The sequence below is a fragment of the Aulostomus chinensis genome, chromosome 9 (assembly GCF_037954235.1).
Source record: "Aulostomus chinensis isolate RoL2024-O1b breed Wild chromosome 9, RoL_Achi_v1.0, whole genome shotgun sequence".
Lineage (NCBI taxonomy): Eukaryota > Metazoa > Chordata > Actinopteri > Syngnathiformes > Aulostomidae > Aulostomus > Aulostomus chinensis.
The window spans coordinates 7979892-8224078 of NC_141328.1; the positions used below are offsets into that span (position 1 = coordinate 7979892).

General features: G+C 40.2%; 11 protein-coding genes across 28 annotated transcripts; 5 read left to right on the forward strand and 6 right to left on the reverse strand.

The window, feature by feature from the left end:
- Positions 1-624: 624 nt before the first annotated feature.
- Positions 625-4059, reverse strand: spmip11 (sperm microtubule inner protein 11). Its single transcript, XM_086213494.1, has 4 exons — positions 3611-4059; positions 2666-2770; positions 1211-1321; positions 625-1105 (listed from the first exon to the last, which is right to left on the reverse strand). Exons 1-4 carry the CDS (start codon positions 3702-3704, stop codon positions 978-980), a joined length of 438 nt encoding a protein of 145 aa, XP_086069620.1. The 5' UTR covers positions 3705-4059; the 3' UTR covers positions 625-977.
- Positions 4060-8269: 4210 nt separating this feature from the next.
- On the forward strand, positions 8270-19029 carry g6pd (glucose-6-phosphate dehydrogenase). Of its 5 annotated transcripts, none has more exons than XM_086213497.1 (14): positions 8270-8362; positions 10541-10582; positions 10842-10963; positions 13080-13117; positions 13231-13339; positions 14844-15061; positions 15491-15649; positions 16026-16151; positions 16358-16451; positions 16525-16711; positions 16801-17036; positions 17205-17281; positions 17395-17487; positions 17572-19029. In XM_086213497.1, the coding sequence occupies exons 1-14, from the start codon at positions 8281-8283 to the stop codon at positions 17660-17662; spliced, it is 1674 nt and encodes a 557-aa protein (XP_086069623.1). In that variant the 5' UTR covers positions 8270-8280; the 3' UTR covers positions 17663-19029. The 5 variants fall into 5 exon arrangements, with proteins under 5 accessions (XP_086069623.1, XP_086069621.1, XP_086069622.1 ...); XM_086213495.1 differs by having other exon boundaries at positions 8271-8362; positions 15488-15649; positions 17572-19026; XM_086213496.1 differs by having other exon boundaries at positions 8283-8362; positions 10544-10582; positions 15488-15649; positions 17572-19026.
- Positions 19030-19380: 351 nt separating this feature from the next.
- Positions 19381-24697, reverse strand: LOC147255663 (glycerol-3-phosphate dehydrogenase [NAD(+)], cytoplasmic). Its single transcript, XM_086213500.1, has 8 exons — positions 24642-24697; positions 23044-23221; positions 22652-22792; positions 22365-22503; positions 21787-21899; positions 20709-20945; positions 20523-20629; positions 19381-20442 (listed from the first exon to the last, which is right to left on the reverse strand). Exons 1-8 carry the CDS (start codon positions 24683-24685, stop codon positions 20346-20348), a joined length of 1056 nt encoding a protein of 351 aa, XP_086069626.1. The 5' UTR covers positions 24686-24697; the 3' UTR covers positions 19381-20345.
- Positions 24698-27185: 2488 nt separating this feature from the next.
- Positions 27186-73806, reverse strand: LOC147255664 (acid-sensing ion channel 1-like). The gene is made up of 10 exons (XM_086213501.1): positions 72905-73806; positions 65977-66172; positions 33776-33926; positions 33511-33638; positions 32074-32224; positions 31897-31953; positions 31611-31764; positions 31420-31511; positions 31246-31325; positions 27186-31161 (listed from the first exon to the last, which is right to left on the reverse strand). Exons 1-10 carry the CDS (start codon positions 73264-73266, stop codon positions 31048-31050), a joined length of 1485 nt encoding a protein of 494 aa, XP_086069627.1. The 5' UTR covers positions 73267-73806; the 3' UTR covers positions 27186-31047.
- A 3329-nt stretch (positions 73807-77135) lies between these two features.
- Positions 77136-78903, forward strand: spryd4 (SPRY domain containing 4). The gene is made up of 2 exons (XM_086213504.1): positions 77136-77297; positions 78022-78903. The coding sequence occupies exons 1-2, from the start codon at positions 77162-77164 to the stop codon at positions 78558-78560; spliced, it is 675 nt and encodes a 224-aa protein (XP_086069630.1). The 5' UTR covers positions 77136-77161; the 3' UTR covers positions 78561-78903.
- Positions 78904-78913: 10 nt separating this feature from the next.
- On the reverse strand, positions 78914-93532 carry gls2a (glutaminase 2a (liver, mitochondrial)). 3 transcript variants are annotated; one of them, XR_015117864.1, is made up of 19 exons: positions 93205-93532; positions 91345-91432; positions 88364-88485; positions 85847-85976; positions 85686-85765; positions 85401-85564; positions 84954-85012; positions 83201-83233; positions 83053-83111; positions 82913-82979; positions 82764-82814; positions 82095-82271; positions 81882-82013; positions 81705-81797; positions 81551-81612; positions 80242-80318; positions 80022-80085; positions 79542-79946; positions 78914-79351 (listed from the first exon to the last, which is right to left on the reverse strand). XR_015117864.1 is itself a non-coding variant. In XM_086213502.1 (18 exons), exons 1-18 carry the CDS (start codon positions 93408-93410, stop codon positions 79790-79792), a joined length of 1821 nt encoding a protein of 606 aa, XP_086069628.1. In that variant the 5' UTR covers positions 93411-93532; the 3' UTR covers positions 78914-79789. The 3 variants fall into 3 exon arrangements, 2 of the variants coding, with proteins under 2 accessions (XP_086069628.1, XP_086069629.1); XM_086213502.1 differs by having other exon boundaries at positions 78914-79946; XM_086213503.1 differs by lacking the exon at positions 82764-82814 and having other exon boundaries at positions 78914-79946.
- Positions 93533-99951: 6419 nt separating this feature from the next.
- col2a1a (collagen, type II, alpha 1a) lies at positions 99952-123551 on the forward strand. 2 transcript variants are annotated; one of them, XM_086213505.1, is made up of 54 exons: positions 99952-100304; positions 102075-102281; positions 103340-103356; positions 103468-103500; positions 104119-104151; positions 104371-104424; positions 104974-105075; positions 105587-105664; positions 106267-106311; positions 106414-106467; positions 106713-106766; positions 107114-107167; positions 107287-107340; positions 107426-107479; positions 107572-107616; positions 107760-107813; positions 107952-107996; positions 108100-108153; positions 108464-108562; positions 108658-108702; positions 108799-108897; positions 109001-109054; positions 109181-109288; positions 109382-109435; positions 109561-109659; positions 109792-109845; positions 110203-110301; positions 110475-110528; positions 110631-110684; positions 110806-110859; positions 111050-111103; positions 111895-111939; positions 112163-112261; positions 112925-113032; positions 113146-113199; positions 113328-113381; positions 113473-113526; positions 114260-114313; positions 114412-114519; positions 114602-114655; positions 117601-117654; positions 117737-117898; positions 117987-118094; positions 118587-118694; positions 118832-118885; positions 118987-119094; positions 119198-119251; positions 119350-119457; positions 119555-119608; positions 120157-120264; positions 120364-120652; positions 121017-121204; positions 121291-121533; positions 121632-123551. In XM_086213505.1, the coding sequence occupies exons 1-54, from the start codon at positions 100211-100213 to the stop codon at positions 121776-121778; spliced, it is 4473 nt and encodes a 1490-aa protein (XP_086069631.1). In that variant the 5' UTR covers positions 99952-100210; the 3' UTR covers positions 121779-123551. The 2 variants fall into 2 exon arrangements, with proteins under 2 accessions (XP_086069631.1, XP_086069632.1); XM_086213506.1 differs by lacking the exon at positions 102075-102281.
- Positions 123552-123793: 242 nt separating this feature from the next.
- aaas (achalasia, adrenocortical insufficiency, alacrimia) lies at positions 123794-130274 on the reverse strand. 2 transcript variants are annotated; one of them, XM_086212607.1, is made up of 17 exons: positions 130116-130274; positions 129811-129951; positions 129406-129533; positions 128123-128178; positions 127947-128038; positions 127813-127859; positions 127189-127287; positions 126814-126957; positions 126600-126720; positions 126393-126517; positions 126178-126238; positions 125995-126085; positions 124792-124885; positions 124567-124634; positions 124368-124449; positions 124168-124252; positions 123794-124070 (listed from the first exon to the last, which is right to left on the reverse strand). In XM_086212607.1, the coding sequence occupies exons 2-17, from the start codon at positions 129919-129921 to the stop codon at positions 123915-123917; spliced, it is 1560 nt and encodes a 519-aa protein (XP_086068733.1). In that variant the 5' UTR covers positions 129922-129951; positions 130116-130274; the 3' UTR covers positions 123794-123914. The 2 variants fall into 2 exon arrangements, with proteins under 2 accessions (XP_086068733.1, XP_086068732.1); XM_086212606.1 differs by having other exon boundaries at positions 124792-124888.
- A 1522-nt stretch (positions 130275-131796) lies between these two features.
- Positions 131797-141601, forward strand: map3k12 (mitogen-activated protein kinase kinase kinase 12). The gene is made up of 14 exons (XM_086213507.1): positions 131797-132054; positions 133338-133861; positions 135741-135924; positions 136019-136210; positions 136314-136472; positions 136952-137110; positions 137224-137332; positions 137525-137634; positions 137880-137996; positions 138099-138233; positions 138312-139035; positions 139127-139194; positions 139839-140136; positions 140227-141601. Exons 2-14 carry the CDS (start codon positions 133399-133401, stop codon positions 140386-140388), a joined length of 2880 nt encoding a protein of 959 aa, XP_086069633.1. The 5' UTR covers positions 131797-132054; positions 133338-133398; the 3' UTR covers positions 140389-141601.
- A 1511-nt stretch (positions 141602-143112) lies between these two features.
- LOC147255670 (poly(rC)-binding protein 2-like) lies at positions 143113-150120 on the reverse strand. Of its 3 annotated transcripts, none has more exons than XM_086213510.1 (13): positions 149965-150120; positions 149057-149194; positions 148949-148972; positions 148828-148860; positions 148603-148719; positions 148391-148522; positions 148172-148300; positions 148008-148082; positions 147849-147890; positions 147424-147496; positions 147257-147312; positions 146921-147090; positions 143113-144342 (listed from the first exon to the last, which is right to left on the reverse strand). In XM_086213510.1, the coding sequence occupies exons 2-13, from the start codon at positions 149123-149125 to the stop codon at positions 144306-144308; spliced, it is 957 nt and encodes a 318-aa protein (XP_086069636.1). In that variant the 5' UTR covers positions 149126-149194; positions 149965-150120; the 3' UTR covers positions 143113-144305. The 3 variants fall into 3 exon arrangements, with proteins under 3 accessions (XP_086069636.1, XP_086069635.1, XP_086069634.1); XM_086213509.1 differs by having other exon boundaries at positions 147831-147890; XM_086213508.1 differs by having other exon boundaries at positions 147257-147496.
- A 13374-nt stretch (positions 150121-163494) lies between these two features.
- Positions 163495-242559, forward strand: dlgap4a (discs, large (Drosophila) homolog-associated protein 4a). 8 transcript variants are annotated; one of them, XM_086213513.1, is made up of 13 exons: positions 163495-164030; positions 201093-201133; positions 222558-223842; positions 224187-224422; positions 224747-224824; positions 225356-225503; positions 226528-226768; positions 236394-236845; positions 236968-237065; positions 238171-238607; positions 239393-239484; positions 239849-240001; positions 240105-242559. In XM_086213513.1, the coding sequence occupies exons 3-13, from the start codon at positions 222625-222627 to the stop codon at positions 240327-240329; spliced, it is 3378 nt and encodes a 1125-aa protein (XP_086069639.1). In that variant the 5' UTR covers positions 163495-164030; positions 201093-201133; positions 222558-222624; the 3' UTR covers positions 240330-242559. The 8 variants fall into 8 exon arrangements, with proteins under 8 accessions (XP_086069639.1, XP_086069637.1, XP_086069641.1 ...); XM_086213511.1 differs by lacking the exon at positions 201093-201133; XM_086213515.1 differs by lacking the exon at positions 201093-201133 and having other exon boundaries at positions 163496-164030; positions 226555-226768.
- The last annotated feature ends 1628 nt before the right edge of the window (positions 242560-244187 follow it).

Genomic DNA, 244187 nt, shown 5'->3' on the forward strand with positions numbered 1-244187 from the left:
AGCTGGACATGACGTCTGCATGGCAGTAGTCATCCTGGGAGCCAACGCTCTGAGGAAATTGCCTGTTGAAATAAACGCACAGGCAATGAATGCTCCAGTTATTTTACGTATTACCCAACTTACACTAGACTTGCCCAACTACGTCTTCAGACTATCATCCACAAACCATTCAGATTTGACTCATCAAAACAAGTGTGAAAATATTTCAGCATCTAGACAAAATGTCTCGGATTTCTTTTTGCTAAAAGAATTTTTGACATGTCCGAAATCTAACGTTACACGCAACAAAACACATTGTCAAACTACAGTAGCCACAATCCCTCAGAACTCCACAAATAGTACTTTAGGGAGGAAGAGCAGCTGTCTGGGACAAATAAGGTTTCTAATTTAAACACTGACTCACTTTGGTATAAAAAAAAATCCCTGCTTCCCAACTTTATCATCTAACATCTATCCTCATGTCATACGAAATTGAGACTGTTCGTGAAGATGCTCATGCCCGGCCCGACCCCTCGACACGACTCTAATCAACAATAAATTTTGTTGCCTCCTAGTAACAACAAGCCAGCAAAGTCTGCAATCTACAGAACCAGTCGCTAATGGCTCAAACAATTAATTGCTCAATGTTGTAAAAAAAAAAAAAATTCACTGATTCTGACGGTGCTCTGCCCCATTCAGGCCTTGGACGGGCGTGGCTACAGAGGTGAATAATAATCACCGAAGTGGGAAATGTCACTTTTTAGTGGTACTTTTAACAGATGGCTTTGCTGTAGAACTGGTGCTGAATCTGTCTTGTTGAGGTGCAACTATATGTTTTTGCATAGCTTGCATGTATGTATAATACCTGAAGGAAAAGAAAGATGAGGGTCAGTTTCAGAGCAGGCTGCAATGATATTTTTCTTATAATTGAGAGCAAATTTGGATTTTACTCACTGAAATCTAGATGATATGTGAATGTTATATATACAAATGTTACCCTACTTGGTCATTTCACTGTTTTTCCTTGGAAACCGTATGGTTTTGGTCCCATCCTCGAGATTTTGTGGCATCAACCATCCGTACTCCTGGTTCTCTGTCACTGGCATTTTGTAGAGCTGGTTAGGAGCTGAAGAATACGGGAGACTTTCACAAATCTTATTTTAAATTGGTATCACAACTTCTCAATTAAACATACTTGATCTGAATCCATCTTAGCTTGATGCCAACTCACCTCGGGGCACTTCACCTTGTTTGACCATTTCTCTGTATCGCTTAAGGCTTCCGCGGTGGGTGTCGAAGCCATGGGGCAAAGGTGGTCCTGCTTTGGCATCATTCCCACTCTCTGTACAGAATAATTTATCATCACTGTTTTAACATTTCAACATAATAGTAAGTCTACAGCTATTACGAAAAACACAAGGGATTAAAGTTGAAGTTTAGCTTGTAGTATGGCAGAATCAGTGTATTCCTTTCGATTTATAGAAAGCCTCAGTTATAACATGTTTATATTCATCACTCTGGACTACCTGTAGAACCCTATACCAAGCTTTTGTGTATTTTAGGACTTGTGGTTTTTGTCAACTCAGTATGAATGGTTTATGAATAGCATGACTGAATTAAACTTAATATTAATATTTCATGAAGCCATTCTTTGGCAACACATAGCAACGTCTTAACTCATACTTATCAGTGTTATCCCTACTTCATTTTTATGGTCATATTATTATTTATTATTATGTGGATTTAATCATGGCTACTTCTTCCTGCACCTTTGAGAAAACCATCTTGATCAGGACATGACTGGGTCCCCTCCAGTGGGCACTGCACTTGATAAAAGGGAGGACCCATAGTACTTCCATCCATCCATTCATTTTCTACTGCTTATCGTGTTAAGGGTCACAGGGGGCTGGAGCCTATCCCAGCTGCCTTCAGGCGAGAGGCAGGGTTCACCCTGGACGGGTCGCCAGTCCATCACAGGGCCAACACATAGACAGACAACCATTGGCTCTCACAGCCACACCTACAGTCAATTCAGAGTATCCAGTTAACTGTTTGTGGAGTTTGCATGTTCTCCCTGTTCCTGTGTGGGTTCTCTCTGGTACTCCAGCTTCCTCTCACAGTCCAAAGACATCAAGAGGGGACGAGGCTGATTGATACTCTAAATTGACTGTAGGTGTGACTGTGAGTGTGAATGGTTGTCTGTCTCTATGTGTTGGCCCTGTGATGGACTGGAGACCTGTCCAGGGTGAACCCCACCTCTCACCTGAAGGCAGCTGGGATAGGCTCTAGCCCCCCCACAACCCTTAACAGGATAAGAGGTAGAAAATGGATGGACAGATGGACAATGATTGGCTACTGCTAGGAATTTTTTGGCAGCATGAAAATATCTCACATTGAACCCCCATCATTCAACAAGCACAAACTAACCCTGTGCAATTAATGCAATGACACCTGCAGAGCCAGGTTGCCCTGTTCAAAGTTTTTCAAAAACTACCTTTGTATGTCTGCATTTTTAGTAGCCCAACAATATGAGTGAAAATATAACCCTGCAACAGTCTGCATCCCACTGAATTTGCTTTTTTATTCAAAACTGATACACAACAACAAGCCAGGACAAAAATGCAGTGTATAATACCCTAACTTTATTCCTACTCTAATGTCATTGCATGAACAGATTACTGCTCACCTTTAGTTCGTAAGGGGGGTGTGTTTGGGGTGGTGGTGGTGGTCTTTGGGTCGAGGGAAGATGACAGGTCTGCTGGATCATCTTTTTTTACTGCCTCTGTTTGGCCTAGCACAAGAAACAAGGAAGAGAAAAATGATTCAGTAGGAATCGCTAGCTTTAGGTTTGTCTGAACAAAGATCAGTTTAAATAGGTTCTAAATTTAAACAGTAAAATTGTTCTATGAAGACTAAGGAGGCTAAAGTAATGTTAGCTTACTTTGTAAGCCTAGCTTATGAATTGTCAGCACCAAAATCACGACTACAACACCAACCTTTTTTGATAAAAAAATATTGGGTGACACACTCTTGCCCTTTTGAAGCTCTCTGTTGTGACTTCTCTTTCTTTGCATTTACAATAAGAAGGAGGGCAGACCATAATTATGACTTTCTATCTCATAATTATGTCTTTCTGTATCATAAATTCACGGTCAAATCTCATAATTACCACCGATTTATTTCAACTGAACACTATTCTTAAACGTTTTATCTATTTATTTTTTATTTTTTCACCTGACGGGCACAACCTTTCATAGAGAGCGGAAGCTTTCTCGGTATTTGCAAAAAAACAAGTTTCAAACAAAATCGCAAGTTGTATTAGTGCATTGAAACAAAATTTTCAGCTTGATAACAGAGTAATAATTTGATTATAAATAAACAGCTGTATGTTACTCTGCTCCTGATTGGAAGGCTTTGTGTGTTGAAAGTGCCTGAAGGTTGCATTTTGATCGCTTCTGCCTCAGGATTCTGCCTGCATGCTGTTTATATTGCTAGGGGCTTTAAGAAAACCCCTGGATGACAAACCTTGAGGTTTTGAAACAAATTTTCACCCCTCTCATTGTTATTTCCATGTAACTTAAAAGACCTTTTTATTTATAGATGAGCAAGTGCTAATACAATGTGCTCCTACCCTTAAGATCGAATGCTCTTCTGGGCTTATCAATCATTTTATCTGCAATTGGGTTCTGATGATAACCTAAATTTGTTATTCCAAAGAAAGGCATGTGCCTGGCAAGAGCTAAAAAGAACAAAGACTGTCTAGAATTTCTTTGAAGTTTGTCTTTGTGTTAACGCACCGATAAATTTAAATGGTCTTAAATGACTGAGCTGAGTGCATGACCCTTCACTCCTGGAGAGATGACAGAGCAGCTGAGTGATGGCAGTCTATTCCAAGTTTAATTGAAAGGTGAGAGGTTCCTACGACGCCGTGTCATCATCCCAACTTTGACTGTAATCTCAGCGTGGCAGTCATCATCACCAGCTGCACACAGTACTAATCACACAACACTAGAACATGGCAATGCCATTCTGCATGTCATCTTAGAACCTAAACCCTAACGTCACTCACCTTCAGATCCCAGACCCTCAAACCTTGCACTCCCCTGAGGTTTCAACAATGCACATGTCACATTTGATGTCAACCTGAAAAACTGTTGTCAAGATACTTGAACGTAACTGTTATCACTCACTTTCTCTTTAAATTTTGAATTTTTCAGCTTTCTTGTTTCAGTTTGTGATATATTTTATAACATAATGTGAAGAATTTTGGGTGGCACGGTGGTGCAGTGGTCAGTACTGTCACCTCACGGCAAGAAGTTTCTAGGTTTGAGCCCCGGCTCGGCCACGGGATCTTTCTGTGTGGAGTCTGCATGTTCTCCCTGTTCCTGTGTGGGTTCTCTCTGGTACTCCAGCTTCTTCCACAGTCCAAAGACATCAAGAGGGGACGAGGCTGATTGATACTCTAAATTGACCGTAGGTGTGACTGTGAGTGTGAATGGTTGTCTGTCTATATGTGTTGGCCCTGTGATGGACTGGTGACTCGTTATGGGTGAAACCCGCCTCTCGCCTGAAGGCTGCTGGGATAGGCTCCAGCACCCCCCCCCCCCCCACAACCCTTAACAGGATAAGCGGTAGAAAATGAATGGATGGATGGATATGAAGAACGTTCCCAGCATTCCTAACACTTGTCTGTGATAGGAGTGGTGACACTCAGAAGCTCCACAGTTCAACCTGTTTTCAGACAGGTGCCTGTTTCCCAAGAGTCCCACTGCCTTTGACGGTGATGTAAGCCTTAGAGGCCTCTCTAGGATCCAGAGGCACCAAATTGTAAAGCCTTTGTTGTAGAGAAAGGGTTTCAAAACTAGTTGAGCCAGTTTGTCTATGACCACGGTCATGAAAACTCTGATACCAGCTCTTAATTCTCACTTAAGCCTGACAGTGGCCTGGAGCACACTTTTTGTCATTGCCCTGGTCTCTCTGATCATGTTTCATCTGGAGGACAATCACAGATCTCCTGCTCCCCTTCATCAGAGACATCACAGGAGGATGATGTCAGCACACTGCTGAGGGAAACTCAACGCCCATCTCAGAAATCATTCAGTCACATCAGAATTCATTTAGAAAAATAAACATATGTTTTCAACAGGAGTTAGACAGCAGTTCAAAGATTGAGCAGCAGCTCAGAGAGAGCATCAAAGTCAACATTTGGTCCATCATTAGTGTGGTCACATAGGGTAGGCTGGGGCTTGGACCTTGTTCTCTGGCTGCGTTCTCCTTTACCCCTCTGCTAACCTCTGCAGACAACCCAGTAGGATGTTCTTGCTCCTGATAGTTTGAGGTTTGTAATCAGGTGTGAACTTGAACTGTGTCAGCTGAAGGGAAAAATATGGACCCGACACAGGGATAACATTCATCTTTACATCAACAGAGACTCTGTGGCAGCTCATTTTACAACACTGTCCCTTTTCTGGTTGCAAAAGGAAATACAAAGATTTCCATTTCCTCATTCTTGTGTGTCAACATTTAAATATTTTTGCAATTTCTAGATGAAGAACATCCTGTTACGCGAGTGCTTCACAGTGTAACATAACACACTGCAGACCCATTGTCAGTACTGAGTATGGACCTGTGCATTTTGTGATTTCTTTTGGATAGGCTTAGTTATTTATTAATTTACTTATTTTTGTTTGCTTGATTTTAAAATCCATGTCCATATTTTCATGGCTGCGATGTCCTCCTTTCCTACCATCCTACCATGTGGTTGAATGTCTAAGGCACCAGTCCTGCCCTTGAAGGTTCTGCCTGAGCTCATGTGTGACTTCGGTAGTCTTAATTTGTCGTATTTAGAGGGTATTTTCCACATTCTCACATTTGTTTAACCAAAGGAGGACTCTGCATTTTGCTCAATGACAATAAAAAAAACAAGAAGACCTAAAACTTGCCACGAATTGATATAAATATTTTAAGTGCAGCTTACAGTGTTTGTCTCTGACATGAGCTTCATTCAATATGAAATCATATTGACATAGAGTATGTATGTAATTTGTTTCTGCACAGTTTCCGTATACATTTCCATTGGTGATTTTAGGTCCTTTTTTGGGGTCCTCAAAAAGTATCTGTTTGGCTCCTTTGTATAAATAAGCAAGTTTAACATTTTACAGACAGGTAGAACTGGAAATCGAGTTCGATACTGACTGGTTTTCTCATCGCCGTTCATAAAGAAAGGAATGGAAATCAAAGGCTGCATGGACTGACAAGAAAGATTAATCAAAATATTATTCAGCATGAGTTTGACAGAAGACTGTGTGAAAGTATAACCCATATCATGGATATGTTTCAGGAGCTAAAACTTTCCACCATAGTATCATGGAAAAAGATTGAATGAGTTCTGAACATTGTTATCCTTTACATATTAAATTTTATGCAGGCTTGGTGCCGCTGGCAAATTCCTCTTAGGTGAGGGTACAGCCTGTTCTCTTTCATCTTGATGGTGGTTTAATATTTAAAGGAATAAGGGACCCTTTTAAATCAACCATTCATTTTTCCTGTATCAAACAGAAAAGGCGCCCTTCGCCCCTTGCTGCGAACTATTCTCAGCTGGAGAAAATCAGGTGGTAGATTTTTTTTTTTTTTATTGTGGGCGGCATGGCTCAGGGGTAGAGTGGCCGTCTAGCAACCAAAGGGTCGCTGCTGCGATCCTCGACCCAGGTGACCATGTCGAAGTGTCCTTAAGCAAGATACTGAACCGATAATTGCTCCTGATGAGTAGGTTGGTGCCTTGCATGGTAGCCTCCATCATCAGTGTGTGTGTGAATGGGTGAATGAGATGACACTGTAAAGCGCTTTGAGTGCCGCTAAGGTAGAAAAACGCGATGTAAAATTGTGTCCATTTATTATTATTATTAATTGCAATAACACATAAACTCAGCAGTTCTATGAAACTTGAGTTTTTGGTCTCTATTCTCATGTTTGTTGCATGAACATTAAAATGTACCAAAAATTGTCAAAGAACAATAAAGGAAAAGAAAGGTAGCTGTTATCCGAGGTATATGTGACTTTATATTTTTTCTACATGGGATTTTAAATGTACAAAAAAAAAATTCAATCCAGACTACACAAATATAGAAACATTTTTCAAATCATGTGTTTAACTGCTGGCTACAAGATTTCTATAACGCTATAAAGTCCATTTTCACAGTTAGGCTTGCTGAATTTTGGAGCAGAATGAGACGATAAAAATGTACGTGATGTCACAAACCATTTTCATGAATCCACCTCTATATTTTCACTTGTTTAAGATACATTTACACTTCTACCAATATATGTGAAAATAGCCCTCCATTATCAAATTTTGCATGCATACATACACACATCCATCCATCCATCCATCCATCCATCCATGCTTATTCCTGGTAAGGGTTGCAGGGGGGCTGGAGCCTATCTAAGAGCAAGAGGCAGGGTTCACCCTGGACAGGTTGCTAATCCATCGCAGCGCCGAGATATACAGACAGACAACCATTCACACTCACAGTCACACCTACGGTCAGTTTCAACCAGCCTAGTCCCCTCTTGATGTCTTTGGACGGTGGGAAGAAGCCAGAGCACCCGGAGAGAACCCACACAGGCACAGGGAGAACATGCAGACTCCACACAGAAAGATCCCATGCCTGAGCCAGGAACCTTCTTGCTGTGAGGCGACAGTGCTAACCACTGCACAACCATGCCGCCTACACACACACACACACACACACACACACACACACACACACACACACACACACACACACACGCACACACACACACACACACACACACACGTGGAAATGATGTGCAGACCATAAGTTTTTTCTTTAACAAATCTAACTGTAAAATGAACTTTATAGAATAATAGTAATTTTGTGGCCAGCAGTTAAACACATGAAATGAAAAATGTTTCTGTATTTGTGTTTATCTTTCGCTTCAGTTAAAAAAAAAAGTTTTTCCTTCCTGCTCGTATATGTACATATATATATTTATACACATATGTATATATACATATGCATAAACATTATCTTTATATGTATATATTTATATAAATACATACATATAAGCTTTGTATACATATCCATATATATACAAATATATACATATATGCATAAACTTTATATAGATATACATGTACATTTGCTTTTGGGAGCAGGAAGGAAAACACTCTTTTAACTGAAGCGAAAAATAAACAGCTACAGACAAAAACTCCTATGGTCTGCACATCATTTCCCCGGTGTGGGCCGTCATTTACCATAATGCATCGTTCAGGTGTGTATGAGGAAGGTAAAGTTACGCCGCGCCCACTTTCCGGTGACGTCACCTCATTCTACCGTGATGGGCACTCGAGCAAGCGCTGGTGAGTGTCTCGCAAACCAATAACATCTCGCAATTTTGCTTTGTCACGAACAGGGAAGTAGGCAGCATTGGTAAAGTTTGTGCATACGAATATATTAAACCTGGTTAGGTTTGAACCTTAATCATCTAGTTGACGAGCATGTAAGTAGCAGTATTTTCGTCTCTTTAACAAACTGTATTTTAGCGTCAAGTTAGCTCGTCGCAAGCGTGGTGCTGTTTGCTAGCTGGAGGTGTCAGCTAAGTCCCATTTTCATGCGGTCATGTTGTCATAACAGTGTGTAAAGCTAAGGACTGGCGAGAGGACGGTTTAGTCCAGTCGGTGTCAGAATGCTACTCAGTCGGTTTAGCGATATTATTTGAGCTCGTTTATTCGAAATGTTAGTTTGACACGCGAGCTACTAGCGTAATACGTAATGCAACAAAAAGACAACTTGTGTTTCCCTGGTATTGTTGGGCAAACGTATATATCACGGTGCTCTGCAGTATTAACGTTAGCCCTTTAAATACGGGATTTGGTCAAGGATTTGACTAATATCATTATATGTGTGTGTGTGTGTGTGTGTGAGTGAGAGAGAGAGAGAGAGAGAGAGTGAGGATATTTCTGGGAACTGTTTGGATTGTAGCAGGGCTATTTGACATTAATCCACGTGCAGTCCATCCGAGTGTTTTCTGTAATAATAATATGCATAATTTGATGACAGTTAATGTGTGTCCATTGGTTAAAAAAAAAAAAAGCTCCTCAGAGATGCAGGACGTATTTATCCTCATCAAGCCTACTTGCTGGCTCAGTTGCTGAAATTCCTGAACAAACAAGTGAACTACTTCCGGATTTGGACCAGTGTTACCAGCTGAAATTAGTCACAAGGAAATCTGACTTTCTAGATGCACCTAATAAGAAAATAGTGATTTTTTTCTTTTTTTTCTTCTTCCTTTTTGAACCATGTGTTATTTTATCAGTCAATTTGTAAATCAGTTATGCTTGGTCTGTAATATATGAGAAAATGGTTATAGTTGTCAGTCAGCCTTCCAAGAAGTGAGTTACATTTGCAGAAGTATATTTTGCAAATTTGATGTTTGAAAGGTTGCAGCCACACACCTTTCAGTTATTTAAACCAAATTTAAATATTGTTACAGTCGAATTTCATGTGTAATTGTTGCATTTTCTTGTAAATCCAGTGAAAAGCAGCAGTATTATGTAAACTGTCTTAGATTACCAAATAATGCCCACATTTGAATTTGATGTAAAGCGAAAGAAGGAAAGCTCTCTTCTTTTTCCATCTATGCTCAGTCATTTAAAATGATTTAGGGTGTCCTGCCAGGAGAAAAATCTATTGACCTCAAATTTTAGGTGAGCATTCACAAACATTTTCATGTCACTTTTTTTATTCTCATGAGATCAGAGACAGTCCCCTAATGTCTTGAAGTAACTTCTAGTGGTGTGGCAAGGCAGCTGTAGACATTTTTAAAGCACTTTATCAAGCCAACACAAGACTGGTTCAGTTGGTTTGCCTAAAAAAAAAACAAAACTAACAATGGACCAGAAGTAACAAGCAAAACTGGAAAGATGTACTAATTCCTCTTGCTAGTTTTAAGATCATAATGAAATGAATGAAAATATCAGTGGCTGCCTGGAACTGAAAGAAAGACACATCCAAAACAATAAAAAATGTTCAGGGTTAATTTGACAAGGGTCAGCATGAATCAACAGTGCTCAAAATTGATGTATTTCAGTGGCTAAAACTTGCCAGCACATTATTGAACGATATGTCAATTCATTTCTGAACATTGCTGTGCTTAAAATGCTTATCTAATGATGGCTTGGTGGCGCTTGCAAGTTCCTGTTCAGAAGGATACAGTCTGTATTTGTCCTTCTTGCTGTTTGGTTTAATATGTAAAAGCATCTTGCTAGACTCTACCATTTGAGTTACTTGTTCAGTCTCTGATTGAATCACTCACTCACTAGTAGGACATCAAGTGAGATTTCTGTTTTGATTGGACTCGTGATTCTGCCTGAGAACATCTGAATTCTGATGCCAGTAATGATGACAGCCTCTCAGCTGACATCTCAGAGGATAACGTCAAATATTTATGTCAGAGAGGTTCGTGTGATGTCATACAATGTTTTGGCCCCTCAATTTCAATAACGTGCCATCATCCTGTCCCTCTGTCTTGTCCTCAGCAGCTAGCACTGTGCACAGACCACAGGAACCTACATCAGCAGGTGGGTTTCTTAGCATTCAATCATCATAGCTTGCATCAAATTTGACACTGCATTTCTGAGTGCACAGTCAATGAGCGGATGTATGAGCATACGTGGCTTCGGAATTAAACATATTCCAACATGCATTATCAGGAAGACAACCTTGAGCCTTTTGTTCTTGCAATAGCTAGACAAAAATGTTACTGAATCCAGTCGGGTGCTGTGGCAATTAGCATACTGCAACACGCTGTTGCTGGGTTTTCTCTTCTGTGCTTTGTAGAGAAAATGGCCAACATCCCCCTCTCCCGCTCAGAAGTGTTTGGCGAGCTAAGGAAGGAGCTTCATGAAGATGTGGAATTCCATCAGTCCGATGCTCACGTCTTCATCATCATGGGTGCCTCGGTGAGAGCTGGAGAAGGGAGTTAAAGTCTGTTCAGTGATTGTACAAGTAAGGTGTATAAATGAGAACTAATGAGGCAATACACCTTGTGAAATTAACCGCAGCAGTTTTCAAAATTTCTTAGTCATTCTGTTGAAATATTTAAAAATAGTGCAGCAATTGCACCTGATCTGATAAAGGACATGTTGAAAGTGATTGCAGCAATCTTCTGCAAAAAAAACATTACCCAGTCAGCCAGGGTTCCAAAGTCATCAAGGTTCCTCCTCTTTGCTTATCATTTCAGTGCTGTGTGATTTCCACATTTAAGATACAATGATGATATTAGCCATTTTTATTCGTGAAAAACTGACAATCAATGTGTGGTAGGCTGTCACAAATAAATCAATTTATAAGAATCACTCAGTTTAAAAGGTGATTATGTCATTGTGATCACAACCTGCTTCTGCTGCCCCCAAGTGGGTATATCTGTTGTTGCCCTGTTTAACTACAAAGTGAACCTGAGAGTTTCAACTAATATTTTCAGTTGTTGATTGTTCATTAGATGCAGTTTTGTAGATTCAAGAAGGGCGCTTCTTGAAAAAAAAAAAAATCCTACAATAAATGGAGCAGTAAGCTGAGCCTCCACAAGGACCGCAAATGAGAGCCGTCCCATATTGTGTGCTCATACTGTTGAGTATTGTGTCGAGTTGAGGAACATTTTTTTTAGCCCGCTTCCTTCTTTCTTACACAATACTTCACTTTGTTTCCTCTTTGTGCCTTCTCCTCTAATGAGCTAAATTCTCCCCAGAAATGTCTCCTTCCTCATCCTCGTCAGTTGTTTAAATCCATATTCTTAAGTTAACATTCTCATATTTAAATCATAATTACAACCAAAAGCGGTTCTGTGAGAACTTGCACGCTAAACTTTAGCCTCTACTTTTTGCACCAAATTTCCTCTCACTGGTTAAAATATATTTTATGCAGAGTCATTCTACTAAAGACCCATTTCCTTTGTTATGTAAACCCTATATCTGAACTGACAGGTGTGAGGACAGGTTTGGACTGAGTACTAGCTAGGCCACAGTTATTCACAGACTGTGTCCTTTCTCTCACATTGTTTACTCTTGGGAGAGACGAGTGGTGTTGTTGCTGAATTCTGCAGTGTCACTGACTGTCAGCGTTTTCTTTTCAGTACCATACACAGGCTGATAAAGGTTGGTCTGTGTGCAGTCTTACTACTTTTTTGTCATGGATATGTTTGTGAGCTGCTGCTTTAACTAGCTTTCCTGTATGCAAGAACACGCAGTTCCAGTACATATATAAATTTATATTTACCACCACCAGGGCTGTTCCATGTTGATATTATCGATGAGATAGCTCTACGAATGACAAGAGTTTTTCATACTGTCAGTATCATGCCGCTGTTGGTATATTTGCTCTATTTAAAAATTATTTGCCCTTTTTATGGAAGAAAAATATTTTATCCTGGGCTTATGTTGTGAATTCCGTCAGTGTTTGCATCTTTATTGCAATTTGGACTAGAAATCAAGGTATGATTGTTTCGGACTTGATAATGATCAGGATTAAGATTATCTTCTAATGGAGAAGTATGCGGCACAAATCATTTTACTGCTTACAAATGCCAGGGAGGTTTAAAGCAAAGTGTCTGCCTTGTATTGCTGTTTGCCTTGGGTATCTCATATCTGAACTTGTCCTGACTGGTTTTACAGTGCATTCCTTGTCTCAGCAGTATCTAGTAGAGAGAGAGAGAGGCCCTTGTGCTCCTATAACCCATTACAAGATGATTGTTACATCTGTATCACTAGTTCAGCCCCTAAGCAACGGCTTCTTATGCATGATTGCAGTGAGCAGTAGGAGCTTCTTTTGTCCCCTGACTGTCTCTTGGTGGTTGGCACATGCTTCCAAGGGGATTACTAAGGTTGTGCAATTCTTAAATAATCCAAAGCAGCCTACTTACCTGTTATGCAGATCTGTGTTGTGTGAAATAATTACATGTGTCACAGCTGATTAAATGGCAGCACAGTGACTCTAGAACACTGCACCAGTTAATGATTGTGCACTGAACCGATACATTTGAACGGTGAAATCATTCTCATGATTGTATGTTTGCACCTGTAGGGGGATCTGGCCAAGAAGAAAATCTACCCAACTCTATGGTAAGTGAAACCTCTAATCCCAGTAGCAAAGCAGGGGCTGATGGACGGTACTGCTCCAGTCTGGACTTAAGTGTCTGTTGGCTGTAATGACGCACAAGTTGATTCTTTACTAGGTGGTTGTTCAGAGATGGCCTCCTACCTGAGAAGACATACTTTGTTGGCTTTGCTCGCTCCAACCTGACAGTTGAAGACATCCGAACTTCTTGCATGCAGTACCTGAAGGTATTGCTGAAGCTGAAGATGGAGCCATATTTTGCTTATTTTTGGGTTCACACTTTTATTTTGAGGGTCCACTAGAATCGGGTTTTATGTTTTAATTCCTATGGATAGTTGTTTTGGTCCTACTGTTTATTGCTGAAGCCTCTCGATTCACCATCTGTCTGAATTTCTCTATTCATCATTGTAAAGTGAAAACACACAATAGTTAAGCTCTTGGCTACCCTGAAAAAACTAAAAAAACAAACTAACAGTCAAAACAACATAATACCTGGCAAAACCTACAACTTCCAAGTTTGAAAACAAGTAATGGCCAGCAGATATCGAGCTATCCTTCAGTTAGCGGCTCATTGAGTTAGCTCGCACAACAGTTTTTTGCATTTCCATCACATCTCTGTCAAAAATGAAACAAATCCACTGGTTGTTGACACCCTCGGATAGTGGAAGAGGATGAGCACTTTTATGTTGTTTCTTGCAACTTGACAGGCTTTGCTCATATCTTCCACTTCTTCATATAACAATAGACAGGGAGAGAACTGGGTGGTGCTGCTGATACATAGTGATGTAAACAAGTTATGGAAATAAATGCTGGACTGCAAATGCAGCATTTCAGACAGTGCTGTTGCAGGTTGTAGAATGTAGCTAGTGTTTCAGATACACAAAAACCTGTATAACCCATTTAGACCTATAAACACCAAGAAGAACCTCTATGATTTCCCATTTTATTTTTAATTGAGAAGAGGTAGTGGGATTTATAGCAGATCTATTCGATATATATCAATACATACATGATGAAAATGACAACCTTTTGAATGCAAGGAAAAAAGGCAATTCTAGGAACCCTAAAAACATAAAGAAGTCAATCTAAAAAAAAAGACCCATAGATTAAAAAGTCAATTGAATAGACCTACATTTAACTTTTCAAATTGAATTTATTTATAAACCAGAAATCACAAATCAGAATTTGCCTGAAGGGGCTTCACAATGTACACAGTGGGACATCCTTGGTCATGGTGAAAAAAAAACCAAATTGCTGAAAACCTTGAAAAAATTGGCAGACACCTGAAGAAGAGCCACAGAGGAGGATCCCTCTCCCAGGATGGATAGACATGCAATAGATGTTGCAAGTACAGAGCACATCAACAGAATCAAAGAACATATTACATGGACACAAAAACATTTTGATGTAAGGGATTATGAATATATACGAAGTGTCCCAGTGTTGGGTCAGCTTCAGACGTCTCCAGCTATGTCTGAGGCATGTGTCCTCACCTCTTCCTGGCACATACAGCTTGGTGGCATGCCAGGAAGGAAACACTACAGGGGTTTAGAAAAGATCCTCTAAAATTTCTCACAAGAAGACATTTTCCTCTTTTCAAATAAAAGCACCAAGTTTTCTTAACCCTGTTTAAGCATCTTTGTAGTTCGAATAATTTTTCTCTTCATCTATACATATAGATATGATTGTAAACTCCATGCATGTTTTAAATGTCCTTACTTTCTGGCCTAGGTGACAGACTCAGAGGCCGACCGGCTGTCAGCCTTCTTCGGTAGAAACACCTACATCAGTGGGAAATATGCAGATGAAGGTTCCTTCTCCAAGCTCCAAACACATATTGAATCACTGCCTGGAGGAACCGAGGCAAATCGTCTCTTCTACCTGGCCCTGCCACCCACTGTCTACCATGATGTCACCAAGAACATCAAGCACTGCTGTATGAGCCAAAAGTCAGTACTCAGACTTTTATATGTCTTTGTATGTTTATCTTCTGTCTGAATGTAAACAAGTCAAAGTGTTAGGGAGGCTAAGGCTACCTTAAAGCTCCAATCATGTTCTCTTTGGCAACTTGTTAAATATGGACAATCAAACATTCTGATATGACGTTGGTATCTAAGAATTTTTGCATTTAATTGTTTAAAGTTTCAATAGGCTAATCAATAGTAAGAAATCAGCTTTAGTTGCTGTCCATGACCTAATCTCTGTCTTCCATAAGTAGGTCCAAATATCATAAGAGCGTATGTCATGAATCTGGATTCAGACCTGTCTATTTCATGATTCTCATTTTAGTGATGAGGGAGGAATGGCGACTGCAGAAGGTGGACATGACTTGATATGTTCATTTACCTGATTGAGTGTGTCCGTTGACTGTACAGTAGAGGCTGGAACAGGATAATCGTGGAGAAGCCATTTGGACGTGACCTTCAGACTTCTGAGGAACTGTCGGCTCACCTGTCCTCCCTTTTCACCGAAGACCAGATCTACCGTATCGATCACTATCTAGGCAAGGAAATGGTGCAGAACCTCATGGTGCTCAGGTAGGAAAATTATTTTTAGATTTCTTACATACATAGTAAATGAAATTGAATCTACACAGAGTTCAGAGAGTCACCAATAAGAAAATGTCCATTATGATATTTAAAAGTCAACAGCAAAATGCATTTGTGCTACCAATCCCGTTCAGGTCCTTACAGTCTTTTGAATTTCCCCATGAAGTGTTGATGTTGAATTAATGAATCTATATTACGCAACACTTCAGTTTCAGCTGGTTCCTGGTTTAGATAAGATGCTGTGAATGTCAGTAATTAGAAGCAAGCTTTGAATGACTAACAAAAGAAAAAATAAATGTTAATGCATGTTGTCAGGAACAGCTGCATTTTGGTTTGGGTGAGCATGATGTGATGTTCATTGCAGGTTTGGAAACCGCATCTTTGGGCCAATTTGGAACAGAGACAGTGTGGCTTGTGTTGTCCTCACCTTTAAAGAACCCTTTGGCACTCAGGGAAGAGGAGGCTACTTTGATGATTTTGGAATCATCCGGTAAGTAAGAATAAATCCATTCTGCATTTATTGCTTCTGTGCTCAAGTGTCAAGGAAACTTAGCAGAAAATCATGTCTGAGGAAAGCTTCCCTGGTGATGGACCAGGTCCATTTTTAGTACCCACACATTCGTTGTCAGTTATCATACATTTTCAAAGGCATCACCATCTTTTGATGTGTCCCCCTGTTTGTTTTGTCATTATCAGTGATGTCATGCAGAACCACTTGCTCCAGATGTTGTGTCTGGTTGCCATGGAGAAACCAGCTTCCACCAGCTCTGATGATGTCAGGGATGAAAAGGTACAAAACAATGTCCTCAAAGGCCGCAAATATCAGTTAATTTGATTTCTCACCATGTCATTCCCTCTCAAAGGTCAAGGTGTTGAAATGCATCACCCCAGTGTCCATGTCAGATGTGGTGCTGGGTCAGTATGTTGGGAACCCGGAGGGGGAAGGTGACGCCAAACTCAGTTACCTGGATGATCCCACAGTACCTAAAGGATCAGCTCAAGCAACCTTCGCCACAGCAGTGCTCTATGTGCACAATGAGCGCTGGGATGGTAAAAAATCTTGGCCCTTAACAAGTTCTTGCGATCTCATAATATTCAGTGGTCTGTTATAAAGCTTTGGCATGATTTTCTTCCCCCAGGCGTTCCTTTCATCCTTCGCTGTGGAAAAGCTCTGAATGAAAGGAAAGCTGAGGTGCGACTGCAGTTCACTGATGTTCCAGGGGACATTTTTGGAAGTCAGTGTCGTAGGAATGAGTTGGTGGTACGTGTACAGCCAAACGAGGCCGTCTACGCTAAGATGATGAGTAAGAAGCCTGGTGTTTACTTCAGCCCTGAAGAAACTGAGCTGGACCTCACCTATAAGAGCAGATATAAGGTAGGATTTATCAAATTCATTTATGCAACCTGCGTTTTCGCACTTTGCAGAGGAGAAAAGCAAAGGAGCAGCTTGATATTTTAGAAAACAAAGCTGTCTTCATTCAATCTTCAGTATGTCTTGCTTTCCAAATTAAGAACGTATGTATCATTGAATTATTGCTTTCAGGATGTGAAGCTTCCTGATGCTTATGAGCGTCTCATCCTTGATGTCTTCTGTGGGAGTCAGATGCACTTTGTTCGCAGGTGTGTCTCCTACAAGTGGTGTCTCATCATGTTACTGCTTGGAAATGAAACATTTATATTAGAAAATGTGTTTGTGTAGCGAAATAATCATGTGCATTTCTTTGCCTCCGCAGTGATGAACTAAGGGAAGCATGGAGGATTTTCACACCTCTCCTTCACCAGATAGACGGAGAGAAGCCAAAGCCTATTCCTTACACATATGGAAGGTAGGTGATATTGGCCGCTCTGCCCTTAATTAGAATTTAATACCTACCAGGTGTCGGTTGTGACAGCCTCTCTTTTCTTCCTAGCCGCGGCCCAACAGAAGCAGACGACCTTGCAAAGAGAGTTGGGTTTCGCTATGAAGGAACTTACAAATGGGTCAACCCCCACAGACTTTAATTTGTGATGAGATGATTTGTGAGAGGGAGGGTAGAGGTAGGGCAGTAGTAGGGGTGCAGCGCAGTATAGGAAGCTGTGTCATATTCCAGTGTCTGAGGAAGGTGATGCTTACACAATGGGGACCTTCACAGCAGCAGTGAAGAAAAAAGTCTCAGGGTAAAGCAATTATTCGTCCAAGAAAGTTCAGCAGACAACCAGAGAAAAACCACAGTTCTGGTGTTAGTTTTTAATACCGTTACAGTGACGTGGGACCAAGTCAGTTGAGTAGAGAACAAAAAAATCTGTAGCAACATATTCTTTTGTACTAACTGATTGTCTGGTTAGGTGGCTCATTGTCCCTGTCTCCATTTATTAGGTCACAAACAAAATAGAGCAGAGCAACAATGAGACACTCAGCTGAGTTGTGCTCACCCAGTGACAGCACTCTCTCATCTCATTTGCACCATCTTCTCAGACCCTCAAACTCTTGGTGTTGTATTTTCAGGAGGCACCAGCAATGCACACTCCAAGTCTGATGTTGTTCAGGTGAAGAGGTGTTTAGCTGAGTCAGAGACATACAGACGTACAACCGGTCATCTGATTGATGCCAAATTTGGCACAGGCACTGCTGGTGCCTTGTTTCAGTGTGGTGCTGAATTTCAGGGTCTGAGATGACAGTCAATGAAGATGTCTCCATGAATTATTAGGTCATATTTTGTCACAAATTAAAATACAGCCAAGCACACGTTCAGCTGAGTCGTACTGTACCAAAGATGGTAACTAAACGCAGCGGGGACGAGGAACAACAGGAATGATTGCCCACTGGCAGATACTCTTGACTGTAATCCGTCCATGCCTGACTGCATTTCTTAATCACATTGGATGTGTTAGCTTTTTTTTGCCTTCTCTTCTTGGGACCAAGAACATTAAGCATACAAGATAAAAAGAAACTGTGTTTAGAGCCAAAGCAAGCAGTTTCTTCTGGAATAGTCTTAAGTGTCTTTATGGACAAACAAAGTGACCACTTGGTCTTGATGAGTAGCTTCCCTCTGTGTTTCATTCCCTTTTGTTTACATTGTGTATTTAAGTTGCTTATGTTCATTCCATTTTTCAGATATACAGACGTGTAGCAGTTTCTACACAGGGCACCACTGAATGTCTTTGTAATGTACTCTATGCTGCTGTTAACAGTACACATTAAGCTAGCAATACTTCATACTACACAAATAATAAATAAATACAAATTAGTTACATTTGTTTTGCTGATGATTCTTACTTTGCAAAGCAGATTTTGTGAAAGGATATTTTGAAGAGACTTTGGCATTGAAGTAAGAGTGAGTGAAGCTAATAATTTACACTTAATAATTGTAATCTTACTGAAGTTTACAGGACTTTAATCAAGTCTAGCAAGTTAAGAATTTGCAGTTTTTCTTTCTGTTGTGACAATGAACTAAACATTAAGAGGGGTGTGAGAACAATTAAAGAATCTGAAGACTGAATAACAAATTCTTTTAAGATTGCTAAATTAAAACCACTTAACCGTTAACTGCAGTTTTATAAACATCCAGTAGGTGTCTGTCCTAAAGTAGGTAAAATACAAGAGGACACACTTGCTTTAGTTTTGCATTCATCACCACTAACAGTCAGTAAGCTGCCCACTGACAATATTTTCACCACCACTTTTCTGCTGGTCTTTCTTCCTACCAAGACTGGTGCTGTGTCACCATAATGGAGAAAAAAACAAAAAAACACCTGCAATGTTTTACTTAGTTAATTTACTCACAGACAGTTTGAAATAATGTCCAACATGTTCAATATCAGGCAGGATCACAGTTACAAATGGACGGACATTTAGGAGTTATGTCTTTGGTTTGACAAAAAAAGCATAAAAAGACAAACAGCCAAGACTTTGCAACAGCGCATTTGAAGGCACTTGCATTTAACAGTTGCTGTGCGTGTGACATGTTAAAATACAGTACTAGACTGGAAATATTAGAATTACAGTATGTAAGACACTTGGAGGATAAAGAGACTTGACAAAGTGAGGTATTACATCTATCATTAAATACCGTCTTGTGATGGACAGGCATTCACTGGACGGAAACATGCATGTTAGATAAGGAAATATGCCTCAACTGCAGGCTCCATAGGTCTTTGCCCGGAGTGGGTGGCCCTGCCAATATCTGAAGGCATCATTCAGTGATTCATAAACATTTTACAATGTTAGTAACTTGGAGGCTGTCAAAACCTTTTTTGAACATCTCTCGGAAGTTAAAATTTCATTACAATAGCTTATAGCCAGTAAAGTCTGGGTTCTTGTGTTCATCTATAAAAGTGACACCATGTGAACTGATTTCATGTAGCTCAGAGCAGACTGTCAAGGAAAAAAAAAAAAAAGCTATTGGTCTACTTAAGAGGAGAAAGAAACCCTCCAAACAATTATCCTTCAAGTTTCAGAATAAATCAGAAAATGAAAAAGCACTTAAAAATATGTCAGATGCTGAATGTTAAGGACAAAGTGGTTGAATTGGAGCAGAACACACAAATGTGACACAACCTCTCAAAAGAGCAAAAAGTAACTGCACTGGAGCCTCTAGTTTTAAGACAGCTGTAGTGTGACTGGTCGTCTCACGTTTCTGATGAGGAACAGGTGAAATGTGGTAATCTTCTCCGCTTACAAGGCACTTGGTGAGTTTGGGGTTCTCTACATGTGCTCCGGATGGTTCTGCAAGCAGCTGATGAACTTTGCCACGGGGTGACTCTGGTAGCAGATCTGATAAACAGCATTGAACAGGGGGAACCTGGAAGACGGAAAGGTTTTTAATGAGTGTAAAATGATTCACCTCTCTATTTGGATCTCCAGTCGTGTGTTAGAACTTACTTGTCTACTAAGTTCTTGCGCTGGAGGATGAGGTAAACCTCAGCTGCCGTTGCTGGTCCTTGCAGCTTCTGACCGTTCAGCATCTCCTTTTCCAGCTCCTCGATAGACTGAGCAGCAGAGGACACGGTTGTCAGCCAAGTAGTTCAAAAAAAGAAAAAAAAAAATAGGCATATTCCTCACGCTCACCTTGCCCGTCTTCACAAAAGCTTCAGCTACTTTGCGGTTGCGGCCTCCATAGCAGGTTGTGATGAGGTCTGCCACGCCGCAGCTCTCCAGGAAGGTTGCAGAGGACACGTGCCCAGCGGTGCAGAATATACGGGCGAACGAAATCATCTCCATCAGACCCAACCGGATCACTGCTGCCTTGGTGTTGTCTCCAAAACCCAAACCATCACAGAAACCTGCTCCGACTGCAACAATATTCTGAAGGACAGACGCAAACAAGGGACTAGAAGGCACATTCAAAACGCAGTGAGCCTGTTGGAAGCCCTGTGATTAAAACAAAACTTTAAATCCCAAACGTTCATTTTTTCACTGTTATTACGACAGTAATGTAGGAGAAGCCCATGATTTCAGAAATAAATCAAGAGAGTTTAAAACTGTACTTTTTCAGTTTTATATAAATAGGATGATGGGGATAATTTTAAAGAATAGGAGAAAACATTCCACATTTATCAACCACTTTATTGTATTTAATGTAAATTTGACACAGGAATGACTTTGCAATATTTGTTCAAAATAAAGATTGTGCAGTGGAAATAATTTTGATTAAACTTACAGGCTGAGATGGGAATTGACGTACACAGACGAGAGGTAAATCCCATGAGGTGTGCAAGCCCCCAATGGAGGTTTAAATAACTGATTTCTACTTTAAACATTTGGTGTTAGGGCGGATTTATATACTTATATAGCTTCAAGTACATGTCGCTTTGTGTGATTTGTCGGCAGGTGTCTGGCTGTATACTGTGAATAAAATGAAGTATTACCTTACCCATACACATATACCAAATAAAGTTAGACATTGTTTTGTGTTGCGAATGTCATGTTTGCCAAGTGAACCCTTATTAAAACTATTCTTTATGTTTAATAATGGAAATATTAGCTGGCTTTGCTATGACTTCGCCATTAATCAGTCACAATTAAGAGCCCTCTGTTAGGGGAATTTTTTGTTTTAGTGTCACCGGTGCCCAAACACACTTGACAGCATAATGACTTCTATGTTTATATATGTGTGTTTTCAAGTCGCAGCTATTTTAAGGATTACCTTCAGAGCTCCACAGATTTCCACCACATCGTACTCCTCCACTACAGTGACTCGGAAGTTGCTGGTCTGCATGAGTTCCTTCAGAAGAGCCCCGTGATTTTTATTCTTACATCCTGGAAGGAGAAAAAGAAAACAAAAAAAAGGGATTGTCTTTTGACATTTTAACAAATCCAACATGCCCGGCCTCTATGCAAATGAAATTTTTAATCAGTGACTTTGTCCACTTTTACGCTACAAAGTCACAAAGAAATATGAATGCAGTTGAAACTTGAAAAAAGGAAAAGAAATGGTGTGGTTTTCGTGACTGACGCGTGCTGCTGTGTCGCGTGTGCTTCGACGTGTAAAAAGAGAACTGAAGCGGGCCACTCTAACTTACACAGCAATCGAACAGCAGATTCAACTTTCACCCCATTGTGCAGACAATTCAGAAAACTGGCAGGAACACTTGCTTTCTGTTCCAAGTCTGAAATGTTCTGCGTTCATCAAAACACAACTACACTTTTGTTTGTAACAATAGACCTACTCTAATACAATGCAAGAAAAATACAACACACATGGCACACAATAATGAGACTAACCAATAGTGGTTTCGCAAAACTTTCCATCAGCAACCTCGTTGGCGATGTTGGCGCCCATCAGCACGCTCATGGTGATCCCGAGTTTATCCTGGATCACGTCGGAGATGAGTTTAAGCCCATCAGGCCCCTCGTCCACACCCTGTGAGTAAGCAAACAGTGCATTTTAATTATCAAACAAAAAGCAGCAAACACACTGTTGGACAAGCTAGTGGCCTCAGATCTGGCAGACAACATGAGAAACTTCTACATACGTGTTATCAGAAGCAGCACAAAGAGCAAATTCTTACCTTGATCAGAGAAATCCCCAGGGCATCGCTCTTAATTTTGCCTTTCATGGTGTCACACACTTTCCCAATAAACTGGTGAGGGATCACAAACACCAAAATGTCTGCATCACTGGACGCCTCCACCAGGTCTGGGACTGCCAACTGTGTGAGAAAGAGGGGGAGGATAGTGTGGTAAGAGGCAGGAAAAGATACATCAGTCTGATGTAACCTACATACGAGCAAGTGCAACAAACCTGCGGCAAGAGAAAAATGATTTTCCAGTGGTTTTTAACAGACTTTAAAAAGAAGTGGTGAAGAGAGAGCCTAAAGCACCCAAAGTAATACGCATAGATGCACGATGACACTCTGAACTACAGTGAGGAAAAAATGGTGAGAAACAAACATTATCTTACCACATTTGCTGGTAGCTTGTGCCCAGGAAGGTACTTTACATTTTCATGCTCGGTGTTGATGATTTCAGTCAGTTTGCGCCCATTCACCGTCTCCTCAAACACCCACATTTTTACTGTATCGTCAAACTTTGAATTCTGAGCAGCATTGGCACCCACAATCTTGGCGATGGCAGAGCCCCTGGTTTGTTAACAGACACAAGTTGGTGTGAGGTAATGCAGCAAGAAAACAGTCAATATGTATTCAATCACAGGCTTTTAAAATATCGATCACGATCAATACGACTAATTGCCATAGCATGCAAGTTGCCTCTCTTTGATCGTGAGTATGATGAGTAGTGCCACTCAGTTGACAAAGTCATTTATTCTTACATAGGACAGATCTGGAGAAGCTCTGGGAATTTGTACAATTACATTAAGAAACAAAGGGAGATTTACATATTTGGAAAAAAGTTAAAACAGAGGTTTTGGCAATCAGCAGTTTTAGATGATGTAATTGGTTTGACTGTGTTAAAGCAGATTTAAGCCCTAAAGTTAAATTGGCTGTGTATAGTCTTGCACAAGTATAAATCTTATCATCATTCCGTAAACTCAAAAGAACAGCCCAAAAAAAAGTTGCAGTCATTTCCAGGATCTCTAGATGTAAAGGTAAAGGAAACACATCATGCACAAAATTTTAAGAGGAGTGCCCTGCAGTTAAATCACAGTTTTTGGGTAGTACTAATCACATAAATCTATATGAATTTTTATTTATTTTAAGAAACTTTACAGTTGAGTTACTGTCACATGCCAAAGATGTTATTCATACGAATTGTGCAAAAAGAGAAAAACAACCCAAAAACAAAACAGTAGCGTGACACACTTGTAAACGTATTTTCTGGTGTGAGGACACAGGGTATGCTGTTCTCGGGTGGCATTTAATCTACAATGCTTTCCCATTATCCAAATTAAATACTTCAGGTTTAAATTTAACTGAAGTTACTTTGGTGAATAACACTTAATTCTGGTAGTTCCAATGGAAAAAATGGGCATTAAACGATCCCAATGATCGTATTGTAGTCTGAGGGAAATCACCGCACAATGCGTCTCTTATTCTGAAATCCGGGTGTCCCTGTCGTTGTGATTGAATGGCCTCTACTACACGTACGTGTAGAGAACAATTTATACAAGTGAGTATTTCATTTGTGTAAAAATATTTTTATGTCAAATACTCTCTAAAAGTTATTCCTATGAAGATGTCCAACTTTTAAAGCTATTACCGTATTTTACCGGTCAATGGCGCAATGCAATCCTATTTATGGCTGGTGAAAACCACGCACATGCGAGTGATGGCTGGCTGCAGTCCAGCTTTCTGTGTATTCACCCAGCACCAGATAGTAATTAAAGCCAAGTGTCAACAAACGAAACAATGAATGTATAAAGCCCTGTAAGTCAAACTTCCTAAATGTGTCCATGGAAAATGCGGCTGGTTAGCTAGTGGTTGCCCAGTGATGCTAAATTGGCTAGCAGCAATCTAACAGAAGGAGGTGGTCACGCGCTGTAAAGTTAGCCATGTTTACCACCTCGTTTATTGACATTTCAACACTCAATCATTATCTTACCAATTTCCAGAGCCGATGATGCATACTCTCTTCGCAGCTGCCATTGTGAAGAGGTAAACCAGCGAGTGAATGGTTATGCAGTAGGGTTATGCAATGCTCCTTCAGTCTGCCTGCTGCCGGGGAGCAGCCGGCAAATTTTATTGGCCTGGCGGAGGGGAGACATCGGCCCGCCCATTGCAGCCGCAGCCAAGTCTGGCCATTCATTCATCCATCCAGCTGACAAGGTTAGTAGGCTCAAAGTAAATAGGGCAGAAGTCTGAGAGAGCTCTGCAGACTTCAGTAACTTGATGATGAAATCACCTCTGGTTCACTATCAACCATCCCAGGAAGGCTGAACCACATCCAGAGACTCAGTGGTGGGAAATTAATGTGTACCTGACTGTGCCTGAACACCATCAGAAAGTTGTTTTTTAAAGTATACTCCAATTTATGCTTTTATATGTATATATAGAATTTACTTTTTTCATTGGTGTGTGTTTAACATCTGTACATTTATGATACAGTTTAGATGAAGTCTGAGGTTTATTTATTCCCAAATCAAAACAAAAGTTAAGTTAGGAGGTCAGCAGATCTGGACCCACACGCTTGAAGTCCATCTATTTTTACCCAACAATTCGCTGTGTGCAAAGACGCCGTGAGAGAAAATTGCCTTTTAATAGTTAGAAATGAGCAGACAGGCTCTATGTTAGCGGCCATCTGCCTCGACCAGTTGGGCTGATAGAGGGCAAGAATGAGAGAGACAGGATAGAGGTTGAGACAGAAAGAAAGACAGACTGATAGAAAGGGAGGGGGCAAGCTGGGGGGGGGGGGGGCTACCTTCAAGCAACACTGACCATAGCAGCAATAATTATAAAATACAGCTAACAAAGATAATATCCACCAACTACTACAACAACCTACTGGAAAGGAACATTGAGGTATCAGTATTAATAAAGTACTAGTGCTGATACTTGTACTTCTTAATCCAATAAAATCATAGTAATAGCAATATAGTACTAATAATACCAATACTAATACCAATACAATACTGATAGTACTAACACCACTGATACTTATAGTAGAAGCAGTTGTACTCCTGATTTTCCTTCAGAAAGATACATTTTTTAGGAGTAATCATAACATTGAAGAATGACCTATATCAGAGTGTGAGACGCGTCTCCCCAGGGGGGTTCCTGGATGTTTCACAAGAGCAGAAAGAACATCTCTTAGCAAAATTCATCACATGGAACCTAAATGTACTAGATTCAGTTGACGATATGTGAAGTTAAGAGATACAGTTTTTAAGGGGGAAAGTAAGTGTTTTTCCTACTTTCCAAGGTACGGTAAGGTGGTAGCTTCCACTTCAATTACAGGTATGTGGAACTTACTGGAACACACATTTATTGATATACAGATTCACTGTCAGTTCCTTGAATTTTATCCATACCGCCTTTTCTTTTATGTCCCTGACATGTGCTGGAGAAGAAGACTAAAAATTGGTACAGCGTCAACAGTCCTTCAAAATTCAATTATGATATGAAATGAAGAAATAACAATGTGAAATTTAAGAATTGAGTTTACTTGTAAAATGTTTGCAGCTAAAGAACAGAAACACCACGTCTGGTTTTTTTTTTTGATGGAGGAGTGTAGCATGAGCCATAGAAGGAGCAGAGCATTTTTGACCAGATTCATTTCACTTTGTTTTTTTTTTAAAAAGGTGGTTTTTTGTACATGGTAGTTGGCTGAGTTAGTCTTGTCAGAGGTCTACACTCTCTCAAAGTGACCTCCAGTTCAACCAAATGGTCAGAGTACTGTACTTATTCTACCACTAGATAAAGCACTGCAGATATTTAATGTTGAGGTTTTACTCAGCAAAAATAACTGGAACATTAAAAGTCACCAGAGGAACTTCAGAAAGATCAGTTGGTCAGGAGGGTTCAAACAAAAGGGGACCTTGTTGCATAAGAACTGGAACAACACACAAGGGGGGAGGGAAGGATCTAAAGAACTGATTCAGTGAGAAAATACAGCTTACATTACTGAAAAGAGTTCATGACTCCATTTCCTGCTTCAGTACAGTTCATATTTGGGTAAGCTGCTCTTGCCTTGTGTAAGATTACATCAGTGACTTTATCAGATGTAAATATGTTACATACGTGTCATCTTGCTAAAGTTAATCAGTATCTAACTGAATTCTCATATAAGCTGGAAACTGTGGCTGGTAAGAAGCACTTTAAAGGCAGTCAGTGATTTTTATCAATATCTTCTCATGATCTGATTGTTGAATGTTGAATGTGCGCTCTTTAAAAAAATAAAATAAAATTCTAGTGTTTGTTCACAGCCCTAGTTTTGTAACTGGTCCAAACTGGTTTTGTATTTCTTTCATGAATTTTTTTTGTCATTTGACTCTGCATTCATGAACACAAGCCACAACATGTATGAACGATACATCATTGAACAACACTCGTGGTGTTTTTAACCCTCTGTTCTTAAAACAACTATAAATGAAGACACTGAACAACAATTCATAAAGTTAGCATTTGATCTTTAATATAACAACTAGTCATCAAGTCCCTAATTTATCTACACACTTTCAGAGTAAAATGATCATTCTGTCATATCTAAAAAAACCTGAAAGCACAGCGGTTGGGGACTGATTTTGAGATGCATGACCTCAATGCAAACAAACAATCCAGCTGTTCATCTACTGATGAATACAGACAGTTGAAGCAGCTGCGATTGTAGCAATACAAACAAAAAATAAATATCCTCAAATTAGCAACTTGATAAATAACTGTTCTTGTTACTTTTAAGTAAATGAACCATCTTCTATCACATAAACTGATGGTCATTCTGCAGTATGTACAGTAAAGTTGAGACACAGCAAGTCCACCTTAAACAAATACAACAGTTCAGACAGTATTGCAGTATTTACAAGCATTTGCAGCTAATGCATGATTGTGCTTGATAGTAACACTACACAGTTACACACTGTACATTTCCTTTTGATAATAACTTTGAGGACGATGAGTGTAAGTAGGGTAATTCCAATAGAATATTGTCCAAAAAAAAGGTTAGCTTTTTGTAAACATAGTTAGCATACGAGACACACTCTCAAACATGCACTCCCAGAGCCAACATGTTTAGCCTCAGGAGAAGTTGTTCCCAAAGTTTTTTGAGTCCTGTACCCCCTGAAACATTCATCCACCTTTTGTGTACCCTCACCTTCTTACTCACAGATGTTACATTTTGCCAAATTTGAAACCTGCCACAAAAACAAGTATATCAAAAATTGAGCAGGTCTGTTATGTTGGTAAGAGTTTTCGCTCCTTATTCAGCATCATATTTCAACTAAAAAGCAACTGACATGATGCACATCAGTTCAGGCTCAATATGAGTGACTATTCAATAATGTAGGTTCATCTGTACCATCTGTGCTAAAACTAGCCGTGCTGCTAGCAACACCAATGGTTAGACCAGTACTGTTAGTTAATGTTAGCTCCGTCAGAAACAGTGGCTTGTACTTGGAGACTAATTTAGGCATGTGGAGGAAATTGGGAGCAAACAAGGCTCAATTATTTTGAGGAGGGAGGATTTTGAGATGATACAATGGATTTTTATTATTTTTTGCAAACCCCTAAACGGAACTTTGTGTACCAATGGAGGTACACATACTCCAGTTTGAGACTCATAGCGTTACAGTCAAAATCAGTCAAATCATCGAAAATCATCAAAAGAGCTTGACATTGCGCAACATTGTACACACTCACATACAAATATATAAATGCTAACAATACACTTGGAGATGATGATGACACAAATGCCAGATTAAATGTTCATTGATGGATCATGTTCAAAGTCTCAAACGCACAGCAAGTGTTACTTGATGCAAATCGTTTCCCACAGTTGAAATGTCCACAGGTACTGCGACTAGAAATAGTTGTGGTCACAGGAAATGTGTCCTTTTTTGAAGCTCCAAAACTGAAGCCAGTTTGTTGTAGGGGCGTCATGGAGTGTGATGCTCATCAAAACGCTTTAGGTTCGTGCTCAGCAATTTTAACAATTACTGTACTTCAACACTTGCTCTGCGTTTGGGCTGTAAGATGTCTGCTGTACAGTGCTACAAGCAATTTGAGCCCTAAAAGATGTCAGACACATTCAACAAATTTCTTGAGCTACGACTGTTGGCTTTTTTTTTTTTTTTTGCCCTGCAAGTCCTGGAGACTCCCATTGTTGGAAGAACCATCACAGAGGTGGAGGGCACTGACAGGTGTTTATTTCTCTGTCTGTGCCCAGATTTTGTCACTGCAATATTACCGCAAACACGCAAGATGCAGTCACGACAACAAGGGCAGAGTTCAAGATCATATTGTTGAAGCAAAGTTGCGGGTAGTAGTGGGCAAGAAGTACCTCAGGATCCTGGCTCACATTCATTTGAAGTCAGAGAACTTTGCAGGTATGTAGTTGAGGTCAAAATGAAGGCTGAGTTTGAAGATGATGTTACACGACCCACAAGTGCGGAGGTCTCATGTAATCATAATCATGTATTATGACGACTGACGACTCGTGAATTGTCAACATGTTAACATGTTAACATGATAACTGGCATCAGATCTGGTGAGATCCTGTAACACTAAAGTTCTTTCATTTCATTTCATTCCTTATAACTAAGATTTCAATTCTCCAAATCTGATGAAGAGCACCAACATGTAAAAATGTTGGTCTTTCCTTTAAATAAGTTAAATTCGGATTTGTCTCGCCAGACGATTATATCTTTGGATTCTTCTCTCGGCTGCTTTGAGAACACAAACATTTAAAAAAAAAAAATATTTGTGCGTAATCTAATTTGAAGTTTGTGGCAGCGAATACATCTACCATTAAGCACCTCCAAACTTCTGGTATATTCTCATCCAACCGTAGTATATAAATGAAAGACTTTGATTGACTTATGTGCTGAGCTACAGGGACATTTGTACATGTCATTTTGTGTGTATTATACAAATGAGATATAGTGTGTTCATTTGTATTTGTAATTTTGATGTGCCAGAAGGTCCGTTGCTCCCATCTTTTTAGTCTTAATGCTATGTAAAGGATGTAAAGAAGCAGAAATTTACAATTTTAGCTTATGCTTATAGCATCTTACTTGACGTGATACGGTCAGAGACTCTGGCTCTATAAGATGTATTTTCCCAGACTATTTCTCATGGACACAGTTGAGCCCAATGTAGCATTAATATTCGAGTTTGACCACTTTCTCCAACTTCTTAAACTCCTGAGGAATAGCCCTCCTCTCGTCTCAGACAGATCCTAATCTTTTTTATCGCTCACTGCACTTATCTTTGTCTGAAATAATGACGTCTTGCCATCAGAGGAGGAAGAAAACTCGATTGCCTTATAAATGAGCCTGCACAATATCCAACATTTGTCTCAGTGATCAAATTCAATTCTCAAAAAACTCTGACAAGCATCAACGCAGCAAATACAAGTTTTTCTTTTTTCTTAACTGTTATTCTCAAAGTAGAAGGGATCATTTGTCTTTGTTTGATTTATTCTTTTGCTCCTTATTTCTCCTTAAGGGGAGCGTGTAGGCGTAACGCTTCAGAATTCAGTTATGGCAAGTTGATTTATTTGTTACAAGATAAAGAAAAGACCATTGTGATCAGGAGAGGCTTCCTCCTGGGTGTTACTGAGTCAGTTAGCTGACTTCAGTTATCTACGTGTCGTGCTTCTGCGTTTTAGCATTTGCAATTTTCCCTCAAATGACTCAGTGACACAACGGATCTTTTCACCGGTGACATTTCCAATTCGACGGAAATCAATGCTGTTGTTCTGAATTGTGTCAATGCAAATTTCATCCGCCTATTTTGTTCATTTCAATACATGAAAATGGCCTTGTTTTAGTCAGTTTTGCTCAGCTCATACAGTCTTGAGGGCGCTGCCACCCTACAAGATGAGGTAGGACAGTATAAATGTCAAGACACACACGACACATGACATGGAAAAAAATGCAGTGCTGACATGCCACTCTTAAAAAGTAAATCACCTACATTAATTGATAATTTAAAAATACTGTAAAATCAATTTTTGTTAAAAAAACTCCTCTGTATAGCTGCGATTGATGCTCTTTGTGGAACATATACGAACCTAAGTTCATACCCCTGTTAATGATACCATATGTCTCAGCTGTTTACAGATGACCATGCAGTTACTCTAATGTTTTTTTTCTTTTGATTCGTCACATCATATTGATCACTGCCATCCTGCTGCTATCCTTGTTGCTGGTTGTCCCCTCACTTAAGCCTCCTCATTGCTCCCAAACCTCATTCAGGCACAGTTAAGACACCTCGTCTTTTGCTCCAGCCGTCTGGCTGACTGCGATGAACAAAATGAGAGCAGCGGGCAACTCTCTGCTCAAGACAGCGGCAGCCTAATGAAAGTTACTGACATGACACTTGACATCATCGAGGCTCAGGACTCTCCCCTGGTCGTTTTTGTGCTTGAGCTTCTTATTAGAGCAGCGACACAACTTGTACTTGATCACCTGAGAGGATAAATAAAACAGGTTTCAGACAGTTTTTAGACAGGACTCATCTTTTATCAACTTTTCCCCTTAAAGATATTTCACCTCATAGAGATAGTCAAATAGCTCCAGGATGGTGAGAATGCTCGCGCCAATAAAAAGTCCCATTTGACCACCGATATCACCTGGATTAATGAAAAGGCAGCGTACGGTAATAATCATTAAAGCATGCAAAATATTTCTTGATAGAACTCATAAAGAAATTCAATAAAACTGTACCTAAAAGTCCAGCCACTTCATAAGCCTTCTTTTGTTCAATAGTTTCATAGTTGAGAGCCTCAAAAAAGATGTCTAAAACCAGGATATTTTCCCTGTGGAACCGAAGAAATACAGAAACTTTCCTCTTTAGCTTGTTCAGACGTATTTTATTACTGCAACTGTACCTGCATGCAAGCACGCTTGGTTCTTACTTAATGTACTGCTCAGATTTGTTGTATTTCTTCGCAAGATATTTAGCGGAGGCCTTGCTAGGGATCTTGACAAAGGACAGCTCTTTGCTGTATCTGGTCATGTTGCACGGCGTCTCGCACACACAGAAATCATTGTCCTTCTGCACCAGGAAATCTGCAGGAAAGAAAGCCAGAGCACATCTTGACCTCTGGGGCAGATGAGTATGACTGTGTACAAATTTCATGAGATGATGCGCTTCTGCTCTTAAATGATTCAAGCAGGACAAAGACAGACTCGCTTTCTTACCAAGAGCTGGATCAGCACATTCTTTGTAGAGCTCGGGGGTGCAGTAAGGAGCATCGCCTGCAGGCAAAGCAACACATGCACACATCAGTGAAATGAATTTCCCTGTCTGAAGTGGCTAATGAAAACATGTCCCAATGCATGCATCTCTGATGCAACACACAGCGTTTTTTTTCTTACCAGGCATGTGCACCATGCGACAATTGCAGTTGTCCACCAGGTAACGCGTTTCACAGTCAATGCGACAGGCTGTGATGCTGTAACTATCAAAGAAGTCTGAGTCCATGGGTGTCACCTTACAGTCTCCCCAGGGTGGAGGAAGGTAGATCAGCTGCAAAATAACACGATACAATCATTATACTTTATTAGCCTTTTTAGTTTAGCCATAATTTACACATTTAGAATACTGATAAAATCACAAGATGCACTTTGCACTATTTTACTGTGTTGACATGGACAGCGTGACCCACTAGATATCAACAGCAGCAGAAATCACAGCCCTCAAAATAACCATTAAATATGACCATCTGATTGTCTAACATCTCGAGTATCTGAGCAATGTTGTCATCATCCCAGTTCTCAGTGCTCTCCTCAGTTTATACATTATTGTCATAACCACAAGAAATAGTGGCTGTAAATGTAGACCACTGTTGTAATAAAATGGAATTATTTTTTGACAAATGTCACAGTCAAGAATGTATGCAGAAAGTTTAATTTCAAGTTCTCCATATTTGGTTAGGTTTTCGACTCCTCTTAAGATTGAGGTTTTTTTTTTTTCCAAAAAAAAACCTCAGTGACAAAGCAAAAGAAGGGTTTATGGAGTGTTTTGTAAACTCATTAAAATTAGAGACTTTAAATAGTCCATTTACATACATTCACTTGCTGCTTAGTTAAAGTCCCTCTGGCAGCATTGTCAACCTCAATTAATCCCAGTCAGAATCCTAAAAGCTTAGTTCCACACCCTTCTCCTTGAGGTTTCTCCCATTATTCTTGGCAGAATCATTTAATCTCGATTAGTTTGGATGGGGAGCACTGGTGCACAGCCATTTTCAGAGAGGTTCTATCAGGTCCTAAATAGGTCACTCTCAGACTTTCATGGTTTTCTGATACCATTCCTCTGTTGTGTCCTGCTTAAATTAAAAACTTCATCCCTGCGTGAGAACCTGAGCGCCCTGGAAAAGTTTCCATTCTTATTTTAGTATATTTACCATATGTAATCAAGCAATCAAGCTTAATACATGTACGGTCTGGTTGTGGGTGAGGAAAGTCTCGATGAGTTTAGCAGGCGCTGTTTAAAAGTAGAGCCAGCAGTCAACCAGCCATCAGCTGGTCTGATCACCCGGTATGCAACCCAACTTACATGGATAATACAAGAAGTGTGGACAGCACCACCCTCAGGCAGTGAAGACGCCAATAAAAATGATCACCCTGGGAACACTGTTCAGGTAGTTCACCCTTTTTTTTTTTTCAAATCAACCAAACACTGGAAAAACCTTCTTTTACTGCGTTTATTTGGAGTGTTGTGTGAAAGCTAATGAGGCAAATGTTTAGTCAGGAACAAAATGGGAAATGGCAAAATCTGCCTTGTACAGAATAGAGAAATGTTCAAGTTGGTACCCTCTGTTCCTGGCAAGAAACAAAAGTCTGGAATCCAGGTGCCACTCCAAACCCAAGTTGATCAATGAACGATGGTTCATCTTGACTATGGATCTGCACTTTAACCCCAGCTTCAAATGATGTCTCATCTGCAAAATAAAATGCAACAAGCTCATTTCATTGAAGATTCTTAATTTTAGGCTGTGTAGTTGTAATGTGACTCACATCTGCCAAAATTGTTACAGCGTCTGATCTGCTCCCATGAAATGAATGAAATTCCCCTCACCTGTCTCTCCCCAGACTGGCAGGTATTCATCCTGCTGAATGTCCAGCATGAGCTCCAGTCCATTACCCATTCCTCCCTTGGTGGTGATGAGGGGTGGGCGTCCATTACCCCCGGCGTTAAAGGTGTAACATTTCCCATAGCGAGTGAAAACCTGAAAAACACATTAGAGATTTTGAAAACAAAAATCTCTTGATTATGAGATCCTGAGAGGTGTCTTAAAGATGCATGTCCACTGGGGGTCAGTGTTCGTCTCACTTTCTGATATGTATGCGTATGTGAAAGAGAGGAGCCTGTGTGACGGAAAGAGAAAGAGACAAGAAGAGTGGAAGAGACAAAATTAAGAGAGGACAAAGGTATTCTCTTGGGTTTGAGAGTCACACAATCAGCTCTTGGAGGAGATAAAAACTGGCTGTGTGCAATTCAACATTCTGCCACATGCACTTTAAGGTACTTATGATGGGCCTGATGTTACTATGGAGACCAAGCATGCAAGCTAGGGAGATTACTGCGTTAATGTTTACGTGTCAACCGAAAGGCAGGTTGAAGGTGTTTGAGGTATCAGAAAAGGTGATGTGTTTAATCAGCCATGAGTGCACGATAGTAAATAGACGGAAGCTTTTTTGGCAAAGAGTTGCATTTGAGCCTTTGGTCTTGCATGAGTCACATAACTTGGGCAGGCAGAAGGAGTGAGAGAGTGGGAGAGCAGGGATGCAAAGTGAGAGAGACAGAGGGTTGGGTTAGAAGTTGCTGCACAGAGCAGGTTGTTGTTCAGCATTATGGTTCAGAATGACATATCTGTAATTAGATAGAACAAACCAACCAAGTAAATGTTGTGAAAGGGTTTGGATCCTGCCAAGGGCAGCTTAAATATTTCAGGCATCTATCAGGGAAGGGCCTGTTGGCTTCACAAGCAGATCAATCCAGGAAAAAAAAAATCATTCGGGCACACTGAAGGCAGGGAAAGCCACAAATAACGTGTGTGCCCATCTATACTCACACTGGGAAACCTGAGGGTGGGTGGGTGTCATTGAAAGGAAATGTTTGTTTCCGGTGAAAAATCTGCCGTCAACTAGCCAGTCTTTCTGTCCTTATCTACTTCCACCATCTTGCAGCTGGCGGCACAAGGATTCACCATTATTGATCTGCCTTATGGACTCTATGTACTCTTGTTGAACATCTGTTAGAATACATCCAGTCCTCAGAGAGGTTGTGCCTTCTGCGGAGAACCAAATGTGTCAGATCATACATAAAGTGGCTGCACTTAATGTGCCTCATTAATAAAACAGTGACTTCATAAACATGAAATGCCTGTGTATGACAGGAGCAGGAGCGTCATGATTGATACACCGATGTCAGGGAACACTTGTTCTCTGCTTTTTATCAGTGAGTTGTTGTGACAGAAGGTGGTCAAAGTAAATACATCATACATGTAGTTTTTAATGCACAGTCTGTCTCCACAGCATGCATACTGGATGTGCTTGTTATGAATGAATAAATTATTGTGCACATATGAAAGTGTTTTGCAGCAGCTGAAATCATATGTAGCATTGTGGAGGATAAGTGGTTCAGTAAAGACAAATACATTTGTGTTTTCCAGAGATATTCTAACCTGTGAAAGTTGACTTTCTGTTTACTTTATAATTGTGATATGTACATTTCACCTCACTCTGTTATTTGTACAAAAAAAAAATCATTTTTCAAAGGGATGTAATACATTACTTATGACTGCAGTTTAACAAGCTCTTCTGTGATCAATAAAACTGTCACTCACACACAGTTTCACTGGGACTGAAAAGCACTCAACAGAGCTCTGTTGTAATTAATCATTATGCGCATAAATACGCATATCTGTTTATGGATGCACATGTGATTCTAAAAGAACTTTTGAGTTACGAAACCATGCACTTTCCCATCCATTTGGCAAGGTCTGACTACAATCTTGCAATCTGTAAGCTGCTAAAAGATGCCTCAGCAGGGTAAATTCAATCCATTAGTCCTCTGTTGTTATATGGAAATGTTTCCACATACTTTAAAACCATCTTGTTAAAGTGCATACACTTTCTCTGCTATTATGCTGCATGCTTAAACAGCTATCACTGGGAAAATGCTATTTGAATGCAACAGTGAGCACAGCAACCAAATGTAGACAACGCAAAACAAAACAAAACAAAAATCCATTTTTGTAACATCCTATTTCACGCAAAACTGGCCATCTTCAAAAAATAGAGGACAAGGATAATAATATATTTGATACCAATAGTCGAATGCCACACTAGTGGCTCTTTGAGGCTGAACTGTTAGCACTGTGGCTAACAGGCCCACTGTGTCAACATCCTAACGTTTCATATGTTGAATGTTTCTCATGTTCACCAACTTAGTTCTGCGTGATAATGTGTGAGTAAGACTGAGGGAGTTGTGTATTGTGCAGAATGTAAAGCCCCTTGAGGCAAGTTTGTGATTTACGACACGAGTGCCACGGAGGTATTGTGTTTTTGTAGGCCAACCCGGATAGCATTGCCACTGGTGCCCTTGACCAAGGGCATATGGGATTTTTGATCAGACATTCACTCAAGCATTTATAAGTTGAATGTTTTGCAATTAACACCCCTGCGTTTTTTTAAAGTATAAATTATGCTATGAACTAACTTCATTACAAGGACAGGACTTCAACATCACCTCAAATAGCTTCAAGCTTTTGTTGTGCCCTACAAAAGCAAGATTTCTGCCATGCCCTCAGCTAACTAGAATGGAGATAAAGAAGATTTAAATCTGCCGTTATGTTATAGGACCAAACGAATCAATTTATTGTTGTACAAGGCATTTGCCAGGGAGCTGCGCAATAAGTCGTGTATTTATTGAAATTGAGATTAACCAAGATAATTGTGAGTGAGATAGAGTGGATCAACTAATCAAGGTGTTATTGAAATCACAGTAATGCCTTTGCTCAAGGCAGAATGTGTGTCAAAATAATATTGTATTTGCAAAATGTAATTGTGTATAGTGCTGCACAGATATCCCAGCCCAACAAATGGTAATCGAAGAAAACACCTTTGTCTGTTAAAGATCCCCGCAAAAATCACAGCATCATCATTTCAACAGGATTTTTCAAAGTATGAAAAATTAAACAAGAATGAGGATTCTGCCTAGTATTGTGAATCATATCACAATTGCTGTATCATTTTGAAAAATTACAATGACATTTTTTCCCCCAGAATTTCAGCTTAAAAAAAAAAATCACAATTTATTGATTAGGGCTGGGTGTTAAATAAAAATGTATTCCTTAAGACGGTGTAAAAAAGTGTATAAAATAGTGGTAAATAAATCATGATTAAGGTAAAAGTCATGTCGCTTTGACCTTCAATGTAAAGTTCTGGGAAAGTGCGCGTGTGTGTGCGTGTATGCGTGTGCATGTGTGCGTGTATGTGTCAGGTGATGAACTACATAGCCTACTTACTTTTTGTACCTGTAGTCGACATATTTGTACCAATATGTGAAATTGTCTTCAGTGCCTGCTGCTATTCTTGGGGCTTCCATGTTAAAAGTTCACCCTCTTTGAGCAGGACAGGAAAAGTCATGGTGTCTCCAGCGTAATTATTCCTCCACTGGGGACCACCAAATGTCATGGCAATACATCCGATATTGTTTAGACTTTCAGAGCAGAGGTGGATGAACTGACATTTCCATCAGAGAAACCATACCGCTAAAATGGCTATAAACCACATGCAAGGTATTTCAAGTTGTGGGTTTAGGGGCAAACAAAATTAGAGATGCTGAATACTGACACAAGCAATGTAGCCCTGTGACTGATGACGCTCTCCACCCGCTGACCTGATCACTCATGTAACCACAATGATAAAACCACCACAACCCCCAACCTCCCTCCCTCCTCTGTTTGATTCTGAATGAATCACTGACTCACCAGCCTAATAGCAGGTCTGGATGGAACAAACAGCCACTCTAAAGCGAAAATAAACTACAAGCAGGAGATTGAAAGCAAAGGAACAAAGTGTTTGTTTATATGTGTGTAACGTAATGATGCCCAAAACACAAACTCGTTAAACTCCGAGTCAACACATGTCAAAGTGAAGATAAGAGACAAACACAGGGCGAACTACATGGTCAACAGCAATCTCATACAGAAGTCAATTTTTTAATTAGACAGAACACATGTATGCATTATGTACTGAATGAGGAGAAAAACAGAGCCTTTTAAACAGTGCCCATTAATCTTCTAAGGTACTCGGTCAGCAAAACAAAATTGCAAAAGACGCAAGGATACAAATGAGCCCAGAATGTTCTAGTGTGGCTGCTGAGTTGGGGCCTCGGTGGAATGAGTTGCCCCAACACACCCCGTTCTATCAGGAATATTGAGCCATTATTACCCCTCATATAAAAGTGTTCAAACATGGGATGGAGAGGGGAGAGAGTTCCATCTTTGATCCAGTAGCGGTCTGTGTAAAATGGACAGCTAGATTGATGGACCAGTTCACTTAAAAATGCCGGAGTGCAACGTAAACTGACATGACGGCATAATACAGATGTGTTTTAAGTGCGTGGTTTGTGTCTGCGTTATTGTGAGATTCACATGGAAATTGAATTTCAAGAAGTAAAACTGAATTGAAAGAACTGAATGATTGAATTCAGATAATGCACCACAGATTCAGATTTGTAATGAAATTATTCGGAATAAAACTCCAAATATGTGCTTGGAATTCATTTTGTAATATTGAAATTGAGTTCACCAGTGACTCATCCTTCTGCCTGTAGTCAGCTCAGCTCTGCTATCATTGTTAGCACATCATGTCCCTCCATGCAGGTCTGGGATCAGTATAAAACATTCTGGGCACTGTTGCTTTATCAGCTTCCTCTTTCGACTACTCTCACTGTTAATTTAGTGGGTGCACTTTACCTCAATCTCAGTACAGCTGAATAGAAAGAAATATAAGCTCAACTGCATTTACATGAATTATGCTATATTATTCCTTAACTCCACTGAAGTTTTTTTTAGCTATAAAGGGCAAGCGTAATGTAAAATAAATTCCACCTTGGGGCAGTGTAAGATATATGTTCCCCCTGATGTTAATGACCATTTCATACTTTGCCTTGAAAGTATTTTATGTTTGGTCCAAAAGTTAAAATCCTCCATGAAAAAGTGATCAGTCTCTCTTCCCAAACAGTATGTTATAAAAGAAATATCATCAATGATCCTCCACGGTTTCCAGGGTAATTTTTTTTAAATACGATATTAAAGATTTCCATTTTATGATATTTAAGCTCCCACACAGTAAAAACTCTTTCCCTCCTACATTTCCTTCCTCTCGGTCTGCATCGTTTTCCCCTCGTTCCCTCGTGTCTCCTGAAGTCTGATGTTCTTTCCCCTGTGGACTCCTCTCCATCTCCTGCCGCACTTCCCCACCCAGCCCTGCTTCGTTTGATGAATATTTCACAGGCCAGCAGAGACGGTCCTCTTCTCTCATCTTATTCCCTGGCACTTGTCTGGGTTCTCAGTACCTATCACCTTCAGAGACGATAGCATCACAGCGCGGGGTACGGGCAGCCTCAGGAGACCGCAGTGTGTGTGTGTGTGTGTGTGTGTGTGTGTGTGTGTGGGGGGGGGGGGGGCATATCATATGAAGTAAAAATGGAGGTGTGTATTCACTTAAGTAATATATGCCTTGTGGTGCTGCCTTTATCTAAAAATCAGGAGTGTGCTGATCATGGCATTATTGCAGCATGATTGAGCGGATTTGAGATGCAGTTAAGTCAGGCAGAAGGTTTAAAGAGGATGTCTATAAGGTGTATGGGTATATTACTACACAGTTCAGTTCAAACACAGCAATGTCAAACATAAAATCCTTTTCATGCAAGCTTTGAAGGTTTTATGCATTGGAATGAATTGCTTATTTATGAAGATCTGTTTTCATCTGTTAATAATTCAGTTGGTGGAAAAGTCACTGCAACTGATGTTTATTCTATGCAATAAAGTAATTATTAATTATGTAAGTATTCATGAATGTCTCATTTTCTCCGTGGTGTCGGGGGTTACAAATGATTGACAGAACTATTAGTAATGCAGAGTTTTTACCGTCAAGTCGGCAGTTTAAGTTGTCAACCAAATGGATGATTTAATCAGTCAGCATAATTGCTCCCATCTTAGCAACACTAGATGTGTTCTTAGTAAAGCATAGCACAGCGTAAATACAGCATTTGTGAATTATTGTAATATATATTATTTTATGGATATCTTCAAACATTCATATTTGAGTGGGCGTAGATAATATTCACAATGTAAAAACATGCAATTGCCAATTAATAGAAGCAAAACAAATGTAAGGAAATAATTATGATTATTGTAGTGATACTGTGTACAGTTATTATATTCAAATGAAAAGGATCATTTGTCTTCCTCTCGGCTGTCTGTCTGCGTTTATATATTTTACTGTGTTTATGAACACACTGGATACGTGTTGAAACTTGGAATATTCCACTGGGAAGTTTTTTTAGGGCTCTCAGAAGTAGGTTTGACGACTGGACACGGTAGCTTTTGCGGTTAAAGATGTGAAATCTTTTAAGGTCATCATTATTAGTAAACGCGATTGTGATGTCAAATGAGCCTTCATTTCTCATTTTTGTAAATTTGTCTTCGACATACACTTAATTTTTGTGTTGTTAATATTATGTTATCCTTCTGGCTTGGTAAATAATATTACAATAAAGCTGTAATCCACAGAAATCAGTTGAGAAATGGACTTTATTTCATTTTGTTCATACAGTATAGGCAACAAGCTTGTTTTACACGTTTAGGTGTTATATATTGCTTATATAACACACTCAGATATGGACCAGATTTTCGGAGAGGTAACACTCCAGCCGATTTTACTCAAGGCTGCAAAAGAGTAGAAGTTGTTCCTCTTGGCTCCCTAAAACTCCATCTACTAGCAAAAAAAATGGGGAGATTTCTTGAGGCCACTGTCAGGAGACGATGAACATGAAACATATGGAAATGTGAATAAATGATTCACTGTATGAGAGTTTATTTGAAAAAAGGGCTTACAAATACCTCCTCAAGCTAAAATGTGGGAAAAATGTTTTTGATTTTTTTTTTCCAGATGAATTTTGCAGTTTCCATCAACTTTTCCCAATGTGATAATTCAAAATGTACTACAGAATAGGTTTCTTGTCCGCTGCCATATTTTCTGCTTAAACAGTAGAATTGATCACAGCTGCTCTATAACTTTTTTAATTTCTTATCCCGGGTCTGAAATTCCTGATCTGTTTTGATTCTCTCCCTCCTGTTCTTAGTTTGTACAATAAACCAACATAAATTTGCCCCGACTGTGTCAGAAACTGCATTTGAGTCCTGAAAAGGGAAATCACAACCAATAACCATGACAGAAAAACCTGGCAACCATATGGACGCAAAGCATGGATCCCCCCTGGGTAGACTTAGTTGGCAAACATGAACATATACTCTGGGATGCTTTTGAAAAAAAATGCAAACTATCAACTTTCTCAACAAGCATCTAGCCTCGAACCAGGATTCATTCACTGTCTGCCAGCCTTTAGTTTAACTGGTGTCTATCCGTTATGAATCGTAAAGGAAGAGAAGTATAGCAGGAACCAAAATTGTGAGGTTTCAGTGAATATCCAATATGCCCAATGATGATGTAGAGAGGCAAATCTTCAGAGCCCACAGAAGAGTTGGGGGAACAGCCTAGACTGGAGGAGGACAATGCTGCTTGAATGTACATGTTGAGTTCCTATACTCAAGTGAAAAATAGGAAATGTTAAATAATGTATTATTGAGCAAAAACATGAATGATAATGTTTTAACAAAGGCTCCATTTCAAGTGAAACATGAGCTGTTAATTATTAATCTAAGGGATTACTGGTTAATGCGTCAATGTATTTTGAATGGCCCCTTCCCCCCAAAAAGGCAAAACATCCCCTTTGATTGATATTTATCATTATTTTGAATATTTTATAAACTAACTCATTAACTGGTTGATGATAATCACCATGAATGTGAGATTGCTCCATAATAGAGTTGCAGCACTAAACTACTTTTTATAAAATGATCAAACTGATGATATTTGGAAGTGGTGCTGACTTTTCATATCGCCGAGGAACAGTAGGATCTAAATTAGAGGAGAATTAAGGAACGGCCTCTTCTGAGGGAAACAGAGGGGTTTCACAACAAACCTACAAACTAGCTAATCAAGCCGAGGCAGCGGAGCCCGCGGGCCCCTGTCTGTCTCAGAAGACAGTGTAATTGTTGGTTCAGTGCAATGAGAGGAGATAACACCCTTTGGGTGGGGGCTCTATGTCCTCCCCCCTTCAGCCTGCTATTCATCCAAATTAAAGCAGCTAGCAAGACTTTTTACATGAATATAGCCAACTGCTTTTAATTTAACACTGACACCTACTTATTAGCCCTTCTTTTAGATCAAACATATATCTCTGTAGTGCTCATCAGCAAAATCTAAAATCTCACTGGAGAAGAGACCATCAAAATCTGTCTCCCGCCTATTAATTACTTCAGACTACCCAGTTACACAGTTACCATCATGCCTCAGTACCTCTACAGGTATATTACTAACCTTCCTTTATTGAATTTAGACCAAAATTTTTTATAAATAAATACTGATAAATTAAATGACAGGCAAACAAGAGTAACAGACAAAAGATCTCTATTTCTATGAAATGATTGTAACAGCCTGCACGTGTCTGTGTCGTTTAACCTGGCAAATGAAATTAGAATTATGAATACAGAGCAATAGAAGCGCCGTCTATGATATGCCACGTAATGGCACTATAACTACAACATTGCATGATATTAATTATGCATCTTACATCATCACATTAAGGCTGAAGCTGAAACCCACCAGGCATGTCTCCCATACCGTCTGTGCTTGTAGATCACTTCTGTTATAATCAATTGGAGTTGCTGAACTCACCACAGGCGCAGCGCGACACATTCCTAATTCGACGTGGCTGATCTCTTTTATTTTTTCTAGATATGCTCATCCAGCTATGTGTAAAAACTGTAAAAACCAACCCAGTGTTTAAAAAAAAACAAGTGAAGTGAGCACCTCGTTGTATCAGATGTAGCACAAGGCAGCAAGGCATCTTTATTTCTTTTAAACATTAAAATAAGTCAGTTTACTTTATGTGTATCTATTATCCTAGTAATGATGAATACACATGCAGAGCAGCTGATGACATCCATGAAAAACAGCAGAGACATTGAAAATATCCTACTTAAACTCTCCTCAGAAAACCCTCTGGAACACACAGCTGGCCTACAGTCTGCTCTGCTGACATGATGGATCACAGATGTCCCTCGTGTACTTTAAGTGTAACATGCATGACTTTATTGGTGTGTATAATGCAGCTAAATGTGTTGCATCCTTCTTTGACTCGCTTTCAAAGGAAAACATGGCCTGGCCACTCGATCAAGATGTTAATGACATGAGGCGGTGGTGCTCAGGAGAAATGCAGGCTTCATTGTGTCTGCCTCCGGCCAGAAAGGCTGCCAAAGTCAACAAAAAATTGAAAGTTCATAGCAAGAGGGACTTTTTTTTTTTTTTTTTTGTTGAAAGCCTATTTTAAATAACTACTGAATAATCCTCCTGTCAGATCCCCTGGCCAAGACACAGGCAGAAAGAACAAGCGTTGGCTGCTCACTGCTCTGTAGAGGATGGTTTGAATACAGAGGATGAATTTCATTGTAATCTATGCAGACAATTAAGACATTCTTCTGTTTGATGGAAATGGTCTTGTGAATTTGTATGGGGGAACATAAAAAGTCTGGGAATTAACAGTTCCCATTCATTCAGAGCTGTTAAAGTTTCTGACAGAGGCTCTTGCTTTTATCAGGCTCTTACTTTCCACCAGAAGTAGAGCGAGAGGGTAAATAGCTGCTCGGAGGATGAAGACGTTCATTATGAGCCTGTTATGTGATGTAGCTGTACAGTCAATTTTTAAGATTAATTAGATTCGATTTAATAGGTGTATGGCAGTTTAAAGGAACTTGCACCGCTTGCAGATTGTGACATGTCACATTAATTTCGGTGTAGTCACTCTCCACCTCCACCTTCTTCCCTCATCCTCGGTGCTAAACCGTCATATGCCACAGAGCCATATGGGCCGTTACAACCTCCTCTTCCTTCCTATTCCCAACGCGTCTCAGTCACCACCATCGCCTACAAATCTCCTGCCCACCCACTTGTGCCCGCCATGTGCAGAACCCACGCGCAATCTCTGCTGTGAGGGAAAAAAATGCCACGCAGGCAGTGAGGCCATCGCAGCTTGCTGTGCAGTCATTCCAGGGTGCACCGCCCTCTTGTCAGGCACAGCTGAGTAAACATCGGGGGATAAACAGCTCTGGGTCCAGTCAGAAGCAAGACACAGGCAGAGGCCGTATTACAGCTGAGGGCGTTTTAAGTGGCAGACAGCGGGGTTAACTGGGATTAAATCTGACTCTGTCGAGTGTGAGTGCACTCTTAGAGGAATATCTATCATTCTAGGAGGCATTATTATCACTAATGCATATTATGACTATTTTGGTTGTCTGTACAAAATTAATACTACAAGTCACAAGGGTGTAAATGTGCTAACGGGGCTAAATAATATACTGACATTTACAATGACGGCGAGTTGTGCCCGAATTTAAAGGAGCCATCTTAAACCCCTTCCTCAGTTAAATATTTTGATTTGGTAGAATATTTATTCCTATTAGATATCAATGATTTTACAACTCCACAGGAAAGCATTCCTGCCTATGTTGTCACTCTGACAGACACAAGCCGCGTGGGCTCCTGTGCTAGCTCTAAAAAAAGCCCACTGTGATGTAATTAACCAGCTGCTTATGATGTGCTTGGAAACATCACACCCCTCACCATGGCCTCGGTTTTCAGCCTAAAATCAAAACGCCCTCATCAGTGGGAAATGCATAAAAAAATGAAGGATTTCAATAAAGCCCCCTAGAGATGCATTAAGGGGCAATAGATGTGAACGCCTCGTTGAACCATAAGACAAAAGAGCAAGTCAGCCCAATTCTGCACGACTTGATTTTTGTATTTCAAAGTTTATGTAGTAGATACAGTACATGAGAGACCCAAATATATGGTTTTGGATCAAAATGAATGATGGAGACCAATTTTTTTTTTTTAATTGTTCAAATATTGAGTGATAATACACAGAGCAACAGCTGTGCGTACTTGTCCATGTCAAAAGCTGCTTCATTATGAAAAAGTAGTACGTAGTTTTCACAGCCTTCACTTGTTGGCTTATAATTGGTACTACGTCTTAAAACCTCTTGTGATTGTTGACATCCATTTGTACACCCCAGCCCAAAAGGGTCATGCTGAATTGTATATGAAAATGTAAATGAGTCTCCAGATGAGAGTCAAAAGGTCGTCTGTACCTGATTCATAATGATAGGTGGTTATATATTTTGCTTCTGGCTCCTGTCTGTCAGTATAAGCATATTTATTTGAAAGTTAAAAGTTGTCTCTCCAGTGCATGTCTAATTATATTCATTGTATAATAATAAGCCTTAATCATCTTCCAGCAGGATGGAAGGAAATTAATTTGTGAAAGCCAAAAGGCTGTCACCGACCATTTCACCTGATGCCCGACTTGAACTCGGAAAGACTTTAAGAACGGCACGCTGTACTTTGCAGCAGTACCCCAGCTTTTTTCATGACTAAACATGACTTAAATCAATACCTCGCTTAATGAAATTTTTACAGAAATTACTTTCTCCTTGTCATCTGAAGAGTACAAAATGAGATCAAATCTAATTTACTTAAGCCCACAACCACTGCCTGCCTCATCTTGCCACAGTGCTTTTAATGTGTGCTGTGAGGTTAAACAGACACATCACATTACGTAATGGTGGGGATGCAGTGCTGCAGTCAAGCAGCTTTCTAGGAGAAAGCCACATGAATAAATTAAATGCCGTGTGTATGATGGTGAGATAGAAATTGTAGAAATGTACATGTACATATGGTAATATGTCAGAGGGTAACAGTACATATGCAGATGCAAATCAGGACATGTAGACAGAAGATGTGTTACACATAAGAGTTATACTCACTCTGGACTCCCCTCATAAACACACACATAGTGTAGCTGCACAATAGAGTACTCATAGATTTATTTTTGGAAATGCTTCATGATTCAACATCTGAGTGGCTGTAATAGAGCAGCTGAGCTCCGGGGGGGGGGGGGGGGGGGGGTAGGGACCAGTTTGCACAGTAGATCTGCCCTCAGGTAAAGTTGGACAGCAGAAAGTGTCACCACAGCTGGCCTGATCTTCTCTAACAGCCACTCTGATCACCAGGGACCAAGTCCCAACAGAGGAGACGGAGGAGGCTACCGACTTCATTAATAAGAAAACATCAAAGACAGATAAGGAGCACGCTCCTGCTGGAGAACAACACCTCCTGTGCAGCCAACAAACTCCTCTTTCATCAACTGTCTAAATACCACAAGGTGAGGTTGGGATGAGTCTCAATTAATGAATTCATCAGTTAAGGGGACTCCTGTCACTTTCTGGTGCAGTTTAGGGGGTGGGAGAACCGTCAGGTTGGTAAAGAGGCCCTGCAGCGCTTCCCCTGGAGTAAACCTCCTTGATGTGACAAATTTCTCATTCCAGCCAGAGAAACCGACTTCTCCCAGCTTGTCACATGCTGTTTCTGAATAAAAGCAGATTAATTCACTCTTCAGATAGTGTGTGTAAGCAACTCCGAATCCCAAACACACAGTGTTCGAACACTCAATCTCTCCAATCTGAGAATGACAACAAGGGACGGTACAAGCTGGGAAGCTAGATAACACAAAACATACACACACACACACAAAATACACATGTACTCCTCCACTTTTGTGATGTTTATATACTTAGGCGTCCACTTCTGACCCTAACCTCACCCATTGACCCACATTTAAGTGTTTTACCAATTGGTGGCAGGACTAATGTCCCCAGGCAAGCGGTTGCCTGTAGGTATCCTTGCTAAAGTCAAACTCACTCAAATACAGATACTGCTGAGTGTATGTGACAAGCTATACATGCTATATGAAGCCACATGCTGAGGTCATTTGGCTCCATTTAAACTGGAATCTCTTGTACAAGTGTAACTCACACAATTTAGTTTTTTAAGATCTTGGATTATTGCAGCATCCATCAGCTCTCTAGTCAATGCCCAGTGTGATTTCTCAGTTCCATCATGAATTAATTCTTTCTGTAAGACGAAGCTGCTGTTTCTGGTTGTTTGCTTTCTTCCTGAGTATTTTGCTTCTTTGCCAGTCCATCATAAAATATTTACCACACTGTCAGCTTGATATAGACCGTATACTTTAATTTATGCCATAGACTACAGCATAGAAAAATGTGGCTGCCAACCCAAAACATATTCTGCAGCATACCCTGAAGTGCACCTCCATAGAAATGTCAAATTGCAAATTGCACTCTGTTAAAGTTACCAAGAAACCACATTGCCAACTAGCATTTGGCAATTTAATTGGACAGTGATTCAGCAGACAAGTTTAAATTCTCAGGCACACATGTTGGCATGGCGCGCATCTATAAATCAACCCATTCCACCTCAGTAATTCAGGATTGTGAGTCTTTCTCCAAGGAGGTCATGTGATCACCAGCTCTGGTTTGTGGCCAGATCTTGATGAAATCTTGTAGGGTGATTGGATGATATGAAGAACAACAGATGAGATTTTGGAGGTGATCTAAACCTCGACTGCCTCAATGGAGGTGTATTTGTTGCCCAAGTGCCTTCTAGTCCTGTGTGATCCTGCATTGTTGGCATTTTCAACCAGTTCATGTGTGAACTGAGCAGCAGAGCCACAAAGCATTTTAGCATTAGAACTGCAGGATTTGGAAAAAATATTGAATTGTAATTATATAATATTATACAAAATGGATCTTAAATTTGACATTATAATTCTCAGTCTTTTTAAAAACCCCGTTAAAATGATAATGTTGCTGGAGGTTTGCATCAAAGATGTTTTCTTAAGTGTGTAGAATATGATGTGAAGACTGGACATCTCTGCAGCACCAAAATGTTTTTCTCAAAATTATATTTTGACACAAAATTAGCCTTTAGCAAATATTATACCTTCCTTCAATTTGAAATTGCATTAAGTCTTATTGCGATTAAATTTAGATGAATTGTGCAGCGGTGGTAACGATAGGAGTTTTAAAAGTCGTTCCATCAATATACCTTTTTATCAGACATCTTTATCCTTCTTTTATTTAATACTGTCATACAATTTTGGTGGGATGTGAAAGAAGACATGTTTTAGCTCTGAATTTTAAAGACAGTCATCTGTCAGCCATTCATGCTGTGCACAACATTTCAAAGAATCAATCCTCTTTTATTTACCTCACGCTGCATGTGTTCCTTTGCTTGGTTGGTTGGTTAGACTGATGTGTGTGTTTGTCGGGGGGCAGCTGGAGGTTTTGTGTGTTTACTGTGAGTGCTGAACGTACCAAGAGAAATAGATTCGACCACCCTGCTGCGTCATGTCTGAGAGGAAAGGACAAATGGAGGTGACACGAGAGCCGCAGGAAACATAAATGCACACATTTTAAAAAGCAGTCATTGTGTATTGTAACATATTTAGATGCAAGCATTCAAACTTATGATCACATCTGTATAGCTTTAAAAAAAAAGTCATTGCGTTTGGAATGAATGGTGGCTTAAATCTGGAAACTGGCCTGGTGTGTGAAAGTCACACTAATGAGATTTAAAAAAAACCCAAAAAACCCCAAAACAAAACAAAACAAAACACGTTTGATTTATGTGGATGCAGTGAAAACAGCAGAACTATCTGGAGCCATTTTCTAAACATTCAGAAATGACTGGAAATGCTTGATAGAGGGGAGCAATTATAAACAGATGAACAACAATCTGTGACAATGGATATGAAATTGATTTACATCTGTAAACAATTAGTTCTTATGAATTATTTCCTCCTCTTGAATAGTGATTACGGATGGCAATTTTTTTCTTATCAGTCAGTGTGGGTGAATGTCTTATCCACGAGACAAATGATTTATTTATCTTTTACAAGTCACTGATTCATTCTAACATCCCTACTGAGTCAGTGATAGCTGAGTGTAAGGTCTGTGCAGCCTCTTAACTTGCTAAAGTTACCATGGTGACCTGAAAAAAAAGAGGCCAGTGTGAAGCTAACAGCTAATTTGGACAGAGATTCACTTTCACAGCAATCCTACCATGGGAGCCTCCTTTTTTTTTTCTTTATTTTGAACGAGTGAAAAGTTTCTTTTTATTTGTTCTTTTCCTGTGAGTAAAGATATTCTCAAGGTAGCTTACAAGGACAAACAAACACTGCAGTCAGTATCTTTGTGTGGCGGAGCGGTCCCTGCCTCAGGCACAGCTAATGAGAAGCATCATTCAAGGCAATGGCACCTTTTTATCAAAACATGCAATGTAATCAAAAGATGACTTGATGAGCGCCTCGCTGCTGCGCAAATCAGAGGCAAAGCCAAAGACTCACTCAGCTCTCTTTCTGGGGCAGTATCTGCATATTGACATTTTGCAACAGCATGAGACTCCAACTGAAATACAGAGGAAGTTTGAGGGGAACTTTTAGTGACAAATGGCAAGATCTAATAGAGCTACAGCAGCTGGAAAACTGCGCCAATATTGCTGAGGAAGTAGATGAGTCCTCTTTGCATGCAGAGTGTTTGACTATTTTCTTGCTGATGATGCAAAATGTTTTTTTTTTGAGTTTCTAACTAGCCAAAGCTGCGCCGATGACTGCACCACAGGAGGAAAAATGCATCAAAAAAATCCAGAAGAATTTCAAATGTGCTGAACATCTGTAAAGGTGATTATGGATTTAAGCTATGAAGTCTCAGTTATAATGTTTAGTCTCAGCTTTTGTTTTCTATCACTGAGTTAGTCCAGGGGATCCAAAAAAATGTTCTATGGTGGTCCAATGCTCAAACTAAATTAAACTGTGGTCCAAAAACAAACATAACTGTGTAATTAAGGATGCATTTTCGACCACTGTCCCTGATGACTTTTCTTTTTTTTTTCTTACTTCAATTTCACTTAACAAATTGTGAAAAAAAAGCATAGGGATCCTACATATTCAATGAGCATTTTTACTCACGAAAAACAGCCAAACAGTGATTTACAGGATAGATTCTTGAAATTATTTTATATTATCTTACTAGAAAACATTTTATATATTTATTGATTACATATGTCAGGTCAAATCAAACATTATGGTATTCCAGCCCTGCTCTGTTCTCAGAGCAAAAATATGGAGCTAGAAAGTGGCATCATATTTGTTGTTTCAAATGATAAATCTGAGAGATTTTTTTTTCTTCAATTTCAATTCTCTAGATATCATCTAATGGTAGCCTCTGGATTTTCTATGAGGGACCATCCTCATTATGCCTCCTCTGTCTCTTCTTCCATATCGGAACCTGTACACTCCCACAGAGTGGAACTCATTTGTCTTCAAATGCTAATAGAGCCCACAATGAACGCCACTCAAAATTATCTGCTCTCACTGATATCAGTGTATAATTAAAACAACACAGTCTTTAATAAGGTGTCAGAGGTGATAACAAAAGGTGCTGATAACTTTTTAAAGACACACACACACACACACACACACACACACACACACACACACACGCAGCCGGCTAAGTCATTCCCTCGTCACCCAGCAACAATGGAGTTATAATGAGTGTGACCATCAACCTAAAACTAATTTTCAAGTTTAGGGACTAATGCCGTGATTACTCAGTGGTCGTCCATAAGTAGGTTATTGTCTTAAGTTATTTGTGTTTTAATTAAGCTTTTTCCCAGACACATAATTTCAAGCTAATTTCAAATAATAATTATGCACAATTATATTCTTTGGCTGTTTATTATATATATTTATTATAGCTGTTTTAAATGAATATAATGTGATGTAACAACTTGTATGAAAGTATTCACTCATAATGACAAACTCTTTAATTGTTGTAGTTCATTCTCTCATGACCTTATCACCGCAGCAGGTGGCTGCTACACTACCGTCTATCGAAGTTTGAATAGAGAGGAGTAGTGAGACACTACAGAGTGAGACATCCTCCTCAGAAGTTAACAGACAAAAGCGGAGATAACAGACTGATCACAGGCCTAAGATTCTCCTGGTGGGTGGAAACACGGTTTCAAGGCAAAAAACATATTTGCTGGATGTTTCTATCATGTGTAAACAGTCAACTGCTATGCTGATGATTTCACCATATAAACACAAGCAGGGATAATATGTCGAAGTTGTGTTCACAGTTTGTTTCCACTCCCCCCTATTGGCTAATCAGATGTCGCAAGTTTAAAAGTCAGTTCAAAGTCATATTTGGTCAACTTTCAGCATCATTTTGGAGACATGGGGTCCATGGGGTGTTTCCCATACTGGTTCATCCCCACTATTGTGCCATCACAGGTTCATGTCACACTCATAGTCTCCATTATTCCAGAGGAGGGCATAAGTACACAAACAAGCTGTAACCTCTTCAGTGGAAATAGGAAATATCTAAGTTTTTGTTTGCATGGAGAAAAATGAAATGTTCTCCGAAGCATCTCTGGTAGCAAATTCTATGTAAACATCTCCTTTTAAATACTGATTTTGGCACAGTAACTGGAACTGTAAATCCACAGTACAATCTAATAAACGCTGTGATTTAGACTAAAGACAAGGTTTATGTAATCCTAAACGCAGTGTAACCAAGGTTTTATTCATCTGAATGACAATATCAAATGTACATCTTATCAAATCAAAGTTATGTCATATTTTAGGATTTGATTATGTATCCATTACATGTCTATCTTTATGCTGTTTATCTTATGATGTCTCTGGAGGTGAAAATGTTTGATCATGTAGCCATGCGGGACATTTGCACAGACCAGGTTCAATGATCAACACATTCTGGTGTTGCGTGTGTACAGTTAGTCGGCATCTGAGGGTATAACAGCCACCTCTCATCATTAGTTTGGGATGACACTTAATATGACAGACCTTAAGTGGATGGTTTGACGAAAAGCCTTCGTATGATTGAAGTCTAAAAGGGCCGGCGGCACAGTAGTGCAGTGGTTAGCACTGTCGCCTCACAGCAAGAAAGTCCCGGGTTTGAGTCCAGGCTCGGGCACGGGATCTTTCTGTGTGGAGTCTCCATGTTCTCCCTGTACCTGTGTAGGTTCTCTCTGGTACTCCAGCTTCCTCCCACAATCCAAAGACATGCAATTGGGGACGAGGCTGATTGATACTCTAAATTGACCGTAGGTGTGATTGTGAGTGTGAATGATTGTCTGTCTCTATGTGTTGGCCCTGTGATGGATTGGCGACCTGTCCAGGGTGAACCCCACCTCACACCCGAAATCAGCTGGGATAGGCTCCAGCCCCCCTGCGACCCTTAACAGGATAAGCGGAAGAAAATGGATGGATGGATGGAAGTCTAAGGGCCGCTTGCAAAGTTGCTTGCAGTGAGTCCTGCGTGGGGTTAGGGCCTAACCTGCAATCTGAGGTTATCTAAAATGGACTTAGATATTGACTTTGTTTCTATTTCATTAATTGAGCATAAAAGTGTTATTAAGGTGGTAAAGTGGGTGGAGGAGGTGCAGACAGCTGCATCTGCAGGCGGTGGCAACTGGTGATGAGAGGAGAATAATAAGTTTCTGCTACCCTCAAACAGGTGTGTTCCTGTCAACTTGAGGACACAGAGAGAGGTGGGCAAGAAAGCATGCCTGACAATTCGGCCTTGAATCCCACTACAGCTCTGCTCTACTTATCAGGGCTGCAGAGAACCCACAACCAGCACAGAGTAAACGCCAAATGCAAAAGCCAAATTACTTTTCAGATATCACTGCCATCCCCTAGCACAGCCAGAGTGACTGATGTCCTCTATTGTGGGTGTTTGTCTGGACATCACTCAAGTAGTAATGCCTGTTTTACCTGGTGTCAATGCATAGCAGCATGAGTGATGGCTTTAATTACACTTCATTATGTATGAGGGGAATGGTTGCAACATGCTTCCTGTGAATGTGAGAGGAGAACATGCTAATTCTTCCTCCATCCCTTCAGTTTGAGAAAAAAAAATACTTGCAGTGTGATTTGAATTTCCTGTACAATACACCAGACGTAACCTTTAATTATAAAATCCATCCATCCATCCATCCATTTTCTATCGCTTACCAGTTAAGGGTTGCTGGGGGTGGGGGGCTGGAGACTATCCCAGCTGCCTTCGGGTAAGAGGTGGGGTTCACCCTGGATGGATTGTCAGTCATTCGCCAATACATATGGACAGACAATCATTCACATTCACAGCCACGCCTATGGTCAATTTAGAGTATTCAGTTGACCTAGTCTGGCATGTCTTTGGACTGTGGAAGAAAGCCAGAGTAACTGGAAAGAACCCACACAGGAACAGGGAGAACATGCAAACTCCACACAGAAAGACACCGTGCGTGAGCCGGGGCTCGAACCTGGAACCTTCTTGCTGTGAGGCCACAATGCTAACCACTGCACCACCGTGCCGCCTACTTATAAAATACTTCTTTTCTATAAGATTCCATTGTGATCTGAACATTTAAGTATCAGGAGGAACAACATAATTTGTACATTCATTCATTCCATTTTAAATTCCTGCAGATATAGAAAATTACATGGTAGTGTTGAGAGTTTACTCTCTTTCAGCACAGAAATGTTCCAAAACTTATCTTAATTGGAGTGGAGAAAAAAAAGTAAAAACAAAATTATACCTCAGAGAAGTTTTTAATAAACCTTAATTTTTGTTTACTACTCATGCGTATAACGTACCTAATTTAGGTTTATAAAAGTTGACTATTAACAGAGAGCAACTTTCAAACAAGGTTTCACATGACTCATTGTTTATTCAGTTTGTTGTCAAGGGTATTTGATCCCTCTGGGTTCCTCTATTCATGTCTCAGTGAGAAACAATTTCTTGTCATCTGTCAAACTCACACAGCACCTTAATTCGACAGTCTTAAATTAAAAATAATAAAAGGTTCATGTCATTTCAGAGGCTGTTGTGCACTTGCTTGTTATTTTCTGACAGACAAGCTGATACTGAGTCTCTGCTCAAAAGAAGCTGCATAGCATAAAAGGATATGGTGATTCCTCTGGAATCATTGTCTTGAGCGATTATAGTAAAACTGTTGGCTAATATAGTTTTGAAATTCAGCCAACTTAGCAAATCTAAGAGATTTTTTGGACCCCCCCCCCGTCTGTAAATGTCTTTCTATCTGCCTCCTAAATCTTCAGGCTGTCTGTATGCACTGTAGTTCTTTGCAGTAAACACAAAATGTCATAATGATAATCTTCGAAGAAAGTGCAGCATCCTGAAGAGCCAGGGTGGCCCATACAAATCAACAATTCTCACACACACACACACACACACACACACACACACACACACACACACACACACACACACACACACACACACACACACACACACACAATGCACTCGTCTGCCAGCAAACAGTGGCTCCTGCCATTTATTTCCACTGACAGGCCGTCACTTCCTGCAAACACATTAAACATGAAAAACAACAGTAAGGAATGTTGTCTCAACTCAGGCTGCAGGCAGGAGTGCTGCTGGTTAACTGATTAGTTCAGTAATTGCAGTGGAAATGCCAGTCAGAGCTTTATATAAAAGTGCAAGGGCACATCCAGGAAATACTAATCAGTCTCCCGGCTGTTCTCCCGGGAGGCTGCTCTGGTTCTGAATGCCACCGCCTCCTGCGAATGTGCGTAGGCTTGCCTCTGTCTAGTCTTGGCTAAAATGAGTATACTCTACTTTCCCAATAGTTTCTAAAATCCTTTAATGTGAGCAGAGCAAATTAGGGGTAGGATCTTCCTGCATATTAAAGTAAATGGCTCATTAAACCAGTGTCAGATTAAGACATGTAAAGAGGTCCTCCTCGTTCCCTACTGTACTAGTTCCCGTCTCCCGCTGCTTTCTCCTTCCATTCAAATCCTCATTATAATCTTAATTTTCCCCCTAAATAACACGCCTGCAGCTAATTCTCTTTTCTACACTCCCCTTTCTTTGGCATACTCGTCCTCAACGAGTTCTGACCAGATTAATTTCTGCAGTCTCTCACACCTGCTGTGACTACAGTCGATGTCCTCACCTGTCACTACACCTGCTCCCATCTGTGTGTTCGCACTTTGTCCTGCCCTGCGTCCATTTTTGTGACCTCATCACACACAGAGCCCCCGTCTGTCTGCACACAGGTCTCACACACACACACACACACACACACACACACACACACACACACGTGGACACACACATGCGCATACACGCATGCATGCACAACACCCAGCAGCTGCCTCTCTCTTCTGTTTGTGTGTCTGTGTTTGTATGGTGACAGCAATTTTTAAGTGTTTGCTGGTTTAAATGCATTTCTGTTATCGTGATTTTGATGCTTCCCTGACCATGAAGAATTATTGGGATTTGCTTGTGTGTGTATGCGTGTGTGTGTGTGTGTTTGTGTGTGTGTGTATTTAACTATATCTATTGGGTTAAATCCTTAACACCTTTTGGGGGGTTAAGACTTGGTTTTAAGGTGGTGTTTAGAATTATGTCATAGTTAGGTGTGGACACCCAGGTTTGAATCACTCAATCAACAGCAGCTCCTCATGTTGTAAAAAACAAATGATTTCATAGAAATATGGCGAAAGACCCCACCCCCCCACCCCAAAAAAAGCACAACAACCTCATTACACTGTGTTACACAGAATCTGTTAAAATGACCAGCATCCCTGAAAGAATGTCAATGGAAAGTCAGTTAGGATCCTTTTGTTGTGGTAAGACAAAAAATCCCTGGTTCAACAGTGTAACACTCCAGGTGGTGGTTAATGTGGTAATCTTGTTTATTTTAACATCAAACACAGACAGCAGTTTCTTATCAACACATTCCCTGTTGGAGAATTATATTTAAAATTTGCCTAAGACCTGGTTAGTTTTAGGCACAAAAGCAGACATTGAGGAAAATTAAACACAGTGTTATAAACAACATGTGAACACACACATCTCCTGCTGCTAAGTCACAACCCTGACATACCCACTGATGGGGACTTTCTCATGGTTTGACTGCAGTAGTTAACATCAGTCAGGTTGTACAACCACCGAATTTTTGTGGTGGTCACAAATAGCGTAATTACAGCAGCATTGTTCCCTGCCACCACAGGCTTGTGGTCACATCAGATAGAGACATCCATTCAGTGCCACAGTACATCATGTACATGGTGAGCGACACTAAATGTATTGTAGTTCTGTGGTGGAAATATACTATCGGCAGTTTCTTTATTGAAGTAGAAGTAGAAATATCCAGATAAAACAGTGCTCTGTGAAAAGTCTCCATTCAGAATTTCACTTTAAGTATTTGAGGCGTTTTATATTGCATTTATTTAAATCTCAAAAGAAAAAGCACTCCACATGATATTTGTTTCAACAAATCACGTTAAAGTCATATATGTTCTAGTTTTGCTGGTTCTGATTATGTCCACCTGTCATGTGGACAGGCATCCAATTTGGGTTTTGCGATGTTTTCTACGCAAAATACTCCAAGTAAGTAGTAACTAACAGGTAAATGTACTGTATTTACTTTAAAATGCAATGAATTACAGGTACAATGTCCTCTAGAAAATAAACACTCAAGAAAAGTATAAATCCCTTAATAGTGTAAAAATACTCTCCTCCACTGGGTATAAAAACACATGAAAAGCATACACTCCAATTTTTAGATCACACACAGAAGCTACAAATACAATTGAAAACACGAGACTTTGATTTTTTGAATCCAAGCTGAATATTGCAAACCACTGAAACCAGATCCTCATACTTTTGATGCACAAGCCATCGGTGATGTTCGAGGAGATCCGTCAAGAAGTCACACGGAAAAAAACACAATACGGTGTCATGGCCGTCCTTGGCTAAATTCTTGGCTACTGTCACTGAATTGTTTTAGTGTCAGGGAGGGGGAGAGAGAGCAGACAGGAGGCTGCTGGGTGCCCTCACTGGGAGTTTGTGTAGAGAGAGATGTTAGTGTGCTGCTTTTGATCGAGAAAGCTGAGGGCACACTCTAGGTAATTGCCTATATCGCCTGAGCCAGGAGCTGCCACCGTGTGCGTGTTTGTGCATCTAACTGGATAACCCCTTTTAACCACAAATGTTCTCACTGCCCCCTTAAATTACTGTTCTGTAGCTCAATTTTCTACCCCCTTTGACCTTACCTCATACATTTTGCATCTGCTTGTTACTGTACTTCGTTAAAGCAATCTCTGATTTATACTGAGTGAAATATTGAGATGCAATAAGTCAGGTTTTTATGGCTGTATGGTTACATCAAATAAAATGCCTTTTGATTGTGATTCAGCCTGACATGGTAACCTTGGAAACCTTGCTTGAATTTCACATCAAATTCTGTGCGTTTAAACTTTAACTGTCTGCTCATCAGGCATGTCAAAGAGCTAAAATGAAATCCCCTGTGGTCACACTGCACCATCCAGCCTCTTAGTCAACCTCCAGAAACACACAACTAGCCTGGTTTGGGGTCAGGTGAGTACACTGGATCTCAGCAGTCTGAACTGTGGCAGTCTTCTCTGCCTAAACTCCATCCAGCAGTCAGTGAGTCACAGTAGCCCTTTGCCAGCCTACACAGAGCCCAGGCCCTCAAGTCACCTGCACTAGTCCTCAAGATAAATAAACCATGTGCAGAGCAATGCAGCCAACCAGGGCTATTTTCAGCCCCACTGTGCCTTTTCTCCCCCTCTTCTTCTGCGGCCCAAAATGTCTTCATAAAAAGCGTCTCCCCCTCTCAGGCTTGGGCAAATAGAGCGTGCTTGAGCTGCATTACTGATCCGTCTAGAAACCAGCTGTAGTCATGGAGAGGCTGTGTGCCCCTCCGCTGCTAAATAACATGGGATGAGATATCGCAGTCTTTTAGGAAGTTTCATATAGAAAAAATAGCAGGTTTAAACAGCTGTTTGAAGCTCAGTGTTTGCAGGTGGAGCATACTCCACTCGTTCCTCTAGCCTATCCTCTTTTTTTTAACCTGTTCTCCACCTACTGAACCCTCTGAAAAGAGCCTCTGTGGATCAGTTTCTTTGGTATCAAACAGCAAGAAACTATCTATTTTTTCCACGCAAATTTAATGATTTGATTTGATGAGCAAGAAAGAAGTTTACAGTTTTTTTATGGTCGATGCAGATATTTCGCTGGTGACCAATGATTTTGGCTGCTATGCCTTCAAAAAAGTTAATAATTAAAAATGATTAGCAAAATTGTGGAAACTGTACAGCAGTGGACATATCTTAAATAAAATTGGATGAACTAAATATGACGTGCGGCGACATTTTGTGTTTGTGACATTTGTCCGGCCTTCCTCAGCTTTGATTGGATGACCAGGTAAGAAGCAACAGTGACGTCTTGATTCAAGTTCAACATTTTTTCAGCTCTGCAGGTGCTCGGTGCAGAATAGATGTTCAGCACCATGTCTGGCTGGCATTTACAAACAATTAAAAAGATATGATGGCCTCAGGAAACAGTCGGATTTATACAGGCCCTCAATCTACCTGTAGAATGCACAAAATTTGGCTGACTGCAATTGTGCCTGCTTGTTTATCTGCATCAAGCTCATGTGTCAGCTGATTCAAATTATTAGAAAACGCAGAATATTTGCCCAATTAATCAGTGTTGTTGTTGTTGTTGTTTTTTTTACAATAACGTTAGCAAAATAAAGGAGAGTGAAGAATTTAAAAGGTGCTAAAGTTGTATGCGTGAAGTTAGAACCTGCTGTGGCGCTTGTAAGTATTTGCAGGGTTTTTTCACGAGTTTCCAGATATGGTTTCTAAAGTTGAGTTTCGACTCCTATCATCAGTCTGGCTGCTGATGTAGCCCTTGTGTCGGGGGTTTCTTCAATTATGAGCCCTGAGTATTACCTGCTGATTTAGTAATGTAGTTACTCTGGCCTTCAGTCCATCTTTGGAGGGGTCAGCACTAAATAGCCTGCATTCAGCACTGTAGTTTGAATATTATTTTAACCCTTTAAGTGTGTTCATCTGTTTATTACCGCAGACTTGCGGTGGGAAATGGGAATACGTTTAAAAGGCTGTTTAAGTGATCTCTGCAGCTCTTTAATATTTCCACTGATGTACTCCTCATCAAGATTTATTGGCTTTATGCTTTTGAAAGCCCCAGGCTCCTGAATCAGGAACTGAAAATGGCATGTCATGAGAGCAAAGAGAACAAAGGGAAGGGCGTAAGAGTGAGGGAGAGAAAGAGAGATAGAGGGAGAGAGGAGAGAGCATGACATGAAAACATAATGAGGATTGTCATGCCCATGGGGGTGGATGTGAGGAATGCTCTGCACAAGGGTTGAGACGGAAGAGGAATGCAGAAAATTGCTTAAGAATGGAAGAAGAGAAGGGACAGAATGAGGATATAAACTGTGACCGAGAGGTGACATAACTTTGCAAGCTCAGCACAGTCGGATGCAGCAGGTTCAGGAGCGCAGCTGTGCAGACCCACAAGCCGCTGGGCAGTGTGGGTGGTGCCTGAGCTTCACATTTGTCGCTTTAGGCCATAAAATCCTAAGGAAATGCATGTATATTCCTGCCAGAGAGGAAAGATGGGCTGTTTCTCCCTGAGGAGTCTGGTTCACTTCCAGCTCCCAGCAATGACAGAGCTGTCAGGGAAATCTGAGGTCACCCTCAGGGTTGCTTTTAGAGAGGTCTTGTTGTTGCTACTGCACTCCAATGAAGACATCACTGTGAGAAATGAAACTGTATTTGGAATTTCAAACGGACTCCTTTGGAGGTTTTATTACATTCCTCAAAAATATATTTCACTTGCTGCTGACCATTTTCCAAAGCTGACTCTGCAATTCTGTCCATCAACACAGCCATTAGATTGAGTTAGGGCCCGCTCAGTTTAAATATCTACTCTCAGAAATATGAAACCTGCTGGAGAGCAGCAATCAATCACTGTACAAACAGTATTTAGTCACATTTACGAATTAATTTATAGTCACACTTATTTTATATTGCTACGTCATGCAACTGCAAGCACTGACTGCTTTGAAATCCTGTTGAAGATATCTAATTAAGATGTGCCAAAATGATCCTTTAGGGCTTAAAACTGTACATCTTTAACTGACTTTTTAAAAATAATACAATACAATATGTATCTGCAAAGCCTACAAATGCTAGAAATGATTTAAAATGCAGTGATTCTCTCTCCATCCTCAGAGTGTGTCTTACATTTGGTATACAAACTCTGCAAATGCTTGTTGCCTTCTTGAGACATGACAGCAATGATCAGAGTACAGAAATTATAACACAACTGTCACGGCAGCAGTGTGCAGGGAGCTTGCGAACACACATCTATTCCCGGGGTAGTACTGTCAGAGTCTGTGTTTGACAAACAAAAAAAGGTCCAAGCATCAACCCAAGAGAAGCTCTCGTCACTCACTCTGTTCTCCTTTGCTGGAGTTCACTGATGAGTGGGTTTTTAAATAAGCAGAGTTTGCTGCCTACTACAAAAATACCTCAGAGTCCAATTAGCAGGGATTATTCTCTAGAAGTGTTGAGGAGCATATTGGGGGGCACTTGCTTCTATCATTGCTCCCTAAAAGCTACTGGAGACATTTATCTGGTTCTTAAATTGCTTTGCTGAGCAAAGGAAATGTGTGGAGTCTGATTTTGTCTTATCGTCCTAGAAAAGTATTAATTAGCCCAAAAAAAATGTAATAAATAAAACATCAGTTTTTGGAAAAAAACAATGTCTGCTTTGCTTGCTTTTACAAGTTCTTTTGCTGGATAATGTAAGATTTTGTTGTTCTATTCAAAAATCAACTCAGTTTCTTATTAAAATCAAACATTAGATTACAGAAGAACAAATTGAAAAGTTTCTGGATTTGAATATAATCTTTGTGTGTGTGTGTGTGTGTGTGTGTGTGTGTGTGTGTACGTGTTTGGCCTCATTTTCTATAAATATGGGTTCATAACCATGAGCCCACTAAAGTTATGGGTTCCTTTTGGGAGGAAAGTGCTGGACTTCCCAATACACTCATGGATAAGCATTGGTGATCAACAGTTCAAAGATTTACATGGGGATAAATGCATCAATGATACAGGAATACTAGTCTCCTGAGAGGCTGGCTAACGGAGAATATTTAATCCTAAACCACACAACAGTAGAGCCAAACGTCTCTGGATTAAACTCTGCGGTCGATCACAGTTGTGTAGATCCTCTTAAGTTATTGCTCTGACCCTGACAGCTTCATGTTCTGGGGTCACTCCGCTGATTGTTTTATGCGAGTGTGCGTGAGACCACTGAGAGGCCAACACTTAGCCAAAGGTGAATTGTCTCTTCTCCCTACTCACCCCTGCTGACTTGACCGGAGCACGCATACATCATCACTACAGATATTTGCTGGTCAAGATTTATTTCACTGAGTCACAGAATCAGTACAGGAGTAATTTTGCAGGAGCAGGATGGGTCAGGAGTGAAAATCTTTGCACCCAAAACTGTAGATTCACTATTACGCCGAGTGTTAACGGCAGGTTAAAGACGAATAGGACATAAAGATATTCTTATGCCCTCGTCGTGCTGCAATATCCGATTGCCTTTTCAGGCCAACTGTTCATCACACAGGCATGACACTGAACACTGAGCTGAGGAGGAAATATTATAGGAGAAGTGGGAGATACAGAAAAACAATACATAAAAAAATGATACATTTATAACTCTGTCAGGAGATTATAACATTGCCAACTTCCTGTATGTGCTATTAATCAGAGTCAGTCCACCCTTAAGGTGTCTTACATTTGTAGAATTACTGTTTTGTTTTCCACTTGATATGCAGTGGAGTGACATTTTCAAAAGAGAAGCTGTCAGTTGAGTTGAATCTGTATTCTGATTGCAAACGGCCTGAAATAGTCTCTTATCGGCCTCTTTTTTTTCTTTTGATCTTTTTACAAAGAACAGTCAGTTGGGATATACCTCTTTCCTTATTCATCAGGCACTTTGCAATGAAACAATGAACAGATTAACAATGCAATGCATCAAAGAAGGTCTTCAAAGGAAGTGCATTTTCCAGTTTTCTGGAGCTGTGCGTTGATGTAGATAACAAAGGGAAGTTGAGAGGAGAGAAATAAAGGCCTTAAACCTCTCCAGGGGAAACACCTCGCCGCTGCCACTGTGTCCTGGCCAGATGTAATTTCCTGAGCACCGTGCTGCTCTTCAAAGATGAGAGAAATTGCTCTATCAAAGTTGAGAGACAGTGGAGAGCGGTTGGGGGGGGGGGGGGTGTTTGTGTTAGAATCAGACTTGTGAGCTGGATAGATTAACTAATCTTCCTCGCAGGAGAAGAAATGTCAATAAGATGCTGTAAAGATGACAGATCTACCACCCACATTCCCAATAAGTATTTTTGCGCTCACTGGAAGGCAACAGCATTCAAGGAAATACCTTAATTAATGAGTAGTGAAATGGTATTAAAGCAAATGACCCGATGATCCCAGGATGTGTCTCTTTTGTCTGAGATCAAGATGGCAAGAGGAAAAGGGTGATGTGACTGGGAAATTGAGTTCATCATTGGGACACGGATGACGGGAGCTCAGACGAATAGATGTTCAACTGAGGAGTGGTTTGATGTGACGACTGTAGATCTATCAGAAAGACTTCAGCAAATTTGAACTAGGGAGGCACTCATTCACATTTTTTCAGCTCTAATCCAATTCCAGTGTATATCTGCTGTTACAAAATCCAACACTAGAGATCCCTTTTCTTTAATATTACCATGATGTTGTTGTTTTTTTTGTTGGCATTATATTTAATGTTGCTTTTAATAAGACTGCAGTAAACCACACTGCACTTTTTATGACAGAGAACAAAAAATATACCCAAATACATTAAATTTAAAGTATTCCAGTTAAATTTATTTGAACTGTGCAAATTTATGATGCGTTATTATGGCGAATTCATGGTCCAGCAAGAGCTATTGAACGGAACCTGGATCGGTTGTTTCGTCACTCCAAGAGACGATCTACGCATGAAATCATCTGCTTCATGAATGAAGTCTTTAGATTTACTTTTCTTCACGAGGCCAGGCTGTGTCTCCCAGGTGCAGAGAAGTTCCTATGGCCCAGGGGCAACATCACATCTATCAAAACGCATCAAATAAATGTCATAATCTACCTGTATTAGAAATTTGAATCATAAACTGTTGTGCATATTGTGGCAATCTGCTACGTACTTGTAGCATCTAGAGATAGTATAGGGCCGATCTGTGCTGGATACAGCTCAGATACACATTTTGAACTGTTGCCAGTTTCCCCACTGAAGGACAAATAAAGGTTTATCTTGTCTTAACTGCTATCGCCTCCATTTTTATCGAGACAGTAGACTTTGCTGAACGCAGTGATATGAATTTGGTCGTAGTATGAAAAATTTTGAGAAATACAGCAAGTTCGAAAAATACGTTTCTTCCTGAAAAAAATGTATTTCATTCAACATCGGAGTGTATGTGGGATTTTATTGCTCGGGACGTTACAATATTTGACAGAGAGACCAATTTACTTACGTTCTGACCAAATAAATAAGTGAAAAGGGAAAACTGTGAGGGAAAGATAGCGTTAAACACAAAATTCAACTTTTGGTTATATTTCTGCTTCACTATTACAAAGTGTACACAGAGATGAAGACATCCCGGCGGTTTAATTTCACTGGAGTTAAACACCAAAAGTGGTAATTCTGCCCATGAGCAGAAATATCTCTTCAAAGCTACTCTTGTGCAGCTGCTAAGTGGCTGCATGTAGAGCTCTTCTTTGGTGTCATTGTGTACAAATGTGTGCACTAATGTTTGCTGCAAAAAATAAATCTCTTAGGCGAGCACTACAAGCTTGTTTTTAGCCGAATTCATGGTCACAATGGAGGAAAAAAAAAACCACCGTGTAGTTTATGCAGTTCATACACTTATTTAACATGATTGCTTAATGGATGATATTTTTTAGTGCATCTCAACTTTGGTTATATTACTGCAGACATCCTCTGAAGAGATATGGGAGGCTTCTTGGAAAAACACATAAAATCTAAACCAATCTATTTTGTGGGGCAGCTGTGTGGAATGATCAATGTTCGATTCCAAATTAAAAACCACATCCACTGCCAGTGATTATTGGCAACAGATCTGAGCGGGCCAGCGTCAACAGTTGGGCTTTATGGCAGATAGATTATAGCTGCAGCTCCTCTCACTCATGCAACAGTCACTCACATACAGCCCTTGTCCACATGGTTATTGAAAAAGAAAATTGCTTCCAAGCATAAATTTCTCTCCATAAAATACCAGAAGAGGTAGATGATCAGCAGGGGTTCAACGAAATAATTAAAAAAAAAAGAGTTTGGTCTTGAATTGTAACAAGAGCTTGTTGGCAGACCCTGATATTATACATGACTGTGACACCTATTTTGTCATCGTATTAAAAGAAAAGTGCAAGAATTTGTCCTGCAAGTATACAATGGGAATGGATACATGGACATGCAACAACATGTGTGGTCCCAGACTTTCACAGGAAAAACCCAGCAGGTCAGATGACTTGTTCACCAAGAGGTTATGGAGGGGTATTATTCTTTAACTCACTATAAATATATACGGTAATGCTGTGATTTCTTCTGTGTGTTGTTGTTGTCTGCTTTGAAAATAATTAGTCAATATTCTGTATTTTCTTTACAGTAAAACTAAATAAACCAACATCGCGCATCACTTTATTCTGAATGTTAGAACACAGTTTTATCTCTACTGAACAGAAATGCCTTATGATTGGATGATTAACAAATGGGTGACTATTTTTCAGTAGCGGATGTGGTGCCCAAGAGATGTAGTGAGAGCAAGTACCTAAAAAGAAAGACACTCACAAATGGCCAGTCCTTCCAGACAAATGCAGTTTTTTTTGTGATTGTTGGGGGCAAAAATCCTTGATTATGCAGCGTGTTTTCTTAAAAAAATGCCATTTATGCAATTTTATGCAATGAAATTGTGGGGATTTACAAATATCGTGGGAACTTGCAAAAACTCCGGTTTGATGAATACAAAAAAAAAGTGATTCCCCCAACGCTCTGTTCTCTCTACACTACCACCTTAACGTTCTGTTCTCTCTACACTACCACCTTAATGTAAAGAGTCATTTCTAATGACTTCCTATGATAAGCAACCATACAGCGTCACAGAAAATGCTGGGAAAAATGAAGTTTTCATCCAGTTTGATTTCAAACCTCAATAAACAGGTGGCTCACAATCACAAAACGTTGATGAGGCAAACAAATTCCAAGCTTGTTTTTGTTGGCAAATCAGACTGATTTGCGGACTTCTTCGTGTCTTCTTGGTGGTCTTTGCTGCTTTCCGATGACATCGCTTCACAACGTTCCCAAGGCAACAGGAGCAAAATGGCTGCTCTTGTGTGAAGTTAACACAACATTTTTCAACTTTCTGCGAAGATATGTGTGAATTTTTTGCAACGAAAATGCGGGGATTGTGAAATCATGCAAGCCCCGCATATTTGGTGCATTTTGCGTGGAAATCGGCGAGATGTGGTGAAACTGCGGTGTCTTTGAAAAAACGCCGCCTCCGCATAAATGTGCGGATTTTGGCTGAATTATATGAGCACATAATCCCGTTTTTCTGGAGGAACTGAATGACAAATGTTACATATTAGGGAACCATTGTTATTTAGCATGCTAGGCTAACTAGGAACAACTTTATGAGAGCTGACAACAAATGTGAGCAGCAAGATGAGTTCTTCAAAATGCTGAATGTTGTAATGTGTCTGCTTATTTAAAAAGGGAGGAAACCATCTTAACAATTAATATATTCAGTGTGAGTTATTTTTAATCTTAAGATTTGAGTTAAAGTCAAACATTTTCTCCATCTATTTTTTGGGCAAAAACAGACATCTAAAGAGGACTAAGTTTTATCAGGTTACTCAAGCAATGCTTCCTCATCAGATCAAATCATTGTTGTGCTTTTCATGGGATTTTTTTGTTTGTTTGTTGTTTTGAAGATAGAGAAAATGTATAAAATATCATCTGCCTCATCCATCAATCAGTACCACATCTTTTGTAAACTCACCACTTTGAAGTCCTCTGCCCTGCACTCTGTGCCATGGAAGTGGCAAGAGAGCAGCATCTCGTTGATGTCATGACCGGTGCGGTCGTAGAATTCCAGCATGTTGAAGGGTCGTGGCTTGAAATTGTGAAAGTCGGCTTTGACCTTCAGACTCTCCAGAACGCTCTCCTCCACCAGATGCATGTCTCTGATCTCATACCTGAACACGCAGATAAAGAGAATGTCAAAGAAATATTTCATGCGTTTCAAAATGCAATTTTTATAACCTTAAGTTTAGTTTGGATTTGTTTTTCTCCTTTCCAGCAGTCAAACCCCTACTAATCACTGCCTGGTGATAAAATAGACTTCAGTTAAGGAGAATTTCAGGCTCAAACATTTCATTTCACATTAAAAGTCTTTATCAGTGAACACTTGCTCCACTCATCCGCAGCTGAGACTCATACAGATTACAAGGGAAAAAAAAAAACAGAAACCAGACAGTAAAAGTGTCTGGATGGTTTTTTACCATGGCATTTACTGTCCCAGCGTCACCCAAGTGTAACACTTTAATGTAGTGTATATATAATAAAATTCAGACAAGAGCTCTGCGGGCCAATAAAACCACTCGTCCATTCATTGTCAGTATAACACCTTCAGGCTGTATAACACATAGACTCCCGTTTCACCCTGCTGGATTTAAACTTGAGAAAAATGTCTTCACTTTGATTGAGTATGAAAATATGTGGTTCATTTTTCATGCAAATAGTTACACTGAGCTATTGTAAGCCACAACACTGCACTAGCGATTGTCAAAGGACAGATTTATTTAAAAAAAAAAGTCATAAATGGTCTGTGCCTCAATATATCCCTGATTCACTTGGGCATTACATCCAGAACCCTAAGGTTATCTGGCAGTTTTCAGAAGTAGGTCTGACAAAAATATTAAAGGGAAAGAGAAAAAGGAGTTGTGTAACCTTTAACTTGGAGTGAATTTCCCTCTTGTAAATATCTCTGCTCATTATTTTTGTCAAAGTTCTTCCCATATAAGAAGGATACATTTCCATTAATTAAGTTAGGCTGCTTTGATCAAAACCCCACATGGAAAAGTAGAAAAACATGCAGAATTATACATCTATTTTCATGTTTTTCTAAATCATAAGAGACACTAAATTCGAGGGATTTTATCCTCTTGGGAATGTCAGTCCACCACGTTGGTCTACACTGAAATACTTCAACTATTATGTGGGACTGGTATCAACTTTGTACAGATGTTCACGGCCCACCGACGATGGCTCCTGCTGATTTTAGTGATCCTCAGACTTTTCCTTTGACCAGTGGGGACAGAGGTAAAATGTCAAGGTTGTCACTGTCAATGTCAACAGTGGGCACAGACCAGCGTAAGTGAAAACCAGTGAGTGAAAAGTCTTAAAAACTACAATGACGTTGATTGCTGTCGTAATTTGGTCCAGACGCTTATATTCCATATTAACTTCTGATGGGAGGTACAATCTCAGTCCACTTTAAAGACGCTGTAATGTATCATAGCAGCATGGGAGATGTCTTCAATAGTGCATTTAGGACACGTTTCCATTTACACACATTGATACATTATTGGGTGGCAGGGCTTCTATGGTTTGAATATGTTTGAGTTAGCACGCAGATGTTGATATTTAGCCTAAAATGCAGCTGTGTCTACACACAGTTTCTCCCAGTCACTGCTATCACATCCATGGATGTAGACACAGATACATGTTTTATTCTCCACAAACAGCTGTATGGCGTAGGTTTGTCTGTGAGCATGCACGTATGTCCATTTGTGAGCATTTGTGTGTGATAAAAGTATTGTCGTCTCAAATCATAGCTCTGATCTGATAATATTGACAAATTAATGTTATCCCTTTCTGGTTTTAAACGAATTAAGTGAATCCATCCCGCAAAGACATATTGATCAATGATAGAATGAATTTGTGCTCAAATCAATAATGATGCATACATTTCATGATATCTTGAGCAAGCGCCAAAGGCAAAGCCTACATTTTATTAAAAAACAAAAAAAAAATACAATTGATTCACTAGTTTGGCATTCAGAGTCCTTTTCTACTGCTGAGAATAAAGGAGCTGCAAGTAACTGAGCGGGGAGCCAGACAGCCCACTTCGCACTCAGCATTATCCGTGGCACTGGGAGATTTCCTTTCATCTAATGGAGCTCACAAATATCTGGCCATGCTGCCTTGTGTTAAAAGAGAGCAGAATAGCTGTAAGAGCGTATAGTCTCCACCCTCACTGTGATCCCCCTCTGTGCTATTATTAAAAATGTCACCATTTTAATGGACTCACCAAAGAGCAGATTGCTTGATTTTTTTTTTCCCTCTCCACACTTTGCCTGGAATGAAAGGTCGTTCAGAAATTTCTCATATGATTGCTGTGACTTTTATGTGAATATGGTACATTATTGATCTTATGTGCAACATACTGTTAATACACCCCGCATGTCTTTTGCATTACAGGAAGGAGAATAAAAACTACTGTCTTACTTTATTTCAACAAGAGCTGTATAATGAATACATAAACATGTTACATTCTTAGAAATCTTTAAATTATTCATTTTTTCCATGTTTGTGAAGACAAAGGATGTTGAACTTATTCTTGTGTGCTCAGTTCTTCCAAAGTAAAAGATTTGAAATAAAGTTTTCATTTAGTTTAATTACACTATTTTTCTAAGTGTCTTTTCATTATATGGAAAGCAGATATGAGGGACAAGAAGTATATTTATAAGTTCACTTGTAGAATAGTTGCAGTACAAAGTAAAACTCATCATTGGGGTTGTTCACCTGTTAAAAAAAAATCATCAATTATATGTTTTTAATTAATTTTGATAGACGGTATGTGTGAACAACTGAATCCATACATTTTGGTAATTAAAATCTTCTTCTTCATCTTTTCATTTCCAGCAGAGTAGAGGCAGCTGAGGTATATTGCCGCCCTCTACTGGTTACTCATAGCTCTCCATTGACAAGCAGAACATACGCAAGGCCATCATTAATTGTGTTAATTTGATTTTTAATGTGTTCTTTTTTCTATAAGTACTTAATTAAAGTGAATCAGGTATTTTTCTAACCCTACTTATGAGTTAACCTAGTTGTGTGCTCAATGCTTACTTGCAAGTACTATGGAGACTATATTGATATTACTTGGGAAAATATAAACTTGGGAACGTTATTTCCGTCAATTATTTTCCTCTTTAATTATACCAATTACTATTGTATTAGAAAGCCTTATTAGTCACCTTTACAACGAGGTACAACTTGTAAGGATCGTGCATTCGTTGAATGAGCAACCCGGCCAAGTGTGTGAGTAATGCTCCCCCAAAAACATTGCTAAATCTCCTGCAGTTTGCTTTATTCACCTCGTCACAAACTGAAACCAAAACGAGTCTTGGAGTACAGAAGGATTACGCCCCGTTATTGTTAGCTGATTAGAGGCAGAGTAGGGCGGGTTGTAGAGCTGGGCTTCGCTCAGAACAGATAGAGAAAGAAATAATGCCACCAGTGAGGGGGCTCCATCCGGAATCGTATCTTTGAGCCTCGTTTCGGTTCTCGAAATGACTGTGGGATGAATTAAGCAGATATTCTTCTTTTGGTATGCGCTCTTGTTTTGAGTTGCCTCATTCTGCTGTGGAATAGCATCCCATTCCTCAACCAGGATTTGTCACAAGTCTGCCAATGTGGTTGTGCTGGTCACTCTAGCATGTACTGCACGCCCAAGGTGATCCCAAAAGTGTTCAATTTGGTTGAGGTCTGCGACTCACAGCAGGCTATTCCATCCTCTCCACTCCCAAATTCTGGAGGTACTCTGTAGGTGCCAATCACCTGCCAGCACTTGAAGCTCAAAACAAGAGTGAATTCCAACAGAAGAGTATTGCAGGGGATTTTGGCAATTTTTTTTGGAGGGGGGGGCACTACCCACACATTTAGCTGGGTTGCTCATTCCACGAATCCACGTTCCTTACAAGTTATACCTCATTGTAAAGGGGACTAATCAGGCTCTCCAGTGATATAAAATACAATACCAATTGGTCTTATTAACTGGGAGACATAATCGACCGAAATAACGTTTCCAAACTTTCTTTGAGGAGTTTACTTGAACTTTACTAAAGCTCACTTAATAAAATGAACTTGGAGTGTCCTTTGATTGTGAAGGGTAGCCCATAGATTTTCTTTATGGCATTTTAATTAGACTCAGGCTCATTATGGCAGGGGGCGGGGGGGTTTGTGTTTGACTGAAGGAGATCTTAATTGAATCGAGCCATTAGCTCCCCTCTGTTTGTGTAGTGGACAAACATCAGGTAGGCACTTATGAGTTAAAATCCTACAAGCACGAGCTGACAGCATCAGTGGGGCCTGACGCTTCAGCTTGTGTGCAGCTTAAATATCATGCCACAAGACATTTCCCAGACCACTGACTCCAAACATGGGAAGTGGGCAGAGAACCTTCTTAAATGGATTTCATGCCACAAGCGCTTCCACTTTTGGCCGGGGGTATAACAGCTACTAAGTGTGCCGCTGCATTGCCTCGCTGCCTTGCCAAGGGAGGCAGGATAATGAGAGTTAAACCTACTGCAGAGTAATTGAGATGAAGAGAAGGAAACTTGGAGGGAAAACCAACCACTCTCCTGCTTTGGTGTCCAACTTTGAGAAGTGAAAACCTGCCTGGAAATGTGAAATCCAAAGATGTATTCATCCAGATGGCAAGTGATGATTTTCAGTCTAACCATGGCTACAGAAATAACTAATTTAAGTTTTCACTCTGGTATGTTCAAAGATTTAGGATAGAAGTCAGCTGTAAACCCACATAAAAGTAAAGCCAGAAGCACCGAATGATGCGCCCTGTCCTCCGTCACTGTGACTGACAGTCTGTCAACACTGACAGCTTTTGAGCTCTGAGCTTTCACTTTTCAGTTATTTATTTTTTAACATTCCGATGACAGACAATGGTCAACACCAGTGGCAGCTGGTGGAACTTTTTCTAGGTCGGGCTGTGCCACATCAAGTCAGTTTCCAGACATTTAAAAAAAAAAGAAAAAAAAAAGACAAAACAAGAAATTCCAACTTCACTGTGAAATATTGCACTTTTTTCATTCCAGGAGGAAATACAGACCCATCAAGACAATTTATTTTTATCACCAAACCAGGTGGTCACTAGAATGTAAAACAGGATATTTATGTGCCCGTATCGACGTCCAACCTCCTGTGTGACTTCACACTTTAAGATCAATTGCTATTCAAACGCTTGAATTAACAGATGATGTAGTTCTATTAATCTCCAGCAAAGTAAGATGCTCGTGATGAATGAAAAATACATAGCTAATGCAATTCTAGAGTCTTGAGATGCACTGAGCAGAAAGTTTGACTAAAAGCTTTTATTTCAGAGGAATTTAAATTTTGGAATTAAGTATGCCATGAAAGAAATGAAGATCAGTGCTGGGCTGTAACTTGAAGTTTCTTTGTAGTAACTATTGCTCAACAGAGGTCTGCTTCTGCTCTACATGCTGCTTAAGTGATCAGATGCTCCCATTTATTGGTTTAAGGATGCTTGTTGGCTATATATATATATTTTTTTACTTTTTATTTTGTACTGCTTTCAAAATGTAATTCACAAAAGATTGTGAATTTGAATTTGTTTTTCATCAATGCCCTCTATTAGCTGCCCCGATCAACTGTCCTTTACAGCAATGCAGTGAAGCACGAAACTCAGTCTCTCTGATAATTTCATTCTTGCTGCCTCCTGACATATTGAACAATATCTCAACTCTCTTGGGATTAAAAACATATTCATCCTATTTATCAAAAAGCTTCCAAAGGCAGCCCTCTCTTTTTTCTGCAATAACTTGCATCTTTTTCTCTGATGGCACAGCCCTGTTCATGACTTAATCACTTAAAATGTTACTGTACCATTATTCGGCCCAAACTCTTCTTTTATTTAGTGCACCAACTACCCTGGGAGGCAACATCTTCAACAACAGAGAAGTGGATTCATCGTGCAGGACTGGAGTCTTTCTGTGCTGTGTTCAGAGACATGCAGATTTGAATGTATAAATGACCTCAAGAAACCCACAAGCATTTGCTGTTTCACTTGGAATCAGAGGTGCTGCTCCAGTACGTATAGCCTCCAGATGCACCAAGACATCTGGATCTCATACCACCACAGGTAATTCAATGTCACGCAGTAGAAAATAACGTAATATAACTACAATGGTTAGTAGCACTTGAGGTACTCAGATTCTATTTATATCAGTCCCTCAGGATATAGACCCCTGGCCTCATTTTATTTCATAATTATAAATTCATTACTTCAATTTTACTCATGACATTCAGTAATTTGGTAATTTAACATGCAATGATCAACGCAGGTTTAGTCGAATATTGTCTGAAAGGAAATTTATCAAATAAATGTGGAATTAGAGTGAAAGCTGGGCAGCAACTATCAGTGATTGACACTATTCTTGAATCACTCCATAAAACATCTGAGGTAACAATTTACAACAGCACAAAATGATGATGTCAGATTTCTCCATTTCTCAACCAAGATGAAAAAACACACCTTTGAGAACCAGCAACTATTTTTTTTAAAGACTATTAGATATTGTCAAATAGTTTGTTTATCAAGTCGATTTGTTGCACAATTGCCTGACTAATTCTTGCAGCAAGAGTACATTTCCCTGTGGACTGCAGTAAAAGTGGCATAAAAGAGAAACGCTAAATGGATTTCAGGAAAACCCACCCACCACTGATTCGAAAGTAATTATGATATTCATTATGATGACAGGCTGAAAATGGAAAAAGATGATTCTCAAAGAATTAAAGGGATCATTAAATATTAAGGGAGTGGAGTAAAAAGCAACTTGTTCAAACCATCCCAAGCTTTATCTGGCTCTGGTTGTACTGGTGGTTACCTCTGGTTGAGCAGCGCCAGCAGCTCTCCCGCGTGGTACAGGTCGTTGCGCGTCACCCGGCTAAAACGGAACGCGTTCAGGTTGCAGAAAGTGACCGCGGGGAACGTCATGACCGGGGTCGTCACCTCATCCAGTTTGGTGACGTGCGGGTACTCGAGGTAGAAGTGGATCCGGTCCACACACACGTACAGCAGAAAGGTCAGAGAGCCTAAGAAAAACACGACCCACAGGCAGCGTTTGATGCAGAAGCGCTCGTAGGTGAAGATGTGGGAGATCCCGTGCAGGGTCGACCTGTGCGCAAAAACTTCTATGGGTGGAGGTTGATTTGTGTCCATTTCCTCGGGTTCCACTTTGAGATCCATCGTCACTGTGCAAGAAGCTCGATTTAGAAAACGGCTTCAAGTTGAAAGACGCTTGTGTTCATTCACCTGTGGCATAAACTATCAATTTCCCCCCGGGCAGGCGCAAACGTGTAGATCACCAGCTCTGGAAAAGCTTTGGTTGCCATCCCTCACACAAACTGGTGTGAAAACATGTTGGGAGTCTTTTAAAAAGTCAGACGAGCAGGAATTGTGAATAAGAGTTGTGCATTTCACAAAAACAGGCATGCAAACGCACTGTGGCTCACAAGCATGCATAACCAAGATGTCAAGACGGAGGTCCATTACCGCTGCACGCCAGTGATGTTTAGCAGGGCGCCGCGGTAAAGCCAAGAAAAACAAGCATTGATAAAGTATTTCATCAGCTTGCGATGATCGCCGGTCGATTATAACTCCAGTGAAGCACGCATCATTCCTGCACGCCAGCGAAAGCAAACGCGGAAACGAAGAGAGAGAGAAATCCTTTTGACAATTGAGCTCAATTATGAAGAGTTGCTCTGTGGCTCCGCTGCACGCGCGTCCCTGTCTATCCGCAGATTTACAGATCAGGAGACCTCCTCCTCCTCCTCCCCCTCCTCCTTCCTCTCTAGAATGGGTGTTTGGTTATTCTGGTCGGTGGAGAGTCGTGAGGTTTCCTGCGCTCCTGTTTGTGTCTGAGCAGCAGCAGCAGCGGTAGCGACGGCGGTGGTGGTGGACAAGGGAGACAGAGGACTGGAGGCTGCTCTTCACCTGTGAGCGCTGAGTTACAGAAACGGGAGGTAAAACACAAAAGACTGGTGCTTTTCTACCACAGTGATGTGTAAATTATCTGATCTGATACTGAAACAATATGGTCTCCAAAAAAGTGGTAATATTTTTGATTTAAAAACACAGCATATTATCCAAAACCAGATGAAACCAAGACATACTAGCAACTCTCCCGTCATTTGTACTTCAATAAAGTTACAGGTCAAACAAAAGACACGTTAAAACTAGAGAATCAATACTTCTGCAAAGAAGCCTGGACCCAAAGCTGCAAGCAGGGGTGAGCAGACCGTCCAACTCCCCACACCTTGTCTTGTGTGTCTGTTCTGTCCACCCAGAGGATGGTGAATGGAAACCTAGTCATATTTTGATTTTACATGAGGAAGCACACCAATGCATGTACTGCAGTGCAAATATCACTTCCCATGTCCACTAAATGGCACTTAAATGAGAGGTTTGGAAAAGACCAGTTCGTGTTGACTCCAGTTACAAGGGCTTTGTGCTTTATGGAGAAATATCAAAAACTGGCCCGCTTCAAAATAATCTATCATTTAGTTATTATTGATTTGAAAAAGTGTTAAATATATGGCATTTCCCTTTTGCTGCTAGGTGGTGCTATGACTTATCTGCCCCCAAAAGGAATTGGATGACTTCCTCCTCAGGCCAGGCTACACCTGTCCATTAGTTCTGGTGAAAATCTGCCTCATGGTTTTGGTGAAATCCTGCTGAATACATCAGGATCAAAGTTTAAGCCTCATGAGTTGGGATATCGTTTTAATATCAGCTTTCATTAGACCCTTACTGCAATTAAACACATTCAAAATCCAAAAATCCAAGTTTCAGAGGAGGTAACCCTGAAGACATCGCTCTGACATCTCCAGAGTTGCATTATCTCCGACTATCGTGCGCTCCCTCAAGACGTGAGTGCTTATTATAGGAGATGTTTTTGTGCTCCTCATGATGTATAACCTGAACCTCATTATACATTCAATTCAATTAAATACAAACAAATATAACTGAACATAAATTTGATGGATACAGACCAACCTGGCAACCTAGAAAACACATCACACAAATTCAGTAATTCCTTTGTGGTTAAAAAAACAAAATAAAAACATGACATCAAACTCACATTTTAATTTGAGAGATAATGTGTGACTTCTCTACACAAATTAGGACAAGTCACTCTAAATAGAAATAGAAGTGTGCAGGCGTGAAGGTGTCACTCCTCAAAACAGCAGTAATTACCCAGCCACTAAAAGATAAATAAACGAGTAAGAGGAGCTGCTTAGATGGGATCATTATGAATAAACAATGACATTGAATCCCTCGCTGGATCCTGGGATAAAAGTGGATCTGGCTCTGCAGCGATCAAGCTTTATGAAGAACCAAAATTATTTATTTCATGTCCTGACAGATGCAATGCTAAATAAATAAATGCAGAAAAAAAACAAACCTACTTCACCACATTAAATATTCAATTGTTCTGATTGATTCTACAATTAGACACATTACATTGTTGAATTGTAAACTGCAATAATTTACATTCACTCGCTTTAAATCTGATCACGTTCATAGTATTTCTCTTTAAGAGAGTCACTTCTTGCATTGCCAAGACAGTATTGAAATGGAAATAATCACCTACATGCTCTCATTGGGTGCAGAGAGGAAATGAATAACATTTTATTTTACAGGTTGGTAATCAAATTATAATTTCCAGAGGTTTTAGTGGAAAGCGTGATGTAATCTGTACTATGTAAAGGAAGTAGTTATAATGTTTCCAACACTGATTAGTAAATAGTTTCCTCCGTTAAATGGTATTTACATTTCAACAGTTCTTCCACAGGCAGATACCCTCAGGAAAGAAATGATTTGTTCACTTCTAATAAAACGAACCATCACATTAATATAGACTAGGAAGAGGAAGACAAGTTAACTTAAAAAAAACCATCTTATTCCATGCTTTAGGCCGTCACAGTAGGCCTATCTCATTTAATTTAGCTTTCATATGTCAGTTTCAGGGTGGCACAGTGATGCAGTGGTTAGCACTGTCCCCTCACAGCAAGAGGGTTCGGGGGCCACAGAAGAGTGTTAATCAGTGAAACCACCTGTTGAAATCACTGATTAACACTCTTCTGTGGCTGAAGGTGTGTTAATCAGTGGAATCACCTGTTAAAGTGTTTGGTTGGAAGGAAAACCTGCATACACACGGCCCTCCATGGCACATGGTTGCCCACCCCTGCTCTAAATTGACTGTAGGTGTGACTGTGAGTGTGAATGGTTGTTTGTCTATATGTGTTTTCCCTGCAATGGACTGGTGACCTGTCCAGGGTGAACCCCGCCCCTCGCCCGAAGGCTGCTGGGATAGGCTCCAGCCCCCCCCCCCCCCACACACACACACACACACAACCCTTAACAGAATAAGAGGCAGAAAATGGATGGATGGATCTATGTTAGTTTAATTTTATTTGGACAAAATTTTTTTTTTTTTTTTTACCAATAAATGTCGATTTTATTTTCCATAAAATGTTAATACATTTTAGGACCACTTTCATGACCTCACAACCTCTGACACATCTGTTTAGAGGTGAAGAATCAATCAAGAAAACTTAATCAAACACTATGAGCGTACAGTGAGTCATTATTAACCAAAAGAAATGTTTCTCAGTCACTCTGAATTGAACCACTGAAATACACTAATATTAAGGTATTTGTAAATGTAACTTTCAATGATTTTCCAAATTTTTCTGGTTTTATTTGCTTTTCAAAATCCAAGCTTGGAAACTGCCTTTTTAAAATGACTGATTTAACTGTAATTTTCCAAGTTTTTCATGACTATACATTCCTGTTTTATACACCTTTCCCTTAAAATCTCTATGAAAAACATGAATAAGATTTTGTTTATAATATATATACATACACAGAATCCAGAATAGAGCTCGATGTATTGTGACTGTTTGTTTGTTGCTGGTATTTACTTGTAAAGGATTGAGAATTGGAGGGGTTTTGTTGGCAGCTGTCCACGGTGCTGACGAGGGTTCCTACTCCCCTCCCAGCCTGCAGGGGGCGGTAGAGAAGCGCGCTGCTAAAAAATCAATAACAAAAAGTATCACAAACATGTGATACGGGAAAGATGGCGTCGTACTTAGCTGCCACCGTTCGTTACTGTCGCCTGGCAGGACGGAGCGTCACCCCCCTCTCTTCCAGACACAGTCGGGGGGTCGACTTGCCGACGAGGAAACGGTATTTTTTCACCTCGACAGCAAACAGTGAGTGAATGTTATTTTACAACCAAAAAAAGACGTGAGTGCCTGAGTCGTAACTGGAGCCCGGAGGTCCTTGCGAGCCTGATCCTTAATGTGAATTCCTCAAGACTGTAGAGAATAATTAATGAACAAATAATTCTGGTCCAACAAATATGCACTCTAAAGCTGAGAGAATGGAGAAAATTAACGTAGATTTACTCAGGCGGAAAGACTTTTGTCTCTTTGACTTTAATAGAGAATTTACGCAATCCATTCATCCTAAACACATACTTCATCTTGAGAAATTTCAGTATTTGTTCATAATGTTTTTAGAGATCGGAAACGTTACAACTTACTGGTTGTTGATGTAACTTTTTTTATTATCTAAAACTAAATTGTACATGAAGTTCTGGACTTGTCCGATAATGGGTCTACAGGACGACGTGGTTTTGGGTCGTGTTAATGCTCGGCAGATTTATCACAGCCGTTGATCCTGTTTAAAGTGTCCCTGCTCATATCATTATATCAAACCTAGCGCTCTAAAAAAATGATCAAATGATACTTTACTTTGACGAGCATAAGCGTCTTTTTCTTGACATATTTTATAGCTGACTTTCAATCACTATTAAAATGTTCATAAACTGAACCAACCAGCCTGATTTGGATTGCAGCAAAGACAAAAATGAGGAAATATCAAAGGTAAAGTCATTGTAAAATCTGAATGTGTGTCTTGTATTTCTATTTTTAGACCTGCAGTTCAAGCTTGATGAGAGAACGGCTCACAGCAGTTTGGACCTCTTTAAGAAAGACACTGGGGTCATCTACCGTATGCTGGGTCTGGACCCCAGCCATGTGCAGGACAACCCTGAGCGTTTCCGGGACTGGGCGATTGTGTTTGGCAACGAAAAGATCAGCAGTGGACGACACTACTGGGAGGTGACAGTCAAAAAGTCTCAGGAGTTCCGTGTGGGTGTGGCTGAAGCGCTGATGTCCCGTGAGGACTGTGTGGGCACCAATGGTTCTTCCTGGGTGTTCGGCTATGCACAGCGCAAGTGGTTTGCCATGACCAACAATAAGATTGTTCCTGTGACGCTGGTGGGCAAGCCGGACCGCGTGGGCATCCTGCTTGACTATGAGGCGGGCCTCCTGGGACTGGTAGACACTGAGAAACCCAGAATCATTCACACCATCAGGGTTCAGTTCAAGACATCCATCTGCCCTGCATTTGGACTTTGGGATGGGGAGCTGCTCACACACTCAGGCCTGGAAGAACCTGAAGGTCTCTAGTGATGCAGGATGAGATGCTCCTCCACTCATCACAACAGCATCATTGTATGACAGAAACCAACATCAGTGAATGAATCGTTTCCAGCTTAATTACACGATGGTCCAGTTGGTTCATTGTCACAGACCTTGACAATGCAAGATTGCACTTACACTTGTCATGCAGCCTCAGGCCATCGATGACAGGAGCTGTCTCTGTCATCTTGATGCGTCACCTCTCTGACTCTGGGTATTTTTGAGTGGAACATTTCACCGACCACTTTTTTTCTGGCATTACCTACAGTTATCAGCAATCATTTGGATTCTCATGTTAATACTGTTTGTGTTTAATAAAATAACTTCAATAAAACTGATTTCACTTTTCTTTTATTTACATTGAGATCCAATATTTAAAGAGACGACACAGTTACATTAAATTTTACACTGAATAAAACAATGAAAATGCTTCTGTTTGAGATGATTTTACAGTAAAAGGTAACGACTGAAAATAAAAATATAAGCATTTTTGTAGGCGAGGGATAGCATTTTCACAGATCATAGCTGTTGTTAGACGTATAGCTTAAAACCCATCTGAGGCCATTGATGGTGACATTAATTTAATTATCCTGCTTGGTGTTAAAGTGTGCCTACACGTGCAGCTGTGCTCATACACACAAGTTACCAAGACGTCACACTAGTGAAGGTGCTGGATCAGACATCAACAGAAGGTATTAGCAGCGAGTGAACTGGTCTATGAGCCTCAGTGGAAACGGTCACTTCAGTGTTGAAGGCATAAATGTGACTCTTACTGCCTCCTGTTGAGGTAGAATATTCATGAAGCAGTTAGCATGAAGTTTTTAAACAGGAGAAATAGGATCCCCCGATTTAATAATGCACTGATTAAGCAGAAATATTTCAATATTTTAAAATAAATAAGCAGAATAATTAGATACAATATTACGGACAAAACAACACAAGTCACAGCTTAGATAAATCATTAATCACCGTTTACAGGCGACACGCTGCTTGTTGGTGTCTGATGTAGTGCTTTGTTGAACTATCCTGCCTCCACTGAGCAGAAATAATAGTAGCTCTGGATAGCTTGTCAACATTCTAAAAGATAATTTCCACATTATTTACATATATTTGAATATTGTTGTGTCTAAGATTACATCATTTATTCACACATCATTTTAGTCCTCTCAAGTGCTTAATGAAATCTTTCATTACAAACCCTCATGATCCCTTGTGGCTTAAACGATGCTCTTCAAAGTATCCAGCTGGGATTTCTGCTCCTCCGTGTTTGATGCTGAGTCGCCGTCAGCGTACAGGCACTGGTACTCTTGCAGCACTGAAACAACAACATTGTGGCCAAACTGCATGGCGTCGTCTAGGGGTGTGTTCTCCCATCTGAGAGAGGAAATCATAGGTCGATGGAGCATCGCATTTATTTCATGTCAGATAAATATATTTCAAATTCCCTACCTGTCTTTCATGTGAGGATTCACTTTACATATTTCAGTGAGGAAGATCACGGCCTCTACATGACCTAAAGGAAAAAAAGTGAGCAATTTCACTTCAAAGCTTCAGACTGGTGAGTCATTCTTATCTATATGAACATATTTCCCAAGCAGCCCTGAAACATTATCATATAAATGTCATATTAGTTTGAATATCCAAGCAAGAGATTATTGAACTAATAAACCTTCAGCAGCAGCAATGTGGAGAGCTGTGCGAGAGTCGTAGTCGCTCTGCTCCATGTTTAAACCAGAGAGGGCAAACCTGGACAGAGAGGGAACACACATGAATGTGATGACTACACACTTTAATAGCTTCTCACTATAAAATCTGACATATTTAGAAAAGCAGTGGATGAACTCATTAAGGAGCAGATCAACATTCTGAGAGATTTTCTTTGTCTTTAAATCTTTGAAGGGGAATCAGGTGACAGAGAGAAGGAGCCATTCCTCTTCTCAAAAGTTAGTCTTGTGTTCTCTCCCGGCTGCTCAACATCAAGTGTCTCTGGGTCCCCAACGCTTTCTTTTCTCCTGGGGTATCTGGTACAGAATTACTCTAGGTAGCAAGTTGGGTAGCAGCAAAAAACATTATTCATTCGCTGACATGCCATGAATCTCTTTGCCATGGTGTTGCGGAAGCTTCTTTAGAGATGGTGTTTGGCTGGAACATGCTGAGGATAGAGAAGGTCCAGCGCACTGAGCCATACAGGAGAACAGTGAGCATGTTCCTGCTCTTTGATTAGATTTCCTTGAACCCGAGCCTGGTAAATGCTTGATTGTCTTGCATATGTGTACATAATCATACACCATGTCAATTAGTTTAGCTAAACATAAGGTCAGGGCATAGAGAATAGCTAACCTGGCAGTACCCAAAAATAAAAGGTGTGTCAACTAACACATTTGTAGCTTTGCAATTTTGAATGACATATTTTGTTTGTTTAGATAAGAATAAAAATGACAGCTTGTGTGGAGGTCTGTGACAAACCACCTCTTAACCTAACAAATATAACCCTCAATTTGCAGTTTGTAATGTTTTGTTTTAGTACAGATTAAAAAACTAGAAGACTGTGTTATGTATTGAAATTCAGACATGCAGGTAGAGTTTTTTCTACACCTCCATGTCAGCGACAGCATAATGTAATAGGGTTGTCCATGCATTCTGTACATCCATCCATACTATAGATGTTAATGTGATGATGTCAAAGGTCAAAGTCACTGTGACCTCACACATACACAGTATGTTTTACATTTTCAGATCTTGAGGGAATTTCTTTAAATTTTGTGCTTTTCCACAGGAACAAAGATGTTTGAGGTCAAAGGTCAAGATCATTGCCATAGGCATATATATTTCTGGTTTTTACCTTTGACCTCTGATTCCCTGTTTCCATTCTTTATGCAAAGCTCTAATAATTGTCTTCTGCTTTAGCTCCATCCTCTAAATCTTGGTGAAGGAGCTGTAACGGAACATGAAAGGCCACGTCTCTTTATTTAACCTACCTCCTCAGAGCTGAGACGTCACCACTGAAGGCCGCAAACATCAGGTTTACCACTGACTTGTTCTGATGGATCAACAAACAAACATTATGATGGTGGACTGTTTCTTTGGTTATGATTGAGCATTGCAGCACTCACAGGTTCATTCTATACTTACCGGATCATCATCTGATCTTCGTCTTGGGTCATGTTTCTTTGTAAAATGTCTCAAGTTGTCATAATTGTGGAAGTTAAAGTATGACACCAGCTCCTAGTGATTCACAAGTTGGATAAGAGGTAAGCTTTGAAAAACCTAGACACAGACAAATACATGATACCAACCGTAACTGTATACCTGGCAGAAGTGAATGCCACGCACACTGTTTCCTAGTCTATCCAAAGGTGGGGACCAACACATCATGCCCATGACATTGGGGACCACCAGAAGTACAGCACCCGAAACCCCAGATTTAGCAGGCAAGCCCACCTGAACAAGAGCAAATGGTGAAACATGGCTACTAATGCAGCTAACATCATCGCTTTCAACAACATTTCCCTGGTGACTCACATGGAAGGCAAATTGTCCAGAGAAGTCGTACATTCCACAGGAATGCATGAGACTCAGGGTGTTTCTAACAGCTTCAGCGCTCAGCACACGATCCCCTGTGATTGGACATATACCCCCATTGGCTAGCGTGGCAGCCATGACACTTCCTGACTCACAGGTGATCTCGATGGAGCACAACTGTGATGAAGGAGAACATCAAAACTGTTGGAATTGAGGAAGCATGTAAAACATTCTGAAGGAAAAGAGACAAAAGTTAGAAGAGAAGATCAGGAATTTTGAATACAATTATCCATAGAAACTGGTTAGCTTACTGAAGCATTAAGATTGGAAACAGCTAACTTGACTCCTACTGGGAAACAAAACTATGCAACAATCTTGTTTCTCTAATCCAGTGATTGTCTGTGACATTGAAGCAAAGTACGCCACCATCTAGAAACAAGACGCTGAGAATATTTATTGTAGCGTCAAGTAATTTTTGATGTGATTAAAAGGTTATAGTTGGGCCACAGAAGATTTTTAGAATTGGACCACAGCTTTCAGTTCAATCCATTTAAATCTGGAATGTAAAACTGGAAAGTTGTGGTTTTTATGGTGGTTTATGTGCTGGGTGATCAACTACACTGCCAAAGATATTTTACTCGAGTTTCACCCACAGAATACTAAATATACCTGAAAGTAGAAGTCAAGGGCTGCAGTCATGTCTGCATTGTCAGGGAAACACTGCAAGAGCAATAGTCTCAGATCAGATTCAGGGCATAATAAAAAAAAAAAAAAAAAAGAAATTTTCTGTGATTTAACACAAAACACAAAGAAGTCACCTTTTTTTCTTTGAGGTAATAACCAATCGCGTAATTCCTGTCACCCGTCTCCCTCTCTGACTGGAACCTGCAATAACATACTACAGATAAAGAGCTGCATTTCATGAGCATGATTAGTTTGCATTTCCTCTTATACTCACGTTGCATTGCTGAACCCCACATACTCTGTGCCAGCCATGCGTTTCAAGAAATCCATTACCTGAAACATCATATTTGCAGAAGATTTAAGGAGGAGGCAAAGCATTAAATAGAAATTTTAAAAAAGGATGGTGAAAAGCATTTACTTACATAATCAAACCTCTCAGCTTTATTTGAGTCAAGCTGTCAAGAGAAAAGGGGGGAAAAAATACTAAATGTTAATACCAGGTTTTTCATACCAACAGTCAGTCCGTCCCTACAGATGGCAGTGTTTGAGTATTTTGACCACAAGGCACAGTTTTAAGCCCACCCTTAGGTGGGCGTAGGTATGACATTCACATGATGACTTGGTGGCTGTCAGCCCATGTGCCCAGATACACACTTTTGCCTGGTGGCTTTTTTACAACCATGCTTGAATTTCACAGTTCACTCAAGGATCATTGCCAACTGGTCAAGTTTCCATACTTGGAGTGTTGTTACATTCACTTTTTATATTCCTACACCCATAAAGGTCAAATATTTATGTGAGTTGGAGGATGACCTGAAGTTTAACTTTGTTGCCAATGAAGTCGATTGTCCTTTAAAATACTGTCACTCTGTTGCTCTCCCAAATGCCAACTAGTACTTTTTCATACAAATATAATTGTATATATAAGTGTACATTTGTGACATGTTTTTTAGAGGTACATCTGCTCCCTCTGAGGCATGAATATTGCAAAAAGTAAAAACTTTGTACTTTAAGCCTTTTCCTTCCAAATAAGCAAGTCCAGATTATGTTTATAAATTATTCACATTTACTGTATACAAACTATGCTCACCCAATATTGCCCCACGCATACACAGGCAGGGGTGGCTAACACACACCTTCTGTTGTGGCGGCTGTAATTGGCCAGAAGGAAACACACGCCCCTGCTGTCCCAAACACTGTCCCTCCCTCACTGCTGAAATTGGCCCACATGTGATAAGAGGCCCAAAGCATTTCTTCAGTCAGCTGTGGACTCCAGGAAAAACACACACACACACGCCATATATGGTTGTGCTCACAGATAAGTTTGACGGCTGGTCAATCAGACGATGATGGTCATAGTCCAGTTTCTACTGGCACCCAGTGACCAGCTAATAAATCTGATAGCTGTTACTGATGTCATGCTTCAGGGTTGAGTTTTCTGTTCTTCACCCAAAAAATATAAAAGGTTTATGACATTCATAGAATAAGAAATTTTCTGAAATTAAACACAATGCCAGAGAAAATACTGCAACCTTCTTTTTTGTATCAAGCTGTACTTTTGAGTTGTTTCCTGCAAAATATCCTTCATTTTCAGGCTCTGTTAAAGGTAAATGAAGACAAACTAGAAAGCACTACATTCATACAGAATATAAAGAATCTCAATCCATTCATAAATTTTCTTCCCAACTGCCAAAATATTACATCCTTTGGAGGACACAATCAGTGTTTTCTATTTTGTCTCTGTTTTGCTTTAACATAGCCTCAAAAAGCAGGACCCAGAATGATCCGATCATTGATGATTGATCCAGAACACAATCCATACCATCTCTTCAAGCTTAATATCCATCCCGCTAAATAAAAACGCTTCAACAATTTTAATCAAAATCAAATTTCTCAACGTTTTCAATCATTTTATCAAAAAAGGCCTTGTTCCATAAATTATTATCTGTCTTTTCACCAAATTCAATCAAAATTCATTAGCTTTTAAATATCCTGCTGACAGACAGACATATGTAGGTCATCCCAGTACCTCCTTTGTGCTGGTAAAAGGTAGACATCAGCGGAAACCAGACGCATATCTTGTTTTGAAAAATATATTTCATCATGTTTATGAGGGCCCTGTGCTTCACCCAGCTGTGTGTAAGCCTTTTAAAATTAAAGCCTGCAGATTTTTACCTTTATTAAAGAGCTGATGACGATAGCCCCTGCATTCACCATCGGGTTGTGTGGTTTATCTGACACAAGAAATGAGAACATGTTATCACTAATTTACCCCTCCAAACCACAAGCGCAATAAACTGCTGCGATCAGAGGGGAAATTTCATCACCTCAGAGTTACATCAGTTAATAAACTGGAATCCTGTTTGCTTTTTTTTGGGGGGGGGGGGTGTATAATAGCTACAAAGGTCAGGTGATATAATCATTTGGCTAAAAGCCCATTTGACAGTTCATGTTGTTGTTGCACTTCCTTTGCTCAAACTAAGTTACTGACCAACTTATTAATTATCAGAATTACTCACAATATTACAGAGTGGGGAAATAGTTTTACTTTTAAGTTTTGTTTGTTGTTGTTTTTTTTTTTACAGAAGATCTGGGGTAATTGTCTGTATTATGTTTGTTTACCTTCCTCATTCAATGATAATTTGTTGAACTTGAATCCACTGGGCTCTTTGCCGACAAATCGGTGCACATGATCGCTGTTGAGCTCGTGCACGGCGATGGCGTACTCCAAAGGCTTCACACATGACTGCAGACAGAAGGGAACTTTGGTGTCACCCACAGAGTGTCTTCATGATGTAATAGTCATGGATGGAATGGAAAATATAACAAAAAGAAACAGAGGAGTGTTAGTGAGACAGCACACAACGATGGAGGATTTTAGAATGGAAACACGTATGAACATGTTACCTTTGTCCATCAATTGTGCACAGAGATGCACCCCACAGATCAGGGCAGAATTTAGCAAGCTGAGGAATGTAATCAGCCACCTGCATATAGACAAGAGTTTACTGTAATAAATGAACCCTGGATGCCTGATGTGTGTGTTCCCTGATTGGTCTGCTACTTACTTGTCCTCCCTCCTGCTTTTGTGCACTGTCATACATCTTATCGATCTGCTGAGCAAACACTTCAAAGTCTGGGATGATGAACTTTTTTCTGAAAGCCTTAGTCAGCAGCATGATGTTGTTGCCCACACACCTGCAGGAGGGTTGGAGGCAGTTCCAAAGACAGATGCTGCAGTTAGTGTAGAACTATAATTAATACTCCACAGAGTTATAAATGTTGAAAACAGACACAAATGCACACTAGGATTTTCAAAATTTGTCAAAGGCTAATCAGTTTTAGAGGCTATTATTTAAAATGGTTTTCTTCAAACTACAAAGACATAAATTTTTACATTATTTTTTTTTTAACTTTTCACAATTGCTTTCTACTTAAGTCCTGGAATGAAACCGCCAGCGGAAAGACTTTTTGCAGCAGGCTTGTCGTGCTATGAAAATCACAGGCATGTCTAATGACATTAACAATGTCTCTGTACAATTGAGGTGTCCTAGTAAGTCATGACAGTGTGACCCAGCCTGCACAGGAGGCTGAAGCAGCTAAGTGGAATCAACCATCTTTAATTTTATTATTCACACATGAGGTCACTTTCAGAACAAATAATTACACTCAATACATGTCTGTTGTATTAGGGTGAAGGCTGGAGTCTTGACTGGATACCTCCAGGTAAAGAAGAAAATGTGCTTTTTGGGGGGATTTGGGTCAACCAAGTATTTCAGGGACTTTATTTACCTTCTTCTGGGAATTCTCACTACATTCTGCTTGTCTAATCTCACACATCCAGTTCATTCATAATTCTGACCTCACTCAGATGACCAGCCTGTGTGCCTCTCATTCCCTCCTGCCAGTCTTTAGATATCATGATGTCGGTTTCTTTCAGATTTAAGATTGCACAGCACATCCCCTTCACCCAATCCATGTGAGGGATTGCCTCCATGCAAATCCACCTCCAACCCTGTACCTACACTCCTACACCCATCCTATCTTCTATAACATAAGAAAATTATATGAGCAAGTCTAATTACCAAATTTTGTAGTGTTTTTATTGCAAACTTTATTACCCCCACTCAATGTCTCCTCTTTACGAGGCATCTGTTATTATGCTGTTTTATTCATTTACATACTCCAAACTACTCAGCTTAACATGAAAAATGCAATATTTCTTTATCTTATCCCTAGACTTAACAGATTCTTCCTTTCTTGCTCCCACACTACATCCTCCACTTGTCTCATAGTTTTTAATCTAATCCTGCTAACCAACAAACAAATCAACACCATTGTAAACTTTTCATTTTGGTGATCACTTTACCTCTTTGGTATTGAGGAAAGCTTCATAAATGTTCTCTTGAAGTTAAGCTTTTTTGGCTCACCCACTGGGCTCTCAGCCAGAGTGACTTCTGAGAAATGTTTGTATATCTGACTGATAGGCTGATCAATTTCAATTTAATTGAAATACTGAACTCTTTAATGGACTTTCTACATTTTTTCCACATCAGATTCAAAGTGACCTGCAGCAAGGCCAATAAATACCAAATACCAAAATGGTAAACAAACAGGCTTGCCCTGGATCAGCTGATTCCCAGGGCTGTAATAGATTGTCGTTTCTATAATTGGTCAGCAGCGTCGTGTGCTCTCAAGGAAAGGTATGTCTGCACATTCTGTCACAGCTGGTCGAACCAAAATATCTGGTCTGGCAGCCATTGCTAATCCAATGAGTTGCTAGCGTGAGGTTTGGGACACCAGGAGAAGAGAGTGGGGAGAGTGTGAATTATTCATATAGGTCATTTCCTAAAAAAAAGAGGAGATAGCTCTCTCTGTTTCTCATAGCATATTCATAGTGAGCTCTTCAGTGTTCTTCAGAAAAAGATATCCTCACAAATTCAAGAAAACTGGCTACATAGGACCAGTTAGGTTTCAGACACCCACACTGTCCTGAGGATGAACTGGCAATTCAATTACATCTCAGTTAGGAAGTGATACTGTCTGGACAGCAGCCTGCTGGAGCTCTCACAGATCAGCTGAGTTGACTGATGTAATTTGCGCACTCCTGAGCTCAACCAGAACGATGTCCTTTTATTTAGAGCCCTGGTGGCTGTAGTGTCTTCTTGTTCTCTGTCCCGCTTCATCTTGCATGTATGCACGTGAATTTGGCTCATAGCAGTTGTCAGCTATTAAACACCTGCCTCTGTCTGTCTCGCGGTCTGAAATAGCACGAGCCACTGATCTCTTCATTTGCATAACCCTGAGAGAAAGTTAATCGTATCTTACGTAGGAGATTAGATATTTTCTATTCTTATTTTTACTTCATGCTTGTCTTTGGAAATAAAAAAATGGATTTACTTTTAAGCACGTAAAATTCACATGAGATAGCTTTGATTATATAGAGTTGATACAAATGATTGCTTATTAAAGAGAAAACTGAGGGTTTTCTCCTCATATTGCACACAGTGCTAGAGGCTGATTGCTTCTTTCTAAAGAACTGTGCAGTTTACAGTGCATCCATAAATAAACAAAGTGCTTCATACCGTCTGAAGAGCTTCTTATCCATCATGACTGGCCCTATAGAGTCACGTGTAGATTGTCGCATCTGACGGACACAGTCACGCAGCCGAGGGTCAGTCGTCAACAAACCGTTTTTTTTCAAAGCCTGGAAAAAGAAAAAAACAAGGAAAGCTTGGGCAAATTAAGGCACAAGGGAAGAAATACAAAAATATATTTGTAAAACACTAACGGATGACAGGCACTGTGATCATTCTGTAATGCCAATTTTGTCAAACAAGTATATACGTAAGTAGGCTGCCAACATGTGACAGAGGAAGAAATGCATGCATTGACAAGATCACTGGAATGTGTAAGTCACACATCAAGTTAACAGTCACTGCATGAAGCATGTTTCTATTTTGAGGATACTGTATTTACAGTTTGACCCTCTTAACCAGAGAGGCTGCAGCGTTTTTGAGTCACCTCATGGTATAACGATTCTGCCACTAACAGAGCAAATACACTGCTGTGAGCTCTCTTCTGCTGTTGTTAGTGTTTGTCTGCAAGTGATTCTTAGCCTCAGGGCAGAAAAAGAAGAAGGTACAGTTTGGCAGCGCTCATACTGTGTCTGCACTTATTGTAGGGTTGTTATTTTGTTATCCCTGAACTGATTGTGTCACTATGTTTATGTGTGAGAAATTTTACATTTACAAGTGGAATATAAAATCAAAGCTGCCGTCTAGCAGAACATTATGTCAGACATTGAAGCATCTCAATGACCGTTTAAATACATATTTGCATGTACAGACACACAATTGATTTGACAGTTTTCAAATCTGTGAAAACTGTACATTGAGATGCTTTCAAAACAAATCCACTCAGCTTCTAGTTTTTAGCAATTCGCTTATTTTCTTTGATTTATATGATATTAAACTGACAACCTTGGAAAAACAAACAAATAAAAAGACCTGTCAGAGGAATTTATCGTAAAAAGATTAACTCCTGTAGCCATATCTCTAAATTCTTGATGTAAACAATTGGATTGGCTTATCTAACCCACTTAGATGCAGATGATGATTCAGAGTCACTGGCACTTAACCTCTTCTTCAGAGTCTATGAGGTCACAAGAGCCGTTGACCCACATGGCCGTCATGCAGGTCATTTCAGGTGACCCCAATGACTCTCAAGTGGTAGGACCCCACAACTGTTTGAATGAAGGACAACCCCAACCAGCCTGGTAGAGCTGAGGAAGCTTTTCAGATGAATCAGGGGAATCAGGAATCTCAAGGTTGTCCAAGCAGTCACTTTCAAAGAGGATTCAGATCAGGAACGCAGGCCTGAATCTAAATACACTTGATCCCAAAGCACAGTTTCATTAGTGTGAACCATAGATGGGTCTGCTTCAAAAGGTGGTCTTAAGCAGGTTTTATATGCACCCAAGTACATTTGTGACAAGCGTGTGGGTTCTCTAACACAGACATGGACGGTTCTTTTGAAACTATATGTGTTTTGGGTTAGGGTTTTGGGATATGCCATGATTCTAAGTAACAAAATAAACACCGTAACTTGAAAACTGACCAGCAGGATCTGTTAAAAATATTCCTTGTTTCTAATATGAAAACTTTAAATTTACCTGAATAACCAAGAACCTTCACAGAAATTTTCATGTCTCAAATATTTTTTGTTATTTTTTCCATCTATTGGTTTGCCTTGTGGCTGATTTTCAATAATTATGGACAATGGTGGGGCATGGGCTGAGGAGGAACCCATCAAATTTTAGAGCAAATTTAAGCAGTTACATGTGTCCATCTATACATGGATATGCTATTATAGCAAAAGGTAACTATTTTTTTTGCCCAGTCATTAAATGTAATTGACACACATTTATTAATAAGTAAAATGATTTAAATAAAATCATTTCAACTGATTATGGCCAAGGCCCTAATTTCAATTTCTTAGGAGGGAATTTCCAGTTACATAAGAGAGGAGAGGTATAAGATTTCTAATTTTTCTATTAAAATATGTTAATTGAAAGTACAAGATATGTGTGAGGTAATTCTCCTGTTTGTACTACTTCTGCAATCAGCTGATTTCCGTTGCTTTCAGAAATCCCTATTAGTTGTGCTGGTGCAGTGGTTTCCTATCCTGTAAATATGTGTCTTTGAGACCTGTTATACTTTGTCCGCTTACACATGCTCTGCCCCATATACTTCTACAAACACATCCAGTCAACCGTGGCGTAACAACACACAATTCGTGTTGACACATGTCCTTTCTCTTAAGCGCGTGTTCCATTTTAAAGCTATTGAGTTACCATAGAGACCAAGGTCAGCAGATGTCCACCTTTCTAACGCAACTGCCTAAAAGACGGACATCACGTAAAGCTAACTGAGGCAGAGATATTTTGCAGTAATCAGTTTGTTATCATTCGCCAAAGGCACCAGACTCTGCTGAATGTGCTGCACATTTTTTTGAGAACGCACACCGTGCAACGCTGAACATATGAATCGTGGCCCGGGTTCAAAGAATCTCATGACATTGTTCCAGTTGCATGTGTTCCAGTGTATTGGTTGCTGGTTTAGTCTAATCCAAGCCCTTAGGTTGTACTTAAATGAAAGGATTTTAATATAATTAAGTTGTAATCCCTTCAAAACATAAAATCATTAAAAAAAAAAAAATCTGTTATTGAATATAAAAATTAGAAAGATCCAGGTTGTTTTCTGAAGTGGATTTTCCCAGAGTCGCACCTTCTATATTTAGTCCTATTACATAAGAAGCCCATAAACACCTTTTAAACTTGACACTGTGTTCAGCTGGAGATGCTCCTTCCCTCGCTGCTAATTCTTACCGTGATCTTTTATGAAAGTCTAAAAGGTTGATTTAACTACTGTCAGGGGTGTGTTTAGTAAATAAAATAATGCTGTGGGAGAAAGTGTGTTTGTGTACATGTCCACACATGTCAGAGAAAGTCAAAACAAACAGTCCATGCCGTGCAAGAGGAAGTGTGAATGGGTTGTTGACTCACAGAGATGAACTGTGAGAGGGGGATCAACTCTTGGCCCTCAGTGATGGTGTAGAAAAGTAGGTCCTCCATACTGGACATCAACCTATTTCTGTCAAAACAAAATAACACACACAATACACTTTGACCATTTACTCTGTGAAGGCCTTGATGTAAGAATCAAGTCAGCCAGTGTTTGTTTGCATGAGCCAGTTGTGAAAAACCGGGCAATTGTCCAGCAACTGACCTAGCTCTTCTTATCAAGTTTGGTACGTTGTACAAAATCACATAAATAATTCCTGTATAAGGTCAGAGGTGGACAAAGTACTGCAGTCTATACTCAAGAGAAAGTCGTGGTCATAGTTGTAAAGGTGGACCAACCAAATGTATTACAAAAATACAAAAAAACAAAAATACTAATGGTTCCTTACTTTAATACTGACATTAACATTTGAGATTATGCCTGACATCCAGTGAGCACAAAAAGAAAAATGGTTACATGGGAGTGTATTAACTTTTAATTTTAATACGTTTTAATAAATCATTTTTCATTACAGTCACTTGGCGAAAGTGATTTCATTGAACTGATACTGCAGAGCACCTAGTCAAATGTAGGGAATTACAAAGTGCAGCACCTCCATTTAAAATGAACGGGAATATAATTTAAAAATTACAACCACTGCTAAGTATCAAATAAGAACAAGTACTCCTCAAGGCAAGGTCCATCAGTATGTCTTTCTCACTTCTTGCTTGGGTCTTTGTATAATGCCATGCAGTGTATTTTGAAACGTGCGTTAATTTCCTATCGTAAGACTTTCTCTTACTTTACTGTACATTAGTCTTTTCTGTGTTGAATGATAAGAAGAGACGACAATGGCAGAATAAAACATTCTCATACCTGTTGTGAGTAAATTAAATTCAGTTTCTTAATATTAAAAGCAAAACCTGGAAATCAACTTACTTTAAAATTGCCATTTTAAAATCGTATCTTTACATTTTGAGAGATATACTTAACGCTTTGTTGATGTAAATGAACAGTAAATGTTGGACAGTAACGGCTGTACCACGTTTGTCTGTAACATTATGCTGGAATCTGGCAAGCTTCAACAAATTAGAAATTTTTTTAGCTTAGTTTGGCATGGAGCCAAAAAAACGAGGCTTTCCTGGCCCTGTCTCAGTGTAACAAAACTAACCCAATAATCAATACAATATCATCATTAGATTTTATCACTAGTCAGTGTGAACATAAAAAAAAATTAATTGAGCAAATTGTGTTTTATTGTTGGTTTGGAGACTTCTTGTTGCACGGTTGCTGGGCAACTGCAGCAGATTCTCACCCAGCTCACCCAACTGGTAAGTGCATTAATCAGAATATGAAACAACTGATTTAAAAGCTACCAAGTATATTTCCTCCCAAGAGTACAAAGCAAAGTTTAGTTGCCAAAGATGTCAAAAATAGGAACTGTGATTAGATTCATACAGCAGTTGTTATGACACACCACATCTTGACGTAAATATGTATTCTTTGACAAATGGTTTTCAGTTAATTCATTACAATGTAAGGAAAAAAAACTATCAGACACTTAGACCTAAAAAAAAAACCTTCATCAAAATCCATATATGTTGAAATTCTATATCCTTGTTGTATTTGAATGCAAATTCTAAGACAATGCTTGTTTGATATAAACTCCAACAAAAGACACATGAACATTTGAATATGAAATGCTAGAATGACAATTCAGGCTAAAACGATGGGTCCTATCAGATTTGCGGTATTTGTCAAAATGTAATTGCAATACGACATATACCACAATATTTGTATTGCTGAGTTTAAATGGATAAATAGTAATATTGATGTCAGAGAGGTGGCCTCTTGTGACCTACTTGGATTGTCCTTGTTCCGCATCACTCTTCTGGTGAGAGGCTCTGTGGGTGTGAAGTGATGCTGCAACCCAAGAGGGGAGAGAAACAACTTGCTGCGTCTTGGACAAAACAATGCTGTCAGCTCCAACTCTGGTGGCGATTCCTGCATTTTTAAATAGTTGCAAGATTCCCGGGTTGGTTGTCTTTAGTCTTTTCAGGCAATGCATTGTGATAAGTAGGCCTTAATCTTAAATAATTCAAAAGATTTTGTTTTTCCCAGTAGCTGATCTAGAGAGATACTTGTGGCCAGTGCCCCTTGGTACTCAGAGTTAACAGCAGCTGCTGTCTTACAGACTGGATCAAGTGCAGGCAGTTGCTCCGGGGGCGGGGCGGTGACACATGGCATGGTGTTTCAGACTGCAGGGTCAATGACCAGCAGCTGCTGAGACCAAACCTGCAACACTTTGAGTTACTGTTTATGATTTTATACCGTGACCAATTTGAAAAAAAAAAAAAGATGTCCCCACTGGCACTGATTTATCATTACGGGGTACTTGGTGAAACCTTCACAGTGTCACCTAATACTCTTTAGAAAATCTGCCCCAGATGGATTACATCCCAACTCCAAGGATAAAAGCTCAAAAAAATCATAAAATATCAACATAAATATTTGGGATGGTGATTAGATTCCAAAACTAAATGTCAACTGAGATCCAATAGAATTTCAAAGGTGGGATGAACTCAATATAGACATAGACATTTGCACACATTTCTCATAAACTGAGATGTGGAATCTCACCAAACAGATTTATATCCAAAATGTCATAAATATAAATAAATAAAGTAACTTAATGTTGGGGTCTTATCTTAATAGTGGTACTATGGCTCCTAAAACAACAGCAACAATTCTTTATTGTGTAAATAATCTCTTATTCATGTGCTCCAAAGTTACTTGATTAGTTTGGTTTAATGTGTTCTTAGTCATTTAATAGGAACATGCATTAAATCATCTTCGTTGCTGCTGAGTCTGAAATCAGTGTAAATGTGCTGTTGAATGGTGACACCCCATGGTGGGTTTGCTACACTGAAGCACTGAAACCTGAATATCTTGTCCTCTAGGTGGTGTTCTCACTCCAGGACCCTCGTCTCAGGTCAGTCTGTTCCCTGTCGCGTTGTTGAGAGGACACTTTCCAGTCATGTGTCTGAGATTCTTCCTGTCCAGGGAGTTTTGGCAGGTTTACCAGTGCCTCAAACATACTTTATTGTCTAATTTGGGATTCCTCGAGGGACTTTCTGTCTTTGATGTGAACAGCTCAGCATCAAGCATCACAAAACACCTTTTTTTATGATTGACAGTGACAGAACATTTTTATAGAGGAAAAATGGAAAAATCTGTTAAAGACCTGAAGCTTTAACATTTCAAACTCCTGCTCTCCTGAAATATTTTTCCCTTGATAAAGGTAATTTATGTCATTATAGATTACCTACCATTTTGGAGGTAATCTGGGTCAAATTATAAATCCTGTATTCTTGAAACTTTTCCAAGCCACTGACAGAGTTTTCCATTAAACTGTATTTTTATTCAGGACATGTCATCGTTGAATTCAAATTCCTTGAGTCTATGTGAAATGGTTGAAAGAAGAAACGTTTTGGCCTCAGGATATCATCTTGATCATATTCAAGATCTGTCATCCAGAAGAACTATTTTTGACATTTTGGTCAATATCTGTGAGAAATTTGAGCATATTTTGATGAAAGCGTTGAGGCAACGCATTTGATTAGATCAGTGTGAAGCTCCGAGAGATGGTTCAAGTCATGTTCTGGATCAGTGATCTGGAAGACCTATTTTTGGCAGCTGGGAAAAAATGTATTAATGGGTTTTGATGATATGATCATATTCTGTATCCATGTAGGCTTCTTGATGGAGGTATTCCCTCTCTGCTTTCTAGAGTGACCACACATGCTTTACGTTCACTTTCCTTTCTAAAAGGTGACAGGACTTGATATTATCTCATTGCCAAATCAACAAGGCCTTGTTAGGTTGTGTTGAGGACTTTTTAGGCGTGTGACTTCTCCCAAAGGGTGAATGCTTACCCGTGGCCTCTCTGCACCACTTCTGCCGGTTGTAGCTTCTCTGTTTTCAGTTGAAAATGTTTTCCATTCCTGGGCCAATGAATACTACCTTTGTCCCTTCATCCTCCATCTTGTGTGAGAAAGCCCCCCTCGCTGCACTCTCCAAGCCTGCACAAACTTAACCTCTTCCCCCCTCCACCTCACACAGGAAAAGAAACATACTGGGTCTGGTGCTTTGATTCAGGCTCAGTGATCTGGAGGTCTAGATAAAGCCTCAGCTTAAAGGTCGCACTAGACAGCCAAGGTAGAAGGGACTTAAGGTGTGCTAGGCTTTTAGTCAGTTACTCAGATTTCATTTCAGTCCCAAACATTAAACAAATCTAAGACATGAAAGTTATGGCAAATATGATAGTGTATGAAGCTAATAAGTAACTCATAAATTTAACGTTCAAATCAGAAGAGATATGTACTGTATATGCACTGTAATTCATCAAACTGGCCTGCTCAGATAATCTCAGGTGAGATGCATGTCCAAAACCATCAAACCTCTTTTGGGCTTTTAAAAACACCCTGCTCCCTCTTCCACTCACATTAGACGACTGCTACATGAGAAATATATACAACACCAGCAGAGCCTGAAGCCCACCTTTCAGTCAGACAAAGATCACCTGTCAAATAATAATCTTATGAATTCATGATAATTATAATTTCTCATAATCAGAATAGTTATTTTATCAGCCTCTATCGCAGCCTCAGATGCACACTGGTAGTTGTTGATCTGCAGGTCTTATTTTGGTCAAAGGATGCTATTGACTGAACAGCCATGAAACTGCTGCATTCACAGTCTTCGCAGGGTGAATGGTATTCCCTAACTTTTCATCTCACTCCATCAGCAGGTCAAAATATATCCTTAGACTTTTGACAATAGTTATTCCAGAAGCACCATCAGCCTTTTGCAAAACAGTTAGTTCAAGGGGCCTCTACGTCAAATACACCAGCAGCTTTAAACCCAAACAAGCCAGCAGATACATTAAGTGAAAATTAAGTTAGGGTAAAGAAAAGAGGCAGGGGCCACAATTAAAGGAGGAGCTGCAGAGGAAGTGGGTGATTTATCTCAAACTAAGGAAGCAGAATGAATGCCAGGTAGAGTGTTTAACTTCTTGATAGTGAAAATGCTGTGTAGCTGCTCACAGGAAGCGTTGGAGGTGACTAACTGATGGCACACTGGGGTTGCATGTTTCGAAATTCAAAAAGATGTTAGCGAGTAAATCTTATTGCATTAGAAATAACACCAGTATTTAAATATCCTCATTATTTTTTTGCTCATCCTAATTTGGCTATATTATTCATTGTGATTTGATAAAACCCTGTTTTATAGCATCGTGGCATCTTTTCTATGTGATAATTCCAGAAGGTTAATTATTTTTGAACATCTGGATCTAGTCAGTTTTCATTATTTTGCACTGTCAGCCCTCGGGGCCTGTTCATCCTGTCCTTTCTCTCTCTCTCTCTCTCTCTCTCTCTCTCTCTCTCTCTCTCAGGTGGGTGCTACTGACTGCTCTACAGTCACCAGTTTGTGTGTACTCAGAGGACCACAGCCACCCCTCTGCTGCGGTCACTGTGCCGAAACCTAGACACCCTCTACACCCCGGGAGCCTCTGTGCACCCGTACAGTCATGAAACATCAGCCCCCCCATTGCCACCCACCTTCCGTCACTGCCATCTCTTCCCCTTCCCTCAAACCAACCCCCCTCATCTTCATCCTCCTAGCTTCCGCACCCTTCTTCACCCACCAACCCCCATCCTCACTATGCAGCTATCCCACTGCCTTGCCATCTCGCAGCATTCCGCGGGCCATGCACACAGAGGCCTATTGTGTGTGCAGGGAGAAGGCAGAAGGCAGTATACAGTCTGAGCAGCAGAGAAAAAGGATGTGTTGAGCTAAAATGGACTCACTTTAAGTGCTGTACATTATTGCTTTAGTTTAATTATCAGTGGAATGCAGCGCCGTTGCTGCATCATTGTTTTAGAGAGAGCAGCACTGATCATTTCTTCACATCTCTCAGCTGTATTGGTAGATTCTACATCCTCTGCCCAAGGAGAATGCTTTAAGTGGTGACAGTCGTTTGTTATATTTTCTCAATATTAACTTTTGCTCCTCCCTCAGTGTTGCCTCTTGCCGTTTGTAAAATTATTTCACTATATTTTCATCTTTTTACTTATTCTTCGATACATACAACATCAGGGCAGGTAGTTCTGTAATTTGAGGCAATATAAATGTTTTATAAGGAATTTTGTTCCCCTGCACTGAAGCACTGATGTTAGCAGCTGTCATTATTCAGTCTTTTATATCTCCCTCTAAACAGACCACAACTTCTGATACTGCACATGACACAGCAACAAAGACTTGACCTGACATAGCAAACTAGACAGTGTTAGTAGAGAATGGCACTGCGTACTCCTGCTATTGTCAAAAGGACACCAATTATTGATTCAGCTGTGAAACTGGCTGTTTAAATTCTTGAAATGTCTTTGTCACTGGATTCATTAGCATCATCATTAGTTGTGGTGTCATGTTAAACTTGAATCAACTAAAGCGGGAAGCTCCTGCTGAGCCAGGATTGACTTACTGTACTGACCAGGCGCAGATGATTAGAGCAAAAAAAGAGAATAATTAAAACACAAAAGGAGAGATGCATCTGATTGGATTTTAGCCAATATTGGACACGTTTCTCCTAAATATGATTGCAATCTAACAAATAACATATATACCTGCAGACTGGGGTCAAACTGGTGGGTTCAAATCTTTCTTTGCTGTATGTGGAATGAGGGGGGCTCCTTAGAAGGTCATGACCCTGGAATTACTGTGCCTCTCCACATTACAAAGACCCCCTTTCAACATCTCTCACCTGGCCCTATCGAACAGAGAGGTACATGATAAAGATCACACAGACATTTCATCACCTTTCGGGCTCTGCTTCACAATAAACAAATGTAGCATATATGTGGCATTTTTTTCAGCGCTGTCACTGTGAAGCAAAATGAATGAGATGAATCCACAGTTAAACCGCAGATGGATTTAGACTTCAGATTAGATTAGAATATTTAACCACAATTGAAAGCAAACCTCTTTTTTTGTGCCTGTGCCGCAGTACAATAGTGCGTTTTACTGTTTCTCACAACCTTGTGTCAATGATCTTTGTTGAAACACACAAGTGTCTCAGAAAGTTGGACTGTAATGTGAACACGGCACAACTGTTAAATGGTCAGCTCAACACTTAAAGGTTGTCCAAGGACCTGTGGATTAATCCCTAATCCACCGACTAGACTGAAACAAACAACCCTGCTGACCCAGTGTTGGTACCCTGAGAGTTTTGAAGCAAGTAGTTTCTCATTATTTTGTTAACATTGGTATAAATGCCTAATGTAGGTCATGAAGACCCTTATATATTAATAACGATAACTGTACATAGGTCTGAGACAGGAACTCTGTCTTGTTTTACACAAACGCTGCTGATTTCATTTAGATTGAACCTTAACTGAGTGAATGAATTAAGAAAATCTTTTCAATAATTTTACCAAAAAAAGTTTGCAAACTCGATAAAGTTTCGTTATGAATTCCGTTTATTTCTGCAATTACTTTCATAGAGGTCAAGCTTAGTTTCAGAAAACGAGGAGGAAGACTAGGCTTTGATTGGAAAGACCTCAGTGTATTTCAGAAAGTGAAATTTTGAGTATTAGGAGTAAGGCTAGGTATTGAACATCATTACTTAAATAGCACTGATCAGTTTCTTCAATAATTTCATTCAAAATTAGAATTTCCATCGTCATTTAATAGCAATTTTTGATACTTATGGAGTAAATTAAGAAGTTACAACTTGTTTTTTTATGTTTTAAAACTGCTTTTAATGGACAAATGTCAATGTGCTGAAGCAGAAAGCTAAAGCGTTGAAACTACATTTTGGGGTTGGTATTTTCATATCATGCAGTTTTGTATGAAATATTCAGATTTTTTGAGTGTTTGCTGACTCCAAAGACCTGAAAAATAAAACGCAAGATTTGTTTTAGATCTGCATAAAAAAAAAAAAAAGTATTTCTCAGGAACTGGTATCAAAGCTTAAATATGTGTGTGTACTCTCCTTGTGAATGTACTTGCACAGACAATATTATGATTGGCCTGAAATTCATGTGTGTGTATATATATATATATATACATATATATATATATATATATATATATATATATATATATATATATATGTATATATATATATATATATATATATATATGTATATATATATAGCTATGCAGAAAAAGAATTCTTTTAAAAAAATAAACCTGATGTTATCATGCAGTACATTGGACTGTTATTTTGTAAGAGAATAAAAACCATTATTCTCATTAAATTACATGTAGACCACTGAAATATTTCTATAATTCTTTGAAAATTCCTCTGTGAGTTTTGAGATTTCTCAATTCACTGACACAACATGAACTAGTGTAGAGAGACAGAAAGGCCTGGACTCTGCTGCTGCTCCTAGTTCCGTTTTAATATGAAAGTGAAGGTGCATCTCTTGGCCAGCAGGTCAAGGGAGGAAGGAGGGCTCAAGTTAAAAAAAAAAAAATCCCTGGGAGAGTAAATGCTCTTGGATTGAGGGGAGGGACATGAGGTTCAGGTTTCAGCTAGACTGGGGGTCTGGGGGAAGGACTGGCATTTTGGAATATACGAAGATCCATACAAGGCACAGTGGACATAAAACCGCGGTGCTTGCCCTGACGCGGTGGGTGCAGAGTGCCAGCTGGGGCCCCGCGTTGGATTCCACTTAGAATTTGGAGGGTTTGACTGCATGGTGCCATTGGTCTCTGGGAACACACACTTAACACAGCACTGACTGAAAGTCTCCTCCATCCCCTCATTTCTTACCCAAGCTCTTGCATGTCTAGCATTTAGACATGTTCAGCTTTGTGGACTCAAGGACTGTTCTGCTACTTGTAGCATCCCAAGTTGTTTTACTATCCCTGGTCAGATGTCAAGAAGAGGATGACCGTAAGTTGTGCAGTTTTTCTTGACTTTTGTCTTGTTACTTGCAAAAAAAGGGATTGTTTCTATGATGTTGACTTTTTGTTCTCTACCTGAAGTTTAAGACAAAAAATTAGAAAATCTATTTTCCAGTTGTGACTGATATGTAGTCAAATGAAAACTCTAAGATTTTCTTTGTGCTGTGCTGTGCTGTTCATTTTGCCAGTTACATCTTTAACAGTTTTCAAATGTTCCAGAGGGTACAGTATAAGTGCACATTATCAATTAGACAATGGCCATTCCAAGAATTCCAGTTCATTTCTCTTTGTAGGATAGGTGAGGATGTCAAGGCACATCTGTGAGGGATGGAGCACCAGGTGAACAAGCATTGATTTGTCTTCACCTGAGTCCAGCCACCCAGCCTTCCTGCTGTGTTAACACTAACTGCTGAGTCACTTTTGAACAGCAAATCTTCTTCATAGAGGGTCTTGATGCCCTATATCTTTTATTATTTAGCGGGAATTGCTTAGGATTTAATTTTCAGACAGTTTTATGAAAAAAAATCAGGGAGTTTAATTGTGTTTAAGACATGAAGTGTTAACGTAGGGTTTCTCTGAAGCCGAAAGTGTGTTTTTGTGATGTGAAGTGACAGGGTCGGGCAGTGCTTGACCCCAGACTGGCAGGCTCAAAGGGTAGCAGTCAGGCAGTGGCAGTTATTAGCTCAGTAGGACATGGTGCACAGCAGGGGGTCAACAGATGAGGGTCTTGGTGTATTTATAGCAAAGGACTTTAAATGAAGTTCTTGTCTATTTAATGCCTCAACTGCCTCTCTTCTTGGCTAACTCAAAAGTTATGTTTAATACAGAGGTTTTGTTTTTTTTCTTTTCTGTGTGGTATGGTACAAATGGTACATACACATGCAAAGTACCACTTTCTCCAATATGCTGAAAAAACAAATAAGTACAAGGCCCAGCCAAACAATTTGCCCATTCTTAATTCTGCACTGTGTTTGTGCTAGTACTTGACACAGCTATGGGATCCAGATGGAGAAATTCGGTGAGACCCCCTGTTTACTTAAGGCAGCAGCTTGTCAATTGGGCACAGTATCCCTGTGAGAGGGCTTCATTCATACGAGCAGCAGAGCAGGCCCAACAGATTAAACATACTCAGACAAAAAATGTGAAATACCTCAGGCACAACAGTTAACTGTGCCTCTTGTTGACATAACATTTTATGCAACTATGAAATTCTAATTTGGAGTTACAGTGTTTTCTTGCCATTTTTCCCAACATCAGTTATATTTAAAACTTGTAAATTATAGTTGTGCTCTTCAGCGACAGATTCACCAAAGTGTATTTTTGGGTCAAAGCAGCACCTGTTCATGAGCATCAAAGAAGCAAGGCCTCCTGTTCCATGTTCATTGAAATCATATAATCATTTATGTTCTATACAGTTGTTATGCTGTTGACATGAAATACTGTATAATTTGCATGACCTAATAAAATTTCAGAGCTTTCATTTGTTGCAGGATAACTTTAATCGTTTTCCTTCCTCCTTCAATGCCCCTCCCCTACTCTTACTTATCACTCCGCCTCCATCTTACCTTAAACTGTACTTACTCCTCCTTCTTCCTCGCCCCCTTACATCCTCTTATTCCCACTTCCTTTCCTTAAAATACTTATTTTATAACATTTGCAATAACATCAAATGCCTTTCCCTTTCTAACTTTCCTGAACCAACCCGCCCTGTCTCTTCCCTTTGCCCACCTGCCACACACCCCCCTGCTGGTCACCACAGAGGAGGCAGGTGGCTGCATCCAGGATGGCCAGCCCTATAATGATAAGGATGTGTGGAAGCCAGAGCCGTGTCGAATCTGTGTGTGTGACAGCGGAGCGGTTCTGTGTGATGAGATAATCTGCGAGGAGATCAAAGAGTGTGCCAACCCTATCATCCCATCTGGAGAGTGCTGTCCCATCTGCCCGGCTGATGCCAGTGCCCCCATTGGTTGTAATTTATTTATTCACACACCCATAAATAAATTACTCTTTTAGCCTGCATTTATCTCACCCTGGCTAACACTTTTGAATGGGGAACACCTCGTTATCCAAATGCTTGATCAGGGCCTCAATAATTGAGTGTTATAATCATGAAACATTTTAGTTTTATGATTTTATGCTCTGGACGCTCCCCATTCTAAAGTGGCCTTCAGCATACTTGGCTTGGATTGACACCAGATAAACAACATTATCACTTGTCTCTTTCTCCCAGTGGAAGTATTTTCCATGTGATATTGGATGAATTCTGAGATTTGTTGTCTGGTTTTTTTCCATGCCAGTAGAGATGCTCCTGCTTATCTTAACTTGTGACTGAGATGTATCACTTAATTCTTTCTGAGAATTAGCATATTTGACACTTTCAAAGTCCTTCAATAAAAGTGATTCAGCATTTTATTGTTTAGGCCTCATGTCAAGGCTAGATACAATATGCTGACCAAGTGGCTCTCGTAAACTTCCCTTTCATAATCATGACAATCCCCTAACCAAATTGATTTTATTTTTTTAAGAATATGATACCTATAGATGTGATTTTATATTCAAGAAGGCATCTCAAAGTATTTGGTGACATCACAGCACCTGAAGAGTAAGGCCTTTAAGTTTCAAGTAACAAGTTCCAAAAAATATGGTTGAACAACTTTCAAAACAACTTACTGCTCCTCAAGGTGTCCCTTTCCCTGTTATGTTCATTGGACACCAGTTTTACTGCAGCTATTTCAAGTTGCTTACTTTATAATTAAATGCTTTCACGTTGTGCTTCAGTGATTGTATCAAAACATTCTCATCCACATCTCTTAGTCCACGCTTGCTTCTGCTTCAGCTTCCTAATTATGAATATAATCTAAGTGGATTCTTTGGGTTCGTTTGTTATCAATGCAGAATCATCAGATTTTTTACAGGTCATCTTTTCCACTACTATTAGAATTCTAATCAATGAAGAGTCTTTTATGTATTTACCCCTTTAATGTTGTTCTTTTTCTTCTCTCATCCCTCCATCACCAACATTAGAGACTATCGGTGCTAAGGTGAGGCAGTGTGTTAATATTGTTATTCATGTGTACAACAAATTACCATACAAAAATGCTGCAAATATAAATTTGAAACATGAAACACTGATGTTTCTTTTCATCATTCAGGGCCAGAAGGGTGAACCAGGAGAGATTGCAGATGTAAGTAGGACTCCTCTAAACTGACTTTGGATGTTTAATGCTTGAAATAAACTCTCATGCTAAACATAAACCACTCTCAACTTACTGATGCTGAAATGGCGTCGAACAATGGGATTGTTTTGAACTTTTAATGCTAATTATTGTCATTTATGCACATATTTATCCCCAACACGATGCACCTTCATTGTTTTCCCTCGTTTTGTTGAAGTTGCTCTTTTTTTTGTATCTTGCCCACAAAGTAAGTATTGTTTTTAATTTTGGTTATCCCACTTTCTGTGAATTCTAAACAACTCCCTGGATGAAAACTGCACTAATTATAGATTATCTCCCACAATGCCTTGTTAGACCCTTTATTAATTGAGCAAAATCCTGCATTCCTTGGACATAATGAACCCGATCAAATCCTCTTAGATCCTCTCAGCAACTTTCCTGTAAGAACACATGTCAGGTGAACAAAGCAGAGGTTAAGAAGAGGTGATGTTTTTCCAAAACTTACCCTGTCAAATGAAATCCTCATCAGATTGTGTTTGAGCTTCTTGCCCACCTATAAAAATTTTGAGAATGTGACACAACCTGATTGTTCTTGTTGTAAAGTTTCATTTTTATCTTTTTCACCAGGTTGTAGGACCAAAAGGACCATCAGGCCCTATGGTAAATACTACATCCTCTATCAATGTATCCAGGAAATTATTATGAAAACATTATATTATATTATATTATATCATATCATATCATATCATATCATATCATATCATATCATATCATATCATATCATATTATATTATATTATATTATATTATATTATATTATATTATAGGTGTTTTAGCCATACTGTGAATGTTGCTGAAACAAATATCCCTGCTTTTTCAGGGCCCCCCAGGTGAACAAGGACCACGTGGACCAGCTGGCGCAAAGGGTGACAAGGTGAGAGACACTGCAAGGTTCTACCACTGATTCTCTGTCCATTTTTCATTAGAAACTCCTACATTAATGCGTTCATGTGATAATAGCGCTTCACTACAATGGGCCATTAAGTTTTGGGTCAATCAACGACAATTCTAATCATTTTTGTAATTGTGCAAGCAGTGTGTGTGAATGTGTGTATGTGTGTGTGTGTGTGTGTGTGTGTGTGTGTGTGTGTGTGTGTGTGTGTGTGTGTGTGTGTGCGCGTGCGTGCGTGTTCTAATATGCAGATTTAATCATGTAATCATAAAGCATCCAACATGACACTTCTTTGTAAATGTTTTGTTGAAAAAGACTCAAGAGGAAAGCATTACCCATGTGGAGGGTAGCCAGAATCATATGATGGAGAATTATTTGTTAACATTCAATGTAGTGATGTCACACAAACACAGTGGTTTGTCACACCTGGAAGGTAGCCTTTTCTCTTTGTAATGAGTCATGATCTCAAATCTTCTTAAATCCCTCCTGTTACACATGACTTAGAGCAAATTCCCTCCCTTTTTTCCCTAGGGAAATCCTGGACCTCGAGGAAGAGATGGTGAGCCTGGCACCCCTGGAAACCCTGGACCCTCTGGCCCACCTGGACCACCTGGACCACCAGGGCTTGGTGGGGTGAGTCTAAGGGCACATCTGTAGCATGTCAAAAGTCTTCTTTCTTTCCCCAAGATTAAGTACCAACACTATAATATGACCCTCTTACTACAAAAAACTGCAGTGAAACACGTTCTGATTAACAAAAGCAACACTTGATAAAAAAAATGCAGATAAAACTTTACAAACAGTTTCTGTGTATTGAAATCAGTGACTTTGTGTTAGTTGTGTTTAGTAAAGTACAGGATAAAAATGGGTTGAAAGAAATATTTCCTTTATCAAAGATTACTGACAGGAAATTATGAAACAAAAATTGACAGAAATGACAAAAGGCACAGAAGTTTAGCCCACTGCTCTAGTCGTCGAGGAAAATGATAAATTTTAACTAACAAACTTTATGGGGGAGCAGGTGCAGGAAGATATTCTCTTCAATGCTAACTTCAACCATTTTGTAACATGTGCGATGTCCCACTTGACAGAATAAACTGGATACGATGATGCTCATTTCCTGTCTGGTTTCTTTGTTTTACAGAACTTTGCTGCTCAGATGGCTACAGGCTTTGATGAGAAGGCTGGAGGCGCTCAGATGGGTGTGATGCAGGGACCAATGGTAAGTGCAGTCGCTCCATACTGCAATATAAGTGGACATGTTTAAAATATAGAACATTAGCTGTTACAATGATACATCGTCAGTACTCTGAAGTTGGCTGCTGCTGCTCTGAATGTTCACTGAGAGCTTTGCAATGCTGCTACCTTGTGGGTAAGTAGTTTCACTGCAATGCAAAAATATATAGTGTGTCAAAAGCTACTGTTGGCAATGATTAGAATTTCAAATTCCTAACACATGCAATTGTATATGAAGCCCTTAAAATATGCACTCACAAACCACACTCAATACAATTTAGTATGGACAAGAATTTGCTCTAGAGGTGATGTAGAGGCTTTGTAGGTGAGGTATTAACAAACCTTCAAACATAGGTAAGTTTTCCTTAAATCCTCTTAGCCCAAATAGCACTTACCTTGTATTTTACATCACTGTTGCTGCAGTGGATGTCTAGCTCTTTATTCCAATTATCAATGTATAACCCTGTGGTAAAATGAACACCAGGTGAATTCAATTCAAATAAATACCAAGTAAATTCAATAAATAGCAAGTAAATTCAATTCAACTCAATGTTTGTTTTTGTTTTTTTGTTTTTTTTTCTCTTGCAGGGTCCTATGGGTCCTCGTGGTCCTCCTGGACCTACTGGAGCTCCTGTAAGTACATCTATCCATCACAGCACAACAGTGTTTTTCCTCTTTATACTTGGTCTGCTAATGAGAAACAAAAATCCTAATCTACTGTTATTGTTTTTATAGGGACCACAAGGTTTCCAAGGTGGCCCTGGAGAGGCAGGAGAGCCTGGTCCTGCTGTAAGTATTAACACAAGCATCCCAAAATGAATCTGTGTGTCAAGCATGGAGAGTATATCTCTCACATTTAGGATTTACCAGAAGCGCCTTCTCAGCATCATATTGTTAAAGTGTCTTATCTTTAAACAATTTGTTCATCACTGTTACCTTCACATTTAACTGGAGCTAAGTTTTAAGTATTCATGTCTTCATGGAGCAAGTTGTTAACTACCTCTAAAGACTTCTTTTACCTTGTTTGACAACAGGGAGCAATGGGACCTCGTGGACCACCTGGACCTTCTGGAAAACCAGGAAGTGATGTAAGGCTGAAGGCTTCATCTATGTCCAATTATTTGATAAATTTCTGCAGCACAATCTGACTCAGCACATAAGCCTGCAACCTGCAACTAAATGAAGTCCCTTCTATAAGTTTACATTGTAAACCACAGTCATTTCCTATTACTTAGTTTCTTATATCATCCTGGTATCCTAGCATGAACTGTATTTTTCACCATCACACACTGTCTACCTTTACTGCGAATGATGAATATTTGCAACAGACAAGCTGCATATACTGTGTCCACCAGTAAGAAGCACTGCAGTTTTACTCTGTAGTGCAACTACACTGCTTTCATAAATAATCCTTCAACGTCCTTCCTGTTTCCAGGGTGAAGCTGGCAAACCTGGAAAATCTGGTGAGCGTGGACCTGCTGGGCCTCAAGTGAGTGAATAAATGATCCTGTCACCTTCTGTTAACTCCAGGAGTGTGTTCATGTCATCATAGGAAATTTAGACTGATAAAGTAGCTGTCCCTTATATATTGTTGTCTTTTTATTTCAGGGAGCTCGTGGATTCCCTGGAACTCCTGGCCTTCCTGGAATCAAAGGACACAGAGTGGGTGTTTTATCATCACTACATACTGGTCATAGCTGCTCACCTGAGGACTATCTGGTAAACTCTTCTACCTCTCTCTCTGCAGGGTCACCCTGGTCTGGATGGAGCTAAGGGAGAGACGGGTGCTGCAGGAGCCAAGGTAAAAGCACGACATGCAAAAGAACATCCAGTTTTCATTTTTTCCAGTTTTCATTTTTAACCTGTCTTGTTCATGTTCTCTGTTCTTATCAGGGTGAGGCTGGTGCTGCTGGAGAGAATGGTGCCCCTGGACCCATGGTGAGTTCCCTCTTCAGATTCAACTCTACATCATTCTGCTTTCTTTTGACAATGTTATGAGGATGACAAAAGAAAATAGCACCATTTTCACATTAGGCTCCATAATGAAAACCTGATCAAGTTCATGTTCTGTTCTGTATTAGGGCCCACGTGGTCTGCCTGGCGAGAGAGGACGTCCTGGAGCTGCTGGTGCTGCAGTGAGTCTTGCATCTGTTTCTATTCAGTTTTTGCTGCTTTATTTAAGCCTTGAATTCTTTGGAAAGTAATAATTCATTCGTGTCCCCTGTGTCTTCTGTGTCACTTTTGCACCTGACCATCCTGTCTGTCCTCCACAGGGAGCACGTGGAAATGATGGCTTGCCTGGTCCTGCTGGTCCACCTGTATGTATCATAGTTATCTCTATCCACCCTGCAATTGATTACACAGCAAGAAATTTCTCAGCAGACATGAACCCTAACCTGAAGATTTTCATTCTGTCTTCAGGGGCCTGTTGGTCCTGCTGGAGCTCCTGGTTTCCCAGGATCCCCAGGAGCCAAGGTTTGTGTGGAACATTTTATCCTGGATTGGTTCTTTACTGTATCATTTTGAGCATGGAAATGTGATATAAAATCCTGGTGATGACATGAATAGTTTCTTCAGTTTTTATCCTTCTTCCAAGTGAATTCTTCTTCTCATGTTCTACTATGTAACATTGTTGATAAATTAATTGATAAATATTTATGCTAATGTACCAAACACACCTCATCTGAACAATACATACAGGTCCAAATTTTGCCATCATAAGCTAACAAACTGATTTAATGTATGTTTCTGCCTGTTATTGAAACAATTCTTGACTCTTTTTCAGGGAGAAGCTGGTCCTACTGGAGCCCGTGGAGCAGAAGGCCAGCAGGGTCCCCGTGGAGAGGGTGGTACCCCCGGATCTCCCGGACCTGCTGGAGCATCGGTTTGTCATCACCCTCCCTCATTTTCAACACTTCAATTGATTTTATTTAGGCATTAGTGTCTTTGTTATTCTGCTGATGCTCTTTATATTTCTAGGGTAACCCTGGAACTGATGGAATTCCTGGAGCTAAAGGATCTGCTGTAAGTCCACTAGTTTTCGTCATGGTCTTACAGCTCTATTTATTCTATATTGCTGTTTTACTTTATTTTGATGTTGTTTTATTCCTTTCATTCAAGGGCGCCCCTGGAATTGCTGGTGCTCCTGGTTTCCCTGGTCCCCGTGGTCCCCCTGGACCACAGGGAGCAACAGGACCTCTTGGCCCCAAGGGACAGTCTGTGAGTCACTTGAGAATAATCTGAGTATCTGTGAAACTCAGTCATAGTAGCTCATGTCATGGCTATTGATTATGGAGGCCATCTCTTCTCTTGCCATGTGTAGGGTGACCCTGGTCTTCCTGGATTCAAAGGTGAAGCTGGACCCAAAGGAGAACTTGTAAGTGGCTTATTTTTTAACTTGACTTCACTGAACATTGAGCAATATGGGAAGCATACCATAAAAACAATGTGAAACAACTTTAAGATTTAGAAATGACTTACTGTCAACTTTGGATTTTCCCAGGGCCCTGCTGGTCCTCAAGGTGCACCTGGCCCCGCCGGCGAAGAAGGAAAGAGGGGTGCTAGGGGTGAGCCTGGAGCTGCTGGACCAAACGGACCTCCAGGAGAGAGAGTAAGTAATCTGAGGGTTTTTGTTTAAAAAGTTACATTATGATCAGTTGCTATTTTATGGATTTTCTAATCCTATATTTGATTATCCTTTCAGGGAGCTCCTGGTAACCGTGGTTTCCCAGGTCAGGATGGTCTTGCAGGTGCTAAGGTGGGTTCTGTGTAAATCTGGATGTGAGTGATGCAAGTAGAAGCATTATTTGTGCTATTCAATGAAATTGAAAGAACCTGATTCCATTTGTCATGGTAACTGGCTCCTTGTGTTTTTTTATTTAGGGTGCCCCTGGTGACCGTGGTGTTCCTGGTGCTGCTGGGCCTAAAGGTGCTACTGGTGACCCTGGACGTACAGGAGAGTCTGGCCTCCCCGGAGCCAGGGTAAGTGCTGCAGTTTCATTTATTTCCTGCCCAGACAAAAGTCTTCTTGGCCTAAAATCATGATGAAATGTTAACATCTTTCCCTCTTAGAGAATGATCCTGCCAATATCTAAAATTTTGTACCTTTTTCAGGGTCTTACTGGTCGTCCCGGAGATGCTGGTCCTCAAGGCAAAGTTGGACCTTCTGTGAGTTCATTTTTTATCTCATAAATTGGAATATCTACATTGCAAACCAGTCTTTTGCTGTCTCTCACCATGTTTCCAGTCTGCTTCACTACCAATGGCATCAAATATACATAAAAAACAGGAAAGATTACGGATAAATAGAAAACAGCAGTACAATACAAGCAATACTAATTGTACTGCAGCGTTATTCCTCCAAAAATGTTACATCATGAGCTTTACCTCAAAAAAACAAACTCCTAAATAGACATAAGAAAGGAAAAGCATGGACATGGAGGAAAGCATTGAATCATATAGAGTGATTAATTACTTTATCAGAATCTTTTTTTCAGGTCTGTTTTCTTTTTGTGTATTCAATAGGGTGCCCCTGGTGAGGATGGTCGCCCTGGCCCCCCTGGTCCTCAGGGAGCCCGTGGACAGCCAGGAGTAATGGGATTCCCTGGACCAAAGGGAGCCAATGTAAGTGTCTTAGATAAGAATAAAAAAATAGGAAAGTCTTCGCTAATATACACAGCAGGAACACCTGATTATGTACAGTCTAAATGCAGTAGATCCATGTCTTTAACACAAGCCAGGTAACAGAGCTGTTCAGCAGCACTCAAAGATGATCAATTGTGGTTTGTCCTCAACAGGGTGAACCAGGAAAATCAGGAGAGAAGGGTCTTGTGGGTCGCCCTGGTCTGAGAGTGAGTACATTTTCTCCCAAAAATAGCTCCTTCAAAACTCAATAATGTATTTCTTATGTTCCCAGAACACTTCTCATCATTCAACCATTCCTCTCTAAACAGGGTCTGCCTGGAAAAGATGGTGAGACTGGTGCTTCTGGACCTCCTGGCCCTGCTGTGAGTATTTTAGTGAAACATTTTGACTTCACCTGCTGTGATATTTCTTTTACATTCCAGTGTAGACTATAGATATCACTTGTCTTCACTCTCCTCTGATCAGCTGTGTTTGGGTTTATAGGGACCTGCTGGAGAGAGAGGAGAGCAAGGACAGCCCGGACCTTCTGGCTTCCAGGTAGGTTTATCAATCAAACCCCGGATTCAAATTGAGAACAAAACATGGAATACAATTTATTCATTCCCCAAATATTAACCATAGTAAGATCAATATACATTCTAGATGATAATTAGATATGACAATACAATTTACAATAATCTATATATATACATACAACTTATCAATTGTTTTTTTTTTGTTATAACAGGGTCTTCCTGGACCATCTGGTGCCCCCGGAGAGGGTGGAAAACCTGGAGACCAGGTGAGAGTTGTTTCTGTTCAACTTTTGCATAATTTCCCGCTAAATCTGTGTTGGTGTTTTTTGTTGCCTTTTCTTTTCTTTTTTTTTTGACTCAAACAAATTGGCAGTGTTCTAGTGTGTTCACACTACTGCCTGGAGAAAAATAATAATATTTCTGACTAACAGAACATTTCTGGTCAAATAACAATGTCATGTGGTCTATATTAATCATATACATGGCCTATATGTGAGATAACCATGCCATGGGTCTTAAAAACAGCTCTTGGTTCAAAAAGATTAAAAAAATGTCATATTTAGTTCAGTTCAGTCAGTTAAGCATCAATCAACTCTCTTGAGTCTCTAGAATCTTCCAGTTTACAGCCTTCACTGTGGTCTCTATTCTCTCTTTTTGATGTATTTTTTTCCATTTTAGATTGACCTTTAATCTGTACATTTTTCTTAAGATACTGGACCAAAGATGTGGAATGTTGTTTTTTTATATATATATAAATCCACTTGTATATATTTTTCCAATATTAAGCATCTTGATCATGTAAACCAGTATAGAATGCGTTTCCATTTTGCCTTTCAAACTCAGTCCATAAATAAATATCTCTGTGGTCATGGACAGGAAATGAAAGCATAAGTAGCTTAAATTTTATATTTCATCTGTATAATGTCAGTACTGTTGCAGAATGGTCATTGCATCACATTGCAACACTGGATGTTTTGTCACAGTAGGACTAACGATTAAATCTCCACAGTCTTAAAATGTTTTTGAACATATAATTATTCCATTTCTCTCTCTGCAGGGTGTTCCTGGAGAAGCCGGAGCTCCTGGTGCTGTTGGACCTAGAGTGAGTCTCAATGTTTCAACCTCATGTTTTCATTAACACTAATTTCATAGCAAAGAATACCATTAGTGTGTTACATGTGCTTGTGTCATATACACTTAATACTTTGATCCTAATCTATGTTTTTGGATTCAAACATCGAGACCTTGAATTAACCATCTTAACATGCTGATAAATTGCTATTATTAATTGTTTCTCATTCAATATCTTTTTTGTTTTCTAAAAGGGTGAACGTGGTTTCCCTGGTGAGAGAGGTGGTGCTGGTCCTCAGGGTCTTCAGGGACCTCGTGGACTTCCTGGAACACCCGGAACTGATGGACCCAAGGTCGGTCGATGATTCTGAAAAAGATATGAGATATGTCGAGTTAGCAACAGGTTTTCACTCATCATGATGATGAAACTACCTCCTCAGGAATATTATCTCAGTGGTATTGGTCAATGTCATCAAGATGTTCATTAATTGGCCTTTAACATTTAAAAAATCAGAATTATGACTTTTAGGTCCTTTTCACACGTCATAGCCATGTCAGTGAAGAAGTAAATGAAAAAAGATAGCTGTGGTCCTGCTGTATGTAGTGGGCTAGTCTTACATTGATCCCGCATGGATAAGACCAAGGAGCCTGCCCACAATGGAACAGAACCATTATAACTAATATTAATTCCATCTCTGTTTGTCCTTCAATGATGTGTCAGTATAGCTGCTGTGAGAACGGCCTACTGTCCTTTCAAAAATGATTTTCTTACTTATTTAACAATGAAAAGTGCCAACATGATGCTCATTAAAACTGTTAAGAATACACAAAGAGAGAATGTGAAAGTTTATTAGGACTTGTGTTAAGATTTTGACAGCATATGTATGTATATAGCATCATGACTTTTGCTGAGGCCCACAGAATGAGGGCTAGCATGTGAATGCTCATGTTAAGTTTGAAAATGCAGTAGCAGACATAGCAACATTTGATTGACATGTCCTTTAATCCTGATTCAGGGAGCCATTGGACCAGCTGGAGCCCCTGGAAGCCAGGGACCCCCTGGGCTTCAAGGTATGCCTGGAGAGAGAGGAGCTGGTGGCATCCCAGGACCTAAGGGAGACAGAGTGAGTTAACAAATGTTTCTCTTATGATGTTTGACATGATATGCATCAAAGTTCCCAATGTGATAGATATATGGTACAACTTGGTAGTCAGATATTTTCTCTTTCTCCATCAGGGTGATAATGGAGCAAAGGGACCTGAAGGAGCTCCTGGAAAAGATGGTTCCAGAGTGAGTTTGGAATGAATTCCAATTTTTTACTTTTTGTCTCTAGCCATAACAGTGATGTGCCATCGGCTGCCATCAAACTAAAAGTGTGACATTCACTGAAACCCAAACTTGATTCTTTTTATTCTCAGGGTTTGACTGGCCCCATTGGTCCTCCTGGCCCAGCTGGACCCAACGGTGCCAAGGTAAAATGATTATCAGTTGAGTTGGAAAGAATCAAAGCCCAATTTTAACCACTCTATACACAAACATTTATATTAATCTCTTCTATTCCAGGGGGAGACTGGACCCTCTGGACCTAATGGTGCTCCCGGCACTCGCGGTGCTCCTGTAAGTTATTTTTTCCTATTATTTCCTGAACGCCATATGAGCATTGTACATCAAATTTGTTCAGCTGATGTGATTTGTGATTAAAAAAAACACAAACTCATATGTGCTCTCAGTAATTAAGGTGAATTCGTACTCATAATTATTGAAATACTAATACAAACCTTGATATTTTTGATCTACTTGACCCAAATGTAAAAAGACTTAATATCCAGTACTGTTAATATCAAAAAGTTAGCATTATCATAAAAAAAATATATGGAGAGGACATAATGTTGTCGGAACAGGGATGTCTTGATCTTCTTTTATCGCTAATTATTCATGATGATGATGAGGAGGAGGAGGTCCATATCGTCATAGATAAAACTACATTTATGCTCCTCATTTAACGCATCCTCTGTGGAGCAGTGATCAAGTTCAGATTTTTAACCTGACATACATTTTGATAACCAAGCTGTAAGCAAACAGAACATTTCCTATAGTGGCTTTTGCTTGTAACCAAACAACTTGAACTTGATATATTATATGAATATTGAGGGAGAACATTCCATGTCTACACCACTTGTGCTGGAGAGGGTTTCAAGGAGTAATACACTTACAGTAGTCTTTGTTGGGATGATTTGAACAAAAATATAATAATCATAATTTCTGAAAAGAATATTCAACTACAAATACGCAACTGTTCAAATCAAACAACATCAAGCGTGCACTCACCAGCTCTCCTATCCTCCTGCAGGGTGACCGTGGTGAGGTTGGTCCTCCTGGGCCTGCTGGCTTTGCTGGACCTCCTGTAAGCAAATGTCTTCAAATATAATTACTTAATAACAAATTTAGTTTCTTCACTCTGTGTCACTGACCCAGTGCTGATGTTCTGTTTCAAACATCCAGGGTGCAGATGGTCAGCCTGGTGCTAAGGGAGAGCTTGGTGAGTCTGGACAGAAAGGAGAAGCTGGTGCTCCTGGACCTCAGGGACCTTCTGGGGCTCCTGGACCTGTGGTGGGTACTTGACCTGGGGCCCACAATAATGCTTGACATCCATATGTCCAATGAAGATTTTAAACTACATTTCTTTTTTTAGGGACCAACTGGTGTATCTGGACCTAAAGGAGCACGTGGTGCTCAGGGAGCTCCTGTAAGTGACCTATAAGCCAACAAACCATCACCCAACACAAGATGGAAAAAAAAAATCCACATATTATTTGACATGTGTTTTGGACATTCATAATTTGATTTAATTCTGTTAATAACAGATTTGACGATTTAATTTTAGGGCAATAATATCAATATCACTTAAAACACTTAAGTAATCTTATTAATTAATTGATACTGCAATAAGTTTGATAATCACATTAAAATAGGTCACATTTTCAACCAAAAATACCATACACTCTATTTAAGCTTCTAAATTTTGTTGGACTTACTGTTATTCTTTGTCCTCTGTGATAGTCAATAAGTAATTTATTGATTTGGCAACACAAAGCTATTTTGAAGACAGGTATTAATTAAATGAGAGACATCACCAGATTGATTGATTGTAGAAAGCAAGTACAGAAGGTTAACAATACAGAAATCAACTTAGTAATGGTGTAATTTCTTTATATGTTCAATATTCTACTTGGATCTTCTCAGACATAAATGTATATGCTAACAGTGTCTGATTTGTATAGTAATAACCTTTGACCTGAAAAAAACCTTTTTCAGATATCACATTTACAATTGATCACAAATTCAGTGCAAATCCTTTTTTTTTTCATTGTCATGCTTTTAAATTAAGATAACATTGTAGCTATAGTGAAAAGCATCTTTTTAATAATAATTTAATTATTAACTTGCATTTAGGGTAACATGTTTTTTTTTCTAAATCCAGTCTGACAATTTTCTTTATTTAATATGCGCAAATCAATTTTCACTACAAATAGGACATAGAAAATAGTTTATCAAACTTAGATTGACATTTTTATTGGGCTTATAGCAGAATTATTTTTCAATAGTTCATGCTGATATCCTCACACACACACACACACACACACACACACACACACACACACACACACACACACACACACACACACACACACACACACTTGCAGTAATCCAAAGTACTCACTAAAGGTAGGAGTATCCCACATTTTAGACTCTTGAGTTAGCTGTAAAGGTGAAGGGTTAAATGGAAACTTTGATTCTGAAGACAAGGGGGGTGGCATTGCTCAGAAGTGGAGTGGCCATAGCAACCAAAGTGTCACTGGTTCAATCCTCACTTCCCTCGGTGACCATGCTGAAGTATCCTTGAGCAAGATACTGAGGCCCAAATTTTTCCTGATGTACTGGCAACCCGTCCTCCAGGTTGAACCCCGCCTCTCACCCATTGTCAGCTGGGATAGGCTCCAGCCCCCCCACCCCAGCAACCCCCAACGGTATAAGCAGTATAGAAAATGGATGGATGGACTCCGAAGACAAGCTGATAGTGCAGCGTCCAATTGGCAGTAATAGAGAATGTGTTTGATCTCATACAAATCAGCCCTTTAAAAAAGTTTGTTATAGTGTGCTATTTGGCTTGTACTTCTTCCTAATTGGTGCCCTAATTCATATGACGAGGATGGAGAAAACATTAAGAGCACCCCTTATTATAAACCCTGTACAGTTCAAGAACACTACAAATGATTTAATATTTTATTATAATTAGAAGCATTAAAAAGAAAGGATTGACTGTTGTATTATACTCCATGCTAACTTGTCACTATTTTTAATGTTTTGACTGATCAGTGTGCCTCTAACTTCACTTATAGTACAATTCATAGTATTTACAATGTAAGACTTATAGGATAGTGAATGGACTCCAAATCATTCCCCTTTCTATTCCAACCATCCATCCTTTTTCTACCTCTTATCCTGTTGAGGGTTGCAGGGGGGCTGGAGCCTATCCCAGCAGCCTTCAGATGAGAAGCATCACCCTGGACAGGTCACCAGTCCATCGCAGGGCCACCACATAGAGACAGACAACCATTCACACTCACAGCCACACCTACGGTCAATTTAGAGTATCAATCAGCCTCGTCCCCTCTTGATGTCTTTGGACTGTGGGAGGAAGCCAGAGTACCCAGAGAGAACCCACACAGGAACAGGGAGAACATGCAGACTCCACACAGAAAAACACCATGTTCAAGCAGGGACTTGAACCCGGAACCTTCTTGCTGCTAGGCGACAGTGCTAACCACTGCACCACTGTGCCCCCTCCCCTTTCTGTTATCCCCATCAAATGAAACCATGACATTCCTGAAAAACCTCCAACAAAATTTTGATGTAATCTATTTGTGCAATTTACTCCTCTAGACCAGCTTTTATATATGTAAAAAATGGATGAATACTCCATAATGTGTAAACAAACAGTATATGTGTAGGTTTACTTGCTGTATACTTCAGAGTACACCCTCGTAAACTGTGGTTTCATTCAAACGGGTTAGATATCAACTCAAAATTAATAAGTAATAAAGTTTTATTCAAATAGTACATAATAAAATCTTTATTTTATTTAGCTAATATTTTGCATGTTTTACACCAAAAGCATACTTTGAAATATACTTTAGTCACTTCAAGTTGGCCAATTTATCACCAATGAGTATTGAGGTAGGATTGTAAAAATACAATTATGACACTCGTTTTACAGTAATAGAAGTTACATTGTTGCAAAAAAAATTATTTGAGCTCAACTAAGTTCTCATAGTATTAAGTTTATCTGCATGATCCAATGTCAAAACTTTACAAGGTCAAGAGAAGGTTCTAATTGATGATGTCAGACGATGATGATACTCTCTTAATCTCGTAGTTTAACAAGTGTAACTGCAAGCAAGCTACATTACCTTATAACTAGTCTGGTAATATTAAGACATACACTGAGAAAAGCTCATATGACAACAGTAAATGTAAAATATTGTTCCCTGTATTCAACATTTGAGATCAGAGCTTGTTCATTTTCCTGGTGATCTCAATATCGTGATGAGTGATTGATAATAGAGTGAGAGATATTTGATAAAGCTTTGGCAGTGGTCCTGTTTACTGAACTCATGTTGTCATCAACAGGGTGCCACAGGTTTCCCTGGTGCTGCAGGAAGAGTTGGATCTCCAGGCCCTAATGTGAGTATTTCATCATTACTAACAATGGTAGGGAAGCCATCCGCCCACTCAAGTCTGATAATACTATGTTTGTTTATTTCAGGGTAACCCTGGCCCCGCTGGACCTGCTGGTTCCGCTGGCAAAGATGGACCAAAGGGTGCACGAGGTGATGCTGGACTTCCAGGTAGACAAGGAGACGGAGGTCTTCGTGGACCTCCTGGGCTCCAAGGAGAAAAGGGAGAGCCTGGAGAGGATGGACAGCCTGTGAGTCTCCCTTGTGGTTTGAACTCATTGCTTACCAATATGAGAAACTCCTCAAAGATAACCTACTCCCTCTTTTCTGACAATGTAGGGTCCTGATGGGCCTTCAGGTCCTCAGGGTCTGGCTGGATCTCGGGGTATTGTAGGTTTGCCTGGTCAGCGTGGAGAAAGAGGTTTCCCTGGTCTGCCTGGACCTTCTGTAAGTGCCTTATTGCTTATAAAAGCACACACCTTAAATGGAGGTTCAGTTTTGTTGTTACAGGTATTTTGAAAAATGTTGCCTCAGAGGTACATTTGTTTCCTGAAAAGTACAATATTGGCATTCCAGAGGCCAGAGGTGCACATTTGGACAAACAGAGAGAGTGCAAAGTGAACTAAGGGTACAATATGTCAAAAGGATACCCCTTCTAACTTTATACCTCTTTTTTTGAGTGTGCTCAGCTGAGGGTTTACTTGTCATACAGAAACTTCAGACAGACCTTCATCTCACTATGTTTGCCTGGAATTTACAATTTATTTTTGTTTTAATGCTTGAATTTTTCATTTTCGTGAGACATTATTTTTTTCATTTATCTTCGAAAAGTGTATAAAACGATTGATCCAGGTCTGATTCGGATTATGACCCTGGGCATTCAATCTCAGAGGAACCCCTGACATTTAATAATTCTGAAAATAATTCCTTTGTATTTAGGGAGAGCCTGGCAAACAGGGAGGTCCTGGTTCTGGTGGTGACCGTGGACCCCCTGGACCTGTTGGCCCCCCTGGACTTACTGGACCTTCTGGAGAGCCTGGAAGAGAGGTAAAAAAAAAACAAAACAACAACAACAATGAAGAGCAGAAAATTAAACAAGGGTGATATTTGCAATACATATACAATGTCCAACACCCACATCTTGATCAATCAAATGTAATTAAATAAACGTCTCAATATTTCAGGGTACCCCTGGATCAGATGGACCCCCTGGTAGGGATGGAGCTGTTGGACTTAAGGTGAGAGAAACTAGTCCAACCAAACACACGAGGCATCTTCTAGATCTGATAGTTGTGGACTTATGAAAACTGAATCATCGTATTGTGTCCTCTTCCTGTAGGGAGAGCGAGGTAACACTGGTCCTGCTGGTGCCCCTGGAGCACCCGGTGCCCCCGGAGCCCCTGGACCTGTTGGACCACTCGGCAAGCAGGGAGACAGAGGAGAGGCTGTAAGTAACCCCAGGGTTGCAGGCTAATAGGGAATAAAGAATACTATTGCATAATGATATGTGATATATTCTCATCTCACCCATGCTCTTGTTTGTTCCTTAGGGTGCCCAAGGACCTGCTGGACCTGCTGGACCTGCTGGCGCTAGAGGAATGGCTGTGAGTATCATCAAAGCTCACTGCAACCACAGAATTAAACTTAGGTAAAGAAGAAGGCATCATATCTGCAGCTATAAATGTTGGAACCTTTTACCCAGGGACCCCAAGGGCCACGTGGAGATAAGGGAGAGGCTGGTGAGGCTGGTGAGAGAGGACAGAAGGGTCACCGTGGATTCACTGGTCTGCAGGGTCTTCCTGGACCTCCTGTAAGGAACTCAATTAGAATTCATTCCAGCTTGGTAATTCACCTTCCGTGTTGTGTCCTCATCGAATCTGTTATTATTTGTTTATTATTTCTAACAGGGTCCCGCTGGAGATGCTGGATCCGCTGGACCTGCAGGACCAAGCGGAGCTAAAGTGAGAAAACTGAGCCACGAACAGAGAGCAAAATAAAAGAAAAACTCTCACAAAATTCCCACCTTAGTAGATATATGATGGTAATAAAGGGCACAGGTTAGTCTTTTTGTGATTTGCCAATCACCCGCTGAAGACAGGGGACAGGAAAGGCCGTGTGCTTTAATTACCCACCGCTGTGATAAGATGTGCAGCTGAGTCATTTTGTAATTACTGTCTGCGAGGGAAAGATGGACGGAGATGGAAGCGTCCACTCCCGCTGAGATCGGAAATAGACTGCAATATCTACAGTAGATAAGCTAAGCACTAGGCCTGATAAGAAACATGAAAGGAAATGTCACCATATAAATAATCTCCATGCATAAAAAGTCGAAGGGTCTGGAGGTGACTGGGGTAATAGAAGAAACCTGCAAGTGGATCAGATATTTTTTCTTACCCAGAATGCTTTGTGGATCTGGAAATATCTAATATAGTTTTACACTTTAAACAAAAAAGTTCAGCAGAGAAAATATGATTTTACAACTGTTTTCACAATATTTCTGCTTCTATAGGGACCACCTGGACCAACTGGACCCGCTGGCAAAGATGGCTCTAATGGACAGCTTGGCCCTATTGGACCCCCTGGACCTCGTGGACGTTCTGGAGAAACTGGTCCCCCTGTATGTGCTTAGAGAGTGATATATACATTTCCCTGCTACTTTGCTATTCATACTTATAATCATATTCTTGTGCAATTTCCTGTTTTTCCACTTATCCAGGGTCCTCCCGGTAACGCCGGACCCCCTGGTCCCCCTGGTCCTCCTGGCCCTGGCATCGACATGTCTGCCTTCGCTGGTCTGGGTCAGACTGAGAAGTCTCCTGATCCTCTCAGGTACATGAGGGCCGATGAGGCCTCCAGCTCCCTGAGGCAGCACGACGTTGAGGTTGATTCCACACTCAAGACACTGAACAGCCAGATTGAGAACCTGCGCAGCCCTGATGGTTCCCAGAAGAATCCTGCTCGCACCTGCAGAGACCTCAAACTGTGCCACCCTGAGTGGAAGAGCGGTAAGAAGTAGGAGAGTCATAAAAAGGGAAGGTTTATATCTTGATTTTTGCCTTATAAGCCTTTTAGTGATCCTTACTGGTCTTTGGGTATTGCGTCTTCAATTCCTTGAAAATCCTGGGTACAAAAAAAAGAGTTATCAGTATACGGCTCACAGATGATTGCTTTAAGTTTTAGTAATTATTGGTACGAGAATAAGAGGTAGGAAACTATTGCAAACATTCCTGTCGTATGATGACAGCTTCTTAATTTTATAATAGTAACTGATTAAAACCAAACAAAAGCCCTAATTTAATACAAGTTTTCTCTCCATCCCGAGTGTACCAAAGCTACAAGTACTTATTTTGCTTTACTAAATCTCTGCAGGTAACTACTGGGTTGATCCCAATATTGGCAGCACCGCTGATGCCATCAAGGTCTTCTGTAACATGGAGTCTGGAGAGACCTGTGTCTACTCAAGCATTGCTAAGGTACCAAAGAAGAACTGGTGGACCAGCAAGAGCAAGGACCGCAAACACATCTGGTTTGGAGAGACCATGAATGGCGGATTCCATGTAAGTGCGCATACATACAGCATTCTGTCTCATAATGAAAAACTACACACTAAAGTAAGACCTAAACTGTGTTTCTGGTTGTACAGTTCAGCTACGCTCAGGATGGTCCCGCTGCCAACGCTGCCAGTGTCCAGCTGACCTTCTTGAGGCTTCTGTCCAATGAAGCATCTCAGAACCTCACTTACCACTGCAAGAACAGTGTTGCCTACATGGACCAGGCCACAGGCAACCTGAAGAAGTCTTTGCTGCTTCAGGGCTCCAATGACGTGGAGATCCGCGCAGAGGGCAACAGTCGCTTCACATACAGCGTGTTGGAGGATGGCTGCAAGGTGAGGCGACAAAACACAGCCAGAAAAATTCTTTGAACATGTATAATTGTCATTTTATCATGTTAAAACTGACACTTCTCTCCATTCTGAACCAACAGAAACATACGGGCCGGTGGGGCAAGACTGTCTTTGAGTACAAAACACAGAAAACCTCCCGTCTGCCAATCGTGGACATTGCTCCTATGGATATCGGAGGAGCGGATCAGGAGTTCGGATTGGATGTAGGCCCAGTCTGCTTCTTGTAAAGTGGAGTATCACAATGGCCCCCCAGAGTAACAGGAAATAAATAAACTCAACCAATGAAACATTACACACACTTCCACAATAAAGAAGACTGGAAATTATAAAGAAAATTGATCTGACAACGAAGTGCTCTCCAGTTGTACTCCCTGGATGTTAGCACTGAAGGGCACCGGCAATATCTGTACATCTCACCAGCATTCTCTGTCAACCCGCTTCCTGAGATCCAGTCATGTTTCCCATGGCCCACTGTTGACGGGAATGAGTCCGAACCAGGAGGAAGAGGGACCAAGCGAACAAGTTATGGAGAACAGAAACATGGCTTGATGTCACTTATTTATTGTCTAACCTGAATGGGCAGAGTTGAGGTAGGACTGGACGGGTTCACTTTGTAAGACAAGCCCCTTTCCACTACAGAACAGCCGCACAACCTCTGTCCCAGTCCTACTCCAGCTCCCTCCCTGTTTCCCTCCTGACACACTAATATGGCATTTTGAATCAATGTAGACCAATAAAATCTTCTCAGTAAGTCAAATCCAGGTGTTCCAGGCCTGTCTATCTTGAGCAGGAGCAAAGCCTTTACTGTGTATTATAAAGCCTTGGTTCTATTGTTGTAAAGGTCTGTGTTTATAAGCAACCAGATGGTTTTATATGTATTTCCACATTATGTGTGTACATGTGTTTATATGCACACCAACACTTTTTGGAAAGTGAGGTTACATTTGGGATGTATGTTTCAATGCCCATCAATTTCACCCAAAAAATTAATTTTTGAAAATTGGAAGGAATTAAACATTTTATTGTAGTCATCCAGATTGTTTAAAGCTACCTCACGCTGAAAAACAAAAGTGAAAATGTAGAGTTTAAATCTGAGCTGACCAAAAATTTGCTTTCAGGTGGATTGGAACGGCCATCTTTGCTTTGGGTTGCTCTCTCTCTCTCTCTCTCTCTCTCTTTCTCTCTCACTCTCTCTCTCTCTCTCTCTCACTCTCTCTCTCTCACTTCAGAAGGTGCTATGAGTTCTGTAATTCATTCTCCACCAAACGCCCCCCCACCCTTGATTCCCACTAGCCTCACACCACACACTCACACTCCACCCTGGAGGCGGGATGCTGTCGGGTGAGCCAGGGGAGACCGGGGCTACTTGGAGGCCTCCTCTGAAGTCCAGACACCAAAGCTGGACGAGGGACTCAGAGGGGGGTCACTTAACAACAACCAGGGTGGGATGTCTGTGTGTGTGTGAGGGCGTGTACATTTTTTAAATTAATTTTATTATGATCATGATCATTTTTTTTTGTTTTTATTTTGTTACACTTATTGATGTAAATTGGAAATAAAAGGAAAACCGAATTAAGAATGAAGTTGATTTTGAGTTTTGAATAAAAACAAAAGGGGCGCAGGGATTTTTTTGTCCTCCTTTCAACAGAACAATTCATGTCTGCTTTTAACATTTTTTTCGTTACTTTTATTTCCTGACATTAGTTACTCTTGAGTGTGTGTGTGTGTATGTGTATGTGTGTATAGTCTGCCTGTGAGTGCGTGTGAAAGAAAAACTGTGACGTGAGTGTATTTTCCATATAAGAGAATCTCCTACCAAAAAGGAACTAAAGTACTGTAATGGTTCTCCGGTTTCAGGGTGGCTCCTGTTTGTCTGAACTAATAGGCATAAATAAAGAATATTTTGTTGACTGGAATTTAGTATTTTGTAGAGTAATGATTCATCAGTTTAGTTGCATCACTACTCGTCTGTACTGTGGCCTGCTTCCTCTCCGGTCTGTCCTGAGTAATAAAAGCTTGATTTAAGCCTTCACAGTGACATTCTTTTTTAAAGAATAATCTGCCATCAGTGAGCCAAAATTGCTTTCCAAATTAAAAAACAAAAAAAAAAGAACTGATTAACATTACATACATACGCAGACAGAAATGCACTGTTCTGCTATATGTAAAAGTGACTTGTACTTGACAAAAAAACAACCAAACAGATGTTCAAAGACCAGATTAAAACAAAACTAGATCACTTTTAACCTTTTATTACAATGTTGTACAATCAAAGTTTGACAAATCAGGGAACAAACCAGTTTTTGAACATTTTCTACATAGGACTGTAAACCAGACATATTTGTGAGAGCGTGATGGCTGGGTCAGGAGATGAGCTCTGTGAAGAGCGACTGATTGGCCAAGTCTGCAGAATGCTCCAGAGGGCGTGGCACTGATAGACTGCCGTTGAGCCCAAAATGGGGGATGCCGGCACTCAAGAAGTAGAAGGGCACGTGTGTGATCTTTCCAGTGGACCAACACTACCAGAGAGAAAACATCACTTGATATGGTGATTCTGTCAGAGCTGATATGAACTGGAAACAATATGAGAGAAGGGATTGAAAAAGAAAGACCAACCACAGTGAGAAGCGCTCCAGCTTTAAAGTTTGGGTGGAACTGCATCAGTCTTGGCTCTGCACCAGGCTCACCTTGAACAAAACCACTGAACAGACAATGATACGTTCAAACCGGACACAGTAGTACCCTCAGAATAGAAATACTTCAGAGATGAACTGAAGCCAGAAATATACAAAGCATCAACACATAGAAGTACAAACCATGGCAAAAGCTCAAAAAATGGGTGGGTTCTGGTCTTGAAGACAGCGATTACTGTAGGTCGGTCTGCTGCTTTTGGATGACCTTTGAGAACAATTGAGACAGAGCCACAACACGACTTATAAAGCGTATCCTAAAAATAACACTGATATAATATTAATGGAGTCCATTAGGGTGAAAAGAGGAAAAAATGAGCAAGACCTTTGAGGAGGACTGCAAGCCTCTCTCCTCTTGGGTCCCAGGTCAGAGACTGGATCTCTCCACCAACACTGAGACAAAGTAGACAATAAACTTCTTAGATCTTATTCTTTAAAAAATATGAGAGAAAACAATGTATTGATGCTTCAAGCTCGTCTTATTCATCCATGAGCCTTTTTGGAGGCCTTGTTAAGCCAAACGATGATACAGTAAGTTTATGGTTCTTACATGATGTCTCCATCTGGTGTGTTAAAGGTCGTCTCTGATAGGTCAGCTACAAGTGCTGCTGCCTGTGGCCCTGTTGATGTGCTTGTGGGTACACCTGCTGAATAATAACAGAAAACACACACAGAACGCAATCCTGTGACACTTGTTTTGCTCACTGAACAAGATATGATTAAATGTTTAAAAAATGTGAACAAGCTGGTGTCAGTCTATCCTGTCCAACATAAATTGAATGGTAAAATGAGAGTTATCCTCAAAGGCTAATGCTGGGAACGTTAGCATTTCCTTCCTTGACTCGTTTTTATCTTGTACAAATATCAAAACTACACACATTCAGTTTTAGAACAAATCTATTCAAGTTGCAACTCAATCATCACGAGGCTGAATATTCTACAAAATAACTTGTTATGAGTAACTCAATCTAGGTAAATCAGAAATACATCTAAATTGACTTTAGGCGTGGCTGTGAGTGTGAATGGTTGTCTGTCTCTCTGTGTTTGCCCTGCAATGGACTGGTGACCCGTCCAGGATGAACCCCGCCTCTTGCCTGAAGGCAGCTGGGATAGGCTCCAGCCCCCCCATGACCCTTAACAGGATAAGCAGTAGAAAATGGATGGATGGATGGGAGTAACTTAGTGGGTTTATATGCACAATTTTAAGCCAGGATACTGCCCATGCCCTATCCATGAACGGGCAGGAATCATTTTATTCACCAAAGAATGTCGTCCTCTGCAACAGTAGGGGGTTGGTATGACTTTGACTTGGGGTTGACCTTTTTTTTGGGCACATACCAAAGCAGGTTATGGAGCAGCAAGCAGCCAGCCTTCGGACAGTAGACATATTCATTCAATTCAAAGACAATTCAAGAAAAACAGACAACTCCATAAGCTGAGACACCATAAAGGTTATCTCCATGTCCACAAATATCTTGTTTTCACAGTAGTTTTACCCGCCAAAATGCCCCCTTCCCCTGACTTTTCCAAATTTCATGTTTAACACCACAGTCGAGATTATGAGACAGATTAGGGGCTGAGTGGAGTGAGTACATGTTGGAGAAATGGTTGTCCAGCTGTGTTGTTGAGGTATGACAGTAAAACTTTGAAAAGTATGATTTCAGTCAGAGTGATGCGTTAACCTGTATCCAGGTTTAGCTGGACTTACAATAATAATTTGGCTTTTTCATGTGAACATACTGAGACAATTTACCTGGTGAGTCAGTTAAGGTCAGAGCATAGATAACACTTTCTCCCAGCACAGTGAAGAGAAGTCGACTCCCATCTGGACTCCAACATGCAGACTGAATGAAACAAGCCAAAACATATAATTCAATAATTCAACAATAGGAAATGGCTGCCTATTAGAAAAAGGACTTTGGTGACTAGTCATCACCTGGCAGCGCCCTTTCGCACATGGCCACCGCTCACAGGTCCACATCCTGGTCTCCCAAACCCTGAGGAGAAAACATTTTTGTCCATGTGTCCATGTAGACTGCATCTCTGATCCCGTACATGTCAATAATCTTGAGAGGGATGTCCTCACAGTAACAATGAGGAAAACTTGACAAATTATCAATTTTCAGCTTTGAATATTAAATGTGCTTTAACCTGAACAAGGCAGACGGTGTAGAAGCGAGAACATGGCTACCATCAGGGGACCAGGACAGGAAGGTGACCCCGCCACCTCCAACACGCTGAAGCGGCACACAGCTTTCTGAGGCGACATCCCAAACCTAGAAAACACAGAGATGCAGTAGAGGAAACAACCAACAACCACAGCAGCATTCCATCAATCAGTTAGCGAGAAGCTCGTACTATCATTGCTGTATCCATGGGTGAGGCCGACACCAGGAGAGATCCACTTGGGGACCAGGCAATGGAAGTGACTGGGGAGTGATCGGGATGAGACAAGACTTGTGCACAACCTGACGAAGGCCTGGTGAGGAGGAGGAGGAAGATTTATGTATGAGAACAAAACATTCAGCGCAAGCAAACAAACTCTAATACATGTTTATGATAGTTTCTGTACCTGGTGGACAATGAGCAGGGGTCTACATGCCAGACCAGTAAACAGTTTTGACAAGCGACAGCCAGGGCAGATGCACACAGCGGCTTCCACTGCACAGCTGCAACGTTCCTCTGTAAGCGGTGCTTCAGTGTTGGAGTCGTGGCACTGACAGTACAGAAGAGTGGCGATATTACAGCTGTTACAGGGTGACTCAAACACTGCACTGTCAGACTGACAAGCTGTCCGTCATGGAGACACATGTCTCTGAGTGATGGGGATCTGAAGCTGAAGCTTAAATGTTTGGTCCTCTTGCAAAAATGGCACAAAGAGATGGGGTATATTACAGCTCTTTAACATCATACTGCCAAGTAAACCGTTGATCAACCATCACTCTACCTTTTAGGATTGTAGATCTTAATAGAGTCGTCCAATAGGGCCACGGCAAATTTATCAGTGTGAGGATGCCAGGCAAATGCTCGCACCACACAATCGGACCTGGTGAGGCAGAGAAAAGATGGTAATACAGGTAATAAAGGATGAACGTACAGGCAGATTTCAGATTTGTAAACTTGGAACCTTCAAATGTTTGGCAACAAATTTTAAGTTAAATCGAACCAATCAATAAATAATAAAGCTACTTATGTTGCAGCTTTACAGTTATTACAGTGTGTTGTCGGGAGGAGTCCATTTTCCGGGTATACTGCATTCTGAAAATTGCCTACCCCTTATCTGTACTGTACGTATGTGCCTACATTAAAGTCTACTCTATTGGTGTCATCTAAAAAAAAACGTAGCTTTTGACAAGTTTGTTAGGGCACAAAATTTTGTGAAATCGCAATTAATTGTATATTTAAGAACAAAAATAACCCTGGGTTAAACGGCACAAGTGATATATTTTCTTCTCAGATCATCATGATAATGTAAACATCTCATACTATTACAAATATGTCTTCAACAAATTAAAAAAAGGAAACCAACAATTAATAACCAAACAGGATTAACTACCAAGTTATCACTTACCAGTTCAGCACTTGAGAAAACTCAGCAATCATGGCCTCACTAGTCAACTGCAGAACACATGACAAACGACAAATGCACATTTGATTGTAACTCATCATGTCCAGCATATTTAACCACCAGCAGCTGCCGCTTACTGTAAGATGAGGAAACAGGGAGCACTGAAAGGAAGAGACCCTCCGGAGTAACGCCAGGATACAACCAGAGGTCACACACAACCACTTAGGCACTGCAGGAGCACAAGATGTAGGAAAGTTACTGGATATGAATATTCCTGGAGACATCAACGATCAGATCATAACAGCTCACATACCCTCTGCATGTGAGTTTGTGATTTCAGTGAGAAGCCCAGTGAAGCCACCCTCGCGCCTGAAACAGAGAGAAGCTGCATGCATCAGCATATCACTTATGTTTGCAAATACTCAATAATTTCAGACTATGAGGCCCAACTATGTCCTTCCCTTACAGAAGTGCTGTGTTAGGCCGGTTTAACCATTTGACTAAGTGCACGTTTTGTATGTGAATGGATGCTAGAACACACATATTGCTCCAGATGCGTTAATGACACCTTCATCTCAGTATATTAAAAGAAACTGAAAGCATCTCATCATGCAGATGGTGGTTCAATGTTATTATCATTTGTCTGAAGCAATTAACATTATTTAATATACTTTGCAAGCAATTTGGGTTTCTGCCTTTCTTGATACATATCAGATGTGTTCTGGAAGTGATAAGAGAGATCTAAAGCACCTTCACATGAAAGCTACAACATAGATTATGAGATAAGATTCTCGTTAATGTGTCATATCATATTTTTCTATTTTGGAATGTTTCTCTTTTGAATTTCACACATAAATGTTTCACAATAGTTTAAAGAGTACAAATTATGTCTGCACAGTTTTGAAAATATAATGCAATTATACAGACAGATATTGCAATACGATTTGAGATAATAGAAGGAACAATAATTAATATCAAAATTCTCATTTTAATTGAAAAGTGATTAGCATGTTGATACCGTGATTTTTTTTTTTAGGGATCTGATTAAAAGAAGATACTTAATTAAGACTGTAAAATATGATGTGTAAACAGGAAACCTCCAAAATATTTAAGATGGTATTCTGATACACAATTAGCTTTAAATAAATAATGCACTTTCCTGTGATTTGAAAATTGCAGCAGGCTGAAACGAGATTTGGGATAACTTTGGATTTATGGGATGCCCTGGTAGATATAAAAAATGTGACAAAATATAGACCTATTAACTGGTAAGTGACAATAAACTGCAATACAGAAATGTCAGAATTTAAGTTGTTTAGGAACACTGTCATCATTACATGATTTACTCATGACAAGTTAATTTTTAAAATACAAATATCCACTCATCGTCTTGAAAGTCTATCTTAACAATCTGAAGGATTGTAAGAAATTAGATCAGCCATCTAATCTTGTGTAGGTCAGGCAACTTAAAACATCACTTCATCAATTAACATGTTGATGTGTAATACCACATGTTGTGTCATCATTTATTGTATTTGGCAAGTATAAATTTTGTGTGTGTGTGTGTGTGTGTGTGTGAGAGAGAGAGAGACCCACCATGCTGTGGCACTCCTCATCCAAAGTGTTTCAGAGTGGTTCAGGAAGGCAGCCTTGCTGCTGCTCTCTGTGCGACTGTGGAGCTTCAGAGACTCTCGTGGGAAATACAGACTCAGAGGACTTGATTCCTTCAGAAAACACAAGGTCATCATGTAGACAGTAACTGAGTCAGAGAGTTTGTATTACTTTTTGACTCATGTAAAATATCATTTGTACTGGGTTAAGGCAAAAGTTACATAAAGCTTGAAATGGGGGGTGAGGGGAATCCTTCTAGACAAATGATTGTCAAAGTCAGAAGTGATTTCGGACCCCTGGTCACTAAAATCGCATTTAATCATCAGCTGTTCCTAAAAGAAACCCAGGATCTCATCTGTTAAAGCTCGTGGTAGAGCATCATAGTCCAACCTGTTTTAATCGGTCCTCCGTGATGGTTCCTGACAACAGCTCGTTGTTGGATTCACAGAAAGTGGTCTGGCCGTGGGGAGGCGGAGGGGGGAACAAGGCCAGAGAGCACATTTTCTACACGTGAAATCCTGCTACCAAACCCTGAAAGACAGACAGCAGGCTCGAAAATATAACAGATTCAACGTGTAGTAGCTAAGCACTAGCTGCTCATCGATGCTAACGTTAGCGCTTCCTAGCCTTGTTCAACAACCAATATGTAAGTATGTTATGACTGTCACCAGCTGCTCTTATGTCACGAAAACTACCTGATATTGTTGCAAAATGTCGTTCACTATGTTTCCGAGCAACAAATTAAAACCACGCTCTATGTTGTTGTGGCAATTTTAGTTTCCTGCTTCAATTTCATCGCGCCGCTATGTGAGCCACGGGTCCGCTTGAGGATCAAACAGTGCAGACCAAGACACACGAACTGCACACATTGTCATGGTGCCCTCTTCAGGACCGAAATTGATATTGCATCCAGAATGAGCCAAATAACTGTTTATGAGGTGAAAATTGTTTCCACCTGTTTTTCCTGCCTTTGCTCCCCATACAAGATGGTGTTATTGACTGAATAATATAATTTATCTCAATAAAATAAAAAAGAAAACATTTAATTCATATATGTTATTAATATTCATAATTCTTTACATTGTAAATTGAATTAAGTGTTAAATGTTCTGTGTTTTTTGTAACTCAGTAGTAATGGTCTGGATTTTTTTGGAACTCGCTGTAGTTTTTTAAGGTGTCTCTTGGGAATGATCCTGTGTATTTTGGAGAGCACCTAAAAATTAAATAAAGATGTAATTATATTTATTTATATCACAATTATATGATATAAATGGTAGAGTGGCCCTCTAGCAACTGAACAGTCGCTGGTTTGATTCGCACTTTCCGGTGACCATGTTGAAGTATCCTTGACCAAAAGACCCCCCCCCCCCGACCTATAACAGATAAGCGGTATAGAAAATGGATGGATATAAATGCCCATCTCTTTGTCAGATGACTTTCACATGATTTGATTTTTATATGTAAATCTGTAATTTGGTTGCTCCTATTTATCTGGGAATATTCAATTTCAAAAACATGAATAAATGTGACCTGTTCTTTCTTAATATTCCCTGCACATCTCCGTGTATCTTGTAATGTGTACAGATCCTGAAAATGTCTGAGCTAATCACTTGCTGACGTAATTGCTCCTATTTTTTTCTCTAGTTGTATTTGTGTTGTATTGTTTGTGTTTATTGTTGTAATGTGCAGCTTTCTTTGCCAGATCACTCTCGAAAGGATTACAAATGAATGGGAATGTTAATGACTATAGGTTAATGATTATGATTTAAAACTTGTCTAAGTTGTGATTACGATAAGGAAATGATGTACTTGTCCAGTAGATCAAGGGGGGAATGATTTCTGCTGTACTTTTGTGCTTGCTTTTGTTGTTTATTTTACTGCATTTGAGGGCAGCGAAAGACTGTATCAATTTAACTTCATAATAATTTCTACTGTGTAAAGATATCTGAGTTTTTTTTCCCCATTCTATCTGCTTTTGGTGCCTCCTATGGAGTTTTATTGTTTTTGAATGTCATTCTAATGCATAGATTGGCCTTCTGAAACGCAGTTTGAAAATGTCTGTGTTTGAAAGGTGCTTCATCAATAAAGCTGCTTCGACTTGCCGTGGTTGGCTGCACAAACCATCTCTGGGGCCAGAGAGGAGTCAGGGTCTCTTGCTCAAGGAAGCATCGTCGGAGTGGATGCTGGCTGACATGAGATTTTACTCAGGTATGTTCAAGCTCCATAGTATTATATATAATGATTTAAAAGTAATGAAAAAAAAACCCAGGAATAACTGTGATTATGTAAAACTGATAGCCTAGTTTTGCGTGTGTTTGTGTTTGCAGGGCCGATGCAGCGCCTCCTCGCGGCGCATCTCTCATTTCCGTGACGTCAATTGAGCACTGGGAAGGAGACAGCTCCCTCCCCCCAAAACCCAGCGCGCCTCACGTTGCATGGGTCCCCGGTTATTGATAACACAATTTGCCCGCTGGGATCCATCCCAGTAACGTGAAACTTGTGGATATAGGAACTGGGAATACAGGAAACAGCCCGGACCGAGGACAAAACACCCGATTCGCTCATTATCACCGACTAATAGGAAAGCCGAGCCCACCCTATCACTTGACAACGCGACATCCAGCAGGCAGAAAGGTATGGGAATGTCATACTATCCGGTTTAATGCTGATTGAATAAGAGATCTTGAATCACGGTGCTTTTGGGTTTGATGCCGTCGCTTGGTGCGGTATTCACGCCGCTCACACTGCACCAATAAACTGATGGGGCCAAAACGAATCACCGTCGATGAATACTGGAAAATCATATTTGTGCAGCGAGAAAGAAAGCCCACGTTATTTGCGTTGATACCAACATTGAGTAAATGCACAGGCGCTGCGGCAGTTTCACTTGGCAGGGACCATAGTAGGCATCGGGCTTGCAATTCATGCACGTCGGCTGTGATGCTGCTGAGTGTCATCATCACATCCACGGTTATTTAAAGATTGATCTTCCTGCTTTGTGTGTGTGTGTGTGTGTGTGTGTGTGTGTGTGTGTGTGTGTATGTGTGCGTTCGTGTGTGTGCGTGTGTGTGTGTGTGTGTGTGTGTGTGTGTGTGTGTGTGTGTGTGTGTGTGTGTGTGTGTGTGTGAGAGTGTTGGTGTGTGCATGGCTTCCGCACGCAGGCCCGGTGTTTGTTTATTGCCCGTTTATTCATGCTCCCGTTTCGCTGGCTGGTTCTTCGTATGCAGTGGTGCAGTACGAGACATGGTGTGGGATATGTGAATTGGGTACATGTGCTCCGTCTCCCCCCCCCCCCCCCCGTTTCTTTCAAACACACACACACACTCACACACACACTCACACACACACACTCAAACAAACATCCACTCAAGAACGCATACACAGACCTACGTACACATCCACACAGGGGCTATTACGCAATTCGGCATTTTCCTCAGATGCACACAATGCTTGCTCCTGGCTTGATGCATGGTGGGAGACATATGGGAGCTGTTGTGTGGACAGCAGCGATGCTCCTCAGAAGGACAATTAAAGAGCAGGTGACAGAAAAAGCTGCAGAAGCTGCTTCGGTGGATTCATTCATAAAGCTCATTCCCACTCTGGTTGATGGCTCCACTGGGTAGGCTGGTCTCCCCATTCATAGACACCAGGATGAGGCTTTTCTGCATGATTCAGACAGGTCTGGGAGATGTGTGGATATATTTGGGACTGGCTGATTGCCACACGACTCTGCTGTCTTGTTTTTAATTGCTTCAGTGGAAAGAAAAGTTAGTCAAACTTAGTGTGGTGATCATTTCAGCACTGGACAGCTCCACTGGACTCAAGAAGCTGTCCAGTGCTGAAATATACTTTGGCTTGTGTAACCTGTTTGGGGAATGAATAAATAAATCATTTCTTTCATGACTATTCCTCTTTAGGCTGACTGCTCATCTTTCCATCCCCCATCCACCCTAACCTGCTGTGTTGGGGAAACACCTGATGAGTGGGACCTGTATCCATGAGCCCCGCGCCCCTTCCCCCTCCCTGTCAGGCTTCAGTACCCCCATATCAGAGCCCCCCTATCGAAGACTCGATGGAGACACCCCTGCCTGCACCCCTGAAACGGACCTGACCCCCACACAGTGTGTCCTCCGAAACGTGCTGTCCATTGACACCGGTGGACAGGTAGCACCAGGCGGCAGCAGCCCCACTCCCAGTGATGGACCCTCGGCCCACTTTGACAACAGCGTGCTAAAACTACATGAACATGAGGCCTGCCAGTGTGGCGGCGGGGCTGAAGCGGGGCACAGCCCGGAGGCTGGCGCTGTTCGGAGCCAGTCGGAGAACATTCGGCTACAATCAGGGAGCGGAGGTTTTTTGGAGGGACTGTTTGGTTGCCTAAAGCCAGTCTGGACCATGATAGGAAAGGCTTACTCCACTGAACACAAGCATAGCCATGAAGGTATGTGACGGGTGACTGAAAATGTTCCCATCTGATATCAAACCACCTGCTGTGTTTTGGTATAAATAAGTCAGACTAGTTGGTGAGTTAAACAACGTCTTACTAACCTTAAGTTTAAGATTTAGCCTAATGAGACTTATAACACAACCTGAGCACATTACAAATTGAATTCTTTTACTATCAGCAAAAAACAAAAGCATGCATATTTACAATTTACAATTTATCTTTAATTAATTAGATAGAGTTAATGGTGCATGAGTATGTATTAAGCATTTTACTTTATAGATGGTTGAAGTGCAGTTCTACTTCTTCCAGTTCAGAGGTTCTAGGTGAGAAATATGGGAAATCACTGGCAAGAAGAAAACAAATACAAATATTTTCTTTTTAGGATTTTTTGGGATAATTTTATTTCTTTGAGATGCGAGTATTTAAGTAAAACAAGCCAAGTAATTTTAGTGGGGAATGTCTCTTCTGTGGCATTTTCATAAGAGGGCACAAGCCAAAGACAGGGAATTATAATCTATTGTATATTATAAATTAACATAACATGTTTATGTAAAATCATAGTCTGTGAAGCAAGTTGCAGTCGGCTATATGTTGCAAAGGAATTTTTTTTGTCCTGAAATGTATCAGAAGAACTACAGGGTACTCAGAGGAAGCATCCCTCCACCAAGGTGATATGGTATCATTCAGGTGCTTGGAGTCTAAAGATGTCAGTGATAACTTATGAAATTAAATGCTACTTTTTTTTCCTCTTTTTTTTGCTGTGTTAAAGGGATTTACCCCAAAAAATGAATGGCCATCCCGGTTAGTAAGGAATATTCCTACCACACTGTCTAACATGGGCCCCACGTTCCAATGAAAGAAAATGTTTTCAAGAACCTTTGAAGTATGATAACTGATTTCAAGTCCGATTCCGATAATTTTAAATGTTTACCGAGAGGAAGTGTTTGAACTGCAACGTTTTGAGGATGTTGTTGGGGAATGAATGTTTTTAAAAATGTTATCCTCCCTTTATAGATCACATTTCAGGAACAATTTAATAACTCCTCGACAAAAACATCACCAGAATCTTGCACCTTATATTCTCAGAACATTTGGGATGCCATACCTCTCCACCGAGTTTCATGAAAATCAGCATTGTTCCCCAAAACCTGCTGACAAATAAAAACCTCTGATCGGATTGCCTACCTTGATTAAAGCAATAAAGCAGCAGATAATATAAATACTCCAGCACAAGTACCTCATATTTTAATGAGGTTGTTTAATAGTGGTAAAAGTACCGTTATTTACCGCTTCACTCTACCTCCTGTCTGTCTTCTTCACAGTCTTCAGCTACTGTGAGTTTTAACAGCTGGCCAGGCGAAGCATGGTGTGCATCTGTCTCTGCTAAAGCGGGTCTCCAGAGAGCTTGACACTTCAGTGGACCTCATGAAGAATAGATTTGCTTGTCTCTTTTATTCTGCCCAGCTCGTTTCTCTTTAGTGACCATGCTCTCTCAGTCATTTAAGTCATGTTGGTATGACAAGGAGCACACAGATTAGGGGAATGTTGTTTCCCTCTCAATTTTTCTCTCTTATCTCTGTACAGCAGGATAGGAATGCGTTGGTTCATTGGATACGTTGTCAATAACTCATTTGTTTGAACATGGCAGGCACTTTGTATGATGGTCATTCTAATGTTTGTCGCAGCAGACTCTCGGACTCCTCTTGGCAAGATTGACTTTTGGAGGCTTTACAATGTGATATGGATATCAGTTAAGAACTTCCTCTCGGGCTGCTGCTGTACACCTTCACGTGTTTGTTCAACAGCTGTCTATTTAATGCTTCACAATGTCACATGTATTTATCAAGTATTTTACTTGCTGGTCTGCGTTTAGAGTGTTGGGAAGTTCCTTTTGAGGAAATCTCTGACCTGCAGTGGGTGGGCAGCGGGGCACAGGGAGCCGTCTTCCTCGGAAAGTTCCACGGAGAGGACGTGGCTGTAAAGAAAGTGCGGGACATCAAAGAAACAGAGATCAAACACCTTCGCAAACTCAAGCACCCCAACATCATCACTTTCAAGTAGGGAAATTCCTGATCTGCTACAGGATCAACATACCAATCATTTATCTGCATACCTTTAACTGTGTTATCTGACTGCCTTGCTTCCCTCAAGGGGTGTGTGCACCCAGGCTCCCTGTTACTGCATCTTGATGGAATACTGTGCTCAAGGCCAACTTTATGAGGTGCTGAGGGCGGGTCGTAAAATCACTCCCTCCCTTCTGGTTGACTGGTCCATGGGCATCGCGGGAGGCATGAACTACCTACACCTCCACAAAATTATCCACAGAGACCTCAAGTCCCCCAAGTATGCCGACGGACAACACTGCACATTCAAGTTCATGAATGATTCTTTAAGTGTAAAACGGACTTTTTATGGATGAAGAAATTTTATGATCTCTCCATTTCAGCATGCTGATTACACACGATGACCTGGTAAAGATCTCTGACTTTGGCACCTCAAAGGAGCTCAGTGACAAGAGCACCAAGATGTCGTTTGCTGGAACTGTAGCCTGGATGGCTCCTGAAGTCATTCGGAATGAGCCCGTGTCAGAAAAGGTGGACATCTGGTAAGTCAGATTAACACACACTTTTTTTTTTCATTTAATGATGCATTACTTCTTTGTGACTCCAGAATGTAGAAAGAGCTAGCCACATATATTTAGCTTAATGCTAGTGGTACCCCATGGCCACCAACTACAAACAACAGCAAAAACATCTGTTCACAAACTCTCAAGTGCATCGTCCACGTTATCCAACCATATATTCAGTTACCCAAAAACACTTTGAAATGAGCAAAAAAACAAACTAACTCTAACCCTCCGGTGTTAGAAGTAAAATTCATCAGCATAGGATTTTTCTTGACTTGACTTGATCGAAATTTGTAATTTGTCTTAAAGTCAAGTAACCGCTCTTGATATCAGTATGAATACTTGTGATTTCAATCCTTTTAGTGATTTCAGTTTTGTGCACGTGACTTGTGGGACTAAATCTCAAGAACTTGATCTGTGGGTGACTTATTAACAAGTAAACATAACATCACTTTAAGGTCATTCGGAGTGGTGCTGTGGGAGATGTTAACTGGAGAGATTCCCTATAAAGATGTGGATTCATCTGCCATCATCTGGGGTGTTGGAAACAACAGCCTCCAGCTGCCCATACCCGAGAGCTGCCCTGACGGCTTCAAGATCCTCCTCAGACAGTGCTGGTGAGCCAGGAAATGAAAACAGAAGTAGAAGCAGGAGGGGAAGAGTAGATGCCTGTAAATATGTTCGTGGTTTCAGATCTTTGTGGATTTGACAATGCATTCCCATGTTGCAGGAACTGTAAACCAAGGAATAGGCCTTCTTTCCGCCAGATCCTTCTTCATTTGGATATAGCATCAGCTGATGTCCTGTCCACCCCACAAGAGACATACTTCAAATCTCAGGTGTTCACTTACTGCCTGCATGAATGCTGAACAGAAAGACATGTGTGAAAACATACATTTATATATACAGACATAGATGAATGCTACCAGGCACACATACACACTAGCGTAGTAATCAGACATTGATCGTGTGTTTTAAACTCAGCCCCGGGCTTAGATGCAGCTGGTTAACAGAAAATGTGTTCTCATCAGGCGGAATGGCGAGAGGAGGTGAAACAGCACTTTGAGAAGATTAAATCTGAGGGTACTTGTCTCCACCGACTCGATGAGGAGCTGATCAACCGCCGCAGAGAGGAGCTCAGGTTTGTTTTTCACTTTTAGATCTTCTCTTGCGGCAGGGTTTCACACATACAGTTGCAACCAATCAATGGTACTTTTATTTTGTTACCATACATGACTAATGCCACACCTCCATCCTGTTCTTTGATGGCACTCCTTCGTCCACCCCTTTGGATGAAATAAGAGCCTTGAGTGCATGTCTATTGTAGAGGATTTGAATTCTCTCATGCGGATGCACAATGACATCGACAGCCTCTTTTCATCTCAGGCATGCTTTAGACATTCGTGAGCACTATGAGAGGAAACTGGAGAGGGCTAACAACCTTTACATGGAGCTCAGTGCTGTCATGCTGCAGCTGGAACTCAAAGAGAAAGAGTTACAGAGGTACGCATAAATCCATGAGCTATATTTTTATATCATGATAACACTCTTTACAAATGAATATTGCACAGCACACTCGTGTCATCTGGTCATTTTTTTCCTCAGGAGAGAGCAATCGTTGGATAAGAAATATCCCGGGTTGTTTAAGCACCACAGCTCCAGACAGAGCAGCTCCTCTAACTCCATGGACAAACTCATCAAAAAGAGAAATGTTCCACAGAAACTGCCCTCAGGAAAGAGGTGCACAATCTAATTCATTTGATTTTTTCTTTAATATTGTGGATTAAAGCTGTTGACTAAAACCTCCCACTCTTTCAGGCCAGACATCCTTAAGTCTGAGGTCATCATTCCCAAAATGGATTCCTCTGTCATGCAAGTCACTATCCCAGCCTGCCCCAATAGAAGCTCCACTTCACCTAGTCGGTCTCGAAGGGTAAAAACTCGCCATCGCAAGCCTGGTAAAGGCAGCAGTGGTGACCTGGCTGGACTTAAAGCAAATCAGTCTTCTCCCAATAGGGACACAAGTGTGCAGGCTAACAGCTCCACCACTAACACCTCCAAGCAGCTCCTGGAGCCTTCTGCAGCCTTGAGGGGCCTCAGCCACGAGCAACAGCAGAGGCAGCTATCCTCCTCCAGCCCTGACCTCATCTGTACCACGCTGGAGGCAGAGGGCCAGGGGAAAGGGGACTCTTCTGTTGGTGGGCTGGAAAGAGGGGGGAGCCTCAGTGCCTCTGCAGGATTAGGGGGATCAGAAGTGGGGGCTGCTGGTCTGGATGATCTCACAGAAACGCCTCCACGCAGTGACACGCCCAGTGAAGATGCTGCGTCATTCCCCTTCTCCAGCAGTCCAGACTCACCCTGTGGAAGGGGGGCAGCAGCAGGACGGGGGTCACTGGGATCTCCACGGCTGCCTCATGATGGGGAGGATAAGGAGGATGGAGCCGGTGCAGTGAGGTTGCCCAGAGGAGCATCAGGGGGAATAGGGAGTCAGCACCTCACACCCTCAGCCATTCTATACAGGGCAGCTATCACACGCAAACAGGTAGCATTCCCCTTCTCTGTTAACATTCCTCAGTGTTCTCCGAGAAATACCTCGATAGTTCTCACACATTCTTTCCCGGTTGTGACTACAGAGGCGTGGAGTGTCATCAGAAGAGGAGGAGGGTGAAGTTGACAGTGAGGTTGAGTTGCCACGGAGACGGTGAGTAAGTTGCAGTCCTTCGTCACTGGAAAATTACTTCAAGCCATTTTCTCTTTCTGACAAGTTGCTGATGTATCTACAGATCTAAGTATAATTTTTGATTTGTGTCATTCAGTCTAGAGCACCAGCTAAAGCCACCATGCAATAAACCTGTAACAGTGAATACCCGCTACACCTAAAAAATTCTTGTTAATCGCGTTTTTTCTGTTAACAGATCCATATTCAAGTCAGCATTGTTGCACTGTCACATTCTTGTGACAAACTAATTTAAAATGCTTGTCCAGCCTGTTGTCCTTGAAGTAGCTGCACTCTATTTTGTGTCACATCAGATGTGAAAGTGCGTGACGTACAGACATTCTTCACTGAAATACAACTGGTTAAAGTGGAAAAACTGATTCAACTTTCTGGAGTAAAAAAAAAAAAATACAGTCTCTGATGTAAATGGGTGGAAGCACTAGAACTAGTAGAAGGGGCAGAAAGTACAGATATTTATGTAAAAATGTATGTTGTCAGAAAAATTCCCAATTGAGGTCCAGGTGACTTCCAAAGACATTAGAACAGTTACAAAGCATTTGTTGCTTCTCTGTTTATCTTTAACCTGGTTGATTATGTGGTTTTAAAACCTCATTTTGTCATCTTGTCAGACGTCCAACTAGCATCACCAAGTGCCAGTCGGTGTCTACCTTCAGTTCAGAGAACCTCTCGGTGTCAGACGGCGAGGAGGGTCACACTACAGACCACTCCCACAGCGGCACTCCCGATGTAGTCAGCACCAACACAGATGACAGGTTGGATGACCGCAGCGACGACCTCCTCTCTCAGGGGTCAGAGATCCCCGCAGACAACACGGATCCTGCACAGGCTTCAGACGGCCTGTCGGAGAGAGACGGAGCCCTGGGCCAGGCCAAAGCTCAGCTGGACGCCGGGCAGAATCCTAATGAGGTAAAACGGCTCTTTGGAGGACTGCATGTGTCAGCTTATCTAATCTTCTGAGACAGATGTGAAACTGACATCTTCCCATTTTCTCGTCAGAGTCGGGCCCTGTGTGATGATTCTGACTGCGACAGTGCTGAGCTGGACCAGTCAGGTAGTGGAGAGCCCAGCCGTCCACCCAGTGCTGGAGCGTGGGCGCCACCACCTCAGTCATTACCCTATCAGGGTTCTCCACAGGCGCCTCATACAGGACCTCCATAGATCACTGGACACTAGCAAATACCTCTAAGCTACCCTACAATGAACCACCATCACAGGCGTACACCAATCAGTCCGTGCAGTACATTACTGTTGTCACGAGGAATCACACCTATGACACCACTCACAGAATATAAATTGACTTATGATGTCTCATAAGTTTGTTGGCTATCAGATGACATTTGTCCTAACCTGACATCAGATATTTTGGCAGCTTGTGACATCAAATAAACGTCAAGTTCAGTAGGGTTTGTAGGCAAAATAGTTACCAAGGTAACGTTAGCCCCTTCCACAGACGCACGCACAAGACACCATACTTGTAGTCCTTTAAACACTAATCGTCACTCTGGGAGCATCCTGACACTCCATACACTAATGCATCAAATACTAATGAATAATAATGTAAATACCCATGCCATACCACATGAGAAATATCTAACTTTATTTTATTTGTAAGATAAAATTTAAGAATAAATGGTATGCAGCCCTGTGAACAAATGCATGACTACATGTTTATAATTTATGGTTTGAATGTGTCTGTTTTATATTTGGTGAAAGTTTACACTTTTTTAATCCTGAAAGTATTACTTCTGTTATTTTGTTTATGTCACTAAATGTCAGCACTGAAAAAAAGAAAAAAGTCAAAATGGAATGAAAATTTCACAGACATCAGTCATTAATTAGGGTTCTCAGTAGGTCAAATATTATTTTTTTTATTCCTCCTACTACTGAGTTTCAGATACACAAGATGAATGTGAGGTTTTAATGAAGCTTATCAAATTTGTGAATGAAAGGGGAACTTTGAGTTCACTCAAAAGATACGGTAATATTGTGTTTCTGAAATTGTTAAGATGCGCGTTAGAAAGGTGCTTGCACTCTGACGTGTCCCGATATTTCTGTAGGAGACGATTTCCCATGCTTCAACTCTCACTGGTGCAGCTGCTTCATTAATTAATACACATAACGGTGCTTTTGTAACGAACCAAAAAGATCCCTACAGTTGCTGATGTTGGTAGGCTTCATCAAAACCTCGACTGATTACTGCAGAAGTAGCCAGATAAGAAATAGAGCACTTCTCTGTGGTGGTTACTAGTAGAAAAGTAAGTATCATTTGGGTTTTAATAGAAATGCTTTGTTTTTATACAGCATTGCACATTGTACCTGTAACATAGGAATTATATCAAAGGAAAAATATTATGAGCTACAATAAATAATGTATTGGTTAAAAAAAAAAGTGTGTGCTCCTTGTTTTAAAAGAAGGGATGTCCTAGCTGCACATGAACTGGAAAGACTATTTAAGGACTTAAAAGTGATACTTCATCCAAAAGTGTATTTTGCTTTTCAAGTAGGTGTTTTGAGCTCATGAAGACAGGGTTTCCCCTCCCCTGGTGACTCCAGAATGCAGAAAGAGCAAGCCACAGATATATAGCTTTCAGCTAATGGTGACAGCTCCTGCAAAACACACCAAAAATGTCTGGTTAAAAACTCTAAAGTGCACCCCCCCTGTAAGATTACAAATCTTCTAATCCAGTTGCTCAGTAATTCACAAAATTTTTAATTGAGCTAAAAACAAACTATAACCCCTCGAGTTCAGCTACCCTGGATGAGTGTCAGCAAGTTTCATAAGCTGAATGTGCTAGCTGGTTGCACCCTGCACCACCATGACCCAGAGGGGTCATAGTTGGCTTGTTTTTAGCTGAAATCAACGTATTTGTGGATTACTAAGCATAGGGCTGGATAAAGATGTGGATTTTACCAGATGATGCACTTGAGAATTCGTAAACTGATGGTTTTGAGCTGTTTTGCTGTTGTTTTGATGCCGTCGCTACTGTTATTACGACTGCCAATGTCTGTCAATTGTCAATAGCATCAAGCTATCTTGCTGGTTAATTCTGAATTTTGTAGTCACAGAGGAGGGAAACTATCTTTGTGAGACCAACACTAACTGGTAACGACCTGAAAGGCAAAATATGCTTTTTGGGTGAAGTATCACTTGGGTATGTCCAAACGTTTCTACCGTCATCCTTGTGCGTGATTCATCAAAAGTTCATTGCAAACTTCTTCTGAAAGAGGATTGAATTGTTTGCCTTTTTGTACAGATGTTCTGATTAAAATAGCTTAACCTGTGTATTGGCCCATATTGAAAACCAATTTCATACCAGTGGATTAAATAAGTGTATAAGCATATATACAACATTTTGTGGGTTCAACTGGTGTATGTGTAGCTATTCAACAACTATATATTCTACTGACCCTGGCAAAGGTTCTACCTTTGTAAGGCATTAACACAGAGAACAAAGCTGTAAAACTTTGTTCTGTCATCTACTTCGATGGTCGTTTTTCAAACTAAAGCATTGACACAGTTCATGTCGTTATGGGATTTTCCAATTTAAAATATTGCAACATTACCAGTATTTTGCTAGCTCCATCTGACTAAAGTTACATAATCAATTCTTTGGTGCTACAAAACAGCTGCCAATGTAAACACAGCACAACTTCCTGTGTTGGCTGAGACATGTTTTTAAAAAAATGTCTGGTTTCCTAAATGGAACAATAGCAAGATCCCACATCAGGGATAATACAATTTAGTGGTATCTTTCTGGGACGTACTTGCTAATTCAATCCTACATTTGTGCACTGCATCAGGGGTTTTTCCGATCAGGTATATAAAGAAATCTATGTGTAAATATTACAACATGAGGTCCAGCAAGATTGAATTTAAGCATTTCACATCATTTTTTTTTTTATTTCTGCATTTCATTTCTTCAACAATTTTAATTGCACCCAGATCTACAATAGTTTGAAAACGTGCACAAAAACGTGAGTTTCTTCATCCTGCAAAGAATACAAAATAAAATCTGACCCAGGCAAAAGAGGATAGCAGGAAACTAGTGTTAATTCTATAATTCTCCTTCTAGTTAATCATAATTTAATACCTCAGCATAATATACTTTTAAAGACCATTATGTCTTGCCCCTTGCAGCATTCCCCAGCCCTGCAGTTAAAAAAAATATTTTCTCTATTTAAAACAAACATCTCAATGTTATTATTATCATCGTCATCATCATCATAATTACTATGGTCTTAGTAATTTCAGGGAAAAGAAAATATTTTCCTCTCATTCAGGCCCACTCCTGGTGACCAAGGCCCCCCCCCCCACCCATATCAGAATCCAATACAAAACAATACTCAAAACTCCTGATCACGCAATGAAACGGATGGAAACACAGGAATGACACAAAACAATTACTCAGCAAATTAGAGGTGAGACATAAACGTAGCTTAAAATTCTCTTTGCACCTCCATCAAGCAATGGACAAATGACCTTTTGACTAAGGTTTTTTCCTGCATCCATTTTCAACTGAGATCATTTACAACCATTTAAAACCCGTCAAACCCTTAATGCATCGTTCAGAAAGTACAGCTTCAAATATAAGATGGTAAATACCAATGAATTCTATTCTTACATGGAGCTGTGTATTAAATAAAAATAAATAGATATTTAAAAGGAAGGGAAAGAACAGTCCATCTATTATGTTATTGGGGGTGTCTTTTTTTTCTTCATTTTTTACATTTTCTAAGAAAAATCTGACATAAGAAAAACATTATTTATGCCTTTTCAGATTTTTCTAAAACTTTTTCACCTATATCAAGATCATACAGATATACAGCAAAAAGGAAAAATACAACAGAAGGAAAGGTCTTTAAAAACTATATGCAATGGGAATTTAAAAACATAATAAATAAATAAAATACCAATATCATGATGATGCCATAATTACAACTGAGGCGTCTAAACCAAAGCAGAGGAGAAAACAGTGAGTTTATAGTACTTGATTTTTGCATTAAGTTCAATAAGGGACCTCTTGGTAAAAAGTCGAGGGAGGGGTGACATTAGGTGCTGATGAAGATCCTCCATGTCAGTTGGCTGCGAGTCCAGTAGCTTCAGAAGACAGTCTGAGTGTAGAAAAACAAAACCATGACATTTCAAACAACAAACTCTTGATTTTAGCTCAATCGCTGTACTTATATTTCAGCAGTATTGGACGTTTTTATGGCTTTAAAATGACAACGCTAAGGAGTTTTTCAGTCATATCATGAGTTTCAGCAGGCGACAGTCTTCGCTGCAAGAGTAGCTTGCAGTTCCGAGTTGGAGCCTGCAACGGATTACCCTTTATGACTAAAGACTATTGCAACCCTACATTGAAGCAAACAAAGCATGTTCATTTTTTTTTTAACACAGCCTTCTGCCATGGGGTGTTACACATAACTGCATCTAGAATCAACTCTTCCATCATTCCAGTGGTCCACTTTACACAGATGTTGACTCAGTGTTGCGAGTACCTCTGCAGCAGAACTACCTGCACCGACCCCGTCTCCTCGCATGTTTATGTTGTTTACAAACAATGAACAGTAATAGGAGCGCAGTATTCCCACCTTGAACATACTGTGTAAGCCATTTATGTATCAGATTCACCTGTTATATTACTCTTAAACATTCTGTTTTCTACTGTTTGTCAAGATTCTTTGCATCTTTCCTTTTTGATATCCGAGTTGTATTCGCCGAGACTTTATTTAGCATGGATCCGTCTCTGCTTTCCATCTCTGACAGTACAGAGATATACTACTGGTTCATAATCTCTTTTTCAGGCCAGATAACATTCTAATCTAATTTGACTTTTAGTTGCTTCTTTTCGATGTTCAAAATAGGTTTCTTTACATTGTATTATGATTTGGTTTACTCTGATTGGTGTGTGGAAAGTGATGTTGTTGTGAGGCTGGTCAGTGAGTCTTAGCAACAACTGTCATAGCGGCTCTTTTCTGAGCTCAGACCAGGAGGACTGTGGAAAAGAAGGCATCTTGGGGCTTGACTAAAATTGAGAGCTTTTTTTTGTTTGAATGGAGAACAATCAGTGAGAACATGCCATGTTAATGTCTTGCCGATAATGTATTCCCAACAAATAAAAACTGCACTCTTTAAATGATATGCCATTACAAATACAAGGATGCACACACAACAGATGTGTGGCAAAAATAGTCAAGTTTTGATTGAGAGAAAATAACTGGTGTAGTCTTTAGGTGGCATTTTCCATGGAAAATTTCTATTCATGAAAATTACCCCAATGTCAGGTAATTTAGTCTGAAATTCATAATCTAGCCTGGCGAGAACATCTGTATCACACAAGCTCAAGAGTGGAGCCATGAAAATATATCTGGTGCTATGAGAATTTATCAAATCAACATTCAGGACTGCCGTTCTGCCAACAGCAGTAGTGTTGCTCCTGTTCTTGTAGTTGATGACAACACTGCTAGCAAAACAGTGGTAGAAAATAGCATCCCTCCGAGCAACAAGAGCTAATGTTAACAGAAAAAACAGCTGTAAGAGCAGAAATGGACCCAATAAATAGCAATTAAAAAAGAACAAGAGGATGCACCGGAGGATGAAAGATGCCTTCGATACTCTTCTGACTGGATTTGACATGCAATAATGTCACATCTTGTTATGCTGATTGGATGGAAAGAGCTTGTCTGTCAGAGTACTCCACCCTCTCATAGTCTTCCCAGACAGAAGGGAATCCAGACGTAGCGCAGGGACTCGACTCTTGAGCTCCCGTGAAACTGATGGATACTGAGGAGCCCCCAGAGGACACTCGAGTACCCCAATTTGAAACCCTCAGGTCCAATAATTTTAGGTCGGATCAGAAACATTTAACTGCTGATCCAAACATGTTAAGCTTTGGGTTTGTCTCGCACACTTAGGCCGATCTGACACATGTTAGGATCCCCCTGAAAATGAGATGCTATACCTCATGGGGTTATCCTATTAATAAATTCAAATTCAGTGTCCACCAATACAACGCATCTCAACAGATTTGAAATAAAAATGTTTCAGTGCAATAGGATTTGCCCCTGATAAAATACATTATGCTGCTGCACAATTCTGGATCTTTGAAACTACAGAAGAATCACAACAGTCAATAGATGACACAACATCAATTACATGTTTCTACTATCAGTTACAAAGGAAATCCTGACAGATGCTCTTAGTCCAGGAACAAGAGGGAGCAGGGACGATTTCCACGTGGAATTCTGATTTGTAGCTTCATTACATTCTTTAACTTAGAAACTACTTGATGTCAGTTCTGTGATATGATACTCTGATACTGACATGTATGAGGTTGGACGCTATGATTTTGCCATGCAGAGGGATATGTTCATCCTAGTTTATGTTTGAAGCTGCAGGTGTTGTGATTCAATGGCATCTCTGGATGTGGGTCAGGAGATGACGGACGCTGTATGTCACTACTGTTCGCTTTGCAGCAACCTTTGTGAATGTTAAGTGATGGCGTGCATGCTTTCTACTTTGTGTCTATAACACAGTCATGTCCCACCGAAACAAACAAGTTCACTCAATTCCCACCAGTCATACAAATTGTTGTGAAAATGATAATAATAAAATATACAGCATTCACTGCAATAAACGGAGCCATTTGCATCCTCGATAGATGGTTTGCAGTTGCATACAGCCTCTTACCGGGCATTGATCAGGTATTCGGCCAAGCTGATACTGGCATGTGAGCCAGTGATGGTGACCTGTCTGTCAGTTGAACCCTCTACAGGATTGGCAATCTTGATCTGAGCCCCTGACATCTGACGGATCTCATTGATCTTTGCACCCTGACGGCCAATGATGCAGCCAATGAGCTGAGAAAAGAAACGTGGGTGAAAACATTTAATATGACATAATTGAAAAATGAAAATAAGAAGGGAAAAAGGGCACTTTGAAATGCAAGGTAGTTCTCTTCTTAGGGAATACTACAGGGGGTAAGTATTGGCAAAATCAGAAACAAAAAACCTAAGTAAGGCTTACATCGTTTGGAATGGTCAGCTCATGAGAGCCAGTTTGTGCAGAGGCATCCATCCCAGCTGTAGAATGGCAGAGAATCCCATGAGAATGTTGAATGAATGAATGAATGAATGAATGAATTATTGCAAATCTGGAACAATCACATTTCCTCTTTTCAACTGCCCACCTACCCTGGAAGCCCTGGTTGCTATGTGCAATAGGGAAGGGGCTCTGCTGCATGGCGAGCTGGTGAAGTTTGGTGAGCTGTAGATAGAACGGAGGGGAGGGGTAGGGAGAGAAAGCGAGCATACAAGCAGAAAATATTAGTGAGAATCTAAAGGGCTTTCTAAAAGTTCAATGTTTGTCATAATCCCCTTAAATATAGACTGTAGTGATAATGAGAGGAAAATGTGAAATGAAACACGATTTATCATCAAGATTAAATAAATGTTACATTTAAAATAAGTTGAAACTGTGGAACTATTAAATGGATGTCTGTGAGAGAGTGGCGGTTGGAAAAATAAAGAGTCAGAGGGATGAAATAAGAAGGTGGTATGGCTTCCCAGGATCGAACTGGCAAATATATTGGATCACTTACAGAGGGCCCTTCACTTACATCAGGCTGTGGAATGGCGTGCTGCCCTTGGACAGCATATGCCTGCAAGGAGAGAGTAGCACTTAGGAGGTTGGACAGAGTCACACACAGTGTACTTCAATATTCATCAATCCTCCGTCCTTGGAACCCGGCCAGGCACACGATGCTTTCATTACTTACCTGACCACCTGCAAAGATGACAGGAGAGCCTGAGGGTTTGGGTCTGTACGGGATGGTCACCCCTTTCGGTGGGGACTGAGAATAATGAGCACCGAATATTTAAATAACATTCACAAAACAGTAACGCAACTCTCAAGCACTGAAAACAGAACTGCATTCTGTACCTCAAGCATGACGACACAGATCTGCTTGACACACTCGATAATGGACTGTGGGGTCCCTGCAACGGTGATGGCACGCTCTGTTGAGTTGGGTAACATGTCCCCTGCTACTTGTACCTGAGCTCCTGCTGACTGCAGGGACAAACAAACATAGAACAGCAGTTATGAAACATCAGGATGAAGGCAGAGGCTCCAATGTTAGGAGTCTATATGAGGACAAACCTCTCTGATTTCCTTGATTTTGCAGCCACCTTTGCCAATGAGTGAGCCACACTGGCTGGCAGGCACGACGAGGCGCATGGTGACTGGCGGTTTGCTGGTGGCTGTACTGTTAGTCATTGAGGTGCTGATGTCCTGGGGGGAAACGACGTAGACACAACAACATTAGAAATGTTGAATTCTACTGCCAAAATGTGTGTGGATGAAAGACCAACCTCTTCCAGTTTCTCAATGATCATTGAGAAGGCTTTGAAGATAGAGGTGGTAGGTCCTGCGAGGGTTATAATCCTCTCCGGACAGTTCCCCTCTGAGATGTTGATGCGAGCGCCACTCTGCAACAAACAAAGAAGCAAAACAGGAAATGCTGGATCAGATGCGGCATAGCCATATGATGCATGTGTCAATGTCCTAAAATTCTTAATATGTTTCCACATGTTTACCTCCTCTCTCATTTTCTTAACAGACTCGCCTTTCTGTAGAGAAGTCAAACACAAAATGTTTACAAAACACATCAGAGGGAAGAAACTATTGCAGCATCTTACAGGTAATGAAACAACTTACCTTGCCAATGATACTTCCAACTTCCTGCAGAAGAAAACAAAAATGCATGTAATGGAAATAAATGAACTCAGAAGTGTCTTAACAAGCACTGTATACAGCCAGGCTCACCTTTCCATGCATGAGTAACCTGATGGTTAAGGTGACATTAAGTCCTCCTTCAACCAGACTTGAGTCCATTGCCGCAGATAAATCCAGGGTTTTAACTGGCCGTCAGAAGAGATGAGTCTTTGGTCACTGAACAGCTGTCTGCAACAGTGTAGTAAATGGCAACATCAGAGAAAAAGTGCAGTTACTGGAAATTTACCAGAACATATTGTTTACTACAAGACTGCACAGTGCAAGACTGATTTGATGCAGCCAGATACCATCTTGTCGACTTGAACTTTCACTGTACTTTAGTACTTTAAAATTAGCTAGACACGTCGAAAGAATGAGACGTTTCATTGCTGTAATTCACATCACACTGGCCTGAGTCCACTCATTCACGGTAGCACAATGACCCACTGTCTCTCAACGGCAATGACTATTTCATGGCATTGAATAGCCGTGGCGACATAGCGTGTCACTTCATATTTTAAGCCTACACTACTACATTTAAAACTTCCACTTTTAATTCTAACAACTTTGTGTCGTTTGAACCTCCAGAGTAACAACAGAGGGCGCATAGCAGGACGCTAACGTAGCAAAACCTATTTTCGGAGCATCACAGGTAGTCACGCAAGCAAGATGGCTAAGTTGGGCACCGTAACAATTCTACAGTGGCTTTTAAAATTCATTGCATTATATTTGAAATGTATATTGGCATATTTAGATGCATAATAACTTAAAATGTAGCGAAAGCGGCAATATAGTAACTCGCTGCAGGTAATTTTCCATCAAGATTGCTAGCTTTAGCATAGACTCCACCAGGAAATAGTCAGATCCCGCGGCCTATGGAGCGCACGGAGTTATCCCTGTCCTTCAGTCTGAAAGGAAAGAAAATAAAATCAACAAAGCCATATTTCGGAGGAACTTACCCGAACCGTCCCTTGAAGAGTGTTCAGGGGGTGGGTAGGGTGACAAGGGAAGAAGGGGAGAGGTTCGGGAGGGAGTTTTAAAAGGATCCGGGGAAGAGGGAAGAGACGCCGCTGTCTGATCGGACTCCACTCTCTTCTGCTTAGCACAAAAGACAAAATACATTCAACTTTGACCTCTCAACTTCCCCGCCCCTTGACATTGCTATGCCACGCCCCCTGCCCATCCCTCAACATATAGACACGTTTTCTTATTTTTTTAAAATCCATTACAGGAATGGTCATTTTTGTGGTTGACAAAGAAAAATAAGTTTCATATATAATAGTTACTGCATGTTTGCCTCTCTAAATATTGTATTGGGAAAAAGTGTTTTTTGCCTTTAATGTTCTCTAAAATATGTGTTTTGAACTCCGCAAGATGTGTTCCCCTAAATGACTTCTTTATGAAAGAGTCAGCCACATACTTAGCTTGAAGCTAACGCCGACATGGCTTACAGCAAAACAGTCCCAAAATATCCATTTACAAACTCAAGTTCATTGTCCAGTATAATCCGCATCTTCTTTATCAAGTCGTATGTTCATTCGTTCACAAATGCCTTGATTTGAACTAAAAATAAATGATTACACTTCTTGTTGGAACTCATCGCACTGTTGTTTCAACTGGCTGGTTGTGCCACACAAGGTCTTTGTGTATTATTGAATATGTAAGTGGATAAAGAAGTTATGTATTATACCAGATATTATACCAGATGATTTGCTTGAAAGTTTGAACATGCAAACTATATTTTTGACATGGTGGCTGTTGCTTTGCTGCTGTAGCTGTTGTTAGCAATAACACACTGTTAGCTTCAAGCTAAATACTGTATATATGGCTGGCTCTTTCCTGCAGTGGAGTCACACAGAGGTAATGCGAGGGGAAAATATATTTGTGAGCTCAAGACAATCACATGTGAGAATGTTAAATGCAATACAACCCACTTTTTGGGTAAAGTCACGACTTTAGGAGGTTTAACCCTTTTGTTACTGTTATATGCTGCTTCATAATTTAACAAGGCTTTTTTTTGGTTTTATATCTAACATCTTGTAATTTCCAGTTTAATTTTTGGGAATCACAGGTTATTTTACAAATCAGTTACATTACAACAGCAATATGATTATCTTCAACGGCAAATATGTATATTGGCAACATTAGATAATGCCTGTTTTTAATGAATCTTCAAGTTACAGTGGGTTTTTCTTTTTTCATATCTCATTTTATCTGAAAGGGAAAGCACAGATTTTTATCTTAGCCTCATAAAATACACAACAGTGTATTTGGTATGTATGACTCCTTAAAAAAAATCCCTTACATTTTCATTCTTAAAAATTGGTATTATTTACTTGTTAATAATTAATGGGTTTGTGGATAGGGATTGGAATCAAAATACAATTGTGGCACCTGCCTGCGATAATGATGACATCAAAATATTAATATTTTACAATAATTGATAAAAAACAATAAATAGGCGATTTATCATGATTTATTTTGATATTTAAAGCGTGATGCACATACTGCACATAGAAAAAAAATCTTATAGTTTAGTGCAGTTATCTGTGAAGCCAGTAGATGGCACAATCACATTAAGAAAAGTAGGGAATCAGCGTGTGCGCTCCTCTTGGAAAGAGGAACATAATTTCTGTCAACATCCAAATACAAATCATAGTTGGATGTATTCACTGAGGAGTCCTGACCTTAATGATTCAAAAGCTAAAAGTGTATTGAGTAAGCAGCTCTAACCTGAACTGTATCAAAAAATCATTTCGCCCAGTTAAAGATCTAAAACTAAATATAGCAGGAGGTCCTCACTGAAGAATATTTTGCTGAATGAGTCAGCACTTGAAATGTGAGTTTTTAAAAAAGTGGCGAACAAACTATGTTTGCCCTGCTTCTCAGCTCAGGGCAGCTTTACAGAATACTACTCTGAATACATCAACAAAGAATGTTCTATTAATTCTACAATTTTAATCATCAGGCATTCCATATATTTCTACTGATTTATTGATAATCATTAAGATCATATGATCAAGCAACATGTATGATTGGCCTTTGCTGTAATGGTGTTTTTTTTCCCTTTTCCTTTGATAATTCATGGACGTATTCACTGGAGTGTTTTGAAATTTTAACGAACTCTATACGGATTTTACCTCCAGGCTTTCACTGCTGATTATATTTCAAAATGTGACAATTTAAAACTGTAACTGCTGATACAGTAGCAACCTGGCCAAAAGGAAGTCTTCATTAATTCACCCTTTGACCTAAAAATAATTAACTTGAGCTTTATAATTTCATTTTTTTAAATACAAAGAATATGATTGATGACTCTTAGCAGCATGATGGATTGCCTTGTTTTCCACCATCAGGTTGTTTTGCCACATGATTGATGGGGTAAATGAGGATCTTAATTATCTGCTGGTGTTTATTCTAAATCAGAAGTATAGGAACAAAAGTGTCGAGTGAAAACCCCAGAATCGTGGCGTTATCATTTTAGAGTACAACACAAACAAACAGAGAAGAAAGATGAAATGGAACAGTGTAGCCCTATAACCATGTGTTCATGGTCTGGTTGACAGAGTGTTCTGCCTGAACTAGCTCAGCACATGTTCATTAATCTGGTGCACATCACAGCACCCACAATACAATTAGTCAATGGCCAGAATAGCCTGCTATTGTCTGCAACCAATCTTCTATCCCGCTGTATAGTTAATCTTGTATAAATCCAATTCTCTCTTGGAACTGATGGTGTGGTTTACACACTATTGCTTACATGCATGACTCGTGACTCATGTGTGGCTCAGAATTCAAAATCGAACCGCTTGCAATAAATTTCCTTTACACTGGGAGACATGGAGCTGAGATATTCTGAAAGCAGTTTGTTTAAGTGTTTTTTCAGGCAGTAGATGTTGGAGCTTGCTTTACAAAGCCATCTGCAGCGCTGCATGAATGATGCCAGGTTTAGAGGGCTGCTGGTGTTCTAAAATAGTAGCCTACCATGGTTGACCAGATTTTCCCAAACCAAAGCCCGTCATATCCTGGAAACAAAAACCCATTTACTGTAATTACATCTCTTGCATACACTCCATAAAAAAACACTGATGGGAAAGTAAATGGAAAGCACAGGAAGGTAAAAACAAAGTGTTTTTGTCATAACAAAAGATGTTTAATTAGAGTACATGTGTTACTTTGATCCGAAGTGCAATCAACCTGAGCTGGATTACACAGTGGAGAGGAGGTGCAAGCTCTTCAGCCTTTCCAATCAACACATGGGCTCCCTGGCCTTTTATGTGCATCTCTGCATCAAGCGTTTTCTTACATAATCATCTGCTTATTCTAATCCGTTTGTCTTTCTTTTTTCTAAGCATGTTTTTCATGGAAAAAAATATGTATAAAGATCGAGGCAAGGGGGGGTCACAGGTACATGTTTGTGAAGTTACATTGTAAAACACAAGATTTGGTGCCTTCTCTTTGACACTGAACATAATATGGTTGAGGTGGGGGACACATGGTACTATCTGTATAGATGGACATTACATACATTATTGTTATCTTGTAAATAGTGAATATAATAAGGATGATATCAAATAAAAACAATACAGATGAGAGAAAATGAAGACTATAGATACACACGTACACATCGACCAGGCAGCATGATTACCACCATTTAAGCCTGATGCAGAATGTTCCATTCGAACAACAGCAGCTTTCCACTGCTTGAATGGAGGAATATGAAGAGAGTCTCTGCAACTTTCTCACCATTTGTACAGCATTACACATTCCCAATGTCGTACCTCCCACCAAATTCACTGCCACCTCCCTGTGTTCCCTGTTTTTCTCCTTCAGCGCTTTCATCTTTCATGCCCACTGGCACTCTCACTCTCTCTCCTGCCCCTCTTCCCTCCACTAGTGAGTGGTCATTGATTACTGTACATGAATTGTACATGAAATGCCACTCGCCCACCCAACATCCTCTTGTCAGCTGCCCCTGACATCCCACTGCCTCTGTGCATTACACGCTGTCTGTTTAATCTAATGCTCACAATGTTCTATCACCACCCTGAGAACTGGATTCCCATATCATGTTTGTCTTTTAGCTAAAACTACACTAAAAGGGCCGAATTTTGCTGCACATGTGCAATTCTACATGGCGGAACACACTATTGTTTACAATGATAAAAAGGGAGACTAAATGAAATTTATTCCCTTCAGCTGTAAATTTCCTGTGCATATTAAAGTAAATGATGTGGATTACAGTGAGACGCCTGATGACACACTCAAAGCCAGAGAGAGATGTTTCCAATTAGTCACCTCATTAGCAAGTGAATGTTGTTTTACACATTAAAAGGTCTTGAAAGGGATGGAAAATAAAAGCACCGCAGATAAACGTGCAGCGTGCACCTTAAATGTAGCATTTGTTAAAACCGATACTTTACTGAAACTCACAGTCCTATGAGGATAGATGACCTCACATTTTCAATTCGTGACACTGTGACCAAACCCTCATATTGTAAGGGACATAGATCTGTACATCATGTTGTGTGCTACTGACAAAAATCTACTAGTCAAATTGTAAAAACTCAAAATTTTAGGGAAAAACACTCTATGCTTGTGTGTGTGTCGATGGTGCCTGTTAAGAGGGCCTGTTAAGCATTTTAGGGATGACATAATTTTATGGGCAAACCCAGATATTAGCGTCACTACGTTCTCTCAACCAAAGCCTATGGAATTTTTATATTGGATTTTCAATCATGATGACAAACAAGGCAGTGACAAAAAAAACGAAAAAAATGATTGAGACCTGGACCTTTTGTAAATAAATTAGTGTCATTTTCATAATTGCTGCAGTGTGAATGCAATTATTAAAGGAAATATAGCAAAAGTTATGCTGAGACCAAGCTACTCTGTAGGCACATGGCTCAAAGTCACCACAACTAGCTTTGAGTTTTAACTACTTTCAGCATGAGGAGGTTTTTAGTCTTGTTAAGCTACTGGTTTGCATCCTCTGTTTCTAAGACACATAAACAATTTGAAATTCATAAGTGCATTATTTATTGGAATATTTAATTTCATCAAACAAAACATAAAAAACCATATTAAATCAGTGTTGACCTCTGACCTTATTTCTGACAGTTAAGCAAAAGCCAATTCAAAAAAACCTCATTGACTTTCAGCTGAGAAACTTTGGGTTTTAGGACTCATTCCCATGCCACTCTAGGGATGACAGTATTACACTGCAAATTTGGGTCAAAAGCTGTACCTGTGCCCATTTGGTAAGATCTTGACATTTAGGTCAGTGTTCAGGTTATGGAGAGGAAGTTAGGGTTGTCACAATGACACTGCTGCCTCAACCGATGACAGGCAGTTGAAACTAAATGCCAAAGGCAATGCAAGGGCCAAAACATTTCATCCACAGTCCCCTAAACCTCTGTTACCCCAGGAAAGGTTGAGGACCATCCCTTCAACCACACCAGTAGAGGGGTAAAAAACACTGACTTCAGTGTGTTTAAGAGATCCACCACTGTAACTGCAGGAAGCTAAAGTAAATTGACACAACTGTCTCCATAAAAATCAGAAGAAAGGGACCCTTATGATAAGGATCAAGTTAGGATAGAGTTTCCCAATATTTCCCAAGACCAAGGATCAATTAACCAATTTAAAACAACAATGACAAAAAAATGAAGAACCTACTAACTTCCCATGTGCCCTCAGTATATTATAAATTATGGCTTAATTAAACGACAGTTTCACAAATGGAAGTTAGCTCATTATTGTCTCTGGCACTGTAAAGGAATGAGGGGGCAAAGTGGCTGTGCCCAGATGGATATGCTGTGTTTGCTAACGAGAAAGTTGATGGGTTTGAGGGATAATGAGGTGAGACATGATCATCTCAAAGAAAACAAAAAAAGCACAAGGTCATAGGTTTCCTCTATCCTGCAGTCTGGGCTGACACTTCTGACACTGCTGTATTTTATCAGCCGAATTCACATAATCTGAGGAACGAGTGATGTTATGAAAGAGAGACTAAATGCAGCTTGGTTCATTTGCCCTTTCGCTTATGCGACCATATGTTAGCTCATGCTACTGCTTGGACCTGCTAAAAAGTTAAGGAGTACCATTCTGAAGTGCTTTTCACATGGTCTCATGGACTCAATTTTATATAGCGCTTTTCTACCTTAGCGGCACTCAAAGCGCTTTACAGTGTCATCTCATTCACCCATTCACACACACAGTCACACACTGATGGTGGAGGCTACCATGCAAGGCGCCAACCTACTCATCAGGAGCAATTATGGGTTCAGTATCTTGCTCAAGGACCCTCTGACATGGTCACCGGGGTCAGGGATCAAACCAGCAACCCGTCGCTGGCTAGACGGACACTCTACCCCTGAGCCATGCCGCCCACATCTGTGTGTCTGCAGTGTCAGTGTTAGCTTGTTGCTCTGAGCAACAATGCTGTCTGAGCTGCTGTTTCTTGCTGCCATGACAGTGATAAAACAATAATTTAAAGCAATTAAAGAGAATGCATCAATTTTTACAAACAAATTACCATCATCAGCAGCAACAGAGGAAAAGGAGCTGAATGAAAGTCTATGCAAATACCACAAAATTGACTAAAGTGAGTTGTGCCAGAAAAAAGTTTGGAATTCCTGCTAGACAGAGCCATGGGCATGTTGTACACATCTGTTAACTCACTAAAACGGAGATGCAGAGTTGCTCAGTGGGACTGAATTTTCTCTGCAGGGGTGTGAATACAACCAAAAGCCTGCGCTTGTATGATGACTGCAACGTCACTACCTTTCCACCGCCATACTTGGATGACCCTGCAGGCTCACAGGGAGAGGTAACACGTGCCGTGTCTACTGTCCAGTCAGGAACCTGGAAGGATGTAGAAGGGCTGTGACTCCCTACTCTTATTTTAAGAGGATATTCCACAAATAGGTTGCTCCCACTGAGACAAATAATTGCGTGATATCTTAGGGGCACCACCACGAGGAGCAATCTGCATTTTGATGCCAATCCTCCACAGGAAGAACCCAGTTATGTGTGCTACTGGGCACGCTCTCTGGACTGTGTGTATTTCGGGAAACTTGCAATTGGACCAAAACAAGGAAACAATTTTACGCTGATAAGATCTAATATCATGATAGATTGAAGAAAATATTTACCAATGAATTTACTGTTAGCTCTGCTGAATTCAAAGTAGGTATCAGAATCTGTGTGAAAAAAATGAACACCATATGTTCTGCTCGTAGAATTTGATTTTTTTTAAAGTCAGTTAATTCATCAGCTATATTATCTTTAATTTCTTTATGAATTATGAATCTATTCACTCCCTCATTTTTTTATTATTTTGGCAGAAAAAAAAACTGACAGCACCAGTTAAAATAAGACTCATGTGGCCAATCTCATCCTCAGGGCAACATCAGCTCACTTCCACTGTATAATTATTACTGCAACATCTTAGCAGCGTGGCTCTAGATGCTAATATCAGCAGATGGTCTGTCTGCGCACCCCTTTGATCCTCACACACATTCTCTCAACAAATGCTGGACGGGTTACCAAGAACTTACCAACAATCATGTTTCCCCATGAATCCTTTTGAAACTATAAGAAAGTGACAGGTTTTTAAGGTCAAACAGCTGTCAGTCAAACATATCAGCAGAGGATGGAGGAGGCTATTCAGTACCATTTAATCACGTGAAATCTGAGGCACAACCACAGATCTCAAATCTGTGAACTTCAAATGATTGCACGGAAGCATGGCGTACGACATTCACCTCAGCAAGCAAAAAAAAATCCCATTTTTTCTTAATGAATGAGATATAATTTTATTGGGAAAAAATGAGTAAATTTGACATAATTATCTCATTAATTCAAGAAAAATGAAGAAGAAATGTGTTTTTCATGAGGTGATGCAATATGCTTCTCTACATTCATGCCTCATTTTCTGATAATTCTTCCACTCTTTGTTCTTTTTTCTTTCTTTCTTTCTTTCTTTCTTTCTTTCTTTCTTTCTTTCTTTCTTTCTTTCTAGTTTCCCTGCATTTGTAAATGAAATCAAATAATTTTGTGAAGGAAATTACCAGAATCAAATTTGTGTGTGTGTGTGTGTGTGTGTGTGTGTGTGTGTGTGTGTGTGTGTTTAAATGCATGTAAAGAGGCTTCTGAATGCAGCTTTAACTGAGCATCTCTAGAGGAGAGTCTCCTTTCAACTGGGTAAGAGGAAGTACAAACATACAAATATAGATGCAGATGACAGGGTCCACTGAATGTTTTTGTCAGTGAACATTTTCACATACAGTCTGTGTGAAACTTTAAGGGCAGATATTAAATTGTCACAATGACTTTGGAAAATATGCTGACATGAAGCATAAAGTCCCTGCAGGATTTGCGAGTAGATTTGTACTAGAACTCAGGACAACAACTGGAGGTATCAAATAGTCATTGAATACGTATCATATTTGACACAAACATTGCCATCCCCCTCAGGACTTTTCATCCAACACCATCATCTACGAAAAATTCTTATTTGCCCCATAATAGGATGTCTGACAGAATCATTAAAATAACAGACATTATCATCAGCCTCAGTTGTGCATGGAGGGCTAATATACAAATAACACTCACTAAGATTAGCGTCAGCATTGCCATTGTGAGTATGATGAAATTAACATTTAGCCCAAAGCTCCACTGTACCTTAATAGAGCCCCGGAGGGCCGCCAGCATGTCTTTAATGTCAAGCCTTCTGTTTTCACCTTTAATCGTTGTCTGCTACCAAATGCAGCACATTATTAATAGTTAAAAGCAACTCAAAATCCCTAGCTTAAACAGCTGTTCAAAATATTTTGCGTAAAACCAACAAACACACACACACACGCATACATCTGTCAGTGATACTTTATGCGTAATCAGAGAAATTGTGTGTTTAGTCCTGGAATGCACAAATTGTTACATAGAACAGATTGTCAATGACAGAATGGCCTGATTTGATCAAGCTCACAACAAAGCTTGGCAGTTGATGGTGGAACAGCTTTCTCCCTCCTCCAAAACACTCAGTGTATATCACACACTACTCACTGGCCTGAGTACACACAGGGAGGTCAAAATCAAAGCAAAAATAATCCCACTATTTTCACTCTCCCTGCCAACAGCGTGTCACGATTTTGTATGGGTTACAATGCTGAAAAAAAGCAACCACAAACATTCTTTTGTCACATATCTCATTTGGCCAAACCGCCTCTTCCTCCTTACTTTGAAATATGCCAACAGCTCTTATTTTCTGGAAAATGTAACCAAGTAGAGTATTGTATTGACACACTGTAAGAATATCATTTCTTTTTATTTTTTTTTTGCATTTATTTGACTAAATAAATCAACTCGACTTATGAATACTGTTGATGCTACGCTAATTAGCTCAGTTAAAGAGTGAATGTCTAATCTCTAATGAACAGATTTTGATGAAATTTGATGGAAAGTAATATTTTAAGGCATCAGTAACTGAGTTCATTTTTGAATTGAATTAAATTGTGGTCCCTAAAGACATCTTTAGCAGGCTTTAGCTCTGAGCAATGCTCTTTTCGACAAATTTTGATCAGATCCCTTGAGTTCATGTGAAGTGGCTGATGATGATGATGGAATGGTTGACTTCCCGTATTCCAACCATATTGATTGTATCGGGGATCTTTAATCCAGAAGACCTACTTTTGATATAATGATCGATATTTCTGAAAAATGTGAGCAGGTTTTGATGAAATTGTCATTATTATCTAATTAATTTAAGGGAAAGTATTGAACTCCTGGTGATGGTATAGATCACAAAGATCTGCGAAGAAATTTGCTGCTGGGAAGAAATGTATGAACTGATCTTGATATGTTCATGTTGTGTATCCATCCAGCCTCCTTGGTGGAGGTCTCTAATATGTTTAGGATTTCAGGGAAAGCATTATGGAAGAAAAAAATTGTCACCTTCTTAAAATAATTGCCTAAGACATTTTTTGGACAAAATTATTATGATTCTTTTTTTGCCTAAATCCTATTTTTTCTCCAGTTTTTTTGTATTTTCTGAAAAACTTTTTTTTTTTTTAAATGCCAGGCCATCATTTTAGGAAGGCAGCAAAACACAACTTTGCATTACAGTTGATTTAATATTTGCTCTTTTCTTGAATGCAGCAAAGCAACTCTCAGTCTTCATTAGTGTTTCTTACAGCAGCAAATGTTTTTTTTAAATTTTGGTCTAAATTAAATCAAAAGAAGTGTAAGACAGCATGAAACACTGCAGAGGACAGAGCAAGCAAACAGAAAGGAGCTTTGAATTTCAGTTCAAAGCTTAATTTTTTTCCTCTCTTGGTCATTTTGATGCCAATAATAATAATAAAATACATATTTGAGCTCCTGTAATGTATCAAAAGGGACCTGTTGCTTTGTTATTAGTTAATCCCTCTTATGCTTCACAAGGAGAGGCGTGACATCTTAATTATATACAAGCTCATTTTCTTAAGGGCATTGATTTTGGTACGGTGCAGATGATGCTGACCTGTACCCAATTTGGCTGAGTAATCACAGCTCAATCATTTGAACCAAAAGGCTGGTCATGTAAGACAAGTGACTTACAGGTGGAGTTACAATCCACTACAGATGGACTAGAAGCTGAACTCGTTTCGTTCTTGTTGTGGGACGATATGTGAGGCGATTGCTGTCAGATATCCTCCCTGAGCCCCTCAGGAAAAAAAGGACAAGCTGAGCAATAAACTATTCAGCTGACAGCACAACCATTGGCTGCCTCATTTCCCCTTTGGATATCCACCCTTGGATCAGATATAGAGTTATTAGTCATGGTCTTATCCAATCAGCCACACTTAATACTGTTGCTACTGGGCATTACTCTGGAGAAGACAGATTGTCTTTTGTTGTCAGTTTGATTTCAAACTAAAGATTAGTTATATTCATGGAGTTGGTTGCATCAGAACATCTATGTGGTCATCATTCACTTGGAGGTAGTCAACAGAGGATTTACAGTGAGACGTTGCCAATGAAACATGCCTGACTTTTACTTTTTTGGGGGGGGGGGGTGTGTGAGACGGTCAAATCAGCATTTCTGGTCTGTCACTGATTACAGCTTTTGATACATTTTGGTGGAATAAATGAAAAGATGGTGTAAATGCTAACTTTTAATGAATATGTGCTAAAATATCAAATCGCATGTATTTATTTATGGAATTAAGTTTGAGTTTGACTGGTGGTGAATGTTATTCACCATTGCTGTTTACTTTAGTTACCAGTGACTTCAAACTGAGGTTCCCAAAGTCAGGACCCCCAAAATTGAAAGCACCAGTGTCCCAAGAGGCGATAATAGGTCTATCCACTCTAAGCCAGAAACATTTAAGACCTTTGTAATTATTATTGTTTCATTTTTCATCTTGTAATTGCCCCCCAATCCCCCATGTGTGTCTCACGAACTTTGGTGACCCCTGACCTAGAGGTCACTCTAATAATTTCACTTTCGCTCATTATCTTCCTCTCAGCCTTTTACCTCACTTTCTTCTTTCTCAATTCCTCATCATTGATTGACTCTTGTTGATAACTCTTGACGCCCCTCTTTAACCTCCTGACTCCTTATTTAATGACTGCACCCGTCTCATGCACTCTGCATAGGCTAGAAATTCTAGAATTAGTTTAGTTTATTTGTTTTTAGTCATTGCCTTATGATAACTTAGCCTATGAAGTTTGTGTATACTACCACACCACAACCATCAGGTCATGCATGATCTTGGTCTCTATGGACAGGAAGGACTTGAGGGACTGCTTTTAAAGACTCAGAAACATTCTGTTACTTTAAACCAAAGAAGAGTAAATTCCTAGTTTCTCCAAACATTCTAGATTAGACAGTGGATAACAAAAACACAACAGAAACACACACCAAATACAAACATAACTAGAAAGCACTCACAATTATTTTCCAACGCCACAGCAAACTTTCAGCCCTTGGCTTATTCCTGCTCGTCCCTAATTAAAGCTTCAAGCAGCGACGAGCAGGCCCTTGTGCTCCAGCACACACATCGGAATGTGTGGCTTTTCTGTAGAGTGAGAAGGTGGCAAATCTTGATATTCAAATGTTGAATGAGAATCACTACCACAAAATGGCACATTAACTACATAGTTGACTCTAAAGTAATGGGAGGGATTTTGGAGATAGTTAGATTTTCTGTAATCCTACTGGCAAACAAACGTGGTGTTCAGATTGGAACTTGTGAATTTGGGCACAGGAAAGGTTTGATGTTCCTTCGGAAGTTACGAACGCATTTTCCTGTTGCAGTTTCCATTGTAGTAGCTTAAGCTGAAAATAAAGTTGATGGCAGAAGGCTGTCTGATCTCCTCCTGGCTTTATATATATCAAATAAACAATAGTGATCCATCCATCCATCGTCGTCTTCCACTTATTCCTTACTAGTAAGGGTCGCGGGGGGCTGGAGCCTATCCCAGCATCTACGGGTGAGAGGCGGGGTTCACCCTGGACAGGTCGCCAGTCCATCATAGGGCCAACATACAGAGACGAACAACCATTCACACCTACGGTCAATTTAGAGTATCAATCAGCCTAGTCCCTAAATTGCATGTCTTTGGACTGTGGGAGGAAGCTGGAGTACCAGAGAGAACCCACACAGGCACGGAAAGAACATGCAAACTCCACACAGAAAGATCCTGTGCCCGAGCCAGGTTCGAACCCGGAACCTTCTTGCTGTGAGGCCACAGTGCTGACCACTGCACCACCATGCACACCACAACAGTGATAAAGTTACATATTTATGACCAAGTAAGGTTGTTGTAACAGGATGTTTACATTTTGAACCCATATAACTAAGTCATAGCTAAAAAGTATCATGGTGAACTGGGTAACTTGATGTAATCAAGCAGGTTACAGAAATTCATGAGTATGAATCCATCCACTGGAAAACTGAAGTCCTTAATTTCTAAAAATGTCATCAAACACATGCCACTCAAAAAAAATTCATCTGATGATTTTCTAAATACCACAAGTGTGTGTGTGTGTGTGTGTGTGTGTGTGTGTGGGGGGGGGGGGTGATATGGTCATGACCTCAGTTGAAGAAATCAAAATAAATGACAAAGCACCACAAATCTGAGCTTCCTGGCAGTGGTTAAAAAAAAAATACAAAAAAAAACCGCATGTAGTTTCTTCGAAGGTACCATACTCATCGAATTTTTCCTCTCAATATGATTAATTCATGGGAACAGTTAATGAATATTTTTGGATTGGATTTGGATTTTTGTTCCCCCTCCAGGACTCCTTACAAATAAGTCCATATGCCATAGTCACTACAGGGGATGCACAAAGCAACTTCAAAAAGTGAACAACCTTGAAGTGATTTTAATCTCTGGCCTGAAATCCGCAGCAGCAGCTTCCTATGTCTACTTTAAGCTGCAGTTTATTCCTTTAAATACATTGTCTCTTTCATGAATCATCAAAAATCAGCTCTCCGCGGAAGAAGAAGAAGGAGAAGAAGAAGAAGAAGAAGAAGAAGAAGAAGAAGAAAAAGGCGTCCTAATAAAGCACACATGCTGCCTGTGTGCGCATCGTGATTCATCAACCACCGTTTGCTCATGAGACCGTGATTACGGGTCCGATGAGTTCATTTTCGGAGGTGAGTGTTTGTTCGTGGGCTCTCGGATGCCCCCACCCCCACCTCTCTCATCCCACGTCTCGACGGACCAAACGCTGCTGCAGCAGCATCACCGGCAGCCTCCAAACTGCGTTTTCCCTGCCGTGATGGATCCGTCTGTAAACCGGTGAAGGCTGCGCTCTGGGAAGGACCAACAAGCGATGACCGCAGCGAGATTGAGACGTACATCAAAGGGATAAAAAAGGCAGTTTTATTTCTGGCAATGTTATAGGAGGAGGGTTTGTTTACCTTTCCGACAGATAAACAGCCGGTGACAGCCGGGCCGACATGTAAGAGCTGGATAACTATTCGTGTGTGACCGACACCCATCTGCAGGCGATTACAATAAGATGAAAAAGGTAAGCTTGTTGACTGGCTGTACAGCGGGCGTTGCGGGTTCAGGCTCGATTGAAGCTCATCACACTGCATTGTTGCATCGTCAGAGTTGAAATTGACGATATTTGAACGGGTCGCTTTTCACCTGGCGACTCAGGACTGGCGGTAAAGCTGCAAGATGCCGATATATATGACTTGTAAATGTCATGTCACCAGCCGGTTTTTTTTTATTCGATTGTGGTTCACCTCAGGATGCCTGGACTAGAGCTGCTTCACACTGCTAAAGCAGTTCCCTGAAGCAAATAGCAAGAATATTGAAACCGGAGACATACACATCATATTTGTATCTGATACATGCTCATGATCTGACAAAGTTGAACAAACATTGCTTTTATGATTGTTGTGGAGAAAAACAGATGGCTTTAGTTTTGTGAGAACAATCTTTTAGGTGAGCAACCATATTTTTTTTAATTAATCAGCACTAAATTAGCTTTTTGGGATGCTTTTTTCTGCTTTTGTTGCATATAAGATCTACAGCTAACACCAGAGCAGCATCTCTTCCTCCTGCTATGCCGTCTTTGAAGTTTGATCTGTCTAACTGTGAGAAACATGAAATAATTCTTCTTTGTGTTCTGTCTGCTGGTTCCTTGCGTGGAAACAAACCAGCACTCTGAAGAAGAGGCTGCATCCATCAGGGCTGATCGATAGCCGGTTTGTACCAAGGCCTGCGTTTCAGTTGTTGTCAAACAAGAATCCCTACAATTAAAAGCCCATTTTGTTAGTGGAAGGGTGATTAATTATTCATCCAGCTCAATGGGACCACAAATCTGTGGATGGCACACTGAAGGATGCAGCTTCGGCTGACAGAGACACATTGAGAACTCGGGCAGACTGACAACTAAAGCTTTGCACTCCACAACATAGTCTGAACGGCAATTACCACCTTGTGTGTTTTCTGAACACTTTTAAATATGCACAGGGTTGTTTGCATACAAACGGAGCAGACCAAACAGCAGCAGCAGTCCACTGTATAACAGCTCTGTTAGTGCTGGACTGGAGGATTTCACTTCAATGTCATATCTGCTGCCAGGGAGCCAACAGCTATGATGATATGGGTAGTTTGAAGGATACCCAGCTGCCTCTCATCCAGGATGGTGGGTGTCTTTAAAACCAGCTTAGTCAGGGCGACTGCAGGGAGTGATTAGACAAGATATCACACGTCAGTGTGATGTAAAAAGATGTGGAGCATTAAAAGTCTTTTCACGTCAGGACCCAGTAGATTCCTGCAACAACTGAAGCAGTGCTGCACAAACAGTCATATTGAATACATTAAGTTGACAGTAGAAGTACTGTTATGCAAATCGTTTGCACGAGCGTTTGTTCTCGTCTGAAAAGGTGCTGGATTATGTCCTCGGAAAGCTCTTTTCAGTTTCCCCAGGAATTGGAGGTTGAATATAACCAAGCATATTTTCTCAAGTAATGAAATTAAGTACAACTTTGATGTTCTTTACTTGAATATTTCCATTTCAGCTTCTTTATTCCTCCACTCCACTACACTCGAGAGGGACACACTCTTGACAGCTTTAGCTTCTTTTAAGATGAGGAATTTACACGAGGATAACATAAGCTTTTTAAACTGAATACAAGGTTGAAGATTTAACTAGAGACAAACTTTTTGGCTTTTGGCGTCAACAAAAATGTAAGAATAATTAAGTTCGAATTTCATATGTGGATGAGATTCAGGAGCTCCGTCCAAGAGGGATATTTTTCAAAATTCATTAAATGTTCATATAACTCCCAAAGTCCTAAAACATGTAAATTTGTTAACGTACTGTGGCTCCATGTCAAAGACAGTTGTTTTTAAAAAAATTAGGTTTACTGTTAAATGCCGTGAGTAAGGTCTGTGTGTCAGTGAATAACACACGTGAGTTTTTAAGCAATTATGTGTCCTACAAACGGCAGTGGCTAACAAACTGCTAAATGAGACTTTGAGGTCATTGAGGACGTTGATGACATGGTCAGTCAACATAATTATGCCAAGAACAGTAGAACTGTGGTGACATTGATGTTTGAATCCACATTGTCATTTGTTCATGGCATAATATTAACTTTGGGTAACACTTCTTTGAAAATCATGAAAGTGATGTTCATATGAGAAGATTTTGTCATCCTCTCATCTCCTTATTTCATTAAGTTTTGTTTGCTACAGAGATTATTTTAGGTTATTATCCAAAATCCAATGTAAAAATCCCATTGGTTTTGGTTGAGGGAAACTATGGTGAATCTGCTGCAAAAATACATCATCCCCACTGCGCTCTATATTAGGTTTTTCACAAATACTTGTGTATTTATAAGTATAGAGCTTATATGAATTACTCAGAGGTAGCAGACTAGTACTTAATTGAATGCTCTTATTTTATATTGGTTAGTTTCTCTATCTCCATGGGAAGTATACTTTTTACTTCATTACATTTTAGTTAGTTACTCATCCCACTGCTGATTATAATTTGACTTGGAAATCATTCCTTATTTTTAGCTGAAGCATCTGCATCAGGGAAATGCATCTGTAACAGTTATTCATTTATCGAACCAACACAAGTGTTGTTCAGCCCACCAGAAGTATCTGGAACTTGGTAGCAGTTGTAGAAATTAAATATCTTGGAACTAAAAAGGCTTTTTCGGCCCATTGTTGACTTTGTTAGGTTCGTGGTCTGTAGACCTGCAAAGATGAAGCAAATTCGCACTACACTCGCTAATTCCCGCTGCATGTTGTCTGCTAGGAAGGCCTGCACCTCATCAGAGTCCATGCATCGTAGGTTTTTGATATTCATGAGTTTTTGCAACAACAAGTTGGTTGGTAGACAAATTGGTTAGGTGATATCAAATGCTGTGTCTCCTAAATTTATCAGAAATACTCTGCAATTAAAAAGACCCATAGACAGTACAGAAAATAATACCTTTTGAGTTTGGAGTTATTGATGATAAAAATAATGTTCCCTGATGTAAATTTAGACCCTGGCTTCTGTAGTCAAAAAAGGCAGTTCCCCAAAGGCATTTTCGAACCGGATAACCAAACATGGCATCGGTAACTGCCATTTTTGAAAAGACATGTAAAGAGCAGTAGCTCACTCTACCATCGTTGTGCAGAGAAAATAGCCTACACCTCCTGCCACTTGACTCCACTTCCTACAGCAAATGAACAGGAAAACTGCTCCCAAAGCGCTTGTAACTTCTTGATGTTCCTGTGCTGGAAAATAGGAATTTGTGTGCACATTTATACTTTTGGGGTGGCATGGTGGTGCAGTAGTTAGCACTGATCTTTCTGTTTGGAGTTTGCACCATCCTTAACAGTGGTAGAAAATGGATGGATTCATACTTTTGCTATTTAAAGCACTTTTTTACAGGCAGCCCTTGCCTCCTCTTGCCAATTTAAATCAAGTAAAGTATCAAATTATCAGCACTAGCAAGAGTAAACACCATTCAATCCAACTTCAGGTGTTAAAATATTGTGCGTCTGACCTTCCGTGTTAGATGCCTGCATTATAAAGCTTTCTCAACTATGACCGTCCATGCTGGGCCACATTATCTGTATCACGACAAGTGGAAGAACAGCAACGTCGAAAGGTATTTGCCTGATTGGTGTTTCAATGGCAATGGACAACAACCTCTTCTCCTCTCTCCTCTTCTTTTCTCGTCTCTTCTCTTCTCACCACTGTAATGAGGGTATATGGTGGGAGTAGGGTCAGTTGATATACACAACAAGGTAATAACAATATTTACTTGCCTTTCATGTCACTCTTCAAACTGTTATATTGTGTTATATTGAACAGTATAGCAGGAGACAACGAGTATAAATTCCAATGCTATTTTATCTGCAGCAATATCAAGCTCATCCTCAAGCTGCTGTTATCACTACAGATCCACACTGTCATTCGCAGTTTGGAGGGGAAAATCACAAGACTATTGCCTTTCCTGTCAGTGTGTTTTGACTTGGATAGTTCAAATACAGTGGATATATCATTTCAAGCTGTTGTTTCTCCACATTTACCATAGCAACAAGCCATTGGTGTAACTTCAGTTCAGGGAGAAGAATGATGCTCTGAACTCAGCCATGTGTACACTTCCTCCTTCCCATTGGTGAAGTGTCTTACTGCTCCATCTGTTCAGCTATTGTCTCATCATGGACCTCTCGAATTTGTGGTTAAAGAAAGGAAGAACCAAATGGTGCGTTTTCATCTCTAAGGAGAGTGGATGGTCTTATTCTATAGGTCGGGAGATTTTATGATCTTGTTATTACCATTACATCTCATACAGGAGCTGATGAAGTGGCTTGAGGTGATTAAGTCTTCCTCCATTGATGCTGTTCTGTGCTGCTGAGTCAATGACCTTTGCTGCCGTTAGGTCGCCATGTTCCTCTCTCCTCTCCTCTCCTCTGCTCTCCTCTCAATAGTTTCTCTAATACAGCAACAAACCAAGGACAAATCAAATGATAGCTCACTCTCTTGCCTCCTAGAATAGAAACAACGGTTTTACAGTAGGCCCCTGACAGCCTTCTTGTTATCTGCCTGCATGTGTCATTTTACAATAAGTCCCTGTCTAGGCTGCGTCTCTGAACGGATCCTGTGACACAAATTTGCATGTTAAGCTGAACGCTCCTCACCCGGGACAATTAATCACCACACAGCAATTATGAGTCTGTGTCCCTTGGTGATTAATTATGTCTCATGTGTCCAACGCAGGGAAGATCCAAGCAACAGCTGGTTGTTCATGTCAGTGTTTCTGTAGCTGTCCATGTTTTTCAATCAGTGTCTGAACAATAATAGTTTTCTTAGGGTATTAAAAATTCTAATTAAATGAAAATTTAAGAACAGATAGTTGATGAAGATTATTTGTTTTTGTGGGAGTTTGCAATCAAATGCAAGAAAAATTAATTAGCTATGATTAAGAAGTAAAACAGGCTTGGGGGCGAAGCTGCCTAATATGACTGAGAGGCGTTTGCTGTGTGAAAGAAGAAATGGCAGAAGAGCAAACCAGAACAGTGCAGAGGATGCTGCAGAAATAATGCAGGGTGATATTCAAAGCTCAGGGATATTTTGTTTTGTGACAACAAAGAGAATTTCTATAACCTTCGCTTGGATTTCTGGGGCAGTTCTTGGTGATTGTGTCTGTGGGTGGTTGTGTGTGTATATAAAAATACTTTGTGGACAGGGACAGAGCTCACATGGTTTCATCGTCATATCCGCTGCCCACGAATCAAAAGTTGGCTTCAACAACTGCTGTGGAAGTATGAGAAAGCAAAATAGTTTAGATTTTTGGGAACCTGGTTTCCTCTGGCAGGTCTGCATGAATTCCCATTCCAGAAACTAGCAGCAGAACAGAGAAACATCATCATGTCCACAATCATGCAACACGCCAGTGGGGATGTCTTGGTAAATAAACTGAATCATGCAGATAAAATCCATCCATCCCATCTATTTTCTACTGCTGATCCTGTTAAGGGTCGCAGGGGGGCTGGAGCCTATTTTAGCAGCTTTGAGGCGAGAGGACCCCTGGACAGGTCACCAGTCCATGGCAGGGCCAGCACATATAGACAGACAACCATTCACACTCACAGTCACACCTACGGTCAATTTAGAGTATCAATCAGCCTAGACCACAATTGCATGTCTTTGGCCTGTGGGAGGAAGCCGGCGTACCCAGAGAGAACCCACACAGGAACCGGGAGAACATGCAGACTCGACACAGAGAGAGATCCCGTGCCCGAGCCGGGACTTGAACCCAGAACCTTCTTGCTGTGAGGCGACAGTGCTAACCACTTGATTTCACCCACAGATAAAATGGGAGGGGTTCTTCTTCTTTTTTGGATAAAAAAAGTGTGTTTTAGTCCCAGGGTGGAAAATATATGAAATAGCCAAATCTTGAGATGATGCCGCCATGTGATGTGGTTACTGATGTGGTTAAATCACAAGTTCATAGAGATGGATGTGTTGCTTTGCACCCTTGTGTAAGTGAATCATTCCATGCTGCATGACTTTTGGTTGGTTAGTTGATGGGGGTTGTAGCAGCCCCTCCTGAGGATTTCCAGCACTGTCAGATATTTGTCCCAGGCTATCTTTCATCACACGACCATAACATCAGTCATCTTTGAAGCTCTCTCACAGTGAGAGGTTAATCAGTTTTTTGTTAGATTTTGCAAGGAGGAGGTCTTAATGTGTGGTTCAGTAGATCAATTCATTCCTCCAACTGCCTGCAGCAACATTCCCTCTCATTAATGCGAACATAAATGGATTGTTTCATCATTATTTTAATATTTTACTTGCTGAGTAGTGATTGGTTGTCTCAAAATGTTGATGTGCTTTTCTGTTAGGAGAGTCAATGTGCATAGACTGTGGGCTTGATAGGGAGTCAGAAAGCAGATCTGAGCCTTCTGAAGATTAACACCATGGGATATCCGCCTTCTGGCTGCTGCCACCAATTACATTCACTCAAACCAAGACCTGACCCCGGGTGTGCCTGTGTCACAGCACAGCCAAGAGCAACATATGGACATGACATTTCATGTCATCAGGCATGTTGCCATTCCATGTCTGGCTCACCAGCCCAGAAGATTGTTTTCACCTGCTTACATGCATGGCTCCACCTCATATCCTGTCATGCAAAAAAAAGTATCAATAGTAATAATCAGCACCCATCCTTGTTACGAGTTCAGCTGAGCTTGTTGTGTAGTTGCACTGAGTTACAAATACATCGCTAAACTGCATGAACTCCTCTGATCAGAATTGTTCAAAAAATATAAGTGACGAGTATTTAGCATTATTTGGTGATGAATATTGTTTTTAAATTATTTTTTAAAAATGCTCACATTTAGAAATACCATCCTTTTAATGCCTAGTACATTCTGTATTTAAGTGATAAATGATTTAAGTAATAAATGATGAACCTGAGGTAATATTTTTTCTGGACATATGGCATCCAAAACTCAACATCTGGAGAGTGAGAGTTCCTCACGCCTCTGTGAGTAGCTATTTCTGCCCACATTAACCACAAATTGTCACTGTGCATAAAAGAAATCTAGGTCTCCATGTGCTGAAAGGGCTGTCTCTCTTTATTAGCCTTTTAATTTTAAAGAATCTACTATTTCTTAAGGAGGACACTGACCTTTAATATGTTAATAGTTCTGAGCTGCACCAACATTAACCCAGCAGTTTGTACCCTGCTCCCGTTAAATTATTTATCAGAAGCACACAAATACACGGCACAGGGATATCCAAACAATTTACCATGTAGCAGTTATTGTCCACAGTAACTGATTAATGATTCAACCTGCAGCACACAGGCACTCATACTAATTTGGGTGTCGGATTTCAAGAGGGAAAATAGCTCTGTGTGAACTGCAGATTAAACTAAGCTTGAGAAATCACACCATGGCTTTGCTTTGACTTAATCCTGCCTGTGCACAGCGTCAACATCTTGCGTAATAACTGCCATAGTTTGAGATAACAGAAAAAGTTTGAAAATTGCAGAAATATCAAAACTTTCAATTGTAGCGTTCAAATCAAGTCAGATCATCAACATTACAATATAAATATCTTGATAGTCATTAACACTGATTTATCAGCTGATCGTCAGCTGTTTCAAGCCAGATTTCTCCTGACAGCCCAGTTATCTTTTTCCACGCACGCAACTGTCAAACGTCATTCAAGACGTCATATTAAAGCCGCGTCAGTCTGCCGCTGACTCTTTTTTTGCTTTGTCAGCATGCAGTCACTGTAACCCACCTCCACCTTAACTCCTCCTTTACATTCTCAATCAATGTCAATTCTGTTGTCATCGTTGCAGACTCTGTTCTGTGCCTTGTGGTGTGTGTGTGTGTGTGTGTGTGTGTGTGTGTGTGTGTGTGTGTGTGTGTGTGTGTGGCTTCATACATCAAGTTTAAAAACAACAACAACAACAAAAATTCACAAGCAGCAGGCGATGAGCATAATAACATGTTTGGTCAAAATGATCATGTACTAATCAACACCGTAGGAAGTAGGGCTGCAAAATAAATCTCAAATAAATCGAAATAGCAATGCGGCTTCATACAATTTTTACTCATTACCGGAAGGCACAATATTTATTAAAGGCCAATTGTATGTCAGAATACCATTTAAAAATTAAACATTGAGCAGCAAAGATTTACTGCTTGCACACTGTTCTCTATAGGCTTGAAGAACTTCTGTGTTTAGAACAGATCCCCATAAAAATAATCACACCATAAAAATTTCTAATGTTTTTTTTTTTAACTAAAATGAGAATAATCTTGTAAAAATTTAATCATATTGCAATCATGAGTCAAAACAATCACAATTACATTTTTTTTTTCCAAAAATATTTCGACGGATGACTCTTAAAAAAAAAGATAGGGTTATGAGTACAAGGTATAGGTGCCTCTTTGCTTCGGAGCGAATGGAAGTCCAGGAAAGATGGCATTGCCAAACCACTGAAAACTCTTACATTAGGCTGATGCATCGGGTACAGGACTAGAGAAGCCTGAGGTGGTACTGTATATAACGCCTGAAACTCTTCACAGGGTGCCATTCATTGTTTCTTTGCAGGACAATAATTAGAAAAGCTTTGTTATGAAGACATTGCTACAGTAAATACGGCTAAACCAAAAATCTCAAGCCTCATGAGGCAGATGACTGATTTCATGGCTTGTTCGTGTAGAATCGACACATTTTTTTTTTATTGGTTATAGCCCTTATTCAAGAATACGCACAGTATCCTCTAAAACTACAGATTGTAGCGCAGTACAATTAAAAACACCTACAGCATAAATTCTGTGGATGTTTTTCTCCCTCTGTTTTCTCTACCTTCACATCTTGTTCAAATGTACCCGCCTGTACAGTATATATTGGCACATCTTGTGCTGTACACTGCTAGTGCAAACTCGTATATTGTAATAAAAATGTAATTTCTGGGAGACAAGGTTGCTTGTGAACTTTCAAGGTGCATGAGCTAAGTGGGGCTGTGGATCCATGTTTCATGCCTGATGGCTTGATTGCTTTTCATAGGAGGTTTCTTCAGGTTTTTTTCTTGTCATGTTTACTACTCTAGTAACTCACAACCATGTTTAGTCAGGAGAGAATCTCCCACATGGCCCCTTCACAGTCAGGGCCACAGCGATTCAAGTTCAACTTTGTGACATTACACACCCGCATCATCCAATACACACACCCACAAACTCTGGCTGTAGCTGCAAGGACTGATAGTGCACTGTGTCATCCTCAGCAGTGAGGCAATTTGAAGCCTGTCTCCCTTTTCACAGATAGATGCAACATGTCCCCCAGGACTGCTGAACACAAACTCTCATGATCACTCACCCTCACTATAACCTTGAAGCTAAACAGTGCAGTTTACCACATGGTACAAGGTGTGCTGCTATGTTGTCTTTATTAGAGTTTTGGCCCTCAGTGGTCCATACTGTTGTGACAGGTTATAGGTTTGCCAATATCATACCTGCATATGTGGTATACATATAGTCAATATACTGTACACACAGCTGTGTTTTCTTTAGTCCACTCAAGTGTGAAACTGTGGTGGCCCTGAGAGATCAACACTACAACTCAAGAAAATAATGGACAAAGCAAAAGTAAATTAAAAAAAAAACATCAATTTGACACCATGCCAGCCATATTTAGATACCATGCTGAAATTTACAAAACACAACACAAACACACTGCAAACACACAACACAACACAATACAGAAACTTTCTATCTCACTCAAAACGTTATTTAAATGCTGTAAACACAACACAGTCCAACACAGAAACACTTCAGACACACACAATGCAACACAATCTAGAAATGCTGCAAACACACGCATCACAACACACGGCAGAAATGGAAACAGGGAACGCAACTCAGGACAGAGTGTGTGAGTTTGCAGGGTGTTTTCTAAATGTTGTCCGTTGGTTGTCAAATTGTAACGGATGTCTTCATTTGCTTGTTTGTTTGTTTGTTTTTTTGTCTATTTGTGTGTGTTTTCTGGAGTTGGAGAGTGCTCTCAGGGCCACCGTAGAAAACAGTATATTCATTCTTTGCTAATCCCTGAGTTATAAATCCTCCCAAACTAAGTTGATTTGCTATCTAGTGCTCTCTGTTTTTATCTTAGTGATTAGAAGTGCAAGAGATTTGCATGACAATGAAGTCACATCCCCACTCTCTTAAACGGAACAATTGCATTAGCACATACGTCTGCCTTCGTTTCTCCTCTTCAGTGTGCTGTTTAGCATGCATTCATGTGTGTGATTACACCCAATGCACCAACTGAAGCTTGTTGCTTCAAAATAGCACACACATGAATAGTTACATGCCATTCTAACATATTAACATTATCATCTCTCTCCATGAAAGGATAAAGATAAAAAATAAAAGTGGCCCATAACAAAGGTTACTAATAACACTGCTCGATGGATTTCATGTTGGTTAGCATGGGCTAATGGACAGCAGTGCTGTGTGTTTTCACTTTTCATTTAGAGAGAATACTGTATGTGTGATGTAATACAGAATACTGTGCTGCCCTGTTACTGCGGCAGGATTAGCAACACAGGCAACTGATTTCTTCAATTCCTATGTTTTGTTTGTGTGTACCAATACTGTAAAACCTCACAGTCGCTACGGCAGACTGTCTTCACCACTTGAATTTCTTCGACATGACTTGACCTCAGGTCTCATTTCCTTGCTCCTCCGTGGAGTGTCAGTCGATGAGCAGGTCACCCTGAGCTGTCTGTTGTAAATTCCTCTCTTGCTAACTGTAAGACAGCAGGGACTGACTCTCTCCCAGCCTCAAGTGTGAGGTTATACGTCCTTGTTTGTGTTTCTACAGGCGGTGCACCTTCATTGTACACACCACTGTTGCATAATTCACAGCAGGAGGGAGGCAGCTGTATCTAATGGGGCAGCAAGATGCTCTTGAGCCTCACAGGAGGCTTGAGGGCAAATCCTGGATGACGTGGAGATGTAAAGCATCTCCAGCCGTCCCCAGAGGGATCTTGTCTGGAAGCATGAGTGTAGGTCCTTGATAAAGGAGCTATGTTAGACTTCCACTTGCATGCTGTGCATTTCAGTTGCATATAACATGCACGGTAAAGTGTTAGAAGCTGACTAATGACAGACCTAATGTTAGTCTCAGGTTTGCCACCTGCATGGAGAGCATCTGTCTGTCATCACAAGGCAATTTCACTCTTAATTAATCTGTTGGGGTTGGTGATGAATTTCATCTGGAGGATTGCAAGGGCTCTGAAAGGTTACTGCTTGCTCTTTCACTTCATATATATGCATGATTTCCTTATTTTTCCTTTTTTATGAACATGAAATTGTGTAAGCCATCAGTTAGAACATTTGGTTCAATAGAACTTAGGCGTGGCTGTGAGTGTGAATGATTGTCTGTCTCTATGTGTCGGCCCTGCTATAGACTGGCGACCCGTCCATGGTGAACCCTGCCTCTCACCTGAAAACTGCTGGGATAGGGTCCAGCCCCCCCAACCCTTAACAGGATAAGTGGAAGAAAATGGATGGATGGACAGAATAACCTGTATTGTAATAGTAACCAGTCCCCTATTAATAACTGGATGCGTCATTCAATTTAGCAAATAAAAGCCTCGCCTCTAACATAGGTCTCCTTTTATTTCTTCTAATACCTATTTTTCTCCGAGAAGAAAAAAAAAGTGCTTTTACTTGGGTTTACTTTGACATCTGATACCATCAGGTGTCACATTTATGGAGGCATTATTTCCTCAACAAGACAACGCTGCTGTTAAATATTGTTATAATAAAAAGAATTTTAAAAATAAAAGCCTCACCTCCATTAAAGCCTGCTCACTATTAAAAGCCTAGTACCCACCCCAGTTGAGTAAATACAGGCCCCCGGCTACTAATAGAAAAATACGGTCGCTCAGCTACATTGCGTCTGTAGACAGCGATGTGATGTAAAGGGTCCAAATATCGACTTCCCCTAATTTGCCCTACCAATACATATTTGCATACTTCAGATATTTAAATAATACAAGTGTGATTCAACAATCCTACACAAGATCAGAAATATTTTCACATTAGATGTAAGTGATGAAGGTGTGATGAAAACACTGAAGCTGTACTAAATAAATCCTTTTCAGAGCATAAATTAATCACATTGGCTACTTTCACTGAAACAGTTTTGCCTTGTTCTTGCCAATACAGGTAAAATACTGAGATGTACGTACAGTAGACATTGTACGTAGTAGCTTTGCAATGTGGGGGAAAGCTCTGAAGTGAATTAATTTAATTTCATTAACTTGTAATTGAGTGCTTAAGGAGAGAGTCTGTGCATAAGCCTGAAACATAATCTTGACCAAGTCGGTTGTTGTTACTGCGGCAACGAGATTGATATTTGGTCTTTGTCAGGGCTCTGTTGTTGTGAATGTGGAAAATACTGTCAAAATGTCTGAAACGTTGATCCGTAAGATTGTTTCTGCGTGATCCTCCTGCATACTGTTGGTCTCTGTGCTGCGTAGCATCTCATTAGTATGGGTGTCAGTGCCTCTCCTTCAGCTGAACCTGCCATGCCACTACTGTAGTAGAGCTGCTTTCCTAACTGCCGCATTGTCCCTGGATGGCCGATGTGAGGCTGCCAGCTCTGTCTCCTCCCAAGGATGACTGAAATGTGGGCGAGCGTCAGAAACTCAACGTCATGATTCAAGCAGAGCTGGTGTGTGTGCTTGAGTGAAAGTTCAGCATGTTTTATACAGATTTATAAGGAAGAAGGAACATAAAGGAGGCCATTCTCATTATACCTGCTTGCAACTGTAAACATAATTCCTCTGTTTGGATGACTGGTGAAAAGAGAAAGGTAGTACAAGGCAGTTCACATGTATTTAAGGGAGCTGTTTTTCTGCAGTGCTTCTTCATTCAAATTGATCCTACTGTCTATTATAATAGGCAAATAATAGTCAGAGGATAACACACAAATAACAAGCACCAAATAAGAGGGTTCGTCGACTTTAACTCTGTTAAATGAAGGATGTCAGGCTGGCATATTAGTGTGTTTACCTTGACAGGTTTAGCTGGAGCTCTTTCTTCGAAGCATCCCAGGTGGTGATAATCAGCGGAAAAAAACATCACTTAGGAGCTAAGTGACGTCATTTATGAGATGCAGTCCTTTTCCTGGAACAGAATGTATGTTTTTGAGAAATAGAATGAGAGGAGGAGAAGTGTAAAGGTGAAAAAAGCAGAAGCAAAGAAAACAAGCAACCCACATAAATTAGAACCAACACAATCTCAAAGAGATATGTGAAATGGTGGCATGATATCTGACTGCAGTACAAGAAAACAAGAAAAATTGATTTAGCGGAAGTGTCAGTATTTCACAGAGCTCTCTTCAGAATATTAGGTGGCCCTGGCGGTATGATCCCATCCAGCAAGTTTTGGTCAGATTTTGTCCTTAACCTCCATATTTGTCCAGAAATGTGTTGTTTTCATACCCAACAGATTGATAAGACACATGCACAAAAGACTTTGGTGAAAATGGGTAATCCAAGCGTTAGCATGGCAGATTAAAATGATCCTCAACCATAGTGTCTAAGTGTATTCGTCCAACCTGTCCACTTAGTCCAGTTTCAGATGGACTAATGATGAATTAGCTATTTCTAGCACCATGCAAATGTGCTGAATGCCAAGAGAGTGTCAGGAGTAGAAAGGAGATCCTTATTTAGGGTGAAAAGTCAAGCTCTCTTGCAATCCCTCTATATTTCTGATATGTTTTTCTTAATGCATTGTCCTACATAGACATTGGAATGTTTTTAATAACTGTAATCTACTTTAAGTGGACCCTTAGCAAATTTCTATCTAGGGAAATACAAGTACCAGGACTCGGTATCAACAGATTTGAAATGACTCCGATAGGGGACAAGACTGATCAGGACATCCCTAGATGATTCACTGTGGTCAGTTCAGCCGGACGTTTCAGTGTTAGAGATTTACTCAGATGTCTGCTGAACACTTTTGACGGAGACTGAACCTGTGAAAACACAGTTTCACTTGTCTGTCTCTCACTTTTCAGACGGGACAGATACTCAGTACAGCTGTCTACAGGCCATGTAAATGCAACGACTTCATTGGGCTTCAACATCGGCCTCATGGGCTTTCAAGGTCTTTGAGGTTTGTGATGGTATTAAGTGTAAGGATGAGCATGGAAAAGAGCTGAGTGAGGAGATGTTTATATATTCTTCCTCTGTGCACCCAGAGCTATTGTCCTTTGTCCCTCCTTGAGGCCAGAGGATAAACTCTCCTCTCACTCTGCTGCCGTGTCATCACTCCTGGACTTCTTTCATTCTGCCATCATCAGTATGACAATAAACTCAAACTGCACTGCCTTTGCAAAGTCACCTGATTATGCAATATTCTGTTTTTAGCTTTCACGTCGTCAGCTCTATTAATGTATCGGTGCTCATCCAAATAGCGCTCAGATTATTATTGGAGCTTTAGTTTGAAGCTAATTGATGTACTATCAGATAAAGTGGTAGATGTATGGCTTTTTTGTGCTGTGATTTTACAGCATCTCCCACAAAATCCAACGTTAAGACACTAGATTTTTGTCATCTTGCTTTTTCCTAAAGTTACGCCATTTGTCATGTGCTCACAGGAAGACTTATTGACATGTTGTATCAGTGTTTTTGGTAATACATTTGGTCCTGCTAGATAAGAGGCCCATACATCAAGCCGTGACAGGTCTGCCAGGCAGTAACCTCACCTCTTCGCTTATATCTTCTCATTCATCCTGTATTATCATTTTGGTCTATGATATGCCCACGTAAGTTTGCTTACCTTCTTTTACTTTTCAGCCTCGGCTGGCAGCTTTCTATATTAAATGATGCCTCATTTCTTTTCTTTTTTTTCTTAAGTGTTTCTCCTTGTCTCTGCCCTTGTTACTGTCTGTTCCTTCGTTTTAACTCTCTTGCCATGCTGGCACCGAGTCTGTCGCACTGAGACTCCCTCATCTTAAATTTCCATTCTATTTTCTCTTTCATTTCATTGAGACTTTAATTGATGCAGCTGAAATGCTCCCCACTTTGTCCTCCTGCTAAAAGCAGCGACTTGAAAAGAGAGATGGAGGAAGTAAACACCTGACTCAAAATGTATTTAAAAATTAGGGAGGCTTGGTGATGTTAGGAGCTCCTGAGGGTAAACAGGGCAGGACAGGCTCATTTGTCACAAACTGAAACTATAGAGGCAAGGCAGAAACTTCGAGTGTGGTATATCACTGAGGTAATAGCTGGTTGCTTGATTTCCAGAAGGATGTTGCTGATGTTGGAGATTAGCCGAGGAACCTGGATGTGCTCGGTGAAATAGGGAAATAGTTCCTGCTCGTTCTCAAACACTCAAATAAGAAAGTCAGACATACGGATCATTAATTGTTTTATCAATTATGTTCAGTGCAGCAGTGTAAATAGACGGAGGTCAAAGTGCGTTTTTTCAGGAGGTCAAAAACTCAATTTGTAAATGCATTTCAACCTTTCAAACTTAGAGATGCTTCCAGAAACATACTTGCCAGGTGATCGGATGAACCGCATGCCTATCGGTATCTATCACTGGCTAATTGAAACCAATCAGATCAACAACTGATTTAGAAGATGAAAAGGTCACTTCAGAGTGTGGCATTGTTTGTTTTTTAATAAATGCTCATGCTGTCGTCACACCTAAACCACACCCATATCTCCTCAAAGGATGCTGATTGGTCAAAACCACTCAGGGTTTGAGCATGAATGCTCAACTTAAAACCTGACAAGAATGTGTCTTGTCTATTCTTATAACGCTGCGATCTTGCAAATCCAGCTCCCTCTGAAAGTAATAACTCATTTTGCGTACTCGGAAGATAAAAGGATGGAGGGCCTAACACTGTTTTAATTCTTATTGTAGGGTATTTTCTATCATTTTAGAAAAACTGAAGCCCATGTGCACAAAGACAAATTGCCACCATTGGTTGAATATAAAGGTTTTCTCTTCATCTAAATTTGGTAAGAAAATACTCAGAAACTTCAAGGGGCACCATCAAGTGTTTGGTATCCATTGTCTCATTGCAAGATGAGTATTACAGATATATACATATATATATATATATATATATATATATATATATATATATATATATATATAAACATATGCGACAAAATATGATATGTTGCAAACCCCCAAATTTAGTGTTCATCCACATTTTGTTACCTGTGTAACTTCAGATGAAATCTACTTTTTACTGTTTTCATACTAAATCTAAAGGATTTGAACCTACTCATTACATTTGAACCTACTTATTATGTTTCCAGGCAGGTCTACCTGTGCACCTTTATTTGTGCATTTCAGTCTTTGTAAATCAAATTTAAGGTTGCAGAGGTCCTGCCTTGGAAAATGGACATGTAGATTTGTTCACCAACATTCATCAGTGTATTGTTCCGTCCAGGTTTGATTCATAGAAAATCTCTTCTCTTGATTGAACCCACTTTGTTCCGAGATCAAGGCCTCCCCCAGCAGATCTACATGTGATCAGGATTTGCATTCAGCATTTTATTATCAAAGATTTGTCATGGCGCCCAAAATGCTGATCCCTGGTTCTCAGTGATGTACCCTTGAACAAAGAAACTATAACTTTTGCATTATTTATGTGTATGGTGTTTGGTATGCTAATAGTGAAGAGTATTTTTCTCTACATGACATATGGCAGCTCTCAACCCACTGGTACACTGATCCCAACTGACTAGGACCACAAATGTGTGTGAAAGAAAAGGGAGGCGCTTATCATGTGTTCCCTTTCAGATTTTACCTTCTGAAATTGCTTTTACTTTTGCTGACAGTTTTAATGAAAGAATATGAAATACAATGTTCATTGATTCACTGTCAAAAAAATCAGCACCCACACAGTAGCCCAATACATAATTCCCTCTTATTTTGTAACCACCTGCTTATCAGCTGATGCATCAACCTCTGGTTTCAGCAAGTCAGTGACAGAAACCACTGAGGGATGAACATGAATTTCAAGTTTTCCCTCAGAAGTAAATCTGAATCATCACCCTCCAACTAACTAGCCTGCAAACTAGCTGACTCATATTGATGTGCTCAACTTGTGGTGCTGATGTAAGGAATTATTCCTTAAAGCCAGACTCTGCAGTCTGCTAACACCCATTCACAAGACATAAATGTTTATACACTCTTTTAATCTAATGCAGTGTTGGATAAAGACTAAACACTATTTACATTCAAAGAATCAATAATGTAAACACAATTATTGGTGGATGAGAACTAGACGAGGGCAATTGTTTGTTGTTCAAAAGGAATCTACATTATTACTGTGATAATGAGTTAATTAATGACAGGTTTTATACAGTTTATACACCATATTATGCCTGACGGTTGAATGCAGACTAACACAAACTGAAAGTATCACCGGGTGTAGCAGTAAATAGTTAATGCAAATGCCCCCATTTATATTTCATTCACTTTTCTTGTTTGCAAATGTATTTTTCTAGATGTAATTCCTCTACATCACTGAAGACACACAAAATGATTTTAATTAATAATCAAACAGAGGCACATTCAGACACTGGAAGTAAAAATGCTTCTCTGTTTGGTACAAGAGGGCTGTAAACATGGCCGAAGCCTAAATCTGGGATAACTGCAGTAACAATAGCTGTCAGATTATTGGTTTAAGCCAACGCCACTTTGAGACTTCAGTACACAGCAATTTCCCTTTCTTTGACTTTTTCATATTAGAGCAATAAAAATGGGTTCTCATTATTCTTCAATTTGTAATCCCCTCTATATCAAATCTCACTGGAAGCTCACGAGAGGCTAGTGTTGGTCCTGTGTGGTCTTAATGTCAAATGACAAAGCCCAATCCTATAAAATGGGTCCCTCCCGCTCTCTTTTAGGTCTTTCTGTAAAAAAGAAGGGACCTTATCAGTTTATGAGTCTATCCTCTGGCACATAAAACATATAAGAAAATACTTTATGGAATTAACTCTCGAAAAGATACAATTACCCCTGTCATGCACTGTGTATTAATTATGTATTGTGTGATATTAATACATGCATTTTCTTGCAAGCTGCATATTTTAAATTTGTTTGACCTCTCCAACGGCCTCAACAGAGTTACAAACTACTTGCCTCAGGCGTAATGCTGTTATTTGTAGTGAAATGTCCATAATGAAGCAATGCATTCACTTTTTTCACATCAATCTCTAACAATGTTCTGCCTTCGTGATAAATATTTAAAATGTGAGTCCTCTGGCTGAAATATAGGGTTTCATCAGATTTAATTCATCCCAGGTGGCATTTTTGTTGTATAGTAAAATATTGTGCGCAAGGTTCTGGTAATGTTTTAACAGGATTCTAAAAATGCTGAACCAGGCAACAGATTATAAGATCAAATTTTCAAAATCTTTGTCTTTGTAAACAGTTAACCTCGTGAACAATTTTTGAAATGATTTCAAGTCTTTGAAACATTTTGCAAATGTTAGCCTAAAACAATTTCTTTTGCATCATGAGAAGTCGTGACTTAAAACCACTGTTTTAAGAACCTTTGCTGCTACTTTGGATGTGATCCAACTGAAGAGGCTACACACGCATCTCTGCATTTCCTCATTGGTTTAGTTGTTTTTTAGACTTCTGATTATATAACAGAATTACCAACCCGACCCTCAGGAGCCGAAATGAAGCCTCAGGTCCTCCAACAGTAAGTCTTAGGTCAAGGCTAAAAATCCAAGGAGCTTTTGGAGTCTGCTTTGGGCTCTGTCTCTAAATCTCCCTCAGCATTTTAACAATAACAAAATGCTATGATATACTGTATTTCCTGGTAACACAGGATGGTGCAGAATTTTTTTATTGGAACGCTAAAAAGTGGGCATGTGGACAAGTGTAGTACTCAAGACTGGTCACTTTTTAAATGTCTCAGTCTTGTTTTGGAATCAAATGCAATTTCACTTGGTCTTGCCACAGTCTAGGAAGGGGCGGAGTTGAGATATTGGTGGTGATATTGCTAAATTTCCCGTGCATCACTTGATAAGACATAAAAACTGAGGTTTCTAATGTAACCAGTAACTCGAGTAGTTACTTTTAACACTACAATCGTTGCTGCTGACGGCTCCTCCCCTTTCACCCCTTCCCAGCCCTCTTGACATGCACTATAAACTGTCAGTGGAAGAAGCTCGGAGGAAGATGCCAGCTCATTCATACATATCACATTCGGCTACATAAATCATAAATATTTCAAATGCAAACACACTTTGAACAAATAAGGACTTCATAGGCTGTAAATAGTATCACTGTTACAGAGACTGTCTCCTGGCTATGGTTTTGACTCAGACTTGCTCTGCATTGGTCTTGGTCTTGTCTTAGTCTTGGTATCCTCTGGTCTTCGTTGTGCCTTGGTCTCAGTTTACGTGGGCCTGAGTAGTGATTAGGAGAGGCCTCAATGGTGACAGGACAGAAGCATCCAGCAGAGGGAGAAGACCCTAATTTGGCACTTCAGGTCATAGCTGAAGTCCTCTGTAAAATGCCTTGGACATAATGTGGAACTGTTATAGATCACATTTTCCTCAACACGAATAAGTTCTGCAAAGAAAGAAAACAGAATCAGAGGTAATGAATAGCCACAGATTTACATAGCACTTTTGGTTTAAAAGCCTGGTTGGAGCCTGTTTGGCGGGTGTATGTCATGATGTTGTCATATATATTTCATTTTGCCTTTTTGTTTTCAAGTTCAGTCAAATTGTATTTAGTTTTTCAAAGCAAATTTGCTGGTTTAGTTTTTATGCTTAGTTTGAGTTTAGCTGCTACTAGTTTTACTGTTGGTTGTAGTTTTTAATGCTTGCCGTCCTCAGCTTGTCAACATGTGCCATCACAGATCCTGAGGTGCAGCAGGAGCTAAAATATTGGAAGATAGATTTCAAACCCAGCCAAAATACCAAATAAATGGTGAAAATAAAAATGAAAATATTTTCCTAAGACACATAATAACACACAAAAAACAGTTAGGTTATAGATTTTTTCTTTTTACTTTTATTTCAGTGCATTAAAACCTTTTTTTCAGTTCTGCTTTTAATTATTAGTTAGTTTTACTTAACTACAATGACTTTGGTCATGGGACGACACTGGCAGGTTAGCACTGTGGCCTCACAGCAAGAATGTTCCAGGTTCAAGCCGTGGCTCCAGCACGGGATCTTTCTGTGTGGAGTCTGCATGTTCTCCCTGTTCCTGTGTAGGTTCTGTCCAGGTACTCCGGCTTCCTCCCACAGTCCAAAGACATCAAGAGGGGACGAGGCTGATTGATTCTCTAAATTGACTGTAGGTGTGACTGTGAGTGTGAATGGTTGTCTGTCTCTATGTGTTGGCCCTGCGATGGACTGGCGACCCGTCCAGGGTGAACCCCGCCTCACACCCTTAACAGGAGAAGCAGTGGAGAATGCATGGATGGATGAATGGATGGATGGGTTGACTTTGGTCATGTCCTGGTTGACAGAAAAACAGTTAAATAAAGGAGAACAATGTGACCAAGGATCCAAACTAAAATGGTTTAAATGTGTTTTTCCAAATAAGGTGAAATTGAAAAACACACTTCTAGTCAACCTTTTATTATTTTCTGCTTTTACAATTTGTAAAGTACATTAGAACCTTTGTTTGAAATGTCCTTTTTGAAGAAAGTTGTTATTATTACCTGATTTTAATATATCAATTAAAAACTACTTCCTCACCATTTTGGAAATAATCACAATGTGTCGATGATTTGTATTGATTACAACATCAGTCACCGTCCAGCCAGTGTTTGCCTTGCTCAGCAGTGTCGACAGTGACTGTAACGAGTGGACGCGGAGCAGCTATGCATCATCTACCGATTAAGCTATTGCTTGTAATGTATGTGAGTGCCATTGATACGGTTGTTCTGACAGTGGCTCCCAGCGTGAAAGTCTCGATGATAAGCTATGTTACCAAACACTCCTCGTGTGTGTATATGTGTGTGTGTGTGTGTGTCTGTGTGTGTGTGATGCAGCTGGTCTGACAGCAGCATGAAGGCTGTGTGTGATGGAGTGCTCACAGCAGGCTGACCAGAGTAATGAGAAGAGCATGGTTGCAGCTGATACCGACGCATCGCTCACCTGAAAATGGATACCCTCTCACACACAACCTCGCCCTAATACAATAAACTTGAAGCATTTTAGAGGACACACATATCACTTCATTTATCAAGCGTTTTTGACCACCTTGCCACTGTGAGGAAGATTTATATGTGATGCTATCTAGGCTTTAATAGCATAAGCTCTTCTTCACATTGTCAGTGATATTGACCGAGATTTCATAAATGTTGCGGTGGAAAATTGACCACTTTAAGAGGATTGCACCCCAAGGAGATAAATCCTCCACTATTTATGATATCTGTTGCTGTGACCAAGCTTCCATGAAGTTCCTGTGGTCATGGGTGTGCTGGTTCTGACTGGAGGCTGGCCACTCAGGCTTGATCTCACTATCAGATCAAAAAGACATGTAGAGCTGTCTCCTGGGTGCTGTCCTCTCGAAGCCCCCTGGCAGTCATTTGATCCGATGGGGGTTTGTTTTTGGCAAAGGACAGATAGTGAGAGTGTTTAGTGTGGCAGAGTAACAAGAGGTGGGTGAGTCCTTCCTGTAAGTGGAGGCTCTTTCAGGCTTGATAGAGCCAGCATGCAGCTGAGATGATATCCTATTAAAACCCCCCATTGCATGTTTTTGGCATTTCCCACTGGAAAATATTCACTGTGAAGAAACAGTTAAACATTTCTTCTTTGATTTTGCAGAGTAGATGATATTTGTAGAGCATAAAAACTGGAAACAGGCAGAAAAATAGCTATCCTACTCTAAAATTTGTACAACAGCAACACTTGTTTTCTTGATACAAAAAAGTAATTAAAAAAAAACAATTTGGTTATTTTTACCCCTCCTCCTTATGCTAAGCTAAGCCAATCAACTTGGCTCTAGCATCATCGTTGTGCTGTATAATAATTGTACCGATTCCTAATCATACAATTCTCGAGAGAGAAAATAAGCACTTTCCAAAAAATCTTCTTAAATGTTGTCTAATTAATAACTGAGCTGATAAGCTGGCTGATAAACGCTCTTTTTGCTTTTTCGTATTTTGGTGCTGTTTATTCCCTTCACATTGTTCACAAATATTATTTACACGATACCCAAACTTAAAAAGGTTTTTGACATTTGTATGTCACCGATTATGTAACTGGCTCGTATAAAGCTGAGATTAAATTGCATAAAACAGCACAAATTGACATATGCTATATCATTGAGACCAATATTCTTGCAATTGACGTCTGCTAGTTTTAAACAATTCTGAGGTAAACGTAAATAAACACAATCCTTATTGTTTACCACTGTGTGATGATTGACCTGTGGCATTTAAGTAATTGTTAAGTAAGCAGAGCAAATTGATCGGCGAATGTTTTGTTTTTAATCGGACCTCACTGGCTACATCCGCAAAACAGGTGTAAAATAAGATGTCAAACACTAGGATTGTAGGGTTTGCAGGTTTGAGCATTAATTGTCCTGAAGAGTCACGCTATTCATGTTCGCACAACCCAATTTACAAAGAACCCTTTTCAGGGGAAAAAAGAAAAAAAGGACAGCTCGATGAATAGAGGAGGGACTTGGCAGAGTTGTAAGTTCCATCTCTATAACTTTCACCACCAAGTGAAAAGGAGACGGGTTAACTCACATAAAAACAGATTGCTGGTGTTTTAAGAGCTTCAAACCCTCCGAGGGGACCGATCATTTCAATTGCAAGAAGTCTCACCTGCAGCAAACTCTCTCTTGTCTAGATTATGCTGCGCGTTTGTGTGAAGTGACATTTGACAATGTGATACGTTCAATCAATGATATTTTTCAAGGTCAGTGTGCGCAGAAGATGACTGTCACTCACTACTGGGGTCTGTACTGTTGTTCACTCAAAATGAAATGCACCAGAGTCCGTTTTCCAGAACTGTACCTGGATATGAGATAAGCCTCACACTTCAACAATCCTACTGAAGGATCCTTTCCTGAGTCCGGAAGAATATTCTAATCGGAGTGGAAGGAACATGTTTTATATAAGGCAGTCTCATAAAAGTATTCTTTCCTTTTTGGTCTTGTCTCTTTCCATCACAGTCGTAAAAACACACAACCAAAATGTCATAGTCCATGGTTGAAAATGCATTCAAACATCTGAAGAGAGCTGGTTTCCCTGACAACAATAAACTGTGCCTGGCCCCGCAGTGTGTGAGGGTCATATTCAGTTCAATCACCTCATGTACAATACTTATTATATGATAGTGACTTCATTGACACTCATTACATGAGGACATTCTTCCACAGCCAAAAAAAACAAAAACAAAAAAAACCCCATCAAACCACTGGCATCATTTGAGAGCGTTGCTTTCTCACCAGTTTCCAAGTGATCTATTTGTTCATGCTGTTACATTTGGCAAATTGTTGTGTTTTGTTAACAAATTGCTATGTTCCTTCACTTCTACCTTTAACCACCCGCAGTGCCTGTCTCAGTGATGCGTGTTGCTTCCTGTCCTTGTTGAACAGTACAAGTTGGTGCCATATATTTCCTTTTTATGATGTAACTGAGCAGCATGACGCCTTTGCAGAGCCTTGATGCTGTTAAGCTGTTTGCAGTCTGCTGTCATGTCCTCCAGTGTCATGTGCCTTGTCATAGCAGTCTGTGTCAGATCCTGGCTTCTTGAGTTAGCTGTCACTTACATCCAGTCCTGCGTTAAGATAACTGAAATTATTTACTGCATTTTACATGTCAGAGAGCATCTACCATGTTGAATGTAAATGTTACAGTTGGATGATTTAGTTCGAACTAAAGTGACTTGGCAAGTCACGATTTAAGAACTAAAAATAACTACAGTACCTGCACTTGCCAAGGGGATATGATGTCATCAGATCCAGATCTAGTCATCCACAACTTTTTCAATTGTATCCTGAGAAACTGACGCTGGTCATCATCACATTGCCTCCTTGGTAGAAGTAACTACAAAAACTACTATTACTAATTTTTTGTTCTTTGAATTAATCTATTATTTTTAATACTGCTCCTTAAAGCTCCCATGTTTCCTTGGCTGTTTTTGTGTTAAACTTTATCACCTCTGGACTCAAGTTCTGCTGTCTGTCTTGAATCGTTTACAAATAACATTAAATCCAAGACAGTGTTCAAATTTACTCTGGGCTTATTTTACTTGAGTCTGTTGAAAGGAACAACAAAAATGAGAATATGCCGTCTTTATTATACTGAAAACTTTCACATAGATTAGAATGCAGAGGCACATAATTGAATTATTATGCAAATTAAAAAATCCTTGCATCTGCCAAACAAAGGTTGTGCACTTTTCTACTCCACTTATTTATTTGTGGATAAGAAGTCGCTTTGCCTATTTGTGTATTATTGGAATGGGTGAGATATTTTATGTAATCCATGCAGGGGCAGGGACATTGTTGCCACTTGCTTTTCTTGTCATCTGAGTTTAACGACGGCTGTGAGTTTTTTTCCCCTTTTGGTTTTGCTCCCAGGGCCAAATGATTCAGAGATGCTGTCACATGACACAAGATAATGAGTCGACCGCTCTACTGCAGCATGACAGCGAGGAGGTCGGCTCAAACACAATGCGGCAAAGTGTGCCTGAGCATCCAAGGACAATGCTTTGTCACTTAAAAGGACTGTTTACATTATGTTTGTGTGTGTGTGTGCGTGTGTGTGTGTGTTAGTACGCGCACGCAGAGCATGCGTGTGTGGCCTTCATACATAATGCTCTTTACTACAGTGCCGAGGAAAGCTGTCAATATAGCTTCAACTTGAAAGTCAGTGTGTCCAACAAGAAATCCAAGAGTTGGGTTCATTTGATCCACACACACATTGCAATTATTAGAATTGGATGAGAACACAATTGCATTCAAGGATAATTTCCTCCCTAACCGAAACCAGAATGTTTGAATGCAGCGTGTAATAAGCAGAGCGTGCTCTCTGATGTGATGGTTTTAGAGTCCTTCCCCAACAGCCACAACACAGGTGATGGTGACTTCTTCTCTACTGTGTTGACGTTTCCTCCTTTGAGGTTAAGGGAACGATCATCTTGCATTCAGAGACTGTTTCATTTGAGATTTCAGTGGTTTTAAGCTTCCATCTGAGATTTGCACAAGCTGCAGAATCAGGGTATGAACTGGTCAACTCTGTTCTGAAGTCCTCTCAGCCTGCTATTCAGATTTTTTTCTAATTTTTTAAATTTAAGCAGGAGAGGCAGATGTCATGAGCAAAGAGGATGCTGACATTTTCAAAGGTGGAATCCACTGAAAGTTTTGAAAAACAAAAAAAAAGTAGATTTAAAAAACAAAGGGTTGTAGAACTCTCTCAAGTCTCTTACGTACCACAAACCACTGTGCAGTTTTTGGCCAGATAATGAGCTTTAAACTCACAGCTGTGCTTCTTCAACTGGACATCCTTGATTATATTCCATGTCTGAGTGGTACCTTCAATTGAACAGCCCCTCCCCACCAATGCAGCCCACTTCTGTATTCTAACGCTGGTCTGTTTCGGTTCTGAATCACTGCAGAATTCATATATTTTCGCCTGCTAGCAGTTTCACTACGAGGCTGTACCACATGGAAGTTTCACGGTGTTCCACCGTTTTTTTCTTCTATTTACTCTCACTTTTAAGATTTTTGACCTTTTGTTATGCAAGCATTATGCAACGCTGTTAATGTAAAGCTTAAAAATGGCAGACTATTTTCAGCTTATTCCCTTTAATGAACTGTGATCATCAATGTGAGAAAGACGCACTTTTGCTAAATTTCTATTCACAGATTACGCAGAGACTAGTACTGGCTCAGCAGGAGAGGGCCGCTCGTCACTGTGTTTTTTTTTTTTGCTGTACTTGCTAACGCTCCAGCGAACCCTCAGATAGAGGATTCTCCCATGTTCTCATAAATGTACTATACACGTCTGTGTTCAGCATCTTTTTCAGTGCAGAGAGAGCAGGAGAAAGAGCATTCTGGCCACTTGTGTATTCAGGCAGAAGGAACAACAGCCGGGTGCATTCTGTAGCGACTATGACTTCTATCTTCCTCTCCCCTTTTAGAAAGAGCGGGCCGAATTAACCTGCCTGCTTTAGAGTCGAGCAGATCTTACAACCTCATTGCAAACAGCACTGCTCACGTCAACACACAGAATACACACACACACACACACACACACACACACACACACACACACACACACACCCGCGCGTTTATAAGGTACTTACACTGTGAGGATACGCATGCACACAGCGCGTGCACACTGCATAAGTCCCCATCATGTTTATGGATAGTAATGAGCTTTTCTTCTGTATCTGAGTTCATGCTGCTGAGAGGGGATTGTCCCCTCACGGTGGCAGTGGTACTGTCACAAAATGAAGATATGCAGTTCATCCAATATTGAATATCACCCTGGCTGGGTTCCATAATTCATTATCTAAGTGAAGACGTGACTCTCATGAAGTGGATGAGATTTAGAGGCTCAGTGGGAGGGGTTGATAAAACAACGACCCACACCAGGTGCCCTCGTACAGACGGCACCTGAGCTCAGTCTCTCTGTCTCTCCCATATCCCTTCAAGACATAGAGTTCAAGGCTTGTCATTCCAGGAGGTTATCTCCGTCTTCTAAAGAGCTGCCACAGTCACTGCCACTCGCTACTTATGCTAATGAGCACAAGGAAGCACTTAAAAGCTTTTAATTTGCTCTGTTTGACACCGTGCCATAGGTGATTTGTCTAATATATAAGCAGCGCAAGTAGAAAAGAAAAGAAACATGATGTGTCATGGACATAGACAATGAATAAAATAACATCTTTCCATATTTTTCTCTGCACATCCCAAATATGACAATGTGGCTGTATTTTGCCACATTATGTAACAAGAGTCTAGAGCCATGCTTGCAGCTCTGTGAGGCAGTAGCTGCAGATGTACAGAGGCTTCAGAAGTGCTTTGAGCAAATTACTAACGTCAGCAATATTCTCAGTGACGGTTTTAACAAGATGAGCAGCTATAATGTTTATTTAGCATCTTAGTTCAGTGCTGTTGAATCCTAATATTTGCTGATGAAGCTATTAGTTTTTTTCCAAGTATTTAGAAGTAGTAAATTCAGGTTCTCGAAAGGTTGGATCGACCCTCAGTTGGGGCAGTTATTGCATAACAGGCAATGTTTTCTCCCCAAAGTTTGGTTTGTTTGGGCAAATATGAACATGGTAATACACACTTGGATACAGGACAAAAAAAGATGGACAGGAATGCCAAGGAAGGTTGGTCTCGGCCACTCAGCTGGCTTCAATTTGAACCCCGGTGCCGTGTCTTTTCAATGAGAAAGCAATTAACTTAACTAACCAGAACAACTATAGAACATTTGATACATCCCAAAGCAATTCTGGAAGCTTTACAGTGGTATAGTACTTTCATGAGTTTTGGTGGGAAAGCATGTTAAATGTAACGCGCTGATTCACAACACAAACCACAAAGCGCATGCACACGGGGTTGATTTATTTATGAAAATATGGCCTATATAATGTAACGTATTTATCACCAAACTAAATGCCTGCCAAGATTTATTGTGGGACTATTGTCAATGCAACAAAGCAATGAGCACAATGTTGTCAGTACAAAAGAGCTTGTATTACTTGGAACATATTTAGAAGGGAAGAGTGGAGTGGTGTTAAACATAAACAAGGAGACAGATCTTAACAATTGAATCCTTTCACTTCACATAAGTTTGAACCAAGCAAACAAGCTCCAAGTGTGATTAGGCCCTCGGGTATTATATCCAGCAAAGAGGTTATGTTTCTGAGTTTTGTTTGGTTGTTTTAGCTGTCGTCAGGATTACACAAATAACTATGAGATCAATTTTCAACAAACTTGGTGGAGGTGGGGCTCAAGGAAGAACCCATAAAATTTTGGGACAGATTAGTCATAGCGCCACCAGGCTGCAACAGGAAAGGACACGGTCTTGACACTTTCAATCGAGTACTCCTCATTGTGGCTCACAAATTACATCGCAAATTTTTGTCAGAAACTTCTTCAGAAGTTGTTTCGTTACTGAGAAGACTGTGAGTTTTTGCTAAGATATTTCACCATAGAACAGAAAACTGTTGTCACTGGATTCCACATGGTAAGATCTTTTCCAAATTTCCCCATGTCAGATGAGAGTCCTTCCCTTATAGAACATTAATAGTCATAGTGCCACCTAGTGGTTACAGGAAGTAAGCCTTTGTTGTCAATTTGTTGTCTTCGCACAATATATAGATACATAATGTCGCCGCCTTCTGAAGACAATGGCCAAAGTCATTTTTTCAAGTTTTTCAAAAAATACAAAACACTGGAGACAAATTATGATAATGAGTTGTTCTAGGCAAATGTCAAAAATGATTAAGGTAATTATTTTAAGAAGGTGACAATATTTAGGTACTCTGTGCTCTCCAGCATCACCTAATGGATGCAGGAAGTGTGCTGCGACTTCACGCAGTATCATGATAGGAAGTTTTCCTCTTCCTCTTGTTTTACTAATAGGGTCGAGGTAATTCCTACACATTGGCAAGATGAAGACAAATGTTTTTAAGATTTATCTTCTGTGCATCAATCAAATGACATTAATTCGCCTTAATTCTATTTTAAGTTTTTTGTCCATACATATGCTGTAAACTGCTGTTTTTGCTGGTTGAACCTGGAGACACTACGTCCTTTTTTTCCATATCGATGTATGATTATGGAAGCTGTTCTAATCAGTTATGTGCACTGTGGTAGGTTACTTGTTTGCACATTCTCATCTATTGCTACTTAAATATTAATTGGATGGTTTTCTGAGCTAGATGATGCTTGCAATATTGAACCCTTGCCTCGTAATACTTTTATATAACTGTAGCTCATTACCTAAAACTTTACACCTCAGCAAGTTAAATGGAGAAATCTATCCAACTGTAACTGTAACTCAGAGCTTTTCTGCCATCCTGTAATAGCAGCTGCACCCAGTTTACTGACATGAATAATTCAAATGAAACACAAGGCCACTTTTAATGTAGATATTCGGAGCAGCTACATTTACTGCGTCATTCCTTTCACAGTCAGCACTTTTTTGTGTTGTGTTTTCAATGTAGGAAGGTGAGAAGAAGACAATTAGATGAAAGAGAAGGGAAACATGAGTAAGCATTTGTGCAGCGGCATTTCTAAGTGTGTCAGATGTAGATTGTTCTCGGATGTGTTGTATTTTAGCTCATCAGCCAGAGAATCAGATGCAGATAAAGCCTGAATTGTTGATGCTCGGTGATGTCACAATGCCCTAATGGGACAACAGGGGAACAGTATCTGTATCATATCATTGAGGTTTCACTTTTGGACCCCATAATTAGCAGTCCTGCCCCTGATTAGACTGATAATTATACCTGCTGTTTTGTGTGTTGCCATCTAACTCCAGGGGGTTAAAGGGGTTATTTTGTCTGTGCAATTCAACCAACAATTTACCATGATAATGGTGCTAACTATACTGTACAATCAAATAAATGCACATTATTGGTGGGCAACATGAGCTACTGACACAGGTTCACTGTCATTTTCATTATTTTGCAGAATAGATCTGTTTGTGTGATTGAGGCCATTAGTAAGCAGGCAAATTTGGATATAGACACACCTGCTTCTGTAAGCATTCGCCTCTCATGGCAGGTAATATCAGTCTGCACTTACAGCTTTAATTATCCAGGAAGATAGCTCTGTGCTGCCCATCAGGCTTGAGCTGAAGACAGGTGACGGACATGCAGGGTAGAGGCAGGTGATCCAGAAGAGGTGCAACTTTAACCCACCGCTAGTCTCACAACATGGATTCCCTGTCAAAAATGATGGGACGATGAAGGGTGATGGGACAGGGAAACAGCGAGAATGCCTCCTCTCCTGGGGACCAGGGGCATAATAAAGTAGTAAAACCTGTCCAGTGTGATTTTCAGCAGGCCAAAAGAAAGCCAAGATGACTCATGTAGGGACTGTTTGCACTTCGATTAAAACCACACACTGTGATGTACTTCAGATGTTCTATCCGGGAATATTTTTGACTGTCATTATTTTGGGGCACATAAAGAAAAAGCTTGTCCTGTAAATAATTGATAACACACAGGGGATGGCTTCCAGTCTATAGTTTGTTCATAAAATAACTGCAAAAAAAAAAGAAAAGAAAAGTAATAGCTTGCACTCAAGACGTCAAATGGTTCTCCACAAGAGAGAGAGTGTTCAGGACTGAAGGTAGGGATGATATTGATGTGAAAGAAAAAGAAAAGATTATCACATCCAACAGGGGGTCGGACAGAGCTCTCATCATGACAAATAGTTGTGGCAAAGCCTTTGGCCTGATAATTAACACCAGTCCAATGAGTAGCCATCTCTGCCCACGACCTGACAGGCTTGTGCCCACACTGGCCTCACACATCAGGTCCAGTGTGTCAGAACCAATTTCCATTCGCACCCGTTTCTGTCCTTAAATGTGTCGTCTCTCTGGACCGCATGCCCCCCTTGGGAACTGATGGATGCATGGTGACCATCAGTATCACTCCTTGTAATGTGCTACCATCGTGTATTTATAGACAACACTTTAGAGTAAAAACTCAAAGCCAAAAAAAGAAGAAAAAAAAGCAAATGTTCTACCTACAGTATTGCTTCTTTTAGTTTTTTCAGCCATACTAATGTTAACTCAAGCATATCCTCCATCTCTGCGCTGCCTCTTGTGACAGAGTGCTTCTTTAGTATGGAGGTGGGATATGAACAAAGGGGACTTGAGAACCAAGGGCTCAGCAAGATTTGTCACATTTTGACACTCGCTTTGCTCCACTAACCCATGTCACACTAGGTCAACGTAATCCAGCCCATTTGTGCGGCTATGTCCCAGAGCAGACAGGATGATGGAGGCCAGTGTGCAGCTGGTGTGTTAATGTGTGAATCAAAACTCTTCAAAACACCTTTCAGGAATGAAGAAAACTTTAATTAAGTGGCGTTAATATGCGTCCAATTAAATACAGTGCAATGATTATTTATTTTCCTACCTTTATAATTATGTCTCATTACCTAGATTAGCCTCAGTCGCTGTGCTCGATAGTATCACAGCTAAAACAAAACATCACTACTTATTAAATAAGCAAATATGTTTAAATTTGAAAATTCAGACTCTTTGCTAACACACATCTACACCTGGACCGCACACAGTAAGCTGCAAAGCTGGAAAAGTAACTTTGAAAAGCCATCTCAAGTGCATACTCGGTAGCATTATCACCTTCCCTTGGGATGCTCTGATTAACTATTCCTAACCACAGAGATTTATGTGCCGCTTCTTTTACATAATTCCTTATCTCTGCTGCTATGAATAATTCATGTGAAACTGGAAAAGAGAGAAGACATTGTGCGAGAGAGGGCTGGGAGACGAGCGAGGACAACTTGCCTCGTCTTTGTTGTAAGTTTGTCACCTGAAGTAAATACTGTGTTTATAATTATTATATTCAGTTATATAATTCAGTTTTCAACTGAAAAAAATGTAAATCTATTCCGCAGGTTCAGCTTTTAATACATAGTTTTTAATGATATCAAGGATTTTTAGTTTAAATAACACAGTATATAAATTAAATTCATATTTGGATTCATACCTTAATTGTGTTTGGAGTTTGGCATCATTAAAACCTGTTTTTGCCCTACCGCTTGAGGATGGGCACACAATTTAAAGTCACTCAGTCAGTCACTTAGAGTACTGAGTTTGGGTTCAAAGGGGATCTAGTGTCTGAGGGTCTAGCACTGATCTGTGCTGAAAAATAGATGAATCACAATTTGCATCACAATACCATTTAGTCCCTCGATGAGCAGATGATTCATGATACCTCACTGTGATTTGCGTTTGCAGTCGATCTGAATTGATACGATAAAGTTTCAAACAATATTACAATATAATATACAATGAAATCACAAATACAAACAAAATATAATTTGAACATTTCATTTCCGTCCGTCCGTTTAGCTAAAAATTAATTTGAAAATGTAAGGCATTTAATTGTCAATGTGGCATATGAAAACATGCATCACACATGGGTCTTAATCGGGAGAGACAACTGAATGAAAAAGAATGAGTTGTGTTTATGAACACAGATAAACTACAGATTAGTCTTTGGTGCTTCCATCTACAAGGACATCATCCCAGAGCAGCTGTGAGATAGAACCCCCCACAGAATCAAGACACTGGTGGGGATGGCAGTGGGAGATGGCTGTGGATGAGATTGGTAGCAGATGAAGGGACCATCAGCCCCCCAAAGACCAGGCAAAGACGAGGAGGGGGAGGGGCACATGCATAACAGGGGCAAACCGAGACTGAGCAGAAAGAGAAAGACATATTTAAAAAGACAGCAACAATATGACTGGCCAGTATTTAAAATGTGTCATGGTCCTATTGGATGGAAGTGATCAGCTGGAGACTAGACCACGCCTCTGAGTATTTGACGGCAGGAAGTGACTGAGCATGTGCAAGACAGATTAGAGATGAGATGTAAAACTATACACCTGTGTGCAACATATATAATCTTCTGGTCAGAACTTTTGCTTTGCTCGATCGACGCATCAAAACAGGTCACTTGGTCAGGTCATGTACTTTTGCACCCAGATTTGGTTCTGTAAATCAATATCCATCCTCCTCTACCTCTTATCCCACTTTCAAACCTGCTTGTTTTATATTACTAAACGTTCAACCTCTGGTGCCTCTGAGCAAGGCACTTACCTGCTAAAAAAAAATGCTATGTGAGATAAGATCAGATCAAACCTTTTACACACTCACAAAAAAAAACAAAAAAACAAAAAACAACTTGTACCTGAAGCTTTGGGTCACACATCATGTCATGTCAAGTCATGTCAACTAACTGTTTTGCTCAGTTGCTGTCATGGAGGGCTCTCATTTTTGTTGGCTGTGACTGGCCTCTTTTATCACGGGTAGATTCCATCTTAACAAAACATCTCAAGCTAAAGAGATGTTTTCTAAAGCCTCAAAACTGAAATCTTGATGATCACGAGCATGTGTTGTGTGTTTTGTTTTTTGGAATGAGAAACTTGATGTTCACAAGATACTGAAGCCAAACCAATAAACTCGCACCACAAAACCAATCAATATCATGTTTTTTGTTTTTGTTTTTTTTTACATTTAGTTGAGTTTACAGATTTTTTTTTTTTTTTGATGTATTTTCCTCAGAATGCGCTCTCGCTCCAGAGGTCTCCTTTGATTAAAAAAAAATGTATATAAATGAGTGTAATTCTCAGAGAGCTAAACTACATTGATTGCACTTTTGTCTTTAGGGTGCACCACTGAGATGTTCTGGGAAAAAAAAAAAAAGTTAAAGTAGAGCACTAAATGGTCAAATTACTCTCCTCAAGGTCAAGACTGAATTCTTCACACCCACTTTGCAGTAATTTAATTTACTTAAGTCCTGACATAATGAGGACAGGGGTATGCTATACACCCAAAAGAGTCTCCTGAAACATTCTGATTAAGAAATGTTCACTTTGATGAATTTATGTGAAAGATTATTGGTGACAGCCTCACAAACGCACGCACGCACACACACACACACACACACACACACACACACAAAGACTGCGCCCCAACCTTGCTGAAATCAATTCAAAATCCCAGAAAAATAACCAAAATGATTTTGGTTTGGAGATCAGTTTTCTTTTGCCTTCATGTATTTTCAATTTTTACCTCGAACACAAACTCCTTTTTTCTCACTGTCAGTCTTTTTCTCTCTTCCCTGCTTTCTTTATTTTATTTTTCTCACTTCTGCCTTCAAAGTCATTGGTTCAGCCTCATATCTACCAGAGAAAATGTCTTGACAAAATAAGAGACATGGAGACCTTGAGGGCCTATTCATACATATACAATGACAGAAGGTTCGCTAAGGTCTTCTCAGTTCTGAGTGTTTGTGTGTAATCCCAATTCACATAAACCTCAAAAAGCTTAGAAAGAGAATACATTTTCTTTTTTTTGTCTTAGAAAGTTGTTATTCCTAGTTCAACCCTTTACACACACAAGAAAGCAAAAATCTTTTTACTAATGTTTGATGGTTTGGAATGGAACCGGCGTTGGTGCTTTTACAAGACTTGACAGTTGAATATTACTTCAAATCTTTACACACTGTTTAATCCGCCCACCTAAATGATGGAAATTATGTAAAACAGGCCCATCTTAAATTCACAACTGAGATGCAATAAATCCATTCAATATTCATTCAGTAATTGTTGCTTTACTTTCGTGAGTCGCATGATCACTTCTTTTGTGTAGTTTGTGAATGCTTTGTTTGAAATATTTTGGGTAAACAAACTGAAGTGAACCACTTACCGAAATGATCCATTTATGTCTCAGTTCTTTTGAGCTCTCTTGGTTGAGAGTGAGGCAGCGAGCATGTAGAGCTGCTATGATCGAACATGATTTGTTCTCTCCTGTCGCCAGGAGTTAGCCTGGTTCCACTTACAAATCCACAAGAACACAAACACACACTTACAAGTTCCCTGTTGTAGTTCCCTGTAACAGACTTTCCCAATAACAGAAATCTTCCAGATTACGATCCTAATCATGAACGGTGAAGCCACGTTCCAGTTAAGTGAGTCGAACTACGCAGTTGGAGCTCAGGTCAAGCACAGAGTGAGTTGGGGCCCTGAAAAGAACCACTTTGTCCATCACTGGTGTGAGCTGCAGAACTTTCATCATCATAGATCACATGTAGAATGAAGAAATTCAATATCTGGGAAAATATTTGTATGTGGCATGCAATCTGTTGAGTGTTTGTTAAGGGAGGGGTCAGTATTTTTTTTTTCTGTTGGCGTAGCTTATTTGTCTTAATTTTCATTTTTGCTCAGAAGCATTCAAATCTGATTATATACTGTATCAGGCAATTTTGTAGAACAACATCTGATTTAATTTCCGTTGGACATTTGTTTTGTTTTGGTGACATCAACGGTATATTTTTACTGAATGAATACATTCAAGTCTTACATTTAAGTCACTTGAATAGAGGTAGTGCTGTTAGTGGTAGTGCTGGTCGCTGGTTTTGGTTGTCCACAGTAGTTTTCATGTGGTTTAATTTATGTTACAATTGAATAAAAAAAGAAACATAATAGATACCATGCAGCAAAAGGACGAGCTTCAGTTGGTTTTTATGTGCGATAAATGGCTCATTAGATACAAAAGCTGCTTTGAGTTGGAGCCCTGAATGATGCTTTTATGCAGTGGGACAACCCCTTATATGAAATTAATTCAGCGATTCACATCATGAACAGACTTATCTGCATTTTCACTGATTTTTAACACCTTTGACTGGTCTAAGTTGAAGTCTACTGCGTGAAAAAACAAACAAACCATTAACAGAGCTTAATTTTGCTGATATTCAGATCAGGGAGATTAATTAAAGTGTCGGCCACCATCTCTGGAACTCAGAGTCATTTTGATGACTCTTTGACCTTTGACCCATCAACCCAATGGCACAAATGAGACACAGCTTGGGAGGATGTGACACATGATGAAGCTGCATATAAGCTGAGGTCAAGGCTCCACAGAGGTTTAGAGATTCATACTCGCTAATGCTGAACTCCAAAGCCGGCTGCTGCAGTGCTGAGAGGCGGTTTTCCTTGAGCTGATTGGCACAGAGGCCAGAGTTGATGGAGCTATCCGCGGTCCTGACCTCTGGTGCCCTCTGAGCTCTCGCCTCAGTCTCTATAAGCTGAGCAGCTCAAAGCTCAGACCTATTTGAATGATTTGATGTGAGTGTCATTTGATTTAGCTCAGAGATTTTCCAAGTGTGACGCGGGCTTTATGGGGGGAAAACACTGTGAATGTATGTTAAGGAATATTAGTTATCAGAGAACCTCATGTAGAACTGCATTTGTATGTGATTTGGTTAAAGATATGATTAAGAGATGCTGTTGTTCAGGGGAAAGTTTACACTTTTTTTCGGAACAGACTGCTTTCGTATATTTAGTGTATCTGAAACAATGTAGGCGACCTGTCCTGGGTGAACCCTGCCTCTCGCCCGTAGCCGCTGGGATAGGCTCCAGTCCCCCTGCAACCCTTAATAGGAATAATGCAGCAGCATTAGGCTATCTTGACTGTCCGTCGGATCAAATACTATTATGATAGTCCTATAATGGCATTCAGAAGCTATAAGTCAGGTAAGGAAGGGTAAGAAGGACACCTTACTCCAATCTTTACCCAAAGGGGCCAGAGAGAAAGTCATCCTGCCTCTGTGTGTCGAGGCAGTTCAGAAGGTCCTTGTCACCCACCACCATCACGCTGTTGAATCACGCAGACACACACAAGGAACCTTTGACATTTCCTTATTTGCACAAACTTAAAAGAACTAAATGCATAATTTTCATCATTATTCTGACCTTTACTCAATTAACTCAATTTTGTTCTTGTGTTATTTTAATCTGTGTTGTTGCTGTTGTTGCAGTTACAAGGAAATATTCCCCTTTGGGATTAATTAGGTTCCCACTTACATAAACACACACGGGTCAAAATGTAACCTCCATGGTGGAGGTGATCATGTGACGTAATATAGAACGACATCTTTGAAGTAGTCTTTTCTTCTTATGAATATCTCACTGTAGGGGATCATGTACTTTGCATTTGTGGTCATTTATATTTCTGTTTCCACTACAACTAATGGTATTTCACTTTTGTCTATTTAAGAAGCCCTAAAGTGACCATTTATAAGGAGGTTAAAAAAAAAAAAAAAACTACTGTGGCCACAGAATACAAGTTGTTCTCACACGAACACGAAGGAACAAGTTGTATCTCATGATAGATCCAAGTGTGGTATCTTTTGGCCACAAGTTAATCAAAGTTGTTGGATCCAGTTACATCGAATGGCCACAAATGAATTACATTTCAGTCAAAGTTATGTCGTATCATCATAAATGAATCAATCCCTCTCAATTAATCTCGCTCTCTGTCTCTCTCTCTATGTCATAGGTTCAGCTGTTTTGCAGTGAAGCTGGTCTGATCATCATGAGGTTGCTCTGTGTTTGTTCTGTCAATGTTAGAAACTGTTAAGCACAAGCCTGTAATTATCTTCTGGTCAAATTAGAATGTAACGTCCACTTTTGGCCTCATAGTTCTGCTGCCATACACTGACTTAATATTTGAATTTGTGGACATGCAACACAGAGGCTGACACCACAAATCTTGTGAGAGCGGCCTCTGTCTCACCGCCTCCACTTGGCGCATTGTTCCTCTTAATCAAAAAGCCATTTGCAATGCTGCATTAAACCCTCTGATGTCGAAAATGTGACAATTGATGATTACCGGGGGGAAATCGATGACGATAACCTCACTTATTAATGGTCCCATGGTGGGAACAGCATCAGTTGTCAGTTGTTGTACAATTCTGGGAAGCTGGGAAGCAGCAGGAAAGAAGCTTGAGTTTAGAAACAGGTTTATCTCGGGAGATTCAGTCGATGACCGGTATTTCAGAGGGGGACCTATACATAAAACATGCTTTTGTTTCCTTCCTTTTGACATCAAACAGACTAGAAACAAAAAGAAAACAAAACTTGCATTGTATCATTTGTGAAGCCAACTGGAATACAGTGGCTCTGTTTTGTGAGTTTGCTTGTGAACCAGACTTTGTAGTATTGATAGAAGGAGAAACATTAGTATATGGATTCTCTATTAAGAGACCTTTCATGGTCAAAAATATATTAGTTCATTTATTGTTCTTGACCTCTCTTAGGTCAGCGAGGGCCAATGAGCTCAGGGGCATTGACTGTCACGTCTGTGCAGCCATGTGTTCGTCTTCCTATCACTCCTCTCCGGGGGATAAAATCCATATGTCACCTGTAATTCACGGTCTGCTTCTTGTATGTTCCCTCATATGAATAAGTCATCATTATGTGTGCGAACATTGCTGTGAAGCGGTTAGATAAGAGCTCCCGTGTTTGTATATCGTGTGTGTGTGTGTGTGTGTGTGTGTGTGTGTGTATGTGTGTGAGTAGAGAGAGAGATCAGGTGTGTAGAAAGCACAGAGGCCAGGGGGTGGCCTTTACTTATGCATGAGGCAGCGGTTTTCCAGCTGATCACTGATTTGATTTGCTACGTAAGATCCCTTCTGAGATCTGTCGGACAGAAAGTCATGCTGAATAAAAAGAGGCTCTGGGGCGATAACGCTCATGTGCATGGGTTTTGTCAGAATGCATTTGTGGCTTTTTCGGTGTGCTGTTTTAAGTTATTATGATGGGTTTCTGTGCTCAAGACACATTTATTTTCTCTTTATTTAATTTGTTTCAGTTGCTGTCACTTTCTAGACCATCTGGACTCCCTCTGGTCATTCATACCCGGTCTTCGTAAACTATATTCTGACAAGCCATTATTTTGAAATAACAAACCATCAGGACCCCATTCATGATAAATCATGGAAAATAAAGCATTTGTGCATAATCAGTCCCAGATATTTTTTTTCTGCCATTCTGTCTCATCTCAGGTAAACCTGCAGAGCCCCAGGGGGACAATTGGAGGGGGGAAAAAATCGAAGGTTGAAAAACCCAGATAATGTACTTTTGCAAGCTCCTGAAAAAGTTCAGTGAGTGTTCCTTCAACCACAACTTTTTTTCACACACGTACATGAAAAGTTTCGCTGGATCTTGCAAAATAAAATGTTTTACAAACTCCGGTACAGTATAGAACAACCGTTTTGGTTTTTCTTTTCAGCCATCAAATTTTTTTCCCTCTCCAGGTCCCCTTTGGACATGAGCCATTTTGAAGAGATGTAGTTAGATAAATCACAGCTTTCTTTAAGGCATGTGTTATTAACATACATTATTGACATACATTATAAACATGCTACTACCATATAAACATATAATATTGAATACTTAATAACTTCAACCAAACTAGTATAATTAATCGGGCTTTTTTTTTTTGCTTTTATTTAACTTTATCCGTAACCAATATACAAATATTGAGTACTATATGAATACTATGAATCTGGATTTTAACTGAATTCTTGCAGCAGAAGCCCCGAGTCTGGCTGAAATTCATCAAGCTCTTTCATGTGGCTCAATGAAGTTAAAGTTAAGTTAAAAATCTTAATGATATTTAATGGCTTAAACAAACTCACTCAGTTTTTGGCAATATGGGTTTTAGCTAAAAGAAGGCTCCTCGCAAATGTAATTACTGCTTGCAGGGTATGTATTGAAACTAGAATAGGACTTATCAGCATTCAGATTAGGGCTGGGCGATACCAGGAAAACATGCGATGTGCGATTACACTGTTCAGTCTTGCGATGACGATATGACCTGTGATAAATGTATGTATATATTAATTTCTTATTTTTATAGTACTTTAAAGAGCAAGTTTAAAACTGCAACAACAGAATTTCCCCCCGGGGATTAATAAAGTATTCTGATTCTGATATACATATTTATGAAATATCAAAGGGTACATATTAGCTACAATACATTAAAGCATATCTTTCTGTTTTAATATTTACAGCTAACATAGACCACAAACATTTAATAGCCTATGCCCATTGAATAAAGAAATTGAACAGTTGTTTGTATCCAACATATGCTTTAATTTGAACATATTGCATATTGCACAAGGCTCAAACCTGACTGTTGGCAAATTCAAACAATTTCCAAGCCTCTAACTTAAAGATATCTGGGAGAAAACATCACTAAAATAAATTAAACATTTCTCCCATAATAAAGATCGAGACCTGCCGATGCCATCCTCTTGCTAAACAGGTGGCAATTACAGGACTACGATGGAGAAAACTTGAGTAATGTAGAACCACTAGATCAAGAGATAGGGAGATTTATTCATCCCAAAACTCCTTTAACACGTCTCTTATTTCAAGTTCTTGCACAGGAACACCAACATGTTCACTTTGCTAGGTTTCAAGCAGGAGCGCTGACATGTAACCACATTCCCTCACGCGCTCAAGAGCCTCTCGGAGGACGAACGAGTGGCTGCGGAGTCGCGTTTGCTAAACTCACAGAAATGGACGGTTGCTGCAATCCTTTGACGTCATGCGGACTCGGTGTTGTCGGCTGTCTTTGAATTGTTTGTGCAGTTCTTTGTGGTGGTGTTTCAGGTATTGATGAAGACTGGTCGTGATTCCCCTCGCAGTTGCCACGACCGCCCCACGTGTTTTACACCGTACCTGGGCTTGTACGACGTTGTCTCGTTTGAACCCAAAATACCTCCAAATGAGTGAGGAGCTTTTTTTTTCCCGCCACCAGGTCCACCTAATTTTCCTCGCGCTCGCTAGTTTTCTCTGCGTCGTCATCCACGTAACGCGCCTGCCCTCGGCTCCACCAGCTTGCTAGTGTCCGCTATCACAACACACGCCTTGTGGAGATGACACTACACCACCAGTTAATGTCATGGGCCGAACGCGCGGCGAATTTAACAACGTCGCATGTGATTGGTGTATTTTCGCAGCATGCGAAAATGAACTTCTCACCGTGGACACATGACTTTTGCGATGTGTTTATCGCGCATTCTGATATCACGATGACGATTAAAATTCGATTAATCGCCCCAGCCCTCAAGATCATTAACTGTTGTGACACTGGAGTATTTTTTCTATTAATTTAATTACCATTAAAAACATTCATTTGAATAATAAAATAAATAGAAAACAATGCTATTATGTCACATTCAGCAGATTAAAAAATATCTGAATTAATACATTTCAAGTTCGTGTCTCTCACCACCAGATGAACATAAGTTCAATATTCACTCCACCTCCAGCTTTGGCTTTGCCCTCCACTTTATAGTAGTTGCTAAATCATCATCATTTAACTGCTAAGTCTGTCTTTCTGCTGTTTTGTGCAGGTTGTACATTATGCATGGGTACAGTAGGTTTATCAGCTGCCTGCAGCTGGAAATTACACTGTGAGACTGAATCAAAACCATGAGCTGAAAGGCTGCAAAATGCTTTGTAGAGCTGGAGGAAAGTGCAGAGTCAGGAGATAATTTTGTGTGAGTTAGTCACCACCTTCACTGTTTCCTCAGTTTTTGGATATGAACTGTTGGTTGAACAGAACATGCATTGCTGATGAACATTTTTCAACATTGCTTTGCATTGTAGAGACAATGGTCAATGAAAAAATACTACAGGTTAACTGATATTAAATTATATCATTTGTGGTGATAGAGGTGACGTGTGTCACGTGTGTGTGTGTGTGTGTTTGTGTGTTGTATGTTCTCTCCTGCTTGTTCTTTTGTTGAGCCAAGTGGCTGAACATGAAGGTGCTGAAGTTAAAGAGGTGAGCAGAGTCTCATTGTCCCTCCAAAAAGCAATCAAAAGGCCAGAGGAACTGTGTGTGTGTGTGAGAGAGAGAGAGAGAGAGAGAGTGTGTGTGTGTGTGTGTGTGTGTGTGTGTGTGTGTGTGTGTGTGTGTGTGTGTGAACAACAGACAGTGAGAAAAGGGTTTTTGTGAATTTACAGTACACAGCTGTGTGTCTGTGACAAAGGCAGGGAGCTTGTGAGAGAGAGCGGGAGAAGGAAGGAGGGGGAGATAAGGAGGGAAATAGGTATAAGAGAGAGGGAGGAGATGAGGGGATGGTGAGAGAGGAGGAAGAGAGGTGACAGGCAATAAAGCGCCCCATCAATCTGGTAAATGAGTGTCCTTCCAGCAGAAGGCACTTTGAGAAACACTGCCTATTCCATGTTCATCAGTCACAGGTTTAACTCGCATCCGAGCCATCTCATCCCCCCATTCCAGCACTTCCGTATTGAAGAGTGCAGCAATCCAACAAATATTTGGTCTACAGTAGATAGCTGTCCTTGTGCCACCTTGAAAGATAATGGTGTGACTTAAGTCGTATTAATACCACATCAGCACACATCAACTATATGTTTGTCTGCCTGGAGTTTGGTCTGTTGGTGTCACCAGAAAACACAGTTTTTCATGTTGTTTTATGAAAACTAGTGCCATGTCCAATTTTTTGATTGGCAGGTCATGGGTTGTGTGATGTCACAGTGCCACCCAATTATAATGTGATAATTGTTACAACATGTGCCATCCCTTAATGTAGTCCAGTGCGTGTTGTATTAGGGCCAGGGCTATGTGCTGTGTGACGTCATCTCTGACTTTGATCTCAATTTCGTTAACTTCTGTCATCCTGTCATCTTTTATCTCAGACTGCTTTGATCACCACAAACACACACAAACAGTATGGCTAGAATCCTGACAGTCATCGCAGGTCCTAAAGTGTCAGGCCCAAGCCCTCGAACCTGGCATTGCACTTCCTTGAGGCACCAGCAAATCACACACCAAGTCTGGTATTGATTTGATGAACAACTGTTGAGTTTATGGAGTCACAGACGCCTATGACTTCAATGAAATTAGTCTTTTCCCTCAGTGGCTCTATGACATTCAATAACTCTTCATTTTAAACTGCTAGTTTTAAGTCTAACTAGCTTTTTGTTAATGTTAATGTTAAGCTAAATGACCATGAGTAATATGAAACCCATCGGATCTCAAGCCTCATTTTTCTCCAACTGAGGAAACATAACTGACATCGCACATGTTTCATGTTTCTTTAAGTTTGTTTTACCTAAGATGCTCCAGCAGAAAACTAAGCCACAGTGGGCATTTAAAAATGTGAGGCTGCATAAACAGCAATGCAAAATGGCAAGTGTCTATATGAAATATCTGGAAAAAGGCACCTCTCATTGCAAAGCACTGCATAGCCAGATTCATCCTTTCAGCCTGACCTACACACATTCTGTGACTGTACATGAATGTCATCTGATTTCTGCCTTTGGGTTTTCATGATTATTGCCACCGCTAGAGGGCATTTGTTACATAAATATGAACAATTGGAAGACACTTGCATCTACAGCTTACTTTTCTTCACTTCCTTTTGTATCAAAGAACCATGTGCAGTCCTGATGAACCTTTGAGCTCCACTGAATAAAACAGCGTGATTCTGCAAAGTCATTTTTGCTACAAAACCAAATAACAGAATACTCCTTTTCACCAGTGATGACTTACCAATTGACAAAAACACATGGATTAGAAAGTAAAAACAATTGCTGTTTGAACAGTAGCTGTGAGTGCTAATCATGTTTGGTGGACATCAATATGCGGAGATCTCATGTGCCCCAGACTCTGAACATAAACTGGATCGGGTAGAGTTTTGATTGTTCTTCATCAACACGAGACGCATCTACATAAAGAACAGACGCTATGTAAACAAAAGTCACAGATGAATAACCTTCATAAAAACTGAAATCCCAGAGGAGATTTAGGTGCACATTTGGAGAGTTTATGTGTTGCATTCTTTGCTAAATGAAATGCTCTGCATACTTGGATCCTTTTGTAATTGTAATTTTTTTTTTTTGATGTACAATGCTGTTGTCAAGGCCGAGATTTGTTGGTGGGGTGGCCTTAGGATGATGTGGTGTTCGGAACGTAAAGCAAGCTAAGCGTTCGCCATTGCTGCCATGTGCTGTGACTCGACCACGCAATCCCAGAGAGGTTAGTGTTGATGGTGACAGTATTAGCAGGAGTAATACACTTGTGAGATGAACGCTAATGCTCCATTCTGTGTGCACACAATGATGTGAATGTTCACTATTAGTATCAGTAGCAGCAGAAGGAGCGAAATCAATAGACTTTCGAGAATGACTTTAACGATGTTGAATGTTTTGGCTCACGATTATGTTTAAAGTCTGTAAATACACATGCTGGTGCTCCCTGTTATGTAATCATTTTCTCGCCTGTCTTGACACATTCAGGTGCCATATGTTTTCTGTCTTTTACTACTGCTAGGAAAATAATTGTGGATATCCCATTTGATTCAGTGTATGTCTCATTTTAAATGACCAGAATTAATATTTAGAGATTCTCATTGTGTGTCTCCTGGAGAGATTTTACTTAAAAAAGCCATTACAGTGAATAGCAAATGATTGTAGTTTTGTTTTTTTTCACAAACAAGATGTGATCTCCTGTGTTGGAATAAGTTCCCAAACAGAACAAATAAATAATAATTGTTGTTTTTAAGCATTCTTAAAGTATAGTTAGCATAGCAAATAAAAAACTGTAGTAAAGTAGGGTTAGACAGGTTATTAGTTTATGCAATTATCAGGTCTTGAATTCAGTATTTGTGTAATTACTGAGATCGGTTTGTTTTGATTTTAATCTAGTTGTCAATAAAAAAAAAATGTAAAAAATAAATAAAAAATGTGCTACTGTGGCTGTGCTCTTGCTTCATCTCTCTCTGTGAGATATGTCCCAACCACAGCACCAACCTATATTTTTAACTATCGGTCACAAATATTGGTTATTGGCCACATTGATTAGTGAACCAATCATCTGTATCAGCCCTGAAAAGAATACATGAACTGATTCCACTAATCCACAACATGTAATGTGATCAGGAAAGCAGTCAACCTCTAATATCCTCTGTCAGGTGAAAGTCCTCCAGAAACTGTGATTTAATGACCTTATACTGACCTATAAAGGTTACACAGAAAGGTAGTCCAGAAACAAAGATCAAACAAAACGTCAATAGTCAGTCAGTGACGTCAGCTCATGCAGATGTCTGGGCTGCTAAAGTTCACCGCTAACAGTAAAATACTCGGAGCTGTGACTGCTTTTAATAATTGCTGTGATCCTGTGATCAACACACCTATCCACAGCTCACAGCTCTGGGTCTGTGCCCAACAGTAGGCTCCGGGAGACAAGAATACCCAGGAGACCAGCCTAGTTTAACACTCTGTCCTCCAGCATTTAACAGTCCCACAGGGAGAGACTCACTACTTTTCTTTTAAAAGCTACCGTTTGGCTGCAGAGGAAGCAGGAGAAACCTTTACTATGCTCCATGATACTTTCAGCTTTTGTCATATCTTAACTCTCAGTGGACAAATATATACTGTATGAACTCAGAATTTTGGATCTATTGGTAATCTGATTTTAGCTAGCTGGATGTGTATCCTGTAACTGATCATGTTGGCTCCAGAGATCTGCCCGTCTCTTCTGATCTCAGCTTTTCTCTTCCTCCTCCTACTTTCTTTGACTCTGCAGTAGGTCATAATACCGGCCCGACTGCACTCTTTGATTGCCTAAGGTGGCAGCATTACAGTGAAATGATTGCTGAACTAGAGAAGTTGGCCAGAAGATTTTGCACCTTCGCACCATCACTGTTGCCATAGTAACAACCTGTGGGCTTATGGATAATGTAATATTAGACCAATCAAACTGGCTAAAATGCAGTCTCTCAGAAGTAGATTTGGAGTATTGGAATGAATCTATCTGTATAACAGAGGGCCATAAAATATCATTGGGATGTGGTTTTTAAAGGTGCTTTGAAATGGTCAGTCCCATAATACCACTTTTTAAGCAATAGAGGTGATAGTGAGTCACTGTAGTGGAAAAGAGCATCTCTCTGCATCCACAAGCGTGCAATGGTATGGTGATGTAACTTTTGTCATCAGAGGGTGTCACAGAGAGTCTGTGTTCCAGGTAATTTGTTGTGAGTAGTACTACAAGAGATGAATAGTGAATGGAAGTGGGACAGTACATCAGTACATCAGTTTAATGATCAACAATTCCTTTGCACTGATACAGCATTGAAATATCTATGTATTTCACCACCATCTTTGAAATTCACATTCATTTACATTTCTTGTCATGGCACATGACAAGTTTTTCTGCCTGAGTCCATCTCCTTCAAAGATAAAATCATCAAATGATGTAGTTGTGTCTGTACACTTGGTCGTCACTGTTGCACAGACATTTTAGTTCAGCGTATGATATAGCCTCTTATTGATCGCAGGTATCCAAATTGTCCAGTGTCAAAATCGTATCACTGCAGACTTTGTAATATCTGCAAATATCATGTTGCTGTCCAAAGAATCTGTGTATAATCTCATGATGAATCACCTCCCCATCCCTACTAATAAACCCAAATGGGCACCCACTTTACCCAGAGGACTGATGCTAGCAACATCTTTATAATTCTACACTAAAATTACAAAACGCCTCTTCTTCTTCTTGCATGTGTTGCTATCTATTGTCATCATTCAATCTGCAGTGCATATGACCCTTTATGAACCTTATCTGGACACTGTGAATGTAATATCTTCAAACAACAAAATAAGCCTTTTTTTAATTCTGTTTCTTTCCTACTGACAAAGGTCTTTTGTTCATCACTGGAGAGAATATGTACGCGTATGCACATAGATTCTCGACATAACCCCATTGTGTTGGCAAGCACATCATGAGCTTCTTACATCATTTATATGACTGGCAAAGAAGATGAGTCCAGCTGGTCAGTGACACAGTTAATAAATTCCCTTCCTCTGCTGTTTACACTATAGTAGGGTTTATCTTTTTTATATATTGGATGGAAAATCTACTTCTTCCAAGAAGTGGGAAGGAAAAAAGACACACTGTGTATCATAAACTTAACCTCCAGCTGGCAAAAGCTGGAGGAATATCATTTAAACCCACTGACAGATGTTCTATTTTCACTTTGCCTGCTCGTCAGGCTTAGCCACTCATCTCAGCTCCAAGATGACAGCATAGTCAAGTATAAATTACTTGACACTGGTGCTGGCTAAACACTGCCCATCATGCCCTATCTTGGTGGATGCCATTGATCCGTATTTACCCTGGTTCACGTCTCCTGGTGTCAGGCGTACAGTATATGGGATCACAGACCAGCTGGAGAGCACCGACTTATGAGCTCTCTCAGCAGTGAGGTGGCAGTGGAAGTATTTCCAGGCCTCTTCTAAGACCAAGCTACAGTGAATCATAAATGTGCTCTGCAGTATTTAGTGTTCAGCTTCAGTCCATCATCACTACACTTCCTGCTTAAAAATAGGTCTCTAAAGCACTTGACAACATCTGAGTAAGTTTGAAAATGTAATGGCTGATAGAATTCAAATATTTGTTTTAAATCTGAGTGATGACCAAGATATGATTTTATCAGTTTAGTGTAACAGATATTTCATTTATAACAGATGCATGTGGCAAAATTTCTTTCGGGACCAGATTGTGCCAAAAATCCGTCAGTTCTGCTTGTGAGTGCCAAAGACAAGCTAAAGGTTGGCATTTGAGTCACATGACTTTGTTACAGCTCATTCCCCGTGATTATCTTCTCTAAATGTGTATGTCCAGATTGAGTTCTGAAAGATGAGTATATTTTGATTATTGTCGTCAAAACCTCTCCTACTTTTAATCAATTCTCACAAGTTCCGACAAAGAATGAAATGATGTCGAAGTCTCACTTCGTTGTCCAGAGGGGTAATTAATTTCTTGCCAATTCTCAAAATAAAGGTAAAATTTTATCTTGAAGGGGCAAACTGTTACACCACAAAAAATCTAAACAAAATAAATACATTGACGGAACAGAGAATCACATCAGGGATGAATCAATTTAACATAGAGGGGAGTGTCTCGAAACATACCGCAAGTGTATGTGAACAGACACCTAGGAACCCATCAGCTGCAGCCGTATACAGAATTGCTTGCTTTTGCAATAAAGTGTCGTATTGTACCAATAAAGATGTTTGAAATGATAAAATGAACAGAATCTCTGAGTGAAGATCTATTTTACGACTGGGATCAACTGCAGTGACCCCACCACATGACAGAAGTATCATTATATTATCAATGATACATATATAGCACATCTGTACTCCGCTGATGCGAGTAGAGGGCAGAGAAATCATGTGTTGGTGGGACTGTACTTCAGTTGGAACACTCGGGCTGGTCAGGATTAGAGCATTTAAAGAAGGCACCTCTAGCACAAGCTGTTTTAAATATTTCCATTTTTATCTGTGTTTCTGTATTGTGCTGACTGGCAATATATAAATGCACATATGAATTCAAACCTTTTATAAATATGCGAACGGGGTCAGATTCAATTTAGTCTTCTAGGATTTTAGATTTGATTTTCTCAAAAGTAACGTTCAGATTGATCTAGAATATTGTGTCCAGTTTTTAGCCTAATTAATTAGTTTTATATACAGTAAGAGCTATAATGTGATCCTGTGGCTTTTTTCCCATCCGATTATGCCAGTTGCTGGCTATTCAGGCTTTGATGCTCACTCTAATTAGACCGCTTTGCAGCACTTTTTAGAAAAAAAATATCTGCGCATATTTAATATGACCTTGGTGTAATCCTCACAACAAGCTTTTGCTCTTGTTTAAGTGTAGCTATTAATGGACAGATATGCTCCTCCTCTAGCTGTCTGCTCCTCCTTGCCTTGCCGCGGCTCCTCGCACGGCCTGGTCATGTAGAGTATACACCGAATCCTAAATCCTGATACTGTTGGATGCTCTAATCCCTTCACACTACAGAGAGCAAAACGGCATATTAATTCCTACTTGTTTTTAGTGCCGGGGCCAATTTGAGCAGCTAGAGACAGATGCTGTGCAACTGGCTTGATCATTCGTCCCAAAGGATTTATGTGAAATTATCTCTGAGAAATCTGTTTGAAAGCACAAACTGGAATATGATATAGCTGAAGGCTCTTGTGGTTATGGTAATAATAGTGTAACCAATACGTTGCTCTGCATATTCAAATTATTAAGTCAACTGTTTTTATATGTCACAGATGTGGTATTATTTGATTCAGTCTAGTTCATAGTCATTGCGTTTTTAGAAATTGTATTGCCAAGGTTGAAATTATCATAGAATTATTTTGTTGATCACATCCTTCTTTACTTCATGAAATAGTAGTTGACACACATGGCATCATTTTACTGAACCATATTATCAGACGGTTTAAGGTCACTGCCCTGCCTCCTATTGGAGGAAGTCCAGTTCCAATCTGGGGGACAGCAGAGAGAGGGATAAACCACATAGCTCACAATAAAACTGATCCAATTCAATCCAGCTTGCAAAGATTTAACCCCAATAGTTTGGAAATGGGTTAGAAATACAAAGTGCTGTTAAGATATAGCATGATGGCAGACAGCAGATTAGTTTAAAACTAACAAAGCCCCAAAAACCAATTGTACCACTTACAATGGCATAGTATTTTCTGTTCTGTCTTTTCTGTTTCCAGAGTAGACTGAAGGGTTTCCTCTCTGAGCCCAAGCCCCCGGGACTATTAAAGCTTTGACTGCATTTTAAACAAGCCCTGGTGGAGGATTCACCCTGCCAGCTACTAACCAATAGCATGCAGTAATTCCCCAGGGCCAGGAGGCTGTGCTGAATGTATGGCTAGTGCGTTTCAGCAGTGCAGACACTGAACTGTGCATGCTTAGCATGCATGACACAACCGCACATGACTGCAGAGGGTAACCCATGCAGCTTATTGGGCACTTTATGTCTTGTTTTGCCTGAGACCAATAGAGTGTCAAATTTGATCAGGGAAGGAGGTTCACTGCTCACAACACTCACCAGACAGCTTCTACTTCAGTTCTGCTCCACGAAGACAGAAAAACAGAGATATACATCATTATCATGTATGTTCTTTTCAAATGCAGATATTTCTATAGCCATTTGTACTAATTATTATCATTAATCTTTTAACAAGTGATGGTAGGGATTTACACATTGCTTCATTCATACCTCACTTCATGTCTATCCAGTAAGCCAATATAAGAATCACGTCTCTTCTTTGTTTCTAAATTAAACCCATGAATGTGTTTGCTATTCAGCATTGTGCCGTGCTTTCAATCATGAGTCCCTGAACTGAATCTTTGTGGTCAGGCAGCTGTGAAGTGCTGGCAAAAGATGTTAACCAAATGAAAACATGTAGAAAAGAACCAGCAGCAGTACAGTCAGGATGGCAAATGGCCCAAGGGAAATGTGCAACCTCTCTCTCTAATTACACTTCAGTGCGTGCAGTGGTGAACAAGAGAGAGTGGTGCGTTGGGATCGCTTTAATGGGCAAAGCACTGATGAGAATCCTATGAACGCCAAATGCTCTTAGCTCTGAATATTTTAGTAGACTTCACGTCTAGAGAGCAACATGCCCCATGTTCAGCAATGTGAAAAGAAGATGCTTTCAAATTTTGGAGACATGCTTGCATGCCATCAACAACATTCCCAGGGTTTCTTGACAAGTCACTGAATGAGATAAGCGAGTGTTTCAAATAGCTTCGACCTAGAGTAAATAAGGGAGCTGTGAATGCTGTCAGCTGCTCGGGCTTGTGACGTATTTTAAGTAGACATCTTCTAGACTGTCTGTCGTTCCCTTCAGCACTAACTATTCAAGGCATGCCCTCCAGTCCCACTTTACCAACAACCCGGACTTCTTGTCATGTCTGTAACATTGGATCACTGCTCAAATGTGTCACAAAAAGACCAAATTCAAGTAATTATCACAGATATTAGTGTAATAAGCAAACATCTACAGGACCAGTGGAGATGAACTTAAACTAGGTCTTATTTCACATTACATAAGGGAGTTTGCGTTTCCTGATTGTAGCTGTAGTGTCCTCTAACAACATCTGCATCCTCCTTTAATGTGATTGATCAGCATTTGGCAGTTAAATCTCCCATAGTCTCCTAGCGCTCGCCTCTCAGGCAAATAGAGGATGTTTGAATAAATTGCTTGTTGAATATATACAGCTACATTGTCAAAATCTCTCCCTTATATCTTGGGTTTGTTTTACACCACAGGGTTATTGCACCCCAGGGTGCAACATGGACAATTGTAACCCCACCACCCCACAAAAAAAAAAAAAACCATACCCAAAGAATCAAGTCATCCAGAGGAAGTGTTGTTATGTAACTCATATTTGTACATGTAATGTTCATCTCTCCTGGTTATGGAGTTTTCATCAGGCTAATGTCTATTTGGGTCATGTAATACTGATTTGTTATTGATGACATTTACATAGCTGGTATATTTTGCTCTGAGTTCTGTTTAAAAAAGACGTTTTATGGAACTGTTGTAACTAACAAAAAAGATTATAAACATCATAAATAAAAAAAATAAGTGTTTGGATTTTTTTTTAGGAAATATCTCCAGTTTATGCAATTATATCTAATCTATTTTTTTTAAATTGCCATTTAAACTACTACTGACTACTGTGAAGTCAAGTCAAGTCAAGTCAATTTTATTTATATAGCGCCAAATCACAACAAAGGTTATCTCGTGACACTTTACAAGTACAGCAGATCTCTCCTTTAATAAATTTACACCCAACAAACTCCATGAGCAAGCACATCCTGCAACAGGGGTGACAAAACCCTCCTTTAACAGGCAGGAACGTCCAAAACCATGAAGCTGATTTTCACCAAAATTCAGGGTGGAGGGGTGGAGGATAGGCCAAGGAAGGACCCATTAAAGGTTTGGAGCAGATTTGTTGCAAAAGGAAATGATATGTTTTCCTTACATTTAGTTGTTCCTCTAGCAAATAGAACAGATTCATCTGATTTGCCATAAATACTTCAACACCGTGGTGATGGGTTACTGTGAAGACTGTGAGTTCTTGTAAATAGTTGTTACCATGGTGAGGCATCCTGTTTCACCATGTAAGAGGAAACTGTTGTAACTGGACTCCATAGGGTCAGATCCTCTGCAAATTTCTCATGTTTGATTGGAGTCCTGGCCTGATGACATGTAGCTGAATTTAGTTTACTTCTGAGTGGTGGTAGGATGTTAGCTTTACATCAAATTTTACACGATGTTGTCTTAATTTGATGTTTAGTAACAAACTATACAGCAAGTGTGTATTTTTAGTGCCACCTAGTGGAAGCAGGAAGCAATGGTTGCACCACAGTCTGCAGTCTGCTCCTTGGTGTGTGTGCAATGGACAGCTCATCAATGCTTGCAGCTTTAGTTAAGGGCCAGGAATTGTCCTTGGTATGCGCTCTGAGTGCTTTTTGGTTGCACTTGTTTTTCGCCTGTGGGAAATAGAACAACAACTTGCTACAGTGAAAAACAACACTTGCTTTATTTGCAGGAATCACAGATGACATAACTTTGTGACTGAAATGAGCTATTAGTAGAATCTCACCAGACAGTGAGGTTAATGCACAATGTTGGCTGAGCTAAAGTGTAAATTAAAGTGTTAATACTGTAAATGTGGAACTTGCAGGAGCAGCTTGGAGGAAAAGACATTTTTTCTGATATTAACCTTCACTGTGACACTGAAACCTTGCTAATAAATGATACCCAAGTTTAAAGATAAAATCACTAATATATTCCAAGTATTTATGAAATCAGTATTTGCAGTGTGCTGGAGAGTGAATGTACTTTGACTTGTGTCTGAGCGAGAGTAGATGACTCAGACAAGAAATGATGAAAAAGCAGATTTTTTTGAAGGAGACTGCAAAAAGCCAATGGACAGCAGCTGTATATTCAGCCTTTGGAGAAGGAGCTAGACCTAGATCAATACTTCTGTCTTCCCTTTCTTTCTTCTTTCCTCTCCCTCTGCTCATCACTGGAGGCGAAAGGGAAGTGCAGAACTACTGGAGACATTTATTACAGTCCTGCTCAGTGGCTGTGGGAGACACAGACCAGTAACTCTTGGTTCAGCTTGTTAGCAGGCCTGGTGTAGATCTAACAGGAGCTGTATGTCAGCAGCACCAGGATATGTGACATTACCTCCCACTGGGCCACTGATGGGGTTTTTGACAAAGTAGTAGCCATTTCACTAGCCCTGCGAGGATGATTGTCCTGTCAAAGTACATTTATGATCAGAGATACATCCCCATTTGTTAAATTGGAAATTGGAAACAGTCTCAAATTTATTTTTCTAGGCTAATATTACATTTTACATGTTTTATCTCCATTTGGTTCCATTACAAAAATACACCTATTAGGGATATCTAAAGAAAAGAAGCAAAGAAATAAAATGTATTTTTCAATTTCCCATTCACTTTTATCTTAGTTTGAATTATTGAACTCAAAGTGTACACGCAGGGTAGCAAGGATTTCATATTTCAACAGCAAAACCCAACTTAAAGAGTATCTCTCTTCTTTTAAATTCTGCCATTTATGCTCATAGTATTGTTTCTTTTTTCACCGATTCTTAACTTTACACTGAAGTTGAATTGATGATTTAAAGTTTAGGAAAAAATGATGTTCATTGTAGGAGCCAACTTAGAAATCCCAGGAAACGCACTGATATGAGCACACGGTACGTGCAGAGAGAATCAAACCCATATTAAGTATAGTGAGGGTTTGTTTTTGTTTTTTAAGCCCATCATCTAAAAACTGATTCAGAGATGGTTCAAAAATAAGATGTGCACTTACAGTAATTTCATGAGCAACTTGGAATTTTGAACTTTCCCAACTGGCTGTAAATCCCTGTTGCAGAGCATACTGTCCTAGTGCTTGCCTCTTAACGATGTCATTTAGGCTTGAATGAATGGTTTGTTGGATATTCAGTAGATTTACCATACTAGACAGCTAGATTCAGGAGATCACATGATTACTCATGAATCCGGGTTGTAGAGATGAAATACTACCACTGCCAGCCAATAGCTCAGGTTCAGATGTAATGAGTGTAAAAAAAAAAAAAACCAACCAAAAAACAATGGTGGGCCCTGAAGAGATTAGTGTAGATGCGACTGTGGCGTTAGTTATATCAGAACAGGAAAGTATTTTTCTTTGAAAGAAGAGGAAAGGCTTCTCTACAGCTTTTTCCAGTTTGTTGATCTGATTGGTTTGATTTAGCCCATAACAGAAGCGGTCCATCGACTCACCCACCAAGTTTTTGGGTTTTTTTTTGAAGTGTCTGGCCTTTGTGGGTCTTTTTAGTATGAATTGTCCATATAAATGTTTTACTTCAAGGATATGTAAAAGAAAGGCTGTATCTGACAAATTGGTTTTGCCTCTGCTCTGCCCTCTTAGAAGACTCCTAGCAGGTCCCAAGTATATTCACTCCAATGAGAAATGTGAACTTGTGTGCACATTATGACCAATTCTTTTACCCCATAGTCAGCATCGTTATTGGACCCATTTTTTCCACACACTGCTTTCTCCAAACACTCTGACTCTAAGCTAGCATTTTTCAGGCAGATAAATAAAGAGAAAATTAACTTTGTTCGAGACCTGCCTCTGCTTCATCAACACATCCCTTCTCTCTGCTGAACCATCTGGTTTCACTGCAGTGCTGCCAATGACACTTGCTAACCAGATAAACAGAATTTTAAAGGGACTTAGACATGAAAGCATGAATTAAAAGTTAAAACTCCAATAAATTTATCAGAATCTGCTCAACATTTTCAAAAGATGGATAGAGGCAAGTGCCACTCCATACCACTGGCACATCTTGTAATGCGTCTCCTTCCGTTGTAGAGCATTCTCAAACAATGTATCCATCAGTTCCAGTATCATATAGCTGATATGTTCCTTCCCTTTAAGTTACTCAGTCACACTTGTTCACTAAAGATATAGACAAACATGCAAACAGACCCCAAGGCAGAGACCAAAGAAGGTAAAGGACACATAAAGCCAGATCAAGAATAGAAATCAACTGTTTTATACAATAATATGAAGGTAAATCATTGCAGACCTTCAACTTTAGTTTGTCACCTCACAGCAAGAAGGTTCTGGGTTCGATCCCCGGCTTGTGCACGGCATCTTTCTGTGTGGAGTCTCCATGTTCTCCCTGTGTCTGTGTGGGTTCTCTCCAGGTACTCTGGCTCCCCCCCACAGTCCAAAGACATACAAATGGTGACTAGGCTGACTAACACTCTAAATTGACCGTAGGCGTGGCTTTGAGAGCGAATGGTTGTCTGTCTATATGTGTTGGCCCTGGACTGGCAACCGGTTGCCGGACAGGCTCCAGGTGTACGAAAATTCATAGAAAAATTTGGATAAGGTTATTTTTAAATTGGTCCTTGGTAGATTATCTCTGGATGCTTTCTAGATACTTTTATATTCCTGAAAAATAGACTTGATTATATGATATATGAAATTACCAAAGACCATTGATATTCTATGATGTTTATTTTCATACACTTACTCTGTATATAGCCTACTACATGGGCAGCATGGCTTGGAGGTAGAGTGGCTGTCTAGCAACCGAAGGGTTGCTGGTTTAATCCCTGGTGACCATGTTGAAGTGTCCTTGAGCAAGATACTGAACCCATAATTGCTCCTGATGAGTAGTATGTCAACTTGCATGGCAGTCTCCACCATCAGTGTGTGAGTGTTTGTGTGAATGGGTGAATGAGAAAACACTGTAAAGTACTTCGAGTGCTGCTAAGGTAGAAAGGTGCTACATAAAAAATTTGTCAATTTACTATAAATACATCATATTTTTTTCTTTGTGTATGAGCAAGATTCCATGGTTTTCAAATTCTCTTCTAATCTCTCTAATCTAATTCTCCTCTCTTCTATTCTAATAATGTGAATATAGAAATTAATTTATATTATTAAAATTTCAGTCTTTTTTCTCACTGCCCCCTTCCTTGTTTTTGATTATGTTAATTTTACACACACTATAATACATTTAGATACTTTTGCAATATACTGCTTGGACTGTCAGTTTGGCTCCATGTGATGGTGCAGATTCTCTCAACCACAGCGTGTTACTCCTGTCAAATCTCATTTTCAGTAGTGTTTAATGGTGATTGTGGTGTTTCTCTATTTCACCTTCACACGCCAATAACCTAAATACCTTTAGGAGTCTTAACCTCCAAATGACCCTTGCAGGACTAGAATACACAAATAACTGAAAGATCACTTTCTGTACTACACTGTAACCACTAAATGATGAGGTCATTTGAGGTTTGGATGATGCATGGGCAGTACAAATACACTCACATGCACTGTAGCTGCAAGTGACGGAGATTCCTGTCACTCAGTGATGTAATTCCCACAGCCAGTTAATGCTTTGCACTGTGTGTGTGCGTGTGTGTGTGTGTGTGTATTATCATACATGAGACTGCTGGCCACCATCACACACACACACACACACGCACACACACACACACACACACACACACACACACACACACACACACACACACACACACACACACTCACAGATGCACTGAACCTGTGACAGAATCACATCAGCTATCATTTCCTTCTCATCTTGCCCCTGTGATGCTTAACACTTGATGAGGTTTCATCAACAGTGGGTGGGTGGTTAGCATGTGTGTGTGTGTGTGTGTGTGTGTGTGTTTGTATGTGTGTGTGTGTGTGTGTGTGTGTGTGTGTGTGTTGGTGTGTGTCGGTGTGTGTCAGTTTGTCAGTGGTGTTGCCTACAGGACGTGAATGCGTGGGGCTCCAGTCTGCTGGGGTGGATGAATTGCAGCAGGCTGTACTGTTGTAAAAGCCTGGTGTATTTGTCAGCACGCTGCTGTGCCCGCCCAGGAACACTGACTCAAAAAAGCGGTTGCTCTCACGCAGTAGAGAACGTATGGGAGGTCAAATAGACGTATGAAGTGGCAAACTAACACAGTGGAATAAAAATGTGTGCAGTTAACATTCCACATTCTGCTCCCAGGCAAGATTTCATGCTTGCTGTGAGAGAGGGCTCTTACCATTGACTGATTGGTGAGTCACTCCACTGTGATACAGACAGCATCTGTTAGAGTGAATTTAATGCAGCATGGATCTGCTGTGTGAATTATAAGTTTTCATAAGCTTGATGCAATATTACTCTCTGTTCACGGCAAGTAAGGGAACATGACACTGAGGCCCTAAATTTCTATTTGCCTCATTTGTTCTGCATTTTGTGTGTGTTGTGTGTTGTGTGTGTGTGTGTGTGTGTGTGTGTGTGTGTCTTTGCTTGTTGGTGGGTAGCTGAGCCACTTATCCAGCCCACCCTTGTTTTCGTTTATAGCAGAGATATAGCAATATTTGACAAAAACAAATTGAGGCCTATGTTGAGATTAATTATCAGTGTTGCATTGGAGACTGAGAGGCAGATTGACGAGGGTACCATGTTAGATTCAGCCTTATCCCAGAGAAGCAGTATAAAAATGAACATTAGCTATATATCAGAGCTGTCATTCCCCATCAACTCTCTGGTGCTATATTTCAACAAAAACTTATCCAGAAAAATGAGCTCTTCTGAAAAATAAAATGAAAGTCTTGCTCCTCCACATATTTAGTCTATAAATAACAGATGGGACAGCTGAGGGAAGTTATATCAGATTGAATTCGGCATTTATTTCAGTTTGTACAAATGCCACTGAAATACAATGATGAAATAATTTCCTTTCCCTCCAAATTTTTTCAGTTTGTTGTTAGCATTAGGGGAGATTTATTGTTCTTCTTGGCTATAAAGGAAAGGAATCACAGTTGATCCCAAAGTAAGTGGATTAGAGAGGATGGCGAAGCACCAAGAATCATTTGAGGATATGAGGGTTAATTTCCTGCGCTGGAACAAATAGTGTTCACATTTCATTCTGATTTACATGCATGAGTCATAAAATCATTGTCAGTAGAGTAGCCTCAGGCTGTACATTAGGATGTCTGATGACGGTCTCAGCTGGTTTCTTACTGTGGTGGGATCTTGATACACTAAACTGAAAAGACTCCTTTTCAAAGAGAATGATATATGATTTAGTTTGCATGCACTGTGATTATTATTCTTCCTTCTCTTTTTTTAATGGCAATACTGTAGAGACAGCGAATTTCAAAAACGTGTTATTTAACTGAATGAATTTAACATCGCTGTATCAATAATGCACATGTTTGGTTTGATTTGTAAAACCGTATTAAGACCCACAAGATGTGTTTTTCTCTTTACTCACTGTTCTTTGGATTTGTGGTTACTAGAGCTCCACCTGGTGGTTGTTGTGATGTACAAGAGAGCTGTTTCTGCCTTTAAAATCTATGGCTATGTTGTTGTGTGGCTCAATCACTCTTGTGAAAATTCAAGGACCAAAAGACAGAGCGCCTTCAAAATGGTTTCTGTCATTTGTGCGCTTCAATTTTAAGTATGGATCCATAGAAGTCACCTTCCAGGGTTGTTTTGCTATTATGCTCCATCAATTATATATCTGTAATGACACTAAGACAGGAATACTTTAATTAAATGTTCTCTCTCAACAAAAAATAATTAAAACTGGTGTATCACAGAAAATAACAAAAACATTAACATGCTAGTGGAGGCATTGTTACAGATTAAAGTGTTGTATTGATATCAAAAATGAAATTAAAAAATCACTTTTATGTTAAGCACTGATTAGAGTTCAAGTACATAATCAAGCAAGAGTAAATAGGGGAAATTGGTGTGAACTGAGCTTTTTTGTTTTTAGAAAAACTAAGCCCTTAAACCCTAAAAAACGTAGGAATGTACAAGACTGAAAAATTATTTATGCATGTGTAACTCTGAAAAGGTGTACATGGATGTATGTATGCAAATGTATCAAATTTTAAAATGATGAACACTGAGAAATCAAATAATTTTTTTTTTATTCCTCCATGATTCTGCTTTCATGTGTCGGTGTTCATAATGTATTTAGTTAACAATCACACTTATCTACCTCCATAAAGCATTACTTTAATTTCGTGTGTATTTGTCTATTTTCCTACATTGCAGGATGAGCCCTTCAGGTCTCGACCTGGAATGATTGGCAACATGTTCTAAGGACAACATCTCAGCCACCATGAAGGGGTTAGGAGCCAACCGCAGTCGTCATCTGTCTGACTCCTGTGAACCAGCAGGCTGCCCACAGAAACCTCTCTGTTCCTTGACCTCTGACCCTCACCGCTCCTTTCTGTTGAGCCCTACCACAAACCACTATGGCACCCTGGACCCTCATTTACACCAGTGTCCTCCCACCAGCCCCACCACCTTGACCCCTGACTGCTTGCTACCTTTCAACCAGATGTCCAACAGCAGCACCTTCCCTCGTCTCCACTTCACCTCCCAGACTGAGCAGGTTGACTGTTCCCAGGGCAGTATGGCTGGTGGTGTTGGTGGCGCCGGTCAGGGTAGCAGGGCAGGGGGACTATCCACCTCATTGTCTATGGGTATGGGCCTGGGCCTAGGCTTTACTGGTGCTCCTATGATCACGAGTGGATCAGCAACCATCTCATCTGCAGCAGCTGCCAAGATGAATCGGTTACCCTCCAACCTTTTGGATCAGTTAGAGAGGCATCTTCCCCTGCAGCGAGATGGCTTCAGCACACTGCAGTTTCATAGAGGGCGTATGTCAAAACAACGCAGCGAGAGTCCAGGACGGATACGTCATCTGATGCACTCAGTGCAGAAGCTCTTTGCCAAATCCCAGTCCTTGGAAAACTCTGCAATCAAAGGAAGTCTAAATGGACGTTCTGCTGGAGGAGGTACTGGCACCACAGGGGCCAGTGAGGATGGCAGACCAAGCCGCAGGAGCAAGAGTAAAGACAGGGCTAAGACTGAGGGACCAAAGCAGAGACCAAGGGCCAATGCACTGGGCCTCTGGAGCTCAGATGATACCCTTGACACTGACACTACCAAAGCTGGCACTATTGCTGTTGGTTACCGCAACCCACTGAGCATGATGACTCTAGGCAGAGCGGTATCAGACAGCCAGGCCCCTCCCAGACATATCCCACAGGGCTATAACACCATCTCCGTACATTCTCTGAAATCCTCGAAAAGCAGCAGTGACCTCAAGTTCCTGGCATGCCCAGCAGCACAGGTAGGACCCAAGGAAGAGGAGGGGCTTCCCAGGAGCAAGGATGATACATTGGTGAAGAGAGGCTCCTGGTCCACTCTCACACTCAGCCAAGCCAGGCAAGTGTTACAGAAGGGCTCTGCTACAGTCAACAAGACCCTGCTAAAATCAAAGTCATGCCACCAAGACCTGGCACAACAGTTCCTACAGGTAGGAGGGCCAGTGAGTATTCATCTTCATCATCACTCTTTGTAAGTTTGCATGGATATTTTTGAATTTCTGGGGTTCATTGGGTTTATTATTCAGCTTCAAAAAACGGAGATCAGTTGGTCTGATGATTTAATTTGATTCAATCTGTTTATCACAAATTATTGTTTATACACAGATATTTCTCACAAACCCTCACACAACATTCATCCTTGTCATATTTTTAGTACCCATGATCACCTTGAACCCATTTATGAAAATCATAGATCCAACCCAAAACATGTTATGATCGAAGGGATGCTTCCTTGACACCTGGATCACATGATCAGTGAGTCTCAATGTGTGTTTTTATAATGCAGGTCCCAATGGGGGACTGGGCTGGTACTTTGGGTCGTAGTCGGGCTAAAGGAACTGAAATCCCATGTCGAAGGATGCGCAGTGGCAGCTATGTGAAAGCAATGGGAGACCTCGAGGACAGTGAGGACTCAGAGGGAAGCCCCAAACCTTCACCCAAATCTGCTGCCCGCCGCCAGAGCTACCTGAAGGCCACCCAGCACTCCCTGAGTGAACAGCAGCCTCCTCCACCTCCACGCAAGTGAGTCCGGCATCGCAGAAAATCCCATTCACCTTCACTCTCATCGTTTTTCCATAGTTTAGTTTATGCTTGTTTATTTTATTTTTATTCAAGCAGAAAGTAACACTGAATGTGTTTTTGTTGTAACAAGTTTTCTAAGACATATTTTTCTCATGTCCCCAAAGGTAGTCAGCAGGTGGCAGCATCTTGTCACTAATACTTGTCTGGATGAAAATAATGAGAGGAGAAAAGAAATGAAATACAGTATTATCTTATTTGGTACAAAAACAATGGGAGGTGAATTTTGCCATGTGTTTTATTTACGCCCTCCATCCACACGGACAGGCCTCGTTGCTACGCACTCATGCGGGAGGACTTTCTGTGGTCTCCACTACAGAGTGCATGTTCTATGCAGCATCTGAGGTCAGTGTCACCCATAGGCAGACGGTATGGCCCTCCACCCACCATCCCTCCAACGTGTGCCACTACCACTGCCTATCACCTTTTGTCTAACCCTCCCAGTGCTTCTCCTCTCTGCCCTCTATTCCATATCTTACCCAGCAGGTATTCTGAGTGGTTAACCTTTCCTTGCTTCCTCAAGTCCTAACTTCATAACATGCAAATTGTCCATGGTAATCACTCAACCACACCCTGCTGCTTCGTGCTCACCGATTTTCACTAACACACGGTGCCAAATAGGTACGCCAGAACAGAGGAAACCTATTAAAAATGTTCAAGATCAACAGCAAAGTCCGTTTATTAAACCATATTTAGCAATTGTACTCTTTAATCATTGTTTCCTCTGCACTGCCATTTTAAATGAAAACATCACTATCCCCAAGTGTTTAATTTAAAAATACCAAGGGGAACTTTGGTGTTTCTCCTGGATATAAAATACAGCCTTCTCTCACTCCAGTTTATATGAGAGGCTGATTCTTACATTAATTTCCACAGCTCCCTTCCATCCTTAAAAGAGCTGTCCACAAATCGGAGCCTTGATAACTTAGACTGCCTGGTGACCACATTGGAGGCCCCACCACGTCACAAAAACAAAGATTTCACCCAGTGTTCTGGTACATTGGGTAGAGGATCAGGCACTCAGGTATGTCTATTATTTCATCAAATGTTTTGCTAATGCTATAGCCTCATGTTTGGCTGCTAAACAAGAGTGTAATGGATCATAATCCAGAATTTTTTTCTGTGTCATGAATTTAAATCAGCTCCAAAATGTACATAACCTTGAATCGATGCCCACAAAAGACAATAAATATGAATGGAATCAAAGCGTACATTGACACAGTTGTAGCAGAGGGAGGATGATTTAATGTCTGCTGAGTAAGTATATGAATGAGCCAGGTGGGAATAAGATAGTGGGAGAATAAACAATGCTTGAGTGTGTGTGCAGGATGACAAATTGGGACATATGAGTCAGTGTAAACCTGAGGGAGCTTGGTGTATATCTTCATCAGCACGATGGGACTAGGAAGCAGAATAACACATCATGCACAGTTAGCAGACCAATGTAAAATACCTTTCAGAGAAGCAATAATATCGTACTTTACCTGGACATGGAAGGTTTTACGTGAATCAAATAATAACTAGAAGAGGCAAAGATGAAAATAAATCAGATGCAACATTTTGGTTGAGTTCATTTTTTAGAATTCATGAATATTACCGGTCAAACCATAGTTCATATCTAACATGAGAAAAGTTCTTTCTATTTCTTTTTTTTATATTTGATTGTGTCATGCATCAGGACTGATTTGAATAAAATCTAACAAGACTAATTCCAGGAACAAAGAGAGAATGTAGCAAAGCTATTTTGAGTCACTTTTGATGTTGCGTGAAGTATTTTTCCCTCTCACTCCACCAGGAACAAAATCTAATCACTTGTGTTTTTTTTTTTTTAAGATTTATTTCACACTGGAAAAAAAAAAAGTTAAGATTTTTCAACACATTCACCGGTACAGTGTTGGCAGAAGCTGGTGCAAGGTGCAAACACATTCACTCTCTAGACCAACTGGGGATCGGTTACTGTATAACTTGTATAACCTCCAGAATGACATGCATCTCCATTCGCAGGTGTAGCTAGTGTGCATATTTCTCAGTCTGCCCTTTGCCCTCAGCGTGTGAGTCTGCACACGTTCTTACAGGTATGCGAGCAGGGCTTTGGTCACTCAGTACCCTACTGTGAGGGGGAATCGCAGGCAGTGGAGGCTCTGGATCTTCCTGCACCCACGTGCTTCCGGTCGCGCAGCCACAGCTACCTGCGGGCCATCCAGGCAGGCTGCTCCCAGGATGAAGATACAGCTTCTGTGGACTCCGACTCACCACCACCCACCGCATTAAGCTACAGCTCCAACACCAGTGAGTACCATTCAGGACAAAATGGGACAGATAAGTATTAGCTGAAATGGAAGAAATCATTGTCACCATCAACTCATCACTTGACGCGCTACATTGTTTAGACAATTTATAGTTTAGAATAACAAAATGTCCTTTAACATACACGTAACTTTGAAAGTGTGCTATTATGTGCATGAAGCACACATACGCTAATCTAGGTGGTGATGTGCAGTACATTTCCACCTACAATATGCAGTCCATATTTTTAGTTTTTTATCTGAGAATAATAACATTGTGTCTTGCTTTAGCAGTTGATCATAATGTTATTATAGTGATTTGATTATAGTTGAGAATATAAAAAAGGTGCATCACATGAGGTCCAGGAAAGAAGGAAATACACTGCACATAGCCAGTGCTTTTATGTGATGAGTCAGATGATGTTGTGGTCCTCCAAACCAGCTGCCTCGCAACATAAGGTATTTAAAGAAGGTGTAGATTTCAGTCTGAGTAGGTATTTTGATTGCTTAGTGGTTGATGTGGATCTGGCTCTGACAGTTAAAGTCTACAACAAAGTATCACCATGGCACCATGGACATAGTCCTGCGCAAACACATTCATTAATTCAGAGTAGAGACAATCTAAAAGAACTTCCCTGAACTGTGATGCAGATGTTTTATGACAGACAATGATGGATAAAGGTAAACTTTTAAAAAATGTGTATTTTCCATCTGCCCTTTTCAAATGATTTGTTGAATGTTGAGTCTGTAATACTGTATCAATAATGTATCGATATGTTGTAGTTTACACAGGGTGCTGTTTTTAGAGTTTAGTTTATTCATTCTGACCTGCAATGCAGAATGTAGTTTGAAATAGAATACAAACAAATACACATATTTATTTATAACAACAACAAAATCTGAATAGAAAAAACAAATCATAACATAGATACAGTAAAAAAAAATAAAATCATTTGAAATAGTTGAAAGGTTATTAAAAAGCCTGTGTTGTGTATGTTATACATAATATTAACAGTCCAATAAAGTATCACCAGATGACCTGCCAAATGCTCCCTAACCACCAACGGCTGGGTGTGGCCACCTAAAGTTTCCTTGAGACCAATCATCAATAATTCAAGCTCCTCAATCATCAAACATGAAGTAGTGAATGCATGAAGTAAATAATTTTATTTTGAAAAAATATAGATGTATTCTAAGTCAACTTTTTTTTTTCTCTCTGACTGGCCTGTGGAAAAGAATAAATCGCTAATAAGAATGTGTATTTTTTTTTATTTTATTCATGATGTTTGTAAAAAGCAATGTGAGGTTAACACTTTATTCTACTGAACTGAACAGTGAATGTGCCAGGCAAATACTTTAGCACACTAAGGATCTTCATACGTTCATAAGCACATGAAATACTGTAAATGATCATACTATGATGTGGACTTTTCTTTGCAAGTTTTCTATATGTTCAGCTGCAGTTCGAAATATTCTACTACCAGTCTTTTTTATTATTGCTTTTTAGATGGAAATGCATTTAAATTAATTTCCTAAATCGCAAATCCTAAATTTACTTTAGACTTTTGCCTCATTCAAATGTGCTTACTTTGTATTGTTATTGTTTTGTTTTGTTTTTTAGAGGAAATGTGTTGTTTTTTTTATAAAGAGGCTTTGTGCTTTAATTTTGCACCCCCCCCCCCCCCCTTGAGGTTTCTGTTGGGGTTGATATAGAGACTACTTCAGTGTGATGTGTGTTGTCGATAATCGTTTTCCGAAAACGTGGGGAAATGTTTGCCATTTTGAAACTCGATCCTCATTCATGAGACGACAGTCACTACTAAATAGGTTGGATATGTAGATGACCAAGCGTGAGTCCGTTCCCGCGGTGTCAAAGACCACAAATGAAACACACTTATTGTGAAGCCCTACTGAGCTGTAAACCAATCATATTCGTGCTTGATGACATCGATGATAAATCTGTCCAATCATCTTGCGGAAAGCTGTTACAGACAAAACGTGGACTCCAATCCTCGTCGTCAAGGGCGTGTATTACAAATCTTTTCTTCACGGCGTCGTTGTACATCTCACGACAGGACACCGTTGCCCGTCTGCATCTTGTTTGCATCTAATGAATGAACAGAAAATAAGGATTCCCGAGTCAGCTACGATTCGGTAAGATATTTAATCGCCTTTCTTCACTAGGGGTTTGTTTTATGATTGTCCACCGTTGTAGGCGTGTTAGCCAAAGCCAGCTAGCGGGAGCTAATGGTATGGTGGGTTACTTAGCTAGCTAACGTGGATGAAGAAAGGGGGTGAAACCCTAGTTATTGACAAGCATGCGATGCGGCCATGCAGTTATGTGACTACTGTTATTAGAGGGGTCTGACCGTGGCAAAAGGATATAGCCTATATTTCATATATAACATCCCCCATTAATCACGTCAAATACCCGTGTGATAACGTTTGTACACCGCGGTGCGAGCAGTCTGGCTAGCGGTTCAAGCTAACAGTGGCTCACGCGTCAACAGCGGAGTAGGTGGACAGCTCAGTCGGTACGCGGGGCGGTTCGGAACCGTTCTCAGCACGTAGCCCAGTTGAATAATTGGATTTGACACATAAGCAATCTCAAATTGAAAGACACGCTTGTATTCGAATCGTCAATGTTGTATCACGGATTACGAAAAGAAAATTAAATCGGCACTAATACAAACGATGCTGACCGCACTCAGCGTTTCATTCATCATACCGGCAATTGTAAGTATCGACTTAAGTCGTTCAGTAACGTAAGATAACTATTTTCACTTATCCTAGGCTCAACATGTGACAGTGATTTAGGTCAGAGGCACAGAAGAGGCTATGTGTTGAATTACCACCAGAAAAAGGCATAAGTGAGATTCCGTCTTGTGCCGATGAGTAGTGTTTCTCATACCATGGCCGAGTCAAAGAGGCGTTTAGACATTTAACAGTTATAATTGATGGCATAGAGTGTAGACTTGAGTTGTGTTGTAATATTATTTTGTTCTCTTAAAAAGATGTGGCTTGAGCGTTAGCTTGAATCAATTCCTATTTTTAAAATGCTTTTTTTTTTTTAAACCTTAACTGCTTCACTTGTAGTTGTTATTTTTTGGTCGACAGTTTCGTTTGACATTTTTATTCAGCAGTTAGCTACCAGGTTTTAAAACCCAAGGACATGATCAATAATTTATCAGCTTCCTGCCCTACTATACTGGAGGCTAACATAGTGCTTTGCAGATCAGCAGTTTGGGCACTTCACGGGCCTTTTTAAAGAGCTGCCTGACAACAAGAGAAGGATGTGCACACAAAAGGAATGTAACATCAAAGGATACCACTCACAATAACTTGTATGCTTTCTGATGCTATTGTTTATCATGGTTTGAAGAAATCAATCTGTCTTGTATGCTATGTGTAGGAAACACTTGAATTCAGTTTATATTTCAGAGTTTTCCAATTCCTCTAAATAAGACTTGCTGCTAGGCGTCAACAGATTTGCTTTTTTGGAAGCTTTTGTGTTTGTAGCTCATTGTATCCAGGACCTCATTACACAATATATAGTGTTTCTGTGTATTACCATGGATAGACAGTGAGTCATCGTCAGCGCACACTTCCTCCCTCACTCGTTGATGAGGCAATCGCTTTACTGAGAGGGCAAACCAACAGTAGTTTTCTAGTCAGGTCATCAGCAAGGATGTGTGTGCTGAGACAGTGACTAACATGGTTTACTCATGGCAGGTTGAATAGTGTCTCAGTTTTACACCCTTGACAGTTTCGACCTCATACTCTCTTGCCCTTTGTTTACATCATCTGATTAGGCTGTAACCCAGATTGTTGCTCTAGTCCAACAGGTTTGGCCAGGGCTACCTCTGGTATAAAAATTGGCTTTCCATAAAATTGGATTTGGCTTGGCAAATGTAAAGAAATAACAGGCTACAAAATAAAATACTAAAAAAAAACCTTAACAAACTACACTGTAAATCACTGATGGTAATGTGCTCTTTATTTTGAGGTGAAAATGTATTTTGAATATGTAGGATCCCAAATTGGTCATGCACTTAATGGATGAAGTTGAGCACTCATTTTTATGTTACAGTACATTTATGTTCTCTTGGTAATGAATGTTTTAAACAGTTACCTGAAAGTTGATCTTTAATGTAATGGAAGCATCTTTGGAAAATACATTTGATTGTCCTTGAAACATTAAGTCTTCAGTTATTATATAATATAAATGCTTAAATTATTTCTAATCAAGACAAGTTGTAATCTTAGTATCATTTTGCATTTTAACAACACAATGGTTTTCATTCTGGCTGGTGGCCCACCATTACATTTCAGTTTTGTCCTCTGAGGGATAAAGTTTGGGCACACCTTGTTTAGACCAATCACCACTTACTTTTGCAAGGATTGAAAACAAATTGAATCATAAGAATGCAAAAATAAAAGTCAAGCAGTGAAAGCGTAGACTAGATAATTGAGTATGCAGAGTTTTGTTTTGGAGATTGTTTTTGGCCCTAGCTGGCGCCTCTCGCCATGCATGTCCGCAGAAAGTACCACTAACCAAATCCTCAAACTTAATACATTTTCAATGTGGTCGAAGCTCAACCTCTTTTCTCTTTGTTTTTCTGGCTGTCACTAACCTTCTGTGGTAGTCTTAATGCATTTTTAATTTTAGACATCTCATACACACCCTGATTTACAATTCCTTATGTTTTAGTCAGTTGTCCAACAAGATAAAACAGGTCAGTAGAGATTAGTGGGTTTATGCATGCTTTGTTTTGGCCCCTGTAAAAGCCACAAATACCGTCCCTTAGTATCCAACTAGATGAACTGTTTAAATGAGTCCTATGAAACTGGACCCATTTTCAGTGGGATCTCCGTTTTTGGTTGCTGCTTCTTTCTTCCAGTGACCAATGATGTTTTATCTACAAGAGAGCGGCTGTAAATATGAAGCACTATGAGAAATGGTGGTAGATTGTGAACACTTGCAAATGACAACGTGAGCCTAATCCATTCTTCTCATCTTTATTTCCCCTCTTTTCATGTCTTGCTGCGAATCAGTCTGCAAACAGCTTTGATTATATGTCTCACAGGAACATCTATTTTATAACAAAGGTGAAAAATGGAAAAACGTGGAACTTTTTACTTTTTCCTATCAGTATGCCAATACTCCATAAATGAAGTCTTTTTTTTACTTTTTAATCAGATATAACGATTACTTCTTCTAAATGGTGCATTTGTGCAAAATGTATCTGAAAAATGTATTTCGACTGGGGATATTGTGTTTTTGGCCCCAGTGTGCTGTTCTTCTTGCCATTTATGTTTGCTCTGTAAGTCAAAAACTGCTTTACAGAATCTATTGACTCGCCACACATCTTTTTAATATGGTGTATGCCTCATTTTTGGTCACATTTGCTAGCTTCCATTGTCAGGAGAATTAGATAAGTGATTCATAGATTTCATGCAGTATTCTATACATAATGCACATATATAGTTCTTGGTATGTAGCTTTTTGAGCTGCCCCCAACTAGGTATTTTCAATTTGCCTGGTTATTTTGTGTTTGATAAGCGTTGAATTATTTTGATATTTGTAGGGCATCAGAAAATGACTTCCACATTTGAGACAGAATGTAATGAGTATCATAAATACCATGCTGGATTTGAGAAATACAAAACTGTAGTAATTAGCCTTAAAAATAAAAATTTCAGTAGCGCACACAAAGCAGAATGATACGCAGTGTGTCAGAAAAACCACTGTGGAGAAAATGGTTATTATATTAACCCCTTACATGGACTAAATATGCCGAACACTTAAAACAAAACGCAGCCCATCTTTATGCTCAAAATTGGCAGCCCAGTCTCCTGACTACACATTTAAGTCTTCCTATTTTTACCAATGTGAGGCATAAATGATTGGGTTGAATCTTACGCAGTCACCATAACTATATATGCAAAGGGCCAGATTTGTAGATGAAGAATTGGAAAGCATAATCAATGAAAGTGTTAAGCTTTGACCCACGGCCAGCAACAGGTATACAAACCTGGTTCTGGCTTTGACTAGGTGGGGCTGGCAGGGGCACACCTTTTAATAACAGTATCATGCCAACAGTAGTTGGCTTGCAACCAGCACCTTTGATACATGTATCTCCATGTTCCCTTCTTGTAATGTTGCTATTAGTCCGTCCAAAAGAATCTGCTGATACAACAACAACAAAAAAACCCTTCTAGCTTGAAGTAAATTTTCTGAACATGTCATGAAGGAAACTAACACCTTCTGCTGGGTCAGTTCGCGATGGTAAGCCAATTATTCAATCAACGACTGATTACTTTTTCTTGCTGGAGGCACTCTACTCGTATCCCAGCCCTGTAGCTCCAGTTGCTGACTTTTGGGTCAGCCAGCTTCTGTACATCAAATTGTTTTCTCGTATTTACAGTATTTACTCAGCCGTCTAGATAAAAGACCTTTGATGATGACTTCTTGGTTTCTGGATGGAGAAGTAAAAGTAAATTAGGCTGTCGAAGCTTTAAGCTGGCCCTGGCCCAGAGATCCAGAGTCTGGGCAGCTTTTCCTCTCCTAATCACCTCTTGGCATTGTGCCCATAGGTAGGGGATTTTGAGCCAGCCATCATGCCTGTTATTACACTTGTACCCACATGGATTGTTCTCTTTGCTAAGAATGAAAATAATATGCAATTATCCCTCTTCTCTTTTGATTGGATGGTCATACATCAGTTATTTCTAAAATAATAGTGCTCAGGTGGAAGTGAATTGCGTGTGCGCAGTGAACAGCTGATGGATATTTTGCTGACGGAAGACAATCCATCACTGTTGAAATGTTTAAAATCAACTTCATAGCTCTGTGTATTAGCAGCATAACTCAACCATGTAGACTCAACAAAAGCAGTGGAGGCATGTGTTTAGTTTCTGTGTGTAGCAGGGCTAGTCAGCAAACAGTTGGAATGTCATGCATTTGGAACAATTCTAGTGATTATTTTGGAAGCAAATTGAGTAAAAATTATGGCTACACACATTCTAAATAGTGGTGTCAAAAGGGAACAGTTAAACAATGTAGTTGTTCTAGTTTTGTAGCAAAGTATGTTTGTCAATAATTAGTCTGTACACCAAGAGATACAATTGGATTGCTACAGGCAAGGTTACAATAAATGTCACTAAAAAAAAAACCTTTTCATATTACATGGTTATTTAGCTGGCCTTAACAAATCATTGGCTATCATCATCATCCTTAAATTCCATATAAATGCCTTCCTGGTCTCTTTTATTTCGGCATTTTAAACCCTCCATACCTACATATTTGACACAAGTAATGCAGGCAGGGTGTAATTATTTTGGAATAACTGTTTTTGCCCTGGTTGGATGCATCCCCTGAGGCCTGTCACTGCCGGGCGGCATGAGCTACTCATGAATTACATGGAATGAATTCCACAGCCATGTTTGTGTATGCTGGTGGGATTTAATGAGAGCTTAACTGCTGCTGTGTGTCACTGGCTGATGACGGAAGTGCAGCGCCCTCAGAATTATAGGGTGTTAGGTTGCTATTTAGAATGAAACAAAAAGTAGAAAAGATAAATGAGGCTCCACACTGCTTTATAATGAATCCAGAACAGCAAGTCTTGGAAGTATTTGGTAGGTCAGATAGTTGGTTATTGTTTTTTTTTTTTTTTAAAGAAAATACTCCTTCCATCATGTGTCTATGAATAAAAATATGGATCCAAAATATTAGTCTGCTGTTTGTTGTTTAAATCTGTGTCTCATATGTTGCCAGTCAGCCAGCTGTTAAAATAGAATCTTCACAAAGCCAATTTTGAAGAAAGTCTGTGGTTTTTCCTGGTTTCCATGTTTCATGTTAACCCTGTATCATCCACCACAACACTGCAGTCAGACTGATGACAGCAAATGAGGCACCATTCTCATTCCTTGTCCTTGAGTCAGTTAGTGCATACTCTCTGGCAATTAACTCTCAGGCCTCATTTCAGTTTCTGTTGGAAGTTTGTGAATTTAACATTTGTTTATCTGTGTCAGACTTTGAAATGGCCACTGATGGCTCTACTCATATTCAAATACATTTTTTGGAACACCCATTTTCACTTCCTGGTTCAGTCACAATGTATCCTTCTGCAATTCATCACACTGCTATCACTTTGACCATTTTCCTGTTGGAAACATACATCAGCCTGCCTGTGATATTGTTCCTCAAATGTTGCTAAGTCATCAAGCATCAACTGCATGTAAAATCTGAGAGTAAATTTGTAAATATCATCAATACAGCAGCATACAAATGTTTATATTAAAGTCACTCACTACTGTATTTTGACTTCTGGGCACTCCTGTATCAGGTCTGAGCTTCCATGTTTTTTTTTTTGTCCAAGTCTATCTATCAAACTAGGGCTGGGCGATATGGACTAAAAATAAAATCCCACGTTTTTTTCACAAAAAATTTGATTCACAATCTTTTCTGCTTTTTTTTTTCTAAAGAAATTAAGAAGTAAAAAGCACAGAGAGAACTCAAAACAAGTTCTGCTTTCATTTTATCAAAAACTTAACTAACCACTGTATGTATGGGCACCATATCTTTAGCGATGTGCAAAGCGACCGCTTCAGTGATTGCTCTCTCCATCTTGCCCCTCTCTTATCATACGTGGTCCAGTGGGTAATGATTCTACCACAGTGAGCTGTTTTGTAGTGGCAGTTTATTGGTTATAGCGGTCTTTGTCCCCTCGCAAAAGTGGCATTTCTCCCACTCGGCTGGATGCCTCTGTTTTAGATGCTGAAATAAGTTTGTTGTGCTGCTGCCTTTTGTTGCAATGGGCTTCAGAAAAACTTTGCAGCGTGGAGTTACTTGTTCAACGTCTGTCGCCGCAAACCCAAACCAGTTCCAAACCGCTGACGATACCACAATACCAGTATCAGAAATGCCCTAAATACTGCCCTTAATTGGAAGCATCCCTATTCAGGACTGCTCATTGGCTTTTAAGATAATTCTGCTTCAATTTTTACTCTTGATTCTCAATGTTCACAATCGTGATAGTTTGTTACCGGAAAAAAAAAATGCTTGGCCAGATTATTTCTTCAAGCAGTAAAAACAGAAATATCAGCATAACTGTTGTGTCAGGCCTATGTTCACACTCCCCTGTGTGAGGTGGAACTGTGGAAAAGCACAAATGTTCCGCTAGTGCCTGTGGCTTTAGGTCCATGAAGTGGCCGTTGAAAACGAGCCATGATCAGACAGAACAAAGTTATCCAAATGTATTGTCCCCTGAGCAACTGATCTCTGAGGGAGTGGCATGCAACCGTAGGTCCCGAGAGACAGAATGACGTCAATGGAACACAACCACCAGCAGGTTAACAGGCAAAATAGAGGTGGCTCTAAGTACAGCTTAATAGACGCAGCAGTGAGGACAAAGTGCAGATTTGTTCTTTAGATAAGCCATATTTATAGGTTGTGTTTTAACAGTTCACAGACACCAGTTTTTCTCTGTTTTAATAGGATTGATATTTGTTTTTATTTTTATTGAGACTTAAAGCAGCTAAACCCCCCGCTGGGTTAGTAAAGTCTCTCCAGAATTGTTCTAACTAAGCTCTGCTTTTCCTCTTTTTGTCTCTCCTTCTGTTACCAGTCAGCAGAAAGGCACCCCCTCCAGTCCCTCCTCGCACCACTTCCAAGCCCCTTATTTCAGTGACCCTACAGAGCAGCACAGAGTCAGCCCAAGACACATATCTTGACCAGCAGGATCACGGCAGTGAAGCCAATAGCCAATCAGGACGCAGCAATTCCTCTGACAGCCTCTGTAGCATCCGCGCAGGCAGTCTGGCCAAGGGGCACCCACCCGCAGCTGCTGTCCCTGCTGCAACCCCTGCACCCGCTGCAGCCTCAGTACCCCCTATACCAGCCCCTCGAGACCTCCCTCCTACCACCTCTCCCACTGTCACTACCACCACCACCACCACTTCTACATCTACATCTACATCTACATCTACCCAGTCCCAAAATGACACCCTGAGCACTGGTGTCACGCTAGAGCAGCCCCCAACTGCACCCAAGAGAAAACTGTCCTCCATTGGAATTCAGGTCAGATGTGTCTACTTTTCTTTTTTTTTTTCGTTTTGGGATACAAACACTGTGGGAGAAGAGTAATAATAATTTTCCAGCTGAATTTGTCCGGTTTTGTGTTGTCTGTGATTACTTATCAGGTGGACTATATTCAGCCAAGCCCAAGGGAACAACTTTTACCCCTGACTGCACCCCTAAAATTCCAATCAATCGGAGTTCAAGTGGAGAACGGCAGGCCGTAAGTGTACTCTCACAGTTGATATACCAGTGAATGGTAGTCTGGTTTACATGCACTGCTGTCCTAAAAGGAAGTAATCTTTAAGAAATGAGAATAATAAAGGAGAGGATTGTCATAAATCTATACAATCGAATTAGTTTTCATTTCAAACGAGGCAGTAATAATCAGCACTGCAAAGTATTGCCAAATAATCAAGACACACCACCTAAGTGTTCCCACAAATAAGTTATTTTGACAGTTTTTGTGCTATTGCTGCTGACTGATTTCAATCTCGTGGCTCGTCTCTTGTGAAACACTATTGTGTATCTGACAGGTTGCATTCACAGTCTTTGGAAAAATGCTTATTTTTTTAGTTGTGTGTGTGTTATGTGAAATATGTGGTGTTTAATTGACGTAATCACTCATACTGTATGTCGAAAACCTTTTTATATCATTAAAACTTATAATTAAAGCTGATATGAAAAGCTGATCAAATTAAAAAGAGACAATAAACATTGATGGTGGTTATAAGGGAATTGTGTAAATTTGCAAAGGCCTCTGCAATCTGGGAAGTTTTAGTTTAGCTTCATGGAAAGTGTTTGAAATGGGCTTGAAGTTTAATCTGAGCACACAGTCTCTTACTGCTTCTCTTTCATGAATTGCATCCGAGGTATTTCTTCTCTCTGCTGCTGGTAAATCTGGGTCTGTGGAGCGAAGTGGCTTAGGTCATTCAGCAGTAAGGCTGGCAGCACTGCAACAGCTCCATGTATGATCGATGTCCTTCTACTGCTGTCTGGACTGTTGAGACTGAAAATAATGACAAACTGGCCTTTTAAAATTTCCCAGCACACTGTAACTTCTCTTAATCACATTTGACAGTCGGCTTCCTTTTTCTCCAGCTCATTATCTCTGAAGTGTACATGATCTGCCGCTAATTCCCTGCTGCCTCTCATCCTGGAGACTGTCTTGTTCAGAGTTCCGCTGTGTTCCTTTGCTGTTGATGTTAGTGCACCGTCAGCTGCCATAATATCCCGTCAGTAAAACCCACTGACCTCAAACTGTTGCTGAGGAACATGTTCGATGCATCGCGTCATTGTCTCGCTGATGTTTATCCATATCTCTGCAGACTTAGCCGGGACAGCAGCATGGCCTCCAGACAAAACACCGAGACTGAGCCACAGGAGTCCCAGGATGCCGCAGCCACAGAGAACAACCCAGCCAACTGCACCAAAAGTCCAATGGTGAATACCAACACATCCAATGGACAGGACAAAGCCATGGAACAGCAGCCCCTTAAACACAGCTCAGCCCCATCCAGGATATCCACCTCAGCCACAGAGACACTGGACCCGGCTTTAGACCCCTCTTCGCTGCCGCCTCCAGATCCCAGTCTGGAGACCGGAAACTGCAGCACCCCCGGAGATGCTGTTCAGCCCAGCACGCCAGCTTGCCTCCGAGATGGGAACTGGTTTCTGAAGCTGCTGCAGGCAGAAACTGGCCGCATGGAGGGCTGGTGTCAACAGATGGAGCAGGAGACCAAAGACAACAAGCTCTCAGAAGAAGGTGAGGGACAGGGGTGCAGGGGCTGTGTAGCCCTTTACTATTCTCATATATCGTCAGATGTGATGTTAAACAAAAACGTCAGGCTATCAAAGCCAGTATTTTTAAGTAGCTTGTCATCTCATTGACATGAGCATTTGTCATTGAATTGATCTCTCTATTAGGGACGTTCACAGAGGAGCAGGGATTAAGTCAGACCCCGTCCCCCTTGGACAATGAGCCAAAGCACTTGGTACTCATTATTGCCGTTTGCTCACGGTAACATTGCTCATTAGGATGGGAGTGAGCTTTGCTTTAGCAGTAATAGAGCCACCGCAGAGCCATTTCACTTTCCCATCTCCCAGAATACCACTCAGCCTCTTAAGCAGATCTATCTCTGCAGTGTCTTAAATATGAATGAGGCAGGAGCAGACGAGCTTCAGAGGCACCACCAGATTATCAGTCCTCCCGCTCTCTGTAGACCTGAATTATGAATTTCCATTTACATGCAAATATTAGGTAGAAAATTAGCTGAATAGAGTGATTTGCTTTTGAGTTTATAAATTACTACGAGTGAAAGAATTTACTGTCACAGAAGGTTTAATTTTAACATAAATATCTCATAGCCAGCAAACAGGAATAATTCTATGTCGTCGCCCCCTCTGCGTCTCGATGGAGTAGTGTAACCCTTTAGACACTCCATCCCTCAAGCGATCAGCTCTTCGTATTGTCAGGCCTTTTGGTATCCTTTTTGCAATGATAATTGTCATCCTCCAATTAAAGTGGCTCATTCCTCTCTTCATTTGTAGTGTTGGGGACCATCCGCAGTGCAGTAGGCAGTGCCCAGCTCCTCATGTCCCAGAAGTTTGAGCAGTTCAGAGGGCTCTGCAATGAGAACTTGGTGGGTGTCTTCTTGATATCCTAACACATCTCTGGACTCACAACCCTTCATACCAGCTACTTGAGTTCTTACTCATGACACTTTAACGCCGATAAAGATAATAATTGTGGTGAAGTAATTCGATGATGACCTCTGTTTTACCAGAAAATGTTTCTAACATGGACACTCCTATTAAAGGTGTAATAGTGTTGAAATTATATAATTTTTGAAAGGCCACTAGTGTTTCTCTCCATCCCTCCCTTTAAAAGGAGGCACCCATGGGAATTTGTGTGGGGAGGAGTGTGATTGATTTTTTTTTTTTTTAATGTATTTATTTATTTTATGGCCAGCACCACTCATCCGTCCTTGTTCTACCTCTTGTTAGAACATAAATGCCAACCCACGACCAACAGCACAGGACCTTGCTGGGTTCTGGGATCTGCTACAGCTCTCAATAGAAGACATCAGCATGAAGTTTGACGAGCTCTACCAACTTAAAGCCAACAACTGGCAACTTCCTGAGAAATTGGAGAAAAAGGTAAGGTTTGGTGCCAGTTGGTGTTAATCCTGATTTTTTTTTTTTTTAACTTTTGGATTACATCGTCACACCTTATGCCTTTCCCCTTTGGGACCTCCTCCAGGATGAAAACAAGCAGCTTCCATCATCTGTGCCAAAGAAGCAATCGAAACCCAAGCTGTCATCAGGAAAGGACAGGAGTGTGGACTCAGCTGTGGACAAGCAGAGGCAAGAAGCCAGAAAACGCTTGATGGCAGCAAAGCGGGCGGCATCAGTACGACAGAACTCCGCCACGGAAAGCGCTGACAGCATCGAAATCTATGTCCCTGAGGCCCAGACCCGCCTTTGAGGGTGAACCAGCACCCATCATCGGGGAAACTCCAGACTCACTCAAACACTCCTAGACACAAACCCCCAGACAAATATGAGACGTTCACACACAAGTTCAATGGATGCATTGACGCCAATTCCTCATAGCAGCAGCTGATGACAGGAGAAATGTGGGGACCACAAGACACTGGCCCAATCCAAAACGATGCAGACCATCACTCTGCTGCCATGGGACAGAAATAATCTTGACAGATGTTTATTACTATTGTTATTATTGCTACTATTGACATTAAATAATAATTATCTCCTAAAGTATATCAAGACTGTCTTAAATGTGCAAGTATCTTTGATAAGGGCACCCTGTACCTTGTGAGCCGAAGAATCTTGGTATCCTAGAAGTTTACTCTCTGAACTCTTCTTCACTGCTGAGTCTACCGGCAAGTTGTGGCTGCCTGGTTTACGAGCTGAGCTACCATCCACACACACTCAGGACACACATGCAGGTGTACTCACTGTCCACAGAGTCTTCCTGTTCTCTATTTGTATTAGGCTGCCACTCATTGGGTGTGGTGTGTACGCTTTAATGTGTAAGAGTTATAAGATGGCGTTCATGTACCCAGAGGTTTAAAAATGCAGAGAACCAGAGAAAGGCAGTAGCATATATATTATAAATATCACAATATTACAATGTCCATTTTGTAAATGTTGTATACCAGATTATTTGTTAGAAAGAGGTCAGTGTTCAGTACCAAGGTAGTTTTTTATAGATTGAGTACATGTGCTGTCATGATATATTAGCACTCGATGCAATCATTCACTCCACCTCTCTCTCGCTCTTCTTCACAAACTCACACCACACAGTCTGTGAACATCCGTCATCCAAGTCTTAACTTTAGTTTGTATTTGAAGGGATGCGAGGAACGGCTGCTTAGCCAGTGAGCTACAGAGGAATGTATGAAACGTATGCATTTACAGCTCATCCTGACTTGATCACTGCACTTTTCCTTTCACCTCAGATCAAGTTCGCCCACCTTTTTGTTTGGCTAATCATTCTGACTTTCACTGCATTTTCATGAGACGTAGGGGACCAAGACATTCACCACTTTGATATGGCATTCCCATTCAACCAAATGCGCGCAAGGGTGGGGGTTTACATACTACTGGAAAGGAAATGGAATAGCAATAATACGATTGATCTGTATCAGCATGTAGGGCAGCAGGTATCCGGTCTTAATTTATTGAACATTTCCAGTAAGACATTCTCAACATGATGAAGGATGAATATTTTTCTTTTAACGACTGTCTTTAAAGTGACTAAAATCTCAGGTTGAACACGTGATCTCAAAAGTAAAACAAACCACTATGAATGGGTTATTTATTATCTAAAGCGGAATGCTTAGAGCCATCGTCAATCAAACGTTCTAATATCAGAGCTACTAAGTGTTCCTCCATTAGATAAATTAGTTTAGGTTTGGTGCTGAGTACAGGCTTTTTTTTTCTTCTTTTTTTTTTGTCCCTTTCACTCCCCTTTCTAGCAGCTTGAACTCCCACCCATTTGTTGAATGAAGAACTGTGGTACATTTTTAGTAATTGTCATTTTGTTGCTTTCATTTTAAGTCTGGTCAGCCTAAACGTTACCTGTGTAAATTTGACAACGCGTGGTGCTGTGAGGGTTTTCACATTGTGCCAAGACAGCAGTGATCATCAACATTTTGTGTCATTTGAGAACGCTTTTTATTTAAGGTTTTTGTTTTTTTGTTTTGTTTTTTTATTTAATGTGCTCATAATTTCAGCTATTTGTGTTTGAATTCTCAGTAATGATTGTTTTGTTTTTTTTTATCGGCTCACGTCAGATACGCTATGCCTTGTCTCTTTCTTAAGTCACTGAGTACGGGACTTGAATCTCCTCCATGTTTTCCATGTTTCATTTTTCTCCAGTGGAAACACAAGTGCCAATGGTACACCATGGAACTCGGCATAGCATTCTGTACACTCATGCACAATTGTAGGTTGACTCACTAGTTTATTTTAGTAAGAACTGGCTCGCCCCCTACTGGTCAGTTCTTGCGCTACACTCCAGACATTTTTTCTGCTCCATCTTGAATTCTCAGTTAATGTCAAACAAACAAAAAAAAGAAGTTGAACTGGGAATGCTGACACATTTTCTTATTTCTTTTATTTGTATTACATCAACAATGGACATATGCATTTCATTGTCCAAAGAAATCATTAAACATCCCTTTGCTACATGTCCTGGTCATCATTCTTTGTCTCTTTTATTGTACTCATCCATAATAAACTGTAATATTAGCTGCCAAGTTAATATTACATACAAACAAATCCTGAGCATTAGATTAGACCCTTTATTGTTACTGTGTACTCTTTAAAAGCATGGCCTTCTTACATGTAAAAAATATTCAAAGATCCTTTGCCAGTGACTTTTCAGCGCTCCTTTAAATGAGTCTTGAAATGATGTTAAACATCTCAGTCTGTGTATAAGGTATTCAGGAAATGAATTGTTCATTTATTACTGTGACAAATGGTGGAAAGTCCTCCCTTTTCATATCATTTGACAGCCAGATCCCTTTATTCACTCACAAATGGAACTTTTAAAGAGATCAGGGGTCCCCAGACAGTTTGTTTACCTGTACTTCCTGAGTCTCAAAGGGCTACGACATGGACAAAATTGACCAGAAGGTGCAAGTCTGGGGTTATTTTGCAGATGTGCTATATTCAACCACCATGTGGACAAGGCAATATTCTACGGTTGATTAATATGTAGAATTTACAGCAGAGATACTTGAGACACAGTCAGTGCTAGCGGTCATGAATCTTGTTATTCTGCTTATAGGACAGGAGCAGGCCCATTGTGACATTAGCGCATGCCCTCGCGGCCATCTCTCCAGCTGTATATCCAGTCTTTGCATCAGTCCTCTCAGAGACGCAGCCAGGAAAATGAGCAAAAACTATGTGGTTCCACACGATCTTGTACTGACAAATATTATTTTACAAAAACAAGCACATATCTTACAGATGAAGGGTTGTTTAATGTTATGGTGTATTAGTTAGACACTGTGAGGCTAGTTTCTTTTAAGAGAATAAAGACTTTTGATTGCAAGAAGTTATGTGGCATATTTTGTGTACAAAATAATAAGCTGTAGAATTTAAGAGGAATGCCAGTCCATTTTGGAATGCATGTATGTTTTTTTCCTTTGATATATGTTTAAACAAATTACCTCACTTTTACAAAATGTAGTTTGCTTAGGGGGGGTGGGGGGGTGGAAAAAAACCTCCCCTCTGTGCACACAAAGCAACATTTGTCTCCTTTTTTGTGCTGAGTTGTTTTGACATAAAATAAAACTAAGGTCGGCAGGAACAGTTCGTTTTGGTGGTAATCACAATAATTAACAATAAATTAAGTCAGGACCTATAAAGTATGCAGAAACCACATGTCTAGGAATATTTGTTACGGTCATTTAGCACAGAGTACACTTCCAGCTTTGAGGCTCTTTCCTGTTTGATGAATCTCCTCCACACAACACGGTGTGATGTGGAAAAAACGCACTCACATAATTGAGATTCTGAATTTATTTCAACTTCTGTTAATGTTTTGTTGTTGTTGTTGTTGTTTTTTTGCCAGCTATCAACTCCTTTATCACAACTTTGCTGGAGTTTTTTGACCTCTTCAAGTTTTCTTTCAGTTTCTGTGCACCTTGGAAGTTGGTAAAGTTGTGCCAGAAATCCCCCTCTACTTTATACTGTCAGCCACACAAACCATTAAAATATATCAACACGGTTCATCTCTAGTTTTAGTGATAATAAATTTCCATTTTTCTACCATTTCTACTCTTTCAAAATACTCTGGGTTTTTTTCAGG

Bases quoted from the DNA above. Each gene is read 5' to 3' on its own strand.
- dlgap4a (XM_086213513.1), top strand. From the start codon at position 222,625: ATGAAGGGGTTAGGAGCCAACCGCAGTCGTCATCTGTCTGACTCCTGT. The intron at 223,843-224,186 runs GTGAGTATTCAT...TTTATAATGCAG, and splicing joins TCCTACAGGTAGGAGGGCCA to GTCCCAATGGGGGACTGGGC. The intron at 226,769-236,393 runs GTGAGTACCATT...TTCTGTTACCAG, and splicing joins AAGCTACAGCTCCAACACCA to TCAGCAGAAAGGCACCCCCT.
- LOC147255663 (XM_086213500.1), bottom strand. From the start codon at position 24,685: ATGGCAGCTGCGAAGAGAGTATGCATCATCGGCTCTGGAAATTG. The intron at 22,793-23,043 runs GTAAGATAATGT...TTTCTCACACAG, and splicing joins ACAAGCTACCAGCAAATGTG to TTGGCAGTCCCAGACCTGGT. The intron at 20,443-20,522 runs GTAAGTTCTAAC...TCCGTCTTCCAG, and splicing joins CGCAAGAACTTAGTAGACAA to GTTCCCCCTGTTCAATGCTG.
- LOC147255664 (XM_086213501.1), bottom strand. From the start codon at position 73,266: ATGGATCTCAAAGTGGAACCCGAGGAAATGGACACAAATCAACCTCCA. The intron at 32,225-33,510 runs GTACCAACTTGA...GTTATTTTGCAG, and splicing joins TTTCTTGCCAGGAACAGAGG to CTGATCTACCTTCCTCCACC. The intron at 31,954-32,073 runs GTAAGAAAAAAA...CTTTGCCTGCAG, and splicing joins TCGCATGGTGCACATGCCTG to GCGATGCTCCTTACTGCACC.
- col2a1a (XM_086213505.1), top strand. From the start codon at position 100,211: ATGTTCAGCTTTGTGGACTCAAGGACTGTTCTGCTACTTGTAGCATCC. The intron at 112,262-112,924 runs GTCGGTCGATGA...ATCCTGATTCAG, and splicing joins CCGGAACTGATGGACCCAAG to GGAGCCATTGGACCAGCTGG. The intron at 119,458-119,554 runs GTAAGGAACTCA...TATTTCTAACAG, and splicing joins AGGGTCTTCCTGGACCTCCT to GGTCCCGCTGGAGATGCTGG.
- map3k12 (XM_086213507.1), top strand. From the start codon at position 133,399: ATGAGTGGGACCTGTATCCATGAGCCCCGCGCCCCTTCCCCCTCCCTG. The intron at 137,111-137,223 runs GTGAGCCAGGAA...CCCATGTTGCAG, and splicing joins ATCCTCCTCAGACAGTGCTG to GAACTGTAAACCAAGGAATA. The intron at 137,333-137,524 runs GTGTTCACTTAC...TGTTCTCATCAG, and splicing joins AGACATACTTCAAATCTCAG to GCGGAATGGCGAGAGGAGGT.
- LOC147255670 (XM_086213508.1), bottom strand. From the start codon at position 149,125: ATGGACTCAAGTCTGGTTGAAGGAGGACTTAATGTCACCTTAACCATC. The intron at 148,720-148,827 runs GTAAACATGTGG...TGTTTGTTGCAG, and splicing joins TTAAGAAAATGAGAGAGGAG to AGTGGCGCTCGCATCAACAT. The intron at 147,091-147,256 runs GTAAGCCTTACT...TTCTTTTCTCAG, and splicing joins AGCTGACCATTCCAAACGAT to CTCATTGGCTGCATCATTGG.
- spryd4 (XM_086213504.1), top strand. From the start codon at position 77,162: ATGGCGTCGTACTTAGCTGCCACCGTTCGTTACTGTCGCCTGGCAGGA. The intron at 77,298-78,021 runs GTGAGTGAATGT...TTCTATTTTTAG, and splicing joins TTTCACCTCGACAGCAAACA to ACCTGCAGTTCAAGCTTGAT.
- gls2a (XM_086213502.1), bottom strand. From the start codon at position 93,410: ATGCATTGCCTGAAAAGACTAAAGACAACCAACCCGGGAATCTTGCAA. The intron at 85,013-85,400 runs GTAAACAAACAT...TTCTTGTGTCAG, and splicing joins ATTATCATTGAATGAGGAAG to ATAAACCACACAACCCGATG. The intron at 80,086-80,241 runs GTTTATTAGTTC...TTTTTCCTTTAG, and splicing joins CCACATTGCTGCTGCTGAAG to GTCATGTAGAGGCCGTGATC.
- aaas (XM_086212606.1), bottom strand. From the start codon at position 129,921: ATGTGCTCTCTGGCCTTGTTCCCCCCTCCGCCTCCCCACGGCCAGACC. The intron at 128,179-129,405 runs GTGGGTCTCTCT...TCTCTGTTTCAG, and splicing joins ATGAGGAGTGCCACAGCATG to GCGCGAGGGTGGCTTCACTG. The intron at 124,450-124,566 runs GTCTTGCTCATT...TTGTTCTCAAAG, and splicing joins GCTTGCAGTCCTCCTCAAAG to GTCATCCAAAAGCAGCAGAC.
- g6pd (XM_086213495.1), top strand. From the start codon at position 8,281: ATGAGGAAGGTAAAGTTACGCCGCGCCCACTTTCCGGTGACGTCACCT. The intron at 13,340-14,843 runs GTATTGCTGAAG...TTTCTGGCCTAG, and splicing joins CTTGCATGCAGTACCTGAAG to GTGACAGACTCAGAGGCCGA. The intron at 16,712-16,800 runs GTAAAAAATCTT...TTCTTCCCCCAG, and splicing joins GCACAATGAGCGCTGGGATG to GCGTTCCTTTCATCCTTCGC.
- spmip11 (XM_086213494.1), bottom strand. From the start codon at position 3,704: ATGCCTTTCTTTGGAATAACAAATTTAGGTTATCATCAGAACCCAATT. The intron at 2,771-3,610 runs GTAGGAGCACAT...TTCTTGTGCTAG, and splicing joins AAGAGCATTCGATCTTAAGG to GCCAAACAGAGGCAGTAAAA. The intron at 1,106-1,210 runs GTGAGTTGGCAT...CGTATTCTTCAG, and splicing joins ACAAGGTGAAGTGCCCCGAG to CTCCTAACCAGCTCTACAAA.